The sequence below is a fragment of the Ciconia boyciana genome, chromosome 2, assembly GCF_034638445.1.
Source record: "Ciconia boyciana chromosome 2, ASM3463844v1, whole genome shotgun sequence".
Lineage (NCBI taxonomy): Eukaryota > Metazoa > Chordata > Aves > Ciconiiformes > Ciconiidae > Ciconia > Ciconia boyciana.
In genome coordinates this window covers 166,899,862-167,188,219 of record NC_132935.1, presented here as the reverse complement: position 1 = coordinate 167,188,219, position 288,358 = coordinate 166,899,862, and the positions used below count along the sequence as shown (strand labels likewise).

General features: G+C 43.2%; 4 protein-coding genes across 11 annotated transcripts; 2 read left to right on the top strand and 2 right to left on the bottom strand.

Moving 5' to 3' along the window:
• Nucleotides 1–110,778: 110,778 nt before the first annotated feature.
• TMIE (transmembrane inner ear) lies at nucleotides 110,779–147,789 on the bottom strand. Its single transcript, XM_072851634.1, has 4 exons — nucleotides 147,405–147,789; nucleotides 132,175–132,292; nucleotides 115,598–115,747; nucleotides 110,779–111,113 (listed from the first exon to the last, which is right to left on the bottom strand). Exons 1-4 carry the CDS (start codon nucleotides 147,501–147,503, stop codon nucleotides 110,779–110,781), a joined length of 702 nt encoding a protein of 233 aa, XP_072707735.1. The 5' UTR covers nucleotides 147,504–147,789.
• Nucleotides 147,790–152,606: 4,817 nt separating this feature from the next.
• Nucleotides 152,607–207,037, top strand: ALS2CL (ALS2 C-terminal like). 2 transcript variants are annotated; one of them, XM_072854884.1, is made up of 26 exons: nucleotides 152,607–152,623; nucleotides 178,180–178,288; nucleotides 179,180–179,372; nucleotides 181,203–181,268; nucleotides 182,018–182,183; nucleotides 182,643–182,771; nucleotides 183,109–183,228; nucleotides 185,044–185,120; nucleotides 185,513–185,579; nucleotides 186,300–186,496; nucleotides 188,962–189,027; nucleotides 189,835–189,933; nucleotides 192,163–192,321; nucleotides 192,628–192,739; nucleotides 194,295–194,372; nucleotides 195,888–196,015; nucleotides 197,279–197,452; nucleotides 198,033–198,126; nucleotides 198,713–198,870; nucleotides 200,390–200,458; nucleotides 201,500–201,673; nucleotides 202,572–202,614; nucleotides 203,044–203,105; nucleotides 204,193–204,342; nucleotides 205,366–205,462; nucleotides 205,754–207,034. In XM_072854884.1, the coding sequence occupies exons 1-26, from the start codon at nucleotides 152,621–152,623 to the stop codon at nucleotides 205,823–205,825; spliced, it is 2,862 nt and encodes a 953-aa protein (XP_072710985.1). In that variant the 5' UTR covers nucleotides 152,607–152,620; the 3' UTR covers nucleotides 205,826–207,034. The 2 variants fall into 2 exon arrangements, with proteins under 2 accessions (XP_072710985.1, XP_072710984.1); XM_072854883.1 differs by lacking the exon at nucleotides 152,607–152,623 and adding an exon at nucleotides 159,937–160,152 and having other exon boundaries at nucleotides 198,695–198,870; nucleotides 205,754–207,037.
• Nucleotides 207,005–215,891, bottom strand: JMJD4 (jumonji domain containing 4). Of its 3 annotated transcripts, XM_072854888.1 has the most exons (8): nucleotides 215,782–215,891; nucleotides 214,997–215,218; nucleotides 214,611–214,697; nucleotides 213,835–214,000; nucleotides 212,571–212,696; nucleotides 211,582–211,849; nucleotides 210,711–210,857; nucleotides 207,005–209,858 (listed from the first exon to the last, which is right to left on the bottom strand). In XM_072854888.1, exons 2-8 carry the CDS (start codon nucleotides 215,043–215,045, stop codon nucleotides 209,547–209,549), a joined length of 1,155 nt encoding a protein of 384 aa, XP_072710989.1. In that variant the 5' UTR covers nucleotides 215,046–215,218; nucleotides 215,782–215,891; the 3' UTR covers nucleotides 207,005–209,546. The 3 variants fall into 3 exon arrangements, with proteins under 3 accessions (XP_072710989.1, XP_072710986.1, XP_072710988.1); XM_072854885.1 differs by having other exon boundaries at nucleotides 214,611–215,218; XM_072854887.1 differs by having other exon boundaries at nucleotides 214,611–215,218; nucleotides 215,553–215,877.
• A 74-nt stretch (nucleotides 215,892–215,965) lies between these two features.
• Nucleotides 215,966–246,636, top strand: SNAP47 (synaptosome associated protein 47). Of its 5 annotated transcripts, none has more exons than XM_072854880.1 (5): nucleotides 215,966–216,002; nucleotides 223,679–224,234; nucleotides 229,785–230,269; nucleotides 234,219–234,349; nucleotides 243,959–246,636. In XM_072854880.1, the coding sequence occupies exons 2-5, from the start codon at nucleotides 223,738–223,740 to the stop codon at nucleotides 244,199–244,201; spliced, it is 1,356 nt and encodes a 451-aa protein (XP_072710981.1). In that variant the 5' UTR covers nucleotides 215,966–216,002; nucleotides 223,679–223,737; the 3' UTR covers nucleotides 244,202–246,636. The 5 variants fall into 5 exon arrangements, with proteins under 5 accessions (XP_072710981.1, XP_072710982.1, XP_072710979.1 ...); XM_072854881.1 differs by lacking the exon at nucleotides 215,966–216,002 and adding an exon at nucleotides 217,255–217,345; XM_072854878.1 differs by lacking the exon at nucleotides 215,966–216,002 and adding an exon at nucleotides 219,778–219,894.
• Nucleotides 246,637–288,358: the final 41,722 nt, after the last annotated feature.

The following is a 288,358-nucleotide window of genomic DNA, read 5'->3' as shown; positions in this document are numbered from 1 at the left end:
CCATTTAAGCCATCAAGCTTTGCACAAGAAACCCAGACACTCAGCTTGGAGCAGGTTCATAAACCCAGACAGTAAAACATCTCAGATATAGCACCAGAGGTTATATGAACATTACATCGGTATCTCAGATGGACTTGGGGGCAAATTCCCACATCCAAGTGGTGACTGTCACTTATACTCTTATTGCATGGAGGGGCAAACCAGCTTGAGTGCAAACCAGCTTGCAGCCTGGAAAGCCAGCTTGCTTCCCCAGACCAGAGTTGGGGGGTGAGTCAACAGATAGGCAGCCTGGATGACCAGGGATTTTGGGCTGTGATGTGGGCTGCATCCTCAATCTAATGCACTTCATCCCCCTCCAAAAAAGAATCTGGGGGAAACTTTGCAAAAAGACACAACTTTTCCACTGTTATTTAAAGAGTCAAAACAGTTCTTGCTTGCCTCTGTCTTGTGAAATCGGCTGAGGGAGAGCCAACCTTGTACAGATGTGTGACTGTTTTGAATACTCACATACCGCGTTGGGAACTGCATCTTGCTCTGGTCCCCTGGGTCAAGAGAGGGCCAGATTGAAGGGTGGAGTAAGGGAGTTTCATGCCTTGGTTCTATAACTGGTAATTAAATAAAGCTTGTCTTCAGATATATTTCTGGAGCCACCCAGAATTTGATCTCTGCCTTTACACAAACAGCAAGTTCTGAGCGTGTTGGACGGGGACATGGACTACGTGGTCCTCTTCCCCCCTTTCCCTCTGGCCTTCTCAGCAGTAACTTCTTATCCCTGTATTTCAAAATCCCCATTTATAAATACAGGGTAATGACACTGAGTTCCCTTGTACAATGTATTGAATTCTACTGATGAAAAGCCAGGTATTAATAACAAGTGCTAACATTATTACTGCACAAAGGAGTTTTCCAAAAAGTGTCCAAAGATTTATGTCTACTTAGGCTTCATCAACTTTTACTCTAGACTAGCCAGTACATAGTCTGGCTTCTCTTATACTGTAATTCAGACCCCTCTTGCCCTTTTAAACTAGTCAGCTGTTTAAAACTTTTTCAAACCTTTGCCATAAACCCATACGTGGAAAGCCTCCATGCCAGCACCTTTTTTAGAAGAATCATTGCCACTTCATCAGCTGCTATTGATCTCAACCTGGTGATGTCTTTGTTTTTCTCTTCCCTGAGGATGTTATTTATGCCATCCAGTTCATTAAATAAATTTAATAGCCTGTACTAGGAGACCATTGCCCTGTCAGTTCTGAGAATGTGTTCCTTGTTGCTTCTCTGTCCCAGAAACCACTGAGCAGAGGGCAGAAACCCAGAACATGTGTATTAAATTATCTGCCTGATTCGCATAATCCCAAGAAGCATTGTTCTTCTTTGTCTAGCATACTTCATCCCTGCCAAAGCCCAACAGACCTAATTTAGATTTACTATTACTACTATTATTATTATCGTCATCATTATCATTATTATTATCATCATTATTCTCTTGAATAAGTCTTATTGAACAATTTATGAAGGCAATTCTGGGCTGTGTGCATCAGGACATCCTCACGCTACAGGGTGAGAGGACCGTCATCCATCTGTAGCTGACCTTTGTGGATCCTGAAGCCAAAACACCACTGAGCAACAAGGAAGGGTTCAGAGAGTAATAAAATCATTAAGGAGAACCTGGATGCTGGGAATAACTGAAAGAGCTGTGTATCTCAGCATCTCAGGTTGAGTATACAGAGGACTCGTTAATGGCCGGATAGCAAGAGGTTTGTAGTTCAGTTGACCCAGTCTTGTAGACACACACACACACACAGAGTATTTGGTTACAAAGGTTATGCGCAAGCTGCAGTGGTTCCCAAAAATAGTAAGAATATCCTTGCCATGTTCCCAACCAGGATACCTAATAGTTGTACCTTAGATGTTAGCAAATCTGTCATCAATTAACAGTCATATATTGATATACATTGCAAAGTGTTTTAGATATAAAAGAAATCATGTCTGAAATGAAGCATATTCTGGCTGCAGGGCTGTGAAGCCAGGGACTGAGAATTTTCTGAGAACAGGACAGTGCTATGCTCTTTTCTTGCCATCTGCAGGTAAGTTCAAGGCTGCTGGAGAAGTGGAGCTTGGAGGACCATCCAGTAGCCACTGTGGTTCACCCAAATGGACTGGCCATCCAAAGGTTGCTCTCTGTGGAAAAAAGAAAAAGGATTCCTTGGGGCAGGAAGTGCTTGTTTCATGATACTGTCCTTGGTGAACATCACTACCAAGTGATGCTCATAATCTTATGCAAATCTGAACTTCTTCTGAAAGGAGTAGCCCCAAAGTACTCCTCACCTTCTGCAACCTCTCACTTTCAGCACCTCTTTTCAGATAGCCTTACAACACTGTTAGATCATAATCCACGGGAGGAAGCAGATCCAGCTGAAAATTTATCCCAGCAAAGCAAAAAATAGGTCATGATTCACCATGCAGGCACAAAATGATTCGTGCTGACAGGAACAAGATGGCCCTTTTCACGAGGCAGGTCTCAAGACAGATTGAATTTCTGTTTAGCTGTGACCTTCATTCTGACTTTTATTTGGGTCCCAGCAAGGATTTGAGAACCCCCTTAGGGTCATGTAAGTGGTGGTTACCTTAGCTCAACAGCACCTGCCAGTTCTCCCACCCTGGCAATCGAGTATATTTCAAGTATATACGAGCCTGGGATTGTTTGGCTTTTTGGGTATTTTTGTATTCACCCTCTTGCTTTACTTTAGCATTTTTTTAAGCAAATGTCGTCTGAAAATAGGCTGCAATGGTTCTGGCACTTTAATTCACAAGAATTAATTTGACAAGCTTAGGTTTTGTTTTTCGGTTTTGCTTGTGTAACCGTGATGGCTTGTTTTTCTGCTTGGCAAAGTCCATTTTGCTTGCAAGAGGCCATGTACCATCCACCGATGAGAAAAGCCCAAGTGCTGAAACTACAAGTCCAGTTGCTGCAGCAGCTGCTTATATGGAAATGAGTCCTGTGCCCAAGTGGGATCCCGTGTTGTATGGGCAGAAAATCTGAGTACTGTTAAAATGGAACATAGCTAATTTAGAAAAGGGGTGGTTGCCGCGGTGCCTGTCAGCACAGGGTCTAGACTGAGCAACAGCTCTTCTCACCCAGAGTTGCTGTCACACATGCTTACATGGCAACCTCATATGGATGAGCTTGATGGGACTTCAGTATACAATGCTTCATCTTGGAAACAGGTGGAAAAAGGAGAAAACATCACTCAGGATTAATCTCTAGACTAAATGTATGTGTCTACATACCAGCATCATTGTATGAGCTTGGTGTCTAAGCTCCCATGAGAGAAAGCAGAGAAAAGCACAGCTCTTCAGTTGACTAAATAAACTGAGTTCCATCCCTCAAATGTAGAGAATGGAGAGAAAAAAAAATGTTATGAGTGGAAGATGAGGGATCTCTGTACATGACAGCTGATCTGAAAGAAAACATCCAGATTTAGGAAATTCCTGCACAATAAAATTGTGAGCCCCTCCCCCCTTCTTTTTGGTAACTCAAACATAGAATGAGTAGCAGGATCCAAAAAACTCCTCTCTTTCCTCTTATTTTCTTTACCCTCTTACTTCCCAACTGCATTCAGGGCATCTAACTGAAATTCATCTTGATTCAGCTCTGTTTAGAAAGCGCTGCTCCATCCCAAGCAGATTAGCATGAAGGCCATCCGTTCCCTTGCAGAAAAGTACCTTGATCTTTACAATGACAGTCACAACACCGACCTTTCTCCTGGGGTTGAGGCCAAGTGCTATGGGGCAGACACTGGTTCGACCCTAACAAGCAAAGAAGGGCAAACTGTCTCACTTTCCTCCTCGTCAACCACTCAATAAAAATCTACTCATGACTTTACAAGCTAGAGCAGGGTGTGTGCGTGGCTCTTTCCATGTATAATTAATCAGTGTCGGTGCTCACCTGAGCAACTGAAATTGCCCAAAAATGTGTGATCACGGCCCCCCAATGGTGCCAGGAGCAATGACCCCTTTAGTGCTTGTTCAGTGGAGCACGTAGTTCTCCATCAGGGTCATGCCACTCCGAAACAGGCAGTAAGGGACGTGAGAATTTGCCCAGGTGCCTGTCTGTCTAGAAAAAAAAGTGAATAACGGTGAAAGGACTTTCTTTCTGCATCAGGATTCAGCTCCACAGTCAGATCATTGAGTTTTGTTCTTAAAACACTCGTGATTCCCAGATGAGATGATGGCATTGGGCCCATTGACCCTGCTGTTAAGCCATCAGGCAGGGTATATGGAAGGAACAGACTTGACTGTGAACAAGCTGGGACTGGAAATTAGGTTTCCAGCCATTAGTAGTGTGAATTTCTAGGGATTTATAGGGGCAGTGTGTCTACATATTTTAAAAAGGAGTGTGAAAAGTCTATGGAAGGCACTGAATTAACTTGGTATTCTATATGTGTGAGAGGAGTGTTTAAGCTTCGGATTGGGTGAAGACTTTAAAGAATGGTATCATTGCTGTCTGTTAATCACGTTTGCTTATCACATAGATTATCGTATCAACTCATTCCCCTGAGCTTCCACTGGTTCCTTTCAGGAGGCAGAAAAGGACTTGCTTCCTCTCCATGGGTATCTTGGTTTGAAAGGAGAAGGACCTCTTTTTTACCTCCCCTGAAGCATCCAATAACTGCTACAGATAAACACAGGGTGTACTTAGTGGTATTAACAACTTGCAGGTGCCTGACGAATGCAGGTGCCTGATGAGTGCTCCTTGCTTACACATTCCTCATCACGCCAATAAGCAATCTGAAGTCAAGATGGCATTTTCTTCCCAGATCAGATTGGCAGTAAAAATTGATGGGGTTTTTTTGTTAGTTTTTTTGTTTTGATTCCTTTGCCTTCCTTTTACCTCCCTCTGAGATGTAGTCTGGATCTTTAGACTACCTTTCATGTTCCAGAGGTTCTACACCTTGTAGAGAACCATCACCAAGACCTGTAGCTCTCTAGGTCTCTTTCTGTGTCAAATGGGACTTTACGATAGGCCTACTATTAAAAAAAAAAAAAGAAAAAAAAAAGAAAAAAGGATTTTATGAGACATCTAAGGTTTGTCCTATGACAATAGGAGGCATGCTGTGGCTGATGGTGTAGGAGGAGTGTCTATAAATTAACTATCTGTGATCTGCTTTAAACATCTACTCATATTTGCTGCAGCTCCAAATAAACACTTGTAAACACCTTTTACAGACCCGCCTCCCTGTGCATTAAGGGAGGTCAGGAGGGAGATCCAACTGCATTTTGGATGCTGGTCTTCCACCCATTATTTGTGAAATAGGTCTCTGTCATTTGTAAAGCAAGTCTGGTGGGAAGGTGGCCTCACACCTGCACAGAGTTGTGGGAATCCTGTGGCACTTCAGAATGGATTTAGGAGCTGGGCTGGAGCATGAGAGATCTAAATAAAGCTTGCAAGCTGCATTGCACCTATTGTTCAATCTGCGAGGCCAAGTCCACTTATCAGACTCTATCAGATTTCGAGGAAATGATTAGGCTGCATTGTCTTACAGCCCCTGATACTTAATGGAAACAAGGCAATTACTTTGTGGCAATTAGACAACATCCACAGCCTAATCTCTCTGAAATGGCCTATAAATGCTTTTTAGATAGGCAGAGCCTGTTCTTTGCCAAGTAATTTCTTATCACACTGGATGAATACCCCTGAATAGGATCATACTTCTACTTTCCTTTCAAAATATACAACAAACAGGTTGCTCTCGTTCATCTCGGAGATGGTCCTCTCAGCTCTTCAAAGAGGAAACATGGCAATTTTCAGGATTCATTTCTTCTTTGTTATCTTTTTTTCAGAAAAGTAATTGCAACACACTTCAAAGTGGAAGAACATCTTTAAAAATGGCAAGTACATTTTTCTACACATCCTAAGCTCCAGATTGGTTTGTTTATTGGAGATTTTCCTGTGTCTAAAAGTCTGCACAGCAGTAGGGACTCCAGCTTGATGCAGGTAATCAATGAACACTAAAAGCATACAGGAGGAAAAAGGGTTTAGGTTTCCTTTTTAGTTTTAGGGTGGTTTTCTTTCTACCTCCCTTATGTTTAAAACCAAATAATAATAATAATAAAGAATAACTATGTTTGGACTACAAACATTTATGGGGAAAAAAATATCCAATGCAACTCCCAGTTTTAACAGCATGGTTTACAATCATTTCATAAGGTGTTTGACGGTCATCATCTTGTCACAGGGAGACAGCATCCTTTCTGTTGAAATAGGCAACAAAAATGGTACTGCCATTGTTCAATGGTAATGGTGTGAATCCCCAGTGATGAAGCCTTTCAAGTACATGAATAATTTTGCATGAAAGTATTATTCTCATTTAGTGAATTCTCAAAAAGATATTTGGAAATTTCCATCCATTATGAGCCATTATTAGCACAAGAAATGGAGCTTTTGTCATTTTTTTGTGGGACAAAAACTATGAGAAATTTCAATGAAAAATATCATACTGTTTTTTCTCAATAATTCAGTTGAAAAGAAACATTTTAACCTTCCTGAAATTGAAATGCTCTAGTTTGACTTGTTGAAATGAACCTTTCTTTGGGACTTTTTCATCATTAAACCGTGTTTCTCTGATGTGGTGTGTTAATGCTAGAGTCTCCAAAGTGGTTTGAATCTTTTTCCTTTTGTAGGAGGAAGGCTTTATGGTCAGATTACATCTCTTGTCATGCACCAACTAAAACTTTGTCAAAAGAATGCATGACTTATAGTAAGCATATGGTGAGCAAAGTCTTCCAATCAGTTCATTCCACAAGAGTGTATGAGATTTTGAACTACAACTCCCATAAAGCAATGCATTAATAGGACAATACTATTGAACAGATAGATTGGAAATGAAGTACTTCACAGCAGATCAGCAAAATAAAAATATTCCAATATGATTTACCTAACAGACATTGATTAGTACATTTACCATCTTCTTCAGGACATTTCAGTTTCACAGAGCTGTATCTTCTGCCCAGAAATCATTCAGCTAGGAAAAAACTAACCCTTCCTATCCATTTCAGCCTTTTCAGGGTTAAGGTCCCAGGAAAGACTATCGGTGTAGGAACTATGTTTAACAGTCTATAAACACTGTGGTTCTATATATGTTAGTTTCACACACATCCATACATGTGTATATATTAAATGCAGTACTATTGGAATTATATCTATACATTTGTACTGCATCTGGCATGAGGGGATCACAATTCTGAATGGAAGCCATAAACATCTCAGTAAAATAATAATTAAATACCTAAAAAGTTAAATTCCTTCCTCTTTACAGCCAACAAGTTGCTCCTTATTCAATGAACCTGCTTTGGCACCAAGAATGGGGTTACTTAGGCAAGAAAAGGGATCAAAACTCGGCCTTGGTCCCTCGAATCTGAGGCTTGAAGCAGCTTTAAAAGCTTTGGAAGCAGATGCCTTTTGATGACGGGAAAAGATTCATGTCCTGACACACTGGACAGCTACGGGAATACAGCGTCCACCTGTGGCCGCATGTGCAGGAGAGCAGCACAGCTGGGAACATTCACCAGACACCGTGTCCCAGTCTAACTCGAGCCACTGTCAACCTGCCATGAGCTCAGGGAGGGTGAAAATAGCATCACCAGGCAAGTTCCTCTCAGGTCACTTCATGTGAAAAAAAAGGGAGGCTGGGAAGGTGGACAAGGGGATCCTGGTTACAGTAGAGCGTCTGAAGTGTTTCTCCTTGAGCCCTGCCAGAAGCAGGAGAAAGTGCTGTGTTTTGTTCCTATGCACAGAAGTGAGAGCGTATTGAGGCTTGGATTCCCCTCTTAAAACGCATGAAAGTTCTTGAAGAAAAAAACCATACGCACACACAGAGCTGGCTGGCCCTTTTTTTCTAGGTACTGGAAGTCAGACTGTCATCTGTGTCAGATTTCCTCTTGGCACTGGAGCTGGCTGGCTCTCCCATCCAAGACTGCTAGCCAATGGCAACAGAAAAGTTATCATGACTCGACTTCTAATTGAGTTTGCCTCTTCTTTCTGCTGCAGCCACAGCAGGCTTGGTCTGCTGGTTGTGAGCGGATTTGCAAACGACACCCAAAATGTTCCAGGACAGCACATCTACACAAACAGGGCATACTTTCTTCTGTTTTTTCAACCCCAGAAATAATAATAATAATAATACCCTGGCTGATTTATAAATAGAAACTGGAGAACCCTTTGGAATTGACTCCATATCCGCTTCGACTGGATGGATGCAGAGTTAATTCTTGCTGGAAGCTGAAAATCTAGGAGCATACCAGGAGTTGCAGCAAAGGAGAGGAAAATGGGAGGAAGAGGGGGTCCTGGGTGGAGGAAGATATTTTTCTGCTCTGCCAGCTGCTGCTGCTGCTGTGGCTGATAGTGCCTGGAAAGAGGGAATGGAGATTTGCCAGCCCAAGAGAAGGGAGGAGAGGAGCAGGGCAGAATGGGAGGTGCCCTCAGGAGGCATTCAAGGTGATAAAGCCCAGAAGAAGGAGAGAAGAATTCATTCCCAAATGTCTTGCTACAAGTCTACACGTGCATGGCATATTCCCCAATATCAGGACTTCTTCTCTTTCTAGGGGAGGGGATGAGAGATGCAAGTGGGGAGAAAGGGAAGGAGGATGTTTGCATCCAAAGCAAAGTGCAATGTACTTGGTAAATAACGTCTTGGGACGTGTGGGAAGCAGGATGATGTCTTACAGTGTGGGAGAGGTGTCAGTGCACGGGGTGAGAGGAGATGGAGGATCTTGCAGGTTCAAGCAGGGGGTAACAACATGCAGGGCCCGAGTGTCCTCCCTTCCTCTACACCTTTGCAAGTCGTCCTGGTAAAAAAGGAGAGCAGTGGTGTTACTGGGGTGGCTGCAGAGACAGGACGCTCTTGGACTCGGCTGCTGAGCTCCAGGACCCTCTCTGAGGCAGTCGAGAGGCAGGATGGACAAAGTGCAGAAGGAGAGGCACAAGGTGCTGCTCAAGGTCATAGGAAAGGTCAGTGAAACGGAGTGGTATGCAATCACACTGACATTTAAATGTGAGGCCATGGTATTTAGTTCCCATGCATGACCCCCTCTCCTTCCCTTTCCCACTTAATTATACGGTAAATAAAACATGTCAGGCCCAGCTTTCTGGCCCTGAGGCCAAGTTACACATCATGACTCATGTCCACACACAGGAACTCTTTCCCTCCCCTCCCTCCACATAAGAAAATGGCCATATCCAAAGTGCCCTTTGGCAATTGTCCCTGGCTCCTGCTACCTCTTGACCAAGGGATCTTCACAAGTTCACAAAATCATGGCTGTGCCTATGTCCAGGCTATGCCTGTTTTATTTGCTAGTGGCTGTATAAGCACTATGTCGTTCTTTCTGGGTTAGGAGACAGTTGCATATGTGGTCTCCCTCAGACAGTAACCCAATTGTTTCTGCTCAAAGGTCTTCCAGTGTTTCACAACAATGAATGAATGAATATCATTGTCCTTATTTTATGGGTGAAAGCCATCAAGGGTAAAGGGATTAAGAGACTCACTCAAACTATATAAACTGTAATTGATGGAGCAATAACTAGGACTCACATCTCCAGACTCTTAGACAAATCTTTATTTATTAAAGTAAGCACTTCTGTCAGCTCAGTGCTTCCCTCCCAGCTTCAATAATTATCCAGACTGAAATCACAAACTTCCTTTTTTTTTTTTTTTTAAATTGCTTCTCTGCCCACATCCTTCATATATGTAAGGATGCATGTTCAGATGGTTATATATGATTGAGAAAATTCCATATATCAAGCTGTACGTTATCTCATGAGTAACAAGTTGCTGGCATGTTCTCTAAAGCTTTAGTATATGCAGTCCAAATGCAGAGCATTTCAAATAACGGACCTTGCTTTATGCTTGCAACATATGAGGAAGATGTGCACAAGCCATTTCCTAGGGCTTAGCTGACACTTGGTAACCTGGTGTGCAATAGTGGCAAAATGGTTGATGATGGGGAAAACATGTCCAAAGTCAGCAAGGAGTAAATAAATCACAGTCACCAAAATGATCTGCGGGAAGCCAGTTCTTGGGATGTCTAAGATAGGGCAGAACTACAAAGCCAAGATTTTTTGGGAGTTTATGTGAGTTATGAGAGATGAGAACAGGAATGCAACTCTAAAATAGGTAATGAAAGCTGGGTTTCATTTGGAAGACTTTATGGTGATTTTTATCTCTGTCTAGTTTGACTTTGCCCTGGATTATTCATGATCTGTTTGACAGCTTTCTCTGAATGTGTGTTGCAATGACAGGCCAACCGTGGAGATGCTCATGGGCACGAAACTACAGGAAATATCAAGAGAAGAGCATGTCCTCTCTGACAGCTCATGATACTGTCATTTATCTGGTTATTAAAGTCTTAATGTTATTTAAGTGACTCCCTTGCAAAAAGCTGGATTGTTTGGGCTTCAGCTGACCTGTGCCAGTTTAATCCAGCTGAGGAGGTTTTCTTCTTCCCAGTGTACTTGTCAAATCTTTTCTTCTGACTGCCTCTGAGCCTTCCCCTCACCATGTGTCAGTGTTGCATAATTTTCTGTCTTTTCCTCCATACCTTAAATACAGAAGGGTTATCAAACAAGGAGCAGAAGCACAATGGGGCTGAAGAACTTCAGTGAAGTCACATCTTAAGTTATCAGCAGAGGCAGAAGTGGGAAAAGGGCCCTCTGGGACCTAAACTGATATTTCATTCATTGCCTACACTTTCATCGCATCATCCAGCTCAGAGTCATTTTGAGAATACACTTCCAAGAGTGCCTGGAGGTCTTACTCCTAGATGAAACGGTTCCTCTAAAGCTCTTCAAATAAGATACGTTAAGCAAATAAGGAAAACTGAGACAGCAAAGGAAAATTATTTCACTAAATCTACAAAGTGGTGTAGGAGAATATCAGTTCCTCACTGGCCCTCATTCCAGTGTAATGGCCTTTGGATCTTCAAATCCCCTTCCTGAACTTAAGCCTGTGGACATCAGCTCATCTCTCAGGACAGTTTAGCGAAGGCCTTTCAGTTATATCTATATGTTCTCTTTTAAGTCTTAGTACCTCATAAGTCTTAGACCACATAATGTCAGTGCTTAGGAGAATGAGCTGAAAAGAACAGGAAGAGAAGACAAGCAGTCCAGGCTCCATGAATGTCCTGCAGAATTAAGCAGTGTGGATCTTTTTTATGGTCCTGGAGAGAACAGAATTCAAAGTCATAATATTGCCTACATATCCAAAAAGATGCCACTAAGTCCCCAGGCCACTAAGCCCCCAAGATCTCTTTGCTCCGCTGAGCTGGTAGGGCTGATCTCTCCATGCACCAAGGCAGAGGAGCTCTGAGCATGGCACGGGCACAGTCTCAGCAGGCATGGCTGTATGCATGTCAGCGTGAGTGGCACCAAGGAGTCAGAGTGAAGCCAGAAAGCCACAGAAGACCATGTCCTCCATCATCCCTCAACAGCCTCATTGTGCAGTCCACACCAGCAATCTGTTCTGTTTGTTAGCAGCGAGGACCTGTTGGAGGACATATTTCCCTAGCCTCACACACTAAGACACACTATCCATTTCTTGTTTTTCTCCACATGTTGGTCTTCAACTCGCAGTGGCCACCTATATGGCATGTTCCCTGCCGGCAGCCTCACAAGAGGACTCCTCTGTAATGATTTTTGGCTTGCCCTGCACACGTCCCTGTTGTTTAGTCTGACACAACACTGTCTGGTGTTGTAGAAGGGGTGGTACAAAAGAGGTAGGTGGTTCCTTTACTCTAAATCTATGGGAAAAAGTCAGAGACAACTTTAAGCTGACATGATGACATCTGCACCTTTTTATTAAGGTCTTCAAGAAGCTAGATCCCAACCAGCAAATACATACAATACCAACAACTGTCATTCTGCAACTACAAAACAACAAGGACTGGAAAGTTCTCTGATGTTTCCAGAATGGATTAGTCATCCTTCTGGTAAGGCTTTGGCAGCTCTGATGGATGGTCAGTCCAACAGGTGGGGCTGACATACCAGGGACCTTACTTCATCCCGCTGCTTTGCCAATACCAGCACATACCCTTACTGAGAACTGGGGGGTGCAAATCACACCAGCTTCCAGAGAATGGGTCTTGTTCAGCACATTCTTATGTTCAGGGTGTGAAAACACATGCACGATGCAGCCCTGCAGCCTGGCTGCTTTTCCGGTGACATGCAAAATGTTCCTTTCTGTCCTTGCTTATTCATGGTTTTTAATGGTTGCCCAGCATTTTCTCAGAGAATGGGTGATAATTTCCATTTTCTGGTTGCAGTCCAAATTTTTCTTTCTCCTTAACTCTCCTGTCATTGCCATTTTCTTTCTCCTTAACTCTCCTGTAATCTTTTCTTTCCCTAGAAATCACTTCTAAGGATTTAAAAGGAGCTGCAAGAGCAGTGTTACTTTAGTCTGCAGAAATAGCACATTTCAGTATTAAGTGACAAGGAGAGAAATTTTAAAAGTACCTGCAATGAAAGATGAGAATGCTAAGAAGACAAACTTCGTTTTTAGTAACAAGTGCCTAACTTGTGGTCTTATTGCCACGTTCATGTGACTGGAGCACCAAAATTTTGCAAATCAGGAAATACCAGAAAAAATGTTCTCCTATTATGATTCCATCTTCAACCACAAGGTCCCAATTTTGTTTGGGACCCCAGTCAAGGTTGTATGTATGGACTTGCCTGACACAACTGTTGGCTGACCCTCACAGCCTGCAGAAGGAATGTCTCAGCCAACATCATAAAACCACCCACTGGGTTATGCACCACTACCCCAGCTCCTCCTTTGTCCCACTGTCAGCCATGTAGTCCTCCTTTCTGCTTCCTTCAAATCTCTGCACAGCTGATTTAACTCACTAGAATGGCACAAGAATTACCTCCTTCTCCTCCACCCTTGTTTAATTTTCTGATGTTTCGGTGTGTTAACCTGACTTGTGGAGGAATCTGATGAATGCAAAACTGGCCTAAGGTAAGAGGCATGAATGCGTGGCTAGCAGTGTGGGTGGGTGTTGGGAGCAGGTGGGAGGAGTGAAGTGTACCTTACCCATCTGGAAATAGTGAGCTGATGTGTTGGCTCATTCAGTCTCAAGAAACTGTGCCCCAAAACAGACCAGACAAATGAATTGTTCTTTGTTTCTCTCCACAGCTTCAAAGGGAACATCTGTCTCTCAATATCTGAAATACCTCGCTAATATTAACTGGCTGATTTTCACAAAATGACTCTTAGAACAGGGTGTGTTATTAAATGTTGTTGGATACATGGAGACTGCAGCATGTACAGAAAATGTCCAGAACTTCCCAGGATTTAGGGTGGTGAAATGTCTACTATCTGTTGTTTCGGAGCACTGAGCTTTTGCAACACTTACATTTGCTCAGAGCACAAGTCCCAGATGAAAGCTACATTTTTCAGTTTCCCATCTGTTTTGGAGTCCTGTTGTTCTTGGTTTCACTGTTGTGGTTGACAGGTTGAAGTACAGCTCTGTGTAGTTTAAACTGAGAAGATTAATGGATCCAAGAGCAAAATCTGTTTACCTTGGAGTTTTTTAAATGTCATGCAGTCATTTCCATTGCTTGTGGCTTTCAAAGTTATTATTTTTAATAGTAATAGCACTGTAGCATATAACTGTCCCACTTCATAACAGACACTCATTATCTTAAATTCTTACAATAGTGTCATCCATCAGTTTTGGGAAATCAGAAATTTATCTGTAAAAGTAAAATAAAAATGGGTAGGGGTTTTGTTGCTTTTATTGTTGCTATTTCCTTTTATTTTGGCTTCTGGATTTTGAGTTTCAGGAAAGTCATATTGCCAAGAAATTCTCTGCAACAATTACACCTAAGTTAGGATCCAAGAAGACATTTAGTCTCCTAAATAAAGCAGGAGTTACAAGCCCAGGTGTTCATTTGGTTCTGTTCACTTTATTGAATTGAAAACCAAGTCTGAATTTCTTGTTCAGGCACTTGAGTCCAAAAGACAGGGGTTTAGATTTCATCATAAAAGGCGAGACTGAAAATTTTTGAATGTTCGCTACAAAAGTAGTGTTGCACTTTGTTGAAATACACTCAAAGGGTGAGAAAGGAAGTGCTGTTACTTAGATTTTCATGGATGGATCCTCCTAAGAGCTTGGTGTACAAAAAAGGCCAAGCTCTTCAAGCTATTTCAGGGCCCCAGGGATCATCTTCACTTTTGCTTTACAAAGACGCTTCTCCGGACAAGTTGGAAAAACAAGCATGATAGACATAAAACTAGTATTTCAAAAGATTTGGGAAGATTTTTCTGTTCTGCTCCCATTGAGAGCAACGCCTGCCTTCCTGAGTTGCTTATGAACAACAGGAGTCAGGCACTTGAAAGCCGAGATAGAAATAATTAGGTAGATATGTGTCATGTTAGCAATAGATGGATTTTTCCTCCTCTTTGGGATAATTTTGAGCATTTTCACTGTTGCACTCTTCCCCCTGCAAGGCAAGAGACCTCACTCTGTAAAGTAATTCCTTTCACAAAGATCAGGCTATTTTCTGCAAAGCAGCCACGGTCTACAAGGAAGTCTTTTGACCTGTCAATCAGGTGCTTCCAGAAGGAGACGGCACAAAGTTGGGCACTGTCCTTAATTGCAGGTTCAGACTCCCTTCCCTCCTACATGCTTGCACTCACTCAGGGCTGGTGCTCTTTGGTTGTTCCCATTTTTAGAAATTCATACCATCATCAAGGCTCATGCAGAAAACCCAGTGACAGAAAATGTGATGGCTCAAACAAAAAGAAAAAGGAAGCCACAGCTTTTATTTTTTTTAAGCTGCAGCTTCTTTTGTGTCTTTGATCCTTGTTCCCCATCTAATGAATTAAGCTGGTGAAAAGTGCTTATTAGTAGTAGTCAGAGGCTGGAAACTGCTCAGCTGACACTGAGGTTTCACTCGACAGAAATAGTGTTCCACCAAAATCCATCATCCATTACAGCTAATTTTCAGCATAATACACTAATAGGGACAGGGCTGCTGCTCAGCATAAGTGAACAGAATGGTAAAACTCATCGAAACAAAAGGGAAGACCCCTCTTGCAATATCACAGACAGGGTTGGTACAATATATTTGCCTAAACAAAGGCGTCCTGAGCTATTTGAAATCTTTTAGGACATCTGTAGGACTTCCAGCTGTTTCTCCACATGGCATGGGTCTCTGCTCTCTCATCAGTGTGTGCAAACTGGCAGGTTAAAACTGTGTAGGGCAAAAGATCCTTGGAAAGATTTCCCATCTGGATGGCAGATGGTGGAACTAATGGATGGGACATCATTAAAGTCAGGATTAATTTGCTTAAATATCAGCGTCTAGTGCCACTTGCTACTCTGAGATGTTTCACCTGGCCTCCACCTTCCAGCCCCAAATGGTGTCATGTCTACAGACCCAGTGGGACATCCCAAAACCCTGGCGCATCTCTGGCATTACCAAATGCCTAGATACATGAAACTCAATGCCCACTGTCAAATGAGCTGAATCACTCCGGGCTCTGCTTGTGGTATTGTCTGGATCTGTGCTGACTGTAATCGAAGCATAGATACCCTAGACGCAAGAAGACCTCTGCACTTACATTTCTGTAAATGTAAAACCGAACCCTGCATACAAAGACTACCTTTTGCCATCTTTCTCAGAAATGTTCTTGAAGATATTTCGTGCGACACGTTTTCTGTCGCTTTTGCAGTCATGTCTCCCACTTCTTGAAAATACACCCAGAAGCTCCTCTGGTATTTAAGCTTGTGATTTCAGAGTCATTAGCACTCCAATTAAGTTACTTGGATTTGCTACGGATAAATTTCTACATAGAGCTAATTTTGGCGTAGCCCAGCAAATCCAGAAATGGCAGTTAACTTACTTACTTCTATTTCTATTCCAGGCACTGTCTGAGTTTTCCTGCTTAGTAGACCATGGCCAGGACTCATAGCAGTTAGCAAAATTGCAAAAATTGCACAGATAACAACCACACAGTGCAATGCAATATGGAAGAAGCAACAGAAACTTTCTGACACCTGCTAGCTGTTTTATACTTTAAATATCATCTTGCACTGCCAAATCCATGGTTTCTGCTTATCAGGATGATTTCTCAGAACCAAAACATATTGTAAAGTTTTCCAAATGTGCTGTTGTGAACCTGAGCGGGGCCCCTGAACTTTTCAAAGCTTACCAATCTCTTTGGGTTTAGAAAGGAGCAGAGATTTAGATCTGTGGAAAGAACATGAAAAGGTGACTGAATTTTTAATGCTGAAAAAAAACACCAGAAAGTACAAGAAATCCCAATTTACTAGCACTGCCAGATTTTCCAGAAGTTTCTTAGATTTAAATATCAATTTAAGTTGTGTTACAAAGCCCTGCCAAAATTACGAATATGTTTTTACCTTTAAAATGCCATTAACTTGGAAATTGGCTGCTGATTTTTGCAGGTGTTTCACTGCTGATAAATGTGCATGTGTATGTTTATAGACAGATGTATGAATGTGTTTAAATGCTGTATCCCATCTGTATCATGGGGAATGGGACATTATCCATCCTGTAAGTAAGCCTGTCGTGGTTTAGCCCCAGCTGGCAACTAAGCACCATGCAGCCGCTCGCTCGCTCCCCCCCGGTGGGATGGGGGAGAGAATCGGAAGAGCAAAAGTGAGAAAACTCGTGGGTTGAGATAAAGACAGTTTAATAGGGAAAGCAAAAGCTGCACACGCAAGCAAAGCAAAGCAAGGAATTCATTCACTGCTTCCAATGGGCAGGCCGTTGTTCAGCCATCTCCAGGAAAGCAGGGCTCCATCACGCGTAACAGTGACTTGGGAAGACAAATGCCATCACTTCAAATGTCCCCCCTTCCTTCTTCTTCCCCAGCTTTATATGCTGAGCATGACACCATGTGGTACGGAATAGCCCTTTGGGCAGTTGGGGTCAGCTGTCCCAGCTGTGTCCCCTCCCAGCTTCTTGTGCACCTGGCAGAGCATGGGAAGCTGAAAAGTCCTTGACCAGTGCAGCAACAACTAAAACATCTCTGTGTTATCAATCAACACTGTTTTCAGCACAAATCCAAAACATAGCCCCATACCAGCCACTATAAAGAAAATTAACTCTATCTCAGCTGAAACCAGGACAAAGCCTTAGCCTCACAGTTCAATATTCTGTTCATACGGATCCAAATTTTCCCCTTTCTGCTGTTGGTGGTTGAGGATTTTTCATTGTGTGGAGATTCAGGAGTGTCAAGTTTTATAAACCCATGTTGGATTCCTGCTGATTTTGACAAGATCCAACTTCCTTGCCCTAAGATGCTTGTGCGGAAAGCCTTCGCCACTCACTCCATCCCTTATTGCTAATGACACATGATGGCAGTTCTGATCAGATGATGGCAGTTTTGTGTCATGATGGCAGTTTTGTGTTACAGGACACAAAAAAACGTAGCAATCCTATAGAAAATAATTTGATTACACAAATAACCAATGAATGTATGAATATATCCTCTCCCTATCCCACCCAACTTTCCCTAATTATTTAAAATGAAGAACGCAGCAAAAATGTTAATGTGGAAGCAGAAGAATGAGTAGGCTTTGAATGGCTAAAATGCAAACACGAAATTATCTGGGATAAAACTAGGATCTTCAGAACTCTGAAACTTGCTAGTCAATATACATGAAATAATTGAAAAGAGTGGAATTTTGTTCTCTGAATAGGTGGTGAGAAGTTCACCACTGACCTCAACAAATGTGGGGTAAGGCCAGGTAACTGGACAGCAGGAGGCAATGATACTTCCCATATTCATAGAAAAAATTTTGTTTATAGGAAGTGAAAAAAGAAACCAACAACAATCCTTGAAAATACAGGCAGACGTATGTGATTTTCTACTTTTCTTTCCTTTTTTTTTTTTTTTTTTTGTCGTGAAGGGATATTTGTTATGTCAAAAGTGCTGTTCGGTAACACTCAGTGTGTGGAAACCTGAATGTGGAAATGATGAAGGAGAATTTTGGCTGCCTGGCCTTCCATGTGTGAAAAGACTTAAGAGGTTTGGATGTCATTTTGTTTTTCCTTTGCTGAGTGAGGAATCTGATCCAATCTCTTAGTGAGGTTTTTTCCGTTTTAGATTGGCTATGGAAAAAAAATATCTTTTGAAGCATTCAAAACTGTTTTGCTTATGATTGTCCCATCAGCGAAGGGGATTTTGCACCCCTAAATAGGACTGGCAGACCAACCCAGCAGCCTTCCTGCTGGCTTATGCGAATGTATCAGGCTCTTAAAATGTGGGTTATGAGCACAAAAATAACAGCCTGCTATGTCTGTCATTCAGTAAAGTGGATCCTTAGAGTGGCAGAGGCTTGCGTTTCAATGCTGAGGGCGTAAGGCTCAGCTGGTACAAGTAGGTCAGATCTTCATTTGATAAGTTTTATAATATCGTACTCTGAGGAAGCTGCAAGTCTTTCTCTGACGCTGAGTGTGAAACCTTTCTCCATCCTTAATTTATAGTTTTCCCTGTGACACCATCCTCCTTATACTACCTTGCTGCCATCATTAGCAATAGGGTAAAGTGTTCTTCCATCAAGTCATCAAGCCACCCCTGTATTCCCGTACTCAGAGCGCTTGCAGGATTGTTAACCGGCATTGGGAACTAACATCACCCCCCATTTTTCTAATTACCATTGAGGAAATTGCAGCCTAAGACAGAGATGTTTCTGAGTTACAATATGTTTATTTTATGAAAGATTTTAGTGAAGACAAATATGAGGTTGAGGGCTATGCCATGACTCTATCTTGCCCTGTCAACTCCCATCATTCTCAGTACTGTGGAATAAAACTGGAGTCCAAAACCAGAAATGTGCAATAGCCATTCATTTTTTTGACATTTTTGTCCCTTATCAAATGCAAGACAGAAGCAGGTTTGTTGGTTTAACAAGTATCAAGGCACATTCTGGGCTTTCTGTAACTTTGAAGTACTTTTAGGCCATAGTGTGGAAGTTGTAGTGTTTGTAACATGTAGCATACAGGAGTCTCTCTGAATGTGGCCAGCTGACATCAGGTTTTTCCATTCTTAGTATTACATACTAGGATATGAAGTCTCAATGGTTATGTTACATGACAAAGTATCTTAGTACCAATGCTGTATGGACTCTGTTTCACGTCTGGAGGGCATGGTGCCCATGCTGACAAGTAGAGAAGAGATCTTTTATCCTGCAGGTAATTCTCAGTCATACAGCTCTTACCTTTACCTCCAAAAATGTCATCTTCTTCCACTCATTGGCTTCCTGGAGTTTTGTGTCATCAGCAGACTTGCTCAGGGTACACTCTGTCCCTTCATCCAGATGATTAATGAAGATGTCAAACAGGACTGGACCCTGCTTTGACCCCTGGGGTACACCGCTAGTCACTGGCCTCCAACTAGACTTCATGGCACTGATGACCACCCTCTGGGCCTGGCCATTCAGCCAGTTTTCAACTCACCTCATTGTCCGCTTATCCAGCCCATACATCAACAGTTTTTCTATGAGGATCTTACGGAAGACACTATCAAAGGTCTTACTGAAGTTTAAGTAGACAATATCTGCAGCTCTCCCCTCATCTACCAGGCCAGTCATTTCATCATAGAAGTTTATTGGGTTGGTCAAACATGACTTTCCCTTGGTGAAGCCATGCTAACTACTCCTGGTAATGTTCTTGTCCTTGATGTGCCTGGAAATGGTTTTCAGAATTAGCTGCTCCATCACCGTCCGAGGGATCGAGGTGAGGCTGACTGACCTGTAGTTCCCTGGGTACTCCTTCTTGAAGATAGGAACGACATTTGCTTTCTTCCAGTCTTTGGGCACTTCTTCCAGTCACCAAGATCGATGAAAGATTGTCGAGCAGCCTTGCAATAACATCTGCTGGCTCCCTCAGCACTCATGGATGCATCCCATCAAGGCCCATGGACTTATATATGTCCAATTTGCTTAAGTATTCCTTGACCCTTACTCTGCTGTGCCTGGGAACTTTATGGTAACAGCAATGGCGATGCGCCTGGGCTGGCAGATGGCCAGGGCATTGCTGCTGTTTCTGTGCTGCTGTGCTGGAGAGGCTGGAACTCCAGTGTGAACTTGAGTCGAAGGGACTGTGACCTGTGGGACTGATGAGGCCACATGGGAGCAGGACACCCTGCAGTGTCTGTGGCTGTGGATAAGTCCACACCAGAGCAGGTACATCTTGAAGCATCTGTGGCTGTGGAAAAGCCCATGCTGGAGGACATCAAAGTGTGTGGCCATGGATAAGCCCACGACAGAGCAGGTACACCCCTGGAGGGACTGCAGCCATGGGTAAGGCCATGTTGGAGCAGGTTTATTTCTGAAGGGACTGTGGCTGTGGGTAAGGCCACACTGGAGCAGGTCTGTCTCTGAAGGCATTGTGGCCCATGGAGAAGGCCACACTGGAGCAGATGCACCTCAAAGCGACTGTGGCTGTGGATAAGTCTATGCCGCAGCAGGTATACTGCTGGAGAGACTGTGGCTCATCGATAAGGCTCCACTTGGAGCAGGTACACCCCTAAGGGACTGCAGTCTGTGGATAAGTCCAAGCCAGAGCAGGGGCAAGAGGAGGAGTTCATAGCAATGTTAAACCCGATGGTCTGGTCCAAAGGGACCAGGGGTGGAGATTGTAATGGAAATACCTTTAAATTTTTGTAATCCATGATTTGAGTTGCATGGATAAGAATTACTATAGCAGGAACCACCTGAACCAATGGAGGACAAGCCTTACAAGAAGCAGTGCAAGTGCAGCAGTGACCCGACCTGAGCTGGCTTTGGTGCCCAGTAACTCCATGCAACACACCACCTCTCCTGTCCTGAGTGACCACCATAACAGGTGGAGCCCAAAGTCACGGACTAAATGAACTCAGTGGACATTTTATGGACATTTGTGGGCATTTTAAAGACATTTTACAGGGATGGTCCATAGACTAAGGGAATGATATCTGTGTATTATATCAAAGGATGGGAAGGGGGGTGGTGGTTAATGAGGATGTATTGGATAGTGTGGGACCTGAGCATCAACTAAAAGGTATGGAATAAGGGGTAGAGAACGTGCTGGCTTTGGCTGGCCTAGAGTTAATTTTCTTCATAGTAGCTAGTATGGGGCTATGTTTTGGATTTGTGCTGAAAACAGCGTTGATAACACAGGGATGTTTTCATTATTGCTGATCAGTGCTTACACAGAGTCAAGACCTTTTCTGCTTCTCACACCGCCCCGATAAAACTAGGGGAAAGGTGAGCCAGGGGACCACTGCTCAGGGACTGGCTGGGCATCAGTCAGTTGGTGGTGAGCAATTGTTTTAATTTGCATCTTTTGTCTTTCTTGGGTTTTATTACTCTCTCTCTGTTATTTTCCTTTTCATTATATTATTATTATTATTCAATTATTAAACTGTTCTTATCTCAACTGATGAGTTTTCTCACTTTTACCCTTCCAATTCTCTTGCCCGTAACGTGCTGTGGGGGGAGTGAGCGAGCTGCTGTGTGGTGCTTAGTTGCCAGCTGGGGTTAAACTATGACAAAAAGAATGACATTTGCTTTCCTCCAGCCTTTGGGCACTCCTCCCAGTCACCAAGATCAATCAAAGATTATTGAAAGCAGCCTTGGAATGACATCTGCCAGCTTCCTCAGCACTCATGGATGCATCCCATCAAGGCCCATGGACTCATATATGTCCAATTTACTTAAGTATTCCTTGACGCGATCCTCTTCCATTAAAAGTACATCTTCCTTGTTCCAGCCTTTCCCCTTGGTCTCTGGGACCTGGGATTCCTGAAGGCCAGTCTTGCTAGAAAAGCCTTTTCCATGTCCTGTGTAACTACGTCCCCCCTCTCTTTGAACGATGGACCCACATTTTCCCTAGTCTTCCTTTTGTCACCTATGTACTTATAAAAGCCCTTCTTGTTGCCTTTGGCACCTCTGGCCAGATTCAGTTCCATTTGGGCTTTAGCTTTCCTAACTTTGTCCCTGGATGCTAAGACAATGTTTCTGTATTCCTCCTAGGTTACCCATTGTTGCTTCTAGTCTCTGTATGCTTCCTTCTTGTGTTTGAGTTTGGCTAGGCCCTTTTTGTTCATCTACGCAGGCATTTTTGCCTGAATTCTTATTTGTTGGGATGGAACACTCTTGAGGGTAGCATCACCTTGTGGTCTGCCTGTCCCCCCTGCTCCTTCTGCTAAGGGTGTCATGATGCCTCAACCTGCTTCTGCCAGGTGGTTTGTGGCAAAATGAGTTTTCAGGAGCCAAAGCTGAAAAGGCAGATTGACTGCCCTAAAATAGGAACAAGCAGCAGTCATCACATTCATAACCACATGGTTTGGAGGAGAATCAGGTCCCTACTGTTACAAACAGGGAAATGCCAGATTTCCTCGGCACCTTGCCTCAGACTTCTCACTGCAATGTCCCATTATTCACGGAGCTTTTGGAGGGAACCAAAACCTGAAAAATATTTCATCGTGTCCTGGGCAAGTGACACATGCTCCTTGTGGTGGGACAGCCGGGGGAGCACATCAGATGGCCCTGTCCTATCCAACGCACAAGGTAATTTTGGTTTAAAACATATAATACTTACATGTTTTCTTCACCGCTTGCAGTAGTGTCTCTGTGCAGAGTACTCTGTACACCATTCATATATTTCGTCTGCTTGTTCACACAAAACACAGGATGAACACTGCCTGTCACACAGTATTTTAACTTTTTCTGGCTTCCTAAGAAAATGCACCCAAATTGTGCTGTCTGGTTGTATCTGTTTACATGTCTCTTCATTGTGCCTTTACATCCTTCCCCTCAACAACCTTTTTTAAAACAATGGTTAGTGTCAACTGAATTTGATAGATGCAGTCTCAAAGATACAGATTCCCCAGAGATTTTGCAGCAAAAGCTCCCCAAACAGAGGAGAGAAATCTTATTAACTACGCCGCTAATGTAAGGAAGAATAACTTTACCCTTTATAGGTATCAGAGGATCTGCACAGGAAAGAGCCACTGTAAACCAGACTTCCTTTAGTTTCACTGCTGCTTGAAGTACAGTGTTTCCAAATTACAACAGGGCCCCATTGTTAATCCCAGTCCTGGATGTCATCAACACACTCTCCCTGGGCTAATTTTTCAACACATTCTACCACCTCCTCATACATAATTTTTCTCTTAAAGACCTTAAAAGTGCAGCAATTTAAGATCCAGCCCACTCTTTCCTCTGATGAGGCTCTTTGGGCAAACTCTTCACACTTTAATGTTACAGTAGAGCCACTGAGAAACTTGAACTTCTGGAAATAACTTTGGCAGCCAATTGGCAGTTAATGACAATTTGACTTCATACCATAGAAACATATCCAAGAAAACAAGCACAATCTTATGAACATTTGTTTTTGCTACTATTGCCAGTTAAATAAAAACATTTTGTTGAGTTTTTTCAGCTTTCCCTGCTTCTATCTGAATAGCGTCTGGTTGGTTTTTTCTTCCTTTTTCCTTTTCTTTTTTTTTTTTTTTTCATTACAGTACTTTTTCTAAAGCATGCGTAAGTTAGTTTGAAGAGTTATTGTTACTGTGTTTCTTCTTCAGGTCAAAACACCGAGAAAACAATGCTTAACTTTGATAAAGAATAAATATTGCCAGGTAAAGCTTTCATATGATTACTTTATGTCATGAATGGGAATCTTTTATTGTAATTCTCAAAAGACAGCAAATGGTATATGGCCTAACCTTACACAGATTTACTCGTTTCTCTTTGTAGCTCTAGTTACATTTGGGACCAATGTAATGAAATGGGCATGGTTCTTTCCTGGTAGTAAGGAAATGCAGTTTCTAGTTCTTGTGCTCCTTTATAAATAAAATTAGGTACAGTCTCTTTGATCAGTCATTTCTTCTAGAGAAAGCCTCTCTGTTAGTAGATCTATGAAGGACCTCTCTCAATAAAAGCATAAACTTGGCGTTTTGCAGTGACTCTTGCGATGTGAATAACAGCACATTCTTTAGGTCTTTGTTCCATTGAGATCAGGAGAGACAGAGTTAGTGCCAAAGGCTAGAAAGGAGAAGGTCACCAAAAGGACATCTTTCATACTACTGCAGGGCTGTCTTGCCCACACATCCCACATCCTTATCATCTCCATGGCTTGACTCTACAGACCTCTCTGCCCAGTTTGGAAAGGATTTCCACATTCATTCCCATGTTCATCTCTGCCGCTGGACATGAAAAATATATCCTAGAGTAGTGGGAAGGGAAAGATCAATCCTGATTTCTCCACTGGTCACCACTTCCTGAGACGTTCTCTGATTTTTGGCAGATGCCATTTTATGTCTATCGGATCAAGTGAAACTTTGCCTGCAGTCTGGTTTTATTGCCACCAGGTACAGGGCAGTTTGAGGGAAGAAAATGGGACAGCCCATATATATAGGAAGTATGGATTTACGGTGAAAGCTATGGGCATCTTGGTCACCTCATGAATGTTGACTAGTTCAATATGTGCTCTCAGATCATATGATATTGCATAGTACCCCATCTCTCACTTCCTAGACACCCCATATACAGTTTATGGTGCAATATGGTGCAGAAGATCATAATAATCTCCTCCACTTCTGACGTCTGCAGGGGGGGGTAATTTATTTAATCTAAATTTAGCTGTTTACAGTGTAGAGATCTGTGTCTGAACTCATCTTCCCAGGCTCCCTTCTTATTTGATAGCAAAGGCAATTTTAGCTCAATTCACCTGAACTACTAAACTTCAGTATGAGACAGATTTCATCCTAGATCCCACTGACTTCACTGGCTGGATCATCTCTGATGTCCATTTGATGATTGAATGACCCTCTGAGATGAAGATGTCAGAGGAATCAGTGCTTCATTTCTGCAATATGTGCATAACTGCTATACCTTCTAAACAGCTGGAGCAGTAGAGGTAGAAAATCTCACCCAAATCCTTTAGATACAGTATTGTCTGATTTGTTCCTCCTTTTCCTCCTCTCTCTCTCTTTTTTCCCCTTCAGCGTTCAATGTATCTCTCTAAAATAATTGCTGATGCCATTTAATTATTTGTCATAATCCTTTCCAAGGGAAAATGAAATTTGATCATATGTAAATGAGGTCTTTGTTCCTTTCTGTAGTAATCACAATTTTTTGTTCCGTAATAGAGTCTAAGTAATGACTCTAAAGTCATTTCTAAGTCTAAAGATTTTCTCTTTTTCCTTTTCCTATCTACGCTATTCATTAAGTAATGTTTTTGCTTTTTCAATAATAGCATTATGTTTTTAGAATGGTTACTATTCTTCTTGATATGTTCAGCCTGGGAAACCCACTGTGAACAAACTTGGTAACAATTAAAGATTAATTAGCTACAAAATGAGAAGAAACCTCAAAGACACCCAGAATTTGAATGAACATTCAGACATTTTAGTTACTCATTGCTTTCCTTGTTTATGAACTCTGTTGAGAGACAGAAGTATGCAGAGATGGATAGCTTTCAAGCAGGACTAAAAAAGCACCAAAAGTTTCAAGGAAGAGCCTGAAAACCTGACCTAGACTTTCCATGCTGATAGATCAAAGGCTTCTGGATAAGCATCTGGATTCTTGGGTTTTTCCGTCTGAGTCAAACTCTCCTTCCAGTCCTTTTGACATTCTCTTGTGACTTGTAACAATGTCTGCATAAAGCTCAGCTTCGTTTCCTCCTCTCTTGCTTTCCTCCCCCACTTAATAAATACAAAGAAAGAGGCCTACGGATCCAACTGCACCTATTTTCAGCTTGGATCAGTGCCGAGGAACTCATCATGACTGGAGCTTGGCAAAAGAGCTCCTAGCTGGCGGACCAAGCATTTGGCAACTAACTCAGCAAGTGAACGGCTATGGCTGGCAGCTTTCCTTGGATGGCTGAACCAGTCAGCAGTATAATGTGAACATGGGAAGTAGAAGATCAGCTCACATTGGACTGTTATCCCCTTGGAGGAGAGTCGACAATCTCGATGATCTGTCAGCCTAAGAGTCTTCATCCATTGCCACTTGGCTTAGTCTTCATCCATTGCCACTTGACTTTAGAGATGTGGACATTAGCTTAGAAGGGAAAAATGACTTTAGGAATCAGGACAGTATGAGCAGTATGTATCAGATGACAAGAAAAATAATACAGAAATCTGAAAAATGTTAAGGACATTAGCTTATTAATTAATTAAGCACGGTTACTACAGCACTAAGCAAGCGCCCTTTCTGACCTCCAGCTCTGATGGCTACAACCCAAAGTGATGAGAGACAGTTTGGATTCAGTCAGCAAAATAATTGATTCTATGCTGGGAAACAAAGCAGTTGAACTTTTTGCTTACGTTTGAGACCTTGACAAGAGAAAGGGCATGCACCCATGCCAACAGATGTACCCGGGACCATGGCACTTCATGCCAAGATAACAGGCTCTGTACAAGGAGAAGCACTTGTATTCCTGATAAACAAAAGCTTACACATCCACTTGGACACAATACTAGCAGTCTACAGAATAACTGCCAAGAATAGCATCCCATCATAGACAGTCAAGATTCTTCTCCTAGAATGACATCTAATCTATTACTCTTAATAATACAACATTTTGTTCTGTGGCAACTTCTACAAGTTTTTGCTCTTATTAATTTTAAATGCGTCTGTCCATCTTTTCATGACATTTAAAATACAAACTCTTTGGTGATGTGTGGAGCCTTCTGAGAAGCCTGGGACTTGCCTAAATATAGGCAAAAATCCTTTGCTGTGAATAAAATTAGATGCACTGACAAATCTTCAACCAATACTTGAACACTTACCTCTGTTCCTCTCACCGTTGTCGCTTTTCTTGCATATCTTTTTTTCTTGCAAATCGGAAGCAAAAAGTACTAAAGAGGATGGAAAGCATGGAAAAATGCTGCTCCTTTAATTCTGGCCCAGGTAGTAACTGAAGGAACATTTGGAAATGGACATTTGAGTGTTGAGCTTACAACAATAGTGTACATTTGTTAAGGGAATGAAAGTACCTTGACTTAGCTGCAAGCCTAATTAGGTAATAACTAGAAAATTCACCTTATTAAGGTTTCGTTAGGTATGATACTTTGAGCTTTCTCTGCTGCTACATTATCTCTTTGATACAAGCTATTACAGTGCCTTGTGTTGCAGAATGAGCTACCTGAGGCCCTCAGTGGAAGATTGTTTAATTACCTGGAAATCACTGAGTTTTCTAAATCATGAGGTAGCATCAGAAGCATGATTTTTCTCCAGCCTATTTTGTATACCTAGTAACATTCTCTGGGAACAAAATTAAGTCAAACCCCCTCTTGTTATTGGTCCTGCTGTTGTCCATTCAGACTAGGATTTTCAGCTTGTCTGCAAATGAGGCAGTGCAAGAGCTGATCTGTGCCTCCATAGGAACTCTCCAGAACAAAGCTAGAGTGCAAAAATGGGAATAGGACTGCCACCAGATAAACACACTGTAGCAGAGGCCCAAGTGGTCTTTTCTGTTTGGATGGCTTCCTTCCACCACCTCAGCAGGGGAACAGCTTTCATGGGATGCTGAGTGAAGAATGAGTGAGGTTTTCTAGAAGTCTGACGGAGCATGAAACTCTTCCCTCAGCCAGATTATCCCCTGGAGCCTGGGCTGTAGGTCATCCTTCACGTCCAGGCCACTCGTTAGGGCTTTAGGACAGTGGTCTCCAGATACCTCCAGCAGTTTCTTGACCTCAGAACCCTTTTATAAGGAACGTATTCCTTCTGCATTAAGCAATTTGGCCCGCTTTGCCTGTAAGCACCTGGTCCCAAATTATGTTCCAAACTGCAGACTCTGGTTAACAGGACTTAGGGGAATGACTGCTCCAAGAGGCACCAGTGCATACACTTGCTAGGAAGTAGAGATGCTGAGAAGGGCTGGAATAAGGGGAAGAGTCTTCATTTAACACCTCCACCTTTGCATCCCACTCCCTCTGATGCGCTACACCAGGGCTTTAGGAACGTGCACCTTGAAGGGCACAGAGCAGCTCTAACTGATGCAAACCTGCAGTGACAATATTGAAACTGAGCCTTCTGCGAGAGCGAACAGACTGACTCGCTGTTTCCTCAGACATCTCAGAAGTCTTAATTTGTAGCTGTACCTACAAAATGCTCTCCTGAACACACAATCTGTTCCTCATTTCTTTCGACAGCATGATTCTAATTACCTTCTTCTCAGCCACTAATTTGAGGCTATCATTAGTGCAACAGTCTCCAAGTTTGCTTTGAGGCAGGGAAGCTGATGAGTAATTACACACTTCAGCTCATCTTTAGAGGGGAAAAAAATGATTGCTTGAGGAAAGTGTCTGTGTGGTGGTTTGGTTTGTTAAGCAAACGCTTCAGCTAGTCTGGTGAGAAAACAGTGCTGGGGGAACAATCATCTCAGCTGCGTCCCAGCAAACCAGCAACATGGGTATTTCACTCCAATTAGCTGTGGTCTGAGACTTTAGTTTTGTGTATTAATTATGATTTTTATGCACGTCTCCAAGATTGGTAGTCTAGAAACGGCAATGGATAATGCAGGGCCAGAGAAATAGCCCTCTGGTCTATTATCTCTTTTGAAATGGCTGATATCAGCTACTTTAGAGGATGATGCTAGAAATTCTTTAGTTTAACAGCATCCTGCAGTTTAGTGAATAGCCTGTTTTGGAGAAAAGCACTTTCCTATTCCCACTCCTTTGACAGAGGAAAGCTTGTATGTCTTGAGGAATGGAGATTTACTTGGCCTTCAAAGCCAGTTTGGTTTTAATTTACTATTTTAAGTCCAGACATCTGTCCTCTGTCAGCTCAGTCATCTTCTGCCGTGTAGCAGCAACCTACGGTTTAACATTAAACTACTTTGTCCCAGTGAATTCCACAGGTTAACTATTCATTGTGGGCATATGTTTTTTTCCATGAGTTCTCATTTTTCTCCCTATTCTGCACTTGTTTTCCTTAACTACTTTTCTTTTGCACTCCCTGCAGCTCCTAACCTGTGTATCTCTTGTCTTAAACAAAAGAGAAAATAAATACATTAGTTCAGTGAGAAAGGAAGGTTTTGTGATGCTAATCTCCTAATGATTAGCATGTCACGATACCAAATCTAAGTAGTAGCAGTGATATTTAAAATAAAATTTAGCTCATGGATCAAGACTGAAGTTCAGTGTCTATGCACGTGCTAGATGTCCCAGCTTCCAGCGTAATAAATGCAGAGCTAGTCAACACGGTCAACTCAATGCAGATAGCAATGCAGTTCTTCCTAAAGAAGACAATCATAGGGGTATTCAGTTGACATAGTGAGGCATCTAGTGTCCATATGAGATGCTCTAGGGAGTCTAATTTGCCTTCCAACGGGCACTGCAGGAAGGCGTGGGTCTCACTTAGCTCATGTATAAAATTTGGCAGCCCTGTGCGCGTATCTCACATATCCTGAGGTGTTTCAAATACTACTAGATTTTTAAGTTTAGGAAAGTGAATCTCACTCACACTGTCGTGTCTGTTGAATCACCCTCTAAACTCTGTTAACTCAGCTTTCCACTGATGATAATGGGAACTTGCGCTCCTAACTCACATGCAGACATCTCCATGTAGCTGCCTCCATTTAGATATCTTTCTCTGCAAGCTGTCTCCTACTCCTTAAGCCAAAAGGCAAACATTTCCTCTGTCCTGAAGTGGTGGTTCCCAAGTAAGCTACATATAACATTGCAAAATAAGAATGGACAAACTCAAGAGCTAGAAGTTTCCCCTCTTTTTGGTAAAGAAATCTGGACATCCATTGATGAAAAGCCCGAGATGGGTATAGGGTCTAATCTCTGCTCTGAAAAAGGTTGTGTCTGTGTGGGGCCTTTGCTATATATGTAGAAGAGGTGTAACTATTTGGTATTTCTACCATAAACGGCTATTCTGTAGTTGTTTCAGGGCTGTCTTCGGGCCAAGAAGTTTTGGGATCCCAAATCTGTCTGCATTCCTGCAAGTAGATATGACCTTAGTTCTGCTTCTTCCATTGGGTATTGTCCAGACAGATCATTTTGCTCTTTGGAAGAAGGGTTGTCTCTAACATTTTATTTGTAAAGCACCCAGCACATTGGGCTCTGATCTTGGCTGGGGAGTTTACTTGTGGTTTCATTGAAGTCATCACTATTATTTCATAAACTAAAATATCTGTAAAGGAAAACAGGAATTATGATACATGATTTCTAGCTCTTATTCTCATGGCTCTGTGTCCAGGGCTAGAGTCTGTAAATAAATAAATATCTGTGTTCTTCCACATATTGCATTTATTCCTTTTCAATATGAGCACTAATGAACAGAGAAAATTTGGAAGCGGGGCAATTAGACTCCTATTAAGAGAAATAGAGCAGGATTTTTTGAATTATCTTTTTTTTTAGTGGAAAAGGAGAAGTAAGGAGGGATGATGCAATTACAGACCCCAAATAGCAACATTATATTTTAAAAAAAGAAAGGGACGCACAACCATGTCTGACACCATTTGTTAAAGTCTGTGGCTCTATGCCTTCTTCCTTAATTGGTTATTGGGTGTTAAACTTTGAAGACATACAAACACTGAACCTGCTGCATGAGATTTTAATGACTATATTTTATTTGTTTGTATTAAATTAAAAATTAACTATCAATCAGCTCCACTCTTCATTATGCAAGATTAGTACAGTATTTGGATAATAAAAAGCATGTCATAGATTAAACAGTATTTAAGCATAATCGCTTCCAAATAATTTTCCTGGGAGCATGCAAAAAAACCCCAAAAAAGCGCAGAAAAAGCCAGACAAAAGAACACATATTAACTACCCCTTATGCATGTTCGTAGCCTCCAGATGATTATTTAATTATTCAACAAATTTTGCATGCAAACTGCAGGAGCAGGCCAGAGAGAGGAGGCTAGGAATCAGAATATTCCTGCTGAGAGTCCTAATCTCTTGGATGCTGTCCTGCTCCTCCTTCCTTGCTCTCCTTCTAGACTGAGGAAAATCACGTGTGCCTTTACAGTCAGAGGCATAGCTTCAGCAAGGTGATGTGTGACTTGTAGCTGTGAAACCCTCTCGGGCAAAGAAGGACACCTAGAAAACGTTAAGTAGTACCAGAGGGGGTTAAGTACTCTCTATTGACCTGAATCCTCTTTTGGGTACCTATATGGGCATTTTTCTAATGCATTTCTTGATAGCTTCCCAGGAAAATGAGGTAGGTGTCTACAAACACTACAAAATTTCTGCGAATCTGCACCTTTCCTCTCTCTTTCCAGTTGAACCCACAGGCTGGTTTTAGTCAACACCCAACTGGGAAGCTAACTGAGCCATGTATTCACACCTTATTAGACAACGAATACCATTAGTGACGATCCACAAACCCTTCAGAAACCAGGCTCTATCTCTGATGCATATAGCTCTGAAAAGATCTGAGAAATGAACCTTAATCATTTAGCTCAGAACCAAAACTGCAAGACTGTTTTTTCTTTCTCCCAACTGAGCAGGTAGAAATGCTGCTTTATTTTTCACCCTGGTGCTTTGTGCTCATTTTTAGAATGGAAGATGTTGTTCCAGATAAGTTTAATGAAGCAAAATACCTGATCACCTGCAATTCCCTCTGATGAAAATGAGAAATTCAGCACATTTCCTGACAGCTACTATCCAAATCTATTTCTTACACTATTTTCTGTAACAATTCTCGAAAACAAAAATGACAACTGCAGGCTGTATTTATTATCAAAACAGTAGAGCAAAAGATGAGTGAAAGTTTTCTCCATCATTTAGTGCTGCCATGAAAACCCACATAAGGACCAGAGAATTTTAGCATGGCACAGGCACCACCTTTTTGTGATCGAAATGTGGGTCTCCCATAGTGTGTCCATTATCCAGTACAGAAGATACTGCCACCTTTAAAAAACAAACACCAAAAAAAACCCAAACCCCCCCAAAACCCAAACCCCAACAACTGTCTATCAAGTCCGTTATTAAATCTTGCAGGTTTTAGCTTCCTTTTTCACTCCCTGGTAAATTTATACCAGAATTTATACCAGAAGAGAACCTCCGTTTTTCAGCATGCTGGATCCAGTGGAGAACTACATGGTTCTAAAGGGTGGAAAAAAAAGGAAAAGAGCCTTCAGTTCTGTTTCAGGTCAGTTGTAGTCAGAAATCATTGCCAGCTGAAGACATTTTCCATGGCACAAGTGGACAGTGACCACAGATGTGTTTCTAGTCCTCAGGTGATCTCCATATAAAATCGACCATGAGGCTAAGTCAGGCCACCTTGCAGGCCAGCTCATTGAGGACCACTCAGCAGCTGAAGCTGACCTGTTCTTGAAATTAAACCTTGGCACTGCTCACCCCCTTTGTATGTGAAGCTTTCCCTTCTGAGCTTTCCAAAAATGTGTTCTCTGTACATAATTTATTCTCTGCTTGTGCAGTGGGGAAGACAGGCTAATGCGTTAGCAATAACGCTAGCATGTGGGAGATCTGCATATCTCTTCCCAGTTTCTTCTCAGACATATCATGTGACTGTGCCAACTCACTTTGGGTGGGATTCATCTCACCCAACTTTATACGTCTGCGATGCAGACGTCTACAGCTTCACTGGTCACACTTGGCTGCTTCCACGGTCGATGGAGACAAATCACATTTTTAAAGTGTGGTTCATCCGACTTGTTTTTGCCATCTACTTTAGGATGATGCCTACATTTGGCCAGATACATTCCACTGCTGAGTCTCAGCTCTCTCTTTAAAATAGGGGCAAAATTGTGGCTCTGCTCTTCAGCTGAGTGTTAAGGGATGCTATGAAAGCTTGGATACTGTGTAAGGTGCCATGTATAGGTAGGACTACATCCCAAAATCTATTGCTTTAGTTCCTAAACTTGCAATGACACGCACTGTAGTAATACGTTACATACACCCTGAGATAATTGTCCCATTGAACTCTGGCAATTATGAATTTCCTAGACAGAGGCACTGAAATTTGGAAAAATCAGAGTACTGGTGGCCAGCTGGCAGCTCTTGAGCTTCACCGGTAGCATAAGAAGTTCGAATCCGGTACTAGCTAGAGCCCAGCTGGCACAGGGTACACAAATCCCTGGTTGTGGGGGAAACGAGCCAGCAAAGGCTATTGTCACTGGGCCATCCTGAAGCCTAGTTTCACACCTCACCCTGCTCCACCCCACAAAATACTGGTGGAGACCTGGAGAAGCATGGCCATCTCCCACCTGTGAATGACTATGAGTGGTTCCCCTCACTTCTGTTCCCCAGGGTGTGTGGCACAGGTTGAGTGGTTCTTGGCAAATACAGCCTTTAGGCTTATACTGTAAAATTGGCTTTGTACCCAGACTAGCCAGGAGCAAGGGAAGGTCATAAAGGACACCTACACCCCTTCCACCCTGATCCATTCTGAGTGCTTCTGGAAAGCCCTGAAGATAGTCCAACACGTACATTTTCAAAAGAAAGTTGCCAAGCCAAACAAAACACTCGTACCCACATAAATGAATTCCACATGCTTTTTGGAGTGTTACTTTAGGATGGATCCACAGATGGTGTAAATCAGAAGAATACTGCTGATTTTGAAAGAAAAGCATCAGCTGACCTCTGTGAAGGAAATGCCAGATCTACTTGTTGCAGCATAGTTGGCAAAACACATTTTACACCAAAACTTTTTTCTTTCCTTTTTTTTTTTTTCCTAAGAGAAAAGAGAAAAAAAGATCCATATAAATAACTATACTGTACTGCTCTGTCTAAAAGGTCAGGGAACATTTTACAAGCTGGACTCCTAGCCAGAATTTGTGACCTGTGTTTTTCAAATGCATCTGCAGATGGGAGCCCTTTATGCAGTAGTTAAAAAATGTGGGAAAATAATAAAATGAGGAATGTCTCAGCTTGGGGAAAAAAAAAAAAAGGCAATCCAAAACCTCTAGTTTGTATTCCTGTTTTTTAATGAATTAAGCACAGGGGAAGCATTCTTTAATCTGTGTGTGCTTGGAAGGGAGGGGGAAAGTTCTAAAGGTACCGGAAGGATTTGAGCATTCAATTAAAAGCAGTTGAAAATAATAAAATTTAAAATAAGGTTAAAAAAAAAAGGTAGGTCCAAATACTATCACTGTTATTACATTTTACACCAACCTTTTTCTGCTTGGGATGCAGGATGGCCTGTTAACTCTCTTGTGGCCATGACAAAGTTTGGAGTGAAGTTAACAGAAAGACACCCTGAGAACTTGGTGGATCTCTGGATTGAGCATCATATGAAGAACTTCTCTCCTTACGGAGATGGGAGAAACGCACAGGTTTGGATGGGTCAGGTCATTGAGTGTGAGATTGCAGAAGATAGCTTGCATCACCTGAGACTGATTTTGGAGCAGCTGTCTTGACAGGAACTCCATCTAAATAACTTAATTCATGTCAGGGAGACCAAGAGCAGAAACGGGTGCAATATGTGCACAAGTCCAATCAAAAACATCTCATGGGAACAAGATTTATCTTTCTCACTAGATTTCTGATATTTCTTGTTTCTGGCAGAGGCAGAATTCATACAGGAATGGTGTCCCTTGTGGTATTTCCTTTGTCTGATCACAGCTGGGTTTTGCAGATGTCACCACAAAAGAGGAAAGCTACCTGAAAAAATTTAAGATTCTCATCCCTTCACTTTCTGCAAATGCCATACCTCTTCCTGATAAAATTAAATAATCTGCCTTGCTAATGTATTTTGTAGTCAAATGATAAGGTCTCCTTTAGCTGTGCTCGTAGCAGTTTCACCTTTACTTACCAGGGATAGACACTTGAACCTCCTACACAGACCTTCAGCATTTGAACTGCAGCACTAATTATGCCAGATGAAAATGCCCATTTTCTTAGCCAAATTCCCTTTATCTTTAAATCTTCATCTCCCCTACTAGTGGTCTGGAGCAGATGTATAGTCAGTCTCTGTACGTACAGAGTTTGTGTAGCGTGACTATTTGTTGTGGTTTAACCCAGCGGGCAGCTAAACACCACGCAGCCGTTCGCTCACTCCCCCCGCCAGTGGGATGGGGGAGAGAATCAGAAAAAGGGTAAAACTCATGGGCTGAGATAAAGACAGGACAGAAAAGGAAGGGAAAATAATAATAATGAAAAAGAATATACAAAACAAGTGATAACAAGTGATGCACAATGCAATTGCTCACCACCTGTTGACGGATACTCAGCCAATTCCTGAGCAGCGGCTCCACCCCCACCCCCAGCCAACTCCCCCTAGTTTTTTGTTCAGCATGACGTCATATGATATGGAATATCCCTTTGGCCAGTTTGGGTCAACTATCCTGGCTGTGTCCTCCCCCAGCTTCATGTGCACCTCCAGCCTCCTTGCTGGCAGGGCAGTATGAGAAGCTGCAAATCCTTGACCAGTGTAAGCACTGCTCAGCAACAACTAAAACATCAGTGTGCTATCAACATTATTCTCATACTAAATCCAAAACACAGTACTGTACCAGCTACTAGGAAGAAAATTAACTCTATCACAGCTGAAACCAAGACAGTCTTTTTGTGGCCAAGGGCTTCCAACCATCAAGGGCTTGGAGACTTCTACAGTTGCAGGTCACGTCCATCCTGTCTAAAAGCGACCAAACACTATTTCTCCCATGAGTATTTCCAATTCTTTTTTTAGGACCATATTATATTTTATTCCCTAATATCCTATGCTAACAAGATCTTTTATATGAAAAGAATTCTGCATTGCTCTTGTTTTTAAACATAATGTTCAATAATTTCACAGATGTGATGTCTCCACACCCTATTTTTTTAATGAAAGGAGAAAGCAATATGTGTCCTATCCGGCTTCTCAGTACAATTTATGATCTTTTAAATCTCTATTATATCCCATTTCAGTTGTATTTCCCCAGATTAAACTGCTGTTGTCAGTTTACTCTTTGGATGAAAACTGTCCCACCTATCTCATCACCTTTATCATCCTGAATACTTCATATAACCAAAGGACATTTAGAAGTCTTTCAGAAAAAAAAAGGAGTCACTGACACTCTGGAAATGTACTTGTCTACCCCAGCTAAGAAAGGCCCTTCTTTTCTTCATTGCAATGCTCCTAATTTATGAAAGCCAAACATCTGTTGTCACGTGCAAAGATGACAGTGTTGTCCATGCTTTGGAGGTATGGTGCTAATCTGAACGTTTTCTCCTTGTGACTGTACCCTCTTCCTCCCTCTGTTATTTTCCATGACTACAATTGATCTATGTCACTCCAATATTTTTTCTTGGGGAGTTCAATATTTTTTTTCCTACTAGCAGCTGGGTATCAGGCCTACCTAGGCCATAACAAATGCTTCCAATAGCCATGATTTCTGGATAGGATGGGCTTAAATGATCTGTCTGATACAGTGATATCCAGCCCAGAGGTCAGTGAAATGTTTTTAGGTGAGTTTTTATTGACTGGAATGAAATACATGATTTTATTTTATTTTGAGGAGGCAGGATGCTTGCTTCACAATTTGTATTTTTAGAATTGGGCAGGAAATGGTTTTCTGGTTCAGTCCTGCAAAAAATTTTTGACATTCAAAAAAATAATTCTGTGCTGTGAAGTGGGATGAAACAAAAGCTGTGTGAGTATTTTAATGGAAAGAAAACGGAACTCAGAATAAAATGTTGAGACTTCCTCAGTTGCCATGGTGACTGGAGTACTCAGTCAGAAGGTTTCATAATTTTGCACTGTGTAAGCTTTTCCTTAGTTATAGACCCAAACACATTTTGCAGTGGAGTTCCAATCCCTGACATAGAGAGTTTAATTTTATTGACAATATGCTTGCTTTTTATGGCCTCTTAGAAGTAGCCCCTATACCTCAACAGCTTCATAGAAAAGCGTTCAAGCTAAGTCTAGTTCTTGCTAAGCTGATTTCCTCAGTCTGAGAAAATACAGGATCTGCTTTCAGTCTCTTCTATTGAAAGCTTTCTATCTTATTGAAAGGACAAAATTATTTCAGTGAGGATTTATAAGTGATTCTCCTACAAACTTGAGGAATGTTCTTGCCATCAACTTACAATCATCTCTCTAAGTCTTTGATCTCATCATACAACCTAGAAGTAAGGTATCATTAGCAATGAAAGTTTAGAAGTCTTAAACAATTAAATTATTTTCAACAAAATCTGCCTCCAAAGAAAACTAAACAAAAAAGAAAAAACTTTTGTCCAAAAGTTCCCTTGATCTGGAAATGTTCTTACTGAAGGAAGAGCTTCTAATGAAATGAAGATATGGAATGAGCCACACAGACATATCTTTCTTGGTAGTATTATTGTTGTATTGTCCCAAATCCAGAGGCCAGAGTCCTGAAAGTAATGTGTATAGAAAGCAAAGTCAATGCTGAAGGACTACTTAGTATTCTTTAAGACTCACTGGAGCAATTTCATGTCCTGTGATTGCTTCTGGGCACAAATCAAAATTTAACGAGGTGCAAGGCTGAGAAAAAGGAGTAAATCGAGGTGACATGTACAATACTGGGATTTTTTACTGCTGTTCGGAAAATTAGTTAGGTAGTAAAACTTTGAGCTATTTCATGAATGTGTCATGGCAAGATAGCATCCTTAGAGCAACAATCAATCTGCAAGCATGTGAAAATGCAATTTTCAAAAAGGAGTCCTTTTCCTTTCCAAGGTAACTGCAAAGAGCCAAGATTTACACTCAGGCCAGCAACAAAACATGCAGTTGACTACTCACTTGGGACTGAAGTTCATAGTCCTGTTGAGCTGTTCAGTGTCTAAGGAGAAAATAGGGTGGGAGCTGTCTTAAAAAAAGGCAGAGTAGTCTATGAAAGTAAAACATGACCTAACGACTTGAAAACCCTGGATTTCATTCATGGTTTCCCTTGATTGAGTCACTTCTTTTTTTCAACTTCCCTATCTTTGAAATACTATGATTACCTGCTCCCTATAAAATTTCCCATTCTCATTAAAAATGCTGATTAAGAGCTTAAATACAGTTTGACCTCAGTTTCATTAGGTTGATGTTTTGGACTCTCTTGAAGTTAATCAAAACCTGGGAGATCATGTTCTGGTTTCTTTCTTCCTGGAAGGACATCATCTCTAAGCTCTCAAATTAGTGATCCTACTTTCCTGAGTATGCATTTGAGATCAAAGGCCCTTTGCAGTTGATACCATAAAAATTGTCAGAGAAACCTAATCTTCTTCGTAGACTGTATTCTCAAAATAAGCAAGAGAGACCATAGAGTGCCAGCAATAAAAGAAGCCAAAACACTTGGCCAGAATTGGAGAGGAAATCTGCAGTAATATCCAAGTCCTCTCCATCTCTATGTTTTTGGGCATCTCTATATTCTTCTCTCTTTAAGAGAACTATAAATAATTTTTTGGAAAACCTCTGTTATCTTCAAGTGTGTACAATGAAAGAAAGAATTCATCTGCATACAAGGGCTTGAGATGATCCCTCCATCAGCCTTTCAACTCATACCCTTGACCAAAAATGTTCTGTTCCCCAAAAGATTAACCTTAGTTTTTCTCTTGAGGTGAAGCCTCTTGGATATGTAGCAGGTAGGAACTATTTTGCTTATTATGTTATTCTGAAGTTCAAGGAGTCAGCATTTTGGCTGAACTCCACAAGGAATTTCTCAGGAAAATTCTCTGCAGAAGATCCAAAGAGTATATTGGTTTTTTATATACTTCCATAAACTTTGATGGGTCAACACCAACATATAGCTTTGTCCTTCAGCCTTATATGTTGCCATTGAAATGGCATTCCAAAAATTCACCCCATGACGTCATTCTACAGCACACAGTTTCACCAGTCTCGAGACTGCTGAATGACTTGATTAAACCTTACGAGAACATCTCACCAACAGAACAGCTTGAAGCAGATGTGTTCTTTCCTTCTGTTATAAACAAAACAATAATAGTGCCAGTGCTTTGTGGGCAGTGGATATGCTTGTTATTGCATCATTTACATTTAGATGCACAGGTAATTACAGCCCAGGGTGCCGTTATCAGAGAGATGGCATAGGCATGCTTGTGGTCTCTTTACTGCTGGGGAATGGTCAGACAAATAAGGTATTTCATTTGTGTGAGTTATTTAGCAGGGAAATTTTGGCCTGCAATCAGTCTTCATTTGTAGCCATAAAGCATCTCGGGGAAAGGGAGCTATTAAAGAGCATCGCTGGCAGCTATACGTTTGCTAATGAGGGAATCTTTATGGAGCTCCCTGCTGAGTGAAAGGGAAAAGACTGGGTTTTATTTCTTGGTGTAGCCTGTGTTTGGCAGCTAGAGATGAAACTATGACAGTGAGGCAGAAAGATTAGGCATCGTCAGCAAATTGGACACTGCAGACCATACAGAGCCAGGAATTTGATGGGAGAGGGAGGGAAAGTGGGGAAAACAGGGGTTCTGGGGAGAGGTGAGCTTCAGCTCTCTCAAAAAATTATCAGCAAATCCATGTTTCATTTTTTTAGTCTGCCATGGAGATTTCAGCCTGAAGACCTAAAAACAGAGAGGAAGAAGCTACAATAACCAAAATAAGTGTTACTTAGGAACAGGCTAGGAGCTGGATAGCAGTAATTTAGATATAGCTGGATTATTTTATTTTAACTCATAGTCAATTGGCTGAGGGAAAGAAAAGCTTTTTGGCTGGAGCTTTCAATTTTGACATTTTTTGAAATTCCACTTTTTGACATTTCTCTCTAAAATAGATTTTTGATAGAGATTTTATTTTTAAAAGCTAAAAGGTTAACAAACTGTGTCTTGTAAACACTTATTATCAGTTTGGCCCAAATCAGCTTTTTCACTTTCTGCTTTTATTTTGCCAACATCTCTGTGTAAGACTGTTTTGTTTCAACCCAGAACACAGTTTCCTGATAAAGTTTTGATTCATGTTTCAAGCCAAAAAATAAACCATTATTTATCTATGTCTAATTTGGAAAAACATTTTATAAAGATTACATAAATCAGTAATGGGGAAGAATTAGGATAAGAAAAAAAAAGGAAGTAGAATTTCAGTACTAGACCCCTAAAGTTGAGGTTGATTGATTGTTATCAATCTCACAAGAGGAGATACTGCTACCTGAAAGGAGGTTGCAGAGAGGTGAGTGTCGGTCTGTTCTCCCAAGTAACAAACGATAGGACGAGACGAAACAGCCTCAAATTGCACCAGGGGAGGTTTAGATTGGATATTAAGAAAAATTTATTCACTGAAAGGGTTGTCAAACATTAGAACAGGCTGCCCAGGGAAGTGGTGGAGTCACCATCCCTGGAGGTGTTTAAAAGCCATGTAGATGTGGTGCTTAGGGACATGGTTTAGTGGTGGACTTGGCAGTGTTAGGTTAATGGTTGGACTCGATCTTAAAGGTCTTTTCCAACCGAAATGGTTCTATGATTCTCTGACTATGAAAGGAGTCCTATGAAAGGACTAATAAAACAGACTGTGAGAAACATCATCTACATGAACATAATACAGTGAACAATCTAAGCCCATCAGTCATCTTTGGTTTCTGCAGATAATATCAAATAAGTAGTGTCACTCTGAGTGTCAAGGGGGTATTATTCAGTGATTTACGGCATAGGTGCAATGATAAGAAACAATAGTATTGAAGGGCATGATCCAACAGTCCTTTATATTTAACAGGTTTACTCATGCATTTGTCCTTAAATGCTCTGATCAAATGAGAGCTTCATAGAAAAGCTTCTCCATATTCAAGTAGGAATGTCTTTTGGGAGCTTCTATTTATGTTTTGTTTCTTCTTTGGTTTCCGTGGAAAGGTTTCCATGCTGAGTATTCAGTCTGACAGATGCAAGGAGTTCAGTGCAACTGTTCTTTCACCGCAGTGACATTCAGAAGTGATAATAGTTTCAAGAAAGCATCTATGCACTGATGCAGGGTGGCAGCCAGCCTCTTCTGCACAAGGAACTCTGCTATCGGTAATGGCCACATCAGGTCATTCATGTTGCACAAAACAGAATGCCAACGAGTTTATGTCACTCTATAGACTTTAAATACCTAAAACATCTCCACAGTGATAGCACAGAGATGCCAAACTATGCCTTACAGCCAGATACAGTTTGTCGAGAGCAGACTGCAACGTATACCATACCTGAATCTAATCTACTATAAAGGATTATCAAACAGTTTACAGAAACCTTGCCTTTGGTGTTTTTGGACAATTTTGTACTGGATACAGACAAATTTGCTCTACCTGAAAACTTAGGTCTCTTTATATATTATCGTAACTGTTTATTTGGTGCAATAAAAAGAGATCAATTCATCAAAGAAGGTGATGACCTGGTTGGACTAAATCCATTACATGTGGCTTGGGGATTTTGTTTCAGACTCAACTTAGTTTGGTGTCTGGACTGAACATAACCATCACTCATGTGGTATGAAGCTGCCTTAAGGATTAATAATTTGTTCAGACCCTCGTCATTGAATATTTTCAGTTGGAGGAGATCTCTGGAAGTTGTCAGGTCTAACTCTCCACTCAGAGAAGAATCGGTTTAGATCAGGTTGCTGGACTTGGTCTAGTTGAGATTTTAATGTCCAGGGATAGAGATTCCCTAACCTCTTTTGGCCTGTCTTCACTATCTGACTAACCTTATAATGAATTATTTTTTTCCCAATATCTAAAGAGCATTTCCCTTCTTTCGATTGGTGTCTGTTGCCTTTACTCCTGTCACTGTGCACCCCCAAGAAGAGTCCTACTACATCTTCCCCTTACTCCTATTAGGTCGTTGAAGACAGCAATGAGATCTCTCTTTAGGCTTCTCTACTTAAGACTGAAAACCTCTTATTGCCATGAGAGTCTTAGGGAGCATATGTTGGGTGCTTGCAGTAGAGCTACCCTTTTGATTTCTTCCCAAAGGATTGTAGTTTGCGCGCTCCAAGCCATCCTACTAAATGAACCAATGGGCAATAAATGAGGTGACTGGGGGGTTCAGTACCAAACTGCATTTCTACTGCAAACCAGAACACTGTTTTAGCTTCCTCCTATATTCTCTACCTTAGCTTTGGAAACAGAACGGCGGTTGAGCACCAAACTATGAGTGCTGTCATGATCAGACTGTTTTGGCTCTTCTGAAAGCATATTTCACTGCTGAAGCCCAGCCCACTAAAAATGCTCTGACTGCTCAAAAGGCACTGGCAGGATTTTACAATGTCTGGGCCCCTGGTGATGAGGATGTGGAACTACCTCGTGTTGAGGAAACTGTGATGAATGTACACAGATTTTTACACTTTTGGTTTTTTTAGCAAATCCTTGGCTCAAGTTAGCACAGCCCTCTAATTCTGCTACTCCAGCTGCAGCAGGAAAGTCTCCTATAATTGATAAGAATAAGTGAAGAGCATGTTTTCTTCTTACCCCCAGCACACTCCCAACTCCAAACAGGAGTTGGGTACATACAAGTGGCAATAGCATATAACAGGGAGATTCTCTGTTGGACACAGAATTGCTTTCCAACACTTTGTGTTTTCTGAGCAACACTAAAACGGGATTTTTCAGCTTAATTTTAGACATCTGCATGTCATCAGATGAATGACATGCAAAGAGACCACAACATGGAAGGAAATATGGTCCTCTCAGTATCATTGCAAATGTTCACAATGTTTTATCAATTCATAGATGTTACTGCCAAAAGGGATTATTAGACCATTCAGTTGGACTTATTGTATTACACAAGATGTATAATTTCACTCAGTTTCTCTCATGATGAGCCACAGACTGATTTTGCAATGCACAACAAAATACAGTGTTAAGCCCTGGTCCCAAGCAGAACTCTCCAGTCCCAGATGTGTCCTGATGCTCTCATGAAAGCAAAGTATGGTAGCCAGAAATGAAGTTTTTGCTGTTTTTTTAAACTAATCATTTTGTGGTTGCAAAATGAAGCATTTTATCCTAAACCATTTTTGAAGGGAAAAAGGTGTATTTTGAGAAAAAGATTTTTTCAGTGGTTTGCTGGTTTACTTTTTGTTTTATTTTGTTCAAAGCCACTAGTGTTTTTGGATTTCAGTTGCCAAAATCCATTGGCTATAAACTGAACATATAAACTGTTGGCCACCAAAAGCCAGAGAATTTTTTTTAAACTCCTGTCTTTTTTTGGTGCATTTTTACATTCTTTTTTTAATGAAAGCCAGAAACTTATTTTGGGGGGGACAGCAGCGAGAACTTTTCTAGCCATTCCGTTTATTATTTCTATGAACACAAGCTTTTGCTTCCTAATGACAGAAGTTGTATCTTCCAATGTCCCTAGCAATGCTAGGGAAGGGTGTTTAATTAGTGCAGAAGGATTTAGTGAGGGTAGAGTACTCAGTAATCTTGAGAGGGAGATAGTAGGAGGAAGGGATGGTGATGTTTTCACACTGAAAGAGAGGAAAAATTAACTTGCATCATTTTTTGTTATTTATTTTAAGTATCACCATCTGGCTTGTAAATCTTCCTCTTGGCTGTCAGGGAATGTAGCCTTCCTTTCTAAAGTTATGCTTTTCTGGAGATTTAAAAGCGGTGGGAGGAGAAATATAGCTAAGAATGTAATTTGAATCCAAATACAGATGTCTATTGAATCTAAATAAACTCTCAGCTCTCCAAGGGAATTGTCTGGAGGTTTTAGCAGACCTTTTACTCTAATGAAACTTGTGAATCATTTGTGCTGAGGGCCTGGATTAACATTAAGGTTAGCATAACAGTGGTGGCCTAGATGCAGCTTGACATCAATAGGTGACTTTGCTTTGACTAGCGTGAAGCAAGAGACCAAGAACACATTCCTTGTAAATGGCTTCCAGCACAAATCTGATTCATTCATAAATTAACAGACATCTTTTCCACTGGCCTGGGATCAGAAAGTGAAGCTTTTTATTCACACTTCCTGCTTCTTATTTAATCTCCATTCTTAAAGACTGTCCCCTTGAAGTTTAGTTGGCAAAAGATGTGATGAAATGAAGGATGGAGGACAGCATCCAGCTGATCATCCCATCAGTGCTTGGTTTGGGGGAAGCAGCAGTGACATACGAGGGGGGTAGTGGTGCCAGTTTTCCTGGAACCTCTGCTGAATGGCATTGTATTTTGAGAGTAAATGTTGCCTTTGCTTATAACAAGGGAAACCTTGTAGACTTTACTGATAGGGGAGATTTTAGGCTTTTGCTCAAAAAAACAAAGTTTTTTTTAATAACTTAAAAAAATAGAAGAAATTTCAGGATAACTCCAGAGATTTTGCTGTTATCACTGAAGCATAGGAAATAATACGGTGTAACTTCACAAAAGCAGCAGGTGCCTAAACAAATTCAGGCACTGACACAGTGAGCAGGCAACTGGGCACTTAGAAGAAGAAGCCGAAGTATGGATACGCAAACAAGAAATGGTTTCCCTTTAAAAAGTAAAGAAATCTGGTCATGCTAGCCTGATAAGAAACTGTTCATGTTCTCTCTTTCCTACACAACCCATACTTTCTGCTACCTATTTGCCGATCTCTCTTCTTCATTCTCTCCAATTACAAAGATACATTTGGACTGAATTTAATCCTATTTTGAAAATCAAATTGTATTTACTGGGAAAGAGGTTAAAAAGGGTTACTTGACTAGTTTATCTTAGGCATGTGCAGAGCCCCTTCTGTATCATGTGATGGAAAAGCAACCCCCTTTCCACATAGACCCCTGCCCTAGCTGCTGAGGCAACCTTGAACTATTCTAGTAATAAAAGTCTCAATCTTCTGTTCTTTGTGACAAGGGGTGCATGTGTGGGGGAGCTACTGTTTTGAGTTAGTTGTGCTTTTCATTGACTTTGCATGAGTATAATGGATAGATTAAGTTCAGATACACGTGGACTCAATATTTTTTTTGTTGTTATAATAAAATAACAAGATTAAAGTGATTACAGTAGGTATAAAATATCTGGTCTGTACCAAAGCATGTGAGACAATGTCTCATGGTCGTTCTTGCTACACAAATTAAAATCAGCCTCTCTGTGAGCAGCTGCACAACCCAATCATTAACTGAAATGCTGAAAACAAAGAACAGAGGGTAATGAATCATGCATAATATTACATGGCATTGCGGGAAAGCAGTTTAGTGGAATAGCCACATGGATCAGTGTTAGTTAACATACTCATTCATGATCTGGCAGAGAAATGAACACAAACATGAATGAAATTCACAGATCTTACTCAAGTGAGAAGTGCCAAGTATATCCATGAGGACTTTGTGGAAAGGGGCCAAAAGAGGTAAGGAGTACGGACAGCCAACAGCAATCCAAAATGATAATCAGTGAAAAAGAGAGCTGGGAATTGCCCGTGCCAAAAGAGATGTAAAGGAGATCAAATTAAACGAAGCTGAGGTGCTGGAGCATGTCCAAAGAGGAGCAACGAAGCTGGTGAAGGGTCTGGAGAACAAGTCTGATGAGGAGCAGCTGAGGGAACTGGGGTTGTTTAGCCTGGAGAAAAGGAGGCTGAGGGGAGACCTCATCGCTCTCTACAACTACCTGAAAGGAGGATGTAGCAAGGTGGGGTTTGGTCTCTTCTTACAAGTAACAAACGATAGGACAAGAGGAGATAGCCTCCAGTCGCACCACGGGAGGTTTAGATTAGATATTAGGAAAAATTTCTTCACCGAAAGGGTTGTCAAACATTTGAACAGGCTGCCCAGGGAAGTGGTTGAGTCACCATCCCTGGAGGTGTTTAAAAGCTGTGTAGATGTGGCACTTAGGGACATGGTTTAGTGGTGGACTTGGCAGTGCTGGGTTAACGGTTGGACTCGATGATCTTAAAGGTCTTTTCCAACCTAAATGATTCTATGATTATATTTTATGATCTATGAAGCTGCAAAATGTGAAAATGCCTGTGTAGATGTACAAGGGAAAAGAGAACCAACAGCACTTCTGTGGATCTATTTCTGCATAAAAGGTGAAAGGAATCACTAGAATTTAAATAAATATGGGAGACACAAAGATGGCTTTAGTCTCTATCCAGCCCTTGAGCCGAATGTGTGTGAATGAGTGTGTAGAAGAGACTCTGAGCATTTGCTATCCCAAAAGATCAGTAAAACACTGAGAAGTGTTTCATAAATATATGAAGAGTAAAGACATCGTAAATTACACATTTGAAGGGAGAAAAGAAAGAGATGTGCTGCCTGATGAGAAGAGTCTGAAAGATCTTTGATGGCCATTGCATATGGGTCTGAATGCCACAGGGCTCACGCTCTCCTTGTCTGCGGGCAGAAGCTCTCCTGCAAGTGCTAGGGGACACTTCTGTTCAATGATACACAGACTCCTGAATTTATTGCTCCCGGGAAGCTGCCATCAAAGTAAGAAGAAGGTAAGAAAGAGGAAGCAGCATGCTGGAAGTTTTAACAGAGAAACAGGTCTTTTTGTGAGGGACAATAATTACGATTTCCATTAAATCCCCTTGGGACTTGATGGTGGCTCCTCAGTGGAAGTTACTCAGTAGCTGGCAAGCAAATAAAAAAAAATTAGACCAGGTTTTGTCAACCAAAGGGCCACTTTCCACTCTCCAGTTTCCTGGCAACTCACCATGTATTAATATCTTGTAGAGATGTGTCAAAAAAGGTGCACTGTTCAGTTCTTAGTCACCCAGGCTTATCAAATCATGAATTACAGTTGGCAATCAATGAGTTTGACACATATAGAGAGGGTAACAGGAATAGACCAAGGAGAAGGGAAAGGGCTGGAAAGAAAAGACTGAAGAAGTTGGATAAAAGGGGTGGACTGAGAGAGGAAGTGAGGCATTGCTCATTTTGGTATTTTCTTAGACTAACTTTTAAAAGCAGTGTTCTCATTAATGAGTTTAGACAAGCACAATAAAAAGTCAGTCTTGCTGGACAATTCTTAAGGCTGGCTTTCAATACTGTAATGCCAGAAAATTAAAAAGAAAACATATTTATCCCTTGGTATGGTGCAGCCTGTGGAGACTAGCTCTTAATGCTTTGATACTTGGCTCTGAAAAGACAAATGAGCACAGAAGCGTATTTACAATAAAAGGCGACAGAGACAGACAGAAAGTTTCTCGTCTGTGACAGATCTGGAAGAGAATAACTGTTGAGATGTGTGGCATAAATCTGGCTTTAAAATTCAAGATTTTCAATGCTTGAAGTAAGATGAGAGCCAGGCCTGGCTTCTGTAGAGATTTTATTTGGGGCAGAGGGGGAAGGCATTTCCAAGAGAATGAGTGATTTGGGGGGAAATCAGGTTTTGGAGCCCAGTCTTAAATAGCTTTTAGTAATGCAGAGCTTCAGCTTTTTCAAAATCAGATTTCTTTTAATATAACTCAAGCAGAGCTAAAGCAGAGTCACCCCAAATCACTGTCACTAATGCCAGCTCTCCACGCTCAGAAATCATGAATAAGGGTCTCTCTTCACAAGACGTGGTTCAGTTTCAGGACTCTCTCTACACTAACTTCATCTGGGAAAGAGGGGCATTACACCTGACTTTTGTGGCATTAGGAAAGAGATATAGATTCTCAAAATCCCTCCTGAATAAACATGTAAAATTTATCTTTTCCCTGGTTGCTTGGATAGTCTTCCTAGGGGTAAGCAGCCACTTTGTCTCACTTCATCTCTCATCTCCGTCTCAGCTCTCTGCCTGCCCCTCTGCTTCTCAGCAGTTCAGCACTTAGTCTTTCTCCTACAGCCCTGCATCAGGGCAGATAAATTACTTATCAACTTCATAGAAGATACAGATTGAATCAAAACTGTGGCAGTTTCTTGATCACTGTAACTTCACCTCTTCTTGCACTGCAGCAGCCCAAGTGAGTCAAAATGGCATTGAGATCTGGTTCTGAAAACAAGCACATCCACCAAAAAATGTTATCAAACTCTTATTTGGCTGAAATTTTCCAACATTACTGTTTTTCAAGACAAAATTTAATTGTTACTTAAATTTTCTTTCTTGTAGAAAAATGCAGTTTCCTTGTGTGTGTGTGTGTGTGTGTGTATTTCTGTGTACATGGATTTTAGCATTCATTATCTTGCCAAGAGTTTATATAAGGAAATAGATAGATACAGGTAGAGATCTATTAATGACCGTAGTATTGTTGTCAATGCTTGTAGGGAGAGAAAGTAAAACAAGTTTTTTCACACAGTGTAATCTAAATTTCTTTCCACTAGATAAAGGCTGCCTTAGCCATGCTAAGCTGTGCTTAATGTAGCCACTCTATTTCCCTGCAGACTGTCACACTGAGTTTACCTCAGATCCCAAGTCTCCTGCTCCAAATTCTCTCATTATGAAAATTACAGGGTACATCTTGGCCTTGTTTGCCCAATCTGAATGGCTGTTATTCCCTCCCTCAAACACCCAGTTATGAAAATCCCCTCCTCTCCTAACACATACACTTGCATGCTCACACACACATATTACTCGACAAGACTCTATTTTAAATGCTAATAAATGTCTATGGGTGATTTTGTTTGCTTTTCTGGTTAACCATCTTTACTACTCCACCTCGTCATCTCTTTTTCCAGGAAGAATGTTCCATGTTGACCCCACAATTAAATTCCAGACAGCCTGTGAATTCAGCACTAGGGGAGTTCTTGGGAGATTTCAGCTATTATGAAAGATAGATGAAAAAATAACAACCCTTGGTTGCTTCCAAGGTGCAGAAACTATATCTGACCTCCCAAACACAAGGCAATGTTCCTTCCAGTTATAGGAAAAAAATGTAAAAATAAAAAGCCCAGCTCAGATACTGTGGGAGCCTCTTTTTTTGGAAAGGCAAAGGCTTTTGGTACAAACCAAAACCAGAGGAGTTCAACCCAAACTATGAATGCAAGAAAAGGGGCATATGTGGTTTGCTACTTTTAATAAGCTCCCACCTAATCCCAAGAGGCTTGTTTATATTTTAACTACATATGGGACATAGGATCTCTATCACAGAACAGTAATTTGCAAATTAGGACATCTACTTTGAGGAAATTAAAACTGGATTTAGCTGAAGCATAATCATGCCACTGTCTTTTCTCAAGGCCTTATTTATTCTCCATTGGACTCACCTCCACAGTCTACTGCTAAGCCAAAGTATCATTCTGAAAATCCAGATGGGGGTAGGACAGCAAAGCAGACATTATCTTCCACCTAAATGTCCTTTCATCTAGAGCTACTGTACTCAGAAGTACCTGAAAGCATGGGGAAAAGGGACTTTCGCTTTGTCAGGAGACCAAAGCTGGGACAGTCCTGCTATGGGAAGAAGCCTCACCAGTATGGAGAGTTATGGGGAAAGGAGACAGGAAAAGGCAAGAGCAGCTGCTTTTGGGACAAGCTGCCCCAGCTACCTGAGCAGATTCCCCACTTCCTTCCACTAGGACTCAGCACAGACACAGCCCTAGCCTTGCAAATCCTAACCACAGCACCTTTGGCCCATGAGGCTTCATTAGGGAAAAAGGCAGCTGATAGCGCATCTGTAATGTTCCAGCTGGCTGACAGGCTGTCGTGCTTTGGTCTTGAATTTCTTGATCAACTAGTGCAACACCCCTGCTCAGAGCAGGGTCATCTACAGCAGTGTGCCTGGGGTCATGTCCAGCCGGGTTTTGAATTTCTCTACAGATGGAGACTCCATAACTTCTCTGGGAAACCACTTGCAGTGCTTGTCCATCTCACAGTAAAGACGTTTTCTCTTCTGTTGAAGCAGAATTTTCAGTATTTCATTTTTTGTTCACATTGCCTCTTGCCCTGTCACTGGGCACCACTGGGAAGAGTCTGTCTCAATCTTCTTCACGCTTCCCATCAGGTATCTCTATAAATGGGCAATGTCCCAATGAGCCTTCTCTTCTCCAGGCTGAACAGTCACAGCTCTCAGACTTTCCTCATAAGAGACATGTTCGAGTCCTTTAAACAAACTTTATGGTCCTTCATTGGATTTACTCCAGTAAGTCCATGTCTCTCTTGTACTGAGGAGCCCAACACTGGACCATCTGGTGAGATGTGTCTCACCAGTGCTGAGCAGAGGGGAAGGGTCAACTCCCTTGACTGGCTAGCAACACTCTGCCTAATGCAGCCCCTGATGCTGTTGGCCTTCTCTGCCACAATGGCACATTGCTGGTTCATAGAATCAGAGAATCATAGAAGTGTTTGGGGAGGAAGGGACCTTAAAGATCATCTAGTTCCAAATGCCCTGACATGGACAGGGACACCTTCCACTAGATCAGGTTGCTGAAAGCCCCATCCAACCTGACCTTGAATGTTTCCAGGGATGGGTCATTCAGAACTTCTCTGGGCAACCTGTTCCAGTGCCTCACCACCCTCACAGTAAAGAATTTCTTCCTCATATCTAATCTAAATCTCCCCTCTTTCAGGTTAAAACTGTTACCCCTCGTCCTATGACTACACTCGCTGATAAAGCATCCCTCCCCATCTTTCTTATAAGCCCCCTTTAAGTACTGGAAGGCTACTATAAGGTCGCACTGCAGCCTTCTCTCCTCTAGGCTAAACAACCCAAACTGTCTCAGCCTGTCCTCATAGGGGAGGTGCTCCAGCCCTCAGATCATCTTCATGGCCCTCCTCTGGACCCGCTCCAACAGGTCCATGTCTTTCCTGTGCTGAGGGCCCCAGAGGTGGATGCAGTACTGCAGGGGGGATCTCACCAGAGCAGAGTAGAGGAGCAGAATTGCCTCCCTTGACCTGCTGGCCACGCTTCTTTTGATGAAACCCAAGATACGGTTGGCTTTCTGGGCTGCCAGCGCACATTGCCGGCTCGTGTCCAGTTTTTCAGCGACCAATACCCCCGAGTCCTTCTCTGCAGGGCTGCTCTCAATCCCTTCATCCCACAGCCTGTATTGATACTAGGGATTGCACCGACCCAGGTGCAGGACCTTGCACTTGGCCTTGTTGAACCTCATGATGTTCACATTGGCTCACTTCTTGAGCCTGTCCAGGTCCACTTGAATGGCATCACATCCCTCAGGCATGTCAACTGCACCACTCAGCTTCGTGCCATCTGCAAATTTGCTGAGGGTGCACTCGATCCCACTATGTTGTTGATGAAGTTATTAAACAGCACTGGTCCCAATACAGACCCCTGAGGGAAAAAAATATGGAACACCTCATGAATTTGCATGTCATCATACATACCATTCGATATGTATTTTTATCATAACTGGAAGAGACTAGTATTTGGAAGATGAACATGCTCAGAGATGAAAGTGAAGGACATTTATCAATGAGGGAGGGAGGGAGGGAGGAAGAAAAGAAAGAAAGAAAGAAAGAAAGAAAGAAAGAAAGAAAGAAAGAAAGAAAGAAAGAAAGAAAGAAAGAAAGAAAGAAGGAGAGAGAGAAAGAAAAGAAAGAAGGAAAGAAAGAAAGAAAGAGAGAGAAAGAAGAAAGAAAGAAAGAAAGAAAGAAAGAAAGAAAGAAAGAAAGAAAGAAAGAAAGAAAGAAAGAAAGAAAGAAAGAAAGAAAGAAAGAAAGAAAGAAAGAAAGAAAGAAAGAAAGAAAGAAAGAAAGAAAGATTAAAAAAAAACCCCGAAGTTTTGTTCTAGTCTGACTGGGTATCCTACAAGAATAGTGTTGAAGATTGTCATAATTTCCATACCACCATCTGATTGGAACCAGGAAGACCAGCATCATAGAGAAAACGAAAACCAAACTGACTTTTAAAAGCAGAGAAATTTTAGCTCCACTTCATTTAAAACTTCAAAAGAGGACATTACAAGTTTAGGCTAAAAACTTGGCAGAGATTCAGCTTGTGCCGTATGCTATCCAAATGTATTCAACCCTCCTCGACCCTGAGTGTGCAAGACAGCTGGAAGGAAAGCAGTCACAGCATGGAAGGAATGAGGATCTTGGGGTTAGGCCATTAGACAAGGCCCCAGGAGACCTGTCCTTATTCTTCAGTTTGTCCACAGACTCCCCACATGAATGTAGGCAAGTGGTTTAATCTCTTTGGGCCTTCCTTCACTCCTGTGATAGAAACATACCAATGATTCAAATACCTTAAAGCCAAAAGGAGCTGACACGAGTGGCCACTGAGTCCAGTTCTGCGTGACACAAACACTAACTCTTTTATTAAACCCAGCCTCTTTCTTGCCTTGCCTAGTACGAATAGGGTCTTCTCCATGGCAGGGCTTTCTTTTACTGCTCATACATAAAAGCCCAGAGTCATCCATTTGGATGTGGGCACTAAAATGACATGCCTAAATTAGGGCCTTACACAGTCAAGACTTTCTGGTTATTGGGGAAAGGCATCCAGTGAGTAAGTCAGATCTCTAATGGGCTGAATCATCTTCAGGAGCTACCTGTTATTCTCCAAAGGAGAGAGAGAGAATCTGATTGCACTCCAAACACACATATCTTGGTTGAATGTGGAATACATCCAGGACGACACGTCTAGCATACTGTGACCTTGATGTTTCTGCAGTACAACCGGTGATGTGCACAAGCATTATATATACAGTCCATGGAGACAGATTGCAAAATTTCGATGAAGTTACAGTACATCATGAAGTCAATAAACATCTTTGGGTCTGGGATTTTTTTCCACCACTAATGAAGGCAGAAGAATATGTGATAAATTCAGAGTTTGATTTATCAAATGAATACATTATTTTTATCAAGTTTTAAGTGATTTATCTTCTTCACTGTGAATAGGTGAGGGCTGTACTGAGCCCATAGCCTGCTGAGCTCTCCCTCTGTAAATCTCTAATTAGAATGTACCAGTAAGGTCTTTGTCATTATGAGGTCCTTGGGCAGGAGCCTTGCTTTAGGGTTGCATACCACCCCTCACACAATTAAGTCCTGGCCCATGGCTGGAGCTGGTAGGCACAATGACTGTTTCAGACAGACTACTTGGATACCTGGATTTATGAAAGGGAAGAGCAATTGAGACCTCCAACTCCAGAGCTATGAGAACAGGTTGCACCATTGGAGAAGGGCAGCAAGGACTTACTCAGACCATCTTGTTTCCAGAATAACACTGTCTATTCACAAATTCTATAGCAAATACATTGAACCAGTATGCTGCAGAAGATTTCTGAACAGGGCCCTATGGAAAAACAGCTAATCCTATTGACTACTATAGGAGCTTTTAAAGTCCTATCTTCAGCAAAAGTAGATGAAAAAGGACACTGTCCTTTAGTTTCTCTTTCACCTCCAGACTCTAAGGCCTCACCTACACTGAAGAAAATATTTACCAAGGCTGTGGCATTTGGTAACAGTGGGCTTTTTTACCTGCTTCTAAGAACTGCCACCTCTTAATATAAAGAGGCAGGCTTCTCAAACAGGACCTGTAGCAGTTTTGCAGTTGGCAAAGAGTGGACACAAAGTGGTATGTGCAGCCCATTGGGACCAGAGGTAGCATGTCTACACTGATGTCCTCCATCGCTGTAATTGCTCTCTGCAAATGACCCCGGGGCTGATTCCAGGATGTTTCTCTCTGACAAGTTGTCAGGCTTCCAAGCTTTCTTTAAACATATATAAGCAGGCTGAAGTTTGCTCTCTCACCCTTTGGGTGACATCCTAAGTCTTCATGCTGTTCAAGGAGAGGAAGAGGTAATGTCAGGTGGAGAACGCACCAAGTGGTCCCCTATCCATGGCAAAAGACAGCTCTCAGTATTCCCTCGGTGATGGCAGGTTAAAACACTCTAGGTCTCTCCTAACCACAGAAATAAGTCAGGCAAGAATACAGTGGAAACAGTGAGTTTATTGCTCTGCTCCAAGCTGCACTGATCAGGCACAGAGGTCCTGCTGCACAGGGACTGCTGAACAGCCCTCTTCCCATGATTTGCTTCACGCTATATTCCCTTTTCCCCCCTTTTCTCCTCTGAAGTTTTCCCCTTTATAATCTTTTAACCTTACTATATGAACAGCACTCCTCTGTTCGCATCTTCCCCATTGCCTCTGGCTTTATTAATTTTAGACCTTCATTTAGTATTTATGATATTGTTCTGCTGTTAAATTCCCTCTTTTTTGTCAATTCTGTTAAACTGGTATCCCCCCCTCCCTTTGGTTTTTTTTGCTGTCTATACTGTCCTGCATATGTCAGGGTGAGCCATCTGTGTTTATATGACTGCTTTTTTGTTATCTGTAACATCTCGAAATTTCCTCATGTTGTTACCTTGTTAACTGCCCCATTGGTCAGGATTTGACCTCTGCATACCCTAACTACATGCACTTAACACAAGAATGAGCCAACCAGTTGCACCTTCAACTTGCTTGCTCACACACAGAGGTCAAAGCTGATACTCTTCAGTGACCACATGATCCAAAAGCAGCTTCTCAGCTCAAGCTGTCCTCTGTTAGGTGGGTCTTGCACAGGCGAAGGGTGATACGGTGGGGGAGAAGTCACAGAGCAGTGGTGCAAATGAGCAGCGAGTCACATAGGAAGACCCTGCTCTCAGAGGACTCAGCCAGGGCATCTTTCCCCCAGGTTCATTCTCCTGCCAAAACAGAGGTTTGAAAAGACCCATTAAGTGTATTTATATTTATCTTCTTTCATACAACAGGCATCCTGGACACAGCGTTCCTGTCACATGGAACTTTGCAATATAGGAATGAAGATGCTTGTGAGGTCTATTAAAGAGTAGTGGCATTGGTTGTGACACAGGCATTGCTACAGAAAGACAAAGAGACCATAGAAAAATGTACAAGTTTCTGGTTACAAATCCTGAAAGAAAAAGGTAAGTACTCTAAATCAGCACTGCTGGGGCAGGTTCAGGGAAACCTTTCTTTTCATTGGCTTTTGCTAGGTGACAAACTGGGACAGGGAAGGGTTGAGTCACTCGAAGTGCGGGAAGTCGTTGTTGGCTGGAGGAAAGAAAACAGAGGGCTGCCATCAGTGAAAACAGGAGGTGCACAGTGGTGGTTAGGAGCATAGATGTATGGTTGCCACGGCAACCAGTCCTCCTCTTCTATTAAATGTTTGCCTGCGTATGAATAGTCCTGACATAGATAAGGCTTCATGACCCCCGTAATCTAAAAACTCATTTCAGTCTCTTAATGATGACGCTGACACTGAATTGTTTGCACAGAAAGATCCTGTGAAGGGGTTTAGCTTCTTTATTTAAATAGAAAAAGTGAACATGATCCAGCAGTTTCCACAAATAAGGTAAGGGAAAATATTTTGCTTTGCCCAAGTTAAAAAAAAAAATTAAAAAAGGAAAAACTGGAATTTGGAGTCATGTCTCTTTCTAAAATAAAATTCACACACATTTGGCAGAAATATAAGCCTTTGAAAATCACCCTCAGCATGAGAGATTTCCAACTATCATGTAACTCCTCCATTTCTACTGAGCACACTATCCTTACCAGACACTTCCTTGGTCAACCATCTGTGGGATCCATCTTCACAAGACATTTTTGCAGCCTCATGGTGACCCTTTGCGAGACTTGGTGCATGCTATAGGCTGGAGGCTAAACAAATACATCTGAACCTTCTTTCTTTCATTCATCCCAGCTAAGCTGCTATGCATTGAGCATGGCTTCAGAGGACTTCCTCTCCATTTTGCTCCTTTGAGATCACAAGGATGCCCAGCATTGGGAAGAATGGGAGGAAAGCCTTTCTTTCTTGCATTCTCAGTGACTGCTGGCTGGTACCTTGGTGAGGTGGAGGAGAGGACCACTAAACCTCAGAGATGAGGATGAAAGTCAAGGGGAGAGAAGGTGCCGGGGAAAGGCTGTGGAGAGAGGCAGAACAGTGGGATCGAAAGCCAGATCAAGATCAAGACCAGATTAGATCAAGACCAGAGCTCTGATATGGGAAATTGCTATGAGGCGTATTCATCCAAGCAAATGTACAAATTAGACATCTATGTGTGGCCTCCCTTTAAGGTATATGTATAGTCAAGAGGGGAATTCATCTCCTCATTGCCCCTTGTACTTATGCAGATTTTCCTTTTCTTTTAGAGATACCTTATACCACTCAAAGCAGCAGGAAAGAAAGCAGCTTAATCTCTGCTGGTTTGACTAGTGCCGACCTGCATATCTCTACTGAGAATGTCTACACCTATGCGTTCCCACTAGGCTATTTGTGGAGCAGCTGAACATTCAAGTCATGTCTTTTTATTACCTCTACAGTTTTCAGTAGAGTAATAACCTGGTTCGGCACAACCTGACAGATTGTTTCCAGTGGATCCTTCTGACTGAGGGATGGCTGAATGTCTGGTGCTTGGGGCTCCAGTCAGACTGGTCTGGTTGTAGGGTCCTTGATGAGGTTCAGTGAAGATTTGCTGAACAGAGGGTGAGATTCATCTCCTCCTACAGCAGACATCTAAAGCAGGGCTGACGCAAGATACCCCAGAAATGTCTATTTCTCAACATTGACTGTAAAGAGGGGAATAATGAACTCAGCTGGAGACATCCACATTATCAACAGCAAAAGGTAGCTGAGATGACACTTGCTTTTGACTAGACCTTGTGCAGTTTGCTTACCACCTGATCATGTGCGCATTCACACTTCATTCCTTTTCTGTGGGACAAACTTTTGAAATGCCAGAAATGTAACCTTTTCTGACATTGCCCTTTAAAAACTCCCAACCTATCAGCTTGAAGCAACACCAAGAGCTTGCTGGTGGTGTTTTCTCTGTAGATTTGCTTTCCTGTGTTAAGCCCAAGACAGGGTCAACTGGTTAATAATATTAACAAGGGTGAGATCTGCAGTGGCTGTTTAACACGGAAGATGTAAATGTCACGCAAGCAGAGACGAGACCCTAGGACTCAGGTCAATGCTCCCATTGCCTGAACCAGTGAACCAGCACGATTTTGCCCCTTTTCCCAGTGTTTCCATTGGGTTCACATTCCTGGTCAGCCAGGGGGGCAGCTCTGGAAGGACCAAAGGAACAAGACAGTCCCTAGCACTGTGCCTTGCCTATGTGAATATGTTTAGCAATTGCTGGAGGCAGTTCAGGCAGAAATCAACACATTCCCTCCTCCTTCTGAAAAGCCCTTTGCAGACATGAACTTGCATGGCAAATTTTTGCTTTTCCCTTGAAGCAACCTATCTTTTAACCAGTACTAATTTGGCCTAAGCTCTTTTTAATTACTATATAAAGGCTCCCAAAGCCCTGTGGCATAAAATTATTAGAGACCAGCTGTGACTAATTACATTTTTCAACTTCACAGGACACAGCTCTAGTAAGACTGTTTATTGTTACTCTCTTAGTTTTTTAAAGCCAAGTTGAATTTCAGTCTGGCCTTGGAACAGGTCAACTCTCTCACTTTTCCCATGTGAGAAAAGTGAATCCCATACTTTTCTTTCCAAATAAAAGCTTAGTTTCAGTCATACTGTCTTCCCCTAGCCTCCCTGTTACAGAATGATCCAGAGACTTTCCAGTATTTCCCCAGCAAAACATCTTTTTCTGTCAATGGGTTGACCTGGGCTCCAAAACCCACAGCATTTGACTAGCTGAACAAACCTTTCCAGGATGGATTTACTCAGGTAAAGGGGTTTTGCACTGTTTTTTCCCACCTATCCCCAACTGGTAGCTGATAATACTATTCACAACCTAATAAGCATTGAGAATTGAGCAGGAAAATCACATTGTAGGCTCCCACTGCTCTCCTTTTCATGTGATTATGTCTCATTGCTCTTTGTTGCAGTGTGAGCTGGTTCTAACAGTGCAGGAATTATTTTCACCCGTCTCATGGCTCAGCTGTGAGTTTAGGTCTCTGTGTGACAGATGTATCTGGTTGTCCTGTTCTGAAGACTATTCACTCATGTTACTTGTCGATGGGGTACTTGAGGGGAAGATATGGTAAAAAGACTATCACTCATTCAAAACAATGCTAATTAGCCAGTCAAGGTAGCATGCTAGCAGTCCAGTGGCTCAGAATTTCTGGGGTTTTACCACCTTCTGTATTTATGTGTTGCTATTGCACTGGGTCTAGATGTTTGTCTGGTATCAATAGTTAGAACTGACTTGTCAACACTAAATTATCTCTCTTCTTCCCCTAAAAAATGACACTGAAGGGGTTAATCAATCCAGGCGGCTGGAGTAGACATACCACTAACTTGTTCCCTTTAATTACTTTGCAGGGCAAGAGGAAAGAAATATTGCCTCTAGGACCAGAGTGGTTTATGGCAGGGCAAGTGGAATAAACCAGGAAAGCAGCATCACTAATTAACTTCAGTGAGCTGCAGCACAACCCGTGACTTTGTGAGGAGGAACTAAAATAGCTGCTGAATTGCTCTCATGACCTTGTTAACTGGTGCTACTGCACTAACAGAGGACATGGGAAATGGAAGGGCTGCTCCAATGTGACTGAAATGACAGATCAACTATGGCTTCTTTAATCTGCACGGGCTTTCAAACCACACAGTTTTCATATATTTTGTATGTCTCCTTAAATACACAGGACTCATGGTTTTAGTTACAATGCAGACCATTCATGGAGAAAGATATCTAGGTAATGATCAGCAGTGGGTATTAATCAACGGCCCAGCAGAACAGTGTATAAACTAATTTGGCTACCTGAACAGATGAGAAATCTAGGTAAACATGCCCATGCAGAGCTCCATGTTATGGGAGCTAGCTGGCTCCTGCAACCTCATTCTATAAGCAGCTGGGAGAAATCTCACAATCGCTAGCCCTTGTTCTCGCGAAGGACTTCAACTTACCAGATGTCTGCTGGAAATACAACACAGCAGAGAAAAAACAGTCTACGAGGTTCCTGGAATGTGTGGAAGAGAACTCCCTGATGCAGCTGGTAAGTGACCCTACTAGGGGAGGTGCCTCGCTTGACCTGCTGTTTACAAACAGAGAAGGACTGGTGGGAGATGTAGCGGCTGGAGGCCGTCTTGGGCTTAGTGACCGTGATATGACAGAGTTCTCCATTCGTGGCGCAGTAAGGAGGGGGGTGAGCAAAACCACTACCATGGACTTCCGGAGGGAAGACTTTGACCTGTTCAGGACACTGGTTGAGAGAGTCCCTTGGGAGGCAGTCCTGAAGGGCAAAGGGGTCCAGGAAGACTGGACATTCTTCAAGAAGGAAGTCTTAAAGGCGCAGGAGCAGGCTGTCCCCATGTGCCGTAAGACGAACCGGTGGGGAAGACGACCAGCCTGGCTGAACAGGGAGCTTTTGCTGGGACTCAGGAAAAAAATGAGAGTTTACCACTTTTGGAAGAAGGGGCAGGCAACTCAAGAAGAGTACAGAGATCTCGTCAAGTCAAGCAGAGAGAAGATTAGAAAGGCAAAAGCCCAGCTAGAACTCAGGCTGGCCACTGTTGTAAAAGAAAATAAAAAATGTTTTTACAAATACATTAACAACAAAAAGAGAGACAAGGAGAATCTTCTTCCTTTATTGGATACAGGGGGGAACATTGCCACCAAGGATGAGGAGAAGGCTGCGGTACTTAATGCCTTCTTTGCCTCAGTCTTTACTAGTCAGACCAGTTATCCCCAGGGTATTCAGCCCCCTGAGCTGGAAGACAGGGATGGAGAGCAGAATAAACCCCCCATAATCCAGGAGGAAGAAGTTAATGACCTGCTATGCCACCTGGACACTCACAAGTCTATGGGGCCGGATGGGATCCACCCAAGAGTACTGAGGGAGCTGGTGGAGGAGCTTGCCAAGCCACTCTCCATCATTATCAGCAGTCCTGGTTAACAGTGGAGGTCCCAGTTGACTGGGGGTTAGCAAATGTGATGCCCATCTACAAGAAGGGCCAGAAGGAGGATCCAGGGAACTACAAGCCTGTCAGCCTGACCTCAGTACTGGAGAAAATTATGGAGCAGTTCACCTTGAGTGTGCTCAACAGGCATGTGCAGGCCAACCAGGGGATCAGGCCCAGCCAGCATGGGTTCATGAAAGGCAGGTCCTGCTTGACCAACCTGATCTCCTTCTACAACCAGGTAACCTGCCTAGTGGATGAGGGAAAGGCTGTAGATGTTATCTATCTACCTGGACTTTGCTGTAGATGTTATCTATCTACCTGGACTTTAGTAAAGCCTTTGACACTGTCTCCCACAGCATTCTCCTAGAGAAGCTGGCGGCTCATGGCTTAGGCGGGTGTACTCTTCGGTGGGTAAAAAACTGGCTGGATGGCCAAGCCCAGAGAGTTGCGGTGGATGGAATTAAATCCAGTTGGCGGCTGGTCGCAAGTGGTGTGCCCCAGGGCTCAGTATAGGGGCCAGCCTTGTTTAATATCTTTATCAATGATCTGGATGAGGAGATTGAGTGTGCCCTCAGTAAGTTTGCAGATGACACTAAATTGGGTGGGAGTGTCGATCTGCTCGAGGGTAGGAAGGCTCTGCAGAGGGATCTGGACAGACTGGATTGATGGGCCAAGGACAAGACCAAGTGCCGGGTCCCGCACTTGGGTCACAACAACCCCATGCAACGCTACAGGCTTGGGGAAGAGTGGCTGGAAAGCTGCCCAGCGGAAAAGGACCTGGGGGTGTTGGTTGACAGCTGCCTGAACATGAGCCAGCAGTGTGCTCAGGCAGCCAAGAAAGCCAACAGCATCCTGGCTTGTATCAAAAATAGCGTGGCCAGCAGGACTAGGGCAGTGATCATGCCCCTGTACTCGGCACTGGTGAGGCCACACTTCGAATACTGTGTTCAGTTTTGGGCCCCTCACTACAAGAGAGACATTGAGGTGCTGGAGCATGTCCAAAGAAGGGAAATGAAGCTGGGGAAGGTTCTAGAGCACAAGTCTGATGAGGAGCGGGTGAGGGAACTGGGGTTGTTTACTCTGGAGAAAAGGAGGCTGAGGGGAGACCTTATCGCTCTCTATAGCTACCTGAAAGGAGGTTGTAGCGAGGTGGGGGTCGGTCTCTTCTCCCAAGTAACTAGTGATAGGATGAGAGGAAATGGCCTCAAGTTGTGTCAGGAGAGGCTTAGATTGGATATTAGGAAAAATTTCTTTACTGAAAGGGTAGTGAAGCATTGGACCAGGCTGCCCAGAGAGGTGGTGGAGTCACCATCCCTGGAGGAGTTAAAAAAACACATAGACGTGGCACTTTGGGACATGGTTTAGTAGGCATGGAGGTGTTGGATTGACAGTTGGCCTAGATGATCTTAGAGGTCTTTTCCAACCTTAATGATTCTATGATTCTATGATTAGTTTATAGAAAGACAGTATGGGTATCTCTATACCATGTGCCAGTCTTGTAGAAGTAGCTGGGTGGAATTAATCCCACACAGCTTCAGATGTTTACATCTGAGCTGTTGCCTAGGCCCCTTTTGTACCACTGAAGAGAAATAGACACTTCCAAGGCAAAATTCCTTTGCCCCATTTCAGTTATATTCTTTTGGATGGGGTGAATCAAATTATCAACATCTTGAATTAAATTCAATTGCCCAGATATAAACACTTGGTATCTCTTCAAATATCAGCTGAAACCCTCAGAGGTCTGGCTTCCAGCTGCTGAAAGGTCCTCTGTCTCAGTTCCCTCTAATGTCTCAAATGGCTCTAAACAACTGAATCCATTTGGATAACAAGTTTGTCACCCCTTGCTATGTACATCCAGCTGTGATCAGAGCTCATGTAACCATACCTGAGCTAGCTTCAAAACAGCTACCACAAAGCCTGCCGACCATGTAGCCCTGAGTTTGTGGAACACCTTCCTCTCTGTTCAGATGGGTTTGGCTTTCTTCCACAGTTACATCAACAACAGGGCCTGATCTAGGTGGGTTAAAATCCGTTTGAGTGTGCCTACCTGATGATGTGTTACATTTCTGATGTCAATGCAGACCTCTGTTATAGAAAGGGTTAATTTGTTAGTCCTGACTCTAAAAGACAAGCAGGACATAAATGGGCTGAAGTAGGCATTTTCAGCTGGCTTCAACTGAGAAAGAGAACACCCATGTGGGGAACATGTATATAAAAGGGTGTTTGAAGAAGAAAGGAATAATTTATTCTCCAAGAACCATGGAGAATAGAACAGGAAGTGATGTTCTTAACTTGGAGTAAAGAGATTAAGATTAGGCTTTAAGAAGCCTCCCATCTCTAATGGAGTGAAAAATGAGGCACTGGAAATAGTTGTGTGGGTATGGGTGGGGAATGTCCCTTGCCAAATATCTTTAAGGGTAGGTTTGACAAAGGTCTGTCAGAAATCATGTCACTAGGAAGAAGGGGCTAACTAGTCCTCTGGAGGGTTTTCTTCAGTTCTGTGATTCTGTGAAATCTGGAAAAGGGCCAAAAACACAACAAATCCCAAAGTGAGTATTTAGATGGATAGCAAGAATATTCATCCTAATCATATTTAATGCTACTATGAATTCTGGAAGGATTATTAAGCCTCCTGATCCAGGATTTACTTTTACTGGAGTGGCTTACGAATAGATCTCAATTGCGGACAGAGTATTTTACATATACTGAATGTGAATGTGACAGAACTTAACATAAGATTTTTAATTAAGCACAGGAATCCAGTCCAAAGAAAACTTTCTTATTGCTTGCACTCTGCCTTACAGAGGAAAAGGGAAGCCAAGGTCATAAGATCAACCTAGCTCCAAAGATGAATTCCCCTCTTAACAGAAGATTCCTGTATAGCTGGGTGTATTAAAGAGAATAGAGGTGGAGGAAGTAAGGAAGTTAAACTGTATATATTAATTTAGAAGGAGATCTAAGTGGCTTTATTCATAGCTCATTTTGAATACTCTGCGTCCCAGCAGTCTTTGATTTCATTGCAATTAGCTAGTACTACCTATGCTTATTTTCAGAATTGATTGAGGAAAAAATATGCCTAAGCAGGCATATTACAGAGCTAATCTACTACCATTCCAGTGAACCAATAAAAGCTGGAACAAGGTAATGATTTTGTTAAGGCCGCAATTAAGAATGATTCAGTAGATCAATACAGTTGAAACAGTCAAACTAATACAGTAGATAATGAACTCCAGTTATGAGAATAAGGCTAAAAAGAGTGCCATGAGGAATCATAGAAGGTTTTGAAAGGTTATGCAGTGCATGCCTATGGCCTTAGGCAGGAACAACAGTATAAGCCATCCTTGACCGACATCTACCCTATCCTTAAAGATGCCCAGTGGAGGCGACTGCCGCTCCAAGCAATCGATTGTGCTGTATCTCTAGCCTTTCTGTTATAATGTTTGTCCTAATCATCAATCTGAAACTTTTTTTTGGTAGTTTATGTCCAAGGCTTCCTGACCTAACTACCATGGACACAGAGAGCAGATTGCTCTCTTCCACTCTGAAACAATTTCTGAGACACTCAAAAGCTGTTTTTGTACCTCCTCCAGCCTTTCTTCTCCACACTAAGAAAACCCAAATTCTTTCAGCCTGTTCCCTTAAGCCATGTCTTGTATTAGGACAATTAAAAGAGCAATCAGTTTCTTGTCAGCCAAAAGGCCTGGGCATTGTCATACACATTATTATAGGAGTGTTCTTGCACCCAAGAGCACTTCACTTTCCTTCTCTTCTTAGCATATGATTAATTAGACACAAGAAGTGATAAGGGCACAGTCCCTCCCATAAGGCAACCCTTGTGCTCTAGGTCAAGGTGAAAACGCATAATAAAATTGTCTTACTCATGTCTTATCTTCTAGACCACAATCTGTACTTCAAGACATGGAAAAAAAACCCCAGATTGTTCAAGGTCTGAGCTGTGGAGACAGATTTAGGTTTTTGGATGAGGGAATGAGCTTATAACCACATCCATCAGGTCATATTGTTTATACAAATATGCAATAAACCAGCCAGTACTCTCTGGCCTCTCTTATCACATACTCTTACCAAGACAATTGTTTCTGCCTTCTTATTCCTTAACAAAACACCCTGCATTTTGCACTGACAAAGAGATAGAGAACTCATATGATGTCATAGCTGCCTTTTTGTCTTTTGACCAGTGTAATTTTTTTTTCTTTTTATATTTTTTATCAGAAGACATACTGCCCACAATTAAAAAATTATATTTTTCCTAGAACTTGTTAAATCTGGGCTTGTGCCTATTACAATAAATATTTTTCAATTTGAAATTAATTTGAAATTCTATTCTCTGTGGGATTTTAAAATTATATTTCTAGTCTTAGAGAGTTTTCCAGGCTCCCTCTTCAGGCAGTGCAATAACAGTTACATCTCCAGAAGGCAACTGAGTCTACTGAGTGGGAGATGTCTAAGAAGGGCAGTGGGAGTCACACTTGGAGACGGGCATCTCTCCACGGACTTCAGAGTCTCATTTACTTGCTTAGACTGGTTCCCTTTTGACTATGGTGACTTTCACCTCTACAGAGTAGATCATCCCGCCTGTTTCAAACAGTGTCAGGACGAGCTCAAGTGTGTACTTATCATTACTCCACTGATTACAAAAAGTGTCTAGATGCATTATCTTGCACTTTTTCTACATGGCAGTTAGGCAATCTTAAATAAAATTAATCCCATTGTAAGTATTTATCTGCGTGTTCATTGTTTCATGCAATGGATCCTCATCTCCATATTGTTTCCTAGCAAGCATAACAGAGATGGGAAGGAGGTTTTGTAGCCTGGTTGAGTCAGTCTGTTTTTCTCTCAGCTTCTTTATCATCCAAGTTCTGTTTGAGAGATGGCAATTGTAGGCAGTAGGTCAGGTTGAAGAGCTGGAGGTATTAATATCTTCAAATACTGTATCCAGATGCACCATGGTTCATCTGTTAAGGTCCATCCTTGTTTTATTTTGAACTTGCCACCCACTAGTTTTTATGCTATTTCTAATTCCTGTATTGAAAGAGATAGTAAACAACAGTATCCTACTCACTTTCTGTGGGCCATTCATGCCTTCTGTCACATCCTCCTCTGTCATTTCTTTTCCAGGAAAGAGAGATCAAGTATGTTTGAGCATTTCTTATGTAAAAGCAGTCTGCTAACTTTACTCATTCTTGTCAATCATCCTTGAAGGCAGTCCTGGCTACAGTTTTCCTTAGCCTCTGTCAGCAGGAAAGTTACCTTATGGATAAGACAAATGTTTAATCTAACAGTAGAGATTGTGAGGGTGAGAAAGGGATCAGTCTTCTGGAGGAAGACTGCCAAACATACTAGAAATATATGCCATGTGATCTTACAAGTTAGCCTCAGTCTCTCAGCAGCAGTTGTGCTTTCACCCCCTGCTATTGTAGCAGTACTTATTAACTCTGGTTTTGGTCAGAGATTACAGTGTCTGCTTGAGAAGGGACTTGACTGCGGCTGGGAAGGTGCAATGAAAAATTTCCATTTTGAGCTATCAGCATTTCTGCATGAAAAAAAAAAAAAGAATTAAAAAACTAACCAAACAAAAAACCCCCTGAAAACAAAACAAATCACCACAGCAGCAACCTGCCTGCTCACCTTGAGTCTTGTAGTCAGCCTTTGGGGACAAGGATAAATGCAAATCCTCTTTTACTTGGAATGAGCTTCCTGACCTCGTGCAGGGTTTTGATGAGATCATGCTAAATTGATCTCTGCTGTGGTTTTGATAATGGGCTGTAAAAAAGAACAGGAGGGAGAGAAAAAAAAAAACACTCCACAACCGGCTGGCTTCCACAAACAAACACTGCCCATGACATTTGTAAATACTCAGAGGTGAAGTGAGGCAGAGAACAACTTCATAATTTCCTGAACACTTGTCAGAAGCAGGCTTGGCTCGGAGCAGATGAGCAGGATGGGGCCGATGGTCTAATTAGTCTGAGATCCGGCCTCCAGATACTCTACATGAAGGGGAGAGATGCCCTCTAATGGGTGATCATAGAATAACCTTGTTTCTTAAATCCCTTTTTCCCCAGTCTTAAAGGCTTGTGTATTCACAAGGGGTGAGTCTATATTTCTCAATACCCCTCTTTGGGGCCTGGTAAGGAAAAAGCAACCACAGGGTATCACTGCTCAGTCAGACCTCCTCCAGTTTGCTGGCCTCAGGTCTCCTGCCGTCCCCATTTTCCCTTCTACCCCTCTTCTGGGAAAGTTGGTCAAAGCCCCTTTTGAAGGAAAAAGAAGAGAAAGGTTGGCCCTGCGGAACAGTAAACCCCTTCTGAGGTGCAAGAAAAGTCACTGCCCTTTAATATGCACAACAAATGAGTGTTCATGTATATTGGGTCATACTATGAAGCTGCAGCAGGTGTCTGATTTCTTGGGGGGGCTGTGGTCGTGTGGGTTCCCCCCATAGCAGACATGGCTGGCCAGCTGATCCCAAATTTGGTACAACTGATACTGGTGCAATAAAGAAGAGTCTTTGCATGTGGATGTCAGAAGTGGGAGGTGTGAAAATCCTTCTGGATGCTTGAGATTTGAGAGGCCTTTCTGGGACGTATTCAACAAGAAGAGATTTCTATATCTTTAATATTTTGCATTACCAAGCAACATGAAGGTGATTCATGGTCTGTTAGGTTTTGACCTCCAAAACATTTTTTCAGATCTGTGTATTCACACAGAAACATGACAGTACCTGCATTCTGGCCTTCCCTGAATATCAAGCCAACACTCCAGACTACCTAGCAAGGATTCAGACAGTTAGCAGAAGCTTTTCCTAATCTTGCATTCAAGTGAAAGCTGATTTTTTTTTTCTCCAAATTTTTTTCCTCCAAGTTGTCCAGTTGATTTTACATTGTTGAACACTATTAAACATTTTCCATTCTGTCCTTTTATGATTTCCTCTTCTTTCCTGTTGTCTTGTCACAATCCTTTACGGTGCTTAAGCAAGGAAGATAGAGTTTCTGTTTTTAGCTAAATAATCCAGTGGAAATTGTGCTTTCACACCTCTTCTGAGCAGGACCTGCACATCTGCCTGCTGCTTTGCTCTAACTGCCTCCACTAGTACTGTTTAACAGAGAAGAACAGAAGCAAACAGACCCTTATCATGTCACCAAATCAGTACAACATGTCTGATGGCATAAGCATTAATATGCCTCTCATAATTTCTTTTTAAGGTTATGCTTTCCATAATCATCAACACAAACAGCCAAAGGCAGATTAGATGAGCCAGGTGGATTTACCTTTCTCTCAAGAGAAACTGTATAGCAAAAAATAATTGGCTATGATTTTTTTCACTGCACCATGGGCACATATCCAAAGCAAGACAGGAACAGATTGGAAAAGTAGTAGTGTTTTATGTACTGTCTGCATTCGATTTGTGTGTGTATCAGGATCCCCACGTGGGTTAGAGGAGGTTGAACTAGATGTTTGGTGCCAACTTATGCTTTCCCTTGTATGCATAAGATGCCATTTTCTTTGATACTAAGACTATTCTAAGCTTTTGGAAAGTGGACAAGGGTCTTGAAGTAAATGAAAATGAAGCTGACACCTGCCATGAGGCCCAACAGCAGAGCAGTCTAAAGTAGCCACCAGGAAAGTACAATGTAGGCTGTGTTCCCTTCCCTTCCCTTCCCTTCCCTTCCCTTCCCTTCCCTTCCCTTCCCTTCCCACCCCCCTGCAACAAGCAGGGACATCTTCAACTGGATCAGGTTGCTCAGACCCCCATCCAACCTGACCTTGAATGTTTCCAGGGATGGAGCATTTCCCACCTCTCTGGGCAACCTGGGCCAGTGTTCCACCACCTTCAGTATAAAAATTTCTTCCTTATATCTCCCCTCTTTTAGTTTAAAACCATTCCCCCTTGTCCTATCACAACAGGCCCTATGAAAAAGTCTTTCCCCATCTTTCTTAGAAGCCCCCTTTAAGTATTGAAAGGCTGCAATAAGGTCTCCCCGCAGCCTTCTCTTCTCCAGGCTGAACAACCCCAACTCTCTCAGCCTGTCCTCACAGCAGAGGTGTTCCAGCCCTCTGATCATTTTTGTGGCCTCCTCTGGACCTGCTCCAACAGGTCCATGTCTTTCTTGTACCGAGTCACAGAATGTCTCAGATACCCTGCTGTGTCTAAAATGGAAGTAGAGGCAACAGATTCGTATCTCCTGTTTCATAAGTCATGGAGCCTGGAGAGCAGTTCAGCTCACCCATGTGTCAGCAACAGCATTTGATTGACTGATGTGCTCTCCAGGCTTCATTGACCATTTCAAGTGGATCTCCATTGACTATAACGGGACTGACACACCCAGCGCTTGCAGTAACATCAGTGTTTAGACATTTATCTTAATCTGTGAGGTGATGCCCACCTTAGGTGACATTATTATGTCAAACATTTGTTTTCCATCTCCCTTTCTAGCCTCACAAGAAATTGCTGACAGATTTTTTCCAATGATCTTCTCCAAACGGAGAACAAATACATGCAAAGTATGTGAAAATAGCAAGCCATAGGGTGGAGGGAGAGCGGGACAATATCTACAACATCCTTTCAGGGCCTGAGTTTGGGTGGTATGAAATTGTATGGTTGGCAAGGACTTGGACTGTGCTGGCCCTGGGATCAGCAGGAAAGCTGGTGCACAAGGAAATGCTATTTATTCTGAAACAGGTCAGCTCAATGCCTGTGAGAAATAGATGGTAGCAGCTCTTTGCCTTGCTAACTTTCACTTGGATGAAACATCACCAAGAGAGACTCACTCCTATTTAGGAGGTGAGTCCAGGATTTGGCTGTGTCTATACCAACAAATTAAATTGTTCCAGGTCGTTGCACAGCCTTGATCAGCTATATTTTTAAATTCTTAATATTGGTCCCTGGCATGCTTTTGACCTGTGCCAAGTAGTGCTCACCCAGACAATTTCTGGGCTTGGTTTGGGTCTTGGTGCAGGCCAATAGGTAATTCAGCTGTCACCTCATCTGGGAGGATAAGAGAGTTTAATAGTGTGGATGTGGCCAGGTCCTGCCAATTGGCATCAGGACAAGACAACGTGACCTGGCCCCTTTTAGTTCAGTGTTGTAGACGTTACCTTTTTGTTCAGATGGCATAAAGAGGATGCCAAGACCATTTTTGAGTGGTTGCCCAACCTTCCTGAAGGAGTGGAAATCAAGCACTGGATTCTGCTTTAAAAGAGTTGGACACCTTCTCTGCATGGGCACAAGGCAGAGTTCAAGGGCAGACGATGCTTTTGTAAAGACAGAGCCTCTACTGCTCTGCCTCTGCAAGCCTCATAGTTCCTCACGTTGTTTCTACACAGCAGATGAGGAGTGACCTTTGTGAACTCCTGAGAAATTACTTAATCTGGTATATAAATAGTTGGGTACCAGCAGTGATTTGAGCAATACAGAAGGTCACTGTGCTTAAACTGCCCCAGGTTAACTCTGTTCCCTGCATGGCACGTGGGAATCTGTGAGGATACTGGCTGGCCCAGGCCAAAACTTTCCCATGGGCTGTGCTACCAGTTAAACAGTGTGGTTAATCACTGCCCAGTGCCTAAGACTATGTCCAGCTCTTGTTTAGTTCACTAGTATAGACATGACCTTAGACTCTTAAGTTACAGAACAGGAATGCTACCCTGCCTTCCATGAAAAAGGAGCATATTTACTCAAAACATTGTTAATCCACATCCTTGGAGGTGTTTTTATAAGGCATCCAGAAGCCCTGAAAACAACAGGAATCCAACAAAACTGATTTTAGAGATCAGCTCTGCAAACCTCAGTTTTTCAGTGAGTCCATGTTGTAGAGAAATAATACAGCTCACATTGCCTGATGAGGTGCACTGATATCTGTAGATATTTGTAGCAACCTTGCACTATTTCACCCAGAGCACTATGGCTGAGAGAGTGGCTCTAATTTTGTTCTGCATTTAGGGGCCCTGGAGAATAATATAGGACTTGTGTAGGCTTCAGATCCCTTGAGCAATCTGTCATTATGGGCTTGATAATAATCCATGCACTGTATATCTGTCTAATGATAGGGTACATTTGGAAGGAAGATTATATGTAATTTTGCTGCAGTTATTCTTATTTTTCTCCTAAATTTAGGATATCAAGAATGATCAGAGAGGAAGACCACACTCAGTTTTCAGGGAAACCAATCCAAATTCACATTGGTGGAAGAAAGAGCAATGCCAAAAAATAGCTAACATTTTGCAGCTCACTTAGTTGCTCTCTGAAGTTAGAACATTCCTTGTCCATTTGTCACTCTGTGGCCACTATTTGTGTTTACATAAGAAGTCAGTTCCATTTTTCAGATCCACAAAAAAAGCATCCTCAAAGGTGTTCATTCATAACAGTGGTGTCATGCCACATCTTCAGTGTTTTCTCCTTAATTCCCTCCTCCTTGAGTGAAAGCAATAATGATACAAAAAAAAGACAAAAGTGAACCAATCCATTTTCTCAAAGTAATATGTTATCTGGGAGGTTCTATTAACTTACTGTTTGATAGTTTCCACAGTAACTCACAAGAATCAGCCACATGTTCTGTCTCACAGCCCTGGAGATTATGAGGATATGGATCTCCCAAGAGATCTCGCCAAGAGTCCTGTGGCGTGGATGACACCAGGAAGGAGACAAACCATAGTTAAACTTCAAATTGCTTCTCAGCCTGCTGTGAAACCTGTTCTGGTGCGCTCCAGTCCTGCAGGTTCCCATCCTTACTCTGCTGTTCTGTTTCTGGTTTCCTGACTTTTTACCTACCCTCTGGTTGTGATCCTGGTTTTTGCTCTTTAGTCTATGTGTGTTATCATACCCTCAGTTGGAAATCTAAACTGTAAGGCAAAATTATCATTTTGGTCATCACTAAATCAAGCTTCATTTATTTAAGGCTGCTTCACTTTCCTTAGATAAACGGAACTCCAGGAAAGGCTGGCCTGAGATCCAGTGAGTTTGGCAAGCCAGTTGGGATTGAATCAGAAGAAAAAAGTTGATTTGTCAAATCTACCATAAGTCAGCTATAGGAAAAAAAGTGGTGGCATTTTCCCAACTATCTAAAGAGATATTTTCCACAAAATGGTAGTCTGTCAGCATTAAAGCTCTCTAGCAATGGTTTGATGGATGCATGGGGGCAGGTCTTATACTTAAAACTAACCTTGTAGAGAACATGTAGAAAGACATTGCCAGTGAATGTCATAGCAACTTCTATCCCATAGAAAACATGGCCAGACTTTGCATTCTTTGGGGAAAGAGAAGGGATTTAAAACAAAATATTTTCTTGATTAGCAAAAAACTCGAATTTGCCATCTCCCCATGCCCCTTAAAAAACCTTTAAATGGGTTGTTTCTTATATTCCCAAAGTTTCTTCTTATTTTCCCCTAAAGCTGCTAAGTTTTGGAGAAACCTCCATCTCTGAACGTTTATTGTACTTGGCTTTGCACAACTGGTTTGAAGACAGCAGCGGTGTCTGGGTACTGAAGAAACCAGGAAAGCAAAGAGAACTGTGATAGATACTCATGAAACCTGTCAGCTTAGGGAATAAGCAAGAAGCAAAAGTACCAGGCCACTTCTGCAACAGCAAACCCTGGTCCCCTGTGGAAACAAGACAATAGTTTCATACCATCTCTTCTGCCTGAAGAGCTGGAAAGTTGGCAGCCTGAATCCTGGGTTGGATGTTACATAGGTGGCTGTGATGCCAGAACGCGTGGGAAGGTGGGCTGGCAGGAGATCAGTTGACTAACCTGATCACCTGCTTTCCACTGATGGTCTTGAAGAAGTCATCACATTCCTGCAGAACATTGCAGCACTGCGCAGACAGCATTTTCCAATGGAAAACTCCTGCCTGAGAAACTTGGACCAACTCTACGATGATGGGAGCAGACTAAGTTCTTGGAGGCCTGGTACTGTATTGAGTTTGGATATAGTCTTCTTAGCACTTGCCTGCGTAACTCTGTGGCTTCAAGAAAACACTAGCAAAGGGCTAGTGGTAACATATATACTGCTGGGAAGGGAAGAAGGTGGCTAGTTGTAGAAAAGACACAAGCTACAGAAAGACGGGGAAATGTGGGAGGTGAGAGGAGGGGGTTGAACTGGGTACGAAGGTATGGCTGGAGCTGTTCTCCATTGGTCATCTGAGAGGCATACAAATAGACAGAAATGCCAGTGAGCGCAGGGTTAGTTGTCCTTGTGGAGGAGAGCCTTTTCCATCCCATGCCCAAGCAATGCCCTCTCCCACATGTCATGGGAAAAGGCTGAGCAGCTCCATTAACACCAGGACTGCTGTGTCAAGTGCTAAATGCAAACCAGCCTTTAAGTCTGAGTATTTTCTGTTCTGACCCACTGTGAAGGAAGGAGACAGAAACAATTACTTGGCTCAGCAGGTAACAACATGTCTTCCAGCAGCTCAGATGTATAAGCCAGTTAGCAGTCTTGGTGGACTATCTGCCACCTGCAGTCAGTGCTGCTATTCCTGTGCGAAAGTGCTGTAATACTGAACTACCTGAGTGGTATTCTTCAATTAGAGCTTCTGGAAGGTAGCGACTTGTCTTGTAAAGGTGGCATTCATCAGTTGGTGGGAAATGTTCTGGTGTGCATTTCATGGCACCACCTTATAACATTTGCATTGTTTAATGTGCATTCTAGGCAGCATCAAAGTAAGCTTCCAGCTGTGACTGTAGCTAATTTCTCTTGTGTTTGGGGCTTAGGTACTGAATGGAATAGTGGGCTCTAAGTACTTTCTAGTTGAAGAGAAAGTTTGAATTGTAGCAAATATTAAATAGATGAATGTTATATGAAAAAAAAATGTTGCTTTTATGTATAGTTCAACAAAAACAAGTCCAAAATTTAGCCAGGGCGAAAATAATGGAACAGGAGACTGACATAATAAGAGTGCAGTGAATTTAATGGCTTGCTTTCTTTTAGCTAAAAAGGATTTTTGTGACCCTGTTGGTATTAACTTATATGAATTTGGATTACCCACTTACCCACTGCTTCATCAAAATAGCTCTTTTACAAATGAAAACATGTTGTCAAGAACAGATGCTGACAGTGTTGAACATTGTTCAACTGTATTAAGCACAGAACGTCAGCTGCCTCGGAGCTCTGCTCTGTGCTGTGATTCCTGATCCCACACCAGAGAAGGAGTTGGGCTGCCCAAGCAAAGGTCAAGCTGACCAGGTGAGCGGAGAGGATGAGTGGACATTATATTGCAAGGAAGACCACAGCTGTGTGCAGCTAGCACACCAGACAATGCTTTTAAACACTCGAGCAGTAAGATGCATGGGAACATGAAGTTAAGAAACAAGTGTGTTGTTAAAATGCTTTGCTGGTGTTCAGCTGAAGAGGTGGGTAAAAAGCTCCTGTTCCTATTAACTAATGGAGTTGGCATGCTGGCTTTAGCTGAATGGTTTGGTACGGTAGCATCATTAAAAGGCCTTCATTTGAAATCTGCTTGAACAGTCATGCTGGAAGCTGTTGTGCTCTCAGGACAAGTTGTTTTTGGCTGCAGCTGCTCAAAACAGGAAGCAAAACGAGGCAACTTAGAAACTGTTATAAACTTCGGCTCTGCCTTCAGTCTCACCATATAAGCTGGGGACGGGTGGTGGGAGAGAGAGCTTTCGCCACCTTCCCATGCAAAAATATGAGCATCTTAAGATGAGCGCATCTGATAGCTGCTGCTGCTGACCACATCCTTCCCGTTCCCTGAATCACCACCTGCAGACTGTGCTTGGGGCTTCCTGTGCCACCACTGATAAGCCAGCAGAGAGGCAGCCAGCTGCCTGCCCTGCTGCTCCCTGCGCAAGGAGGCTATAGACACATATGGTGGGGCAAACATGTTGGTGGGGTCCCCCTGATGCCTATCAGCTCCCCACAGCAAAGAAATAAGTTTTTTCTGTGCAGCCTTCATCCGATACAGCAAGTGCAGCGTGAATCTCACAATGCCAGATTTCTAATGTATTTGATAGAGATTTACCTGGGGTTTAAGAAATGGAGGAAGTGTAAGACAGAGTATCACCCCGGTGGTCCAATGAGCCCTCAATATTGTCTCTGACAACAGCTGGGAGATAATACTTCACACAAGGATGACAATGATCAAAGTAGGCAGCTGAGATACAGTGTGGGATCCCCTGACAACCTTGTGTCCAGTATTTACTTTTAGCATTGGTTATTGGAAGTGTGGTTGCTCTCCATATGATGGGAAGTGTCCATGGTTGGTTAAGGCTGTGGGTTGGACTGCAGCCTCTGGGGTCTGTGCTCAGCTTGCAGTCCATGGGCTTGCAATGGTGAAGAGTCCCTTGATCAGGCCTTGGCATTACGGAGATGTCAAGGGCCTCTCCCACACATTGTCTTAAAGGCAACGACTCTGCACCTTTGAACTTGGCCACCTCAGTTCTTGGGTTTCCAATTTTAGGCCTTCCTGGGCACTGCAGAAAGCCTACAAGATACCCCAACATCAGTTGTCTGTCCTTCTGAGCTTCTTATGAGCAAGCAGCTCTGAACAGCTGCGGAGAGGAACTTTTCCCCAGTTAACTCAAAAAAGATGATGTTTACCAATGTTCTTTAATACACCTTTCCTGTCCAGACTTGAGTTAAAATTCAGCTTAGAAGAAATATCACCTGTTAATTGTTTTTTGGAAGCAACCCATCCAACTCATTTCCCAGGACTGGCCTTGCTGAGCTGACATGAAATAAATAAATGATGTATTGGTGAGTACAATCAATACAGCATGCCTGTAGGTGAAAGTACAGATTGGGTACTTTCCTTCCCACATAATATATGCATAGCATTATCAGAAATAGCGTGTTTCCCAAGTGACTGCAAGGGGTGTAAAGAGGAGATAATTTTCTCTGGGGGCACTATTTTCTTGATGGTGTCTATCAACTGCTACTGCATAGGCAATAGCCAAATAACAGGCAGATGTAAATAACTCAAATATCTTGCCTGTCAGTGTTTTTTGACTTATGCTGAATTGAGTGACTCAGTTTTCACCTTTGAAGAATGGAAGGACAGTGGAATGGAGGGAAGGTGTTCTCCTGGAAGGCAGACCACGTCTCCTCCTCCCTTCAGTGATGAACGACTACTGATCACCTAAACAGCTGAGTCCAAGATCACCAGGTCTGAGTTTACTAGGAAGGAACTCAGAAGGATGAAAATACCTTAAGTGGTTGTGGATAGAGCAAACATAGAGCATAGTGTCAGCTATCCCACTCCTTGGGAGGCCTAGCTAACTGGCTGAAGTTGGAAATCAAAGATCAATTCAGCATCAAAGCCATTCTCTGAAGGTGCTTGGCCAAATCTTGACTGCATGGAAGAATTAGGTTTTTATTGACCTTTGTTTTCTTGCATAAGATGGGGCATGCTGATGGGCTGGCTCACCTTGACCTGGAAGGTACAAGCTATTGAAGACCAAGAAGGCAAGGGAAATCATTTAAAAGGTTAGTAAGCACCAAAATAGATTACTTAAGGACTGTTTCTAGAGATGGTATCATCCTGAAAAAAACAGTGTAAGAATCACAAAGAATCACTGTCGTGGTTTAACCCCACTTGGCAATTAAGCACCACACAGCCGCTTGCTAACGCTCCCCCCTCCCGGTGGGATGGGGGAGAGAATCGGAAAAGCACAAGTAAGAAAACTCATGGGCTGAGATAAGAACAGTTTAACAACAACAACAACAACAACAACAACAACAACAATAATAATAATAATAATAATAATAATAATAATAATAAATTGTAATGAAAAGGAAAATAACGAGAGAGAGAGACAGAGGAAAAAAACCCAGGGAAAAACCAAAAAACAAGTGATGCAACTGCTTACCACCCACCAACCGATGTGCAGCTAGCCCCCAAGCAGCGATCGCTGGCCCCCGGCCAACTCCCCCCAGTTTATATAGTGAGCATGATGTCATATGGTATGGAACAGCCCTTTGGCCAGTGTGGGTCAGCTGTCCTGGCTGTGCCCCCTCCCAGCTTCTTGTGCACCTGGCAGAGCAGGGGAAGCTGTAAAGTCCTTGACGAGTGTAAACACCGCTTAGCAACAGCCAAAACATCAGCGTGTTATCAATATTATTCTCATACTAAATCCAAAACACAGCACTATACCAGCTACTAGGAAGAAAATTAACTCTATCCCAGCTGAAACCAGGACACCTTACTGCAAATGGAAAAGGAGAAGATTGCTTTGGCTAGGAGGTTGCTGTAAAGCTATTTTTTTACCTTAGATAAAGTTTGTTCCCTCTTAGGACACTTGCCCTCTGTTCTTCTTGTATTTAAAAAAACCCAGGGACTTATTTCCCCAGGAAGTAATCTTTCTGAACTAGCCAGGGCATGATACATCAAAAAACAAACCAAAAGAAAGAGGAATGGTCTGACAGGATTTCAAAACATGCTGCATCACACAAGAGAATACTGAAGCAGCCTGGTTGTCACCATATGCTTGAGACACCATGGTTAAGCTGAAGATATTGGTGAAGTCAACATACCAAGCATACCAGTGTTTTAAGACTACTCTATATATTCACTGTTCCTGGACTCAGTGCCATTGATTTACTCCGGTTTTGCGGTCACAGTGATCACCTGGCCTTGAAAAGCACACAAGCTGGAGAAAACACAGCACAGGAAGAGAAAAACATGTAGAACTGGAGAGGGAAACATAAAGCAAGGAAAATGCTGCAGGAAATGAAGACAAACATTGCTACTTGTTTGGAATGGTCTGATCATCTGGAGGTTTCAGAAAGATTTCATACGGGGATCAGAAACACATCACATGCCAGAGATGATGGAGTATCTGCATTGAACCCTGCTCACCCAAGAGAGATCCTGGGGCTGGTGTTGCTTCTGAAATTGGAAATGCATCTGCGCACACGGACCTACAGCCCTGCAAGATTTTGTTAGCTCAGGTGCTCTGTCACCAACCCTCACCGCTGCTAAGACCCCATGTGCCACCAATACAACATGCTGTCAAGATGCTCCCGTCCTGCCAGGGCTGGATGAAGACACTGTCTCCTGCTGTGGGCCCATGTGCCCTTATTGTCCATATCAGTGGGATTATCTCCAGGAAAGTGTGAAGAAATGCCCCGTAGTTGTGCACAGTGCTCTCTCAATACCTTTTTGCAGTATTCCCATCCCTGAACCTCCACCTGTTGGTCACCTCCTGCCTCCCTTTCCAAAAGAGAGTAGGATCCAGGCAATTTGATTTCTGGCTTACTGGTGTCACAGCCCACAGAGTTCTCATTAACTGGCTTGTCTTATCATCAGGAGGGGCTGTCAACTATTTTTATTAATGGGAAGAAAATGGATACTTTCCCTCTCATCACTCAGGCCCAAGAGCAAGGACCATAAGGAAAGCCCGGATACCACAAGACTTACAGCTGTGAGGAATCTGCTTTTCTTCCCTCAGGGCTGAACTAAGAGGCTCAGCTAGCTGCTTTTTTTTCCCCTTTCAATCTCCCCTGCCTTTTTCAATCAGAGATGTAATTTTTCCTGCATTGCCCTTAACCCCAAGTGGCCAGACAACAGCTCCTTCATGTGCAGCCTGATGAGCATAGGAAGTCTGTCTAACTCCACATTATTATTCATGAGGATTGTGAGCAAAGGCAGTACGAAAAAGCTCATCTGCCTGTGGAAAAGACAAACGACTCTCCAAGGCTGAAGAGGTAGAAGCTCCAGAGCATCATTCAGAACTGGTGGTCAGTACCTAAAAGACTAATTTTGCCAAGCAAAGATTAGATGTCTCTTGCTGTTTACTTCTTGCAAGTGAATCCTGCTAAGCTCTCTCGAGTACATAGCACAGTTGTGCCAGAAAATAGGTAACTGATTAACATCTGTAGAAAGTGGGCCATGGAAACAGAACAAGGCTTTACCATGAATCTTTCCATCAGCTGTAAAAGCTGGAGGTTGTCCAGATCCCTTGCAGTTAAAGATGAAGCATACTACTAGGACATGAGTAACTCCAGCTTGGTGGGGACTGTATAGACTTTAAGAGGAACACCTTCTCCCCTACAATTCACAGCACCATCTGTCACAGGAGCCAGTTAGTTGCTGAGGACTGAGGTCTCTGCCTCCCGCACCAGGGTGCTCTGAGTCTCCTGGGTTGTGGTGCTGCAAGAGGAAAATACTGGTAAGTTATACTCGGACAGACTAATTAGTCCTCAATTAAATCCACCTCTAGGGTTCTTTGAAGAGATTTCTCAAATATTCAGGTGAAATTTTTCCATTTCTCAGTTCACCTGTACAAATGCTTCTTGGGGATTTGCGAGTTATTCACTCACTGGATGGGCTGCTATCCTCAAAGGAGCAATTTTCCCTGCTGCCTCCCACACACTGTGGCTGAGGTCATCTTCAGCACCAAAAAGGATGCTAATGAATCAGATTTCAATGCTGATTTTGGTTTTACTGTTACGGTTTTATACAGTACTGTCAAGCAATGACACCCATCTCCCACGGTGCTCAGAGCTTTAATTATTCTGTATGACCTCGTCCTGCTTGTTGTAAATACAAGGAATTTTTGGCTAACAGGCTGTCTGTCTGCCTGAATTGCCTGTCTTTTCAAAACCACTGTGGATTGATTTCAGACCTCAGAGGAAGACCTAGAAGTCTGCGGTCCCTAATCCTGTTGTTTAGGGGAACGTTGGAAACTTCTGATTCCCTGCTCAGAGCTCCGAGAGATGGTAGGGAAAGTCTGGTGTTTTATGACTATGTTAGCAAAACAGCTGTCAGGAATACTGTTGGTGTAATTGATGCTAGCTGAAGGGGGAGAAACAGACTGCATGACCTCTGAGGTCCCTTCTAGCCCTCTTTTCCGAAGCTGCTTCTTCAAGCCCTTGCTGTATGAGTAGACGATGTGTTCAACCCTGGAACTGGTTACTAGGAACCCTGCAGGCTGTGCATGGTCTGTACCAGCCCTTAGCAAAGCTCGTTAAGCATTCTTTCCTTACAGAGACTTTGTATTCAATTTTTAAATTTCTGAAATTGGCTAATTAACAAGTGTTTTGTACCTGATCCAAATTCCATTAAAGTCAGGGGAAAACTTTCCTTTCAATTTCAGTGAGCTTTCAAAAGGTCTTTCTATGTTTTCTTGTGATAAATATACCAACAGCGTACGCCTGACGCTAGCAAAATTGCAATGCCCCAGTCTCTTTGTGGAAAAACTACAAATGTTTCCTTTATAATTGTGATGCAGAATCAGCTTTGCTATCTCGTTACAGCACTAATGATCTCTGTACAGCTAGTGACTTCTGTGTTCTTTTTTCTTGCCTCCAGAATTCACTTAGCACGGCTTTCATCGTTGTGATTGCAGATTATTCCTAACTACCTCCAAGCCACAAAAAGAAACGAATCATCAAAACACTTTGCATGAGCATAACAGGAAGCCAAGTAGGAAATCTTCTGCCTCTTACAAATGCACTACCTGAAAGAAGATGTTTTAAAGAAGCGATGTTTCTCATAACAACAAGAACAACAGAAAATGTGAAAGCTGATACGATTCAGAGCAAGGCTATCGATTCCAAACCTCTTGGCACATCAGGGGGCGCTTGATCAGCAGGCAAAATAGAAAAGCTGAGGGAAAAAAAGATTAGAGGGAATTCCTGGGGACCAGACTATGGTTTAAAATCAGCTGCAAAACCAGGTCTGGGCATATTTCCCATTTGAGCTAACAGTGATACATGAGTCAACCTGAACACCACCCTCAGTCTTCTTCTGAGGTTGTTGCCTTACTCTGATTTACCCGCACACAGGAGAATGCTTAAAGTTATATAAAAGCATGTTCTTCCATAGGAAAAGAGGCTGCAATCCGTTTCTGCCCTGCTTGTTTCAACTTTCTGCTCCATCTGACATGCGGTGATCAGCCAGGCTTTGTCTTTAGGAACGATAAAGACATCTTTGTTCTCTTTTGGCGCAGGACTCTTGCGTGGGAGTCAATAAACAAGTGGATAAACTCACTTGTTTGGTATTCCAGGCCCACCACATGGAGCTGTAAACTGCCAGTTGCCTGAATTAGAAGAGGATAAACTTTGTTTACCTCTGTTCGCCCTTGGCTACACCTCTGGAGATAGATAAATCCGCAGCGGGTGCCAAGCATTACAGCTTCCTGAATTGTAATGAAACAAGATGTAAAGCTCCTGCAATCAGTTATGCCTCCTGAGAATCAGCCTTTCGGAGGCGTATTTGCTTTGAAAGAAAGACTGTAAAGCTATTTGTTCTGGCTTTTAATAGGGCAGATGCAGAGTATCAACATCTGTGCACTCTTCTGCCCTAGGGAGTTATCCCCACCAAGGTATGCCATTGGAGGAAATCCTTGCTCGGGGTGAAAATAGAAATATCCATCCTACCTTTGGAGTGTCTCTGATGACCCTACGTGATGAATCTCCTGCTTCACTCTGCGCTGTGACACTCATGCATAAAAATGTATTAAGGAGTAACGCTGAACGGGGAGTAGAAATCCTAGTCTGGTGCAATTATTTATTCTTTTTTTTTAATGAGAAATATTCTGTACGTCATGCAGTTAACTGGCCACTACTGCAGTTAAGAGAATTTAGATAACCAGATCAATCATACCAAGAAAAAACCAAAAAATAGAAACAGTCCTGTCCCCCCTCCCAAACCTTGGTAGCCTTCTAAAGCTACAGTAGGGTTCTGAACTCTTACAAATAACAGAGAGAGAGATTGGAGGAACTCAAAACAACCAAAATTAATCTCAATTTAATAATCCCCATTGCATATAAATTTATTTAAAAATAAAGAGTTGAAGTTAAAGACAACTAAATATTTCTTAGTAAATATTACCAGCTATGCCTAGTTGTGCAAAGAAGGTGGAGCTCCAGAAGAGGAGATAGGTCGGGCATTTTTAATTTTTTTTCTTTTTTTTTTCAGCCAAGAGAGCAACAGTATTCTGTATTTTAGCATGTTATTTCCCCATTCTTTCAAAATCATGCCATCAGCAAATTCTTCTTTCCTTGCCTCATTTGAAGTTAGAGAGAACTGATCCTAGCAAGCGATTCCTCCCATCTGTCACACACTGCATCCCTAGGATGAAATTACTGGCTGAGACACGATGCCTACAGCTGAGGTGATTCCTAGCCCATTTTAGCTCATATTTGTGGCCACGAGTTCTCATGATTCTGTGGTTTTGATTAGTTTCTTAAACACCAATTAAACCTTTACAATCATTATAAAAAAAACAACCAAACAAACAGAAAAACTGTGAAATATCTATGTACACATGTTTGTGATTTATCAGTGCAACTGGTATTTGACAGTCAAAGTTTAAGGTTCATAAGAATATCCTGATGCACAATTTAATTATACATCTATAACTCTGAACAAAATAAGCAGAGGTTTGGTGGTTGTTGGGTTTTTTTCCTTAAGTTTGCTATTTTTGTCACTGTAATGATGGCAACAGTCTTCTCTTCGGATAATTACACCTATGCTGCTGAATGCTGCTTCTCATTCACACTTCATACCCAAGTGCAGGATAGGGAACGGCTGGTTAAGGTCTAGAGGGGGGAGAGGACCCCAGGCTCCCCATACATCTGCAATGTCAAAGATGCCACAAAATCCGACATCACACTGAGACATGCTTTAGGCAAAAACAGCGTCTACAAGACCCATTCCAGGGTCCTGTAACTCTGTTCAGCTTTGGGTACGGCCCCAGATGTGGGGCCAAAAGTGATGGAGCAGCAGGAAAAATTATTTACATATCTGAAAGCACAACCTATGGGTAAAGACGGCAGGAATTGGGATTTCTCAGTGTAGAGATACAATCCTGAAAATATAAGGGTGCACGCCTTCCAGAGGCAGTCAGCTAAATCACTACTAGTGTTAACTGATCTGAGAAACCTTCAGTCTGAGGAATCCCACTTCATCCCTCGGTCTTTATGCTAGGGCTCCTCTGCTACAACGATTAGGAAGTTTCTTCTAAAAACTGAAATTGTTTTACCTGCAATTTTAGCCTCTTCCATGATAATTGTCTTTAAATGAGCAAAAGGTAATTCTTCTTAGTGAGGGAAACATCTCATCTCTACATCCCGAAGAACAAGGTTTAATTTTCTCTCCAGCTTTCTCAGGTTTCAAGAAAATGTTACTTCTCTCTTGTTTTCGTTTTTTTTTTTAAAAGACTACAAGATCTCTTTTTTTAGCCCATAGTGTAATCAGTTAAACCCTAAAAGTGTTTACAATATAAAAGACAAATATTTGGAAGAAAAAATATGTTTCCTGTTACAGATTGGGAAGAGAGTACAAGCTCCTCAGAGTTTTAGGTGACAATACACCATTTCTTGTGCCACTGACATCATATACTTTATTAATTTTAAGATGTAACTTCTCTTTAACTGGAGGTTTATATCTGAGAGCTTTGGAAGAAAATATTAATGTCTCTCAGAATTTCTTAAAACTTACAATCAGATCATATATGATTATGGGATCTTATTCCATGGCATTGGGAAATTAAGGGTGGGAACCAACATGTAAACTAGCACACCTAATTTATACAATTAAATGTGTTTTGAGTAATTAATCTGCCATTAGAATCGATGAAGATCTGGGAAAAGACCTGACTGTTTATTTGAAGGCATCTAAATCCATTTGAATTACCCTGGAGGATCCCTCCTGATCACTGGTTTCTGGTCCAAGAGCACACGAACCACTGATGTTTAGGCAACTGAATAAAACCATCTGTGTCTATGGGAAAATGCAGCTCTCCTAAGCTGCAAGCACTGCTTGTGATTGCCATACCATCCAGAGACTCCACTTCATTCCCTCTTTAGATGACCTGATCCTGGCAGATATTTTCTATCGCTCACTTTCAGACACAAAAAGTTGCTAATGCATCACCTTCCTGTGCTTTAAATTTATATACTCTATTAATTTTTCGAGCTCCCTTTCTTATTAGACCCATGTTGTTACTGGTTCTTTGTACAAACAAAAATGTACTCATTTTCCTTTGTGTTGCCCATCCTAGGTAGCTTTTGTCTTTTATGATTTAATCACGTTTTTAAATGAACGTACTTTGCATTAGAGCTGAAAGGTAATGTATATCCAACAGACATTGTGCAGGGGTATGTAAGGGGATTATGAGATTCATTTCAAGCACCTTGTGTGCTGTGCATTAACTGAAATGTCTCCAATGAATTAATAAAATTAAGGTTGCCCGTGTAAGTAACTTCTCAGCAATTTGTATGGTGTTTTTGCATATTAAACTCTAGACCTGATTTTATTGGCACTGCTGGTACGGTCACAGTGATAATTATGCCTAAGGGTTGGTGGAGTACGTTTTGTGGTGGGTATTCAGCTCATAACTTACAAAGACAAAAGCACAAACTGGTCTTGAATTATGCCTATGTTTTGCATAGACAACTGTTAGACCCAAAATCTCTGAAAATATCCCAGCAGGGATCACCCATCAACCTTTGTTGAGATGCAAATGCTTCCTAATTTCTCTCTCTCATAGATCTATTGTTATTTGTAACAGAAGATTCAAAAGGAAGGAGAAAGAGCCCCCTTGATCAGAACATTTTTCTCTCCTGCTAGTTAAGAGGTGGATTTGACAAAGCCTAGATTTCAAGATTTCCCACACTGGGAAGTGCTTTCACCTGGAATCTGTTAAAGAACAAGAGGACAGTCCCTTCTCTTCTGCCTGTGTTTTGATCTGACCTCCATGCCCTCTGGGCTTTCCCAGAGTGAATAGGGTCTCCAAGGTGAAAGTGAGTGTGAACTCCTCTAGTTTTTGGATCTCATGACTTTGATAGGAAATAATCATCTAGCTGTGTCAGTTCAACCAAGACTGTAGAGCTCATGAACATGCACAGAGCAGAACATGAGGTGCATAAAAATATGCCAGAAACAGGATATACCTGTGTACATTTAGATGCTTAAAGTGGCTGTTGGACTTGCCTTCTTCCACAAAAGCCTCAAATTCTCTACTCCTGATTATGAAACATGAGGACCATTTGGGGTTTCAGGTTTGTACCTGCTTTCCTCTTTCCATGGCCAAGAGTGTGTCCCTGAATCACAGTGACACCAACAGATGTGCCGTGTGGCTATTTTTCACAGATTTTCTGGCTCTCTATCCAGTTTTTATTGCAAAGAATTATTCTGGGAAGCAAAGATAAGACATGCATTCAGAAAAAAAGGCAGACATTTCACTTAAGACTTTTGAAAAAGTTTCCCATGTAAAAGCAAACTTAAAAGCTTAAAGTCTAAGTCTTGCCTGGCAGAATAATCTCCCCAAGGTTTAACAGCTATCAGACCCCATTCATTCAATGCCTTCAAAAGAGCAAAACAGCAATTACATGCCCTGTCTTTCTGAAGTCTTCTAGATACTGGTGTTCTTTTTATTGAACAAGCAACAGATGAGTATCAGAAATGAGATAAAGTGGCTCATTAATAAAACAGCTTTAAGCTTTTATATAATTTTTCATCTGAGGACCTCATAGAAAACTCTGAACATCTGTTAAATAAGTATCAATACATCTCACTAGCTTCCCTAGAACAAATGCCGTTCAACTCCAGTCACATTTTGGTATCTCAGCATAGAGCATCCTTGGGATGACTTAAAAGCTACTAAAGCCAATGGCAATCTTTCCCTTGCCCCTTCTGGACTTTGGATCAGGATGTGTATATAATACTATCTTGTAGCTGTGATGGTTTATAAATATAAACAGGACAAATTTCACTTAGTGTGAAGTTGGCTGCTTCCATTTCAGGCCTGAAGAAGAGGTTGAGTCTCTGGAAGCTCCTTTGTTATTTCCAGGTGTATCAGCTGGTCTAATAAAATATATCATCCCTTACTACAAAATCTGTTTTCTGTAGACCAAACAGAGAGATTTTTGATGGGAAATGATCAAGGCTACAAAGCACCTCTGAGAAGGCAGTTCCTCTCTGGCTGTATTCTGAGAGTAAAACAGAGATGGGATTAAGCATTGACATAGTAGCCTTCGTGCAAGGTAGAGAACAGGAGGAATGAGAGCAAGATAGCAGTAGGTGGTCATAGAAGCTCCCAGTCTCCAGGGGGACTCAGTCTCCAGGAGGACCAAGACTCCAGGAGGACCTTGAGCGATGGCCAATGGCTCGGCTCACTTGTTGCCACCAGTGCTGGTTAGACCACTGCTGTTAGCAGGCACTGCAGCATCACTTTTGCCAGCTCTGTACAGATGTATCCATAAAGGCAACTCACACAACGTCTTTTCTGGGTGGCAGAGGCAGCCTGAGACATCTCTGCCCTATGCACACACAGCCTCACCCACAGTCCCAGTTAGCAGTCCTGATCTGCTTGAAGGACTATGCTGCAAATCTTACTGGGGAAAGTATGTACATTAAAAATAACCCTCCAATGTGAAGAGCAAAGGTTTGGTATAAGCCCAGATCCTCTCCTTCACTGAGTTGTATCAGTAGGTATAAGGTCGGCATTCCACAAACACTAAATTAGTATTTCTCTGTTTGAAAATAAGTGGGTCATTTATCTTACTTATTTTAGACACCTACCTCATCACAGGAAGGATCAGCTTTCTGAATCTGATTGCAGAGGAAGCCTCAAGTGACGTGCCCAGAGTTAGATTTCTGGCACTTAGATGACTGCCACGAGCCAAGATAAACCTCATACGTAGTGTCAGACATGTGAGTTGTCAAACTGTAGCAGAATTCAGTTCGAAAGAACATGACAAAGTGTTAACATCCTCATTGCACGAGGACTTAAGAATGAAAAGGAATGAACAGGCAAAAAGAAGATTTTTTTAAATCTCCTGAAATAAAAGTGGACTTGCCAAACATTGATGTGGCTCATAAAGGCATTTGAACAGTTTAAGCAGCTGCCAGGCAAGCACGAGAGAGGAAGATTTCCAGCTATCAGTGGAATGGTAATGGGATGATTTTTTTTAAGATAATTCCTCATTTTTGAAGCCAGAAAGCCAAAATGAGCATTTCATTTGAACTCAGTCAGACCACTTTGCCTAGCAACTTGTATCAATCCTCAGGTTCTCTGTTCATTACTGTCCATCAATTTTGGAATTACCTCCAGGCTTTCAAATTATGAAGACTCTACCACAGGTATGCCCCAGAAAATCAGACAGCTGCAGAGAAGCCCTAAGAGCCAAGCCCAGATTTAAACAACATGACAAGATATAGAGGAAGGTCTCTAAGCAAATTTAAAAGAAAAAAAAAGACTGCTCACAACACAGGACTGTCTTTTTCTGTGTCACAGTGCTCATTTTCCATTTTCCACATTCTCCCAGTGCTCATTTTCCATTTTCCAAAACTGAACGTGCAGCTTCAGAGAAATGAGTAAGAATGAGTTATCCTACGTCAGCCTCTCCATGGGTATTGTCCATGGAGAAGTTCTTAAAATGCAGCAGTTCGAGGAAATTCAAGGAGTCCTGTTCCAACAGAAAAGAGGGCTATGTTTCCTCGTAGAGCGTTCAATACCTGGTGGGTTACAACACAGGGTAGAAGGCTGTGGAATAAGGGACAGACCTCCAAAGCAAGTGACCCAACGACTCAAATTTTTTAAACCTCTTGCAATCTGGCTAGTAGCACAGATTCCTGAACAGTGAACAGTTTCTTCATGACACTTCGACATGATTGAAGAGCTACCATTCAAGTGCTTTGAAAAAGGTTGTGCAAAACACTAGAATACATGAATACATGTTGCACAGAGTAGCACAGTCTAAATCAAGCTAAAGGGTATAACTAGTCTTTTTCGCCTTTGTTTCAATTTAAAGAAAACACTTACAATTGAATAAATTTAAGAAAGTTCATAGGGATTTTTTTCAGGGATTCATCCTTTCAGCTTTAATTTATCTCACAGAAAAGATACAGAACAATTCTTGGTGCTCAGTGCCCAAGTGAGTTCATTGCCATCTGAGTAGTGAGTTTAGACTCCAAAGAAACCTCATCAGCCTTGTGCGCTCACTCCTAAGGAGATGTCTGTGCATTGAAAAAGTTATGTTATTTTGCCTTAGATATTTCATTATAATACAGTTCATCATGCCCCAAATGGAAAAGCAACTGGAACAGTACTATGAGGAAGATCCTTCTCGTAACAGTGGCAGCTGGAGGAGAAATAGGCACTAAAGTAGGAAGATCTGAACATCACAGATTCAGACCCAAGTGATTGTGTCTATCATCTTTTGCTTGGCAGACAAACATGTACTTTATTGCTGGTGCCCTGAAGACAGCAAAAGTAGAACTGATGGTTATGAGAACAAATCTGTTTCTACATTTCCTGTTGGTGGTTATGCTCAGCCAAGCCAAAAATCTGTATAGCCTGTCCTAAAAGGCAATGCATAGGGAAAGAGTGGAAGAAACATGGAATGTAGAGAGTGATCCTGTGTCTGGAATAACCTCCCAGGATCTGACACAACACAGCTCAGAAGCTTCCTGAGCTGGAAGTTGAATCCAGACCTTTGAATTTAATAATCCCATGAGATGAATCCTCCATGGTTTTGTCTTTATTTTATGAGCCTATCTATATATTTGGACTCCACAGCTTCCTGTGACAATGTGTTACAGGATATGAGCTTGGCAGAAAAAGGCTTCCTCTCATTTGTTTTTGAAGTGTTTTACTCCAAAAAATTCATTGGGTGCTCCATTTAATTGGTAGAGGTTCCTGTTCACTTTTTCCCACCTCATCACCCTTCAGGAATTTACAGACCTATTTCACTATTTAACAAGCTGAAGAGCAGGGGCTCTCTTTTGTGATGTGGCCATTTGATTGTGTCTGTCACGCTTCTCTGAACCTTTTCTGATCCCAATATGTCCTTTCCTGGGTGGAGGGGAGGAGAACCAAAATTGCCAGAAGCACTCAAGATATGGGTTCACTATTTAGCTATGTGATGTTTTTGTCTTCTTCTAACACAGAGATATTTCTGTCGTAGTCTCTCTGGCTCAATGTTTTTATAGTCATTGCTAATATTTATTATCTCCTTGAGCGCTGAGCTGATTTACAGAGAACTCAATACAAACTCCAAGATCACTTAACCTCTGTGCTTCAGTCTGTTGAAAAATAAAAAATTAAAAAAAATTCTCTTGCCCTGTAAAATGTTCTGATTAAATAAGAGAAAAGAAACTCAAGAGCAATTTGACTGAAGTCAGTAGCATTACACAGAGCATAATTCAGCTCACGATCTCATATTAACAGTGCTGTCAGGGTTCATATCTCCAAAAGATGTGTTAATTCAGAAAAAGGGTCATCAAAGTAGAGTAAAGTGAACTTCCTCCTACATGGCTCTGAAGCTGCTGCAGGGCAAATGGCCATGGGGTTAGCCGGCATTGAAGCAAAAGCATTAAAGACTAAGGAATTTACTAATTAAAATGCACTCCATGAATAATAAAGCTAAAGTCTGGGAATGATGATGATATAGATGGGTCTGCAAGCCTGAACCAAAGAGGTATCATTAACAGCTTTCCAGTTCAGCTGGGGCTCTGAAAAGAGACTTGAAGCCCAAGAGAGATTGAATGAAGAGAGTGGTTCCAAGCTGTACACCTGCTTTGGGTCACCATCTCTACTGAAAATAAATGCACACACACCTTACCCTGATTTCCTCTGGAACTCCACAGCTTCTCCGGTGCAAGGGCTACTAGCTCACATTCCCCATGCAAAATGGGAAGAGAGTATGGATACAGGACACAGAAGACTGCATTAGACTTACAGCCTTAATGAGTCTGGTGTCCCATCTCTAGCAATAAACTGCAGAAATGGTTTCCCAAGAAAGTGTGAGAACTCTGTATAAGATAGCTAGGGCATCATCAACCATAGACATGTCTTGTCTTGGCCTCTTGCTGCTTCAGTATGACTAGTAGTAACTGCTCAGACCTAAATTCTCAGAGTGTTTCAAGCTATTCAACCAGTCTGGCCCACATGTCTTGTAGGTTTCGCTATGAAATGGTCACCATCACCCTCTATATCTGGGTTTGGTCAACATGTTGATTTGCTCCAGATAAGAGCTAATGAAGAAGACCATCAGGAGGAGCAGGACTGCAAGCTTGCTCCCCAGCCTAACACACCAATATAGACACAGACTATTGACCAGCTAAAACACAAAGCATGACCCTCTGGACCCACTCCCAGATTTTCTCATTTAACAACTTTACCTGTTCAGGGTAGGAGTAAACCTGGCCAGCTTCTTATTTAATCTAAGCTCTAGGACTAAAGAACTTCTTGTCCTTGTCCTCAGTCTTAAATGTCCTAAATACAGAGGTCATGAAAAAGCTCTGTAACTATTGAGTAATAAATTGGGGTTATTTCACGTTACTGTAGCTATCTAAGAATTAGGTATCTTGTCTAAACCGTGATGCTTGAGGTTTTCTGTACAATTAACAGAGAGAACAGTACTGCTGGTTTTCTTTTTTTTTTTTTCCTATGGCAATTAAGGCAAATTCACAAATTCTTAGACTGAAACATGACCTGCCCTAAATATCCCATCCACAACTTTGTATAAGCTGCTTGGATAAACTTTTTTTTTTCCCCTATCGCATTGTATACTCTTTCCTTGTGTGTGCACTGCGCAGACAGTTAATGGAAAATTTTGGGATAAACCAGGTGTCTTTCCAACCACCAGATTCTGTGTTGCATTCATGTCCATATTACTTGTAATAGCGCTTTTACCCTTGAGCGTCTTCAAGTTTCCAAGTGAGGGAATTTGCAGGAAGTCCAGTATGAAATAGTTTGAAAAATGTCAATCACTGATAAAAGTATAACACTGCAGATATTCTTATAGCCAAGCCAGCTGTTAGACAGTACCAAAATGTTGCACTGGGTATGTTTATACTGTCAGTGAAACCCAAATAAGAGTCCACTCTTAAGACCAGCCTTGTCACACATCCACTTTGTAAACCCTCAAGACTGCCTCATGCCCATAGCCACAGCTTTTAAGGAGGACAGCCTCCACTTGGGGGAAAAGTTTGAATTCTGCTGGGGCTGAATGTGTTGCATGTTAATGCAGCCCAACACATATCTTAAATTCAGCTCCTTCAAAAACGTTTGGGCACTTCCAATGTAGCCAACAGCAAGGGTGGAGAGCAGGGGTGGGATTTCTCTGCCCTGTCCACCGCTCATCTCTGAACACAGACGCAATCCCTATCGCAGATGAGCACTTGAAAGTGAAGATGTTTCCTGTCTGCCTATTTGTTCTTTATTTTTGTCAGCCTGTTTAGATTTGTAGTTACTCAGGGCAGAAGCCAGTTGTTAGTAAATGTTTATGCAACACAGCATCATGGGGCCCAGATCCTGTTGGAGGCCCCTAGATGTTGCTGTGGTACAAATTCTTATTTTTATTTGGTACGTGAAGCTACTGCGTGATGAATGTGTCTGGAGTAGACCCAAAGGCCAAAGCATGCACACACACACGCACACACATGAAAGCAAATTTTTTGGATTAGGTCTGCTAAACTCACTGAATAAGTGTCATTGCTGCTCTTCAGCCAAACATTGCTGGATGCTTAAACCTTTTTAAATGGTTTTCAAAACATAATTTTGATCAGCTGCAGTTTGCCTTTTTTAACTGAAAAATAAGGAGGTGGTGTCAGAATGGGGGGCACTTTTCTCTATCATTGTAGTCACATATGAAAGAAGTGATGCCTCAGATAATTTCTTGTCATACCTTTGGACACTGCAAATATTAACACCAAGATATGTCTCTACAGTAATTTACCCCACTAATGCACTCAGAAACACTAAGTGGCTAAGCACCAATCTGCGCTCTGATCCTTCTGGAATAGCATGACTCACCTGCCAGTGAAGGGAATGCAACCAGAGATGCAGTGATCACAAACCACGTTTTGAGTATAGGGTGAGACCATTCCCCATGCCACCACGGGGAGAGGAAATCATGTTTCAGCCAAGCTTGCCACAAAGGACCTTGAAAGAGAATAATCATGTAGAGACATCTTTCCCATCTTTTCCTAATTACCAACGGATCTGTGATGGGATTGCGCTTTCGTGAGCACTGGCAGAAGAGCAAGGGGCAAGCTGCTGCCTCCAGGTCAGGAAAGGATCTCTTGTATCACCACCTCTCCTCCAGTGCAGGTCTCCATGTCCAAGCAATATGAATGTCATACAGAATGTAACTTCATACGGAACCTTAGTCTTAATTTAATTCCTTTTAAACCCAGACAGAAATACACCAAAGGAGAAATAAGAAGGTGGTGGTAGCTTCTTTGTTAAGCACCACCCAATATAGCAGCCTTTTTGCGTAAAGTGATAGACAGTAACTACAGAAGTATTCCTCCATTCTGGGTGGCTTCCAGTTCCCCAAACCTCCAGCCTCACCTAGGTCCTCACTGGCTAACATGTCCTCAGAATATATTTTGTCTTCCAATAGAGAAACAGTCTTCTGTCCTTCCACTCTCTAAGGGAGTCAAGGACTCACAAAAATTCAAACAAACAATGCCCCAACCCTGATTGGTTTTAATTTTTTTTTAATCTGTATTTTAGTCAAGATCAACACTTTATGCAGAGAAAAAAAAAACAGTCTTGTTGACAGAATACTCAGTTGCTTGCAGCAAGTCTTTCAAGGCCTTTTGGAGGTCTGAACCTTTGGACTCTTGACTGTCTGTAATAAGATGCATAAGATTTTTGTATACAGCTTTGAGAACTGGTATGGTTATAATTAGGAAAGTGATTCTCTAGGAACATAAGCCCCTTTCCCCAAAGATCTGTTTCATTGTGTCTTTGAGTCATAGTGGATTCTTTAGCAAGCAAAACTAATATTTTACTCCTGTTGGTTCTGCAGAGCCAAAGCCATTAATGGAAAAATCATCTCCATTTGGTTCCAGCTCATGCATCATCAACAAAATGGTTGGCCAAATTCCAATGGCAGAACTTTTGGGGAGGACTTAAGAGGCACACACAAAAGGTTTTCATCCAAAACTGAATTTGTGTCCCTGGTAATTAGGGGAGGGGGAGCACATCTTTCATTTTGCAAATCAAATGGATACAATCTGGAAGCCATTGAGTGAAACCAGAGAGGGGGAGAGAATTTTCAGCTTCACCATTTTTATTGAGCCGATTTTCTGATGAATGGCTAGACTTTCATGTGAAAGTTTTTTTTTGTTCTGGCCTGTGAAAGGCTGCTGGATGTGGAATGAAGGATGTGGAAATGCATGTGTGCCCAGAGATCGATGATATTCATGGCTATTTTCATTTTGTTAAGGTTGCAGAATGATGACATTAAAGAACACAGCTGGGCCACTTAATGTTTAAAGATTGGATATAAAAGTCTGGTGTTTCACTTAAATGAAAAGGCAATGCTTGTTTTTTTGCAAAAGAATCCAGTCTTTATCGTCTTTCAAAGGCTTGAGTTAAAAGTCATCCCCCACAGCAAATATTGTGATCCTTTTCATGGTGTTTAAAGTTTATGAAGTACTCACAAGTTCTGGGTTCTTTGAGGTTGCTTTCTTCTCAGGGCAAGGCAGAGCCAGAGAAAAACACAGGAAGCTCTGCAAGTCCATTAATTCCCTTGTTGAACCTTTTCTAGGGCAGGGAAGGTCTCATGTTCTCTAAACAGGTGGTCAGGGTTTTAGAAGGATGCAAGTTCTCAACGGCAAGCTTCTTTGGATCACCATGCCATCGATAAGTAGGAACGGCAACCTTGGCAACTTGATGGTGGAGGTTTTCTTCTGTTTCCCTTTCTTTCTCACATCATCGCCCTTTGACAATGGGTGTTTTGTCATCAACCCCTCAGGTTTAAGAACCCATTTTATGTTTCCTGGCTCTTCCTCACAGCTTTCCAGGCTGTCTCAGGGGCCACAGTTTTGGGATTCCCTGTACTGCTGCTATCCAAGTGTGTAATGCCGAGATGAGCATCTCAGAGCTCTGCAGCATTACTCATCATTGCTTCCTGCTGCAAGTGCCAGACCTTGCCACCCTTCTCTGCTCTGCAGTAGGACACCACATGGAGAGAGAAAACCTCAAATGCCTTTAGATGTCTACAGTGCAGCCATACACCTCTGGTCTAGTGACCCTCGGCTCCTTTTGTAGCCAGTAGAAAGAAATAAAGCCTTTTAGGGACCAATTCATTTGATCTAGTGTCTGCTTTAGAATGAGAGGAGCAGTGCCTTAAGAGCATTTATTTCTTTTAGCAAGCTGTAAAAGAAGCCTGGGCTGCCTTCACCAGCTGTAGACATTGGCAACTCAGATGTCTGCACTTAGTTACAGAACTCCTGTTCTTGTGTCTCAGTTTACCCAGCACCAGGAATCCAGAGACCTTAGAAGACACCAGAGACCCAATCAGTGGTTCTCTTTCTCTCTCAAAATTGAATTGATTACAAGAGCCAGCTTCACTCAGAACAAAGCTGGCAGTCCTGGTGCAAAGAGCTAAGGAGGTTGAGAGCAGCACCAGGTTAATAGTCTCATGCTGGCTGACTTGTTTGAAATCACTGGGATATTTGGCCATTGGTTTCAATAGTCTCATCCTTACTAACAGTTTTCCAGAGATGTCCATCACATTGATTTAAATCCAGGCAAGATGTAAGGTTATTCCAAAAAAAGCTGAAATTCCCCTTAAAATGCATTCTTTACGTCTTATAGAGGTCTTACCTCAGACTCTACAGAACACCTTTCTCCTTATCTAGTTAGATTATTTACTTACCACTTTGCTCTCTCTCTTGCTCCCAGGCTTCATATTACTTATGTCAAGTTGCCATCTTGTTCCCTGAGTGAAATTCATTTTTACCCATACTGATGCAGCTCCTTCGTTTTAATAAATGGATAGCCCAGCCCTCAAACCATTCTTTACATCACATATTTACTGACTTGCATCTAAGAGCACTGCAGGGAGCCAACCCTTATTACATGGTGTTCTCTTGACAAAGATTTTATTGGCCTCAATGACTGGTGGCATCTCTGGGATGTGAACTGGTAAATATTATGAACAGGTAGTGCCCTGGTGGGTAAAGAAACAGCTATAGCAATCAGTTAAAGCAGCAACAGAAGATAGGATGCTTCTCCAGAAGCACGTGCCTTCATTACAGTTCAGCTGACTTACACCAGTTCAGTCCGTGAATCTTCAACGAGCCTAAAAGTTCACTCTAAAACCTTTCAGCTGGCAAAGGGTAATCCTCCTAGCTCCACATTAGTTTTAGCATGGCTGTGGTCAGCTAGCCACATCTGGGACTGTATGTATGTACTGTTTCTAATTGCTTGTCATTGCACCCACTGGATATCATGACGGCTTTTGCACTCTGCCAGCGGAGTGTAATTGCTTCCCAGGTTGCCTGGGGCAAAAGCAACTGAGTTAGGCTAAGTCATGGTTTTGCAGTCATTAAAACCATGTCTGTGTGCTGTTGGATCACTCAGAAGTTTCCATCTGATCTAGATTGTGCATGGACTCATAGTCACATTGCTCTTAAATCAACCAGGAGTGCAAGGTGTCTTTCAGCTGTGTGCATGTATGCCAACTTCATATCAGGGTGGGGGGCGAGCTGACACCCAATCCACCCTGAAGCCTGCAGATATAAACTCACACTGCCCAAATAGTCAGTCTGACAAGGGAACAATTGAGAAGGGTCTAAAAAACCCTGAGCAGCTTGAAAAAGTATCTATTTTCACTGCCTTCTCCATTACAAGAAGTAGGGGACAAGAAATGAAGCCCATAAGAAACAGTTTTGAAATAAACAAAAGACAGTTCTTGACATAACGAGTAGTAAACCTGTGTAATAACTTTCTATCAAAGGGCGTTGTGGATGCTGAAAGCTCACATGAGTACCAGACAAGACTGGAAAAAACAAGGAAAAAGACACATTCAAATGTCCCAGAGCTGAAAATAGTTGGACATTAAGGAGGTGTTGCATAGATTAGACCTATTCTTGTACTTCCCTTCTACATGCAAAAATGTAAATGTTCCTTCTTCCTGTTCAATCCCTACATACTTTTCCACGCTTATGATCCTGGTTTGTCCTTGACCTGTTCTGTAAGAACTGTGTTGATGCAAGAGAGAATTAGCTTCATTTTTTTCTATTTGCTGGGAAGGTGACTTGGACAGAGACCTGCTCATGGAGGCTCAGAAAATGATTTTCAGTTCTTGGAGCAGGAACGGTATCCTTGTGCTGTTGGGTAGGGCCACAAAACAAATTAGTTACCACACCGTTCAGTATTTTGGACTCCAGAACCTATCTATACCCCTAGTCAGAAATACTCTTTGAAATATCTGTTAGGTGGGGCTGGGGTGACAACAGGAATCATCACCAAGGACTTTTCATTTCACAACACTTGAGCATATACTGACATTTGACAGGTTCTGAGGTGTTCAAGGCATCCCCGTGATGTTGGCAGATCATAAGGGAGACTCAAAGTTACCTTATGACACAGTTGCTTTTCCTGCTCTTCTCTGATCTCTCCTCCTTGCCTTTTTTTCCCATTAGCCTCTCTCCATAGTGTGCCTTGGTATGAAATCTCACATCTGAGAAACCTATGTAAGTTTTCCCAGATAAGAAATGTCAAATGTCTTTTACAAGATCCTGCTGAAAGAGAAAAGAGAAAAAGAGAAAAAACCCTAAAAACAATGACAACAACCAAAAACCCCTCCGCCTCTGAAAATACAGGAGATTAAAAAGAGTGAAAAGAAGATAGGAGACGTAAATAGACAGCACCGCAGATAGACTGGAACTGGTAGCACCTTTAAATCACTTTGACACCAATCTCCACTTGAGGTTAAATTCTCTAACAGGTGACACTATTTCATCATTTTTATTTTGTCAGCATTTTAACCTTGAGGTGGATAATTTCACAAAGCATACATGCAACAGGTATCTTCTAAGGTTTCCTGATTCAGTTGGCGACTTCCTTCAATGCTACTTTAATAAGCAGTGTCTCCCTAAAAGGTGTTGAGAGATCTATTCAGTGCCTATTCAACCCTGTTAGAGTATTGCTGCTTTACATTTGCCTTTGAATTTCAAGATTATGCAAAAAAATCTCCTTCTCCCTGACTCTGTTGTGTAGTAGACTTCAGAATGTCTGTTTCCAAGATAGTGAATTTAGTGTCTGACATCTACAATGTCTCTCACGTTTGTAAAACATTTATCACCGTGTTGTGTGTGTGTCTAATATCAATGATTAATTTGGAAGAACAAAAGACTGACAGCAATAAAATAAAATCTTCTACATATATTAAGAGAATGAGAACCACTAAATTATGCTGAGGCTATAAATATTGGATCTGGTTTGTCCCTTGGAAATGCTCCAATGGTTTCATGGGTCATATCTACACTTGTAAAATAAAAAGGAAGTTGGATAGTGAGCCAAGACAGGAGACTTCCATGTTCTCCATTCACAGTCTTTGGTATGAATCTGAGTCTGGATATAGATACATCTGAATCCATAAGTAAAATGGGTCAGGGTCTTTCTGGTGGTCCTGAGGCCAACTGGCACAGCGCAGCCTACAACCCTGCAGCTGAGTTCTTCTACTCCTACTTTTACGTAGTGACAACCTGAAATGGGATATCTTCATGCACTGCTTATCAGGAACAGTCCTTGGCCTGTGCAAACCTCGAAAAAGGCCCAGGCATTTGCTGGAAGGATGCTAATTGGCATTGGCCAGGAACAAAAGAAATTAACTATATGGATGACAGAATTCTTGCACTGGCGGAAGTTCCTTGATATTCTTTAATTTATTAGTATAGATGTAAACAAAACCTTAGTATTACCAGTTTGGAAGGAGGGAGCAGTTCTTGGCTTATTCTTTTAGAAGTTCCAAGTGTTTCTATACAGTAAGGGTGAGTTTCTTGGCTAGTTGATTGGGTTTGTTTTTTCTTAGTTAGCAAAGTATGTCACTCAAAACAAATACAGCTCTTCAGGACTTTACATGAACGACTTCTACAGCTCACTTGCTGCCAATACGATCATGCCGAGAGCCTGCTTTGAAGCATCTTACGTCCTCAGATATTCTACACCTACCTCAAGGATAATACCATGCTTGAGCAGTGACGATGGTTGAAGGAGTAGAGTGATGAGGCAGCTGGGTTGGGTGAAGGATGGGCATGGAGGGAACAGTGATTCTGAAGAAGCCTGTCTGGGAGCTTTCAAAGGACCAAGGACTTTTTCAGTGTCCCTAGGGGACACCTTGGGAAAAGCTGGTCCAGGAAAGAGGACTCTTACCCTTGTCAGGGTGAGTCCAAAACACAGATGTAAAAATAGTGGGTACACAGGATATATGTGCATAAATACATTTACACTTACGCTTTTGAAGATACCTCTTGGTTATAGGCCAGGCTCCTGGGGTGTTGAGTTCTGACTCATGTTTCTTGAGCTCTTAGCTTTGGCAACATGGAGCATCCTAAACCAGCCTCTAACAGGTGGCAATGAAGAGGGATGGGAAATGGTTCAGCAAGAATACAATATTTATGGCTATAAAGGCAAAATGACTTCTGGGAAGCAGGAGAATGTGAGTTATTTTTAGGGAAGAAAGGATAATGAAGTCTTGTCTACACTGTGAGTTTTCCCCAGCTCCCAAGCTGGCATGGAAGCTGTCTGAAATCACTGTGTAAACAAATTCCCAGCTGCCAGAATCAGTGTTACCACCCCTTTAGTTTTAACCAGATTTCAGAGGGTTTATCTGCTCTGTTTGCCAACAGGACTGCATGCCTGAGTTGTAATGCATTGTTCCTCACAAATAGCCTCATGAAACAAGGCAGAGCTCTTTCTTTCCCCTCTACAGAGCTGGTGGTCACAATACAGAGAGGAGAAATTAATTATTTAAGGCGAAACATGAAGCATGTCACAGAACAGGGTCTTGATCCCAAGATTTGAGCTAAGCCTCTAACCCATTGCACTACCTTATTGTAACTGTGCTTCAGATCTTTTAAAAACTCCTTAAATTTTGGAAGGATGGATCACTTGTATAGAGAACATATTATTTTTTTCCACAAAGAAGATGACTGGTAGATTTCAAGGCAACTTTTAAACCATACTTTTTTCCATTTTCTTTGTATTGGAAGAACAAGGCCTGGAAATATGGAGTAAGAAGTTCTGAAAGCAGAAAGTCCTAGGAAAAAAGGGCATCCTCAAAACCATGTTACTTAAATGATTTAAACAAGTCTCATGACTTCTAGTCTGTAAATCTGGCACATCTTGTGTGTACAAAACCACCACCTTTGTACTCAAGACGCTGTCTAGTTCCATGTCACAGCCCCAATATTGAATCAGCTCCACCTAAACCAGCCATGATTTGCATGTAACCTGTTCTTAAAATCCTAAAATGAGGGAGATTTTAATACTTCATTGCTCTCATCATTTGGAGTCTGTTCTACTATGTGCCCTAAATGTCTATTTCTATAATTAAGTTCATTTTCACTTGTCCTGTCTGCAGTGGACCAGGAAAACACAATATTTCTTTGATTTAGTTAGTGATCTTTGAGGTTTTTGAAAACTATTTCTAGGCTTTTCCTTGGCATTTTCTACAGTAAAACTTTGTTTCATTTTTCTTTGCAGCCATTATTTCTGCTTCTCTGATGCTTCTCCTCACCTCTGTCTGGACCACTTTGACCTTCACCACTGACTTCAAATGGACTGTAGGACATATCAACCTTCTGAGACATTCACAGTAATTTTTTCTGTGTTTCAGCATTCATTAAACCCTTGCCCAGCATTTTGCATATTTTCCGCCCTTTTACAACAAAGGAGTTGCATTCAGCCACTCCTTTCCTATTCACAAATGTGTGAATGTTGAAACAGTGTGTGGAAAAGTGTGTTTAAGTTGAGCTGAAGTAAAAGAACTAAATAAAATAGGGGTTTAATTGTCTCCAAATCTTCTTTAGTCCCTCTTAGCCATTAGCTTCCTGCGCCACTGAAATGCTTCTCTGGAAGTCCTGAGATTGAACTGTTGCATATATGCTCAGTAAGTAGAATAAAATGGACTCTTCTTTCTGTTTGTCTCTTTCCAGTACATAACAGGATAAAATATTCAGTTTGGAGAATTTGTCTGAAAAGGTTTGGCAGCCTTCTGAGATTTTTTTGGCCAGTGGGACAATCTGATTTGGCAAACTAGCTAAGAAGTTGTTGAAAGAATTAAACCGTATTATTGGATCAGATATGATATGGCTGTTTTGCCAGAACTGTGTTTTGGAGGTGTCATTTCCACTGGTGGATATTTTTCAAATTATACAGGCTAGGTGGCTTTCTTATACGTGTGTAGTTAAAAAGGTCCTCGTATCCCCCGCACAATGAACACGTTAGTCTGAAATGAAAACAGAATCGTTTTCAAGCATTCTTTTTTTTTCTTGGAAGTTCATATTCAATGTCTAAGTCATTAGATGCCTAAGTCATTAGGCCTAAATCCTATTGTAAATTTACAGTTTATTTGATGGGTAAAATCCCAGCAGGCAGCAGCAGGTCAGTGCTTACATAAGTCGCATGTCCTTTATTCTTGCCAGTTCTTGTGCTCGGTTGAGTTTTTCAAGTCTGCAGAGGAGAATGATTGCTGTCTGAAAGGCTCAGATCAGATACTTTTACTTACCCCCTTTCTGTGGACAGGAAACTGCTTCCTCTTGAGGATTTTCTGGAAGGAATGTGTCCCTCAAATCACTTTCATGCTTACAAGGGTCCCAGCTGAAAAAAAGAATACTGTTTGGGAAATGTAGGGCATCAGTTACAGCTTATATTGGACAACGAAGTCACACTGAGGCTTTTACAGGGAGCAGGGAGAAAGTGGGTTCTTGAAAATCTGAAGTTCACCTTCTGAAAGCTTGGTCTAGTAATGTGGGGTTGAACCTATTGTCTTTGGTAAATGCAGGAGCTCTCATGCACCAGCTAAAATGCTCAGGTGTCTCAGAGGTTATTGTTCTTCTTTTAAATCTGGTCTGAACCCCCTAAAGGGAGAAAAGGCCACCTTTTATTCCAGCATGGTTCTACCACATTCAGCCTTGGCTTCTATTCAATCCTTGAGCTAATGCTTCATCTTTAATTAACATCTAGGTTTCATATGTGCCAGAATTATGTAAGAACATACACTCATGGAAAATCTGGTGGTTTTCTATATCTTTTTTTGCTACGTAGCCCTGTTTAATGAGATTAACCTGGAAATGTATATAAAGGCCACCTGTGATAGGTTGGGTATTAACTCAGGTGTGCCACCAGTCCAAAGTCCTCCATTCACTAGACCCCTGGTTATGATTTCTAGCAAATTTACCTCTTTTTCTCTCAATTATGTAGCCCCGTTTAGCTTCCTTGGAAACAGGTTATAACCTGCCTCGCTGTTTCATATCTCTAGAAATGAGTGAAATGTGGCCCACCTTCTGCATCATTCTGACGATCTCCCAAATGTTAGGTGTAAAACCAAATCTTAGAAATTCACAGTCTTTGCAACACCAAGGGAATGGACCTGGTTCATCTCAGTGGCATGGTAAATATCCCAGCAGAGCAGTTTCCAAGCGTCCTCTTTCTACAGATCTTCCTTGTGCATCCCACCGTGCCCCTTGAATGGTGGTAAACCAAAATATAGGCCACCTTCCCATATCTTCACTGAATGCCCTGCAATTATCTGTCTTCGTTGCCTGGAGGATTGTGCCTGAGGCTGGTGCCTGAAAACACTGCTGAGATCTCTGTGCAGGGATGGGAAACACAGCAGTTTATTCAAGCTCTGCCCACCGTCTCTACCATTTCTTAAACATCAAAGTAAGAAGAGTCTCAGCAGCTTTTTCTTTCTCTATAACAAAGCTAATAATACTCTGAAAGTGCAAATGAAGCTTTTCAGTACAGGAACAGCTCCAGAAATGCCTTAGATGGGCAATTTTTCTAATATCTAAAGCTGGTATATGCCAGTTCTGAAGCAATCAAGGAAATTCATGAGTCGCTATTTCCAATAACAAAGAGGACATGAGGTCTCAGAATCTCCTAATAGGTTTCTTTCCAGTCAGACGTGGAGAAATCATTCAATTGAAATAAATTCCCTTTTGCCCTCAAAAAAAGCAAAACAAATTGCTGTTGAGAAGATTTTTTTTTTTTCCAACTGTTTAGAAAAAATCTGGATGGCAATTTTAAATTAAATTGAATCCCCTTCTTTATCTTGAGGTCCTGTTTTACAGTTGCTTGTCTCAGGATGCCATCGCTGGCTTGTGAGGATCAATCTTATGGGCATCAGAAATCACCCACAGGGCAACTATTGGACGCACAAATGAGTGAAAATTGGGAATTAAGCCCAGGATACTTCTCTGAAGGAAGGAAAAGGAGGACACGAAAGCATGACACTTGATTTATGCTTGGCAGGCAGACATTTGTAGCATGGGCATATCTCTGATAGGTGGTGGGGAACCTTGACAGAGCTAAGGCAGGACTTATGTTACATTGATCTGCGGGAAATGGCGTGGATTTGCAAAGCACTGTACAAAAAGCAAAGGTTTTGTCACAAAGAATCAGGGGACAACATACCTAATGAGCCCACAAAAAAAAGAGACAACCCCATGTATGTGGGGTCTGCCATCATCTATAACTTCCATCAGCAGTTGCTGGAACTGTTAGCATTTACTGTCTTTATACCAGCAACTCAACAAGACCAGGAGATGGGCCAAACATTATTCTAATACCACCTATGCTATTAATTTTTTAGCTCAGTCTTTAGCATGGTTTTGGCCCAGGTTAACTAATATTTTCCAAAACAATTCCTGGGTATTGTTCAGGCATTATCACAAGCCAGGAATCCTTCCAACTGCGCAATTTGGATGCAACCAGAGTGTTTCAGATTTCAGCTACGTGGATGTACGCCCTGGTGGGGCAGATGGCTTCTGGGCCAGGGAACGGGTCCTGGCTCATTTCTTTACCAGCATAGGTGTATCCTTTGAGTGCAATGAGAACAGGATTTGTGTCCAGAGTTGCCAAGTGTCTATCCTAAATTGGACGGTGCTTCATTATGTTATGGCCATAATAGTTGGACTGTGAGAGTCAAGCTGTTGGATGTGTACATCCATGCTTCTACTATTACCATATGTCTGGGTCTTTCTTTTTTTTTTTTCTTTTCCCTGGAAATTTTTTCTGCATATATGTCAGGCTGCTTACTATGTCCTTCATTGGATCAGTTGACTTCTTTGCCCTTTCCCAGCTGTCTGGTCTAGTGCACACTGTTGCTTTTGAAGATGAAGCTGCAGCTCTGCCCCCTCTAGCTCTGAATTTCTAGCTTTTTCCCTATTGTCTAGCTCTGATTTTCTAGCTTTTTTCCTATTGCTGTCCAGCTCTGTGAGAGGTTTTACCCTGGTCCTACACACTGCTGTCTCACCTGGTGTCCCTTCTCCACCATACACACCTCAGGAAGGAGCCAGGCTAAGACAACTAGGATCCCAAGCAAGATTTAGAGGTGGATACTCTCAACTGTGTTCAGTTTTGGGCTCCTCACTACAAGAAAGACATTGAGGTGCTGGAGCGTGTCCAAAGAGCAACAAAGCTGATGAAGGGTCTAGAGCACAAGTTCTACAAGGAAAACCTTATCGCTCTCTACAACTACCTGAAAGGAGGTTGTAGCAAACTGGGTGTCAGTCTCTTTTCCCAAGTAGCAAGTGTTAGGACAAGTGGAAATGGCCTCAAGTTGCGCCAGTGGAGGTTTAGATTGGAGATTAGGAAAAATTTCTTCACTGAAAGGGTTGTCAAGCATTGGAACAGGCTGCCCAGGGAAGTGGTGGAGTCAACATCCCTGGACATATTTAAAAGCCGTGTAGATGTGGTGCTTAGGGACATGGTTTAGTGGTGGACTTGGCAGTGTTAGATTAATGGTTGGACCTGATGATCCTAGAGGTCTTTTCCAACCTAAATGATTCTCTGATTCTATGATTCTGCGCAAAGCAAATACAACTATTTATCCAAATGAAAAAGCTTTATTTCCCCTCCTTGATCACATCACACCTAAACCTGACCAAATCAAGGCCCTGAGCTCTGCCTCCCTGTCCCTCTCATACCCTCCCTCAGTAAACCAGGCTCAATCCCATGCTCCTCACCCCTTCACCAGCTCCCCAGTCCCATGAAACCAAAGTCCTACTCCCCTCCCCATGCCATATCCACTGTGGACATCTCCCTTCCAGTGTTTTCAGGTACACAATCCAGCACAGCCACCACAAGCTCCTGTTTTGTTGTTAGGAACAGAGGCCTGGATGGGTCACACCTTTTGGGCCCCCCAAATTATAGGGCCCCAGACAATTGCTTGTACCTAAAGCAAGTTCTGGCGCAGATCCTGTTGGTTCAGGGAACCCTCTCTGAAAGGGAGCTTGTTTGCAAGCTGTACTCCTATGCTGCACATCTGCCTTTGGGAATCTGCATTCACAGCCTCCCCATCCAGCTCATTTCCTCACAGCCAGCTGTTAAAACAACCCCGCATGGGCTGATAAGGACCATTCTGGCAAAGAGGTCAGCTCGCTTCTGTCTCTGCAGTGTCCATGCTGACTTGCGTCTGTTCCTTCCTTTCCTGCCCCTTCCAGCTCAAAGGCTACATGGCCTAAAGCTTGCTTATTGATCATGCAACTGGTCCTGCTCAGGGAAGATGGGATTTCAGAAGAACCTCAAGATGTGCAGCTAAAGACACGGAGAACTTGCGATCCAGGCCTGGTATAGATGGCAGGCAGTAGAAAGTTTGTGAGGCTCTGGTGTTTACCACAACGGAGACAGCATTAAACAATTATTCCTTTGGACTCCTTCCCTCAACCTTATGTCTCCAGAGTGATAATGGATAGCAACAAATCCCTGCTACATTTCCAAACATGCATGTGCAATAGTCGTTTTTGACCCCCCAAAGCAAGGTCTGGGGAAATGTCGTGGTTTAGCCCCAGTCAGCAACTAAGCACCACGCAGCCGCTTGCTCACCCCCCCCCAGTGGGATGGGGGAGAGAATCGGAAGAGCAGAAGTAAGAAAACTCATGGGTTGAGATAAAGACAGTTTAATAGGGAAAGCAAAAGCCGCGCACGCAAGCAAAGCAAAGCAAGGAATTCATTCACTCCTTCCCATGGGCAGGCAGGGGTTCAGCCATCTCCAGGACAGCAGGGCTCCATCACGCGTAACGGTGACTTGGGAAGACAAACGCCATCACTCCGAACGTCCCCCCCTTCCTTCTTCTTCCCCAGCTGTATATGCTGAGCATGACGCCATGTGGTACGGAATAGCCCTTTGGCCAGTTTGGATCAACTATCCTGGCTGTGCCCCCTCCCAGCTTCTTGTGCACCTGGCAGAGCAGGGGAAGCTGAAAAGTCCTTGACCAGTGCAGCAACAACTAAAACATCTCTGTATTATCAACACTGTTTTCAGCACAAATCCCAAACATAGCCCCATACCAGCCACTATAAAGAAAATTAACTCTATCTCAGCCGAAACCAGGACAGGAAATCAAAGCCATGCCTATTTCTTGCACAGGGTGAAGATGGTCCCATGGAGCACACATCTCCTGGAAAGTGCTTCATGGAGCTGAAGGACTGGTACCCCTCAGGCTGTGTTTGCTGTTGCCTGATAGTCTGTGTTCCCCAGGAGAGAGGTTTCCCAACAGCTATGGGCAGCATCTCCCTGGTATCTCTCCTTCTCAACCACATGCCACCACCCAGTGGGTCAGTTCAGCCCAGCTTTCCACCTCTCTGACTAAGAGAGAAAATGAAAAGGGGAAATGTGTGTTAAGCCCTTTCATTAATAACCAGAAACACACAAGTGACCCTCAGTGAACACGTCCCCCCCCCTCATCCATGTATCTGCCATCCCCAACAACTCGCCCCTGGCGGCACATTCCAGCCAGGACGGGACCTGGGCCCTACACAGCAGTTCTGTCCCTCTCCCAGCTCAGCGACTCATCAAACAGAAAGCCACAGAAATTAAACGATTAGTCTTTATTTCTATACACATGGGGCATTGATCCTAGGGACTGTTTTATGGGCTGGGGAGGGGGGAAACGGGATGGGGACAGGGTGGGGGAGAGCATGAGCGCATTTCATTTATAAAGTCAAGCCCTGTTCTAGTGAAAATCGAAGTTCCTGTTTCTTTCCCTCTGTATTAGACTCCCTGTCCTCGTACAGGAAATCTTAATAAAGTCTCCAGGGATGTTTAAAATTAATTTTAAAAAATCATAATCCCCATACGGAAGCATTGGCATCAGTAAGATACACCACTGTGTGATAGCGTGGAGCCAGGGAATATTTGAAAGCCTGTAAAATAAACTCATTAAATTGGTATTCTGAATGCACTGCCTATGGAGAAAGCCCCCCATAAGCTACTTCCTATCTCTTGAGCAAAGAAAAAGATGTGACTGAGTTTCAGAGCCGTGCCGTTTGAGGCTGGGATGGAGGGAGAGCAGCACTATGTTACGTTGGAGGGACAAACAGTAAGGGACAGACCCTTGCTGCAAAGCACAGAGCTGGCTTTCTGCTTCGGGGAGTTTTGTTTCAAAGCCATCTCTCCTCGTACCAAGGAACAAACAGTCCAGAGCTCATTTGGTCAGCCACAGATAGACTTTTCACGTGCAAGGGGATGGCAAGAGGTCTTTGAATGCTAGAAATAGTATCGGGTAGAGACCACCACAATGGGTCTCAGTTTTTGAGAGACAGCAAGGCAGGACCAGCCACCAAAGTGCTCGGAAGTGATGGCCTCAAATGGCTGCAGACCCCAGGCAGCAAGCAAGACACACTACAGAGGATCATAAGAATAGGCTATCTGTCCAAAGGCCACCAAAATCCAGTATCCCTTCAGCATTAGACTAGCCAAAGGTCCCTGCAGCCCAGCCTCTTGTCCTGGATGGTAGCATAAAAATGCCCAGGAAAGGCAAAAAGAACAAGTCAAGTATGGGCTGAAGATTTTCTGGAGGACTCTCCCAATCTTGAGGTAAAGGAGACTTTCTTTTCCCTAGAATCACAGACTCAAGAGAGCTGTGAGTAACAGCCCAAGGAAAGGCAAATTACAAAGTCTTTACATCTTGTTTTCCTTTTTCCCTTCACTCTCCTCAAAGCAAAATGTGTTCCTCCAATGCACTGTATCACCTCTTTAGTTTCTCAACAGCAGCTTTTGAAAGTGAACATGCATTTCTATTGTGTCTTAAATAGGAGAATTTCTATTGTGTCCTATGACCTCCCTGCAAATAACTTTGTTTTGACAGGCAGTTTTATGGTAAGAGAAGATAGTGAAGTTCAGGGAGGCTTCGCCACTATTATTTTAGATCAAATCCCTGGAGCAACTTAAGAAGGAAATGTGCACAAAGCCCTGTTTCACAAGATCAGTGCTCAGGTCCCATCTATTGTCCCATATTTTGCTTCTGACATTAAGCAGATTGCCTTTTGTGCCCCAGTTACCCTGCATGACACTTCTCAGTCTGCAGGAGTCCAGACTAAGGGACTCAGTACATCAGGGACTCAGCAAATGAAGAAGATGTATTTTGTTTAGCCAGAAAAGATTAGGACCATAAAAGTCTTTCGGGTCTATGTGTAGAAATGAGGGGAGTGCCATGCAAAATGCCATATGAAATTAGGAACAGTAGAGTGAGTTATCTCAATTATTGCCTGATGCATCTCTAAGACACCTTAGGGGTTTTGGAGTTATACTTCATGAGGGTGTTCAGCTGGCTGGTGCGTTTGCAGGAACATGCTCAAAGGACCCCAGTTTCTCCCCCCACCCCCCTCTCAAAAAAAAGAAGGAAAGAAAAAGATGGAAAGAACTTCTGCAGCTCTTTATTTCTGAAAAAGACCCTTTCCTTTAAGCCTACAAAACCCTATCTCTTTGAAAATGGCCACCCATATCAGTAACATAAAGACCAACCTGACCTACAGATGAAAAGCTCTATCTCCAGTCCTGGAAATATTTTGGGGTTGATCCTTTTTTTTCTTGGCCACTGAAAGGAAAAACCCATATTTTTAACAGCTCTTCCTCAGGTTTGGGACTCCACACGTCACCTGGTGGAAGGGGGAATCTCCCAGTTCCAGTAAAGACCTTATTTGTTCTCCATGGGTCTAACCAGGTGATCAGGACAGCACAGGTGATCCAGATTTCTTCCTTGCTACATCTCAAAAGGGAGCTGGGCAAGGAGAGTTTACTTTCAGAAGGTAGATCCAAGAGACTTCTAATGTTTAGATCTGTATTATGAAATCAATAAGAAGTAGCAGTTCTTACTCAGAGTCCCACTGTGTAAGGAAGTACACAAAGAGAGGGAAAAAAAGAACATATTTTTCCTTGAGATCCTCTGGGGCAGCTGTAATGACTCCAGGGGATTTCATCCTTTGGAGAAAGCTGCAATTTAGTGGTGAAAAGGTATAATGACATTTCCTAGCAATAGATGCACCTTTTGTGTAGTATCTTCTGGCAGATCAGCACAGAACCTATGCTTAGTTTTTCACTGCTTTTCATTAATACTAAATGCAAAACGAAGGAGGAAAGAGGATCGGGAGGAAAATAATGCAGACAGCTTTGCCACAGGCTTCTTTCCCAAATGAACCAGGAATTAAATTAAAAAACTTCAGCTTCCCATCTCCTTCTATTAGCCTTCTCATTCAGACTTATGATCCTCACCACAACCCCCTTGGGGACACCTAGCTAGACTGACTTAACTTTTATCCACCAAAGTCAATGACTATTTTCCTGACGTCTCTTAGATCAGTGATGTCCTTGGGGTATTAAGCTACTGCCAGCTGAACTCTTACCTCTATTAACCAGTGGAAGAACAGTACTGGAAGAAGATATGATGGCTCAGGTAGATAAACCAATGCCATGAAAGTCTTCTTTGGACCAAAGAAGAGATGTTACCAATGCCAGGCTTGATTTAACACCACCAGATAAGACAAAATAGATCCAGCACAAACTGCTTTTAAAACTGTCTCCACATATTACAGAAGAACAAGGTCCCCTCTAGTGGAAAGCTATGGAATACGTCGAGCAGGAGACCATGCAAGTCCTTCCTCGTCCTGGCTCTGTAGTATCTCGGTTTGTTTTCTCCACACCACCCTTGCCATGCACACCCCATCAGGCTAATCTAATGAAAGCAGAGCTACTGTCATTACTACCTGGATGTCTGAGCCTTGGGTCTTAAATCCTGCTTTTGGCCTCTGGGACTTGTTGCCTCACTGATGTTTTCAGAGAAATCGGCGTATTTCCAAGCTTGTCATTAACGATTCATTTTGCAAAGCTTCAGCAGTTGTGGATGTAATTTTTCCAATGCAATTTCTCCATCTGGTGGTGTAAAAAGCAGCTCCCAAGCTGCTGTTGGTCAGCGTGCTCCACTCCAGCAGTGCTATTTTACACCCACCAAGATCTGGCTTTCAGATTCCACCTGACCACTGTAATATGAGCTCAGGGAAAACACACACCAGTTTTGGACTGTGCCTGTAAATTTACTTCCCTCCATGCCCACTTTCAGACATTACGATAAGTTTTGCTAGGCAGGATGTTTCCCTGAAAGTCAGCAACCCCCACTGATGTATTCCCTTCCTTCCACACATATTCTGTCACTCTGACAGCTTAGCAACAAGTTAATATATCCCCTCAGGTGATCCAGGGCTGGTCCTTCTCAGAGGAGAAATATTTTTTTTTTAAATTAACACAGCTTATTTTTTTCGGTAAGACCACAAACTAGCACGATCCAATATGTAATCTGTTTTCTGTCTGATCTTGGCAGAAATTAATTAAGATGAATTGGAAAGGCTCCAGCAGACCCAAATGCAGTTTTTTGGTCTGTGTTTTTTGGGGGTTTTTTTTTGGTGTGAGACAGACAGTGGTTGTATTGGGGAGCAGGGGGTTAAGGAAAGTGCTATTTTACTCTGTGATAGTGAGCTTAATGACAAAGTGAAGGGGCAGATTGTCTTCATTGAAGCTTTTGGATCAGGAATAGATCTGTTCCTTTTCCTTCTCACCAAACAGGTACAGACTGAGTCAGCATCCTCATTCTGTACATAAGGAGCTTTAACGGCAGGATTAACAGCACCACACCGTATTTCCAGCTGCAGGACAGGGAAGTAGTCCTTCCTGCCCAAATCACAGCTGGATCCCATCCTACAGCTGCTTTACCTGTGAACTGGAGTTTATAAGATATAAGCATCCACTCAGTTCCCCCAAAATACACAGTGAGTTCATGCAACTTTGTGCAGTTCCCGGGGATTGACATCTGTGCACACAGGCAAACAGTATGGCCTGAATGCAATTTAGAAAATCTTTTTTTCCTTTCTTTTCTTTGTGACTCCTTATGAAATAAATCAATTAAACAGGGAGAGAACAGAAGAAAGCAGGTGATTGAAATATAATGATTGACATGCATCATGTTTCTGTGTGTTGGAATCAATGTGCTTTCATTAACTCTGGCACTAGGAGTCTCTGCAGCTCCCTGAATGAAGGTGTGTTAATACGAACTGATACCTCATCAGGTCTTACGCATGCACATACACACACAAACTGGATTACAGATCTGTGTTCCTCCAGGGTTTCCTCCTCCCCAGCTGGCTGTATGACTCTTGTATTCCCTTTTGTTCCAGCTCAAAAAGTGGATAAAAGTCCTTTTCCTGGTCTTACATACAGCCCAGTAGTTGTCCTGAGCCATAAACCTGGACATCTGAGACCTCGCAGGCTGAGACAGGAATTGAAAACAGGTCCTCTGCGCCTACCTAGAAGCTGCAATCCCCACTCATCTTCAGCCTTTGAAAAATTAGGGGTGGGACTGAGATTCAGACTTAAACATAGATGTCTGTAACATACGTATTCACACTCATCATTGGGTATCATTGCAGTGGATGGAGATTTAGGGCTCCAACCACTTGTCTGCATATAGAGGCAGAATTTCTGACCCTGACTTCTCTCTGTACTCCTCTAGCATGGCAGATCATACCTGGAGGCAGTGAACTGTGACCATTCATGCTCTTAGCAAACATTTCTGTGGTTGTGAACATCTTTCCCATCCTTGCTCCTCAAGTCTCACACCACCCCTTCAGTAGCTCTGGTGCTTTTGGGGCCTTTTATGAGCTGACTGACCTCATTAACACAGCAGAACATGCTCTTCATTTTGCTGGGTTCATTTTCTACCAGGATGGGTTGGGTAGGACAGGAGAGAGGGGAAAGGAAAGGTGGGACAAATGAGAAATGTCTTTGCAGTGATAGATCAGCTCTCTGTGTTGAAACCACAGGGTGAATAGAAAGCAGTTGGATTAATATAAATCTAACTCATGGAGTCTGAGCCAAATAAACTACTGGAGATAACTCCCTCCTTGCCCGATGGAGTAGACGAAGCCATGCCAGTGTATATACTCAGAGCTGGTATATCCAGCAGAGACAATAAGTAGAGCTTTAGTCATCACAACAGCTTGCAAACTATCCCCCATTAGCTTTTTAGCTAAATAACCCATGGCTGTTAATCTTAAAGCGTAAATTGATGAGATATTTACAAAATGCACTAGGAGAAAAGCTGCTCCTGATAAAACTACTCTTCAAAATTTTCCAGGAGGTGAGAGAAATAGCAGCCACATAAAAGTGTAGCAAAATCCCTGGTTTCAAAACTGCTCACGGAGAGAGCATAGACATGAATGGATTCAGCCCTGCTCCCCTGAGACCCTGAGTTTCTGCTGCAACGTGCTGACCATCTTCACATCCCCTCCGGACGAGTGGACTCTTGTTGTCTGCTGCCTTTCCTGAAGGGATGATGAACTGAGGACAGCTACTGCCTACAGCAGCACAGATGCAGCCTGCTTTTTTTATTCTGTGCACATCCTCCTACAGCTTGATTTATATGTCTTTCATCAGAAAAAAGGTGGAGAAATCTTCTGGGAGATATGCAGTTCTTTGTATTTCCTTCAGCAGTCCAGAGAAAGAGGCATCTGAGAAGGAAGGAAAGCTTTCTCCCATGTGTCCAAGCCACTTCTCAGAAACCACATGAGCTATGACTTAGAAAACTCCATTCTCTGGGTTTTAGCATCCAGAATTTACTTAATGCCTAAAATTACCCACATGCAAATCCTATTTAGGAGGAGATGAGTGCTAGTAAATATTTATCAAACTCTTTAAGGTCCTTGAGAAGAACAAATTTTAAATGAATTATGTCCTCCCATTAGTTTAGATCTTCATCTCTGTGCATTTTCATGCTTATCCGAAGTCCCGATTCTCGCTCCAGGTTGCAGTTTGGTTCCAGTTGTTGTTATCACGTAGCTCTGCACAGTGCATTGTATTTACAAGATACTGTCTAGCCAAATGGCCAGGTTTTCCTTTGGTGGACAAAAAAATAGTGACTTGGCCTTCAAAAGGTAATAAATCCACACATCCAGTGGCACTCAACAGCCTGAGTATATGGAGACAGCATGTCCTATCTGCTCCCAGTGCTCTACCCACAGCAATCTGACAGTGTCCTCCCTGAAAGACTGCCAGCACTGTCTTTTAGCAAGGTCACTTCTTCTTTGCTGGGGCTTTGGCATTCCCACCGGCCTTGCCATTAGTTTTGGTGCTTCCTCCTGATTTTACTGCTTCACCTTTTTTTTCACCCTTCTTCCCACCACCTTGTTTCTTGTCAGTAGTGTCCTTTCCCCCCTTTTCTCCCTTTTCTCCCTTTTCTCCTTCTTTCTTTTTGGCCCCGTCTTTCCCTTCTTTCTTGGATCCTTCTTTCTGGTCCTTTTCACCATCTTTCTTCTTGGAGCCTTTGGATCCATCTTTCTTACCCTGTGCCTTGTCCACTTTTCCAGATACAGTGGGAACTTCTTCTTTTTTTTCTTCTGCAACCTGAGCTGTATGCAAGGATGGAAAAAGAAAACAGGAAAGCAGTTAACTTGGGTTGACACTAGCCAGGAAGAGGGCAAAACTCCTGCTCCCTGCTTGCAAATCTTGGACAAAGGGAAAATACTGGGGCTTTGTACAGCTGTTTTCCTCACTGACCACCAGCTTTTCATGTCTTTGTTTTGAGAAGATAGATGAATAGGATAAAGCAGAACTGGCAATTTCAAGAGCTGAGTTGTGGCTCTGTTGGAAGAAATGGGTCCTGTTGGTAGGAACTGATCCATGAACATTATAAGCACGAGCCATAAGCATTTCCCAATAATGACATTCAATGTGGAGTTGTCTCCTTCCACAAAAAGGAACAGAAACATCTCTCGCAATTCAGTACAGACCTGGCTTGGGTTTGTGGGGTTTTTTTTGTTTGTTTTTTGGGGGTTTTTGGCTGTTGTTGTTGGTTGGCTTTTCTAATTCTTTGTTTTCCTGTATGGGGTATGTCTCCTGCAGCTGAGAGTGGACAGTAGGGATTCTGCAGGGGGTCTTTGCTCTCAGAGGCAGACAAGCAGAAGATGGCTTGCCCAGCACAGAACTACAAAGTAGGCTTAGCTTATGTCCTGTCCACATCCAGTCACCGTGGGACTGGCTTCCTACCTGTACCACTGTAATTAATGGCAGCAGCATACCATGGGCATATAGCAATTAACTCTAGTGCATAGTAAGCTCTGTTTTGGTATTTTTTAACACAAAAACCATATTAGTTATAAGTAGCTTATAATAGCTTTACTTATGAAATATTTTTACTTTAGGAATATCTTGGATTCAGTGCCCACATTTCAGGTGAGAAGACTCATAAGTATCACACTGGCTCTGCAGACTAATTATTCTGGCAAAGGATTTAGTAGCAGAAAACTTTTCCTCATCTTCCTTATTTTTCTTCTACTGGAAGTGGTTCATTTTTTCAAAAGTATTTGTGACCTCAGAGCTTGATGCACTGAACTCTCATCTCAAGCTGTAACTTGACACTTAAACACAGATCATATTTCATATATTTCTTATGGAAATTTTTTCCTTTGCTCAAGACCAGCAGAGTATAAAGTTTTGCAAAAACAAGTGAAAATGTGTTAAGCTTCCCATGGCCTCCTTCTCTGTAAATCCCCAATATAAGACTCAGAAATGTAAATAGATAACCATGTTAACACAACTTAATAATTAAAATCAGACAAGATTAGCAATGACCTGGGAGTGACCTCAGCAAACAGAGGATAGTTGCTCATTGTTTAGCTTTCTTCAGCTGGCACCTAGGCTAAGTCAAATTATTTCACGTTTGTCACAGGCTAAGGAAAGACGACAGTGAACTGACTTAGGAGGTAATTTGGTAAGGGGCTTTGGTGAGATGTCTCAACCCTTACCTGGAGCCATTGGACTCCAATCTGTTTAAGTAGCCCCAAATCTCCCATTGCTATGGATGTCTGTAGTGTCACTTTTGAATTGCAGCAATGTATTGCAGGTGCGAATCAAACCCGAATTTGTTAAGTTCACCTAAAATATTGCTTCAGTGTGCACACTAAAATAAAATATTATCCTTTGACCTTGGGAACTGACAATTCATTTGTACATACAAATGGGAGTAGAACAATACAGACTGTTCCTTACAATCACAGGGGAAAACTTGACATCTCATATAAAAAAAGGAGAGGGAAGAATTAAAAAAAAAAAAATCACCACATTGTCTCTTTCCGGGACAAATATGGTAAGAATCAGGTGAACTCCCCAAAATGTCAGCTGGAGCAGCCTCAGACCAGAATACTTGAAGATCTCCCAGGCCATGGATCCAGACAGTACATCTTCACCTAGAGCAACGGCCAAGTCCTGCTTGTACTTTTCGCACAGACTGGGAGACAGAGCACAAATGAATCAATTTGTATATAACATTTTATACACTGAACCCTAAAGTCCATTTTATTTATGTCCAGTAAAAGGACTTGCCATATATGACACTCAAAAAAGTGCATGGAGAGCCATTTGGCAATTAGAATATTCCATCATAGTAAATGTGAAGTAGGGTAAAATAATGCCAAGAAATGAGAGTGTTTAAGCATTGTAATATATTCATGATTAATACCATTTGACACTTACAGAAATCTTTAAAGCATTTAATGGCCATTCAGTAATTAAAATCACTCAAGTCGTCTCTCTGGCCTTGACTGGGTCTACCAGGGGTTGTCACAGTATAAGTATATAAATAGTTGACAAATACATACATTACATTTCATGACTGCATAAATCAAGGTGGGTTGCCAAATGTCAGCGGGGCGACATGGCAGAGCATCACACTCTGTACAGATGAAAATAACAGCACAGAGATGAAGCCCAAAGGTTTGCATACTTTCCGTTGTAATGCCTAAATCATGTAGTGAAACTTTTTTGGGGCCAGGATGCACACTAATCTCAGAAGGAGGGCAAACCAGTGGCTTTGATCACACATAGCTTTTGCATCTAACACTTTAGGTGCTGACAGCTGAGTCAGTCCTTTTGGATCCCCAAGATTGCAGACATACAGGCATTTTTAAGGCACAATTTAACTCTTCCACTTTAGCACCTCCCCTACCGTGAAAGGAATTGTATCCTTTTTATTTTTCACTGTAGATAAAGGGATAAAGTTGAGACATCTAGTGCTGATGCAGACTTCTCCATAGATGTGGATAATGTACTTGTGTTTAGATGACTCCCACCCCAGTACCAGTTCCTTCAGGGCAACTTGTGCAAATTTATACCTGACCCCAGAGGGCTAGGAGCTTCAGAGCACACGTATTCATGAGCCATTACCAGACATCAGCAGCCACTCAGCAATAGGTTATCCACCAGCTTCCTACCCTGCACCATGCCAGGACAATAATTCCGGGATTCTCAAAAGGTCAAAGGGTGATAAACTATTCAACTTACACATTTAACTGGATAAAAGTTTAGGTAGTCTTTATGGTGCAACTGACTTTCCATAAATTGCTTTCTTGTGGTAATTTATTTATGAGTTCATGCTGCAATAATTTACCATGGTCTGATTAAATCTACACCAAAATAGCCAGCCTTTGGATGGAGTACATGTACATGTTTGTGGGATGTAAAGGCTGCTTACAGGAGATCAAAATTTATTAGCATTCTGCGGTGAAGCGGCCATTCTGCTGCCCAAATACCCTTCCTCTCTCTTCTGGATATTCTCATTGTTCATTTATTGGTTTTCCAGAAGTAACAGCTAGGCAGGAAGAAGATGCAGCAGCAAATGAGTGAATTTGGCTTTCTGCTATCTACAGGCATGTTCCTTCACACCCTCTGGGATCTACCGATAGGTAGTCCTTACAGAGTCAAGGGCAAGAAATTGAAGGATAGACTACGAAGCACTTCCATGTGTGATTGCTCATACATGTAAGAGTGCATCAACTAGACTTTTGGATGACGTTTGACTTTGAAGTAGCTTAAGAGAATTTAACTGTATGGACAAGGGCTTATTCATGCCAGTTGGGTTCAGCTCCAGAGAGTGGTCTGGCCATCCTCAGTTTCTAGTATAGGCATAGTCAGATGTCTGAACACCTCTGAAATACTGAGGTATGTGCAAGTTCCTACTGTTAAGCACTTAGTTCTGTTTTTTGCTGGTGTAGGACTAAATTTCTACAATCATGTTATCTGCCTCTTTCACCAGTTTCATGGACTGAAGCATCACATTTCGAGTCAAGAAAACTTCCAGTTTCCATGAAGCTAGAGACCACAGGGCTTGCAGAGACACAGGAAAGAGGAAAAAAAAAATCATAAAAAGGTATTGAGAAACCAGAGGTGAAACGCAAAAAGGGAACTGAGAAGCAGAAAGTCCAAGGTATGATGGATCTCATCAGAAAAGAGAAGCCATAGACAGACAGACAGGAAGGCAGTCCCCTAATTTCCTTGCAGTGCCATTTCATCTTCTTCTTTCACCACAGGCAGGGAGTTGATAGGTCTGGACTGGACATGACCAGAGAGAGTTAGGAGAGTTTCAGTAGAGCCTAGGGTACAGAATCAGGATAAGATGAGTGAGAGGAGCAGAGACCAGTGACAGAAATACTCTTGGCCATCCAAATGGGACAAGCCATTGATGGGTAATGTGAAACTCTAACAACTCTTTTTCTTCCTACTGACAGCCCCCCCGCCCCAACCGAGGAACAGGCCCTTAAAATGAATCGGTGTCTCTGGAAATTTTAAACATGAACTTCCAAGGAATGACCCTGACTTGTACCAATGGAGAAACTGTCCCTTTCATCTAAATGACCATGCCTACTGCCACAAATGCTGCAGGTTTAGTGCATGTGAATGGGAGGTGTTTACCAAGCCGTGGCAATATCTTAATGGTTATGTCCAAGGAGCCACATAGATTTACACTAAGGGAGGACCTAGCCCTTTGCATTCACGCATAGAGAAAGCAACCCCAAAAGAAGAAATGGGTCTCCTGTGTAGGTGTGGGCATGGAAAGTACCTCCAGGGATCTCTGTCAGCTCATTGAGAGGTGGCACAGTCTCCAGTTTGTCTGCATATGTCTTGGCTGCTTGCCGTTGAGCATAACGTGCCTCAATCTCTTTCTTTGTCCGAGGAATCCGGCACTTGAAGATACAGCAGAGTGTGATAACTGGGAAAAGAGAGAGGGAAGCAAGAGTATTCAGTTTAGTCAGCAGATCTCTGTCTAGCACAGGGTGGCCCATTTACAGTGGGGAGACAGCAGGAAGAAAAATAATTTCAGAAGAGTTTCTTCCTGTGGGAACATGTAGCCATTTACATCAGTGGAAGTACCTGCCTGAGGGATATGGTCACGCAGTCTAAAGCAATTAAGTTACCTGAAAATAAAGATTTACCACTTTTCAGCTGAGCTGTGGTAAAGGACTGAGCATGTCCTTCCCACCAAAACCAATGTAAACTATTGTCTTAAACTATATATGCCACTGGTGTTTCTGAGCATTAGAGCATCAACAACTTAAATTAATTATCTCTTTGGAAATGACAGCAGCAATTAAGATGTACTGTCACCCTTCAACAGTGTGTTATTGCTAGAGGTTCCTGACAACATGTCTTAGCCACTCATTTTTGTGGTAGGTAGATGCTGGGGCTGTGGACCTCCAGCTGAAGAAAGCAATGAGGAGTTTGGCATGGAAATGCTGTAAACCCTTCAAAATAGATCCAGAACAAGAGCTCAATATATGCCTTAACTGACTTTCATCCGAATCCATTTAGCGCAAGCCAAGAATTGAACCCAGATCTCCTAACTCCCCCTATCATGCTTTTATGGTTCCATCATGCTTCTTTACATGAGCTAGGCTTCTTTACAGGAGTTAAGGATGCAGCTGATGTTTTTACTCCTAGTAAGAAATATTTTTCCTTCATGCTAAAACCCATACATTATTTTAGAATTTCCATCTGCAAATCTAATCATGATTCAGACAATTCATTGTAATGAAATCACTATTGGTTGGTTTCCTAGACTAGGAATTCACAGGCTTGAGCAGATCATTGGTTCATACATGTAACACTTCTGACAACAAAAAAGCAGCAACTTCAGCGAAAAGATCAATGAAACTCAGAAACAGGTAATCATAAAATTAGTTGACCCATAGGTCATAAACACATGCCAAGAACCATGAGATCTCATTGTCTCTATGAACTTTTGAGTTGCTTTTTTGTGGGCATCTTTAAAATAGTTCGAGCGATTCTTCTCTTCTAAAGAAAACCTCAAATTTCCAACCTACCTAAGTTCTTAACCTTGTTTATATACCTTATGGAAATGGGTTCTGCAGGCAGACAGAGCCTTGTGCTTTGAAAGATGTTGTATGATCAGTTTTATGTGCCCTGTCTCTTATTTTGACTGGAGTTCCCCCATGCCGCATCAACACTATGAGAAAGGAGCAAGCATCCAACTTTCTGTACACTTCAAAAGTCAGGTAATCTCCTCTGGCTTTATATCACCATGAGCAATGTATTAGACCTTTGAGACTAATCCAAGGAAATGAGAGAAATAATCTGTATGTTTGGTTCCAAGTGTGAGCATTTCTCATTCACCAGGAGTAAAACCATTTTGCAGACAGCCTTCACATCACGCCACACAGACCATTTGCTGGTGTAAATTTTACTCCCTAAAAGTTTGTACTGTACCTGTCCAGCCTCTCCTAAGCAAAGAGGGATCACGTTAACCAGGAACAAGCTCTTCATGACCTCTTCATATAACAAAAGAGAAAAGGAAAGGAGTAAAACACCTTTCTCAGTGTTTCGAGGTTGGTGTAAATTTACCAAGGAAAGTGTAGCAGCTCCTCTATCCCTTTGCTGACTTTTGCTGCCAAAAATATCACTCCCCTTAAACAGTTTGCTGCGGAGGTGTTGTAGTGGAATCACACTCAGGGCCATCTAAATGTCACAACAGGCTGAGACACCTGAAGCTGAAGTGAATTGCCTAAAAAACCATGAAATTGTAATAACCTGTAATTGGGAAAACAATCAAGATGCTTTTATCCTTGCTCTTCCATGAGGGTCAGCAACAAGCTGAGGGTAATTGAGCTTTTACTTGTCTTACAAAAGGAAAGCAAGGTACCCATATGGTGTTATTGGCAGCACAACATTGGCAGCTTGCAGGTGGGTAATGTACCACATCTGGAAAGCACCCAGCTGGGTCTGCCCTGCTCTTCAGGGCAGCAGGATTTCACTGTGTACCTGCCCACGGAGCCTGCCACAGCAACATCACAACCAATGGATGGCACAGACCTTTTCAGGCTAGCAGACAAAAAAATAGCCACTAGCTGGGCAAGGACTCAAGGCAAGGTCAGACTAGACACAAGTATGCATTTTTAACAGTGACAGCAAGTAGGGAAAAAATTTATTGGGGAGAATGGGGTACGTGCTTTTCCTCTAACCACTTTTAAATCAAGATCTATTGTTTTTCTAAAAGCACTCTGGAATTCAGCTAAGCCAGAAAATCCTCTACTCACATTTGAGAAAAATTTGCCAGGAAAATTAGCACCATATTTCCTGGAGATTGATAAACCATGAGACTGTCAGCTTTCAAGCAAAGCCCAAAGAGATTGGTCAATGCCCTTGAAAGTCAAGGACAAAATGCCTGCCAATATCACAGTAGTTGGCTTAGCCCTGCAGGAAGGAGTAGGGGTGGTTGTATTTCTTGCAGTTCTACTTCTTTTCAATCACTAAGGACAAAAATGGTAGTTGCTACATGACAATCATGAGCTGGGCTCTCTTTAAATTTCTAATGGAGATAAAGTGTTATGCTGAGGTACTGGGGATTTATGTTGCCTTGGGATGTGAAATGATTCATAACCAAGCACTGGAGCAACAGGCTTATGTGAAAATAATACAGTACTATTCCTATCTCCATCCCCCTTGCAAGCTGTGGTTAGTGTGAGGCTCAAGCCATGCAGGGGGCTAAGTATTGGACTGAATGCCATTATCTTTTTAAAAGAATAGGCCAGTGAATAAGATTTTGGTACAGGAGCTTTAGGACACTGAAACTGATGCCAGAAATGATCATTTCATTGCTAGTGGGAAGTTATTGCCTGTTGGATATCTTTGCTTTTCCCTCTAGGTCAGACACAGGAGGCAGAGTGGGTGGAATTCATCTCTTCTGGTTTATGTGTCCCAAAGCTAGAGATTATGGTCTCAGTCACTCCAGGCTCCCTTTATCACTGATGGAGAGAAAGAAGCATCTCTACAGGGTGATTAATCTCATCTTAAAACAGAAGTTTAAGGTATGCCAAAAAAATCATTCTCTGCAGCTGACTTTCTCCCCATTAACTACAAAAAGAGCTTGGAGTGACCAGTCTGACACAGGACCGTGGAAGAGCTGTGACCCCCTGGAGTGAGAGCCAGAGGCTGGATAATGTGCCCTAGGGCTTCCTAAATAACGTCAGAGATCCACATTAGGTGCGTGAACTGTTCCCTCAGTTAGAAGATGTGAATCTCATGCTTTAGAACTTAAGAGTGAAATGCTTATTGCATATTAGAAGTTTGGAGCTATCTTAGCATCATTTCTGTTGTGCTTGTTAGATACTTTAAGTTTTTTCCTGCTTCAAAGGAGCATTATATTTGCTCCGCTGATAATTTAGCCATCAAGTGATCGAGAAAGCAATGTAACCTGTAGCGTTTCCTGGCCCTTTGTTGATGCAAACGTTAACATTATTTTCCACTGGAAGAGCAGAGATTTTTTTGTTCTGAAGACAACCTGGGAAACTGAACGTGCCTGTAAGGGTTCTGAGAGCATCCTCGCCCTCATTACCCTTTCTGGGGTTTGGCTGCCTGGGTTCAGGGCCGGATGAGAAGTAATGGAGCTAGTGGCCTTCAAAGGAGGAGTTAGAAGAACCCTCAGTGGAGGCTCCCTTTTTCTTCGCTTGGAGTGATGCTTTCACGCCTGGCCCCTGCTGGAGGTCTGCTGCAGTGGATGTTGTAGCTGTGCCCATGCCTGGTTATGTGTCCCATTGACCCAGACCCTCACCTATGGACATAACTTTCTGGCTTCACCTCAGACCTGCTTCCTCACTACCGACTTGGCTGTGTCTGATGCCAGTTATGCTTAGCCATCATGTGAGGATGGTTGGTAATGAGGATTGCTGCTTAAAAATACCCATTCCTATAAGATAACAGATCAAGAATTGGACTGTACTCTCTTCCATGAGAGTTAAACATCAAAGTAATGCTTTGAAGCTTAGTATGTGACATGGCATCAGCTGAGCATGTTAACTGATAGGCCCATGTTCTCAGGGTAGAAGAATTACAACATCAAAAAAACCAACACTAAAAACCTCCATGAGGGTTATATGTACACAGAAAGCAGCTTAAACTAAAAGTTTTTGTTTGGGATATGAATATGTGCAGGAATATTAATTGCAACTCAGTTGAATAGTGATAACTTGATCACTTTTGATTCTGGGTCCATAGGATGAAGTATTTGGGGGACCAGTTAGCTTGGATGTAACTAGAGAATTTGTTATTATGCTTTTCTTCCAGCAGGCAGCTGACCTGACTTCAAGCCTTGAATGTCTGTTTTATATTAAATATTCACCAATTCTCTTATTCCCCAGGTGAATGCTTTAATCACACCGCTATCAAGCAATATTTAGTCCCTTTTTTTCATGCTGTGGGTCTCAGTTTCCTTTCCAGGATTTCAACTTTCGTTTTAATTGTTGAGACGGCTTCTAAAATGCAGCCTGAGTAAACTATTGCCTGTCTGATGCTACAGTGAGCTTAAAGCAATCTCCATAAGATGTATCAGTGCCCCATTAGCACCATGGAAGGTCCATGAAAATATTCACCATCAAGGCTTGCAATGGTGACATTATTCATGGTTTCTCTGCTATCAAACTACATAAAGCAGAAGAAGAAACATCCTGTGCGACAAAATGTAGTGGAGTCATTTTCAATTCTCTTCGTTCTCTCAGATTTTCTGTATTATGTAGTATTTCATATATTATAATATATGGCCTTCTGATATGGTGATAATAAGCATCTTCCATTAACTACACAATTAAAATACAAGCTTTTTCAATAACATGCTGTGGATTGCTTTGCCGTTTGACTTCTAAAAATCATTTTCTCACCTTTTTTTTTTTTTCATTTTCAGTTACCTGACATATATGGTTGAATTCAGCCACCTATTCCGAAGGAACATTTCTGTTTTAAATTAAAAAGTCAGGTCTGATCCTGCACTCGGTATTCTCTTTCCATGCTGAAGATTCAAGCTGACAAAGTATCAAATCGTTTTTCTTTGCTTCTACCAGGCTGATCATGTGAAATGTAATGTACTTGGTGGTTCTTTATGAAATGGGTATTTTAAAGGAGTCAACTTTTTGTATCTATGATGACAAAAGAGGTATTGTAAGTGATATATTTTCATTCTTCAGCATATACTAAAAAATGCTGACTTGGGAAATAATAAGGACTCTGACGCTTGTTCCTTTCTGGATTTTTAGCATGTTTTCATTATTTTTACAGGGGGCAATGTCTTCCTAATATTCATATCCAATACTATTCAGGTTGGAGCAGCTGAGAAGTGGCCCAAAAAACTATCATCTGAAATACAGTAACAGCGCAAATGTTAAATACATAATTTCCATCATAAACTATTAGATGCTTGTGACTAAATAATGGCTGTGTGTTTACTCCCACTGGCTTAAACTAAAATATTTTGTTTTGTAATTGAAGCAAGCTAAGAGCATACACAAAAGACCATGAAAGGAGCTCTATTGGCTTAAACTAAATATCCATGTGGCCAAATTACCCTGTTTATGGTTTCTTTTTTCTTTTCACTTAAGTGAATTTAGCTCATCAACAGTAACACAGTTGCTTCTAGTTTAGCTGGGCAGTAAATTTAAAAAAAACAACAAAAAAACCCAAACAAAAAGAAGAAGGAAAGAAACAACTTGGTTCTCCTAGAAGCTGGGAAAGATGTAAATGAAATATCTTCTCCAGAGACTGCTTGGTGTAATATTTCAGCAGAGCTATGATTGAGAACTGAACAGTTTTATAAATTGAATGGAAATTGGCTGCCATACGCAGTAGGTTTGTTCCCTTTGAAGCTGAAAAAATACAATCTGCCAATGAAGCATTTAATTAACTTTTAGCAAAGTAGCCTGTGCTGCTCTGACTTAATTAGACAGCCATTCCATTGTTAATAATGCAAGCAATTAATGCAGATGTATTCAATGGCAATTTAACTGCAGCACTTGTGTTTAAATGCACTGAGAGAAGCCTGGAGAGTTGCTTACTATATGATTACAATGATGCTTTAAGGAAAGAGCTAGCATATTTTGGCTGTTCAAGCTACTCATGGCAGTGTTAATAACTGGCTAATTGTGATAATGCAATGATCAGTGAGGGCTACTAAACTCTTAAGAAAATTGGTTAGTGCTTGGCTAGCTTCTTGTAGGACTGGTCTACCCTGAGTGTTCAGATACTGAGATGAAGATGCCACTGCTGCTACTAGAGCTATTGTTGAGATAGTAGCGTCCTAGTGCCTCAGAAGAGGTCCCTGAGCTGGGCTGCAGAAGAAGGAAGCTTTCCCTCTACAGGGTGTACAACCATCTACAGGGCATGTAACTGCATCCTGGCTGCGGCTCAGGCTTGGGATCAGGTTGTGGCAGTGGGGACTCAGGACCTGCTTTCTTCTCGAAAACAGACATAGATGCTAAAAATATCAGATTTAAAGTCCAGGTTGGAGACTAATTAGATGCCCTCTCAAGATCCTTCTCAGTCCTGTATTTCACCCCACTCTATGGCTGTTCTTTCAATGGAAATCTAGCGCTTGGATTAATGTACTAATTTCCTAGAAAGCAAAAACAGGACCCAAAGAATGAAGAGATCTAGATCGTAGTCCCAATAGTTGTGCCAATAGGACTTCAAGCAAAACATGTTTTTAAACATGTCCACCTCTGTAAAACGCCCTGAGGATATGCTGAAAGAACTGCTGCAAGGGGTCAGGGCCGCTCCAATATTTGCTCAGCCATCAAGCTTAACTATGCCTCTACATGTGATATTTTCCTGCTGTCTGGAAATGAGGGTCTGTCCACACCATTAGATCACATCATCTGACCTCTCTGCACATCACAGGTTATGTTTAATTACTGCCTGAGCGAAAGAACTTGTGTTGGATTGAATCCCACCTTACTCTGGGGAGAGCTGTTAAGGGATAGAGAGTGTGGCAAAGTTTAATCACCCTCCCTGCCACATTTATTTCTCAAATTCTCATTGAATTGACTTGGTTTTAATTTCCAGACTGCTTTTGCTTCTATCCACTAGACGGAAAAGACCTTTAATACCTTTTTTTTTTTTCTTTCTTTCTTACTGAAGTGCTTCGATGCTGCAGTCAAGTGGCCTTTTGATCTTCTTTCCAACAAGCTAAACAAAGTGTTTCCAGTGAGACTCTTGTTTGAAGACCTTTCTCCAGGCATCTAACACAGGTAAGGATTTTTGGGCCTTTTTTTTTTCCTGCAAGCCTTTGTTTTTTCAGCATTTGTTTTCATACATAGACACAAGCATCTGACCAGGACAGCACACAGAGGTCAAAAAACCTTCCTACCTCTCACTAACCCACACTAATACATTAAAATAACTCCTTACTGCAGCATTACCCTGAACTGCATTGCTTAACTGATTGCTTTGCTCTGATAATGGTTACTAAATTTTACTGATTATCATTTAGTCACTGAATGTTTGTTTATACTGTAGATGAGGTCTATATTCTTTTCTCCCAACCATAGATCTTTGCTTCTGCTGTCATTCACTGCATTTTGTTTGAATGGATTCAGACACTCCCTACATGGCTCCTTGCACCTCTTTTTTTTTCTTTTTCTATTCTCCTGTCTACTGGCAAGGAGGACGGCTTTAAGAGCAGCCACTTTGTGTTTATTCTGAACTCACCAGTGAAAAATATGGGTTAGGGTTGGAAGTCTCATCAGAACAAGCATTTCCTTAGGAAATTTTGGTCTGAGCAAAGTTAGATTTCTGAGCTAGGAAACGTTGTGTGGGACAAAAAGAAGCAGGTAGTCGCTGGGAGCTCCCTGGAGCATCCCTGTAGATCCAGACAGGGTAGCCAGGGCGCTTGAAGACACAGGTCATCTCATCCTTAGGGAAACATCTAAAGCAAATAGATTAATTATTCCCACTTATTCTCTTACCTAGTCACCTCTAGATGCCCACCCTGAAAGCATCTCTAGATAGGTGAGATGAATCATAGTGACTAAGTTCATATTAGAGGTTTTGGCTGGAATTCTGAGCTATTAATTAACACAAGCCCTAATTAAAAAAAGCTCCTGATTGCTTATGCTTTCTGTCTCTTTCTTGGGGTCTTTTATGCCTGGTGCAATAGCTCCTGAGGCTAAGGTGGAGCTCTCTAACCTTCTTTCCCCACCATCCCATCTTAAAGGCTGGAGCAGGGGTGGGATTTATCATTCCAGGGGGTGAGAGGTTTGGGACTGAACCCTCTCCATTGCCTCTATGCAAGGAGAGGGGCTGTCACAAGGAGGAGCTAACACTGCAGCTGTGTGAGGCAAGATCTAAGGATGGTTGTTCCATAACAAGGAGAAATACCTCTTGTCAGGCATTTATTAAAAAAATAGTCTATAAGCTAGGCCTGTCTTTTCTGTCAGAGTAGAGCTAGCAACAAAACCCAGAATCCCAACACCCTCGGCTAATCTTGTGACTTGGGAAGATCAAAACCGGATTTGGATCTAGTTTGTGCAGCTCAGACCTGCCTATCCCCAGACCTCATGTAGTCCTATGGATACACACAGATTTCAAATCATACTTAACTGCAAGCAACATATGGCTGCTACTTACATTCATTTACACCAGCTGAGAAGTAGGGATATGGGCTGTTATTTACCCTGCCCTGGGAATCTGCAAAATCCCTATTGTTTGGTGTTAGTTGGATTTTGTGCAAGATGGTGGCTTGTGCCTGTTCTCCACACCGGGTAGAGAAGATGTGCGGGGTGGGTCAGGCATGAAATTGCACATGAAGGGCAAATGGGAATTAAAATTATGATGGTCTATTGAAATAACAAGAGTAATAATCAGAACATGAAGAGTTAACCAAGTGGATTTGCCGAGGAAGGCTGCAAATCTGACTTTCACTTTCAGAGCCATAAAGCCATACACAAGTGATACTCGCTTGTCCCAAGCAAATCTCAAGCACACCTGTACCTCGTGCGCCGTGCCATACAGCAATGCAGCCTCTCCTCACAACCCCCATCTCTGATGCCAGAGTCCGCCTGCGCACAAATCTGCACTCCATCACCCCATTGCCTTGACCGTGAATGGTCAGCAAGTGGGAGGGTGTCATGGGAAGAGGGAAGAGGAAGCAGGAGGTTAGGCTTCCAGCTGATGGGGACACCCACACAGAGGAGCTGCTTTGGAGCCCCACCATGGTCCAACACCCCAGTTCTTCCACTTGTAGACTCCAGACACAGCCTACTCTATGTGACCTGATAGCTGTCACATTTAAGAGAAGCCAGCTTCAGGCAATAGCATCTCCAATGGTTTTTAGCTAATAGGTGTCACAACAAATTTTGTACTAGCCTGGGGCGTGCGTGTGAACATGCATAATGGAAGTTTAAGATAACTTTATTGTACAAAACAAGAACAGCATAGGTTATTTGTTATCAAAATAAGCAGGAAGAAAGGATATTTACTTGTTATTAACTGGAGTACATAAAAAATGGTCCATCTTTTGTAAAAGACACTTAACTTTCTCTTAAGCACCCTGTTTTGTGCTCAGCTTCAGCTACATATGTTGGTGTCAATAAATTTGGGGGCTTGGGCTATTTTGTAGGCACACAAGTGCAGGACAGCTCTAAAACAGAAGGAAATGTCTCACGTGATAAGAGGTTTCCATGTGAGAACTTAGACTGAGGGGAAAAGAGGGCCTCAACCTATTGTCTCCATGTAAGAGCCATCCCTTTTCCCAAGTGATGTTTTCTGTGATAGAGGACAGTACTCCTCCCCTTGCACGCACATAATATTTTGTGTACCCTGGTGAGTGTTTCTTTCGTATGCTGGGCTGCTGGTGATGCAGTGTTTGAAGATAGATGCTAAAGCCTCTGTCAGAAAGCACCCTGTGAAACATCCCTGACCCAGCCTAAATTATCTGTGCCTCACTAGAAATTCTGCACATTAATGGAAACATCTGGCTAGTTTTGCCTTCCAAAAAGTAATGGTTATTTAATAGTGTAAATCTTTTGCCTGGCATTTATATTTCAACACCCGCAGCAAGTTGGTAAATAAAACCTCTAACACTTCAAATTAAACTGCACTCTGTTAATTGCATTCAAGATGTTTAACAGCTTTGTTGGTGTTTGTTAAATAATGCTTGATTCCTGGGAACACATTTGTTCAGTGTGAGCCTCCCTTGTACTCTCACACTATTTTATACTCCTCTTGAACCTTTGATAGGTTCAGGAGAAAGACTCCCAGCTTACACAGGCAGATAAGCAAAAGCTTTGCATTCATGACTCCCAAACATCGATCCTGATGACAGACCTGCTTCTTCAAGCTTTCATGTCTGTGGTTATATGTCAGGAGAAAAATTACTGATGCTCATGTCGGGGGCTACCTGTTACTATTTGACTGGCCTAGGTGAGAATGGGAAAGCATCTCTGGTAGGCCTTGCAGAAGAACACAAAGATAGGGAAAAAGATATCAGAACTGAGTCTCCTACTTTTGCAATCAGCTTCTGCTTTAGTCCACTACTTTGTCACTCCTCATCCAGGTAAGCCCTACTTCCCAGTAGTACTAGACCTGGTGTGGACTACATGTAAGGACGTGCAGTAAGCAAACCTGTTTCCATGGCCCAAGAGCTGTTCTGGTAAAACGCCATCACCGAATAATACCAATGAATTAAAGGTCCTCCACTCATGGGCACAAGATGGTCTAAAGTCCACCACCAGCTTAGGCAGCTCAGCTCTTTCCTGGCACAATAACTGGGCACCATCCAAAGCCAGCTTGGTCTTCAGTTTGAGTTGAGCACAAGGCACGAGCTCCTGCCTGGAACACTGCAGTGGGATGCAGTAACAGCTCTGCTGCAACCCCACCCCATGTGGGAACCTCCTGCCACAGTTCCACCCTACTTTCTCCATTCAACAGAGTAGATTCAAAACAGGAGGATAAGAAAAGGGGTCTCTCCCTGCCTGTGGCACCTGAAATACATCTGGTTGACACTCTACATCAAGCTGGCATGATACAAAAGAAGGAGGACTCTGGGCAGGAGCTGAGAGGCATTGCTGCCTCTTCACAGCACTGTCTCTACTCCCATCACCCTCTTCATGCCCTCCTTTCACTCCAGAGGGATATGCCAGCAGAGGTGTCAAGGCATTTTGCCCTGCATCCAGATCCAGTCGTTGGATTGTGTCTGCAGAAATCAGTGGAGCATTACTCAAAGAGGTTCTGCCTGCATCCTCCCTGGTGGGCTGCTGTCAACAGACCTGGGGCTGTACGTAAACAAGGAAATCAGGAGACCTTGAAACCAAAGTAACAACCAGAGAGGAAAATAAACAGCCCACAGGGCTACTTAAAAAGGTTGATGGTGGTTGTGATGCCAAAGAAAAGGGTGAGTCAATGGAGAGCACACTGGGCAAGCCTTGGCTGCTGGCTCTGGCTCTCCCAGGGATGGATCAGGACCATCCCCTCCTCCATCACAGCACTGCCGTTTGCAAAGAACAATACTTTTGGTGCAAAGTCCTCAGTCTTTGTGGATGAAACAGGCTGTGCAAGATTCCAAGTTTATGACTCAATCCCATCCTATCAGGGTGATAGTGTTGGGCCTCAGTTCCCCATTTACAGCTTTCACAGGACCAAAAAAAAAAAAAAAAAGCCAGACCAAGAAATCAGATAGCAGTGCTCCTGAGTGAATCAACCCCTCCTGACAGCTAATCTCATCATAGTTGTCCGTTGTTATCTCATCAAAGTCTCTCCAAGAAAGAGAAAGATGCAACTGTTGTCTTTGCTTCTGCCTGCAAGGGGTCTCTTTTCTATGAACCAGCATTCAGAGAAGCCATCGGGAGTGGCTGAATTATGCCGGGTGCCGAGAGGCAGCCCTGATAAGGATTTCAAGGCACACTGTCAGGAAACTTGCTCTGCTTGATTCAAATACCCAAAAAGGAAGGTTTCCTTTAACCAAGGACAAAAATGACTGAGCTGAAATCTTGGGGGCAGAGGAGCAACAGTGAGTTGGCCTACTCTGCGTGGTATCAGAGAAACTTTTTTTCCTCCCTTTCTTTCCAGATTTTTCCCTGTAGAGGTTGTGCTCGCTTTAAAAATGAGCTCTCATGTGCCTGCTCCAGTTGTAGTAAAAAGACTTGGCATTCCTGATAATTTAGTAGACGAATACGAATTGTGTCGTGATTCAGCACGTCCATGAGAGTTATATCTCCAGCATCACCTGGATGATGTTCTGCATGTGCTACAAAGTTATATTTTCTACTGTGGGCTGCTTTACTCCCAAAGTTTTTTTTCCTCTTTTGATGTATCTTATCACAGAGCAGAAACAAAGGAAGAAGATGGAGATGGACGGGTCCAACAGAGAGATGTTTTCATATGGCGTATGAGAAAGCTAGCTATCAGTTGCTACAGGAGAGACGGAAAAGCCTTCTGCTAACAGGGGTGCAAACATTTCATCTCTTCTGGTCTCTGCTGGGTAGAGCTAGGAGGCATCCCACTTGGTTTGTAACCTACCCAAAAACCTTTTTATGAGTTAGAATATCTCCCCAGAGACTTTTTGCCCATTTCAGTGGTGTGTGTTGATACATAAGATGACTTTATGTGGGTTTTTTTAACCTCTCTTTTTTTTTTTTCTCATTAAATAAGGAAATGTAAGAGTGTTTTGGTTATTTTTCCTGCCTTTTATTATGTGATGGTGCCATCTTGTGGAAGTTACTAGGAGCACGAGTTGGAAACAACACCTAGATCACATCTACCTGTGCAAGTTCTGTTGCTCAGCAGGAGCAGGGTTGTGGGTGGAAGAGCATGGAGGATCTGCCATCCACACTTGGTGCATTTCAGGGGTGGGGGTACTCTGGAGTAGCTCTAGTTTGGTCCTGTGGCTGTTCTTAGCAATTATCATGCATATCTGGGACCATATCTTTCTGGGGCAACTGTTTTCTATTTCCTTTTCAACTGAAAGGAATTCAATTCAAGTGCTCCACAGTCGCCTGCAGTGAGGTAGCTAGGGGCATTACCTTTAAAAGCGTCTCAATTCCTCTCTCATCCTTATTTACTCCTCACCTGAATTCACATGATGAAGTAGACACACCCTTAAAGCCTTGATAACAAGGTGAGATGGTAAACTTGCCTTGGTAAATGGGATCATGTGCAGGCCCTGAGAAGCCCTGGAAAGGCTGCTCTTCTGTCTCCTAGTGCAGAGGGGTAGTGCTGTTAGAGGGTTGTGCTACCCTCTTGCTCTGGCTGGGAAGGTGCTCCTAGAACCAGGAAAAGGAAGCCATACTAAAGTTCTTCTCCAGCTCTTGTCCCACTAGAAAAATAGAACGTTGCCTAGTTTTCTGGATTGATACCAAGGCAGCCTCCAAGAGCTCACTCACAGAAAAACCTGCGCCTGCTCCTGGGAGTTGAAGCTTTGCTGGTAAAGCTGGGGAACCATCAGTGCTTTGGGGATCGCAAAGCAAAGGAGGAGTATGATGTTGCTGGAGCAAGATATGAGAAATTGGTGAGAACTTACTGTATGATTCAGTTATTCTAACGTCATTAAGTTTGAACCTGCCTTGTTTTGACTTGATCACAGACTTGGTTAATAGCTGCTGTCTTCACCAAATACTTATTGTTTTCACAAAGCTGGCTGAGCTGGTATGGCTGCTTTCAAATCCCCTCTGCTCGTTCAAAGAAAGCTTCTTCAAACAAAAAGGCTGTAACAGAGCAGTAGAGACCTCAGTGGACTCCATTCCACTCCATAGTGATGCACTGAATCTATTTATCACTCTGAGACTCAGCAAGCCAAAACCCTGTTATCTCCTAGCAAATACTTGCCTACCTCTCCAGTAATATATCTGTAGCAGGCTGACATAATAATCTGATTTTGTTGAACCACCTGTGTGTGTTAATGGGAACTCAAACCTTAAAGCAGATGTTACTTTACTGAATTGCACATAACCTGTTTGTTTGCTCGTCTAAACACAGATCCTTAAATGTATTTTAGTTTCTCATAATTCATTGTTTTCAGTACTTTAAATACCCAGGCTGTAACTTTCTTTGCATGTTGTTTTCTGTAATACATTTAATTTCTGGGCTGTCACTAGATGAGTAAACTTTCATGGATGTTTGCTTCTTGCAACTGATATTTTTAGGCAACCAAAAAAATCCTTAGCTTCTTTTCTGCAAGCAGTGCATCATCTGATGTGTTGGTTTGCCAGCATGGCAGACTTTCCATGTTTCTGACCGTAAATAACCTGGTAATGCCAGAGACAACTTCTAACAAACAACAAAATAATCATCAGACCTACTGGGCGAAAATTTCTTTACAATTCGATGCCCCCAAACCAAGAAAAAATGGTTAAATAAGCCCCTTCACTTGTTTATTTGCATTCTAAAGCTCCTGCTGTTAATTTTGATGCCTATTTCACGTGGTGTATGGAGTCACTAGGGTTAAATACTTGGCCATGTTTACTTTGCTCTGTGGAGTTTCTTGTGATTGTTTGCAAAGGGTGTTGTGGCATGTGACGAATTAACATAAGCCTCATTGATTGAGAGCAGGCAAGTTGTAGGAGTAGTTATCCCTCAGACTTTGGGTGTAGGGTGCAGTGTTTGCCCAGAAAGGGCAATGAGGGGAAAAGAAAACAGAGGAAAACACTTGTACCTGCTTTGAAAATGTGAATGTCTGGTTTAAACAGAGCATGGGAATATAATAGGAAGGCTATCAGGGAAGGACTGATGATACAGGCTACCCACAGCAGCCAGAGAGGTGGCTGTGGCAACAAGAAGTGACTTGATTCACCCAATACCAGCAGAGACAACAACACACAGACTGCTATGCTCTTTGAGTAGATGAGGGCTACATCTAGATGCAGCTTTAGCAGCAAATGAAAAAGTAACAGGGAGCACTAGAAATCAGTGGTCTGTAATGCTATGTTTTTAGAGCTGGCCCAGCAAACCCATGTTCTCCTATACCATGGCTGCTTGTAGGTCAGGGTTAGCATTGCCGGTGGCTGTTCCTCACCAGGAGCTTGCATGTGGCCACTCTATTTTGGAGAGTGCTCATCACTTATGAGTAATGAGAGCAGAAGTGATGCAGAAAGCTAGGGCACTCAAGGCCTTCCTTTAGTCACTTTAAAATGCTTCATTGCTCCTCTTATGAAATTAATTTTAAAAAGTAATTAGGGCCACAAGCCAGAATGAGAGGAGAATGGTAAAAAATGCACAGAAGATTTAGATGCATCTAAGTCCATATGGCTGGATGATGTCCTTCCTGGAGTGGGTAAGGATTTGAGGGCATCTCTGAGTTGATGGGATTTACCCTCAAGGACTGGGGACAGGCTCTGTCCCTCTGCTTACCTGTCCCTAACAGGAAAAAGAGGAGGTTCAAAGGAATTGTAGATGAGTCAGTGTAACTTTGTTTGCTGGAAGAAATTAATTAGTTATGTACTTTGCAAAAGTCTAGAGAGTAACAAGAAGATGGGAAAGAAATGGATTTATCACATTTGATTCATATCAAACTGATCTATTTTTTTGTATGAAGTTATAGTTGGCTCAGGGAGAGAGCAGAAGATCCTTCCTTTAAATTTCGATGGGGTTATGATAGTGACCTAAGTGATAGTGTCCTAGAGTAAGGAAGCTCATGACAGTAGTTTGCAATGCACAGTAACGCTGCCTTACGCTCTTCCCAGAGAGTGAGCTGCAAGGTGATGAAGCTGGATGAAGACACTTGGGTGGTGAATCGGCCATACCCAGATAGATCCTCAAAGTGTGCTGGGAGAGCGTCTGAACCCATCCCACTGCAGTCACCAGGTCTGAGCCAGTGGCTTCCTAGTGCCTGGGTCCAAGAAAAGGAGGTTTTTAAGTCCTGAAAGCCCTGCTAAAATGAAGTGGGAGTCTTGGCACCCAGAATAGGAGTTGGGGACCTTAACGCCAGATCTGGCTGTGACTGCAGATCTCTTGAGGCTTCTTATCTCAGCATGTGGGATAGCACCACAAGAGGTCACATATGGTTTGTATGGTGGTGTGACAGGGCAGGACCACGGCTATAACATGCATTTGGGCCTGAATGTGGTACTGCAGCTGAAAACAGTCCCAGCTGTGGCACAGCCTGATAGTCTTTCTTCTCTGGGATGCCACCAGCTAGGACCTGTTGATCAGTATGTTACAAGATGAAGCCATGGTGGCCCATCTGTGGTTCCTTCAAAGACCACACCTGCCTTTCCCTGCTGCAAAAACCCCTGTATGTAGCCCTGCGATGCCAGAGACCAAAGAGCCTCAGCCTGTGACCTCCACAGCCATTTGGTCTGTAGTCCTCCAGGAACGGGTCCTACTTGGGGTGGTGTTGTGGTTGGTGCAAGGCAGAGAATTACGACTTACTGACTGCCAGGACAAAGATGGCAAAGATACCAATCACCTGCCAGAGGCGCAGCCCCCAGATCACCACCGTCTCCGAAGTGACAGGGTCCGGTTTCTTTTTTGGGGGTTCTGTGGTGGCCTGGGAAAGAGGGAGAAAAAAAAAAAAGAAATGTGGTTTAAGATTTGCAAGGGTCCCTAAAACAGTCAGAAGGATGTCAACAGCACAGGAGATGGTGGACCCCAGTTTACTGGCCCCCCAACAATTTGGAAATCTTTGAGGAACAGAGACTTCACTAAAGAGCTTGTATCTAAAGCTTTTGCCATTTTGAAATTTATCTGAAGTATTGCCAATTTTCATGACTACAAAGCAAATCTTTTTACTGTTATTACTTAAAGTCCCAGCTTTTTCTAAAGAGTTCATCTCCTGGGATCAGGAGGAGATTTCTTATAATTTGCATTCCTTAATCTATTATCCAATTCCGTAATCTTTAAAAGATATTTTTAAGACTCAGCTGCAAAGTACAACATGGCTTTTTTTGAAAAGACTTCTCCACACATTGCATTGCAGTGGTATCTGCTCTGCTAGGGCTAGATGAGAAGGGAAGGAGGAAAAGAGCTAAATGTCGGGGCGCAATGAGAGCCAGCTGCTCCATAAAGATGGGGAGCTGAGGGAGACCACACAAACAGCAGGGCAGTGGTCTCACCAGCAAGACCCCATCCCACCATGCCTAAACAAGGGGAGCATGGCAAGCCAAGAGTGGCAGCCAAGGTGAGTGAAGAGCCAAGACTGCCAGACACGTCCATAGTGATGGAGCAGGTTCAAGGTTCAGCAGAGCCCATGGCCAGGCACAGGTAAGGCTGTAGTTCAGGCAGGGGCCAAACACTAGAGCTTTGGCTTAAAGCAGGCCCCACTGGATGGGGGTCAGCCCTTGTTGTGCTATCTCGCAGCTGGCCTCAGCAGCCCAACTTCCAGGAGGAGGATGCTCTGGGTGCCTGAAGAGTAATTTCTGCCTTTCTCCTGAACCCTGGAGAAACACTGCAGAAGAACTGCTAGATCAAAGAGGACAGAAGTTATTGTGTGTGAGAGAGCAGTTGATGCTGACCTTTGAGTTTGGTTGTTTCTATTTTTCTCTTCATGTTATATTGAAGACCTGCCAGCAGAATAGTGCAGCTGCTTCCCTGGCTCAGGCTAGGTGCTGAAAGCTGTTGGGTCTGTTTCCCTTAGTGTGCATTCCCTTCCTGACCCCACACAGGTCCCTTTTTCTCTGCTCAGACTTCACAGGGCCTGAGAGCAGAGCTTAGGGCATGGTGTACACTTGGTTCCCAACTTCTTTAACTGCATAGTAACTGCCACAGCCTACAGCTACCCCGCTGCCTGAAGGAGCAGCGCAGGAAGGGACCAGGTAACTTGTCTGCTCTGCATTGGCCTCACTATAGCTGCTATATGGGCAGAGCATTTGTCTGTTGGGCAGAGATGGCCCTGGCCAAGCCTGGCTCACCTGTCCTGCAGGCAGGGCTGGCTCTGGGTCTGCTACAAGAAAAGATGTGAATCTTGTCTCCAGTCGTCCTACCATGGAGCTCCTCCAGGCATGTACCTCTCTGGGCTCATGTCCAAGCTCTGAACATCTGCACTCTGATGTTGCCTTAACACCCCCTTTCTAGACAGGGAATGCTCCTCTGGAGGGGAGGAGGACTTGGAAACGTGGGTAATCTGCAGTTCTGTCATGTTGTTTCATAGCTTCTTGGCTTGAAAGATGTGAGTGGGGGTAGGATGCAACCTTTTAAACACAGGCATCTCATCTTGTCTGAGGTGTTGTGGAGTACCCTCCATCTGCCCACCCAGCAGGGCACAGGTCTTGCACTGTGTCGTATGTGCCAGCTCCTGTACTCATGTCAGATACTGTAGGATATCCCAAATTGCACTAGACTTCATAGCAATTTCACAGCAGTGACTTCATCATCTGTAGGTATGAAAGAAAATCAGGAAATCTCATATCTACACCTTGCACTGTCTGCCTCATGTCGTATGAGCACCCAGTGCCTCAGTTTCCCCACTAGCAACAGAGGAACATTGCTGCTTCCCTACTTTTGCATTGAGATTTTTTTGAAGGGAAATGCCATATGGATTTGATACAGGGACAGATGCTGGAACTCATCTATAACTTGAGAAAGGACACTTGATTTAAATCCCATTATCACTGGGGAATGATGAGTTGATGGACCCTTGAAGGGTTGTACAATGTGCAGGCAGTAACTCCCCCACAGCATATTCTCTAGCTGTCAAAACAACAAAGCTGAATTTGGGATGGCTATTCCAGTTGCATTTAAGTACTGCAGATTCAATAGCGTTGCTTTAACCCTGTAAAGTTAATGTCAGAAAGCACAAATGTCAGATTCCATGAAATGCAAGGAAAAATGGTTCATAATGGGTCATTCTGGGCTAGAGGCTCAGTTCTCTGATTCCAGAGCTCTGATTCTCACAGCTCCAGCAGTATGAAAGATTCATAGCAGAAAGGAGAATATGCTGTAGGGAGAGTAAACAACACAGACATCATCACGGAGTTGAGATTAAAGCTTAAACCAGGGATCCTATTGCTTTTATATATATATCAATAAAAGTAGTGAACTAACAGCTGTTTGCAATGAAGAATTTAGGTAACCTGTATCTGCTGAGAGCCCTTGCATTACTTGAGAACACATTAAATGTGTAGAGACAATCCAGTTGTGCTGTGAGGCCAGGAGGAAGGTCCTGGCTTCTCTCATTTTTGCCTTCATGTGAATAAACCATGAGACTGCCTGCTGGCAAGGTGGTTCTGTTTCATGTCTTTTTATGTTGTGGCTTGCAGGTTCCTTTTGTACTTTCATACTTATACACATATATATGTATATTGTGATCTGGAAAGTAATTTAACTAGGAGACATGATACCAAACACCTCTGTTCCTTACAAATACCTTTATTTTTACAACTAAGTGGACTTTTCCCAGCTGTAAGTGTACTTTTTCTTTAAATTCATATTTGTTTTGAAGAAGCCAGTTTTTTAGTGGCGGTCTCCATTAAACAAGTCTTGAAATGAATTTGTAATTAATTAAAAAGAAACATAAAAAAGAACTGAGAGAGTTCTGGGTTTTTTTTTTCTTCATTCATAAACAGTACCTTTTTTAAGTAGTCTTGCTTCTATATTTTGAGTCAGTAATGACAAGTTTGACTGAAGAAACCTGCTCTTAAATTGTCTTGTAGATGTTGCGTTAAGCCTGGTTGTCATTCAGGAAAGCACTTCTTGATCAGTTAAGTTGTTCAGGCTAACAGAGAGGTCTTTGAATGAAATTCTGTGGCTTGTACTGTATCAAAGGTCAGAAAAGATGTGGTAATGCGACATGTTTAGTGCATGTCTTCAAAAAGAGAGGGGATTTGGCTAAAGAGGGGAGTGTGTCTGATGCAACAAGAACAGCACTCTAATTTCCAGCTCCTGAAAAGGCTCTAGAAGTGAAGTGCAAGGGAGGAAAGAGAAAACAGGTGGAAAAAATGGAATAATGACAGCCTTATCTTGTGAAGATGGTGTTAGTTTTCCTTATGTGGTTTAGTGGTGAGTTAGCTAGTACTTCAGATGAGGTGAATTGCAACCACAGCTCCACTGACTATTGAGTAGATCTTCAACATCTATGGGAGAGCCTGGGTCAAATAGCCTTACAGATACCTGGTAGAAGAAACTTTTCTGGAGTGACCTTTTAGATGGAACCGGGACAAGGACCTGATGGCCTCCATAGTAGCTAGGTGTTGGAAAAACAAGGTACCTAAGTCTCATTGCAGATCCAGTCCTTAGTTCTTGTGTGCCTCAGTTCCCCATCTCTGAAATGGGGTTGAACATGTTTCACAGGTGTGTTACGAGGACAAATGTTCCTAGTGAAACAGGTTGTCTAGACCAACTCCTGTGGTCCCAGTACAGTGGTGATATGGTAGGGTCACACATACCAACAAGCAGCACTTATTTGCTTGGCTGATGGCTTAGAAAATCAGAGGTTAACAGCCCTTCACTCCCAATGAACTTTGCGTTATGATGTGTTGTGGTGCAGCAAATCATAGAGTTAATGTGACCTTTCAGAAGGGTTGTTAGCAAAACACCTTCATTGCCTTATATCTGAATGTAGGACCTGATCTGCATTGGCAATAACTTTTTGACAGAAGCTGAAAACACTTCATTTCTAAAAAAAAAAAAAATAATCTCCTAAACAGGCACATCTGATTCCCTGCAGTGCCCTTCCCTTCTCAGCCCATGAAAGTGCTGTTAAAACACATCTGTAATGGATACCACAAAGTGAATTGGAGCTGGAGCTGCTCTCCAATTACTTGCCTATTTGTGCAATACAAACCATATTTTAGTCTCTTCCTAATGAAGGATGCTTCCTGCCGTGTCTGGAGTGCTTTGTCTCCCAGGGGCATCCTATTCAGAATCCATCTGTGCTGAATAGGATTGTCTGAGTCAGTCTCTTCCAAGCTGTGTTGGCTACTCAGTACCACCCGGCCACATATCATTGCAATTTGTGACAGCCACCTTCTCCCATAGTGCAGGGACTGGCCATGGGGCATGCAGTGCTCCAAAACCAGAATTGCTACAGGGAGAATGTCTGGCCAGAGTGGTACGGTCTTGTAGAGGCATCTGGGACAATCAAAGAAGTAGGAATCTGTGATACTTGACATTGAAAGATCTCCCTTTTCAACTGTAGGAGTTCTTTCTGCTCCTTACAAAGCATCCAGCAACAAAGAAGAGAAATTGAAGAAGCTGCAGTAGACAGAGGCCCTGGGGAGGGATCAGGGCACCGTTTTAGGTTCAGAAAATTTTGTCTAATTAGAAGTGCTGACCCCAGAGGTCTAAGTTTACTTCCTGCCTTGGATACAGCTTTACTTACTACTGATCCTGGAGTTAACCTCTAGGGTAGTATTCTGGTTTCGGCTGGGATAGAGTTAATTTTCTTCCTACTAGCTGGTATAGTGCTGTGTTTTGGATTTAGTATGAGAATAATGTTGATAACACACTGATGTTTTAGTTGTTCCTAAGTGGTGCTTACACTGGTCAAGGACTTTTCAGCTTCCCCTGCTCTGCCAGGTGCACAAGAAGCTGGGAGGGGGCACAGCCAGGACAGCTGACCCACACTGGCCAAAGGGCTATTCCATACCACATGGCGTCATGCTCAGTATAGAAACTGGGGAGAGTTGGCCAGGGAGCAGTGATCGCTGCTCAGGGACTGGCTGGGCATCAGTGGGTGGTGAGCAATTGCATTGTGCATCACTTGTTTTGTACATTCTTTTATCATTATTATTATTACTATTTTATCTTCCTCTGCTGTCCTATTAAACTGTCTTTATCTCAACCCATGGGTTTTACTTTTTTTCTGATTTCTGTAGGGGAGGGTGAGCAAGCAGCTGTGTGGTGCTTAGTTGCCCATTGGGTTTAAACCACGACAGGTAGCCTCAATCTGATTCACAGGAGACACTTCATTTGCAGTAGTTGGCATGATTTTGCCATTTTGTGAAGCTCAGCTCTCCAAAGGATGGGTCTGTTCTTCCAAACTTCTCTCTGATGGGCAACTGGGAAAGTGAGCCAGATATAAAGAGGAAAACTGGTGAGAAAAGGAAATTGTGGGGTTTCTGCTGGAAGTCTTCATACCTGGGTAAGTCTTAAGTGCACATCCAGAAGGGAAAGGAGAGAGGAGACAAACAGACACATGGTTGGTGTTAGTCCTGCCAGGGTTATGCCAGATGGGAGCAGAGGTGAAGTGTTAGCTCTGTAGATGGCTGGAGGTTTAAGGTTGACTGTAGCTATTGTTCTAGACAGCCTTAGGAGCAAGTCCCCAAAGGACCTAACGATAGGGCAGAGAGGGGAGCTGCAGCTCTGAGGGTTATAATGCACGTACCGCCTGCTCAGTCAAGCCTTGCACATTGCCAATGGTCCTTCCTGCCATCTGCCTTGCTGTGGCACTTGCAGGCCTGTGTTGTACACAGCAACACAATGTTCCACGCTTTCTGGACTATGGTGGAACACTCAGCGTGTGCAGTAGTGGTCTGCTATGAAGAGTCCCAAGACAAGAGAGAGGCTGTAGCATTTCTCTACATCCAAGAAGTGTGTTTTCTCACGAGGGTCTGCTCTGAAGAGAGCCATGCTTATGGGTGTATTCCCTATCTACAGCTGTGGACAGCAACTCCTTGTGGGTCATGTACCTAGTTCCCTGTCTCATGACCAGCTATGGGGTATGTCATGCACCAGAACCTGAAGATCTTCAGCAGATTGTTTTACTTTATGGTTAATAATTAATCAGCAATAGCCATAAGCGTTGCGTCGTCAAAGAATCCAGGATAAAATAAAGTAGAAAAGAATGCAAATTGCAGATCTGAAGGTGAGGGAGCAAGAACCCACCTACAGCTCCATGGCTTGGAAGTGATGGTACTGGTTTTCTACAGCACACATAGGTTTTGAGTCCCGAATGCTGCCCTCTCTGCCTGTCTCCAGCAAGAGTCAAGAGTGGGATGTGTTCATTTCTTTGTTTGACTTCTGTATAGGATTAATTCTGCAGCAGCAGAATAATTGTAATCAGAAGCAGTAAACCAAAGTCAGAATCTGCATTGATGGTGTTAGGCACAGAGCTGTGGGATCAGACATCCTTGCCTCTTTTGTCTGTCAAACCTTCCAATGTTAGTCTCTTTGCTCTGGGGATCTCAAAGCACTTGATGCATCACCCTTGTTCAACAGAAGTAATATTCCTAGTTCAGAGTAGAGTAGATGAGATGGACAATTAAAAAATATTCTCAAGATCATGGCACAGATCAATAGCTCTCTAGGAAACGGAATGGATTGCAGGATCCTCCTCTAACTGCTACACAATTTACAAAGAAGCCTTCACAGAGATGGAATATGTAGTAGGCATTATTTTGATGTTTAAATGTTCTCCAGTCTAAGTCATGCAGGAATGATGAACCAGCTGTTGGGCTAGTAAAAAGATGGGGAAGAGGTAAATAGACAGAAAGGTAAGGGATTTGCTGACATATTGAGTGCTACAGCAATTGTGTGCCTCAATAGGAGGACAGCCTAGGACTCTGGATCACTGTAGAAGCGTGTGCTTACCATCAGTAGCAGGAATGCTAGTGACTGGAACACTTGCTACCAGTTTATGGACAATTCTGGAGGAAGTTGTGGATGAGGAACAGCATAACCTTAAACAAGGCTGAACTGGCATTGAAGGGAAGAAACAAGTTTGAAGATCTCTGTCACCTCCCTTGGTTTCACAAAAGCTCTTGATGTGAACCGGTACATAAAGTAAATTAGCAAAATGTATAGCACACTTGAGACAAAAGCGCGAAGGAAAAAGGGATGAAGCAAGACTCCTGCAGAGTCTTGACTGTTCATACAGGTACTTTGGTTTAATCACTGTAACTTTCTTCATATTCTTAGAGAGAGCATTGAATGCTGGGGCTGAAATATGCAGTGAAATTACTGTAGTGTAATGGTCAAGCTACCACAGACTAGCAAATTATCATGGATAAGCTGATCTATGGCAACTGCCTGTGTGCGTGCACTGGGACTCGGTAGCAGATGTCTAATATTGCATTACTACACATGCTGACCAGACAAGGTGTCCAAACTCTCAAGTAGGTTGAAAGATGCAACACTGGCCCACATCTGGTCCTCTCAGCTTTTGGAGATGACACATACAGTGGGGGGAAAAAAAACCATCTTAATGAAAGTCATTCTAAGTAGCTTCAAGAAATTGGAACTGCTGATTTGTGCTTGGCAATAACTGTCAAGATAACAGAATGATCGGATTGGGGACAAAAGGAAAAGATGTGAGGAGGTGAAATGCAGCAGAGATGAAACTGGGACAAGGCGATTCTTATGCAGCCCTGAGGGGGAAAAAAAAAATTTCTGCTTCCATCAAGAGTGACCTTGTGCCCTTGGCCACCAGGCGTGGTCCGGAAGTGGAAGATGGACAGATGGATAAAGAGGTTACATTTGGTATGAAGACTAACAGCATTGCTTTATCTATGCAAAGCAGTTGCACTAAACAAAAGAATCCAGAAGACTGGAGGCAGTAAAGAAGACTTCTGCAAAAGATATCAGGCTTCAGAGGAGTCATCTTTACATGAAGGAAGATGTTAGGAACAGCAAATGCAGGCAAGAAGCAGCATTAGCAACACTCGGGTAACAATTCAACAGGGGAAGACTTCTGAGGGCAAGCAGATGAGAGTATAATCAAAGAAAATGATGCAAACACACCTGAAGTTAGCCTCACTACAGTGTTGCTACCACTTAGTTGTCTGGGTAGTGCCTATAGGAATATGAAGAAGTTGGGGCTCCAGGAGGAAAAAGAATTGAGCAGAAAAGAATAACAAGGAGGCTCTGGGCTGAAAGAGTGTATGATCTTGTTATATAAAAGAGAAACTTGTAGCTTAGTTGAGGCTACTAAATTTAAATGTAAAGGAGACAATGACACAGGTCTTGGTAAATATTCCACGTAACATTTATGGAAGACCTGCACTCTCTGGAGCAGCAGCTGGAAAACAGGCAGAGTACAGCACAGTGCCTAAAATAAGATTAGTCTGCTATGTTTAGGCAACTGAAACCAACTCCTAGCCAATACCAATGATGAATATTGAGACCAAAGATGGACTCTTGATTGAGGTGTCTCTCACAGGGCAGTGGAATAGCTCCTTAGTCTCTGACTGCATTGACTACATCTCCCATGGAAGCTGAGGCACCCAGATCACTTCTTGATGCCAGTACAGTAGAGGCGTATTTTTGTGTCTTAACCTTCAGGCTAAATCTCTCCCTCTAAAGAAAATGCATCTACCCTTACTTAGGTGCTTAAAAATGGTGGTACAAGTAATTAAGCCTAAGCTATTTATTCTGAGTTTATTTATGATTGAGAGAAAGTGGGCTATTCATCCCATTAAGGAAACTTATTTTGATCTGATGAATAAATTATTACTTCTCCTCAGTGATTATTAGCAGAGCCTACAATGACTAGCTCAGATTTGGGTGTCCAGTTTCTAGATGCCCAATTGAGAGCAGGTAAATCCCACCTTTGACATCCAATTCTTTGCTTGATGTCCGGGAGTAGCAGCAGGGAAGAGAGACAAGGGGATTTGGGGATGTCCTAGAGATCAAATGGCTCCCAGCAGGAGCTGGAACAGGGACTGGTGGCCCATTACTGCCCCATGCTTTGGTTTTCCATCGACTCAGACCCTACTTGGGGCAGGGGCAGGGATCTAAAGTAGGAGACCAGGCTGAACGATGTTCACAGTACCCCCGCCTCTCTTCTGCTTTATCATCCACCATGGCATGTTCCCCTACCTGTGGAGGCACAACATCTGCTTCCAGTGAAGACTGGACTATGCCAAAGACTTGGCACCCAAACCCTACTGGATGGCATGTCCCCAGGTGTGGTGGAGCCCAGGCATGTCTCCCCCATCCCAGTGTGTCTCAGACTGCACTGAAGAAAGGTCTCTGTGCTGTGTGCCGGCATCACCTTTGCAGCTTCTCCAAGTGCCCAGCAAGGGCTGGGAGGAGGCAGAAACCACTCCGTAAGGAGCTGGATCTGAACTGAGATTGAACACTCAGGGCTGTAAAACATCAACTAAACCCCAAAACACTAAATCATTCCCAGGCAAGTTGCATTTTTAGGTCAGAACAGTTTGACACTGGCTCTTCTAACTAATTAAAAATAAAAAAAAATCATGATTGCTTTGTTTCTGTTTCATTTCAGATTTCAGGCAGGCAGAAACTGTCAGTGGTGATGGGGGGGAAGCAGAGGTATCATCCCCAGTGGAAAAGGAGATAGCTGCTGGAGACAGGAGTCTTATTCACTTCATTGAGCAGCAGACAAGAAAAATTGTAAAAGACGCTGCTTTTCAAGGTCTTTTTTTTTTTTAAATGCCCCTTCTAATTAGGCTCGACTGGTGTTGCTGCTTTGCCTGAGGCATGGCTGGGCTTTGAAAAACTAACAACGTTTATTCCTAATTACATTTGATTACACATATCTAAAGGCCACAGATGGTTCGGGAGGACTGAGCATTGAATAAATGCACACGCGCACTTTCCCTTCCCCTCCTTCCAAGTAACAAGAAGGAGATGGACAATCTGACAATAGACCTCCATGCAGGCAAAACTTACTTAGTGAGGCCATCAAAATCCTCTGCGGTGGTGGGGAAACCCTGGCAGGGTCTAGATGCAACATTGAAAATACAGTAATGATAATTGATCTGTGGCTTCATAGGTCAAGGGGCAATATAATAGGATTATGTATTTAGGAAGAAAAGACTGATCATAATGACTGAATTTAAGTGTGATAGCTGATAAATCTAGTAGTGTTAAATTATGGTGCAGATATATCTGTTGCCCTGGTCATGAGGATTGCTTGTGCCAGGGCTGCTCCTGGGCTGGCCGAAGGACACTTCTTGTGTCCTTCGGCCAGCCCAGGAGCAGCCCTGGCACAAGCCTCCAGCCTCCCTTGTTCCCAATGGGAACCTGACTTTTTTCATACCTGGACCTGTTCATGATCCTGTGAACAACAGCTTTAGATTGAACCCTGATGCCTCCCTTCATCATCTGCTGTCTGAGAATGATAGCAGTCACACAATAGCCTCTTTAGCATAGCTGTAGCATTTAGGATAGTGGTTTATTAGCAGAGGCAATGGATTTACTTATAGATGCAATCTCTCTGCAAATAACAAAAATGCTCTGAGAGCATGTCTAAGTTTTTCCTTAACATTTATGTGGGTTTGGGTCTGTGAGGCTCCAGTGACTTTGTATACTCTCCGTCCCTCTCTCTTGAGCCTCTCAGACCATGACAAGGGATTTTCCAGAAAAGAGCTTTTGTAATTTTCTATAATATTTTGAATTCAGCTGGCCTGAAATACTGGTATCTTCCTAAAGATGCCATTCTTAAAGCTAACACTTATCTGTCAAATCATCATGTGTGTTGCTTGTGTATGTCCTCCTGAACTATTATTTTCTTGTTTTTTCTTTTTATTGTCAGCTATTGAGTTAAATCTATGCATCCACATGGGAAACCAACCTCAGGAGTCCACTATAACTACTCAGTACTTTTACCTGCTTTCGTTTAAATGGCAATCACACATGAGTATTTTTAGATTATTGCATACAGCATCACATCCATCACATTCATTTGGAGGCTACAAATGAGGGTTACTGTCCCTTGAGCTCAACAATATACAGCTAAGTGTAGTATAAACTGAACTCCACTTAATACCCTGTGTTTCAAATATATCATTTCTCCATATGGCAATGTGGAAGTGGAAGGACTTGGAAAATATCTGAAAGCCTTTAATTAACCCCTCACTTTTTATCTTGCAGTGATCTTACCCAACTCCATCAGGATCTGCCTTTGTTCCACTGAAGATATTCATAACTAGGAGAAAAGATTAGGTTGCTTTTAGTTTGGGTTTCTTTTTCCCTACTCTCAAGTCTGTGTTGCAGCTTTTCCAAGGAGTCCAAGCTAGAATGACAGAAGATCAGAATTTTATTGGTAGAGAGAAGGGGCAACTTTTTCTGGTCTGATAAAGCTTCTGAAGAGTTTCTTTTATGTGACTTCCTAGGACAGAGTTTCACCTCCTGACTGGAAAGCTCTAAACTTCAGTCTAGAGACCAAGAGCTTAATAAAGGTCTGACAGATGCAGAATTTGACTCAATAAGGGGATAATTGACTAAACCACACACTACATCCCAAACACGATGTGTCTTTCCACCTCAGTGTCCAACTTCACACGCAGTTCAGGTCTCTTAAGAGCTGACTTGATGCAGGCTATCCTGATTATTTTCTCCATGAGGAATATATACACCTGGGGTCAGAGCACCCTGTGATAACCCATGGGGCTGATGGGCCTAAACTCTACCCAAAGGAGGTGGACCCCAGCTATAAAACAGTAGGTAGTGCCAAGGTCCAGTTTTCAGACTGCTTTTTTTGTTTGTTTCTATCTAGCCTGATTCTCTCCTTTAGAGGTCTGCAGACAGACAGAAAGCTTTATAACAAAGGAGAAAACCCAGGTAAATCAAATGACGGCTGAGAAAAGCCTTGGGATAGGAATGAGAAGATAATTATGTTAATTAGGAACTCAATAATGAACCACATGGTGATGACTGGGAAAATGTGGTCTATTCCAGCTGGTTTATCAGTCCTTGGTATCAATAAAGTGGCTCAACTAAGCATAGAGATTTCCCTGTGCTTTCCCAAAGCAAAGTCCTGATGGTTTTCCTGTTATGCTGCAGAGTAGACTATTCCTTAAGCTGATTACAAAATAGTCATAAAACACTATGGTGCTCATTTTCAGCCGTGGCCTAAAAGAGGACCAAATCTAAGAAGTGATGGGGTTTATATTGGCCTTTATAAAAGGAAATTTCTGTTTTAGAGGCACTGGAAATGTCGATGTTCCTCCCTCCCTAACTTGTCCTAATTCTGTTTCCAGAGTGTCCCTTGGGCACGTAGAAGGTCTGATGGACAAGACCAGTAGTAGTATGAACTGTACGATCGCCTTGTCCCTCCTTCCCTGTGTAAGCTGCCTGCTTCTTGAAATGCATACTTTATCCTAGCTGGGGCTCTTGGACAAATGATGGGGAAGGTGGAAAGCTAAGGAATGGGCCAGTGCTATATGCATTTTATGTAATGGGTATTATTTTACGGGAGCTAAATGCATTGTCTAAGCAGTCCTGTGCAAAGGGGGAAAAAAAGCCAAAGCCGTGCTCTCTTGTTCTTCAGTCTTCTTGGTGCTAGAGCTTCAGTGTGATGATGGAAAAGAGATTTTTCCCATTCTTCTAGGTGTTTAAATAGCACCTGGTAATGACTAAGCACGTGAATGCATTTTAAAGGTCAGGATATGGAGGCACCGAGGGGTGCCTAGGTAGAGCTACGTGGGTGTGATCTAGGTAGAGCTACGTGCACGTGTGATCTTCACGAACCTGTACAAACTACAGTTGAACTTGAGCAAGGCGCTCCCGGGGAAGAGTCCACAGCTCCGGGTGAAGTGCAGGAGGTCTCTGCAGTGCACCTGACAGAAGGGCTCCTGGTACACTGAATGGGGCTGTGTCCAGAGCAGCCCACAGAGCTAATTCCAAATGTACCCAGTGCCAGGGTAGCTTGCTAATCCTTGGACAGTTAACATTCAACCTGGGAGACTGAGAATTCTTCCAAAAGGCCTATGAAAGAGCAAAGCTTTTTGTCAATGCAATTAGATTCAATATTCAGAGGCTTTTATTGCCTCTTCACTCCCAAGTGGAAAGTGCTCATGAATCTGCACATTTGAAAACACTTGAACACCATTAAACAAGAGCATCTTCTTGTTTCTTTACTTGTCCTTACTGTGTGGTTTTTCCGGTTTTGGTCGGGTTTTTTTGAGCTCGTTGAAACGCTCTGATGTCCAGCCCCTTTGACCTTTTCTCTTTTTGCTTTGGTAGGCTGACTTAGCATAAATTGAATTAATCAGGATAACTACATTGTATAATTATTTGAAGTAAAAAGTCCTTGCAGAGCTTCGGAGCAGCCTGTAATCCATCTGCTTTTAGAAATACAGAAACTGACTGTTCATCTAATCTCTTTTTTGGATACCTGGTAGTTAACCTGTTGTGCAGCTTGTGTTTCCAGATGAGATTTGCTCCCTCTGACGTGCTATAAGAAGTAGACAAGCTTTCAAGAAAGTCTGGTATAAGTAAAGCAGACCATAAAATTACACCTGTTTTATAACAGTTTTCATAGTTTTGTCATTTAACTTTGTTTTGCTTTGGCATGAGGACAATTCCTGTAAATGTGCATCTGTGAAACATAATGGAAGGGAACATCTTCCTAGTGGGGTGGATGCTGCGTCTGCATATCTCCCTGGCTTCAGTGAAGCGTGCTTTGTGAAATGTGCATTGTAAGAGAAAGTTCTGCCTCGCTTGTCACCTTGAGAGCTGCTGTAGGCTGAACAGCTTGGAAAAATGACTACGGCAGAGTGTGTGTGAGTTTGTAAAGGAGCTTTAGGTTCCTGTTTGCCTTGCTGGGTATGTTATATCGTGGTCAGATAGGATGGGTTGGTAGACCCATTTGAAAATCCTGAATTAAGTAACTTTAAGACAACCAGAGGGTCAGGGCAGAAGATGGACCACGGGGTGGGGATGTGAACTCAGCACAGTTGTCATTGTCTCTGATGTGTTGGTGATGAACTGCTAAAATCTGCAGACCAAAGGCTGTGGAGATCAGACTGGGCGTGGTGGAAGGCCAGGTGAGGGGCAGGGCAGCCAGGGATGCAAAGTTTTAAAATGTTGAAAAAAATCATTTCTTATGCTAGCTCATCAGAGCCCTCAACACAGCTATGCCTGCACAGATGCAGTTTAGCTAAACCCAGAAATCTGAGCAAAGCAAGCTCTGCTGCAAGAACACGCCGCTCATTGGCACTGCAGCTCTGGGGCTCTGACCCTGGACCAACACAGCAGCTGCCTCTAACGTGGCTCAGACCTTAGGAAAAGCGATGAAGAGGTTGAAAATGGCTGGGCTGCCAAATTTTTGGCAGCTGTAATTCTGGGGGGCTGTCCTTCCAGATAGGACTCTCACTTCTGAAATTGCTGGCAGTAAGTCATAACTGCTGCCAGGGCTTAGTCCTGGGTTGTGAAGCTGCTCTTCCCTCCTGGTTCATCCCACCCTTGCTGTATGGAGCTGGGGCCATGGGAGCGCATAGTCATCCTCAGGGGAAAGCTCTGAAACTGAGCTGTGGGTGAGGAGCATCACCTCAAAAGTTAACATTTTTGCTGAACTAGAGGAAACGAGGGAAGGCAGAAGTAGAAAAATGCAGCCCAAACGTTTAACTTGGGCAGGTACGTCCAGGGATAGGATCACCTGGGTCGTGCCTGGTCCTTCTCTTCTTTCCCTGGGCCTCTGATGAGGAGCACTTGTTGAACACACAGTACTGGGCTAGAAAATGCTGTGCTGTGACTTTGGCCCTTTGCACTGTGTCAAGTTCTCTCTGGGGCTTAAAGCAGCCCATAAGTGCTGACTGTCCTCAGCAGCAGCTATTGGCATTATAAAAGTGCCTTCTTTCTAGTGCTGGGCTTGTGGAAAGCAACAAGCATCTCCCAAAGAAGCTTCTAACTCCTTGGAGCCACCTTAAATTCCCTGCTCTCTGCCCCACCTGTCCTCCCTCAGTAACATGCATGGAAAAAAACATGATTCCTGGACATCCCCAAACCCCCCATCTGTAAAGCAAGTTTCTCCTTACCTCGATTAACTGTGCCATGGCAGCTCTCAAGCAGGACAAGAAGAGGGAGGAAGACCTCACCCAGGAGACAGGATGCTGCAAGGGTGGATCCCACGCCATCTTCTCTTCCCAGTATATCTCTGACTTCTGCGCTGTAGCCCAAAGCAGGGGAGGTTATGAATAACCCAGCCAGCTCTCAGCAGCGTTCAGCATTTACCAGAAGCAGTCGCGTGCTGTCCTGGCCCTTCTTTACTGCCTTCCTTTCTAATCCAGCAGCCACAGAGCTGACGCCGGGGAGTCATTAATTAATTAGACTGGTGTCGCTTACAGAGTGCTCTGCTGCTCTTCAAGCCAAGCTTCGTGAAGGGGGGGATGCAGGGAGAAAAGTAGCGCTCAGAGCTCTCGCTGCTCCCCCAAAGGAAGGTGATTCACTCATTAAGACCCTAGCTTTGCTTTTTTTTTTTTTTACAGCTGCCTGACTGATTCCAGCTCTCTTGTTCTTGTTTTTCTCCTGGCCTGTTGAGAGGACTCTCTTCCCCTAATGAAAAAGGGCTGTAAGCCAAGCTGATGCATCATCAGCATCATAGCTACCCTATGCTAGCAGCGTCCAGTGTTACTAGAGACGAGTATTTGACATCTTGGGATTTTAAAAGCATCTTTCATCCCTGAAGGATCTTGTGGATGTGTTGCTACAGTCTGCAACTTCACCTGACCTCCCCCTGTGCTCGGCACTGGTGAGGCCGCACCTCGAATGCTGTGTTCAGTGTTGGGCCCCTCACTCCAAGAGAGACATGGAGGGGCTGGAGCGTGTCCAGAGAAGGGCAACGGAGCTGGGGAAGGGTCTGGAGCACAAGGCTGATGGGGAGCGGCTGAGGGACCTGGGGTTGTTCAGCCTGGAGAAAAGGAGGCTGAGGGGAGACCTCATCGCTCTCTACAACGACCTGAAAGGAGGGTGTAGAGAGGTGGGGGTCGGTCTCTTCTCCCAGGTAAGAAGTGATAGGACAAGAGGAAATGGCCTCAAGTTGCACCAGGGGAGGTTTAGACTGGATATTAGGAAATTTTACACTGAAAGGGTTGTAAAGCATTGGAACAGGCTGCCCAGGGAAGTGGTTGAGTCACCATCCCTGGAGGTATTTAAAAGCCGTGTGGATGTGGTGCTTAGGGACATGGTGTAGTGGTGGGCTTGGCAGCGCTGGGTTAACGGTTGGACTTGATGGTCTTAAAGGTCTTTTCCAACCTATATGATTCTGTGATTCCGTGATCTCTGAAGGGAACTGAAGGCAACTGGGAAGAGCATGTGCATAGCAGGCTGTAGAAGCTAAAGCTGCAGGGCCACCATCTCCAGCTGAGCTCTGCTCGAGGGGCTCAGGAAAATTATCTGAGTCAGATGGGTAGGGAAAACACATCTTGAGGGCTTTGAGGGGGCATGGGACTCTAAGCTGGACTGTCCTTCCACCAAGAAGCAAACAAAACCTTTGGCCACAGGGTGAAAAAATGAGTCAGGAGGAGAGTGACTGGATGAACCAGGTTTACTATATTGTCCCATATCCATCATTTCTTGTAGTATTTGTTACTGGGAGAAGCCTGGGATTTTAGGCAAGAAAACAAGCAATGAGATCTGGGAGGATCTAGTCACTTCTGCTACTGTGTTCTAGCACTTTTAGAGACATAAGCACAGTTTCAAGAAAAATAGCTCCCTAGCAAATTAATATTTTACAAGCTTAAATAGGCAGGCCAGCTTTAAGGTTTGCATTACTGATTAGACTGTGAAGATTAGAGGAGGGTGGAACGATGCCAACACGCGCATTGCTTCAGATGAAAAGCAGTCATTCGGTTCTCTGCTGCATTTGTGCTTGCTGCAGACTGCCATGGTGACTGTTAGCTGCTGTGTTCCCACGCAAGACGCGACGGGAAACTGTGTGCTCAGAAAATCGGTGTAAGAATTGGGTGCGGTGGAAAGGGAACGCAGGATGCTCTGTTATGAGGTCTCATCAGCAGACAACAGACGGTGGCAGCATCGAGGCAGGGAATTATGCATATGCCTCCGAAGTTGTGCAGCTTGGTCCTCCTTTCCCTGATGAAAAGCCAGTCTGGGGCTCTGATATCCTAAGCAGTGGTTTGCTGAGCTGGTTTTAATGTTTTTCAGCTTGATTTCTTGAGGAAATGGGGCTTTTGGACATGATACTTTGCTTGCCCCTCTCATCCTCCTTTTGCCCTACCTTCCCTCTTCTGGATTTCTAAAACTTTGCTGCTGTTTTAATTCAGCTGAAATTGGCCAAAGGGATAAAGGTCTGGGAGATATTGAATTTCTGTGCATTTCATTTAAAAAAGTATGCCATTGGGTGAAAAGTTAAACCACTTGGAGTCCCCATGGAAGGAAGAAGGACAGTATGTGGACAATTTTTGCTGGACACTAGAGGATCCGTGCTGGGCAGAGATGTTATGACCAGCCAAGCCATGGGGAGCTTTGGTTTATGCCTGCAGCTTGCTAGACACCAGTGAATGCAAGCACAGGGCATAAATCCACGGCAAACTGGGCTGTCAGTTCTGCTGCTTATGGGACTGCTTCCTTTTAGAAAACATTGTCTAAGCACTAGTCTGCTTAAGAGGAGCTTGTGGAAATGCACCTGCTGTGCCCTGGGTCAAACACGGTATCAGCTCCCCAAGCCTCTGGGTTGCTATTTCCAGAGTGCAGTTTATTATTAGTGCTTTGCCCATGGGCCGGAGTTCAACACTGCTCCTATCCTTTTATTTGCGGGTTCTCAAGAGGTGTCGGTTTTTTGAGGTTTATTTTGTTTTTTAATGCATTGAGCAAGTTAGACTGTGACTTTCCTGCAGCTGATAGGGAGCTATCTCCTCTCTGTGAGCTCATGAACCAGGCCTGCCATGGCATCAAACCTCTGCTGGAAAACGTTTGTGCCAAGAGCTATGCAAAAATAGCTCTGACAAACCTGATCAATTTTTTTTTTCCCAACCTCCAGATTTCTTATTCTATATATGGGTCACTGAAGCCGAGTGCCTCCTTTAGTTTTCAGGGGAAAAAAAATGTGGATTCCTGCAGGCTCCAGACCTTTCAGCACTTTGTAACTTCATTTCAGACAATTTGAAAATACTTGGAGTAGGTCAGAGCAGAACCTCCTGCTGGGATTTAAAATTATAAGTTTTCATGTTGGCCCTCTATTCCTTTGAGCTTTCCGAGTTCTTTTTTTTTTTTTTTTCCCTTTTAATTTTCTTTCATGACAAGGAGGACAAACAAACTCTTTATATGCAAGCATCTACTTCTAATTTCAGGTCAGCATCTACTGACCTGATCCCTCGAGCTGGATATTTTGTAGAGAGAAAAAAAAGTGTTGCAAAACTTCTGAATTTAGCAACAGTGAGGAAGTGGGCTTTGCAGAGGGAGGGGAAATAGTTGTCTTTTCCCATATGCAGACCTACCAGCAATGACCCCTCACCGGATAAGGTTACTCATAGGCCACATTGCACATACTGTTATGTACTCACTGATCAGTGGATGACCACCATCTCTTAGTGAAACTACAGGCGCTGTTAAACTTGTCAGCTTCCTATTTATAGCTTGTGCCTTTGCATCGTCTTGGGAAATAAATGAAATGTGGCTCTTGCTAAACGTGTCACCTTACCAATCACGGCAGTGCTGGCGTTACTGCTATGCAAAAGCACGACAATGCTGTTTGGGAGAACGCCGTGGTCCTGAACCGTGCGAGTTTGCTCAGCGTGGCAGCAAGAGCCCCAAGGGTCAAACCACTGAAAGGGGATGTGGCTCTTGCCTGCCTCATCTTCCTCACCCTTGCTGTCTGCCCGCATTTGGGCTGATGGGCAAATGGACGAAGAGCGGCGGGGGACTCAAGGTCTGGTCTCCCTGGAAATGAACTGAGCACCTAAGAAGAGAGCAGGGAAGTGAGTCTCCTTGCTTTACTCTGTCTTTATTGATATCAATATCTGCCAAGTAGCTGGGATTTCTTAACAGGGATTTCTTAACAGAGATTTCTAATGCAAACGTCTTTTGTGAGAAGCCTCCTGAAGAGAGAAGTTGTGTGTCTTGCGTGTGCTCATGCTCACTTACGTGTCGTAAAACTGTTTGCTGACACTGTTGACGGAAATCCGAGACTGACCCGGTGGGTAACTTTTGTGCATGTCACATCTCTGTTACACTGCTTGTTCTGCTGGGCGCACGTTGATTCTTTTCGTCCATGTGCTTCGAAGCACCTTGAAGCTGCGGTGATGGGCACTGTGCAGGGTTACAGTGTTTGGAGAGAAATAACCCTTTGCCATGCAGAATACATATTCCTGAATGAGTGGGAATAAGGGATTTGGGGGAAGATGGAGGGTCTCCTTTCCTGCTGAAGTGTGGGATCATCTCTGTCCAACCATTCCCAGAGCCCCCATGCACTCCAGCAATCACTTCCAGGCTTTCTCTGCTCTCCTCGCTCTTCCCCCAGAACAGTGAGGTCCCAAACCTATGTGCTTGCCTGGTCTCCTGGGTGTCTGGAGATTTCCAGGGATACCAGGCTTCCAGTTCTCTATTGCTCTTCAGCCCAACCATGAGCAAAGAGGAGGCAGCCCCAGGGCAGGGGAGGAGACCTGGAAGCCAGAAGAGGGGAGAAGCCAGGAGAAGGGAGGAATGGATCTTCTTAAATACCTTTAGCTGCAGTTTAATCCCCAGACCATTATGAAACATTTTTCCCTTCATCTTTGTAGCTCCCTTTTAGGTATTTGAAGGTTGCCTTCAGTCTCTGAAGACTGTGGCTAGGAAACCTCCTTTGTAGGAGAAGTGCGGAGGCTGCATTTGTTTTCAGATGGCTCCGTCGTAACTTGCTTGCCCTGTGCACCACAGAAGCACAACAAGCTTCCCCACAGAGCTGAAGGCAAAGTCAGGAACACCCCTAACACTTGCCTATGGGGAGCGGCAGCCGCATCGCCCATCCACAGCTGCCGTTCCCCTTTAAATTCTCTAAAAGCCATTCAAGTATTGAGTTTGCTTGCTGAAACGTTAATGTGGAGACTGGCCAAGCGATGGCAGCCTGCCAGGGGTTTCCATGTCTACCAAGAATGTTTTGCAGTGCACCTTGGGAGAGGAACATTACGTCCTTGAATTTTTTTTTTTCCCCCTCCCCTTAAAGTGAGTAAATAAAGTAGCTGAAAAGTTAGAGCAGGCAGCTTTCATGACCAGCTCTTTCCATTCACATGGCTACATATCCTGGCTGACAGCTCAACCCATGGTAAGATGAAATTTTTGCTCAGGTGGAGTTCGGCTGCCGGGAAATGCTACTAAACTGCTGTTGAAGTGGTCTTGCGGGAGATTGTGGTGCTACTGCAAAAGATTTGGCTCTGTGCCATGATGAAGATCAGGGGGTTACAGCTTTGGAAATGGGGTGATGTTCAGTGCATGGCAGCGTCTCTCTCCAAATTTTATTGCTTGGGTACTTTGTGGGGTTAGGAAAGGATGCATCCATGTTTAAGATACAAGACAGTTTGGGGAGGCTGTGAATTCAGCAAAATCCTACCATCTCTGCCTCCGTAAAACAGGAATGCTGTTCATTTCCTAGTTGCATCGAGGCAACTAGTCACAAAATCCCTCCCAGTGCTGATAGGGAGTGTGTCACGGGAGCAGGATATAATGGTACGATTCACTGCAACGCTGTGGGACAAGGTGCCTTTCTTTCTCTGGCACCATGTCTCTGGGCAATTGGGTTTGTTATGTAGCAGATGTGCCTTGCGATTGCAGGTGGCTTCCAGCCCAGTGGGACAGGTCCTTGCTGTCCCCATTTAGTTGCTGAAGGGAGAGGTTGGATACGGCCAACGTGATGCTGTGAGAAGGGCGATCAAAGGCAAGGAGAGGGTCACCAATCTCATGTGGCTGCAGAAGGAAGGTCACCTCTTCCTGGTTTGCACTGTCTCCAGGGTCAGTGTTGGAGTGACTCGTTATTGCTTGTACAGCAAAGGTGGGTTGCTGATGGGCTGTCTGGTCTATGCTGCTATCTCAATGGGGGATTTGAGAACTGGGAGGGATAGGAATGCGGGGAAAACTGGGCCAAGACTTGCTCTGCTCTTCAGAGTTGCTCATGTGCTGGCTGTCCCTTGTCATCTTCTCCCACACGGCCTGTGTTTGAGGAAAGACTTTCCCAGCCCTTTCAAATCAAATGTTGGCTTTCTCAGGAGGTACCCATAAAACCCATTTGGGTGATGGGGGGTGACTGGTCTTGGCCACAAAAATGTCTTGTGCATTAAGAAAGAAAATCTAGTTGATTTCTGCTCTCCATCCTCCTACAGTGAGTTACTCGTCTGTCTATAGCTCTGATCCTTGCCCCTCTTTCATGTCTCCATGTGCCAGATGCCTCTGGCTATCGGATTCCTCTGATCCACTGACTGGATGCATCTGACATAGCTTGCCAAGGAGTGGGAAGAAGGCCCCAGAATTGCAGCTGGGGTTGTGCCACCCTGCTCAGAGTATTTGGAAGAGCCCTGGTAAAAGTGACCGTCCTCCTGCAGTCAAGCACTGTAGACCTCTGTGCCGTTCCCCATCTGGGCTGTTCTGCAGCCCAAAAGACTCATGCAATTAAGTTCATGCTTATCTCACTGGTACCACTTCTCTGCTCCAACTCAGACAAATTTTCATGTCATTTTCAGAGCTGGAAGGGTTGTAATAATTCTGCTACAATGAAAGAGCAATACAATACTTTTTTATTATTACCCAGGTTTCTGGAAACTTATCCATCCAACTAACTATGGAAAAGCTCATGGCTTCAGGTAACTTTGCAGAGAGGAAGAAGCTGTTCTGAGCTGAAAGATGACAGCTTTGTGCTGACATAGGAAAGTGGGTTTTCTTGGTTTGTCTTCCTGTTTTATGGCTATCTGCATGTATAGCAGCTCCTATGGAATTAGGACTGTCTGCCAGAGGCTACTGTTTGTTTTCCTCTTTAGCAAGGCCTTTAGTTAGACAAGTTACCACAGAGCAATAAATAGTTTGCAATCATGAGTCATGTTTCATTCTTGTACCTAACTGGGCATCATGGATTTATTTAAAAAAGGCTTCCTTGTTTATGTATTTGTTGTTACAGAAAAGTAATCCTCCAATAGAGTCCCTACGCTTCTCTTTGACTGGCCAGCTGTCACTGTCGAAGGTAGCTGCTCTAATGACTGGTATTTCTACCTGTTTTGTTCAGTGGAGTAAGAATTAGAATTGCTTTACTGAGCAGTAAGCACATTAGCTGTGTAATGCCATGTGGTACGGTGTCCCAAGTGAGCTTGTGTCTTTGGAATATGATGTGGGGCTTGGTGCAATTGCAGAAGTGCTTGGTATCTTCCCAAAGGGTCTGTAAACCACCTGGGCTTTCCAAAGTTCTCAGAGAATCCCTGACCTTTGGATGGCAGCTACAGCCAGATGGATGGGCATCCTGACTCGCCCCTCTGCCCTCAGGGTAGAAGCAAGTACCAGAGGTTACACGGAGGGGGACACACCTTGAAATGGTGACCGTCCCCACCATGACCATCTAGTTCTCCTGCCTTGGCAGCCTAATATTCTGTGCTGTGTAGGACGGGAGGAGGATGGGACCAGTTGGTGCAGCTCATGATGCACAGTTTCAGCACCACCGTGTTGCAGCTGGAGTTTGTCCAATAGGCTAAGGAACTGGTACAGCTTGACTAACAGGCACAAGGAGACGTGTTACTCTTGGGTACTTTTTGGTCCTTGGATCAGGACCAATGTTTTGTCCCTTATGTTGGTGGCCAGTATGCTCCTGTTTGGTTTTTCCCCTTTCCAGCTCTTCCTTACTCTAAAGAGAACCAGGTGCTACTGGTGAAGGCCCTCAGCCAACAGCTACTGTCTGTCCAGGGTCTTGTGAATGCCTTGGATGACCTTGCACTTCTACAACTTAAAGTTGTAGCGAGTCCCTGCCAGTGATGGACCTTTGGCAATGCTGGGTGCTAAGAACTGGGTCTGCCATAGACCAGGCACTGCATAGACGTGTCATCAGAGACAGTACCGGGACCAAGTGCTGTCTAACAGAGGAGAGCACAGGTGGAGTGGACTTGCCAAAGGTCATGTAAACAGCTGGGGAAACAGTATTTAGGTCATCTGGCTGCTCAGCTAAGGCTGAAATGTTTAGACTGTGCACACTTCCCGGGATTAACACTTGACTCTTCAAGCTGAGAGCTTGTGTGGGATCAATACTGTGACATTTACTTTGCATCTGAGCTCTCTGTCTAGCAGACGCTGAGACTGGAGGTTGTAGGAACAGTCAGTCTCTTAACTTTGGGGCTTTCCTACATAAGGAAATGAGTGTCGTAAGGAAAGATGTTGAGTACATATCGATATCTTTTCCATGACTTCTCTCCTTATGCTTGTTCTGTGCCTGTCCTGCTCCTGGCCAGTCTTGTGCTGCATCTGTCCCTGGTCTTGCCTGATTGTCATCTCTGTCTCTCACGGACAGGAATACAGATGCAGATACATGACTGTTTGCAGTGCCTGTTACCTGAATTCTTCTGTTTATCCTGACATGAGTCTGGAGAATTTCTAGAAGTGTTTGATTTCTATACTGGTTTACTGCTGAATGGTATCTCAGATGTAGAAAACATGTCTGTACGCATTGCTGATCCCAGTTTCGTGTTCCTTGTTTTCTAGTCACTCCTGCCTTGCATGCCTCTCTTACACTTTAGGGAAAACTCTCTTGTTGCCTCAGTGAAAAGAACCAGGATAAGTTTGATTATCAAGAAGATTGTGAAACTTCTTTTGCATGAGATATGAATAATTGCACACTTAGCTCCTGTTTCCATGCATAGTTTCCCAATGGCATGCACAAATACCGTGCTTCTGGGCTTGCAAGGCACATGAGTTAAAGAGTACGTGCTTGAATCAGACATCCACCTCTATGTTAGAGTCCCCTGGGTGAGTGAATCTGAGTACTTCAGCTTGTTGCTCCTGTCTGGGGTGGGTGCTGTGTCAGATCCTTAGCTGGCTAAAGCATAACAGATCCAATGAGGTCCCAGCTGCTATGACTGCCCTATTCCTTGCAAAAGCCTCAGGTGGCCCTGTGGAATGCCTGTAGCAAGGCAGAAGAAATATCAAGTTGGTGCTAGCTGGGATTATGGGCCTGGCGCCACCTTAGATTTGCATTGCCTCCTCTACCTCCCAACTCAGTCCTCTTTTACTTGGCACTGATGTGCATCTGAAACTCTTGGGATGTCTTGAGGGGTAAATGATGCTGCTGATTTTTTAAAATAGCTTTTTGGAAGGAAAAGAAAGCTATATGATACTGGGATTTATGCCAGGAGGAGCTATCTTTTGTTGGAGGAAAAAAAGTAGTTTATTTTTTTCTCACGTCTTCAAGCAGCCTCTACCCAGGAGTAAGCAGGAGCTGAGGTTTCATTGAATGATGCTGTGGGAATGGGAGGCTGCAGGCTGTTTGCTGCTGCTCTGGGGCATGCTTCAGTAACCCCGTGTGGAGCTGGTATAGTGAAGGACATTATTGTAACTGAGTCATAAGACAGCTATTTCCAGAATGGTTGGTTCTTGTAACATGGCTTGGTATTGCCCTGGTGATAGAAAGATGTGCTGGCCAACAGAGCTGACTCAGCATCGCTGGGCCCAGAACTCAAGAATTTGCCTTGAATCTAGTTTCAGCAGAGGAAGCCAGACTATAAATAGGCTTTGGTTAAAAAAACAAAACCAAAACAAAAACTCCGTGATGGAAAAGGCAACTTGTTTCGGGGAACCTGGGTTTGGAGGAAATTATGAGGGTGGTGAGACACTGGAACAAGTTGCCCAGATAAGTTGTAGGTGCCTTATCATTGGCAGTGTTCAAAGTCAGGTTGGACAGGGCTTTGAGCAACCTGATCTAGCAAAAGATGTCCCTGCCCATGGCAAAGGGGTTGGACTAGATGATCTTTAAAGATCCCTTCCAAGCCAAACCATTCTATGATTCTATGAAAGGAGACATTTTCTCACGAGGGTGAGATTTGGTGGAGGTTTCTGTTCTCATGGCTAAAAACCCTAAGCAGGAGGAGCAAGGTGAACTCCTTCTCTTAGAGTTTTCTTGATCAAACCTAGTTTGGTATTTCTAGAGGGGTAAATGCTTTTGATTGCCATAGGTGGCAATCCAAAGGTGGTTGAATGCCAATTTGCTGGGCCACTTACATAAGGGCAGACCTCCTGGAGACAGTATGCTCATTGGTGCCACTGCACTGCAAGTGCCTCTCCCCGATCCCTTGAGTAGATGTTTCTAGTGACAGTGTTAAGCCTAGCTTTAAACCATGTTCCCCAGAGTGACACATGCAAGAATAGGAAACAAAGATTTAAAACTGAGGTCAAGCAGGAGAGCAAAATATAAAGCCTGAACCACCTGATATTGCTGTCTGTAGACAAATGAATGCTAGCAGCATCCCCTAAGCTCCTGGCTAGAAATGGTATCACATGCTCTGTGTTTAAGATCTGTGGCTGGAGATAGCCAGCAACAATTTCATTAATAACGATCTGGTCAGACAGTGGGAGAGAGACCTAGAGCTGATAGGGAAGATTTCTAAAGACTTCTGTAGAAAACTGCTGTGTGTGTTTATTTAATAAAAACTGTTAGTAGAAGAAGCTTCGTTTCGACAAAACTCCAGGCGCAGACTCCTTATTTCAAAAAGAAAAGCTGCATCTGTCAATGTGTCCCTGATTTTGTTGTTGTTGTTTCTTTTTTACAACTTAAAGTCTCTCCGGTCTACTTTTTTTTTTTTTTTAAGTTCAAGTTTTTAAACCAACAAGTTCCCAAGACCGAAACAGGACTTTTTGTCTTCAGGTTGATCAGGACTAAAACTTACCTATTTGGAAAATATGTCTTTGGGTATGTTCCCCCCCTCCGAATCAAATCAGGATGGGGAAGCAATTGCAGTATTACATTTACAAGATGAGAAAGATGTCTCGTACACAGCCTTAGATGCTCTTGAAACATCTGTGTCCTCATCACTGTCCTGTCTACTGCAGAAACGTTCTGGACAGCAGAGCAGTATTGACACTTTTTATGAGTCTTTATCTTAAGACATACCAACTGCCTATACAATATAGGTGATGGACCATGCTGTGTCTCACCCTCCGTATCCAACCCAGACCTAATCTGGTCTTAAAGGCTGGATGTAAAGATGTCCACAGTGTGTTGAAGGTTCCCATCATGGATGCAGAGGAGTCAGAGTGATCCTAGCTCTAGGATGGCTCAGTGGTTGCACAAGTAGCAGCAAATCACTCATTTTTCGCCTAGTGTTTTAAGGCAAAGCAACAAGAATTCGTGCTGTAACCTGTGGCAATCTGGTAGCTGCTGCACAATCATCTGAGTTGTCCATACAATGGGGACAGGTTTGCTGACTGTGGGAAATATCCTGGTCTAGAAGCTGGAGGTCTTATCTCTGTTGAGGACAGCATGTAGGGGGCAGGAATGTGAAGCTGTTCAGAGGAAGATAAAGAAAAATCCTGGCTGTCTGGTTTGCTGTCGGAGGCATCCAAAGGAGCAAGGGTGATTAGGGCTGGGGAGAAGTGGGAGAAGAGGAAAAGCAGCAAATGAGTAGGAGTGTACTGAGAACTGGGTTGCACAGATCATGACTTGCTTTGTCCACATCCAGGAGGGATGTCTCAGAGCTGAAATGCAGAGGCGCAAACATCAGGACTTGGGGCTTCTGCTGCTGCTCATAGCAGGTAAGGCCGAGAAGCAGCCTGGAGATCTCAGACCAAACATGATATTTCTGCAGACTCTGAGCATTTTGGGAAAACTAGCTGAGTGACTGGAAACAGAATTCTGCTGACAAAAGGCAAGCAAAAGAAAAGAGGTGTCCCAAACCAAAGTCATACTGCTCTGTGTCAACACAGTTTCAACACAGCTTTACCGGACTGGAGTTAAAAAGAATAATAGGGGAAAAACATGAATCCAAAGCATGCACAACAAGCCACTTGACCAAAAGTGTACAGAAACAAGCCACAAAGCTGGGCTTGAGGCCCAGACCCAAATGCACTCAGTGGGTTGAACCAGAAGACCTTAGATGTAAGGTGGGCTCTCCTGTGTCCATCTCCCCCAGCGTGGAGCAGAGCTTCTAAGCCTTTCACGCAATGCTGCAGGAGAGGTGGAGACCCAAACCTTCGTGCTCAAGAGGGAAATTCTCGGTACTGGGATCTCTGAAACCCTCCCGCCTTTCTGGAGTGTGGGCACTATCATAAGCTCTGTCAGGGAGCAATCTCCATCTGTATAGGGTCTGGAGGCTGGAAAGTCCTCCTAGGCTCAAGCACCTATGCAAAGACTTTGAAAGGACTTGAGGCACCTGTCTGCCATCTAGTCCCTTGTGGGTGAGCACTTCCTCAGGATGTGGAAAATCTGATTTCATTCCAAATTTTGGACTGAAAGAAAAAGGTCTGTAATTGTGCTGAAGTCCTGATCACCAGCTCTTTGACTATGCAGCTTGCAGAGCAAGTAGGAGGCCGGCAGTGAGCTCATTGCTCACTCATCCTTTCCATTCCCTGGGTATTGTTCCCAGCTGTGTACGAGGATTGCTGCTCTGAGAGTTGCTGCTCTGCCTGCCGGTGTGGTGTAAACCATTGTGTTGAGGCAGACAGTGAGTTATGGGCACATCCCTCTCTCAAAAGACCCCAGGAGTCTGGGAAAATGGGAAGGAAATCAAGACAATAGAAGAACCTCTCCGAACAAAAGGTGATTGAGGCATCTCTTTTCTCCTGTTACACCCTGAGCATCCTCGCTATAGAAACCGACTTGTCCTGATCCCTCAGCCCGCAGTAAGTTCCACTAGTTTGTAAAAGTCCTTGAAATCATATAGCCGGGGAGGAGGCAAGCTGCTGAGTCGTAACATGTCGGAGCGCCTGGGAAAGAATGGGGCTTTGTTACTGCTCTTCAGCCCGCTCTGAAGCAGAAGGGGAGGGCGTGCGGCTTTGTCGGGCAGCGTCTCTACTTTTTCTGATGTGGAGAGCGAGTCCGTGGTGGCAGCTGCTGCTTTGACAAAACGATTGTGGGGCTTTGCTGGAATTGGGGATCAACTGGAAAAATGCTTTCGTGCTTTAGGAGGTGGGGTGGTGGCTGAGCTCCAGTAGATGGGCTGAGGAGGACTCTGGGTCCTCCTGATAGATGGACTTGGGGGTTTTGGGGTTGGTTTTAGGTTTTTAGAAGGAGGGGAAATAGCTACAGCTGGCTGAGGTGTAGCAGAGGACAGATTTTGCATGGATCATGTGCAGGCTGTCACATGCTCTCAGCAGCAGGCTCTGAATAGCAGGAAATGTCCCATTTCCCAGGGTTTCAGTCTGTGAGCTACAGCAAGCACAGAAGTTGATGGGAGAGACTGGCAGAACAAGGAGAAAAAGCACAGGAGATTCATTTGGCAAACTGCTATGGGAATGCACTGTAGGTGAAAAGGGATTAGAGCTGAGAAATGCCACTTCACAAAGAAAAACACATCCTTTCCTTTTCCCTTTCAGTTTCCTGTATTTTAAGTTTTCCCAACACATGAGCTGCAAGAGCATAGATCACAACATTTCTTGTCCTTTTAAAAAGGCAAATAACAAGGAATTGCTTTAGAAACCCTATTTGCACAGGTTTCGTAACTGTCTCTCTGGGCTCTGTGGATGTCTCATCTAATGAACAGGCCCAGATCTGTGTTTCAGCAAACAAGGCGGCTGGACGTGGGAGGGAGAGGTGGGAGGGGAGAGCGACGGCTCTGGGAGCACCGAGTATTTCAGGACTCGGAAGCTCAGAGGAGCTACTGCCGTAGCGCTTACCACGGGGAAATTTTAATTGGCCACCTTATGCAAGGTACGTTACTCTACATGCTGGTTATTTTCGGGTTTTGTGACCAGTGTTCGTTGGTTGGTTGGTTGCCCATTGATCCTGAGGCTCAGTTTTATGTTTAGACATACGCTGTAGGAGGGGTGTAAGATCAGCCTTAGCAGGCTGAAGAGACTGTGGAAGGTAATGTGCTATGAGTAAAAGTCCTGAGGCAGAGTAAAGTTTGGGAGTGTTTTCTACAGGTAGAAATTTTACCTGTGCAAGTGACCAAAGGTGTGGAGTGCATTTTCCTGGAGTGTAAAATGTACTTCCATGCACCCCCATGCTTCACCTAGACAACACATTGGCCTTGCATAAAGAAGGTACGTTGTATTTAAGGTATTTAATTCCCAGTATGGTCCAGACTTGTGGCATTAAATCCTCTGCTTGCTCTCGCCTTGTGTTTTCCAGAAAGGGATGCTGGAGAAGCATGTGCACGCACGGTCCCTCTCCTGCAGGCAGCTGCCTGATCCTGTTGTGTGTCGGGGCTTGCTTCTGTTTTGAGGGAGGGATTTTCCATCTGTGCCAGGCAAGCAGGCAGCTTCACCTGGCAATATAAGCCTGATGAAGTAAGGCTGGAAACCACGCGTTCATGCTGGGGTTGCACAGCTTGGCTGGCAGAGTAAAGAAACCAATACCCAACTAATTAGTCAGGATGAGAGAGGCTGATAAGCTCGCCTGGGTTTCTGCGAGGGAGGGAAACGGTCAAAAGCTTGCAGGTGTCTTAGGTGTTAAGTGAAAAGTCTGGGTCAAAGGCCCAATTCTAGGGGAACAGTAACACACTTAAGACTTTTTAAAAGTTACAAACAACTATGTGTTTAGAGCCAGAAGAGGAGGAGCTGCAGTTCACAGGATGGACTGTTTTTAAACTTTAGCTTAGTTTAATTTGGACCTGAACCAAAGCTGTGTCTCTGTCTGTGGAAATTTCCTATGGCCTGGAAGCTTCATAGACCTTGCAGCTGCTCCCTGAACTTGGTAGTTTCATTACTGCCACTGCAATGACTTCAATTCCCAATGAGCTGCAAGACAAGGTTTTTGAGGATCCGCAAGAAAACCAGGCAGAATTGTCTGTCAAGACCCTGCCTTCAATTTAGTAACGAATTTTGGAGGCAAACAACATCAGCAAGTTCAAGAGAGATAAGATAAATTCAGGGACAACAGGTCCATAGGCAGATACTAGGAATAGGGTTGCACCCTTTGAGATCTCTAATGCAACAGTTGGTTGTTGGAATACAAGCGGAACGGACCTCAGAAAGTGGCCAAGCTTATGTTTGTTCTCTAACAGCTCTTATTCCTACTGCCAGACTAGCTCAACCACTGGCCTGACCCCGTCGGGTATTGTTTACATTCCTGTTGAATTGGAAAGGGCTCATGCAAAGTACTTTGGGCTCAACGAACAGGAATTTTCTTGTGAAACAGTTTTGTCAGAGCTTAGACCAGCTCTTCATGTCATCAAAAGACCTGGGTTTTGGCACTCAAATCACCTCAGTGGACTGTGGCATCTCAAAATGATGATCAGAGGTTAGGAAGCACTGGCGACTCTTTGCAGGTCTGTCCTGCCTTCAGTAGCTTGTAATTTGTCCTCCAAGAGCACCTGAAGGGTTTGGCGAAACACTAGAAGCTTCCTACTACACTCAGTCTTTAGCAAAAGGCCTTGGGCACTAGAGGAGAGAGGAGGAAAAACTGGGCAGTTCTTCAGTCAGGATTGTTGTTAATGTTCCTGGCCATGAGTGAGTTTAAGGGACCCAAACAGAAAGCAGAGAAAGGCTGGGTGTAGGGATTAAACTAATCCAGGCAAGTCTATTTTTTCTCTATTCCTGTTCCTTTGTATGGACTTCAGCCCTGCCCTATTTCTGGCAGGTATTGGGGATGCCATGCTAAAGGTTGAGGCCAAGGGAGAGTGTTATTCCACAAGTGTGAGGTCGTTTGCCCGGTGTGTGAGATGCCAATATACAGACAGGGCAGAGGTATTTTATTTCATGTCTGCGCAGAGATGGGTGCTAGGTGGTAGCTCCACAAAGCCAGCACAAAGTTTAGTCATGCAGGTACAGTATTTATACAGTCTAGTTATGCATATGCATAAGTAATTATGCAAAGCAGTTTTCTATTGGTCTACATTTCTCTTATTTCAATTTAACGTTACAGTGCTACTTTAATATTCTGCGCATGGTCAAAGGTGAGGGGTCTCTGCTTGGGCTGGGGTCTGCAGCTCAAGGGGTGTGACTTTTAGTATTATAATGAGGCTAGTTTGTGTGAGGGTGCTTCTTATCACACTTCTACTAGGAGTTTCAGATGGTTCCCAAAACATCTTAATTAGCTTACATATTTCTCCAGGATGTGCTTTACTCCCAAGGACAGTAATTCTTGATTAGACGTTCCATGTTCCAGTCTGAATCCCACTTATCGACTTTATGTAAGTCCTGGCCCTCCACCAGCTCCTGATTGACTACAATTCCCCCCTTCGAGACTATAAGACTTTTCTTCATAGTCCTCATATGTCTCATTATTAGTTCTCATTAATAGTATGTTATTTCCAGTAGTAACTTGTACAATTAGTCGTCTAACACATTTTAAGGCACAGCTAACAACAATACAGATGAATAGCATGATGATTACAATTATAATCATCATTTGAAGTAAACTGGCTAACCATCCGGTTAGGGAGAATCCAAAACTTTGTAATATTTTGTTTAGAAGTCTGAATATGTCTACTTGATTTTGCCACTTATTTTGTCTCTTTGTTGATCTAAATGAATGGTCAGTCATATGGGGGACAGGGATGCAACAACCTTTGTTTTTCAGTTTTAGGTACCCACATACCCCGTGTTCATCTAATAACATTAAATCTAAGGTTAGCCTATTCTGCAATGTCATTTTTGAAGTTTCCTGTCATTGAGTGTTTAAATCTTGTAATCCTGCTCTAGTTGCATTTGCTAATAGTTCTACTTGTCCTGTTAGATTGTACAACCACATTCGACTCTGAAAGGAGGTAATCTGGAGACCAAAGAAAGCTTCAGTTTAAATCTAAAGGTAAAATTCCCCACTTGAGGGGATTGGCTGCAGATTTATGTAATGGTAAACAGGCCATTATAGTGCGGACGTTATGGATTCTTCCGAAGGATTGGATAAGTTTTAAGACTAGATTTCTGTTAAAAAAAGTAAATGCTAGGTTAATCAATATCACAGATACAATTTTCACTGTAACCATGCTAAATTAATAACATTTTCCAAGAGTGTCCTAGGAGTAATTTCAATAGTAGTTTTCTAAAGGAAAAACCTTGATACAATTTATCAACAGTCCCTGGTGAGTCAGAGTTTCAGTTCTCCAGTTGGCATAGAGGTCCAGTTGTCCTGGCCTGGTGCCTTCTTTACTCTAGTATAATGAATCCAGGAGTCGATCCCATTCACCTTTACCGCTGTATAAGTTTTTAATAGCACTGTGTAAGGACCTTTCCATTTTTCTTTCAAGGGCTCATCTTTCCAAGTTCGTACGTAGACCGTGTCTCCTGGTTGGAATGGGTGTACCGGAGTGTCCAAGGGAATGGGAGTCTTCTGGTTTAGGTACCTATGCAAGGAGAATAAATTCTGCGAGAGAGAGATCAAATACTCTTTAATTACAGCCTGTCCCTTTATATGCATTTGTTCTCCCTTCGTGATTAAATGATTGATTGCATATGGTTTCCCATACAGGATCTCAAATGGACTCACACCTTCCCTAACTCTGGGTGTAATTCATACTCTCGTTAATGCTATGGCTAGAATATCTCCCCATTTCATTTGAGTTTCCTGACACACTTTAGAAATCTGTCTTTTTAGGGTTTGATTCATTCTTTCTACTTTGTCACTGGACTGTGGCCTCCAAGGGGCATGCAAATCCCATTTAATGTCTAGAAATCTAGAACTCCCTGCACTATTTCTGCAATAAAGTGGGGTCCGTTATCAGAGGATATACTTTCTGGAACACCGAATCTGGGGATAATTTCTTTCAATAAAATTTTAATCACTTCCCTAGCCTTATTAGTGCAACAAGGGAAAGCTTCGGGCCAACCAGAAAAGGTGTCTACCATTACCAATAAATGTTTATACAGATTACACCTTGGCAATTCTGTAAAATCTATTTGCCAGTATTCCCCAGGAGCTATTGCTTGTTTTACGACTCCTCCCATGATTTTCTTTGCAATTTTGGGGTTATTGGAGCAACAGATAGCATGCTTTTTAACTATGACATCCACTAGGCTTTGCATTCTTGGCCCGATGAGGTGTCCTTTGGCAATTAGTACTAATGCATCTGCTCCCGAGTGTGTTTCTTGGTGCAGTTTCTCGAGTAGAATTTCCATCATCTTTTCAGAAATTAATAATTGCTTCAGCGGTGTCACCCACCAACCCTGATCACTTTTGGAACAATCTAATTGCTCTGCCAATTGATTTTCCTTCTCACTACGTTGTGGGGGCGATAATTCCAAATGGGGTACTGGAATTAAAGCTCCTTCAAATTTTGACTTCTGTAATGGTGCTTCTTTTGCTAACTGGTCTGCTTTTTGATTTCCCTTCGTGATTTCACTGTTTCCCTTCTGTTGCGCTTTACAATGCATTATAGCAACCTCCTTTGGTTGAAGCACTGCCTGTAAAAGCTTCATTATTTCTGTTCTGTGTTTGATAGGAGTCCCGTGTGAACTTAATAGTCCTCTTTCTTTCCAAATCGCCCCACGTGTATGCACTACTCTGAATGCATACTTAGAATCTGTGTAAATATTGACTCTTTTTCCCTGACTAAGCTCTAAAGCTCGTGTTAGTGCAACCAATTCTGCCTTTTGAGCAGATGCATTACTAAGCAAAGATTTAGTGTCTAAAGCCCGAGTACGTTACCACTGCACATCCAGCTTTCCGTCTTCCTTCCAACATAAAACTGCTCCCATCAGTAAATACCTCCAGTTCTGCATTTGGTAGGGGTTCGTCTCCCATATCAGGCCTACTAGAATACACTTGTTCAATGGTGGTTAAGCAGTCATGATGTAATTCACCGGATTCGGAAATTGGGAGCAGGGTAGCAGGATTTAGAGCAGAGGTCAGGGAGATTACAACATCATCTTGTTCCAGCAGCACCGCTTAATATTTAGATAACCTGCTTGGGGATATCCAATGATGCCCTTTATTTTCAAGGAGAGAAGACACAGCATGAAGTACAAACACAGTAATCAGTTGGCCTAACATCAATTTCCGAGATTCTTCAATCAAAGTTGCAGTAGCCACTATTGCCCTCAAACAAGCAGGCCAACCTTTACTGACCTCATCTAATTGCTTTGAAAAATATCCCACCGGTCTTTTCCCGCTCCCCAATTTTTGTGTCAAAACTCCTAATGCCACATGCTGTCGTTCACGTACATATAATTGGAAGGGTTTCCTCACATTTGGGAGTCCCAAAGCAGGAGCCTCCATGAGTTTCCTTTTAATTTCATCAAAACTCTTCCTACATTCAGGTGTCCATTCGAGAACCCCCTCAGGTTGTTTCACAGTAACATGCAGTGGTTTGGCAATTAGTCCAAAATTGGGAATCCATAAGCAACACCATCTAGCCATTCCCAGAAATCCTCTTAATTGCTTCTTTGACGTAGATATAGCAATTCTACAAATTGCCTCTTTTCTCTCAGTACTTAATTCTCTCTGTCCTTCGGTGATTTCAAGCCCCATATATTGGACCTTTTTTTTCCCAATCTGAGCCTTTTTCTTAGAAACTTGATACCCTGCCAAGCCCAGAAAGTTAAGCAAACTGGTGGTGGCTTCCAGACATGCCTCATAACTGTCAGAACCAATTAGCAAATCATCAACATATTGCAGCAATGTTACATAGTCGTGATCATTTTGCCATAGTTCCAATTCTTTGGCTAGTACATTACCAAACAAGGTAGGGCTGTTCTGGAATCCTTGGGGAAGGACAGTCCAGCAGAGCTGTGTCTTTCATCCTGTAGTTGGATTCTCCCATTCAAAGGTGAAGATGGTCTGGCTCTGCTCATCCACAACTATACAGAAGAAGGTCTCCTTTAAATGTAACACTGTGATAGATTTGGAACCACAGGGTGGACATCTACTGTCCTTGCATTAATTTCTCATAAGTCCTGTACCAGTCTATATTCAGAAGAATGGGGCGTCTTTACAGGTAGGATGGGAGTATTAAATTCCGATTGACACTCTTGTAACAATCCATGTTCTAAAAAGGAGCTTATTTTAGGTTCTAATGCTTTTCAGGCCTCCAGCTTAATGGGGTATTGTTTCTTTCTTACCGGTTGAGCTCCTGGTTTCAGTTCAGTCTTTACCAGGGTCGCGTTCTTTGCTCGTCCGGGCATCTTCGATGCCCACACCAAAGGTATGACCGCATCCAGTACTTCCTCTAGAATATTCATTTCTTCATTAGGATCCTTCTTGGTTAACAAACATATCTGGGCTTTCCAGGCAGTCTCTGGAGGAATATGCAACTGAACAGTCTTCAGAAAAAGTTAGTTGTGCATTCAGTTTACAAAGTAAATCCCGTCCAAGCAATGGTAGGGGGTGTTCTGGCATATAAAGGAATTCATGAATTAATTTAGTATTTCCAATTTAACATTCCATAGGTTGTAAAAACAGCCTTAAAGTCTTTTTCCCTGTTGCACCAACCCAGCAATGTTTATTTTAGTTCTACTTAAGCATCCTCTGCAACTAGTTACTACAGAATGTGTGGCTCCACTATCAATTAAAAAATCTATTATTTCATTCCCCAGCTTGACTGCAACCAGAGGATCGGCTGGGGAAACTTTATACACCTTATATGCAATTGACAATAACTGTGAGATTGTCATGCCATCCACACGCTCTACCTTTTGTAATTTCTTTCTTATATCTGCTGCTGCTTGACCAATAAACAGCATGTTAAATAACTTTGAATTGCTATCATCTTCCGGATCCAGATCCGTCCATTTTTGAGCTACTTCACACAATCTCTCATAGAAGGCTGACGCGGTTTCCTTACCCCCCTGCCTTACTTCATAGAGTTTAGATAAATTCTTAGGCTTTTGCACTCCATGTTGAATCCCATACAAAATTAACTTTTAATATTCTTTTACCCTCTGTAATCCCTCACTTGTGTTTGGATCCCACCCCGCATCCTCTTTTGGGAGGTACATATTGGCATTAGGCACCCCCCTGTTGTTGGACCAGTCCCTCTCTAGCCTTCTCTAAAATCATTCTCCTCTCCTCAGAGGTAAACAAATATTCTAGGAGAGCCTGTACATCTCCCCAGTTGGGATTATGAGTCATCGTTACAGTTTTAACAGTACTATACATTCCTTATGGATTGTTTCGATAGGATCCAACTGCCTGTTTCCAGTTTAATAAATCAGAAGTAGTAAAAGGTACGTGTACATATACCGGTGTTCCTTCAGGCCCTACAGCCTGTCTGAGGGGAGCTTGAACTATTGGTTTCTGTCTGCTTGTTCTTTTAGAGATAGGACTCACAATTCCATTGTCACTTGAGCTATCGGATTCTGGCTGTTTTGGGGGAGCTACGAACAGCTGAATATCTTCTGAATTTTCTGATTCAATACAAGATTTTCCCTTTTTCTCTTTTAACGCATATATTCCAACCTGATGTTTAGAATTCACTAAGCCACACTTCTTCCTAATATCCCAATAATTTCTTAATGCAAAAAACATATCCACATAAGGTATTTCATCCCATTTTTCAGTTCTCTGACAAAACAACATTAATTGCAATATAGTGTTATATTTCAAGAATCCATTCTCAGGCCATTTTTCACCATCTTCCAGTTGATATTGTGGCCACCATTGATTACAATATCATTTTAGCTTATTTTTAGTCATGGGATTCCCCCCCAAATTTATTGCAATTCTTCAGGATGCATCCTAGAGGAGAGCAAAGGGGTGCCTCCTGGGAAGCAGCAGTGCCCATATTGGTACCAAAAAACCCCAGTGTTTCTACACAAACCAAAACGAGGGACATCTCCCTTCGTTACTCAGAACAGAACAGCATGTAGAAACAAACAGAATTATGCTCCTGCTGCGTATCTTTCCTGATGCATCTTATGCAGAGACCAGAACAGAACAGATGGTGCCTGCTTCCCGAAAGATCTTGCTCCTACCCCTCTTTTCTCATATCCCCGAAAAAATGCCTCTTTTCAGTAGCATTGCACCGTTGTGTCACTTACCACCCGACTGCATGAGAGGAGCTGAAGGAGTCCCCGATCAACAGGTTGGTCCATGCTGGAGTCCACTCAGGTCTCTTCTCCCCGTCAGATGCAGCAAGACGAACTGGGCAAGGCTGTCAGCGCCGTCCCATCTGGGTCGCCAAAACCATTATCCCCCAAGTGTGAGGTCGTTTGCCCGGTGTGTGAGACGCCAATATACAGACAGGGCAGAGGTATTTTATTTCATGTCTGCGCAGAGATGGGTGCTAGGTGGTAGCTCCACAAAGCCAGCACAAAGTTTGGTCATGCAGGCACAGTATTTATATGCATATGCATAAGTAATTATGCAAAGCAGTTTTCTATTGGTCTACATTTCTCTTATTTCAATCTAAAGTTACAGTGCTACTTTAATATTCTGTGCATGGTCAAAGGTGAGGGGTCTCTGCTTGGGCTGGGGTCTGCAGCTCAAGGGGTGTGACTTTTAGTATTATAATGAGGCTAGTTTGTGTGAGGGTGCTTCTTATCACACTTCTACTAGGAGTTTCAGATGGTTCCCAAAACATCTTAATTAGCTTACATATTTCTCCAGGATGTGCTTTACTCCCAAGGACAGTAATTCTTGATTAGACGTTCCATGTTCCAGTCTAAATCCCCCTTATCGACTTTATGTAAGTCCTGGCCCTCCACCAGCTCCTGATTGACTACAAGAGGAGCTCCTGCTCCCAAAGCTGCTACCAGAGGTGTGACACAAAAATTGTCCCTAGCTGTTGTCTTCTGGCTTTCCCATATTTCTACTCCAATGGAGAATTATTGAGTCCCCTCTTCTCACAATCTTCTTTCCTTTGCTGCCTCCAAACAACCTGTAGTTTTTTCAGGTTTGGTTTGGAGTTTCATCTAGTAACCTCAAGTCATTTTGTGTTGCATATGAGTTGCTGGGTCAAAATAGTTATGCTTCTACATGCATAAGCTGCTTGCAAGTGATAACAATGATAGTGGGAGCTACAACCCCATGAGGGATTAAAACACTAAGTAAACATCATCTCACCCGTGGGCCTTATCGTACTTGCCTTGTTATTTGAAAAGGCTGAATTATATCCTTAACTGTGGTGAGAGTGATATTCTCTAGCCTTAGTTGTCAACAAGTAAAGGGTTTTATTTGAGCTGTTTAATTCTGTAGCTAGTGGAGAGAGACCAGGTATATCCAAAGGCCCACTCATCTCAGTTACGCTGGATTAAATTGAGCTTCTCATGTGCCTCTTTGTTGGTTACAAAGGGAGTCTGGCATGGGTAGTTCAGCCTTCAGACACCCAGAAAGGGCAGATGGGTTTTGTCCTTTTGAAGTCAACTAGAGGTTTATGGTTGTTTTTAATGGGCTCAGGAGTGAACTTCCTAAGTAAAGGACATGAGCTTCCAGTTTGGGTTTGGGGAAGAAAAAAAAAGCTGGGTCAGATAAGGTTTGTGTAAAGCTTTGGCGTTCCCTGTTTTTTCAAAAAAAAAAAAAAAAAAAAGATAAAAACACCCCTTCCCCCACACATAGCTTCCTGTTTTTCCTGTTTTTGTGTTGAAGATGGAAGAAGACAGAAGTCAGGGCGGGGGGAAGGGTTCTCCTTGGGCTGAAAAATCAATTATACAGCCTGAGTGCTTTCTGAAGAGAGCACTGAATGCTTGTTTGACCTTTCGTAAGCTCCTGACCACACAATGCTATCCTAAACTTGCTGAGATTTTAACATGGTCGATATTTTGACAACCTTGCATTGTCTCGTCTTTCAGTGCTTGAGGTCCTGCCATGCAGGTGACCAACAAACAATTTTATGATTGGTGCATAATATCAGCAATATCAAGCCAGACTATCTCACCTCTCATAATGCAGAAGAACATGCCTGGAGAAGAACACCACAAAAACTGGAAAGGGTTGTAGCAATACTTCCTCCTTACGTGCTTCTTGCCTCCTTGGGGAGTTGATGCCTTTGCTTTTATTAGCTTTTAATTGATTTTTCCTTCATGGACTCGTCCAGCCACTTTTGAACACATGTATAGTGTTCTCATAGCAATGACAGACTCTTGTGGCAGTGAGTTCCATGGCTTAATTAGACGTGGTGAGGTCAAATATCCTGCTGCTCATCCTGACCTGGCCCCATTGCTTGAGGGTAGAGGCAGTTGTGCTGTGCCCCAAATGTTTGCTATGTGGCCTCTTCTGTGTATGAACCTGGACCAACTGAAAGCCTGAGGGTCTTGTGTTCAGGGTGAGAGTTTTGATGGGTTTGTTCATTTTCTTGTGTTTTTAAACTATGTGGTGCACTGTGCCTACCTACTTTCATTGCTTTCCTGCTCAGCAATTTCCCCTGGTAAAGAAAATGTTGAACCAGATCTTGTCTAGTTCCTTCACATGGCTGGCATTGGCACACTCCCTGTATCCCATGCTGAAGCCTAATCCAAGCAACTGCTACCTCTGTTGTTCTCTTCCTCCTTTTTATGCTGCTAATGGCTGTCTTGGGATTCAGGGTTTTATTGTCTTTCTGCCCTGTTTATTCCCAATTACCTCTTAACTCGCACATTGTGTGTTTCTGTCTGTTTGTGAGGTGGCTCCGATAAGTTGAACGCTAATTCATCCTGAGTCATGACCATCTGAGGCTTGACAAGAGTAGAGTCTGAATGGGAGAATTTGCTCCAGCATGTTGGCGTTGGTTAAACAAAGCCTGGAATTGTTTTTCCACATGACAGAATGGTCTTTGTGCCAGCCTGAATGCAGACTCAGCTGGAGCGTGACATGTGAGGGGGGATGTCGTTTGGAAACATAATTAGGATGCATGGGGATATTTGGCCCCTAGAGAAAAGCAGCAAAGGTTGGGACACAATTTCTTGGCGTTAGCCACCAGAGTTTGCCCCCATGGCCTAAGGAGCTCCTGAGTTTATGGACTCTGAGCTGGCACTGCTAATTGAATGAGATCCCACCCTGCTCGTGGGCATGTTTGTGTGATGGTACATTAAACTACGCTGGGGAATGGATCCAGGTTAAAAAGTAATCTGGCAAAGAAGGCTAGGGTCCATGGTCCAAGCTCAAACACATCTTTCCTCTCCCCTCTTCACTCCTTAAGACCAACACTTAATGCTAATCCATTTTTTCCCCCCAAACACCCCTATTTTAGGCCATATTAATCACAATTATACAGATGTTGAGCTGACCAAGGGGAGAAAACAGATAGTTAGGTCTATGTTCATTCTGGTTTAAGGTCCCAAGGTTTGTCTGTTATGTCACACACTCTGATGTAAAGTGCTGATCTGTATTGACTCAGTCTAACAATAAATTTTTAATAAATTTATCTGCTAACTTCTGAGGGAGAAACTCCCTAATGGCAGGTTTTATGCAGAACTGTGTATTATTCTGCCCTGTAATGTGCATCCTTTAGACCTCAACACTGCTCGGGGAAAGACATAATGCTCATGCAAAGGGTGAGTGAGTGGTTAACAGCAGGGGAGGACTTATGTGTCCTTCTGGGATTCTAGAAGTCAGTCTGGCAAGAAGAGAGTTTTAGTTATCAATTGGCTTAGACTGCATCCTGCTGCAAAGCGGAGAGGCATTTACCAGTCCAAGCGTAAGTTCCCATGCTCTATATTCCATTCTTAGATGGTTTTAGTTGCTTTAGTTAGAAGCAACACCATTATCGGCATGAGAGAAAGTGGCCTAGAGAGTGAAAAGCCATATCTGAGGAAGAGTTTCAGGTTTACCCTGACAGAGAAGTATCTTTAGTACCTCTTGGCTTCAATTTGGAACTCTTTTATTTACTTCTGAACTAGAGCTTGAATTAAAGCAGCTTTATCGCTGCCTCTGCAAATATGATATACTCACTTGATGTGGGCTGTAGTAAGAAGGTACCTCTTCAACTGCATGGCAGTGATAAGTTGACTGCCTCTCGAAGGGCAGGGAAGGGAAAAGTTGGCGTGTTTGAGGACTGTATGTGACAGAGTGATGGACTGGCCTCATTTCTGAGGCAGTCGGTAGTAGAAAGATCATGAACTGCAAGGATGGATGAGATTGGAAGGGCTGCAAAGGCACAATGCCCTTTAGGATGGCTGATGAAGGGAAAGAGAAGAGTTTAAGGAAGGGAGGAGCTACAGCAAGCATGGTCATGGCATTTACATTCCAGGTGGTTCAGTATTAAAATGCTCTGAGCACTCCATAAATCTGGTATTGTTCGCGACTGGTTTCTCCCATCTGAGAAGTGCTTTTTTTGACTGGTAATCTTAACTTCAGCACAGAGGGGGATTCACAAGAGGAAGATGGAAAATGAATAGTCCTTCTGTGGATGTCCAGTTTGTTCCTTAATGTACAGGAGCTGATATGATTGTTTGACTAGATGTGTGTTTCCATGAGAAACTTCATGTCACATCTGAAATCTATGGGGCTTTCCAGAAATTTTCCTGGTGGAACAGCTGCCTCAGAGCTACAGACTCCAAAGTAGAAAGATGTTCTATGCAAAGCTGACAATGAGGCTCAGCATTTCACCAAAATGTCTTTTTGCTTGGTTTCCTATTTGTTCCACCCACCCTTCTGGCAATTTCCTGAAACTGGCTATAACAACCTGTTGTGGCTCCTCAAGACATGTATTTTCTTGCTGAAATGTGCATTTAGCAGCTTTGGACAGACCTTACTGAGGATGAATGTTCCTCCAGATGACCCAGGCTGCTCCCATCCACTGGATGCTCAGCAACCCCTTAGGTTGGTATTAGCTGCTGCATCACCCTTTTTTCTGCCCTCATTGTCACCCTCAGCAGACAGGCCAAGAACGTGATGAGCCACAGAGATCTGGTGACTCCTACAGAAGTCGTTTCTCCAGGTCTTTTTCCTGTTTCTACATGAATACTATTATGTGTCCCTTCTCTAATTACAGACCCGTGTTGTACGGCTTTCTTGTACCTTCATTTAAGGAGAATAAACAGATATGTCTCTTACTTGGGAACATGTTCTCCTAGGGAGATGTCATCAGTCCTCATGGGAGCCTGAAGCAGGCTGGTGGCTGTTTTGTTTTGCCAGTGGAAGTCTCCATCCTCAAAGGCCGTAGACTTTCCGATTTTGCATGTAAAATCAGCTGTTGTCATGCTATGTGCAGCTAGTGCACCCTTCCTTGGAGGTACACCTCCTTCAGTTCTGGCCATCAGGAGTGCACCATCTTCAAAGGTCTTGACTCCCTAGCAGCAGAGCCATCCACGAAGAGCAGACTAAAACCTTGTGAACAGGCTTCAGAGTGGCTCTGCTCAAGCTTGCCTTGCCCTTCATGGAGCAAACAGAGAATTACAAAACCACTCAGTCACATGAAAGCTGTGTCCAAGCCGGGGGAAGACAGCATGTGTCAGCCCCAGGTTTCTGCTCAGTGCTCCCATCACCCAGCGGCACTGCAGTTTGCATTCAGTTTTTCACATGTGCGAATGCATAATGTGACCTCCACGTGCCCTTGGATGGTCCCGATTGTTTCTTTTGCCTTCTACGGCTGAGCCAGTGTTGGTTTTGTTCACTAGGTAATGAACTTCAAATCTTCTTTGCCTGACTGGGCTAGAATAAGTGTGCAAATGCTGTTCTCACAGAACTGATGGGGAAAGCCCAGAAATGGTGGCTGAAACTCATGCTTACCTTATTGGGTGATGTGATGTGATGTGATGTGATGTGATGTGATGTGATGCGATGCGATGTGGCAACTTAGGTCTTTTTGTGGTGCCGGAAGGGCTCTTTTGAAAGCTGCTCACCCATTCAGCAAATGATCCCTGAGTGTTGTGTTCAGGCTGGAAGTAGCCCACCAGTTTTCCCAGGAAGGGTGAGAACATGATTGCTAAAAAGAAAAAAGAACACCGAACCCAAACCAGAACACTGTGTTGACTCTGTATCAGGTTATAATGGAAAAAAGTATCTAAATGCTTCTGTTTTTTGCAGAGTTAGCTTGGGTGTCTGTACAGTGTTGCAACTGCAGGGGTTTCTCAACCCACGTGCTGCACCATGGGAATGCTTTGGGGTCATCCCCGTAAGGTCTGAGCTCAGGTCTTCATGGGTGATAGACCCTCAGTTAACCAGGACTGCAGATAGGCAGGAGGCAGAGCATGGGACCAGCTCATGGTTGGAAGGTGCAATGCCACATCCAGATCAGTAGGTCCACCTTGGACATACATTTCTTCCAGGTGACCGTTACAGAAGTAACCAAATAACACTTAGGCTGGGGCAGCAATGTTCCTGTGGTGTTGCGTATGTGCTCTTCAGCCCTGAGGAGGCTCCTCAGCCTCCTGCCTCTGCTCGTGAACTGTCATGGTCCTGTTGAGCAAAGCTGTGGGTACCTGAACCCTTGGTTTGAGTAATTCAGTTTACATTAAGTTTACATTACATTAAGTATTTAATGAATGGGTGGCTTCTCTGGTTGTTTTGATAAGAGAAGAGTTTGGGGAAGACTTTCTGAGTTTGGCATCTAGCACCCATTCTTTTTGTTTTGCACAGGACAAAACATTTTCTTGCAGAATTAAATAAGGACCAGGTGGAGAACAAGCCCCTCTCATAGCAGAGCAATCTGAAATGATGGAATCATGTTCTCTTCTTCTCCAAAAATAGACAAAATAGTCAGGCTTAAAAAATATAAATAAATAAAACCTGCTGTTCTGTTGAAGCATTTGAAAATGAAATGTAGTCATATATCCAGCCTGATTTTACTCCCTGATTAAGCAAGCTACTTATGCTTAGAAATTTCTAACGAGCTTGAGTGCTCTCTAGGACCTGTGAGAAACAACTTTATCTTTGTGTCTACAAGACAGGGGATTAAGTGGTGGCAAAAATAAACTTTTAGATCTGTCCTGTCCTCTTGGTGCTCTGGGGTGAGAGATGATTGGCTGCTGTTTTATTTTGCTTTTTTCCTGGCTCAGTTGCCTTCCCTGGGAGGGGCCAGAAGGAGTTTGGATTCCAGCTTTTTGACCTGTTTGCATGCCTAGAGATTTCCTCTGGGACAAATCGCCAGCGTTGCTGAAAAAAATAGCCTTGTGGTCATGCAGACCTTGATGTATGAAAACTTGCAAATTAATGAGATTATGGAATTTTTTAATGCTTGCTATTTTTCAGACTAATGAAATTTAAGAGGCAGTGGTTACTAACGAGAAAACATTGTCATTCATCTGTGCAGTCAGTTGTGTCTGGATCCGAACAACCACTTAAAACCAGGCCAGCTAACCATTCAAACTGCAAAGCGTCCCTTGTTCTATGACACCATTTCAGCCCAAGCTCCACGATGACCTGGGAAGGGAGTTCCTGAGCAGAGTTTGGTGACTTTAGGGAGCTCAAAGTCTTATTTAGCAAGGAACCCACCCACATGTGAAGCTTAAAAACAAGACGTTCCCACCTAACTTAGTCACCGCACCCAGGTGACCTCCTTAGAGTCCATGCTGAGGTGCTCGAGGTATTTCTTCCTGTAAAGTATAAAGTAGGGTTAGGCTTCTATGTCTAACTTCCCAACATCTCAACACAAGGAGAATGAATCTCACCTCTTGTTTGTAGCAATCACGGTAGAGGTTCAGGATGTCTTAGAGTATGCCACCAGCAGATAGCCTGAGTTCAGCTCTTCCTGGAAACAGTGCAAAGACTCTAGTTTAATCTCCATTAGTATATAAATTAGGTCTAGCCCCATAGCCAAGTGGTTATTGCATAACCTGTACATCGCTAATTTCGCCTTACCTTCCAAAACAGCAAGCTACCTGTTTCAGATGGTCCCTGGATCATACCTGAGAACTGTCTGGGAGAGACGCTAGTTGGCACGCATCAAAACTGTGCCGAAGTCTCTGCCACCAATTTAGCAATGTAAATCTCTGCAGCGTAATGCCGTATCCTCGTTTGCTTACTATTGTGAACGTAGCCTTTGAGCGTGCACTACAGCCAGGCTAAGGATAAACGTAGACAGACCATACTCAGTCCCTTGAGTTTGCTGCTGTGCTTCACAGAGTTAAAAGAATCTCAGAGTTTTGTATTTTTATCACCATTAGTAATATCAGCTGATTCTGCCCATAGTATCTTCACCACCTGGCCTTTTTCCAGAGCAGTCTCTTATGACATGCTATTAGCTGGCTGTGTTCACTTCCTCTGATACATTTCTTTCGGGAGGTAAGGCTGGGAAGGAGGAAGCTACTGGAGTTTGGTCACATGGTTTTGCTGCCCTTTTTTTTTTTTTAAGTGCTGCCCACTTCCACTTTAGGCAAGCTTTCCTTGTTGACGCAGCAGTTGTGACATATAACCAGCAGTGCAGTGTCCTACTCGGAAAGGAGTAACACCAGACCTCTGTTCCTCTGGAGGGTTGGATGTTTGGGCATGGCTGGCACAGCTCTACAGCTCCGTACAATAGCTTTTAATGCCAAAAGGTGCAGACTGAGGCACCCGGGCAGAAAACTGGTGAGAGATACAGGAAGAGATGCTCTGCTTCATCCTTTGCTGCCTTGTACTTCAGATATTTTCTTTTGGGAGAACAAATCTAGCACTAAGCAGGATTAACACATATCAAGAAGTTTAGGGTCTTTCCAGTCATCTAGAAGAAGTATGGTGGCCCACCTGAGAAGATCTTCAACTGGGGCATCAGGAAAATGGGCTGTAGCCTCGGTGGTCTTCTGAGACACCAGCTCATGTTAAGCTATCGGGTTTCCATTTCCTCTTCTAACATTTTCAAATGCTTTTTGGGAACAGCAATTACACCTGTGTGTGTTGTCAAGAGCAGGAAAGGCTGATGGTTTGCAACGAGCACTGAAGCCTTGGTAGATGGATACTCTTGCAAGGGAGTTTATGTGTGCCTTCTGTGTTGTGTCCAGGACATGTGCACGGCTGAAGCAACTGCATCTCTGCTCCAAGTGGAAGAAACCTTCTCAGCATGCCTGGCACGGATAGATACCCTCATCCTCAAGCCTCTGCTCCAGGCAGGTAGGTCAGAGTAGACTATTTTTTTGTCTCTAGTTCTAGCCTTGAGTCACAGGCATATCTGTGGAGAGAATTATAATTGAAGCTCCATGGCTAAGGACTTTGCTGGGGGCTGGTTTGTTGGAGTAAGTGGTATATAGGGTTGTTTCAGTTAAGATAGTGAGCTCTTAAGGATGTCTAAGGCCTTTCATTCACGCCTAGGACTGTGGTTCTTGTTGTTTTTAGAGGTTAATCCAGATTCTGACCAGTATCAGCCTGCACACCTGCTCAGAGGCTTGTTTCCAGCATGGTGTGTGGAAATCCAAAATGTGTCTCACGTATATGCAACCCCTAAACTGTGCCTGTTCTGCCTCCCTGCTCTTGGTTCATGGTCATGCCCATCTTTGAAAATAAAACTTGTGGGTGCAGGTTCTGAGCTGGCAGTAAATCAGAGCAGCTCTACTGAAATAACAAATCCATATACATATTCACAAGCCTGTCTGGCTAAAAGTGGTGCGACTGGATTAGACCCATAGGGTGGTTTCCTCTCGTGTCATCACCTTTTTGGTCTAGCCTCCAAGGAGACTGGGAACAGCCCTTCGAGCCAGGGACAGAAAATTTTCCTCTGGTGCTTGTGTCTGAGCTGGGGCTGAGCCTCACAGGCTGCCCTGACCACATGCCCCACAGGAATGGGAAGGACAAGGCCTCAGCATGGAAAGCCCATGCAATTACTCACGGGGACACAACCCTAAATAATCATCATCTCCTTCCTCCCTGGTATTGTTTTCCTATAAGACTATATGTGCTTTACACTGAAAAATTGGGTTGAGTATTAAATATAGGCAATGTTTTCCATAAGATTTCTTGGAGTCAAGGCTTTCTGATAGCCTTTTTTCCCTTATCTTTTCCTCAAAGAGCCTAGTGACCAGAAAGGAAAGGAGAACTTTAAGCTCTTCCTGCTCCTGAATGATAGATTTCAAGCTCTCTGGAACCTCACAGAAGAAAATTACCGAATACTGAAACAAAAATGCAGCACCTCTGATTCATTCTGCATCCAGGACATTTACACTGTCTGGAAAGGAGATCTGTTTCTAAGCCTCTACATCCAGTAAGTACAGAAGCATTTTGGAGTAGCGTAAGGGACCAAATTTATCAACTAACTGGTAGGTTGGTGCAATTAATTTGTGCATTTAATTTGTTCAGTCCTGTCCACTAGTTCGGTCATTAGGTAAGGGAATTCATTGCATTCAGCGCTCATGACAAATGCTACAGAATATAGCATCTGTGGAGACACCATAATAAGTAGCCTTTTTTGTAGCTGTGAGTATGCTTGTAAGAGGCAGAATATTTTCTTGCAAGTATAGTTTTTTTAATGCATCTTAAAAATGGGAAGAGATGGAGGGTAGAATTTGTGCCTGGGTAATTTATGAGAGCAAAGTTTGAGCTGTCATCAAGAACAGAAAGGCGTGCACAAGCAGGTTTAAAGGACTCATAGGGACGAAGAGAAAAGATGTCACTAGACATGGTTCATATTATGTGTTTGTGCCATATTTTTATGCTTTTGGCAAGGGATATGATAGCCAGTGATGGATTTAGCGTGATGTGAAAAACATACTGCCCCATTACTGTTTCTATAATTAATTACATCTGTTCCTCATCTGTCTGCAACGCAAAATAAAATGTTTACCAAAAGCACTGTAGCATGTGTAACCTGTGTGTTGATGTCCTAGCATGAAAAATGCTTTATGGACACCTGAGATGACATAAAGATCAGACAGTGTTCAAGCCTTCATTCATCGCATTGGCCATAAATGTGGCCAAGCCTTTGCCCGATGGGCTGGTACCGTCTGTGCAGTTTGGCACCCACCCAGGAATGGGAGATGGGCACGCTGGCTCCTGGACACTGCTGTTCATCTAGTCTTGGTTTTGGTGGTTTTTATCCATATGGAGGGAGGAGAAGGAAGGACTACTTTTTGTTTTGTTTTTACCTGGACAGCATCATTTTAGAAAGTGACGCACAGCAAGCTTTGCCTTTATATGAATGGGGTTTGGGGTAGCGTGTGTGTTGCTCATTTGGGAACTGATTCAGTGAATTAAAATTAGTTTTCCTTAAAAAGGCATATAAAAGATAAAAACTTGTGCTGAGGTTTCAGATGACAGGAAGGAGAAGTTTATCTTAAGATCTAATTTCCCCTCATTTTGAAATTAAAACCTGTTTTTGTTGGGCATCATGCCAAAAAAAGAGCTGGTTCCTACGCACCTCTGCTGACTCACTCAGTGCAGTCCTGATCCTACAACGTCTCATGCTTATTGGAGTGATATAGGAGGAAGCAAAGCCCCTGTTCAGGGGCCTGAAAATCAGCAGTAAACACATGTCCCTGAAAGATGTAATAAATGATAATTAGTCTGGACATTATACATGACATCTGAAAATGCTACTGGAAGAAAGCGTGGTACTTGCTGACAAAATATGGCTCGATCTCCCTCTAGTGTGAGATGAGATACATTGGCGTGGGACACCTTGACTTGAATTTGCCATCAGTAATACAGACCTGATACTTTTACTTCAACCAGCAGAAATTCATACATCCAAAGCCGGTATCTTAAGCTCAGCCTTTGTAGATTTGCTTTCCAGGAGAGTTGCGCAAATTTACTTCTGCTTATGCTAAATGCCGGGATGATTTAAACTTCCTGTAACGATCCAAGTACAAAAGCCAACAAGGCAGTTAAACCAAGGAGCTGGCAAAGGAGACAAAAGAGGAGTGAGCCAAGGTGAGAAGTACAGTAGCTACGTCTCTCTCTGCCTCCCTTGGAAAGGTGGACCTGAGATGACATTTTCAAATGAGTTTTTTCCCTCTGTGGCTTAAACCTTGTAGCTAATGTGGATCTCTAACTCAGCTTGTGCTTGTGTGTGTTTGGTTTTTTTTCTTGCCAACAGATATTTCGTCACTTTTGCAAACTACGTTGTAGTCAACGGCTTCGAACACGCCACAAAGAGCAAAAGGTCAGTGGGCTGAAAAATGCTTATTGAAGGGGCAGATAGGAACACAATGATGTTGTGTGGGTTAAGACACTAAACTGGCGTGAGCAGCAGTGAGCACTGCACCTTGCAGTGATCTCTGTTTCACGGTCCAGCTGCCTCTCCTCTGAGCCGGCCATACTGGCTGCTCCTGCCATCTTCTGAGACCACGGCAGCAGCTGTTGAAAGGTTTCCTCTACAGATCTCTCTCCATCTCTTTCTAGCCATGCACAACTCCTTTTGTAGGAGAGGAAGCCTGTAAATTCGGAATGTGGGGGTTCAGGTAAGGGGTGGGACCTGAGAAAAGATGATGTGGGAATCTGGCAGGACATTTCCACTGCATGTCCCAGATGTTGTCAGAGTCTTATAGAAACAGCAAAGTAAAACCTGAGCACTAGATAGGAGCAGATTCACAGCCACTTTATCTGAGTCACCCTCCTGGTGTGCAAACCATCATGAAAGTCATGCTATATTCTGTATATCTGTGGGTGTGGTTCCTATTTGCAGAGACTGCTGGGCCAGAGGCAGGACGGATGGAGCTCTTGTTTGCCTCATTGCCTTATTTCTGTGTGTTTGGTGTGCAAATATATTTGCACCATGTTATCTCCTGCTCTTTCACGTCTTGCTATACCCTCTCTGGGAGTGAGGTAGCACATAAAGTTTGGAAGGCAGAAGAGTGGCAATTTGCAGAAAAACTAATTAATGAATTTTTGTCTTAATTCACCATCTTGCAGTGAAGCCTGGAAGCACCATAAGACAGTGCTGAAACACTTCCTCGCAGACTTCACCTCCGAGACCTCCGTGCCACTGGCCTTATACACTGTTCTTCACAAACCTATCCGGGATCACATTGAGCAACATGTACTGCTCCTTACCAAGCTGAATGAGGTTCTCAAAGAGGTAGGAAGCTTTATGTGATGTTACTTGACTGGCTTATGCTAAAATCTTATGCAGGGCTTGTGGGGCTTTGTGGTGGTGTCATTGAATCCAAAGTTGGCTGGAAGTAAATGATTTTCAGTGGATAGCTGGGGTGGTAGTAACCAGCACCAGTGGAGTGCAGCCCACCTGAAGGTCTTGAAGCAACAAACTTCAGTGGCCACTCCAGCATAGTACAAGCTACTCATCATATAGAGGAGCTGCAAAGGGTCAAGTAACTGGCCTAAGGTTGCACACTTCTGCTGGTGGCAGAGGTAATGCTAGATTTGGGAGGCTTTCCTCGGAAATGGGGTTGGAGGGTTAACTCTCATTAGTCCTTTGGATCCAGAACTGCTGAGGCTTTTCTGCAGCTGTAGCCCAGAGAGTAGATGTCCTGCACAGCCATACCTAAAGCATTGCTCAAGCCCCGCCTTCTTTTATCAGGGGTCTGAAAAGGACGTGGTTACCAGTGCCATCAAGGAATATGTGAAGCTGAAGTCTTTCATCAGCCAAGTCCTGGATGAAGCTTGTTTTACCAAGTCCTTATGGAAATCCTTGGGCTACAAATTCACAGTGAGTCATGGATGTAGAAAGTGGCTTGATGGGGAGCTCTTTTGGAGGTCTTACGCTTCTGCTTACACATGGAGGAAATTTAATACAGATCAAGCATTTGAGGCTGGTTTGGAAGCCAACAGAGCAGGGCAGTGTGGAAGCCTTGGAGAAACCATATGGACACTGGGTGCTTTAGAAGTTGAGCCCTGTGTCCAGTTCTGCTGTCACTGTCAGCTTGTGCCACAAGTCAGACAGTCTCTGGAGGAACTGTTGGCTTGAGTTGTATGTCCTCTCCCAAATCCTGATGTTTCCTGATGCTTTTGATCCACCATCTTGACCTCTGTGGTTCCCTCTGTAGGACATACTCTGTGTACCTGAAAGGAGGCTGCTGGAAGATAGCAAAAATCTTCCAATTTCTGCCAGCACGAATCGATCAGACAGGATCTTGCTCTTCGATGATGTCCTTGTGCTAATTCAGGTGAGTCCTCAATCTTTCCGAGGGATTGGAAGGGCAGCGCAGTTCAATGACAGTAAAATTCAGGTTCCTTTGATGTTGAAAATGCAGCAGAGCTTGGCTGTTGGCAAAACCTTGTCTCAGATCCATGCACCTGTGGTTTTCACTGGAGAATAAAAGAAAGCCTAATGAAGAAGGAATAGAGGAGCATCCACATAACTTTTTTCCCCAGTAAATATGTATTATCCAACCACCACAGGCACCTTTCTAGTAACCCAAGCCCATTCCTGAATATGAATCTCTTTATTTCTGTCCTTGCTTATTCAAAGGGGGCCTGATGGGTCAAAGATATTATACTGTAAACACTCATGCATAGGACTAAATATGACCTTTCATGGTTGACTCTGATAGTGGCACGGGAGCAGAAGTTGCAGGTGTTCTTGGGGCTATTTCAGGTATTTAGGGCCTGGGTGTGGGGCAGACAGGGAGCGTCTACAGACATGGATAGCTAGATGAATAATATGTGTTCAAAGCTGTTCTGCAGCATGTTAACTAAGTCCAGCTTCGCTTGCTCTGACTGACAGCTCCTGTAACCTAGCACGGCTCTCTTCATGTGCACCTCTCTGCTTGCTCTTTAGTCACGTGCCAGCCCCTCAGGTGTCCAAACACATGACTGCCTTGTGAGCTGATAGATCTTATGGGCTCTTCCAACATGAGCCTTTGTGATAATGCTGGGCAGTCCTACGCAGCTTGCAGGGTCTAGGCCTGAGGAAACAGGGTGGTGATTATCTCATCCAACTTTACATTGTAGATTCCTTAGCACCATAGTCATCTCGCTGTGTGAGCAAGTGCCCCCAGGCTCCCTTTATAGTCAGCGGAGAGAAACATGCCCTGTCTGGGTGTGGTTCATCTGACCTATTTTCGATGCCAAAATTAGGATGAGTTGAATCACGTCCTTGACTCCATTGACTAGGACGAGAGCACAGGGAAACCAGCTCACACAGAGATATCTACATTGTAGACATCTCTGTTCAGTCAACGGTTCCCACCCACTATGTCTCATCTGCTGCTATGACTGTTATTGAGGCTTGTGGAGATATAACTGGACTGGGATTGAACTGGTTAGCTTGGGCTGCTAGCAGGGGACTGCCGATGAGGGCTCTGGTGCTGGGAATCTGAATCTCCCTCCCTTCCCTGTTCCCCCAAATCTGGTAGATGCATCAGTGATTAACTCGTGGTGAACTCCGTAGTGCTAGTACCTAACCTTGGTCAACTACGTCCTTACAGACAGCAGCTCTGTAGTGTGGGAACCTGGACTTTAGACAGGGAAGGGAGATGTAACATTAAATGTAAAGTCTTTTCCTAATATTTCAACAATTTTAGTTTCTTCTGTTTGGTGTGCTATTGATCAAAATAGTGACTCCTTCAATGTTGTAGTTGTGGGCCACTATTGGCTGTGCCATCTGGAGTCCAAATCCTAGATAGATCATAAGCAAAACTAGGGCATACTGGATGCCAGGGATGATTTGGGAGTGTTGTCATGTGATAAGGAAGAAACTCTTGTAGAGATAAGTGCCATCTAAGAAGGTCTGTTACTGTTAGTTGTAGCCATGGCATAATGGAACGCCACTTATAAATGTTAAACTAAAGAACTTTCTTCCTTCTACATTTCTTCAGTCTCCGAGGCCTGTCGTCATAGTGTGGGATAGATGTGTGCACCACAAAAGAGGGAATTTACAGTCCTACCAGTCTTGCTCTGCTGTTCAATGGATTGACAGAGCGGGGGCAAAGTGTGATGTTTACATCAATAACAAGAACATCTTGTCCCTTTTGTTCCAGGGAAACAGCTTTCAGAGTTTTGATCTGAAGCTTGTGTGGGTAGATGAAAACTTCAGGGAGAAATCAGCTCCGGGACCGTAAGTGAAGAATTTCCACTTGGAGGGGAAAAAAAAAAAGTGTTCAACTTGATCATGAAACTGAGACAACAATTTAAAACTTTGTCTCATCTCCTTTCCACCCGGTGGGATTGGTTCTGGGCTACGGGTAATTGCAACACCTCTTCGATGGGATCACAGCAGCCTGGACTTGCATTGCTTGCGTTTGCTGACATTTTGAAATCAAAGAATAATAAAATGGTTTTGGCTGCAGACCTAGAGAACAAAGATGAGTTGACTACTTGAGTATTTCTTCAGAAGGAAAAACTGACTGCAAGCACATTATCTTCTGAAGAGGAGTGGGAAGAGCAGGAACTGCTGTTTCACTAAGAAATGTGTTTTTCATAGTCTCTGTAATGTCTTTTGCTTCACAGGTGTGGACTCCGCATTATAACCCCAGAAGAAACATTCCTTCTCTCTGCCAAAGACCCACAGATGAAGGTTAGCAGTGGGCAGGGTGTTTCTGTTCCACCTGAAATACCATGTACCGAGCCTTGAAATAGGGGAATGGCATAGAGGGGATGGCAGCTCTGTAATGGGGGCAAAACATTGGCTACTAATTGGAAGTGGAAATCTCATTAAGGATCAGGATTTTACCTTTCTGATCAGAATACAGACGAGTGGGATCTGCACCTGCTGAAATAATGCAGCCAAGGCATCTCCTCTACGATTTTTGCCATTTTTTAAAATTAATTAAAGCAGAGTAACAAGCAGTGTGGCTTTTTTTTTTTTTTTTTTTTTAACTCTGTGGAGCCAATAGTTCATTAGATGGACAGAGGTAGCTTAGACAGTTGATGGTAGATGAAAAATATCCAGGTGCTGGAAGAAGTCTGCCCTGGGCAGTAGCGTATGCTGCAGAGCTTGGGACAGTACAGGCCCATCAGCATGGTCCTGTGCCAAGGCCAATTAGTGGTGGTGAGAGGCAGGCTTAAATGACATGGAAGTGTTGTGGATTGGTGCAGTATCTAACTTGCAGGACCCAAGATAACTCCTCCTGTTGATGCTGTAGATGGGCCATATCCCACCAGCCCAGCCGGCTGAATGGCACAGAATTGATGGGAACCCAACAGCTTCTTGCTGCTTCTCCTGAAGTATCTCTTCTTGGGAGCTGTTTTACTTTCTTCACTCGTTAGTCCAGCACTCCTCTTCCTCTGCCCCCAGGCTGTTTGGCAGTGGAAGCTGAACCAGGCTGTCCGCCAGGCACTGAATGGGAAGCGAGATTTTCCATTGTGGGGCAAGACTGGTGAAGGCACCGAGCCCCCGTCCTGCCGCTTCTTCACCTACGTCTTCAGGGTGGAGGGCAAGTTCAAGAACGCATCCTACGAGGGCGAGTGGCACTGGGGAAAGCCGCATGGCAAGTAAGGAGCCTTTTTGCCTCTTTCCTACGGAAGAACATGCAAGGATGGCCCTGCTGTCTTTGTGTAGCACTGCCTGGACCCAGTGGATGCACAGGTGGAGGTATAGATGCCACAGAGTCGCTGTGGACATGGGGTGATCCATCACATGCTGAGGGCCTGGACCACAGACTCTGCACTGGTGATCTCCCAGGGTGTGCCAGCCTCTCTGGTTCCTGCCTCACTTGTGTCCAGAGGGAAATCTGGTATTGAGGACCGATTCAGGGGGCAATTGGGACACATTTGCTTGCTTTCAGGGCTTGGTCAAAGCATGAGTCCTGACACGTCATCTATTGTATTGTAGATGTCTTGCTAGTAAATTGTAGAGGCTGACCCTAATAATGTGGTAATGATCACATTAAAGGCGCTGCATTGGCCTATGGCTGTAATTAGGACCTAGACTTGAGCTAATGTTTATTTTCAAGATCTCAGCCTGAGGCATAAAATCTTACCGTCACGATGACAAAAAACCAACAAATAGCCTTTGCTTGTGAGTGATGGAAAAGTTTTATCCTGTGCTATCAAAATATATTTTAATATCCAAACTATTATTGAAAGAATTAAAAAAAAACAAAACGATATTAAGTTGATAAATACAAAAGATGCTCAAATGCATTTATTTGGAACATGAGAACTGTTCACTAAATGCAACTGAAGTGTCAGAGTGAGCTCTGCCAAAAGTGAATGGTCTGTAAATGAAAGGTTAAATGGTCCCAACCAAAACCTCTTTGACATAGGATAGAGCACAGTCTTTGTTTTTGTGAAGAAACATGAAATATGACCAACCTCCTCAGACACCAAAACAGGCTGACTTGGAAGTTTTATACTTCCTGAGTTTTACACAGTTTGTTTATGGTTGCTATTGAAGCAAAAAGGATGTAGAGACTTGGTTTGAAAGAACCTAAAAATAATCAGAATATCCAAAATCAAAAGCTTAATCCTGAATCTTCTGTGGAAGAGATTGTGCATTGCCTCATAATAGCATTAAATAGATGTTTGGCATAGAGCTATACCTGAGGCAGTCCTTTACATCATCCCCACCTTCCCCAGCACCTGCACTCCTAACAGAGATCTGAAAACCACTGTGTGCAGACACAGAGGGACAAGCACCTCCCCTTGCTCTTTGTCTCCTCCTGTCTTACGATTGGAGAAATGAGATGAATAAATACCTCTGCTGCTTCAGATTAAGTGACTTGACTGAGGCATCTCAGGAAATTTGTGGCAGAAATAAGTGACTTCAGGTGCTTTTAATGCCTGGGCTTTTAATTGCTTAATTACTAAACTGTCCTTCCCACTTCTGAAATTGCTTTTCTATGGGAATTGCTACTAATACAAGGTTACAGAGCAGCAAAGCTGGCCTTGAAGGCTTGTCCACCCCTGAGCGAGATGCTGGCATGGCAAAGCACATGAGCAGAAAGCTGCAGCAGTGTGAATCAGGGCTCTTCAGCAAAAACTTCTGCATTCTTCACTGTTCTGTCCCAGTACTCCTGATAACCTGGTGTGGTGGAAGGAGATACTCCTACTGAGAAGTAGCTTAAACCATCTCCATGGCTGGAGCAGGCATTCTCTGTGGTTTGCTTTCCTTTCCTTGCATTCATACTAGCAAAGCAAAAGGATATGTATTTTAAATCCACTTAAAATTAATCTGACCACTTTCCTGTAAATACCAGAAAAAGAGTCTGTCTCATGTAGGTGTTTAAAGCAACAGCCTTGGTGAAAGTCAAACAAATGTGTCATGGTTTTGGTACTGCACCATCTTCTATTGTCTGGTTGGGGAATGTACGGGGAGCTGGCTGAGTCTGGGATGATGCAAGAGTCAAAACAGTGAGTCGGTGTGGGTGGAGTGGGAGATGGGGAGGAAGGGAAATGCGTTCACAGTTGGGCACAGCTGTGCAATACTTTGACCATCACATTGACTGTTCCAGCCTCATTGTTGCATTGTTAACTTGTGTAATCATTTCTACAACTCCCACACAAAACATAGGGAAAGATATGATCCCTTTAGGCCAGTGCTTGTCTCTTGTTTTCATAGTGCCTGGCACAATGAAGTTCTGGACCATGGTGTCATTATGCTGTCTACGGGGATGTGCCATGCTGGAACTTCAGCTGGCTTAATTACATGCTGCACTGCAGTTACAAAAGGCTCATGTGCAAGGTCCTAAATGGATGACCCAGCAACTCTACAAAATGCTTTTGAGATTAGGGACCTTGGAAGAGGATTCTTTCCACTCATTCCAGGGCATGAAAACATAATGGTATTAAAACCTTACAGTGCAAGCCAAGGTCCCAGAGGTGCCTGGAGTCTGTGTCTCTGTTCCCTGAGGAGATGTTTTGATGTTAGCCATTTCTAGTTGTGCCTTGATACCTTCTGTTGCAGCTGTGAATGTTGCTGGTGATCTCCCTTGTGTAATGCTTGCTTCAAATTGTAGGGGGACACTGAAGTGGCACGATGGACGCAACCATGTTGGAGATTTCAAAGAGGGCTTGGAGCATGGGTAAGCCTTAAAAAACAGGGCTTTTCTTGCTTTCAAAATAAGCTAAGAAATGGTACCTCCTAGAGGTACAGGGACACTGGCGTCTTGTTAGGGGGACTCTATTCACAGTTACGGCCCAATTCATTTGACCTTTTTTAGAGAGCTGGCTCAAGCTTCAGTAGGTTGTAACCTGGAGTGTGTGCAGATGACCTGTTCAGATGTAAATATCTCCATTCGGCTGGATGAATCTGACCCCTAATCTCTAAATCTAGGTGAATTTATTCATATGGAATACCTTGGGAAAGTTATTTTTAGATATATTTAAAAACCTCTCTTAAATGAGGAGTTTTCAGAGGAAAGAAGCCATACTACGACATTCAAACATTATTGTTCTAAAACTTTTTGAAAGTAAGGCTCCTAGATTTCTCATTTCTACGTGAGTTTCAGAATAGGTTGGATTTTTAAAGGTAAGAAATGTCTCAAATACTTTGTGTTGGGATTAAGAAAACTTTTTGTTTGTACCAAAGCAATTGCTTTGGTAGTCTAACTCAGCCCCTAAACTGGGGAAGGGGTAGAGAGGGGAAAAAACCAACAACACTGAAAGTAGCTGTGTAGAAAAAGCGATGAGAAAATGCGACTGCAGCTCACAAGGAGAGGAGCTATTCCTTGGATCAAGTCTGTCAACACTTAGAAGTAGTGTCAGAGGTAGAGGTGATCCCAACCATGTAAATCAGTTTAGGAATCTGGAAGGTCCTTAGTTTTTCACCTTCATCCGGTACAACACAGTTGCCTTTTCCCATGCTGACCTCTGCCATATGCACCCTGTAGGTTTGGAATATGCCTCGTCCCACGCCAATCTGAAGACCGATATGACTGCTATAAGTGCCACTGGTACGAGGGCAAGATGAGAGGCTATGGAATCTGTGAGTAAGTAAAACCCAAAGAGGGACTCTGGGGAAAAAGGGGACTCCATGTACTTAATGTTCCCACTTCACTGTGAAAGGCTTATTCACATGTAAAACCCAGGGTAATTCAGGCACCAGAAGCTTTTGCTTTGGAGGTGGGCAGTATGGCTTCTTCACGAGCCCTGAGTCTCCTGAGCATTAGAATAGTAAGAGCTTCTCTGCAAGCTATGACCATTGTAACTACCTGACATAGTATTCTCTGTGCCCTATAGGTGAGGATATAATTTTGCATTCATGCTTGTGGTTACAGAGCAGAGAGAGCGTGGTGTGCCATCAGCCCTGGACAGGCTCGATGGAGCACACAGCTCTCTGTCTCCCCTGGCCATGCTATCTGGACTAAATCTTTGTCGTGGTTTAGCCCCAGACGGCAATTAAGCACCACGCAGCCACTTGCTCACTCCCCCCCCCACGGTGAGGTGGGGAAGAGAATCGGAAGAGTAAAAGTGAGAGCACTCGTGGGTTGAGATAAGGACAGTTTAATAGGGAAAGCAAAAGCCGTGTGTGTGAGCAAAGCGAAGCAAGGCATTAATTCACTCCTTCCCATGGGCAGGCAGGTGTTCAGCCATCTCCAGGAAAGCAGGGCTCCCTCACGCGTAGTGGTTACTTGGGAAGACGAACGCCATCACTCCAAACTTCCTCCCTTCCTTCTTCTTCCCCCAGCTTTATATGCTGAGCATGACGCCATATGGTATGGAATAGCCCTTTGGGCAGTTTGGATCAACTGTCCTGGCTGTGCCCCCTCCCAGCTTCTTGGGCACCTGGCAGAGCAGGGGAAGCTGAAAAAAGTCCTTGACCAGTGTAAACACCGCTTAGCAACAGCCAAAACATCAGCGTGTTAGCAATATTATTCTCATACTAAAACCCAAAACACAGCACTACACCAGCCACTAGGAAGGAAATCAACTCTATCCCAGCTGAAACCAGGACAATCTTGTATAGAGTAGTTCCTTAATGACGGATGGGATTGTTGGTCTGGGAGTCATAACTGTTATTCTGAACTGCTGAAGGGGGCTAGTTCGCTCAGTTGGCTTTTTTTTTCCTCACTCAAATTCTGAGCTTAAACCCAGAGCTTAACTTAAGAAATGGAGTCTGAGGTTTTCTTTTTTACTCATCAAAATGCTTCTGGAAACAGTTATTTGCACACCTGTGTCTCAAAGCGCTGCTGGGAATTTGGATGGAGCCCAGTCTGTAAAGCACTGTATTGTGGGCACGTGGTGGTGTCCCTGCCTTACCCACCATCTACTTTCCATCTAGAAGGCCAGAAATGGCAGCGGAGGCCTGTTCAGCAGGTGGTAGCTATGAACCTGTTTCATTTGCAGCCTACGGGGTTAAGTAGACAGGGCCAGCTTGCTTTGTTTATGTAGCAGTGAGCGCAACAGCATCCTCGTCTTTGCTTAGGTCACACGTGGCTTGTAGCCAAATGGGTTGGCCAACGTGAAGACCGGACTGTCCGTTGTTGCTGCATGTACTTACCCCTGCTTTCACTGAGCCAACTGTGGCAGAGGAAAGCACACAGCCCAGCTTTCCAGCTGCTTACTATGGGATAGGCCATCTTCCTTCCTACAGCCTGCTTGTTGTGCTCCTTATTTATGAATCAAACTCAGAGTACCGGACATGCAGAAATCTCTAGGGAACTTGGAGCCAACTGAGCAGTGCTGTGCTAGGTCTCTGGTGTCAAATGCGAGAGCATATTGATAATTACAGATGATAGCTCTGCTTAGCGTAAGATCTTTCTCTGTTGTAGCAGTGAAGATCTGCTGGCCAGCAAGGACAGAGCTAAGGGGAACTCTTCTCAGGAGGATAAGCCCAAGAGAAAAGGGGTGGTTGGCGAGCGTAGAAAGGTGAAGGCAGATCTGGCTTCCTGCTTGATCTGATCTACTCCCACTGTGGATTAACCAGTGGTCACTGTGACCTGGCTGGTGAGAGGTCAAGGACTGAGTGGCCTCTCCCAGGACAATTGCAAGCCTAAGTGTCGTGTTCTTAGATAGCGTTGAAAGCTAACCGTGGAGTGACTAGCTTGGGTGATGCATATTCCTAATAGTGAACGACTCCAGGCTCTAGATCTATCAGTCAAACATTTGGAATATTTAGCAGGCAGATGAGCCTAATCTACTCACTTCCTGGCTTCCTACTCCAGTAGTAGCTATCAAACAGTCACAGTCTTAAATTCTGTCTGTCTCTCTCCCTGCAGGTATGGGAATGATATGGTCTACAAAGGTTACTTTAAAGACAACATGCGTCAAGGGTTTGGGATACTGGAGAACCTCTCAGCCGAGCATCCATTTAAATACACAGGACAGTGGGAAAATGACAAGAAGAATGGATATGGAGTCTGGGAAGACAAAGATAGGTAAAGGTGGTATAGATCAGAGCTGGCTTTAGGTGCCTGACAGTTTTGTCCCTCTATTGGCAGGAGTAAAGCTTCATGTTTTGATGGGGGGGACTTGGGGATGAAGGGGGGATGTGTTCAACCTCTGCTATAAGGCTTGAACTCCTGGGAAAGCATTATATGAATTGAGTTTGTGCAGTACATCTGGTACTTGTGCTGTGTAGCGCATTATATCAGGTAAAACTAGCCTCAGTAAGCGATACATCAAATTGACTAAGATCTAATGAAACAGGGAAAAAACATAATTTGTTTTCTGTTGCATTCCAGAGGGGAAAGATACATAGGGACATGGCTCGATGATCACAAACATGGAGAAGGCATTGTAGTAACCCAGTCGGGTGTCTGCTATCAAAGAACATTTCATGCTGATAAAATGGTGGTGAGTACCCATTTTCAGTGGACTCTCTAGATCGGCGGGACATGGAATTCCCCATCAAGGGCAAGATTAAGATTTCACTTCATAATTAATTTTTGAGGGAAAATGGAAAGCAAGAAAACTTAAGCATTGATATTTTACCACAATAATGTTTTTGAAGAACAAGGCCTAGATGAAGTCTTGTTTCTTATCACTTTTCCTGAGGTGCAGGTAGGAAATAGATGTGAGAATGTCACTTCTCCTTGCTCATGCTAAGACACATTATAGGTCTGGCTGTTTGACTGACTATAAGGTCACAATTATAGACCAGAACTCACATGTGAAGTGCTGTGCAGTTATATATGACGCTACATCTATCTTAGAGATCATTAAGTCTTTACCTTTCCAATATGAGCTTACCTATGACAAGTTGGCTGTCCAGTTCATTGAAAGTTTAGATGTTGGTGGGGAAAGCAAAAGGGATTGGCATCACTAAAACTGGCTTGGAAATAAAAGCATTTCTTCTCATGAAAAATATTCACTTAAAAAAACAAACAACCCCTTCCCCACTCACCAAATTAGGACAAAATGTTTAGCATGGAAACTTCATCGGAAGGGCTTTCCATAAAAACTCCATCTGTGGGGAACCAAAATAAAGCTGTCTTTTGGTCTGCCAGCTGCCAAAGGCTCCTTTCACTTCACAAGGCTTCCGGGTGGGGAGCAGTCACTTCAGTTTTCCTAGTGGAAAATTGGTATGGCCAAGAAGCTTCCCTTGGAAACCTTTTATTTTTGCCAGAAAGTGCGCTTTCCATCAAGAAAACCATTCCAGCGGAAAATGTGTTACAGCTCTAAAAGTGACCACATTTACTGGCTGGTATGGGTACATACAAACCTTCAGGCCCAAACCATGGGCTAAGCCCCAACAAGAAGAATTTTCCCCCATTGTTATAAATTATCCTGTGTCTGTTCTGCGTCTTGGTGCTCCTTCTTAAAGGTCGTTTCCAACCTAAATGATTTTATGATTCTATGAAATGTGTGCTACTGTAAGCAGCCGTGGGAGTTGGGAGGTAATGGAATGAGCCAGTTTACGAATGCTTAGGAGCAGCTCATTAAAGCCCCGTTGACTGCACAGCAGGGGACAAAGCTAATTCTACATAGAAGCTGCCTTCCTCTTTTCTCTTAATCATCTTACAAAGAATGACACAATTGGCTACAATCACCTAAAGGTCATAGGATTGGGAGGACCACAAGTTTGACCCATATGGCAATTCTTGGTGATTGTTCTTAGAACAGGAGCCTGCCTTTTCTTCCTTCTTCTAGGGAAATGAATGTAATAGTATTGATGTTTAAAACCTCCTGACTACCCAGTACTTCTCCTCTGTGCAGTGATGCCTAATGGGGTTATGTCTAGAGCACCTCCTTGCTTTTCTCTTGAGCATTGCAATGCTATGTTGGGCTTTCAAAAAGGTTCTCAGAATCAGCAGCCCATAAATATACCAAGCCAGTGGCTGTTTCTAGATGAACTTGAGTAAGTAAGAAGTTAATGTCACGAATTCACTACTTCTGCTTTCAAATGAAGGGTTCTGGGATTCTGCTCTTGGAAGATGACTCTGTCTATGAAGGGAACTTCACAGAAGATCTAACGTTTGTTGGAAAGGTGAGCACTTCTTCATCTCAGCTTTTCTATACAGTTGCTTGCTTTCCAGAAGGGCTGATGGTTTCAGCTTCAAAGTTCATGCCCTCCTGCTCCACTTCCCCCAGTCTGCTAGAAAATAACATGTTCCTGGATTTTGTTGTGTGTTTTTTTGTTTTTTTTTTTCCTATTATCAATCTCATTCACAGAAGAAAGGCTGCAGCTGAGACACTTCAAGTAGCTGGGGGCTTTGTGTATTGTTTTGGTTTTTACTTTTTTGCTTACATTGAGGGTTTTGGTTTTTTTGTTGTTTGTGGGAAATTTTTGGCTGTGCTTCGCAGCTGCAGTTGGGATGCTTTGTGTTCTTAGAACAAATATTTTAGCCTTTGTAGTGGTTGAGAACACAGGAAATGATGTATAGACCAAACAGAGTTGCAGTACCAGCACTATGCTAACGTAACCGAGACGTTAACATAGCTGAGGGATCTTGGAAGCTTAATTTTGCAATCTGGACACTGCACTGACACGTTCAACATTTTATGGTTGATCTTTAACAGAAATACCTGGTCAAAGTGTTCATAAAGTGCCCTGTTGCAGGGAAAACTAGTCCTCTGGCTTGTTACAGAAATCTGGGATGAGTCTGACAGGAAGGGTGTGGTTATATCAGACTGAGTGGATGTCAAAATAGACACTTGATAACGATTGTAAATGAACCCTGTCATTTACTGACTTGTCATGGGAGGAAGAGTTTGTCATCATCTTCTTCAGCCAGAAGACTCGGGGTGGCTTTTGCAGAGACTGATTATAGTGCTTAGATACTGCTTCCTCCAAAATTAATCTTTAGTTTGAGTGATTAGTCTAGAAAAATCTGTTCTTTATCTACAGATGGAGTGCCTCCTGCTATTAGCAATGAGGATTCCAGGCTCGTATTCAAAGCCAGACTAGTTACGATATTGTTTGGCTTTGGATTTGATTTAATTAAAACCCCTAAGTTTGAGTCAAGCTACTGCATGTCTTCTGTATTTGCCTCGGAGAATTTAAGGTTTGTCTTGGTAGCAGCAAATATTTTGAAAGCGTTTATGGTGAATATCATATGATTCCCCCTACCTGTGAGGCCAAACTTGCTTGTGGTTTTAACAAGCAGAGGAAAAACAGAGGAGAAATTGAAGTTTCATGTGTTCGCTCTAGGTTAGAAATAACTATTGTCAAATTTAAGCCAGAAAATTTTATAACTCAAAGAAGATACTGGGTATTTGTAAAGCATAATGCAAATGTTTTACTCTGCGATTGTGGCGGTCTTTCCCCTCCAGAATCCTATGTGTGTCATTCAATAGCAAGGATGTGTTGTCTCCAGTGACTGCCACCTTAATGACACTATTGCTTTGGATGCTGAAAGTGTGCACCTCTGTACTGCAAGTTGTTCTTAGTCACTGTTTCAGGAGCTGGCTCTGTTGAAAAGAGAATTTGAGATCTCAGTCCAGCTTGTTTCCTCTCTCTAATGAGATCTTGGCAGAATAACCCTTTATTTCTCCATTGCAGGGAAAGCTGTCATTTGCCAATGGCTTCACTTTGGAGGGAACCTTTACCAACAAATCAGGCCAAGGCCTTCAGACGCACGGCATCCTGAACACGTCGAACGAGCAGCTGGATGACAGGATAACCAAAGCGTGAGCAACAAGAGCTGACTTCTGGGGTCTTGGCTTGTATTTTGACTCTACCTAGAGGAGTACTGGATCAATCCCTACAGGGATCAAGGCAGTCCTTGCTGAAAGAGTTGATCTAAAAACTGGTTTATATGCAAGGAGAGAAGGAGGAAAGGAGAGCACAGTTTGTCATTTAATCTTAATGGCACATAGGATGCAGAAAACAGATGTTTTACTCCCATCCTGCCACCGTCCACCCAGAGATACTCCCATCCTCAGACTGGAGAGAGTTTTGGAGTGATTTGTGCATGTGTGTGTGCACACACGTGCATTTCTGTGTATACACACAGGCAGGTCTGAAGCTATACAGGCAAAGCTGGGCTGCTAAAATGCATCACTTGCTCCTTTCCTGTCCCTCTGTGCTACTACATGAATATTACCAGCTGATATTGTAGAGGTAGGAAAGCTACCAAAAATCAAGAAATTAAGCACAGCGCGTGAAGCTCTGAAGAGCTTGAATTGGGTAGTGCTATATGTGGAGGAAGGCTGTGGAGCCAGGATCAAAGCTTCACAGAGCACTGATGCTGCTTTGGCAGGCAACGGTGTGAATGCAGGGCAGGAGTAATTGAGCTGAAGCTATCAGGCCACATCTTTTGGTAGAGACTCTTATCCTCAGGGCTGAACCCTGCAAAGCGATGCTCTGGCTGCCAGGCTGCAGGGCCTGGGTTCAGCCAGTGTAACCCAAATGAGGGAGTCCCAGTGGGAAAGACAGCTGCCTGTCCCCTGAGAGGAATTCCTCTTGCAAAACCCAGTTCAATTTCCTCTTCTTTCCTCCTCAAAACATTTCCAGTCCATCAGAGTATCTATGTTGCCGAAACAGCTCCTGTTTCCTGTGCTTTTCAGATAGCAGTAACCACTGGTGGTGGTTGCTCAACTGTCTTCTTGCTACCAGTGTTTTCTGCAGGCTTTCAGTTGAAATAAATAGTCTATATTTAGAAACATCCATAAGTGGAGCTGAAAGCCTGTGATCAATTCACCAGCAAAGACTCAGATTATTGATATTCCATGTACCAGGAATTTTTCTTCACCCAAAGTACCTCAACCTAGCCAGGACAATAGACTTGAGTTGCTTTTCATTGAATTACCAGTTAGGCACTGCCATCTTTCTCTGCTCCCATAGTTCTTGTGTTAAAATCTGATTCTGGAGAACCTTCTGTATTTGAAGGTGAAGTCTGAAATAATTGAGGCGGGATGCAGAAAAGCCTAATGCTATGTTATGTTGTGCAGTCAGCTGGGCCTCGAGGAGTTCCCAGTAGAGAAGAGATGGAAGGGAATCTATGACCAGTTCCTGGAGTTCATCCATTCTGGCTGCAAAGAAGAAACGGAGGAGTCTTTCATGGGGTTCCACATACAAACGAGCAAGGAGCTGAGGAAATCTCAGGAGTACCTCTTCTGCCAAAGGTATGAGTATCGCATGCCCTCAGTCCAACAGAGGAGACCATCTGTGTAGAGAGGATAGTGGTTTACATTAGGGTCTGCCATGCGTTAAAGTTATGAACCCAAGCATTATCCAGTTGTTCCTGCTCATGAGACAGGAGGATGAATTTTAAGCCTGAATTTAAGGTTGTGCTGTTGAGACTGATTCTTATAAGTGAAAACTTGCATGGGATTAATTTGATTAAATGTAAGCATCTGCACATGACCCAGTCATTGCTGGCTCCTCTTGTATTTGAGGGAGACCTAGCTGGCATCATCAGCTGATGCAGAGCAAACTCATCTCCCCTTAAGAAAATATCTAAAATAGATAAGACGAGCACGTGCGGGATGCAGTCCAGGCTGGTTGTAAGGGGAGCTGAAGGCGATGAATTTAGATAATTGCAGGTGTTGTGAGCCAGTGGGGCAATTCCATTGAAAAGGGTAAAGAAAAATTCATTTGTTCTAATAGTCTTATTGCCCCCTTGGTATCCACCTGCAATACCACTTGGGATTTATCCCAGTGCTTCAGTGTGTGGTTTTTCTTCCCCACCTCTCATTTTTTCAGGGGGACTGAGGATATATCCTGGAAGATAGAAGATATCCTTGAAGAGCTTGTCCAGCACCAGGGGCCAGAGTCACTACAGAGTTATTTAGAGAAGGTAAAGTTTAAAACCATAATGATCCAAGTCTCTCCACCAGTCATGGACACAGGTTGTAGCAGCTTTCTGTTGCTGTCTGTTAGCACATATAATGTTGCCAGTGACTTCAAGAAGTCTTCTCTAAATTATGTTTGAATACCTATGTTTGTGAAGAAGAGGGTTATCCTGCATGCTTTTTGGACACTCATTTACTGTACAGCTATACAGGCTGGGAAGTGATGATAAAGCTTCACTCTTGGTTCTCAAACTGTGTCAGGGAATAATCAGCTTCTGGAAATGATTAATAAACATCCATGCACTCTCGGTGGTTCTTTTTCACTCAGCCAGCCTTTCCCTGAAGCACCCTTTGATCTCTCTTGAATATCACAGCAAATCTCATCAGAACAGCAAGTTCTACTAAGCATATTTCTGCCTGATAATGGGAGGAGAATGGGCTCATGGCAGCAAAAATAGACCAAAATTATAGTTGATTACCTCCAGGCTTGTTCTCCTTTGCTGACAAGCGAAGGTTGGGTGGCCTTTCAGTGTTATCCTCTACTAATGGCAAGGGCTGACTTGTAAAATTTAGTTTTCCTCTATCATGCAGGCATTGAAGTCTTCCCTGCACCCCCTGGGAAAGCTGCTGAAGGCCTTGATGATAGCTTTTCAGGCAACATATTCTGGGATTGGGGCCAACAGACACTTGCTGACTATGGCACAAGAGGAAGTCAAGTACTATGCAAAGAAAATATGGGAGTTTTACCAGTAAGTCAAGCACGCTGAGTCCTTCCAATGGGTATGAGCATAGAGGGCTTGTGGAGTAGACCATTGGGATCATTTTTTCAGGTGATACGGCTGCTTTATTTCACAGCATATTTCTTGGGAGAGTTGCTTCAGAATGGTGCTAGGTAAAGAGTTATTTGCAATAACTGAGGTCATATGGACCTAGAAAACCTTTATTATGCCCATTGCTCAGTACATGACCCAGGGGCTTTAATGTGACTAAAGTTTACTGAGTTATGGCAGCTCAATGTTGCCCATAATAAGACTTCATTTAGATAAGCACAAATATGAGCAAGAAACCTCACTAAGTAACAAGCACAGCAAAGTATATCAGACCATACAACAGTGGTGTTCAATATCTATGTTTGAATGAAAAATAGCTTAAGCTTAACATGCCTCAACTCCACAGGGGTTAAGAACATGCAGTGTAAGCGTGTTGTTGAGGCTGATGTGGGTAGTGACTCTAAAATGAGGTTGTTTGGTTGTGTGGTTGTGCCCATGGGTAATTAAGGACTGGATCAAAGGCATGATTGGGGTCCTGTTGCTGTTTGAATATCTTTTAGGAGAAGATACAAGAAATGCCACGGTAGGCAGAGGTGGGGAACTCTGCCTCTGGCTGCACGCAGGGTGGTATTGCTTTAAAAATAAGAGGTTGGATAAAAGCTCTGTTGTTATCAGTGTAGCCTTGTGTGCTTGGGGAAGGCCGCCAGCTCTGTGATGAGGGGTTGTCTGTCCTGGAGCAGCCTGAGAACAGCAGCACAGCTGATGGGTACAAGCCAGATTTGATTCAGTTCATCTGAGCTGTGTTCATGAACAGTACAACAGGGCTGACGACCTGAGCACTGGTTCATGTGAAGGTGCTTCTGAGCTCAGTGCATACCTTGGAAAGCTTGCTTCATGTCTCGCGACCTTTCAGATGCAGCGTGGGGAGGGAGACCCACCTTGCTCTGCTGCACCCCTGGCTAAGTTTCCTAGGCTGATACTTCTACACCAAAAAAAGGCAAACTCTCCCTAATCCCCATTTTAAGATTATGAAGTTTTGTCTTGGAAATATCTAGACAAACCCAAGCTACTTTTTCAGAGTATGAACATCCTCTAACGTTCATAGATGGATTAGAGAATTGGTTGGTATGACAGGTCCTGAAACCTCATGTCTCTTGCGTGGGAATTCAAGGAGATGGTGGTCATGTCTCTTGAGTGAGAATACAAGGAGATGGTGCTCAATGCAGACCACAGTTAGGATCTCCAGAGTGACCACCCTACTCTTCAGAATCTATGGAGATTTTTGATACACTTATTCAGGAGCTGGTGGCTTCTGCTGGTAATGGAGAGAGCCCTCAAATATGAAACTTGAATACCAAAACAACACTGCAAGGATTACAGAGAGCTTTACTAATACCCCACTTGTTGCTGGGACAGCTAAGCTCCTCATTTGTGAATAACAAACTACCCTTAAAAAAAGAAGGGAGGGAACTGAACCTTGGTTCTGCTCCTCTTGTAGGGGTTTGCTCCATCTGGCACTGGAACAGAAAGACCAACTGCCCGCAGAGTGTGTGGATGGAGATACAAGGTACATATCACCACTGGTTGTTTAATTTTAAGCTGCTTGGACATATGGGGTGTCTTCTAAAATACATTAAGTGCTGAACTGATTTTATTTGTCCATTTGAGTCAGGTTTAGTGCCCACACTTCTCTCTGAGTGCAAAGCTTTCAGTAGTTCTGCTTGAAGCATGAGAGCAACTTCTTCTAATCATGTTCTGTAGCAGAATAGAGTGGTGAGTTGGAGGTGGTGTGGTACACAGCCTTCCAAGATGTGTACCTGAGTACACATCTGATTTGCTGAGGGGAGACCTCATCGCTCTCTACAACTACCTGAAAGGAGGTCTACCCTGTAGAGGGGTCGGTCTCTTGTCCCAGGTAACAAGTGACAGGACGAGAGGAAATGGCCTCAAGTTGCACCAGGGGAGGTTTAGACTGGATATTAGGAAATTTTACTTCACTGAAAGGGTTATCAAGCACTGGAACAGGCTGCCCAGGGAAGTGGTTGAGTCACCATCCCTGGAGGTATTTAAAAGCCGTTTGGATGAGGTGCTTAGGGCCATGGTGTAGTGGTGGGCTTGGCAGTGTTAGGTTTACGGTTGGACTCGATGATCTTAAAGGTCTTTTCCAACCTATACGATTCTGTGATTCTGTGAAGATTACCCACACCAGCTACTGTGCAGTAGCATGGCTGTGTACAAGATAGCAGTCCCAGCACTACCATGTGCTTTGCATTAGTCACAGGAACTTGTTCATTGTGCGGATGGTGACTTCCATACCAGCACTGAGAGAAAGGCAGGCCTGGAAATAGGGACTACAGTATGGGAAATGTGGCAGAGGAGGTAGAAGACATGATGTTCCTAGAATAAGAAGGTAGGAATAATTGTGGGAGACCCAGGTTTAGGGTTTTTGGGGGTGGGAAGAAGCATCTTTGTTCAGCTGTCCGCATTTGGTCTGGATTTGTCTTTGCTGTAACCTGCAGCCATCCCCATGTGGACCGAATGAAGCCAATGGTAATATTAAGGTTATAGGTCTCACTGTAGGACTCTGCTTTGCTTTTCTCTGCCATAGTGACCAGAAGGCATGCAGTGTTGTCCTGCCACTGATCTTGCCCTGCTTCTATCCTGAGCTTTTCATGCTCTACATGCTCTATCATGAAAGAGAAGATGACCTCTACTGCCAAGGGATCATGGACCTAAGTCTATTTCCTGACATCAAGCTGCTAGAGTTTCTGGATGTGCAGAAGTAAGTGACATTTTTTTCATCCCAGGATGCGACCCCACGATACTAGCTGGGAAGGTAGCAGCTAGGGAAAGCTCTGATGGCACAGGAGGAAAGGACGTACAACCTGTTCCTGGGTCCATCGTTGGCTGTAGCACTGAAGTTTTTCCTAGGCTGCCAGAGGAAGTCGTGTCATGGAGCGCCTGCAATACTGTCTGGAAGGCCAACGTTGACAGTGGTGACTCGTTGCTATTATCTATACTAATTTTCATTTTTATGTAGCAAAAATCTTCTTTTCTAGCTCACCAAACAAATGGTTTGCTCCAACTCAAGACCAATCAGACAGAGTTTATAAATGTGTCTTAGAAAGGGCTATAGCCCATCCAATGGTATCTGCTGTAATAACGTAGGCACACAATCTCAAGATGGGGGAAAGGCTGTGGAGCCTTTGGAGCCTGTGGAGCCAGACGTTTCCTTCATCCATTCCTGCAGCTAGGTCCATTTTTGGAAGTGATATGTGAGGACCAATGACTCAGACTCAAGAGGCATGTGAGCTTTTCTAACACAGCATCATCTGCAGCTCAAGGACTTAAGCAGGGTAGCAGGAGACCCAGAGTCTCAATTTGGCAATTTGATTCAGTCTAGACTCAGCGAGAGGAATTGAATCTGAAAGTGCCAAAACTCTCCATTGATTATTACAGGAGCATCTGTGAGTAAAATGAACCCTACCGTCAGGTTAATGAGTCTAAGCTATTAATTATTCCTGTAGCAGTGTAACGAAAGCCGCAAACTCAGCCTCATGCACCTACAAGACTTTAGCATCACTTGAACGAGGAGAAAAAAAACAGTCAAAACTGACTTAGGGTAGAGTTAAGACACGGACATCTGCCTTCTAAATCTTCTCTCTGTAATGTTATTTCAGACACCTCTGGCCTCTGAAAGATCTCACCCTGACAACCAACCAGGTAAGAAATAATGCTAAGAGCCAGCTTTGGTGTGTTAGTGAGATGGCATTGGGGCTGCACGTTGGTGGCTAATGATGGAGCTTCACCTAAGTAATGACAGGGCAGACTGCACTCAGAAATCAGAGATACATGACATGTTGATTAGTTATGATCTGTAGTTACTGGATCTGAATTTCCATGGATGGGAATATGAGCTCTGCATAGGATTGCTTTGTAATGCTCTGCTTGGTGGCGTTTCAAAGACATCTGTGTTCAGAGCGGCACTGTAGACATCTAAGTGTGTTCAGAGCGGCACTGTCTACAACAGCTTTATTTTGCCCTCCTTTATGGGCAGCAAACGTGTTTATTTTGGGTCCAGCGCTGAGGACCCATGTGGTGGCTCTCGGAGAGATGCTCTTACAGAGGCACAATTCTTTGTCTCCCTTTCAGAGGCGGTCCCTTATCAAAGACAAGTGTTTCCTGTCCGCCATAGAGTGTTTGCAGAAACTGATGTAAGTCACTGTCTATAACCTCTGACTGACAACCAGGGATTTTCTGTTTTCTGGGAAATGCCATAGATTTACACCTGTTTACAAAAGCATTTCTGGGTCAGCCTGCAAGATTATTTAAAGAAAAGTCGTTTGTAATATTATTTCTGTTTAAAAGAAAAAGTAACGTCTACAGAATTTCCCCCCCCCCCCAAAAAAAAAAATCAAGACAGTATTGATCGTGTTTAAATGCAACCCTCCCCTGGCTAATATCTCCCCTTAATTTTGTGGAGATATTCCTACACCAAATCTGACTTTGATGAGATGGAGTTCACTCATGTTAGCGTGCATAGCAAATTGGGCCTGGCTGTGACTACCTGGTCATGATAGAGCCCATTGCTCTGGACACATGGAGCTACATGCGGGTTAGCCATCCTGTGTGGCATCCCAATATGTTAATGTAGCAAAGCAGAGCTCAATTTAAGAAGCTCAGCTTGATTTATTGGCTTGAAGTCCAGCCTACGGGATGGTGCTACAGTAATGAGTTGGAAGGAAGTTAAAGGGGAGCAGGGAAGTGTTGTGGGATCCACCAGCCAGGAGCTCTCAGGTCCCTAAGTACACTAGTCCTGGTGAGAGCTTCCCTGTGAAAGCCAACGTGACTTCTCTTCTGGGGAAGGCAGCGCAGGCTACAGGTACCTTTGCAGGACGTTACGGGCAGAAAAATCAACCTTATAGATGTGACAAGTGTATTAGTGCCTTGATAGAACTGCCCAAAGTGATTCGTCCCATGTTCTTTAGCTTTTATTTGAGGGACTGTGACTCAGGTTAGTCCTGTCTAAAATGAAAGACTAACACTAGGGTGAGCAGGTCATACTCAGGACTTGGGAAGACTCAGGGTCCGTCTGGACGATGTTACACCCTGGTGATGCCTCCTGGCACAACCTTGTTGACTCCTTTTTGGTGCAGTCATTTGAGATGATTGATGGACTTTTTTTGTAGCATGACGGTCTGCTCTGATTTTTTTTTTTTTTTTTTTTTTTTAGTTCTGCTGCTTTATCTCTTTAGCTGTGTAGTAGAAGCATCTTTGACATAGCTGTTTTCATACTGACAGCACCACAGTGGATCCCCGGGAAAAGCTGGTGATCCTCCAGAAGACGTATGAGGAGATAGAGAGCATAGTGTCCCGGCTGGTGGAGAAGGACTACAAGCTCCCCATGGATGACCTGTTGCCCCTACTGATGTATGTTGTATCCCGAGCAAAGTAAGTGGAAGCTTTTCATTTCCAAGTCACGTTGTTGTGTGACACCACAATCAGAGAAAGGACAGCCATGTTTCCAGGCCAAATAGTTTAAGTGAAAAACTGGGGTTTGTGTTTTAACATGCTTTTTCCTGAGCTATATTTGGGTTTCTGTGTGCTACTGTCTGCCAGCTGTGGCGTGATGGTGTCGGCCATGATATAAAGTGGCTAGGGACTTCCTGAGTGTCCATCTCTTACCCAAGAGGATAGTTCAGGGTTGTCATGGGAAATGCGGTCTTACCTGCATCTCAGATTACCGTAGAAAATAGGAACGTGAAGCCTTTGAAGGCCACTTGTTGATGCCTTCAAGGCATCATCTATATATCATACACCTTCTATTTTCCATTCTCAATGAGGCACTGTGATTCAGTTCGGAGACTAGGAAGGTCTTGAACACTGCCCATCTAGTAATTAGACTTTTCCTCTGTAGGAATGACTGTAAATGTAACACATTTCTGCCAAAGAGGCTCTGTCTGTGCTGCTTTCACTGGAACTGCAGGAACCTGCTCACATCCAGTAGAATGAAACTGTACTTTTTTTTCCTGCCAAATTTAGGTCAAAATCCTTGACTGACTTCCTGGATATGATTGGTCTCCAAAAAGGAGTGACATGTTTAAACTTGGGGCCATGAAATCCAGAAGCTTTTGGGTTTTTTTCTGCAGTCATGTTGGATGATACAGGCTTGTTTGCTAGGCAGCTTCCTTGACTGTAGATGAGAGAGGAGGGGAATAAGAGAGACTGTGAAAAATGGAGGAGTTGACATTTTCTTGTGATTGAGCGTCTTTGCTGAGATCCAGTCATGCCAGATACCTTAAGGACTCAGCCTGCAGAAGATCAAGGTGATGCACAAGGAATCAGCAATGGACTTCCAGATCCGTGCCTCCCTCTCTCCATAATCTGATTTCAGACATACACCCACAAACACCGGTGACCAGAGATTTGTTCTGGTTGTGACTTTTTTGTTTGGTTGGTTGTTTTTTCCCCTAGAATACAGCACCTGGGAGCTGAAATCCATCTGATCAGAGACTTGATGGACCCCACCAATCAAGGAGGACTGTACGATTTTCTGTTAACAGCACTAGAGGTAATAGAACATTTTCAACAGTGACAGTTGCAAGCTGCATTAGCCTTTCTTGAGTAGTAGAGACACTGATGTGTTATATTCTCATTTAATTTTAGAGGGCTGTTTATATGCCTAGCACAGGTTATTTTCCTTCTAGTCTAGAGAATATGCTTATCTTTAATTTATAATGTGCAGATTTAATCTTTTGTCTAGCCTGTGGGGCAGCACGGCTTCACTTTGTGTGCAAGAAACCAGATTTTGGCCCAAAGCTCCAAAACTTCTCCTTAATGGGTTGCTCTGTTCCTTGCCCAGTCATGCTACGAACACATACAGAGGATGAGACTCCACCAAAGAGAGAACTGCCACATGACTCACAGCTCCTGAGCCCAAGGACCCGAAGGGAGCCTCCTCTCTGCCGCACTTTCTTGACCAAACACTGTCGGATGAAGAAGCAATCAAGTCACTGCTGTTCTGGCTGCCTTTAGAAAGGGAAGAACAGTTATTTATCAGATGAGGGTTTCTTGCTGGGTTTTCTCCTGGACTAGCTATGATCGTAAAGCACAGACATACGGACGCTGTGGGCTAAAAGCCTTCAATATGCAACCTTCCCAAACCTTGTGTTTGGGAAATTCTTTGCGGAAAGTGGCCAAGGTTTATTTTGCCCTGTAGTTTTATTTCACTTTCCTGCAAATAGCAATTTGCCTTGAAACCTCGTTTAACTGTTCTCTCAGACGCTGTTTGTTTTGTACTGGTGAACTGACATAAGGGGAAGTTATTTTATAGAAAGCAGTCAAATGAAAACCACAAGAACTGTTTTGGTGGGACTATTTCTGGTTGGCAGAAATGGGGCACGGACAGGAGAGGCCATCTCCATCCTCCTAAACAACCTGTTCCTGGAGTGAGGTGGCTTTTCCCGTAGCCCTAAGAGGAAGGTTTTTCCATTCCTCTTCCTACCTATGCCGAACTCAATACCTCTCCATTGCATTGTAAAGCTGCTACTGACTAACTTCCTTGTTTTATGATACTTACAAGTGTATATTTATACTTTGCAGACTCTTGTTAAATCTCAGGGATATCACACTTGCACCTTGAACATGCTAGTGCTGCTTTGTAATTCTGCAGGGGTTCGTGTGTGCCTAACAGAAAGGACATACATTGTCCTGGGTTGAGAAATCTCAAATCCTGGAAAGACAAAACACAAAAACACCTGGCCTTCTGCACTGACAGAGGTGCATAAACACTGGTTTTCCTAGGTGCACAGCTTTGTGCTGACAGATCACCCACTGACGCTAGTGGGGTACAAATCAGATTAGAATTGGGCTGGGTTTTATGCTGCCTTTATAAAAGGCAAATGGATATTTGATATCCTGTTCCTATCAGACAAAAATACTAATGTCTGAGTTACATATTAGAGGAAAAGCTCTTTTGAACTAGATTTTAACCTGCATTTTTTTTTTACAGTTTGACTTTAAATTGTCCAGGTCTGTGACTTCAGAAAAACAAAACAAAACTCTACAGGCTGTTTCCTCCTGTTTATCACAAGTATTATGCTTTAATAAATAGTACACTGATTACAATAGTTAATATATTGGCATGAGAGTATCCTAATGTATGTTTTACAGTAACTTTGTATTTAAATAAAGCTGTTTCATTTTTAAGAGAGATTCCAGGCTTGCATACTTCTTATTCCAATCTTGTAGCTGTCTCCAGACATTTGAGAATTTGCTTTCCTCTCTTTAACTTTAGAAAATATGTGGCTCCTTTACTGCCTTGATCGTTCATGGGAATGGAGAATTTCAACTATGAATTAGTTTCCTAATGTAATTTTAAGAGAGACTGAATCAATAAAACTAATTATTGTGCTTCTGTTCCCTGCCAAATCAGTAAGGAGAACATGGCTTAAACTTTACGATCATTTCCTGCAATTAAACTATTTTTTACCCCATTGTCTCGCACTGATCACACTAAGCCTTAGCAGGCCTCATGAAGGAGGGCTGTTACGCATCTTCAGAGCTGAAGATGCTGTGGTGCAGAGACAGCTCAGGTGAAGAGAAAGTGAGAGCGAGTAGTTGAGACCCACCTTCCTTTACTTGAACACCTCTTTAGCCACCCTACCATGCTGGCCTATCTTCTTCCTTACCAGTGTCCCACAGGGAAGAGGAACTAACTGCAGAAATTATTCCTCTTCCCTGAGAACTGCTGCCTGAATTTTGGCACCACATTGCAACCTCATGCCATCCATCCAAATGAGGATGTCGTCTGCTGGACAGTACAGTGTCTAAACTGGTCCTGGGTATGTTAAGGTACTGGGTTCTCAGTGTAAAAGCTAGACTTGTATTTTTGCTGTTTTCACACAGCAAAGCCAAGCAGTGCCAGCTTCATGGGACATGAAATGAAAAGTACTGTTTATCTAAGCAAACCCTTTATAAAATTGCAGTGTTTGAAGTGGTTGGTGCCAATACCAGTTACACAGCATGCAGAGAGACTAGGGAATACAAGACCAAAAACATGCTTTCCTATCAATACACCGATTGTCAGCTTTAAACCATTGTTCCTCACCTCTGTGAAATCTCCCCTTATTCATCTAAGGAAGAAAGCTCCAGCTGCCTGTCTTTGAGAATGTAAACAGCCATAAGTAACAGCTGTGAACTTTTAATTTCAGAGTTGCTTAAAACTGGCAGTTTTCCAGTCCAAAGAAACACCCTGCCAGAAGGCTGAATCACTGAGATGTAGTCACAGCTGTTAAAAAAAAAAAATAATAATAAAAAAATCTGTTTCCTCCATACTGCATTCTTCCATGCTCTGGGTGTTGATTTTAATGTCGGGTACCAATTCCTACTCAAAATGCAGAACTTTTACTAGAAAACAGGACATGCAAAAATGCATGCATGTACAAACTCCACAGGATTATCTAGAAAACAATGCAATTTTTTCAGCATACTGAAGATTTCTACTATTGCACTTTCTAAACATATGGTTATTAGTTGCTCTTACTGGTCATCTGGTTGAAAATTGAGGAGGTTCTTGAGCTATAATTCAAGTGAGCCCTAAAGAGGCAACTAAGGTAACAGTGTGCAGCCATTTGAGCTTCTAGGCTTTCTCCCCAGCCAGTAAAAGCAAGAGGGATACTTGACTGGAAATACTCTTTTAGCCCAAGGGTGCATTCAGGTTGCAAATTGTGCTATGTAACCATGCAGTAGTGCTATTTGGTGTGTTAACAGCATGGCTTTTTTAGGAGATTAGCTTCCCTGATTAATCAAATCTCTGCTTGATAAAATACTGTGCCTTAAAACAGTGTGTAGAAATGTGAGAGTACATTCAGGTCCCTCCTTTTGAGCTTGGGTGGATCACACGCTTAAATTATTAGTGGCAGATTTGCTATCAGGACTCCAGCTTCCTGATACGTTCAATTTAAGCCTGCAGACTCTGGAGCAGTATGAAGGCTGACTCTACCCAAGACTTCCAGCTTTAGAGAGATGCCACTGTACAGGAAAATAGTACAGTCAGCTCTTCCATGTCCAGGCTACAGCTGCTGAGCCAGCTCAGGCTTCAAGGGAAGCTAACTAACTGGGGTCCTCTAATATTAAAAAAAAAAAGAAAAAGAAAAAGAAAGGCTGAGCTGCACCTGGAAGCAGGGACAGGTCTTAAAGCAATTTAGGTGTGACCAGACAAAGCAGAGCTTAACTGCTGGAGCCTGCAGTGCAGGTTAGCTGTCTGTATACAGTGCTCTTAGAAACAGAGGGAATATGATGCAGACCACTGCAACCTCAGTGTTTAGCCCTGACAGACCTTAGCTTGATCTGCAGAGAATTTCTGTTCCCCTTCCCTGAATGCATACTCACCAGCAGGGCTTATAATATAATACTAACATGATTTGGGTTTTTCCTTTATCTGAGATTTTTTTTTCCTGTCCAATTACTCTAGATACTCAATTGCTGTCAACTTAAAAAGTATTCAGTCTTCTTATGAATATGCTCTCTCCTCACTCTGTATTAAGGCTCTTTGTACTTAAACTGCAACAGCTATTAAACAGGGAGGAGTCAGTCTTCTACAAACACCCATTTTGCAAAAGGTTCATTTTACAAAGAACTGAATAAATAGGAAGTTAGAGTAGTGCTGTATCTATTGCTGCTTTCAAGTGGTGGAGCAACGCCTCCGGAGGTGGAGAAAGTGATGTCAGGTCTAGTTTCTTGAAATCTTCATTAGCACTCAATGATGTTAACACCTTCACAGTCCTCTTTAAATCAAACACTGCATGGAGCATGCCCAAGGTGGAAATGGCAGCTTTTGGAGTGTTCTTTGCCGAAGCTTCGTCATCGAGGCCGTTTTCCAAGACAGAAATCCTGTTCTCTGCAATAACTTTGAGGAAGTTGTAGAACTCCTTGTAGTCTATACCCGTGCAAGACTTCATGATCAACTAGGGAAAAAAAACCAGCATTGAAATGGAAACAAATCCCTTTTATTTATAGTAAGAATTACAAAAACATATTTTATCAAGCTAGTAACTATCTGGAATCGTAAGTAACCATGTTTAATCATATTTTTTTAATTCCCTGATGGCACTAAAATGCTTCATCTTACCTGAAATGTCACTAGCCCCAAAAGTAAGTCTGTTTCTACTAAGTACTAAATAGCTGTGTTTTTTGAAACTATTTTTGAAGGATATCAACCTAGCAGCAGTAACAGCCTCCAGAAATAAATTTTACATTTGTTTTGTGCTCAAGATTTTGGAAGCATACAAGATACAACACTGCTCAGTATAGTTACATGTTCTGAAAGCATCACTTTGCAGACACAGAAATCTGCTGCCACCTTCGCTTTAATTTTGCTTGTTTCAGATTCACAGTTTCATCATGAATGGTCTTCAAATCAGTTCTTCTTTGTGGGGTCTGTCTTATCAGTTCTTCTGTTTACATGAAAAAGCACTTATATTTTATAAAGGGGAATGTAAATGCTACATAAAGGATTGATCTTGATGCTAATACTAACCTCAATAGTTGAAGAAGAGCAGTTGAAGCATTAGTTTTTCAGAAAACATCCTAACCTCCCTGACATAACAAATATGCACTGGCACAAGCCTTTCCCTATCTTACTAAAGTAATATTTGTTTTCCTGCAAAATGAAGCTGTCACCAGTTCCTAATTCCGTATGAAACATGCGCTAATTCCAGCTATGAGGCTAAGGACTTGTGTGTCTTAAGATGGTGCAGTGCACCCTGGAAATACATGATCCTCTAATAGAGAGTCAGGCAGCCAGCATCATGTTGTACCTGGCATTGTAGGTGCCAATCATCCATAGGGTCCTTCCATTCATTGATTTCCCGCTGGACAGCTGCTAATTCATCCTGCAGGAAGCACCACATTATAGCCACATTGCAGCCGTTCACCCAGTTGTGGTTAATGGAAATGGTATCCTCCTGAAGGAATAATTGAAATGGTTACCAGGCTCTACATAGGAAAGTGTAAGAAAACAGCTGTAACAACACCGATGCTGCAAAATGTAAAATCGTATTCCTCAGCAAGGGAAATGCTTCTCTGGCACCAATACCACCGCCGTGCTAAAAGGCTGTCTCTTTCTAATGCCCTGAACAATCAAATCTTGTTTCACTCTGTAAACTGGCAAATGTCTCTAATTCCTCTGTCTGAGCATACCTTTTAGGGGCACAACGGTGGGAGAAGGTGGTGGGGAGAAAGGAACAGGGTTGTTAATTTTGGTTTGTAGTCATGAAGACCAATTTGTCAGCATTTTCCATTATTAAATTACAATTTACAGTTAGAAACCAAGATTAACAGCCTCACTGTAAGTCCATCTCACTTAGCATCCTATTTCTCAGTGACTAGTAGCATCTAATGAGCAAAAGGATAAGAAAAGAGGGTTCAGACAGCTTCTTCAATTGTATACTCTTCCAGCTTCCAGTGGTCAATGACCCAAAGAGCTTATGAGTTCAGGCTTGCTTTCTGCCATCATCTTGAGCAACCACTGATAAGACCTTTCCTCCATGAATCCCCCTAAACTTTTTTGCAGCCCAGTTAGACTTTTGGCATCCACAACATGCTGTGGCAATAAAAGTTTGATCTGATTCAAGCCTGCTGCCTGATTATCTCTCTGTGTTACGAAAAGGTTGGTATCAGTTATCTTACCAGATTGTAAACCTGATGATGCCATCCACTGGGGATGAAGACTATCTCCCCTGCTTCCTGCACAATTTCAACAGGGGGTTGACTTTGGTTGTAGCGAGGGTAAACGCTCCTGTCCTGAAGACTAGGTGCAGTCACGTCGAAGGGCAAGTTGCCATGGCGGTCTTTCAGGTACTCCTCCTGTCCCGCAGGGTACAACAGCCATTTCTTTCTCCCGCATATATTGGCTGACCAGCTATAGGAACGGAAGACATCAGCATGGAATGGAGTCCTGTGGGGCAAATCAGAGGTTTAAGTAAAGACAATGCCTAAAAGCTGTAAGATGAATTAAAGTCTCTGAGAATCAGACATACACACAGAAATCAACCCTTACAATGCAAACCTGATCCCAAAGTGTCATCCTCTTCATTTAATTTTGACTGCTTTAAGTATTAAAAGGCCACTATAGCTACATAGTATTGCAGTGTTTTATAGCCTCTGTGCTTCTCCATCAGTTAGTTTTGAATCTGCCCCACAAATACCTCAATGGCAGGAGATTCTGTGAGGTGAACTGTTGAGAATACTGTAAATGCAACTTTATCACCAATGCTGGACTTAATTTTTCACCTGCAAAATATTTGACCAACTCATCAGCGCCCCTGCAAGGCTTCTGTTGACTCTGCAAATCATGAGTAGCTGATGATCCCCAGGGAGTTTCTGCTCTAAAACCTTATATAAGCTAGCTGACAACTTTTGCAGATTTTATGTGCACAGTTCAGGGCTTTTTGAAGCACAAAAGCACTTTAGCTGACTGCGTAAGGACAGCTCACATCCAGAACCAAAATGAGCTGCTTGAGAAACAAGACTGGCTGGGTTCAGGTACAACACTATACTGTATGGACACACACTGCCTCTGCAGCATGATGCTATCCCGAAGTACAATGCGATAATCCCCTGTAATACTAAATCTTAAAAATGAGTATGTAAGAATGACAGAAACCACGCTGCCTTACCATGAACCTTTAGGTCCCATGTAGACAAACCGGTAATCATCCACAGCTATAGCATCCCAGTATTCATTCAGCCAGTCAGATGAGAAATACACAGGGGTTGTATAAACATCTTGCTCGGGGAAAGCTCTTAAAAACATAATGTGTTGGAAATCGGTCTCAGAAAAATGCAGCATTGCTCCTTCTGCTTCAGTTCCCAAACCCCAGATACAGAGACCAATCAGGTCTCTAGCAGGCCATTAATACTTTGCTGCCATCTCCTTTATATCATTGATAACTCAGTTGCACGCAAAATGCACACAATAGCGCTTTTCTGTCTCCCAGGAAAGCTGTGAAGGTTAACTGCTATTTGGGAGACTCCTAATTATGGCAAAACCAGTTCCTAATAAACACATTCTCTTTAAATTAGACACCTGCAAGACCGGTTGTCCAACTGGATGACAGGCTGGGGGGGTGAGGGTTAGGAGGGAAGCCAGGCTGCGGGATTTTGACAAGCGTGTGGCCTCCTACCGCAGGATATGATGCCCCTTTCCCATCCTAGGCTGCATGGACAGACTTTCTGTAGCAAGCCACAGCACCGGTGTCTGGGAAAGCAGACAAACAGGGAGGCAGAGACTGACAAACTTCCTCTATTGTAAGTCAGTGGCACACTCAAAAATGAAAATGAGGTGATCACAAGAAAGTTGGATTAAGAGCAGGATACGTTTAAGGAAGAAGAGATTTGAGTGAAAAGATATAAAAGTCCTACACAGACATGGGGAACGGCTAATGCATCCACCTTGCAAGCAGCAGGCTAGAGCACAAGGAAAGCCAGCACAGGGTGAAGAGAACTTTAACGACTGGGAAGGTTAACAGAAAAGAAAATGAATAAAGGATTATAACTCACACATGCTCACTGAATTAAACATAATTAGAAATGTCCTCCTTCTTTTTAAGAAGTAAGGTTTGCACTGTAGCAGTCAAACAAAAGCCAAATGTTACAGCCACACGGTTTCCACAGGGATAACATGCAGTCATTTAAAACATAGATGAAAAGAAAAGCGTTCAAGAATGTCAGCCTCTTCGGGAAACAATGACCTGTTTAAGGATCTTGTCCTGTGAAGTACCCAAAGAACAGTGCAGTATAAGACCGATATTTTGGTGGGCAGGTGCTAACAAACAGCACTGCTGGCATTTAAATGCTCAGGCATTAGCAGATGAGCATTAAGGCTCCGCTGCAGCTCTTTGCTGTGCGTGGCATGCAGGGCTTTCCACACTGCTCTCTTACCTGCTCAGGTGCCAGTCCTTTAGATAAAGGCACCCTCGGGATGAACGGTAGTCATTTTTAATGTACTCTTTCCAGTATTTTATATAGTCCTTGAAGGGGAGCTGCTCCTTCGGGTTAGAATTGTACTCCTTGACATCACAGTTGGCAACAGGTACTACAGCCTCTCCTGAAATATAAACTCTGTGAGCCCACGTGGGGACCGAATAACTGATGCTGAAACCGAACTCCCTCAGCCTTATCCACTGCAGCAGCCTCTAATATCTGAGCCCTATAATGCTAAGTACAGTACAAACACATAAAGCCCAGCTCTCACTCCCAACAGCATCATTCTAGGCAATCATGATTCAGACCAGAAGTTATTTATTTAACGTGACCTGAATTTTCCTCTTAAACTACATTAGGAGTGGGGTATTGATTCCTGTTAAATATACTAATATTTTATAGCCTGAAGAGATATTTCACTGTAACTACAGAATACTTCCCCTTTGCCTGGGGAAAGTGTCAGGCTGCTCCTCTGGTTAAAGTTAAGCAGGTATATAAATTGGTATAGTTAAATTATACAACACTTTTTATTTTACTTCATTATGGGAATAAATTTGAGATTGGAATCTGCGAAACATAAAGTGTGAGTAAGTATAGAAAACGAACGTCTTAACTTAGAAAAAAGTCTGGAGAATTGCTTCGTTTTGTCTAGCGGTTCTATTCCTAAGATTAAAAACGAGCTTTGTCATTTAGCATACACTTTTTAATTAGGTATTAAAAATGCCACGACTTACCAAACTTCTGCAGCAGATGATCAAAGTTAGGCTTTCCATCCCAAGTAACCCAATTTCTCCTGCTGCCCCAGTCTTCAGTGAATTTAGCTGAGAAAATACAGGGATGGTTGGGAATCAAATAATCCCGGAAAAAGTCCGAGTAAGTGAATGATTCTACTTTTTCAATGAAGTCAACGTGTCCTCCGGGGAGGCAGAATGCACCCTGAGATGAACTGCTGTAGTCACGAAAAAAGGCCGTGGAACAGGCGAATGTTGCCCTGTCCATGCAGGCTGGATACCCTTCCTGGCTTAGCCAAGCCAGCGTTGATCAGATGCTATCCCGTTATGCTATGGCAAAAAAACTGCTTTAAAATGTGACTTGAGTCTCTAAATCCACAAAAACTCACAGGAAAACATAAACGGCCAGAGGTAAACCAAGAAGTCGTGCAGGAGCATCTCACCACGTTGGGCTAATTAGGATCTTCCATAGTTTATATAAAGTTTAATGCTGGTGGGATATCTGACAACAAAGTCACCCTACGGCTGGTGAAGATGTTGCTTTTCCCTCATCACCTTCTTGCCAGGGCAACCACACTCTCTGGAGACGACCAGCAAAGGCTGGTTCCTTCCTAAAACAGCAGAAACATTCATTTCAGTGGGATATCCCTGCTAAATGAGTTAATCGCAGGGTGGAGGGAAGGAAACCCCTTAAATATTTGGGGCCCTGGGGAACCACTGCAGCCCAGAAACTGTACCGAGGCTCACCCCTTTGTCAGGAGAAGATATACGCTCTGGCACCCCTCACCCTCCCCAGACCCTCCTCTATGGGCCAGGCAGTAATTATAGGTTTAAAAAAAAAAAAGGTAAATAATAGTGGATAAAAGGGAGGTGTCTGGGGAGGCGAAAGGGAAACTGAGCACAGAAGGGGAGGGAGAGGGCCCGAGGGTAAATGAGGCCACATACCCTGCAGGGATGGGCTTCAGGAGAGGGGAGACACCGGGGGTGAAGGCGAGACCAGAGTGCTCAGGGGGAGAAAGTGGCCGCCATGAGGCGGTTCCCCCCTCACGGAGCTCCAGGGGGGGACCCGGACGCCACAGGGAGTCGCACACGCCGTCCCTGCGTTGGGCTCTCGGTCCGCCCGCACGTCCGCGGCCCGTGGGAGCGGAGAGGACAGCGGAGGACGGATACTCACCCCCGCCCCGCCGCGGGGCAGGACCCCGGGGCGAGCGGCGGCAGCTGAGGGGACAGACTCCCGCGGCCGCTCACGGAACCTCGGCGCTCGGCGGACGAGGCCCGGAGGGGGTGAGAAGGGGAGCGCACCGGCGCGCGGCTCAGCCAATAGCAGCGGGCGGCGGGCGCAGGCGCAGAGTGTCGATGCGGGGGTCGCCGACGGGCTGCGCTGCGCTGAGGGAGGTGAGTGTGGGGCCGGGCCTGGAGCGGGGACGCGGAGGGGCCACCGGGGCTGGGGGAAAGGGGGAGACTGGGGGTGTGTAGCCGAGGTGCGGGTTAAAGGGGGAGGTTGGTAGTGTCTGGGTAGGGGTGTAGGAAGGGTGGTTTGGCCTCAGCCTGAGAGGAGGGTGAAGATGGAGAGGTTGGGGGACTGGCCTAGGGGAAGGAATGGGAATGGGGATGGGGGTATGGCTTAGTGTGTGTGGGAGTTATGGGAACGGGGATTTGGATATGTGACTTATAGATAGGGGAAGGCTAGACATGAAGGGGGAAGGTGGGTCTGGCCTTGGGGAAGGTGTGGGGGTTTGAATAGAAAAGATTAGGCTATTTCAGTTGGAAGGGACCTACAACGATCATCTAGTCCAACTGACTGACCAATTCAGGGCTGACCAAGTTAAAGCATGTTATTAAGGGCATTGTCCAAACACTGACAGGCTTGAGGCATCGACCACCTCTCTAGGAAGCCTGTTCCAGTGTTTGACCACCCTCTTGGTAAAGAAATGCTTCCTAACGTCCAGTCTAAACCTCCCATGGTGCAGCTTTGAACCATTCCCATGTGTCCTATCACTGGATACCAGCAAGGAGAGATCATAGAGCTCTAGAGATCAGTTTGCCCTAGAGCTGTGGCAGAGGGAGAGATGAGGATTGTGGTGGAGCCTGGCCTAGCAGTGAAGGAGAAAAGAGGATTTTGGGTGGCTTTCCCTAGTAGGATTAGGGAAAGAATGGGGTCTTTTCTGGTATTGGGAAAAGGATAGGGACTGGGGAAAGATCTGGTGTAGCAGGTGACTGTGTTGTGTTTGGGGTGAGGAGGAGGAAGATTGTCTTTGTACTGGAAAAAAGGAAGAGAAAGGGATGGAAATGTTTTTCGGGAGGGGGGAGTTCTAGCTTGGGGTAAGGAAATAGATAGTAAGTCTTGGGGATGGCATTGAGAAAGGAGAAGGGAGTGAGTTGTGGGAGGAAAGAAGGGGGACAGAGGCGGGTTCACCCCTGAGGTGGGGCAGGGCACCTGGGAGGGCAGGGGAGCAAGGTTTGGGGAGTGTAGGTGTGTCTATGTTTTGGGTTGGAGAGGTTGAGACAGGGTCAAGATTGAAAGGAAGGCTGATGAGGTTTAACCTGGATGCTGTAGGGGCTGGTGTAGGTTAAAGCTTCGTATCAGAAATGGAGTGGGATCAAAATGTTTTTTCCATAGAAGGATGGAAACATGTTGATGTGGAGAAGCCTGTCAGTCTAGAGCCGTTCTTTAGTGGGGATCTGTTGATCTTTTGAGACAAGAGGAGCTGAATTTCTCTGTGTGCCATAGTAGAGAGGTACTGTATGTCTTTGCCTGCTGCACCTCTTGGAGGGTCACCCCTGCGTACTCTGTGTCTTGTAGCATCATTTGGAGAATTGTAGACTTAGAAACCTGATGGAACTGCATCTTAGGCCTTTAGTTAAAAAAGAGGGGAGAGTCACTTGATAGGCTTTATAAACATTTTTATTGTAAGGGTTGTTGGGCTCACAGGAGCGTTAAAATCATCATTTGCCAGATGGTAGCTTTGGGAATAAACCACCAAAGATAATGACCCTGTGGAAACTTGGAGGAGGACAAAAAGTAAACAAACACCAACACATTAGAAACGCATGCAGAAATGTTCTGCAGATAATTAGCAAGGGCAGATGAGAAGAACCTGTGACTAAGTTCTGGAGGCTCTGAAGTAGCCACACTGCAAAGGGATGGTGTTCTGCTCGTGAGCTGACAACACCTTCTCCCAGTGTGTGTAGCATCTCCTTGCACTCGGGGTAATTAGTAATGCTTACATTTAATTGAATGATCTCAAAGCACTTCACAAGAGAAGGTGAGTCACCTCCTTTTTATAGATGCAGCCACTGAGTTACATGTGTTAGCTAAAGAATTTATACAATGTTGTGGTGACGTTGCCGGAAATATAATCCATGTCTCATTGCTGCTAATCCTAGTTCTTGCTCTGTGCTGTTGTGTGTAGCTGTGTATGGTTCTGCACTCGCTTCGAGGGGTGGATGTGTCAAAAAGACAAACTGTTCGCTAAAAAAAGTGGTGATTTACAGGATGTGGATAATGTGTCAATGTTGGAGAGCCCAGATTGGGAGAGACTGCATACGTCATCTGGTCTGTAGACAAATGTGTAGGCAAACATATTGCTTAAAAAAATATGAAGAAATTTGTTGTGAAATCATTTATATGTTGCTTCCTTTTCCACTGCATACAGGAAAGTGGTTTAAGGACTGTAACCCTCTCAAGTTTATAAACCTATTCTTGACTGTTTTTAGAAGTAATTTAAAGCCAGTTTATTATTTTTTTATGCCAACCTAGTCCTTTGCATGGTATTTTAAAGGACTTACATCTGTTCATTGTAGGGTTTTTTTTTATTTGTTGTGGGTTGTTTTTTTTGTTTTCTGGGTGGGAATACTGAAATGGTATGTTTTATTGCAGGTGAGGCTTTTTTCAGTGTATGTTACAAAACCATGAATATTCTGTGTCTTGTAATACAAGGAATTTCTAGTCATGTTTTAGGAGGAATAGAACAGTGAGTGACATAATGCTGAACTTCAGGTGCTGGGGTCAGAATGAAGTGATGGGAGGAGGAGGGGAGAGAGATCCTGAATTTCGAGTAGTAGTTCCTTGTAGTGAACCAGCTGTGTGTGGGCAGAAGGCCTCTAGCTCGGCATTTCTGAAATGGGATTGTCAAAACTTTAGGAAATATGGAGGGGAAAAAAACATCTTTTCATTTTGAAGGACAGTAGTTGAGCTATTTGGTCTTTAGCGGTGAGCTCAGTGTTTACATTAGAGATGAAGTTGGTATATTTAACATTGCACAGCTCAAGTATGATGAGATGTCCTCCATGTAGGTGCTGTACAAGCTAACCAGAGAGAAGCAGAGGCAAGGTTCTGTTTTATAAAAGGCAAAGTGCTGCCAGTAGATGAAACCAAGAAGTTTCTTGAATATTGACTTGAGGAGAATAGAGTTACAAAAGTAATAGGATAACCATGGTTTTTAGCTGCTCAAAACCCGTAATTACAGGTTAATGCCTGACATATGACACAATGCATGAGTGTCATAGGTGAAGTACATATTTAATGCCTTTTTCCAGCTCACTTCAAATAGTTGTGACCGTTTCTTCTGTTGTTTGTTTAACATTGGTAAAATTTCTCATGTGTTTTAATCCGACTGCTTGAAGTCTTGTGTTAAATGTTGAAAGTTCATTAATAGTAGTTATGTTCTGTACCATTGATGACTGTTTTCATTGTTGAATAAAATCAATGTTGATTATCTGTATGTACATCTATGTTTCTGCAAGGTTTAAATTTCTTCTCTGGGAAAGGAGAGAGAGAAGAAAATAATAATAATAAAAAAAAAGTCCTGCAGATCTGATGGTAATTAAAACATCATTATATTGGGGAAAAATGTGCTGGAACAATGGATTTAATTACCACATAGGTTTGTGCTTGGAAATTCTGGCCTCAGGCGCAGAAAGGAGCTGACTATCAGGCAAAGCCTTTAAGCTCTCAGGTGAGTCAAAAGTCATATGACCCATGGCATGTACACGTATATATACACAGGTCAAGTGACTGCTTCGTTTCTTCTCCTGGACTGAGAGGACTTGTTTTACTCTTAGATCCAGGGTTAAATACGCATTCGCTATTCTTTACATATTTTTTTCTTGTGGTAACGGCCATAATAAGATTTTTGCTTTAGCTTCAGGTTTTTTTACCTGATCGTTTGGACTTTGAAGAGAAAGAAATACTCGGGGGGGGAAAAATTCTACCTACGGATGGACAGTTCTGTAAAGGTAGCAGCCCCCAAAAGGCTGCCTGAGAGTTCTGCGTCTACAGATAGAGGTAAGGAGCTTGAGATATGGTTTAGGAAGATCTTTTTATATGGCACAGTTGTGAGGCTGAATCAGACATTAGTATTTTCACAACCTTAATGGTAGAGAGCAAGCCTGAGAGAAAATGCTGTCTTAATGGGGAGCTAGTGGTGGTTGGAGAGAGTTTGTGGAACTCTTAGCGTGTGAAAATGTGCTCTAGGCTGAGATTTTACAAAAGCTTAAGAGTCATTTGCTTGTTTACAATTTCTCCTTGCCTCCCTAGTACGGCTGTGCCTGGTTGAAGGTGGCTGTTGCTGTTAGCAAATTCTAGGAGTTGTTTTTCAGATGACATTATGCTCTGCAGTGCCTGTCCCAGCAGTGAGTGTTGAGAAACCTGCGTTTAGTTCCAGGTTTCCCTTGTGATCTTCTGCAAGGCGCGTAATCTTTCAATGTCTTGGTTTCATCATTATTTGTATATATTATTTATAAAATAACATCTCAGGGCAACAGGTTGTTGTGAGCCCTGTGCTGATATTGATGAGATTTACAGAAACTGATATAAGTAGCAAAGACTTGCACGGGGTGGGGGAAGGGGATGTCAGCTGCTTTGTATGAGCTGAGATTTATTGCGTTCCTGAATGTGACGCACTGTTTTGATAGATGGGGAGGCTGCTGATGGATATTTTTATTATTATTATTTTCTTCTGGGTCTGATGGGAGCTATTTCAGTAAATTTTATTTGCCTTTGCAATATATTTAGAGTATGAGGAGTTTGAGGATGTAATACCATATGTTTATTTTTGTTTATTGTCTGTTTACTAGTGTATTTACTTCAAACCTAGGCAGTTTCAAAAAGTTACACCTAATCTGTATTTGTAATTTGTAAATCTTGATTAATCAAGCCATAACATGATTTAGTTTCAACTGTCATTGGTTTCAACACTAATGTGACTTACACCTTTGTTTAAACTGACACAGTTGTCAGTTATGGTAGCAGAAAGTATACCCTTATTAGCACATAATTGTGTAACCATATTAGAAACATTTTCCACTTAAAGTATCCTGTAAAAGCCTGCTCGGGAATGCCACTGCTGATGTTTGTTTCTTTGCAGTCACATTTGACTGATCGTTAAAAAAGTATTTTTCTTCTGTTTCTTTGTGAATAACTTTTTTTTTTCTTCTGTATGACAGAAAGAAGATAACTTTTAAATAGAATTTAGAGTCCTTGGCTACTCACAAAGCCCAGTCAGTCTGGAAAAAAACATTCTTTGTATCAGATCTGTCTGATCTAACCTCGCTGCATTAGAGGAATTGCCTTCCTTTTCTAGATGGAGGAAATGAGGCCAAAGCTTTTAGCTCTTTCTCCAAATTATGAATTTATGTAGCAAATGATTGGTAAAGCTGTTAGAAATCATATTTCCTAGAATTTGTTGTTGTTTTGTGGGCTGTAGCTACTAATTTAAATCAGGTTTGTGGGCTTTTTTCCCCCCTCTCTTTGGCTCATAGTAAACTGCAGAGAGAGATGAGTTCTCACTGGATTGCAGTTTTCTTAGGGCTAAACAGATTGAGAATTTTCACTTTAAACTCCAGCTGCTGTGTAAACTTGTGGCTTATTTTTTCCCTGTTTGCATCACTAGAACTTATAATGCCATGGAAATAAGGTATGAAAACCAAAATAAAGATTTTTGTGGAATATGACATACCATGAGTAGTCACAAGATATCTCGTATCTCACCACGAGATAAGTCTCAATAATACTAAAGTTTTGAATATATTTAATAAAATAAGCCATTGGAACTGGACGCAGAGTTAGAGAGCTCTATTTAAGGGATATAAATGATACAACAGTCTGAAGGCACTTGGAGATCTCTGCTGTGTGCTATAAGAATTCACACCAGTGCTGCGTGAAAAAGGACTATTAGCTTTTTTATTTGCATTAGGATTCCTAGACATTTCCTTAAGGGAAACAGATCGTACTGAAGTAAAAAGGTGTAATTAGTGTCAACCTAACGGGAGATTTTGTGGTGGAGCTCTTCTCATTTATTGTGCCATACAAGTAGCAGAAACCCTTGAGATAATGTTATGGTACTAATCTGTAAATTGGGCTATGATACATCAATGGCTTTGAGAAGATAATGAATATGTGACTAATTAAATTACCATTACATAATGGGAGTTCACAAAGAAGTTAGTCGTGGAATGTAATTGGTCTTTGGTGTACATGCTGACAACTCTAGCATTATGAAGGAGATGTTACAGGAAACAATCTGACACTTGGGTACAAGAAGCCTCTTTGGAAGTGGGGAGAGATGCCACTCCAGATAGATTTCATTTAATTTACTGTTCCAAATTTGAGATTGTTTTGGTGTAAGCAAGCCAGGCTTGAGGCGTATGACAGCTCCATGTTTTCTTGCTGGGATTCCAGATACCGGTGAGCAAGTCTTATAGGATTAATATTATGTCATCAAATAGTATCACGGGGTCCCAGGAAAACATGGCCTGTCACAGAGCTGCAATGAAATCCCTATTGCCCTGACTATTGTGTGCCTTCATGCTGGGTGAACAGAGTCAGTTCTGCTGGCTCTTTTAAGCCTCTGCTGGTTCTGCTGCTTGCTTGCTCCGCTGTCGTGTGTGCGGAGTTGCTCTGCATGCCAGGCCAGCAGCACCTTTTCCAATACTTCTATGGCATCTTTTTCTTCTTAACTTCCACTTGGGTCAGTCAGGGTTTTCCCAGCAGCACTGCTAAGTGGTTTCAGTTCTGCCCAAACTCCTATTTCCAAACATCGTTGGTAGTAACTGAGAAACAACGAATATTTCACAGAAGAAATACTACAGATTTGGGGGGTTTATTTTTGCTGCGTTGTTTTACCAGAAGTTCTGTTATCCACTTGAGTTTTGTAAGGTAGGTATTTTTGCAAGTCTCCTGAGACCAAGAGTGATGGTCTGAGATAATGATGACTTCTGAAGAATATTTATCCATTTGTGGCTGCATGTTTCTGCTCTTTAATGATTGTGAGTTGTGGTCAGTGGTTATTCTGGTTTTGCCTGCACTGTTGAATACATTGGATAGACATTCTGGGTGTGTTCTTAACATACCTGGATGTTGAGATATCAGAGTGGAAGGGGAAGGACCAGCTATTTATTGTGATTGTTATAGATACATATTGATGAGCTTGCGTTTTGGTATATTCTGGATTTTCTTCAGTACCTGTTGGTCTATGGGAAGCTGCTTCTGATTATGAGGTGGGGAATGGAAAACTTTTTACATTATCACTTTCCAGTAAAAGGGGGTATGTGAAAGACTTAGAAAAGTTAGTAAAAGTTTTTCATGATTCTCTTTTTGGTAGGTTCCCCTCCACCTAAAAATATGAACATAGGCCTGTGAACATACAGACTAATCTAATTATAAAGCACCTCCCCTGTCCAGAACAGCACAGCAGGTATTAAATATCCAGGGCATTAATGCAATAGTCATTTGAAGTTTGTGCTGTTGTAAATCACGTGCTGAAACATGATGAGAACATTATAAAAAGGGGAGGCAGTGCTGTTAGGGAGTGGGCAATAATATTGACAGTCCTGTTCAGAAAGGGCGAGCCTTTCTGAAGGAAATACTCAGATGGTTAGAAATGGTTACCAGATTTTGTAACCCATCTGCAGCTATTTCCAAATCTGTCTTGGGTGTGCACCTGAAAGGTTACAGTGAAAGTACTGGAAGCCAGCTGTGGATGGGATTAATTATTTAGGAGTGTGTTTTAACGTCAGCTTTTGTATGTTGCTAAGGATTCTTGTTTTTTTTTCTTTCTCTTTTATTCTAGTTTCTCCTTCTGGCTTTGAGAGTGTTGCTCTTGTAGAAGAGGATCTGAACGGCGAGCTGATGAACGAAGACATACGTATCCATAGCTGGCCTTGTTCTTACTACTTGGACACCAGCAAACAATGGGTCTCTGGCAGACTCTCGCTGACTCCTGTTGCGATCAAATTTGCAGCTGACAAGACTGGGGAGCTTTTGGTCAACTTCCATCTTTCTAGTATCAGTGAGATCAAGAAGGAATCTTCGAATTTAATCTTCAGCTCCCTTACCATCTTAGAGAAGAACACCAAGCACTGGTTCAGTTCTCTGCAACCCAACAGAAATGTGGTATTCAACATCCTTGAGCACTTCTGGAGGGAGCAGTTGCTGTCAAGCCAAGGTGCAGGAGCAGAAGCAGCAGCTTTGCAGTCAACAAAGGGAAAAGAACTGACTGGGTTATTGACTGGATCGCAGAAACGACTGGAGGACACGGCAAAAGTGCTGCATTACCAGGGCGAGCAGTTTGATAACATCATGAGAGGACTCAACAAGATCGAAGGGGATATGGATGTAGCAGACAGGTACGGTACTGTAGTATCCTCCGAGCTAAGCAGTGGTTGTGGGATTGTATTGTTTATGCCTGAAATTTATGGGCCAGATCTACAAGGTCTTTAGGAAACTAAACTGTTGACTTTCAGTGAAAGTTTAAGCCTGTGATGGTCTTTTGTGGAACTAGTTCTTGTTACAAGATGTTTCTGTATTTCTGTCCTCCCTTCTGTGCAACATTTTTTCACCCTCGTGAAATTGTTTGTATATATACACCTGTCCTTTCTCCTTCAAATAACTTTTCAAGCCCTTAGGAGTTTCAATCACAACTGGAAGAAATGGTAGAGATCTTCAAAGTATTAACACCCTGTAGGTTTTGAGAGAATAGGCAACTAGTTAGGGGAAAGAGATGCAAATTAATGTCCCCACTGAAGGACAAGGTATGGCATTCACATTTTTGTTAGATGTCCTAGAATATGCATAGCTGAAAAGTACTGGAGGTTGGCTTTGGTTAATTTTGCCAGTCCTGGACCGGCCTGTTTTGCTGTTCGACAGCAAACACAACCACAGTTCTGCTTTTCTGGTTCTTTTCAAAGGAAATGTCGAACATGGCAGGTGGGCTGCTGACTTGATTTCCTAGAGTTTCCAGGAGTTTCCTAGAGTTATCAGGAGACAGCTGCCAATTAATCTTAAGTTCAAGTAGATTGTACTCCTTTCTCTGTGCATGAAAGTCAGCTTTTGAGGCTGCTTTTTTTGCATACAAAGTGTGTGTAGTTGAGGGCTTTATATTTGCCCTTTCCTTCACAAGAACTTACTTCCCAGCTACACACAGCAGTGAGGATTGGGTCTGTGGTGCAGATGTAGCCAGGGAAATGGCTGTAGAAAGAGTGTTCCCTTATTTGTGCTATAAAAATGCACTGCTTTTTAACCTTACATGGAATACTTCGTGCCTTTAGGTCTGGATGGAGTAAAGACATTTTGAGGAAAAAATGAGCAGTGCTGAGCAACACTGAACTGCTGAGCTTTGTCTGCAGAGCATGGTGGTGCAAGAACTGGAGAGGCAGTACTAGACTATTTGTGGTAATCTCAATCAGGCACTTAAGGCAGTGTATTCAAAAAAATTAGCCACCAAGTGCTGCCTTTAGACAACTGAAATAAGAAATTTGGAGCACATTTGAGATGTTGCTTAACTTCAGCTGTTGCAGAACTCAATGTGCATAGTAAATGGTTGGTGTCTTAATCAGAACGTTATGACTTTACTGTTTAATGATTAACAAAGTGAATTATTCTATGCTATTTTGTGTGCTGCAAGTTGGATTCGATAGCACTCCAAAATAGGCAGTAAGGTTAAGAGTAGTATTGTAATGTTTGAAGGTATATAGCTATGAGTGTCGTGGAAGCTCTGACACCTGCATGAAGAAACAAACACAATAAAGTTCAAACTAGTTGTTTTTGGAAGAAGCATCTGTTTTTAGACGGATATCATGTCTAAAAAAGTGTTGATTGCACAATGATTCTGGTGATACTCTCCATACCCTTTAATGAAAAGCCAAGATAACTGAAAGCTTCAGCAATAGCTTTTAAAGTTCTGTAGCAATAAACAATGAGTAGGAAAATAAATACCTGCTCATTGTTTTTGGAAGAGAGTTTTGTTTTGGGTTAAGATGCACTGGGAGGTATTATTTGTCCTCATGAATCTGAAGAGCTAGATGCTTTGATTTAAAAATTGAAAAATAAAGGAAGGCATTGACCAAACGTTAGCTGAGATTCCATTTTATCTACGGCATGAAGAGTTTGGCCAGCTTGCTCGCAGGCTAAAATGCAGCCCAGAAGCCATTAGCGAAACTGTGTTTTAATTGCACTGTGCTTTTTGAGGCATTCTAACACTTAGTTTTCTAGCATAGTGTGTGTGTGTGTGTGTGTTTTTTCTCATGAAGCTGCTTCCCTCCCCCCCGCCCAAAGTCTTCTCTTAAACTGATGACATTTTCTTCATGTCCTTAACCAATGTAGTAAATGGGGAAGACCGTGATTGTAGCTCATTTCATTGTTACATATTAGGTCATTCAGACTATTAACATAGATAAGTATGCTAATGTCTATTAAGGCTCTTTGACTTTTGCTTTCTTTAGAAACTTGATGAGAAGTAATGACATGGATAAGATCATGCAGGACTGTTTTGCATGTGTAGCAGATTTTGTGCAGAAAGAAACTTTGTTACCAAACTTTTGTGTCTGCTAATTCAAGCTTATATGAGCGACATCAGTGTCTTTCATAAAAAGAACCAGGCCCCTTTATCGACTTTCATATGTTTAAAACTTTGATTAACTTTATCTTGCCTGTATGTGTGGCCTTTTTTGGATTATTAATTCTGTTCTTGTATATGCCTGGGTACTTACAGCTGCTTTCAGTGGACCTGTGTGCAGATAAGCAGAGCTGAGTCTGACGTGCTAGCAGATGTTCAAAGACCAAAAATAAACAGAAAGCCAGATTCACTGGTTCCTTTTTAATATATTGCTATTAGAGGACAAGGTACTCTGGTTGCAAATTTTCATTTGTATATAAGGACTGGTCATATAGTTTGTTGATACAGCGGGGTGACTCCTCTGTGGAAGGCCAGAGAAGTTGGCTGGAGCCTTTGTTAGGGCTGTGCGGCAGAAAAATCTTGACTGTAAATCAGACATCACACAGCCAGGATGTCAATCCCTGGGGAAAGAGAGGAGGACACGGGTGAAGGCATAAAGTGATAAAAATGAAGGCTCAAAGCTATCCAGAATAAGTTACCACAAAGTAAATGGAGGTGTAGACTTGTCACGTTGCAGCTGCTTTTCAGTAAGTAAACGCACATGCTTTTCTCACGGTGGATGTGATGAAGCGAACCCATATTGCGGTAGGAATTTAATGACTTTGACTAGGTTAAGAATCTAATGACTAGGTTAAGACACAGGCAGAAGCTGTTGTTGCCCCGAAGTACCTTGTCGTAACTCTTTCATGCACCAAGAAGGCAGAAAACGTGCTTTGCGTTCTGTAGAAATGAGATGGGGTCATTTGTTTCTGTTTAGTTACAGCAGGTAAGTTAGAGCATGGCTTTTAATTTGGAAGATGGAGTGTGCTAGCAGAGCCTAGGGCTTTTTCAGTCATTCTCTGTGTTGAACTTAAGTTGAACCTCATAGTTTCAGAATTCAGCCCTAAAAATATGATACTGTGCCATTTCAAATTCTGTTGTTGTAGAACTTTCTGTTACGTCTCCTTTGGTCTGTCTCTTCCCCCACACACACTTTTTTTTTTAAGGAGTGTCACAGCATTTTCAGAGGGCAGTGGAGAGCTCCAGAGCTGTTACTCGTGTTGCGTGCTATCTACGTAAATATCTGATGTTCATGCTTTAGTTGGGAATAGATTCTGGGAACAATTCCATTCTGCCTCCGCTCTCCATGAATTCAGTGGTTGACTCCCAATATGACTTTTTCTGCTTTTCCTAGCAGGTGAATTTGTTTAAGTAGGTCTGTTCTGAAGCTGGTGCAGAACTTTGGCTAGTAAACAAAGCGTGTTCAGTTAGAGCTTCCTCTTCCAGATTAGGCTTTGTCTGCAGCCAAATTAAACAGGATTTTAAAATTGCAGTCTTCTGTAGGCACACTCTGGTTCTCTCATGGAAAATAAATCGTTACAAAAAGTATCTTGAGAACAGCATTGCTGTACTGCATGTTTTATCAGGCAGTACCTTTCTAGGGTAAACTTAAAAGCAAATTAAATCAAGCTGGCTCTCCGAAATAACAATGAAGCAGTAGTACTTTGTATTTTGGTCTGATAAGGCTTGCATCTCTAGGATTTAAGTCAGTAAATAGTCTTTTGTAGCATCAGTAAGATGACAGTGTTTCATTAGAGATTTTATTACATGTGGTCTAGCTTCATTTAGAAGCATCTACTACAACTACCATGCCAGTGGCATATGCCTAATCACTGGATAGTCTTTAAGGTATTTATGGGGTAGGAGGGACTGGGCTGAACTTCCTTAGAGCTTTTTTTGTTGTTGTTTGGTTTAACTCTTCCCTCCCGTTAGTTAATTGAGAATCCATTTGTGCCTCCAGAGATGGCTTTCCTGTTCTGCTTAGTGGCTGACGGATAGGCTGAGAAATCTCCATTGAAAACATCCTGATCAGGCTAGTTGCCTGCAGGCTGGTTTGGTTTGTGGGATGCTTCCAGCCAGCTCACTGCTGTTTTCCAGTGAGGATTGGGTAGGGTTGTTTGAGCAGTGAATGCATCCCAGAGGGTCGACTTGCCTCTTCCTATGCCTGCCTGCAACTGGAGACGGGCCACTTCGGCTCAGATGTGAGGTGGGTACCAGAGGCTGCTGGTGGGTGAGAGAGGAGGTAGCTGGCTGCACAGTGGGAGGGAGGGGGAGGATATGAAGTTACTGTTGATTGTGTGGGGAGATGTAGTTGGCCCCAAAATTTCTTTCCGACCACTGAGGCTGAGTCAGGATCCTCTGCTAGCAGGATAGGTTTGGGTGACAGGCAGGGGATGAGAGGAGAGTGGGAGAAACAGAGCGTCATAGGTGCTGACTGTGGCTCTGCCTCTGACTCCTCTCTGGACCTGGAGAGGGATGCTAACAGATAGACAGCACATGGAAAATCAAATCAAAACCGCCACCTTTCCTTCCTCTCATTCCCATTTTTTTGGTGGGAAGAGTACTGGTGAGGCTTAGACCCAAAGAGACCTGTGATCGCGATCCTTTCTTGGGAGAGGACCTCAGAAAAGGTGAATGGGCTATGCTGACAGAAAATACAACAGAAGGATTTTGTCCTCCATATCACCGATTCTTCCTAACAGTGTGTTACATCTTTCTTGCCTGCAGCTGATAAACGTAGGTGCCTGCTTAGGTGCATCTTCTTGCTTAGAAATAAGGGGCTTGGCTCCCTGTGTTAGTTCTGGCTATACAGTGGTCTTCATTGGGAGCAGTTGCTTAATTCTTCTGTAAAGTGAGTCCAGTTATCTTTAAGCTAAGACACGAACTTGCCAGCAAGAAGGCTTGTCTCCTTCAGGAGCTACACCAGCATTGATGGTGAGGCAGACTCTGGATGCCAGTGGGCAGTCTCTGCTGGGCTTTTCAGCCTCAACCTTGCACTCTTAGTGTTTTAACTGGCAATGGGAATTTGGGAGTGGGAGCAAAGCAAAAGGTGGCATCAGACTGTGGGCTTAAGGTGTAAAGGAGTAGAAAAAGGCAGTGGTGGTGATGGCCAAGTGTGGTGATGGCCAAGGGTGGAAGCATTGAGGTAAAAGGCAGTGTTAACTGAAGAACAGATGGGTGTAAATTGGCCTGAATAAATCCAGTTGGGAGTTGGATTTCTCACATCAGAACAGTGAGATTCTGGGATTCTGGGACCGCTTTCCAGCATGTTAGCAAATGAAGAAAAGCTGGTTTTTAAAATGGATGGATCCTGGTAAGCTGTGAATAGGCTTGAGGAGTGAAATAACAGAGGGCCGGATTCATTATTAAGAAATCTTTGTGTCTGTGGTAACTTGCTTTGAACTGGTGGGGTAGCACGACCCTCCTACTGGCTTTCACTCTAACACTCTCTTTTCTCCACTAGGTTGTTGACCGAGCTTGAATCTCCTTCTTGGTGGCCGTTTAGCAGCAAGCTCTGGAAAGTGCCATTGGAAACCAAGCCAAAGGAAACTGCCACAGTTTCCGATTCGAAGAACCAGGAAGGAATCATAATTAGAATTCCAGTTATTATCACCCACAGAACAGACTCAAATGTCAAGCCAGGAAAACTCACGCTTTTTGCTTCTGGCTTGGAAATCAGTGACTGCAATTCTCAGGTCATTCACCGGTTTGAATCAAAGGATGTAGATGATATCAGAGTTCATACGCCATATGAAATCAGTGTCCGTCAGAGATTTATTGGGAAGCCCGACACCTCTTACCGGCTCTTGTCAGCAAAGATGCCAGAAGCAATCCCCATCTTGGAGATGCAGTTTAGCAAGAAGATTCAGTTTTTAGAAGATGCCCTGGGATTTGTTGGTGCCAGGAAGTCTCCTCAGGTAGATTTGGGGACCTCCATTTGGCAAGCAGGTATGTGACAGACAAAACCATCCATCTGTAAGCAGTAACACTAGCACCAAAAGTTTCCAAGTGGTTTTCAAACTCAGAATAGTATATAATATTTACAAGGCAAATCCTTTCCCCCCTGCCCCAACAGTGAGATCACACTGATGATAAAATGCAATAAATAACTGCTAGGTGACTTTAGACCCTCTTGCCGAGATGGTAGAGATGATAGAAGTGTGTGGCCCTGTTTTAGTCTAGTTGGATTTCCTTTCTCCCAACTACGTTAGCAAAACCTGTGACTGTAGATGCTGAAGCTGAGTGTCCCTCAGGAGCCTGACAGCTGGAACTTGCCAAGCCCTCTTTAATATTGTGCTCTCAGCTGGTGTTGTCACTAACTCCACACCACTTTGTGAAAGGATTAGCTTAATTTGAGTTTCAGCTACTGGCCTGTGTTTTAACTACAATGTCATTCTTTTTCTGGTGGTCACCAGTTCAGTATTGTGCCGCTCCATGGGGAAGGGTCATTAGAAATCCATTCTTCCCTCCTGACTGCATGCTTCAGTCCCCTGTCATTGCTATTTTTCCTTTGGCAGTTTGTAGCTAGAAGCATATTTATATTAAAACTGTTGTTCAGTTAACTGTAGAAAGTTTAAAATAAATTTCCAGTCCAGCAAGTTTTGAAATAACATATGGGAAAAACATCGTGTTAATTTTCATATCATAAAGAATATAATTTTGTTATTTGAGAAGTTCAGGTGTTTGGATTTAGGAGATTTTGGGTCTCAGATTAGGTGAATGCGTAGTTTAATCATTTTAAGAAGACACAGTGGAGACTGAAACCCTTTCACAACAATAAGAATGACATTCCTTACTACTGTTACTTCTTCTACAATTCCAGGGAGGGTTGTTTTTATGTCTTTGTAATCCAACCCTGGATTCATTTGGAGAGCTGGTGAATTTTTTTCTGTTAGGAATTTATTTCTATCAACATGCCTGAATCCTCTTTTTTTCCTAATTGTTAGTGACAAAAGAGCGAATCGGTGGATGGAGTTATTGCCAGTATATTAAAAAGGAGTAGAAAAATGATACAGTAAAACAATAGATGAACCTCTTTCTGTGCACCAAGCTAAAACTGGACTTCAGCAGGGAGGATAATGTCCTCTTGTTGACAAGTCGTCAAGGGCCATAGCTTGGAAAAGCTTGTTAATTTTTAAGGAAGTAAGTCTTGGGCATCTGGCACTAGAATGTCAGCACAACAACTTAGAGGAAAAACAACCTGCTGGTTTCTTAAGCACTGACTTATTCCAGCAAATTGGTGTTCAGTTCCTGATGGTCTTAAGGCTGGTTACATAAAATAATTGGTTATACAGCCCTACTGTGCTTAATTTCCCACTGCTCTGCTCTGTTTGCATCCGAGTCAGTGAGTCAAGGATATTGCTCTCCTACCCCCACCTGCATTTTGACTGTTTAATTTGGAAATGTCAGTAAAGAAAACTGGAGGTTATGGAAATCCTGACTTCTCCAGCTCCACCAAAACCCTTGTTTGTTCCTTCCCCGGAGTCTGTTGCCGTCTGTCTTCTGTCACAAGATGGCAGTCATGGACTGCATTTTAACCTCTGGGTTTTTTCCATGGCTGCTCACATGGTGGAAATACTGATTTTAAATTTTTTTCTTTTCTTTTTTTTTTTTCCCTAAAAGCAGGGGAAAAAAGTCTGTGTTATGCATGCCTGCCTTTGTGTACACATAAAATATATGTGTGTATTTTCAGATAGCAAATGTTGATTCAGAGACTTACAGGAGAAATATCCTTGCAGCGGAGGTACGTCTGTCTCAGCAAACTGGCTCATAGCGTTTTTTGCCCTTGGTGGTGCAGCTCGGAGATGTGAACATTTCCACAACTGTCATAGTCTCATCTGGATCCTGTCTGTTTATACTAGTCCTGCTGTAAAGTTGTGCATATTACACATTTGTATAAGTAAATACAAAAAACTCATATTTCCTAAGAGTTTTGGCTCGATTCCACCTAGAAGAGGAATTTGAAGAGTTTTAGACACACCAGATTATCTGAAAGTATTTTTATCTGCTTTGCATGTCTTTTCTGACTGTATTTTTTTGGACCAAGCCACAGGGGTGTTTAAATGCTCAGGAAGAGCAGTGAGGTTTGTTTTGTAACAGAGGTTCTTCTGTGCTGGATCAAGCCAGTACTTTCCTAGCCAGTAATGTCCTCAATAATGGCTGATAACAGCTACCCAGGATTAAAAAGCACAAGAAATCCTACACTGCGTCTGCAGCATGACAATCTAGGGCAGTGCTGTCTCAATCCTATAGCTGAAGACTGACATTCACAGTTTTTTATCCCTTTCGAGGCTGCTGAATTTTTCCTGCTTACCCCTTTGACTGAATGTTCTCATTATTATGAGTTTCCAGCACTTTGTGCAGAGGTTTGGTAGCTTCTCGTCCTCATGAGGTGGCAGTGAGTCTCACAGTCCAGCTGAGTGTAACACAAATGAAACAAAATTGCTTTTTAAATGTTTCTGCCTCTCTATTCAATTCTCTCCCTCTTTTTTTTAAACTAGAAAATTGCTGGGAAATGCCAGATCTCCTTCCTCATCCCATTCTTTTTGTGTGCCTTTGTCATGTCCCCCTCCTGTTCTTGTCCTCAGTGAGATTAATGGAGTGAAATGGATAGATTTATTGTTTTTAATGAAATAATTAGCATATGGTGACACTCAGCTGATAAGAAGCACAAAGAATCTCGTCTGGCTATTTGCTGCCATAGGAAGGTCTGTCATTCCCTCCCCACTCTGTCCTCCGAGGGAGACCATGACAGTAATTTACCCTAGTAGTTTTTCAGTGCCTGGTTCTTAGCCCCTCCGAATACAAGGAGCATTTGCACAGGATAACACTAGTACAGTGAATGACTTGCTTGTCTTAAATCTTGATGGTGTCTGAGTCCAGTGACTCTCAGGCTGATAACCGAATAATTCCAGGGATTATGAGTTTGCAGTAATTACTTGAGAGGGATTTAGGGCTTGGTACTTCTGGTTTAGCTTTTGTCTCCCTTTTCACGGGGAAGTAATGCTATCCAAAGCAGTCGGTTGCACACCGTCAGTTGGCCAGCCAGCTGGGCACCAGCTCTTTGACCTGTTGATGAGCTCTGGCATCTGACGTGCTTTCTGTCCTGATGTAGATAAGAGCTGCTGTCGTTGCCCTGTGCTGGATCAGGCCATGTGCTCATGGGTGGCAGCAGTAGCATTAGCTTCCTTTGTGGTACGTCTTTAAGTGTGAGAGCTTTGGAGATGTTTGAAGCGCCTATAGGAGCCAAGATGTGTGTCTCGGGTGTTTAGCACCCATCTGCATCAGAAATAACAACCTTTCCTTGCAGCACGTCCCTGCTACCCTACTGGGTAGTATCAGATATTGCAATAAGAGCTGATGCTTTAAATAAAGGACAGGTGGCATGTTACACGAGGGATTGCATCCACGCTGCTTAGCTGGGGGTGGCTGTTAGCGTCAGTGTTGCCCTTCTGTTTCAGGGGTTTGCTGACTTGACTCTTGGGTTCTGTCCCTGATCCATCATTTTTAAATTCTTTAATTAAAAATATTAGAGAGAGAAGAAGCAGCAGGTGGACAATCCTCATTTATATGATTGGGAGTGTGTCGCTGCTGCTTCATGCTCCGTTCAGATGAATCCTCGCAGCCCAAAATGAACCCATTCTCCAAATACTGCCTTTAATAGTAAGTCATCTTTTGGCAGCCTGGTCACCTCCAGGTTAGGCGTACAAAACACAACTCGAATCCTTTCTAGAAAAACATAGCTTAACGGGCAAGGTTGGGTTAGGCTTCTCTGAGTGCTCTTGTCCCCTTGCAAACTGCTGTGGGGCAAAGCAAAGGTCAACCAGTTTGATACCAGCACTAGTCCTCCCCATTGGTACAGGAGGTGGTGGTCTGACCATGGGAATTTCTCTTGCAGCCACAGGACTTCTGGGAGGAGTGGTGCAGCCCAGCTCTCCAGTGGAAGGCAGAGAAGGGACGGACAATGAGCAGGTTCAGCTGCAGAAGCAAGAGAAGATCTCCCAGGAAGAAGCAAAAGAGCTTAAACAGGTATAAGTAGAGATAACTTGAGTTGTTTCACTCCTTCTTCTTCCGTAATAACATGCATTTTCATCATCAGAAACATAGTCATTGTCCTTAACAAAATATTCCTCTCCTGTTATTTAGATAGGCATATCTTAAAAATTAATTGATCGAGCCTGTGAGTAAAATACACTGATAACTTTATATTTAACTGTTTTGAACAAATCAGGGATTATCAGCAAAATATAGTCAGTGATAGGATTATAACCCAAGGAAAATCCTTAACCGTAACCTGTTTTTTCTGAAGATTAAGAAGCTTAACAATTAAATAATTTTCAGCTTTTTTGTGTTTTCCCTATGGTATCTTATTCTTCTTAGTAAGGAGTAGCAGTTCTATTTCAGAAACATCCACGAAGCTGAACAGTGTTTTATAAACGCACAGAGAGAACCTGTAGTTAGGAAAGAAGTATGCAGTCCAGCAAATTAATAAAGAGGAAACAGGATTTTACTAGAAAAAAATATTTATTGAAAGTAACCCAGTCTGATAGTGTTCCTCTAAATGGCTCTTTAAGGAATTTCTCTCATAGCTGATGTTCAGAACTTTTAGTGAAGAATCCCCCTTTGTAGTATGTGGTTGATCTGAAACAGTGAACTAACTGGAAAAGCAAGAGAGTATGGTTTTAGTGGTTTTTCCATTAAAATAGGTTTACTGGTGATGATCACAGTCACATCAGGAGATGTGGTTGAAGATTAAACTGTATTCTTGATATATTTTTCATTTTTGTTTTCCCTCCAGCATCTTATTCTCTTTAAGATTCCATCTGTAGCTTGATAATAGCATCGTGTGACTTTTCTGCTAATTCTATTGCCTCTTAGCCAAAGCTGCAGTTTTCTAGCCTCCTTCTTTTATTTTATAGGTGAGAATTAGAATACGTTAACTTCTATTAGCTTGAGTGCATTTGAGAGTCACAAGCTCTTAGTAGTGGCTAAAAATGAAAACTTCTTGCAGGAAAAAAATCTGTTTATTAAAATTAACCAAAAGACAGTTGGGTAGGTGAGAGTTTAACCTTTGCAGAAGGTTAGTTTCAGAAATTTCTGAAATTCTCTGTGCTGGATGGTGAACTAGAAACGGTGTTAAATGGCCAGTGTTTTTTAAAACAAAACAAAACACTTTCAAGATTAACTAGAGCTCAAAAGACAATTCTGGTATTTACTTGTGCAACACCAAGCCAAGAATTTTTAAGCCAGTTAATGAATTGGGGTGGGCTCGTGGGGTGGTGTGGGTGGGGAGAGGAGCTGAATGCCAAACTGACAGGCCATGAATTGGCCTGATTTTTTTCCCCAATAATTGCTGAGGCCCTGTTCCCTAAGAGTCAGGCCTCTTTAATCATCATTCCAGTCATTAATAATTTTAAGGTACATGCAATAATTCCTATAAAAGTCCTGTTGCTTTTCCTTACTCGGAATCACCACATAAATACACAGTTTTAGACCAAAACTTGCTTCCGTAACCAAAATATAATCAAGATCTTTGACTGAAATACCTTATTTGGGCTTTTTCAAAAACAGAATGGACTATTCACCATTTAGTCATTCTCCCTTACTCCCGTCATTCTCCCTTACTCTCATCTTGTAAAGAGCTTATCTCCATGATCTATCATTTTATCAAAAAAATAAGCATTTTCTGAAGCAGCATTGACCTCTTGGAAGATTTTAAGGGAGAGTATTTCTCAGTAGTAGTTGTACAAATAGCGGCAATCTATTATTCATGCATGCATATGCTTCATACAGCTGTTATGTATTCAGAAGGGCTAATTGTTCCTTCCTTAAATGTCAGCTTTTCAGCACTATAATTCTGATTTGTAGCCAGACCCAAAAAAGCTAAATACGGTATGAAGGGTTGTTGGTCATGGGCTACTATTGGAGACACATTTTGCTACACCTTTCAAAAAAGGCTCTCTAGGAATTGCATCCCCAGGGCCAGTTCCTGACAGTTGAACACTGACCTTGTTGGTGCTTGATATTATCAAAGCAGTTGGCTGTGACTGGAAAAGGAGAGGAAACGTAGGATGGGGAGTTCAGGATCTTCCAACAAGTCTTGTGAATTGGGAATGAAGCCTCTCATCTTGTATAGACCGGTGTCTCTCCAGCTGCTCTCGGGAGTTGTCCAAGCACTCCTTTTTCTCATTGCTCTAAAGTGCAAAGCAGAGTGAAATAGCTCAGAATCTTTCGGTTCTGTTAGGAGAGAAGGTGGTGAGGTTTAGAGGGGAAGTGTAAAGATGAGGAAGTGAAGGCAAGCGTGACTGAAGGGGGGAGTTCCTATGAGTAGAAGTGGATTTGAAAGGTATGGAGGTTGAGGATGTGTTCTAATGGGGTTTAAGGGCAGCAGCATGGTAAATGCCATACAAGCCTTTTGGGTATTGAACCCCCGGAAGCATTGAGGTGGAGATCTTGAAACTACATCTGAGCAGGACATTTAATGCTTATCTAAGGTATGTCAAGGCTTTACCTAAGGTTATATTTGCCATATTCGGTCATTTTATAGTTGAGAAGCGGGTTAAGTCCATAAATAGAAAGCAGGGCAGGGAACCAGGAGATTTGTCTCATTTCCAGCTGTGTGGCCTTAAGCAGTCAGTCATGAGCTAGGTTGTAGGGTGCTCCTTGCTGAGGTGTAGCCTGCTGCTTTGTCCTTTTTTCTCCAAACAGGTCTCATCAATGAGCAGTACACATAATTGCATAGTCGTTTTAGCCTGCAGCCAGGGCTTGTCTTTCATTGATGCAGTCGCTCCCAGAGAGCTTCTCTGCACTGCTTCACTTTAGCTCCTACTTTGGGAATGAGCAGGATGACGGGTTAATCACATTTGCAAAGCATTTGGAGAGTAAAAGGGGAAAACAGTTACAAGCGCAAAGCATTAACATGCATTGAAGACAATAATACTTGTGGCATCAGACTTTGGTGAATGAATTGATGGTATTTGAGGTCCTTATGTTGATAACTACAGCATTTTTCTGAGCAGTTTCCTCTCTGGAGAGTTATGATCTTTTATTCTTTGATTATCTGTTGCAAGCACTTGTTTTTTAAAAAACAAAACAAAATCACAAAGCCCAGAAAAGCTCGGCTCTGTCCCCCTCATCACTTGTGATGTGGCTAAGTCCAGCAGAACTTTTGAAGTTGGAGAAGTAAGAGGAATTTGTGATGAACAGACAAACAGTTGTCTCTCTTCCTCTCTCCTCAAAAACAAAGTACTCACAGTAATAACAACAGATGTTTTGCAACAGGAATTGTTGAATGATACTAAATTCTTTCCATTAGAGCTGGAAGCCCTGAGCGGTCTGCAGTTGCCACTGGGTGCCTGAGTAAAGGACCTCACCAGGACTTCATGAAGGGTTTATGTTAAAAAACAGAGTTTGTGGCAGCGTGAGCTGTGTTCCTTAGCTGTGTTATAGAGATGGAGAAAGAAGCCTACAAAGTTCCTGTGGTCTCTGGCTGAGGCTCTGCCTACCGCCTTGCTGTGGCTGACATAATGGCACTGGATGTGGGAGGGGATATGATAATATTAACTTAAGGGCTGTGGTTGGGGGGGGAATTCACTAAATTTGAATTTATTTTGCCAAACCAGTGCTTTCTAATTTCCGAAACGGTTACTGCCAAAGAACTGTTGCCCTGGTATTTGCTATCTGCAGATCGCGTATGCCATGAAGACAGAGGTAGTATTAAAGCAGTTAATTCTGTAACATCTGGGGAAAAACCCACATCCCAGTGCATATCTTTGTGATGTTTGCTTCCTCGATGTCTTCTTGGGTCTAGATGGCTCCATTTCAGTCCTTTGCTACTTTCAGAGTCTCTTCAGTGTTTATTTACCCTTTTATCATGCCCTCATCTCAGGAAATCACAACCGTTAGGTCAGAGAAAAAGCGTTTTGTTGAGGAGCCATTCATTCCAAGTGCTAAATACCAGATTTGCTCATAGGATGGCCTTGTTCCATGGCCTAGAGTGATCAACAGGCAACTGATCTTAACAGACATGTGTAATGACCATGCCCTGGATTTATTTTTTGGAAGGCACAATATGGGGAGAGAACTGCGGTTCTTACAACTAACACTTCTTATTTGTGTGTAACTTAAGTATTTAATGGTACCAAAATAAAAGGTGGTAGTTAAGCCTGTGGAGCTGCTTGAGTTGTTTGGTGTTTTTGGTTTTTTTTCAGACAAGACCAGTGGTATGTTAGTGGTACCATGAGTGCTTAGTACTCCCTGAGAAAGTAAATAAAATCAGACTTCTGTATCAGTCCAAGAAGAAATAAGGGGAGAAATCAGCCACTGAGATAGTAAACAGTGACCCTTCCATGCTGTCCTAATAGTCACTGGCTCAAAAGAGCTGATGCTTTAAAATGTCTGCTTTTGTGTGCTTCAGATACAAGGGACCTGCTGTCCTGTCAAACTTGTCTATTCCAGTGTTTTCTGTGCTCAGAAGTTTTGTTCTACAAGAGACAGCCTGATTTTCTAGAGCAGGCAGGAGCACTTTTGCTAGGGACTGGTGTAGAGCTTGGGTATTCATACACCAAATGCAACTCTGGATCGAGCAGAAGGAACGTCTGTGCTTTGTGTAGCTACGGGCCAAATGCTGATAGCAGCAATCCCAAACAGGAAGCATGTTAAAGCAACGTAAATCCATAGATTTTTTGTTATGGGAAGTTGCGCTTGTCTCATGAGGCATTGACAAATGTCCTCTAGTAAATTGTCTTGCAGTGGTTTAAGATATTTCTGCTCTCTACTGTCTCCCTGCCCATTTCCAGGTGCAGCAGGAGAGGATGTGGACAGGCCTCTTAATATTTTTGGTGCAGGATCACTCGACTTAATCCCTATTGTGAATTTGAGCTTATAATGGGACTATGAATTGGAATATTTTAGGTGTTGTCCCCCCTTCTTGCTCACCTGCAATATGTTCAGTACAGAGGTGAAGCACCGTATTAAATCATGACAAGTTATCACGGTCAAAACCTCTGTTTGCACCCTAGTTCAGAGTACTGCAAATGACAGTTCTTTGGTTCCTAATGACAGGTGAATTTGGCTGGGGAAGCTGCATTTGAAGAGGCATTTCTGCTTATGCATGCTCTGCTTTAGCATTCAGACCTCAGTTGCACAGGGATAATGGAGTGGGTCTCAGGGAGGATTTCAGGGAGTTCAAACTACAATTGGCAATACTTCCTGCACAATGACACTTTCTGTATCTTATTTTTACTGCTGGATACTCAGTGTATTGAGATGGTAGATCATATTTTACAAGCTTTATTTCACATTGCATTATTATGGTGGTATCTCAGGACCCAAACCAAACTGAGTTCTCCATTGTAAGATCTTTAGGGTACAATCTCTGTACAGTGCCTGACACTTTGAGTTCAGGTCTTCAGGTGGTGTGGCAAAAGTAATAGGGCTAAGTACTGAGCAGGTTCATGGGCTTGGAGTCCTCTCCCGTCATTCCATTTGTGTCTATGTTGTGACTGTCTCCAGCTAAGTTGGTTGCTTGGCTCTCATTTGAGCCAAAGCAGAGAGGAGTGGGCAGTGCTTGAACTCCTCCATAAGCAGGTACATAAAATAGAACCAATGAATCATGACCTAAACTGCACTGCGTTGTCTAGGTCCCCATAGTCTATACAAGGACTTGGGGAACATAGCTTGGATGGACACCTCTTCTCCCAGCAAGGCCCAAATCTGCTATAGTTGAACACTTGACACAGGGCGAATTTGGAGAGCACTGACAAATTTGCTTCCTTGTTTTTTACAGCGAGAACTCTGTGCGTGGGAATATTAGGTTATTTGCCTGAAGTTGCACAGAAAATCCGTGGCAGAGCCACGAGGATAAATCAGACTTTCCAAATTATAATCCCGTGGCATAAATCTGAGGCTGTCTCAATGTGAGATTGACCAGTGCCTGAGGAAGTGTGCCTTTAAAATGCATCTTTGATGGGGTCATACCTGCTGTTTGGCTTTGTGTAACAGATAGAGTTTCACGCTGAGTTTTCATGTCTTGGTTCACCGTCCAAATTACGTGCTGGCACAGAAGGCACTGGTGCTCTGAGCAGCTGACAGAACTGGAGCAGTGATAACTAGACATCTTGCCATCATTTTGCTTTGCAAAAATAGTGACCAGCTTTGGCCAGACTTCAGATTCCAGTAACTCTTTCCAGCAAGCTCTGTGGGCTGTGCTGGAAAAGCATCTTAACCATTTCAGGTCCCATTGGGTTGAGTAGCAGCACTCAGCTTGAACGGTTGAAGATTCTGACAGACAAAGGGTTAAGGGATTTATTACCAGACTCTCTGAGGCAAAGAGAATTAACAGATGAAAGTGAGCCGCTTGCCTTTTATTTTTGTGTGTGAGTAACCACATCGTCATCGCCCGCTGTGTTTCAAGGCAGAGCCTAATTGGCAGGTGAACTGAGCAGAGCCCTGTAGCTGACTGAGTTTCCATTTTACTGCTTTTGTATTTTAAACGCTTTTCTGTTCTCAACAATTGTGTCTCTTTCTGTATTTTAAATGTTAAGTACGCTCTAATGAATGCAAAGCCTGTCAAAAGTAATCTGGTTTGAAACTAAAAATAAACTGTTTTTCATGGCAAACCTGGGACTTTTTTGGCACAATTTTGATTTACAAATAAATTGGGTGTCTCTTGGAGAGGTGGGGAAGGAGGAGTGTCCCTGCTTCCTTTCTGCATCCTCTCATGCCAGCCCCTGCTTTGCCGCATAGCTCTCTTGGAGGCTTGCGCTGCATGTCACCACGTTTACCTGATGTGCTCATCTCAGTGGATTTCACAAACTGAGATGTGCTGGGTGAGGACACGGCTCAGGAAAGCTGAACTTAACCACGTGGCTATGGGTGCTTGGTGATAAACCTCCAAAAGTGTGTGCCTTGCTGCGGCAGAAGGTGGAGGTGTTGAATGGCCAGAGGGACCATTCTGGAACATGTGTCAAGCCATGATCTAGAAAGCGTCGGCATCTGCTGCTGCTTTTGTTCTGCTGTGCTGGAAAACAAATTTTGGGATGCTCTTAGATAAAACTTTTTGGTAAACTTGCTGAAAAATTGTCAGTGTGGACCATCTTTAAATCATCTGCAAATGACAAAGCACATGTCTTTCACTGCCATCCTTTAGGATATACTGAAGGAATGAGGTCTATTCTCTCTTAAACTAGTATAAAGAATTAAAAATTAATTGGAGTGGAGGCTGAAACCCTGTAATCTTCTCTCAGCTGAACACTGAATCTGGCCCTGCTCTTAGTTGAGTGGAGTAGACCAGAAGACCTTCAGAGGTCTTTTCCAGACTTAATTCTACTGTGACTTTATGAATGGTAGGAGTCATTTCATGTAGCACTGGCTACTTTTTAATGTATTTATATGTATGTTTGTATATATAAAATATATGCAGAAGAAGTTCAAAGGAAGGACTGAGGGAAAGCCACCACTGAACTTCCCATTTCCAAGTAGTAACATTATTTCCTCAGGAGAGGCAAGACCACATTTCAGACCCGTGTCCTGAATCATACACGATAGATCTGATCACGTCATTTTTCTTTTTGGTGCATATCCTCCACATGTCTACCACCTCCAGTTTGGGGAAATCAGCCTTGCTTTCCTTCTACAGTGAAAGAACCTGAAGTGTTTCATTTGGGATAGAAACAGAGGGGTTTTTAGCTTGTAGTTTTTGTAAGAATATAAGAAGGTAGATTAAGCTTGATCCATGGTTTGTTTTGTATTTTTGCTTTCGCAGCCAAATTGCAAAACCAGTTATTCACACAGCTGTATTTCTAGCTGCTTGTGATTTATGGAAAGAGCTGAGAGATATTTTACGAGATAAAGCTCACTACTGTGGCTGATGTCCAGCTTTAGTCAAAGCATTTTGTCTGGGTAAAATTCCCCTGCCATTCCAGCTAGATATGATATTCCTTCCTGCTTTTCTCAAACCAGTAACTTGCATAGCTGCAAACGATGGGACTGCTGTGAAATGCACCCCCACATAAAGGCGGGATAAAGGGGCTGCTGATGTTTCACAGCAGCTCTCTGGAAGCTGATTATATATATTCTAAAAGGAAAACAAGAAAATGGAGTTCACCAGTTGTTATGAAAAGAATAAATTTAAATATGTATAGAGTACAATTCTTTTCCTCTATTTTACCAAAAGCCACAGATTTATTATGTTAGACATGCTGCAGTTCTGGTATCTTCAGTAGCTTTACCTGGATGCTTATGTACCACAGCAGTTGATGTTGTGGGATAGCGCTGGGATAATTTGCTTTCTTGGAGACTATTATTGCAATTGATGGGATAAACTGCTCTTAAGCAAGCAGTGTGAGGATATCCTCATGGACCCATCTGTGGATGCCTAAGGAAGCAGATCATGTAGGACAGCAGAGACAACCCCTTTATGATCTGAAGCGACTGAGAAGCTGGATTTCCAGTCAGTATGATATGGTGCTTCCAGATCTCCCTCTGATACATCTGAGGGAAGGCAGCTGAGGCTTGCCTATCAGGCAGGTGCTTTCAGTTTGTGCAACCAGGCTTATTTAAGGGAGTAGCCACAAGAGGGAAGAAAAGGCAATGATATTAACTCATGCCTTGGACTGCTGCTAAAAGGAGCCAGTGTTACAGGGTGAGGAATTAAGACAGATTTTTCTTGTGTGGTTTGGATCTCTGCTCTTGGATTTGGTTGTGTGAACTGATGAAACCTAAAGTCGAGTAGGCCCCATAAGTCAGTATATGGTATTGTTACGGATGTCTCCTAGCCTTAAGAATGCATCAGCCTGGCTTTCTCCTTGCACTTTAGAGGGTTCTGCCCTGTTTGGACCTATATCTCTAGGCTTTTTTAGACAATTGGGTCTCCTCGCAATCTTGGAGTAGCTCAGGGTGTTTGCTTACACTCGCACATATGAACAGTAATTTGCTAAGTGTAGTGTAAACTGGTTGATACGTAATGTAATGCTTGCAGCCTGGAATAGAGCTGTAGCCAGTTGTTTCTCATCTTGGGTGCAGCCTGAGCATCTTGGGTACAGCCTGAGCCTCTTCGCTGCCTTGACGTCTGTTCATACCACACCACCCTCTAGTCCCTTGAAAATTATTTGTTTGGTTGCCCAGGTCTCACTTTTCCCCTTCTGCTCCGTCCAGTGACACTTCTTTCTTTAGTGGATTGTAGTAAAACAACATTTTCTGTCCTTTGAGCTGGTCCCTGCCTAAACTTGCTACGCCTTCAGCCATGTGATCCCCTTCTGGCTTTGCACCAGCCGTGCTCTCTGTCTGCATCGGCTCTCAACATGTGCACCATCTGAGGACAAACTACTGCTCTAAGATGCAGACATACTAAGGAGATGATAACAGAGCCAGCAAAAAGCTGATGTTTACACTGATTTTTACTTCTAATTTATCCCCTCCATAACCCTAACATTTCAGATTTGATTCTTCTGATCTTTAGTTCATTGTTTAGTTCATCTCAATTCAGCTTATCGGAGCAAGACCTGTGTCTTTTCACCAACATGCTTCAGGGCAGACTCCAACAAATTATTTGGCTATTTAAAGCAATGAAATAACTAATTGCCACGGGTCTATTATATTTCACAAAGAACCAGCTGGTCGATCGCTGAAAGCTCTCAGTCTTTTCTTCTGACAGATACTAAAGAAACTGAAGGGCCTTGCCTTGGAGACAGAAGCCGAGCTGGAGAGACAGGACGAAGCTCTCGATTCCATCACTACTTCCGTAGACCGCACGACGCTGAATATCGACAAGCAGAACCGCAGAATAAAGAAACTAACGTAGCGCCCGCAGGAGCCAGTGGGAATGGTATTGTGAGGAAGAGGAGGATTGGGGAATTGTATTTTTCAAGACTGTTTCTTTAATAGACACTTTGATTGTGTGGGAGATGTTTGCAATATTGTCTGGAATACGATGCTGCTGTTGTCAAGTTCCTGAGGGTTTTGAAAATGTTTCCAGACTTGGATGATGTTTGAAGGCTGTTTTAGGATTAAAAAGGCCAAGACTTTTAATTGCGGTGAAACAATGATAGCGGATTCTTTACTACAGAAAATCTGTAAATATGGAGGAGTGTGATATAATCTGAATCAACGTTTATGTGCTTTTTTATGTTGCTGCTTTTGAAAGGTGGGTTGTTTTTTTTTTTACTGCAATGAAGAAGTGAAGGAGAAATGAGCTTCATATGAGACTACTTTAGATGATTACAGCCTATTAATTCTCTCTCAAGGTCTTTCTTTAAAATAGTTAATAGCTGAACTAAGGGCCAGATGTCCAACTGCAAGTCATTGAGCCTTTTTTTTTTGTAAGTTAATGCTGAGGTGAGCAAATGATGGTGATAAAACCTTGTGTTCCCTGAGCAAATAGTTTTAATAGGTTTCAATCATGCTTTTAATGTACCCAGAAATTTTATAAAAGTAATGAAGACTTAGTGGCCACAGCTGTCTGTTGCCATGTCCTGGGAAATCAAGAGAAGAAGGTTAGTTAATGTGCATGTATTGGTAGAGACATCTACTTATTGAGCAGATTTTTTTTTTTTTTTTTTTTTTGCTATTCGGTAAATGTTTTGCTTACTAAAGTCACTTATATAAAGTAAGTGTCGAAGTTAAATACACGCTTCTGCTTTACAAAAAGGGACTGCTGATCTGCAATGATCATCTACACGTTTTTGTGTGTTTTATTTTTCTCCTTTAAACTGCACACATAGTGAAGGAATTGATTTTGGAGTGGAGAAAGTGATTTTCTTCACGAGCGAATTTATTCAGTTCTTGGAGTTCACTGTTTGTATCCCTCACTTGCACACAGTGGTTTGATATTTTTGGTAACAGTCTGACATGGGATGCAGTGTCCTCAGAGCGTCATGAACATAGCCTTCACTTAGCATGGTCCCTAAATACTGCGTTGGATCTGGCCTGCCGCATCTCTGATGGATGTTAGCAGAAGGTCTCTTGTCCCTTTGCTTCTCTGTCCTTCATTTTCCAAGGATTTCTCTACCGCTCATCTCCAACTCTCTAAATGGGAACTTCATGACTTGTGTGGAGCATCATGTGGTTTTTGTGTGTCTACTCCAGATTCACAAGCTGCGGGGCCTATGGTTGGAGCTGTAGACATCTATATAACATTTGATAGCCGTGGTACATCCATCTATCTTGTGGCTTTTATTTATTTACACTAACTGCTAGTGAAGCATTTCAAGACTTCTTGTAGGCCTGTATTTCTAAAATAAAAGGGAGTACTGTCAATTGTTGTCTAATAGGTTTTGTTGAGTTTACAATTGGCTCCATCGAGACTACAGGACGGTGGAGACCTTTTCCCCTCCTAACTTGCTTGATACTATGTAGGAGAGATTCCAGATAATCCATGTATCTATCACCTGTGGCAGAGAACTCACATTTCATCAATTCCTACAGTTTACCAGCTATTTTAGTTCAAAGTAGCTGTTGTAATAGGTCTTTTTTTTTTAAGTGCTTTTATATTAAAAAATTCTTGTATTGCTTTCAAATACGACACTTTTGGTGCAATATTTTTAACGAGTGAAGCTTTGAACTGTTTATTCTACTGATAGTTGATGTGAAATTTTCCTGTTTCAGAGTAATTCAGCCTGCCTTTTAAAGAAAGGTGCAGTAAATCACGTAGAGTATGTTGTTTTCAAGATCTTACTCTACCTTGTTTTGTATTACTTCATAATAGTTTGTTAGTATTGGAGTAAAGTGTACTTCTGCACTGCAAGTTCTTCATTTACAGTCCAAGTTGTTACTGGCATGCACTTTATCCACTTGCTGAATATGGTGATTATATATACATACACTATGTACTGTGACATAAAATATTGTCTGGCGTTCTCTTGCTTGTTTCCGATACCCAAATCACTGTTGTTTTACTGTGAAAGGAAGATATGTTTACACAACCAATTAGTTCATGGATTTAAAAGTACACTTTGCACAAAATGTACGTTAACTGAACCTGGTGCTGACTGGGAACGAATCTCTACACTGAATTAGTCCAAACCAGGATTGCCAAAAGTAAATACTAATTACATGTTGTTTAGTTAAGCATTCTTTGTGCCATACTTTTTATTGTTGTGGTTTTTAGCATTAGCTGTTGCATCTGATTCAGTATTTTGTGGTTTGTGTTAGTCCAACATGTCCATGCTGAAGCAAAAAATTGTAATATTGTTTGTAAGGAGTGACCCGTTCTAGAGCTGTGCATTAGCTAAATTTCATGTGCCCAGAGGACTTTCAGTCTGTAATTTCTTCTTATTAAATATCTTGGAATAATGATCTTCTCTCTTGTATTCACTTGGCTGAGAAGTTGCAGGAAGAAATACTCTATCCACCCCTTTGTCATACTGTGGAACAGAATTTAATGTAGCACTTCTCGTAGGGTTGGGTTTTAGGATAGGCTTTTTTTTTTTTAATTTTAAAAAAAGGGAAAATATTAACTGGTGGAATATCATCAATGTGAATGTCCGCTATCCTCAGCTGGGCAATGAAGTGGGTGAATGTCAGCACGGTGTACGTGGCGGCTGGTACTCTGTCCTGGAGACTGTGGCATAGGAGTTGCTCCAGCTCTTAGAGAGCGGACTAAGAGCTGCTGGGACATGTCACGGTTTGAACAGCCTCTTGGTGCACAAGTATAAAGATTTTCCTCTGATCAAGACTTCTCTTATTATGCAGCTTCTGTTATTGCCAAAAGTGCTTAAAGCCTCCGAAGTTCCCTCCTACCTTAAACCCAAGCGCCGTTATTTTCCAAATAACGTCGCAGATCTGGACCAACGCTCCATGGGGGAAGATGCAGCAGGTAACGTGCCAAACAGTATTCTTGTGCTTCGTTCTGATAATAATTGTTATCTACATGAGGCTGAGAGACATACTTCTAGGATAACTTTTGCCTTTTATATGCGCAGCTTGTTAGTTCTTTGCAGGTCTTTTACTAGACTGTGAAAAGTGGGGGGCTTTGTCGTTAAGAGACATAAGGAGAAAACTAATAAAAGAGATTCTAACCTAAAAAATAAAAAGGTTTTACTTGGGAAGGCTTTTCAGCTCCTGTAAAACAGAACTAGATTGTACTGTATCTTATGGTAGGTTTATAATCTGATGTGTGTTCATGGCAGTGATGAGTGAGCCTGAAATGACTGGAGCTTAAACGTATTTCTGCATAGGAGTTTGAATGTCTCCTGTGGAATCATTGAAACGCTGCTAATAAACATGGCACTTTGCAATCCTCAAGACAAGTGGTGTAAGGAGCTTTTTTCAGGGAATTAATTAGTTTAACCAAAGCCTCATAATAGCTGTCTGTGTTTCTGAAGCCAGTGCTTTGAAACCACTGGTATGCTCTTCACAGAAGGAAATGGAGCAAAGCTGCTTGCAAGTGTTGAAGCCTGCCTCTGGGAAGAGTGTTTGGGAGAGAAACTGGCTGTATTTACTTTTTAATATGACAAATCATGGCAGCAGTATCCCTTGCCTCTGCTAACTGTGTGTGAGCAATGTCAAACCTCAGCCTGGTAGAGGGAAAAATAATTTTGTAATGGTCCTAGTCATAGGTTTAACAGCTGGGCTTTGCAGAGTAAACAGCGCTTGGCTCACCTACCACCCCGGGCTCGCGCGTTTGTGACTCGCAGCTCGGCACGAGGCTCCTAATGGGGCTGTTTGGGCTGCCCATTGTGGACCTGGTGGGAAGCGTCCTGGCTTGGGCTTTGCCCACCAGCCTCATCGCTGTGGCAGCGATGCACTCACTCATCCCAGCCCCGTGAGCCTGTGCTGTCGCTGGCGAACGTTTTGCCTCTTCCAGGTAAATACGGCGCGTGGGGCCAGCTGTGTGCGAGCCAGGGCACGCCAAAGACAAAACAATCACCCTGGATTCAAGCTGCCTCCTGTTTGAAGTGGAAAAGTGTTTGCTTAATGGTTTAAAAGTCCAGCCTGGTTTCTGTCAAGTGGTTTAATTTTAAACCAGTGGATTTTAACCCTTTTATGTTTTGGCAGCAGAGGGGTTCAAAACCGAAATTGAGAAGCCTGAGTTCAGGATTCTGGCATATTTTTAATTGTTTCCTAGGAGTTTAATTAGATCCTGGATCATTCAGACTGGGGGGAATAAGAGCTGAAGAGAGCCAAATGGATGATGGTATCATAAGCTATTGCCTTATAGCAGGCGGTACACCTTGACGATCCCAGCCTGATGCAGCTCCTAGTATGTAGTTAAGCATTAAGCTGTCTGGTTTCCAAAAGGTGCTTGCCTGGGTGTTAGCCATGTGCTCTGCTCCTCTCAGCTTTCCTGCTTAGCACTGTGGATTTGGTGCAGCTTAGAGAAAAACCCGTGGAGCTAGAACTGCCGTAGCTTTTTACATGGCAGCTAAACTATTTAACATAAGGATGCTCACGGGAGTGAAACAGTAGTAAGGAAGAGGGAGAGCAATGGGGTTTTTGCCTCTCAAAAGGATGGTGTAAATTTGGGTGCAGACTCTGGTTTCACTGGTTGAGAGTTTATTGAGGAGCTGGCAGCAAAGAGCAAGCTTTGGAGGGCTGGGTCATATCAGGACGGAGAGGGGAAACAGTGCTTGAGATTTCTGGAGGAGGAAATTTGCTCTGCTGGGCGGGATGGGACTGCTTCATAGAGAAGAAGGAAACTTGAGGTGGAAGATCTGCCCCTAGTCTGACCAGGTTTCATTTCTGGCACTGCTACAGGCTGTCAGCCATGCATATTGCCTGGGATTTAATTCAGATCCTCTCTCTTGCAGTTCATGCTCACTTTGGGCATGCTCCCGTTGTATCAGCTGAAAACGAGGATGTTTTCTCTTGGTTTTTCAATTGCTTATCTGTAACATGGCAATATCACTGTTTCTCATCTCTTCAGTACCCTAAAAATGGTGATAATCTTGAGTCCTAATTCATGTTAAAAGTGCCCATCCTAGTGTGGAGCTACTTTTGTAATTAGGGGAGCAAACCCAGCAGTTCTGGATACTATGAATGAATGTGGAACCCCCTGGAACCTCCCTCTGAGTGAATTACTGGTCCCCCCATTTCACAGGTGGTGGAAACAGAGACACCAGACCAGCCTGCAAGGAGGACTAGGCCACAAACTGCACTTAAGCCTCTGAAGCATAGGGTTAGGAGCAGGACCATCTTCTAACGCTCGGTGAGGCTCATGAGGCTTTTCATCATTGTGTAGTGTTTATCATAGGCTTGTAAAACACTTGCTGCTTAACATTTTGCTTCTAGTTCAGACAACGAGCGTGTATTTCAGTTATGCTTCAGCGCATAACATCTGCGAGGACTGCTTTAGTCCTTTTGAGAAAGAAAGACCTACTCGGAAATGTGCTGATTTCTTCCATATGGCACGTTTTTAATGCAATGATTTGTACAGCTGTGAATGTTGTTTACAGCCACAAGGACACAAACAGAGACAGGAGAGGGTGATTGCAGGTATGCAGCAATGCCAAGGGCTCCCTTCCGTGATGGCATCTCCATTCAGCCCTCCCTGTGTTGCCAAGCTGCTGAACGCCAGAGGCTGGAAAAGGAATCCATGTTTGGTGAAACGGTTTCCAGGTCTTGAATTCTGCTTTAGGAAATGAACCTCTTGGGCTGCCTCCATTCTTTTCCTTGTAACTTCTGCGTAAGAAGCAAACCACACTGCAGGCTTGCGTTTTTTTCTCTAATACACTGTATAATCATGCGTATTTAACACAGGGTTTGGGCTGAGTTTTTGACTGGGCTTGCTGGGTGTGCTGCATGGTGAATACCAGAGGGTGTATCAGCTTTAAGTCATCTCACGGCATTCATGAAGTTGTCTAAAAATCACTGCCTGCATTGTACAGAGGCGGTGACACGTATAGAAATTGGTGTGTACCATGCTAAGGCCTCAAAATTCATATTTGCCTAAATAGTCCACATGATTTCTAGTATGACTGTTTGCCAAGCCTTTACCTTTAGCTAAAACAATTCTGAACTGGAAATGTTGTTTTACAGGAAGAGAGAATCAAGGTATCAGAGTGCCATCAAGTGATGATGGATGCACCAAACCTCTTGGTCATCTTTTCTCCTGCCTGTGGTTTCAGAGGACTTGCAGCTCTGGCAGGTTTCACATGAAGCTGCCTAATTCTGGACGCTCTTGGCCAAGCCAATATTTTCAGCTCTGTCATTGGTAATCATACAGCATATCAATGCCAACCAGAATTGGAGCATCATCTTCCTGGTTAGAAAGCCCATATCCCATCCCATAGACCACAAGGAGAAGAGTTTTCCTTCTGTTCCTTGGTCATGTTAGACTGACTTTAAATGTAATAGATCGCTTGCTAATCAGTATGCTGTCTGAATGCAAGCTTTTCAGGAGGCTGCGTTTATAATGCATGTATCTCTATGTTTTCATAACTGCCAGAAGTGATATTGTGGTGAAATTTTTTTTTTCCATACACATCAAGTGTTCAGCTTGACAACTGGATCCTTTTCAATTTTGAACTACTTAATAGATTCCAGCCTTTTCCTGCTGCACTGTGGGTGGAAATAAATGACAATCAGACCCTGGGTCCCGTGCCACTTTTTTCTCTCTGGATTCCCCTTCTTCCTCCTGAAATGAAAGAACCAGATCTTGCAGCCTGGTGGTAAAGCAAGCCAAGGAGGTATCTGAGGCTCTTACGCTGTGAGCTCTCAACAGGTCAGCTGCTCTGATCATCCGTTGTTATATTCTTACCCTGTGGTAAATGTTGTTTATATGTTTCTGGCTCTTGATGAAGACTAAGACATTTGCGTTTGTTGGGATAAGCAAGCACATACAACTGCCTTGGAGCTGCAGATGTGCCCTGGCGCATCTTACCTTGTGTGGAAGGTGTCGAGTCCCAGCCAAATCCTTGATATATCAGGTAAGGATCAGTTTCTTAATCTAGTGTCTCTTTCCATTCGTGGAAGGAAGTACAGGAGGGAGGAAAGAAGAGAACTGGAGGAAGGAAAAGATGGACGTGGATGCTGGAGGGACAATTTGTTCAGTATCTTCCTGCAGGCTGAAAGACTCCTGCCGAAGTCACATGCTACCTGTTTGTAAACTCAAGCCTCCGGTGCCATCAATGCTACTACCCGTTTAAACATGACAGCATAATGATTTTCACTCCTTTTTAAAGTGTGTGAATCATTTTGGATTTGGATTTTTTTTTTCTTTTTCTATTTTAATCTTCAAGCCCAGTTTCCTAGCCAACGGAAAAGATCTGCCATTCCACACCTGCTGTTGTTGAAAGCCAGTTGGTTCTCCTATACCTATGGACAGTTTACAGCACCAATTATCTTTACAGGCCTCAATAGCTTAATCCCCTTTTCTCTTCTTGTTTATAATTTCAGCCTGTGGCTTCATACATTGGGTTTTTTATATAGAACGTCTCCCATCCATTGCTCTCACTCTGTCAAGCTTATCTTCATAAAGAGCCTGATGAACAGGAAAACTGTTCCCAGGAGAGGAAGACATTTCTGGGTGTAAAGTTGGTAATTAAGAGAAATTTATATGCAGTCACAGCTTGATCAGAAATTCACTGGGATCTTCCCTCTGTATTGAAATGCTCTGTGCCTCGATTCTCCTACAGTCAGCTGGGTGTTGTAATTCATCCTTAGCCTGCCTTTAAGTTACTTAATGGTAAATCTTTGGGCCATAAAATCACCTGTTCATTTGTAAACACCTAGCACAGTGGGGCTTTGGTTGTCACTGTAGTATGAACAACAATAATCTCAGCTGAGCTATTAGTAAGTTGGTGGAGGCAGGACCTGGAGCAGCTGCCCACGTCTCAGTGTAGCACCTTATCCAAACGTTCCTTCTTTTGTCCTTGACCATATTAGCATAGTGGTAATATTTGTCTTCAAATTATTCACTGCTCCTGTGTGAGCTAGCTTTGCCTGTTCAGATGTTCAAAGATCACGTTGGGTTTTGTGTGGACGCAGCTGTGGAAGCGCTGAGAGTTTATTTCACTGGGCTCGCAAGAGGTATTTTAAAGAGGCAGAATTTTTCCCTGGACACTAGATGTTCCTATTGCACTGGGATTCAAGGATGAAAGGATCACTTTATGGTACTGCTAAGCTGTCTTTCAAGGCTGGTATATCGCCAGGATTCCTCCCGTTTGGTTTTAGGAACCAAGGTGCATGGATTGTCACCCTGTGTTTCTTCTATATCGTTGGGGAGAGTCATGGAGAAAGACGGGCACTAAAAGGCCATTCTTCTGGGTCAGGCTCAGATGCCTGCCAAGACTGCTGCCTTCCACTTCCATACCTACTTCTTGCAAAATCCTCTGCATGATATTCAAATCCTGGTCCTCTTCCCATCCCATCTCAGGGTGGGAAGTGGAAATACTCTACTGTTTCCCCATCTCCCTTGCTCTCATCTCCTCCATCTCCATTCGGCCTTCTCCAAACATCTACAGCCGTCTCCTCCTTGGCTGTCAGTATGTGCAAGGAGTAACAGTCGTGGGGTCTAAGGCAGTTTGGATAAATGTTTGCAGCTCTGTGCAATGAAACCACACATACATGTATAAATTGAACACATTAATCTGAGAAGAAAGCCGGGCACCCATCGTGGTGTTCCCATGTGCTGGAACATGCTGGAGCATGTTTGGGTTTATTTCACAGGGCTTCTCTCTCCTTCAGCGTGACTCATCTATCTTGCTCAGGACAGGGCCGCAGGTTATTTCAGATTTGTCTTTTGACAGTTCAGCTTCCTAATTCTGCTCCAAAATAGGATGTGTCCTTCCATGTTGAGGCCTTGCTCAACTGCCCTGCCCATGGTGCTCTGTGCGTACCATCCAATGCACTCATGGGGAAAGAGATGCTCTGTTTGGCAGATCTGAAACTGTGATGGTCCCAGAGGCTGGATACAATTGGAGAGACTATGGAAACACCAGTAGATCTCAATTTCGATAGCTCCAAAACCACTACATGCAATTAATCTCTGACAAAGTAATTTCTACTGGATGTTTTATGGGCCTGAGGTTCACGTGTGAACTTATACTCCATAACACCGAGTGAGAAATTCCCACAGCTGGTTGGCAGCCAGCTGAGGCTTTCTCCAAGTCAGTGTGTTTCTGAGCCGGTCCTGGGAACGTCTCATTTCAGCTGCCTCCAGTCCTTTGCGAGGCTGAGTGTGCAGTTCCCACCACAGAGAGCATTGTCTGGAGTCAATGCCGGGGAGGGAAAGGGAGAAAGGAGAAGAAAACAAATTGATAGTTGTGTTTCTGAAGGTGTGGTGCACCGTGATGGCCACGCTTCTTGTTTTTTTTTTTTTTAAGCTTATAGCACTTCTCCATACCCAAAAGATCTGGGCTGTCCCTTCACCAGGGGCCAGATTCTGATCTCTCTACTTGAACACCTTCAGACTTCAACAGGGATATTTAGAGGGAAGAGTCCTGTTCGTTGCATGCTTTGGTAGCAGACTCTTTTATATCAAGAGAAGCTTCTTCTGGGGTCCAGTGCAGGAAGGCCATCCAGGACCCTTTTGACCTCAATGAGGAGCAGTTAGGCCAATGGAAAATCCATTCTTGGGACTGTTTTTTATGCTGAACAGGAAATTTTTGGGGCATGTGATTTTTTTTAAAAGATCTGATGATGCAAATTGGGATGGAGAGGAGGTATTCCTGAGTATTTTGGCAGATCGATGAAAGCTGTCCAACCTACTGAGTGTTATATACTCTGGGTTTTTAGTACCCTGCTTTAATTTTATTTTATTTTATTTTATTTTATTTTATTTTATTTTATTTTAATTTTTATAGAAATGGAGCATTTCCACTTGAAATCTAGAATGAAACATTTTAGAAAGAGCAAACTGCTACATCCTCTGTGCAAGGCAGGGTGCGAAGTCAACCTGCTGTCTCCATAGTCCTCACTAAGCAATGGCACCATCAAATGCTTCCATGCATTTATTTATTGAATGTCTTCCTTTTTGAGACACACACATGTATAAAACTAGGCCAAAGTTTAATGTGAAAATTCTTTTGCTTTCTTTTCTTCAGCTGTTCACGGTGACCCTTCTTATTTGACGTAAAGGTGAATTTGCATTGAAAGCACTTCAGTTTAACTTGTTGTCTCCTTTATCATTAAAGGCCAATTTTTTTTAATGCTTTGGGGCCAAACCCTGCACACTGATTTGCATGACCAGACCCTGGTTGCCTGATTTCGTCGTGCTGCAGGGGTCTGCTCAGGATCTCTGAAACAAATGAGTTCAAACAAATATTCAAATGAATGGATTAAAAAAACGGAAGCAACAAAATAAAATCAGTCTTTGACACAAGTGCCAGAGCCTGGAGTGCCCTTTCCCAGACAGATAAATGCTGGAAGATTGTGGAGTGCTCAGGGATTTTGTTCAGTGGGACTCACATCCTAACGTAAGTACACAGACATATTTCTTTTATGCATTCATAAAAATATAAATTAAAGCAACATGCTGTTTGAATGAAAGCATAAAATGGATCAGCTCCCAATACAGACTATTTTAGAAATAATCTTTAGCAGAACAGACATTTTAAAAATTATTATAAGCAAGAGACTTCTACAGCATCCAGCTGTAAAGTTTTTCAGGCTATATGAGTTACTGTGTTCTCAAATTGTGGCGGTGTGCTCCCCCCCCGCTCCCTGCACAAGCCGTAACCATCAGTGGGAGTCATCCTGATAGCTGCATCCAGCTTATGCTGGACCTTGAGGACGAAGGTAGCCAAGGGCTGCCAAAGTAGGGATCTAAACCTCTTGCTGATATGCAAATATGACCATAAGTCAATCATCTTACTCCTTAAATAGTGGACAGCCCAGGGCCCTTTGAGCTCTCCTGCACGGCAGGGGGTTCACGCCAGGATCTCCCCTTGAGCAGGGACGCCTCTCAAGGTTACTCCTCGAGGTTGAGAGATTCCTTGCCGCAACAGATCCTCAGTAAGTGACTAATAGCATGCTAAACTTTGAAATCTTAGCTGAGTGATATAAAGGATTGATTGCACACATATAATCCTTTAGACATAAACCGTTGACCAAGTCTGGGACTAGGACTGGATCTAGCCACACCTAGACTCCTCTCTGAGAAGGAGTTTAGAAAGCAAGGGGATCCTTTCCGAACCTCATGACTCAACGGGAGGGTCTCCCTGACAGTTTTGTCTGACCCTGTCCTCTATGCAGTACATAATCAAGCGTGCTTCGCCATCGAATCTTGTTAAAACACTGTCGCATTGAACTTTGTTAACTCCCTATTCTGTATCAATAAACTATATTTTTACTTCTCTCTAACGAGTGAAGGGCACTCTCACTCCATCTGCGACACAAATCTGTCAATTTTACCACAAATACCATGTAATTTAATTTTTCCCTTCAAACTCCGGCTCCCAAATTTTGGTCATTAAGTGAGAATCTGATTTTTTAATCCATTTGCAGTTATTGAGGTTGCAGAGAAGCTTTGGCTTCAGAACAGCGTTATGAACTTTTCAAGATCAAAAAGGCAAGTTTGGGCATTGATTTCTTTTAAAATTAAGATTTTTCTGCCGCTTCTGTAACTCCAAGACCCGTTCAAAGTTAGGAAGCTGATGGTTCTGTGCTCCTTCCATAATAAATCGATGGAGAGAATCTCCTCCAAAGAACTTGGAGCGGACATCTCCTTTAAAGCTTAGAGGACTTCCTTTAAGGCTTAGAGGACTTTCTGCCTATCTGCCACTGAGGCTGGCTTTCTCCTTGCTCTTTGGCGTCAGCCTTGACTATTGCAGCAGGAGGAGTTGTACTTGCCCTGTCCTTTAGTGGTAAAGTCTCCCTGCTGAGGAGGACAGCAGTGATTTTAGGGCTGGGCTGCAGGTGGGCACTTCAGTGCTAAGTCTCCCCTGCAGAGCATCTCAGCAGTGAAATCCAGCTTTGTTCCAGGTTGCACTTTGTTAACGTAAAAGCATTAAGTGCAATAGGTGACGTAGGAGCGTGTTACCGCTGCTTAGCAATCCCTCTCGCTTCGGCATGACACTTAATGAGGTGTTTGAGTCCCAATGCGTTTTAAGCTTACCCTAAATCTTAAGCACATGTTTTAAGTGTTTTGCTGACTAAGGGTGAGATTTAACAACAATGCCTGGCTTTTATATAGCACTTTCCATAAATGTCACATCGTGGGGTTTTTAGAACAAGCCAATGGGCTGGATGAGCAGACAGTGAGGTGGATTGAAAACTGGCTGAATGGCCAGGCCCAGGGGATGGTCATCAGCAGCACAAAGTCTAGTAGGACCAGCACTAGCCCTGGCCAGTAACTAGCAGTGTTCCCCAGGGCTCAATACAGGGTCCAGTCTTGTTTAACATCTTCATTAATCATCTGGATGGTGGGGCAGAGTGTACCCTCAGCAAGTTTGCACATGACACCAAACTGGGAGGAGTGGCTGATACTCCAGAGAGTCGTGTTGCCATCCAGAGGGACCTCAACAGCCTGGAAAAATGGGCTGATAGGAACCTCATGAAGTTCAACGAAGAGAAGTGCAAAGTCCTGCCCCTGGGGAAGAACAACCCCAGACACCAGGTCATGCTGGGGGACACCCGGCTGGAAAGCAGCTTGGCCAGAAAGGACCTGGGGGTCCTGGTGGACACCAAGTTGAACGTGAGCCAGTAATGGGCCCTTGCAGCAAGGAAAGTGAATAGTAACCTGGGCTGCGTTAGGCAAAGTATTGCCAGCAGGTTGAGGGAGGTTGATTCTTCCCCTCTACTCAGTGCTGGTGAGGCCACACCTGGAGTATTGTGTCCAGTTCTGGGCTCCCCAGTACAAGAGAAACATGGACATACTGGAGAGAGTCCAGCAAAGGACCACGAAGATGCTGAAGGGACTGAGGCACCTCACATATGAGGAAAGGCTGAGAGAGCTGGAACTGTTCAGCCTGGAGAAGAGAAGGCTTGGGGGGATCTTATTAATGTATATAAACACCTGAAGGGAGGGTGCAAAAAGGACGAAGCCCAGCTCTTTTTAGAGATGCTCAGTGCCAGGACAAGAGGCAATGGGCATAAACTGAAACACAGGAGGTGCTGTCTCAACATCAGGAACCACTTTTTTACTGTGAGGGTGACCAAGCACTGGCACAGGTTGCCCAGGGAGGTTGTGGAGTCTCTCTCCTTGGAGATACTCAAAAGCCATCTGGCCACGGTCCTGGGCGACTGGCTCTAGGTGGCCCTGCTTGAGCAGGGGGCTTGGACCGGATAACCTCCAGCGGTCCCTTCCAACCTCAACCATTCTGTGATTCTGAGAAGTATCAGCCGATGAATTGTAAATGGGAAAACTGAAGCACGAGATGGTACAATAGCTTGTGTAGCAGCATACAGCAGTGTCATGGCCAACCCAAAAATGAATTCCTTGCTTCCATCCCAGATTAGTCACCATGACGGGTGACTAACCTAACTGTACAGGTGTGCTTGTGCGGTCCCCAGAGACAGTTCGGCTCTGGGCCCCCCTTCCTGCGACAGGCAGGGATCTGGGACTGGCTCAGGGACCTGTGCGTAGTGCTCAGGAGTGAAAAACACACCAAAATCTTGGTACCACTCACTGCATCTACTTCCCTGTTGCACGACACATAGGCGACAGCTAGGGAAAGGCTGCAGCCAGAATTTGGCTGCCGACAAATCCTACCAGCCCTTGGGGCAGGGATGCGAAGCTTTTCCTCAGAAGGATCCCACGACATTTTGTCTGCTTAGTGCCAGACACCCAATTTTGCTTTAGGGGCACGAGAGGCAGGGAGCAGCTACCAGAGCAGCTGGGAAAGGATCGCTTTTTCTTTGTGTATTTATTCTGCTCGTTTGCTGCACAGACAATGCGCATCATATGGCGCTAACGTCATTGACCTTCAGAAATGGCTTTAAGGCTTGTAGTTGACAAGGGCCATGATAGGATCTCAATATTATGATTTATTGTTGCATTTATGTTCTTAGCTTGCTGGTGCTAGCTAAGACTGCGTTCATCTCTTCTCTTTTGCATCAAGCTTTTTTCTTCCTGTAGTAGCTGCAATTGCCCTGATAAGTGGTTTTTCTTGCCTGTGTCGATATATCTATAGAAATACAAACCATTGCGGTTTCTGCTCAGGAAATGAAAGCATTCCATCATTCTCCGTGCTAGCCGGGAAATGCAAGCTGGTCAGCGGGACCAGCATCCCCAGGTGCCTCTTTGGTGCTGGCTGATGGCAGGGCCTGAAATAGCATCCACACAGGCCACAGTGGAAAGCCACTTAATGAAGTTTACAGTGTCCTTTAGACGGGCGGCTCAAGTGTTCGGCAGAAAATGAAGGGGTTTTGACTTTCTGCCTGTGGCAGGTGGAAAGAATTTGCACTCAGATGTTAGTAACAGATGCCATTCTCCCTTAATGATTTTCTTTGCATGCTCAGGAAGGTGTTTTCAGCTAATGTTTGGTATGTTGTCCCCTTGGGATTCCAGTTACTTTTATTATAATAGGATTTTAATTTTAGCTTCTAATATGAAATTATGCTGGTCTCCAGGTACATGAGAAAATAATTTCCACACCAGCTCTCTTCCATGGCTTCGTAACTGTGAGCTGCAGCTGGGCGGGATGGGGGAGATGGGAGGCCAAGAGCGTGGAGCCAGAGGTGAAAAGGTGCAACAAGTGAAATGCATGGCTGATGGTGCTTCAGCGTGACTTTCTGAGACCTCCGTCTCCAGAGGTATTAATTCCTGCTCTTAGTAAAAGCATTCACTCTTTCTGCAAGCCCGAAGGGTCTCACTGTGCCAGGTTCTGCATAAAGGGAAATAATCCTTGACATTGCAAATGGCTGCACCTTATACCTGAGTTCATCCCACCTCACTGTAGATACGTATTTGTGGCATCTACACGATAGCTGTGGTCACGTTAGGATTATTGCATAGTCAGTGGATAGAGATTAGCAGCTCCGGAGGGCAATTCAGCCTGGCCTGCAGAGGGAAGACTTGCCCTCTGGTCCCAGCTGTCTCTCCCCATTGACTACAGAAGAGTAGAGGATGCCTACAGTCCTAAACCTAGATCTTAGGTGAGATAATCAGACCCTGAGCATCTAAATATTGCAGAATCAGAGTTTTGAGCTAAAGCAGAGGAGCTCAGCATCACTGCAGAAAGGATACATGTTGCAAACGTCCCCTAAGGGATCCAGATCTAGTCAAAGTTCAGTGCACTCAGCGTTTCAAAGACTTGGCCTCAAAGTCAAAAGGGAGCTCAGAATTCTGAAAAATTAATATTTCAGGCTGATGTAATACACTCAGACTAATTCCCAGCTATTATTGCAAACGCAATATACATTTACACTCACTTTTAAATTTCTCACTCTTATTAAAAAAATAAAAATCTATGGGTTTACTGAAATATTAAAACCACATCAAATGGGTTGAAGCTCACTATTACTATTGTTTACACTGGCCAGAAAATCACTTCTGATGCCTTGAATGAATCCAGCAAAGCTGCAAAGGATTGTATACACTCAGATTGTTCAGAATAAACACTGTAATAGAGCCAGTCACACAAAGAGTGAAGGAGAGCTCAATAGGACATGAAAAAACACTGTTCGGTTATTTCAGCGTAACTAATACACAATTATTCCTATAATTTGATTTTCTTCTCTCCTGACAGTCAAATATGTGACCTGAAATTAAAATGTACAACTGTGCTCTCAAAACATTTATTATAAGAGTTTCCAGAAAAAATCCTGAATTATTTTCCAAAAATTGGGTGACATTTGGATTTTAGTACTCTTTTCAAAGGCTTCATTCACCCAAAGTTAACATGATGAAACACAACGCGATGAAACACAACGTGATGAAACACAACTCTGTATTTCTTGTAGTATTTTAAGAAGTACTTTCATAGTACTGGTTGGTTGAGGTTTTCTGTTAAGGAAAATAAAAAGTAACAATTTTCAGACTGGGAAATTTTAAATAAAAAAGTCATTCAGAAAACATGTCCTGTGGTCTCATACTCCTAGTCTGGGTACTCCCTAATTTCAAAGGTCTTAGATCTGTAGGTTCCAGTCCCACATTATACTGCATTTCTCCTGGCCTTGCTTTTTTAAGAGACTGGGAGGGGAAAGCAGTGCATCCACTGATTATGCTGCTTCATGGACACCTGCAGTTCTGTAGATTTGTTTGGTCCTGTCTTCTAGACATTGCTGGGCGTTGAGGTTCTTCAAATATCATCTTGGAGGTCATGGACTCATCATATTCCAGACAGGCAAACTTATCAGTCAAAGACATATTCACCAAGGTTCTTCCAGGTAACTTGGACTAACTCCAGATCTATTGTATGTACTAAGATCTGTCTCCTCACATCTTTTTTCAATTTATTTTATTTTGTTTTGTTTCATTTCATTTCATTTCATTTCATTTCATTTCATTTCATTTCATTTCATTTTAAATTCACAAAGCAAGAAGGGGTATCATCTCCCCCCGTGGCATTCTTTGAACGCCACTCCTATCAGCCACAGATCTCTATGACTGTGTTTGACCTGCATTCTTTATGCATCCCATGAATTTTGATATATTTAAAGTAACTTGGCTTGATGTGAGCTGGAACACGCAGCTGAACCAGAATGTTTCAATCATCCTGCGGTTTGGAGCTGGCTGGTTTAATGTTATAACTGAGGGTGCAATATGGAATCCATTGAAAAGCCCATAATAATGTTGGAGCTAAACAGATGAGAGTATCATTATATTTGTCTGAATGACCAAAAAAGAAAAAAAAGCAAAATTTAATCTAACCTAGTTCAGCTTGAATCAAGGGGAGGCCACTCCCCAAATAGTCTGGTGTCCAGTTCAGCCAGGGTGGTGGAGGTGCTGGAGGAGGGTAGGCTGAATAAAAGGTGGTGCCACCTTGGCAGATGGCACCAAGAGGTCCTGTGCTCCAGCTGCCCTTCAGTGGTTGTGAGGAGGGGTGAAGAAAGGAGCTTGGTCCAGAAAGAGCCAACAGACATGAAGGCATATTTCACATCACAGAATCACAGAATCACAGAATCACAGAATCGTATAGGTTGGAAAAGACCTTGAAGATCATCGAGTCCAACCGTAAACCTAACACTACCAAGCCCACCACTACACCATGGCCCTAAGCACCTCATCCAAACGGCTTTTAAATACCTCCAGGGATGGCGACTCCACCACTGCCCTGGGCAGCCTGTTCCAATGCTGGAGAACCCTTTCAGTGAAGTAAAATTTCCTAATATCCAGTCTAAACCTCCCCTGGTGCAACTTGAGGCCATTTCCTCTCGTCCTATCACTTGTGACCTGGGAGAAGAGACCAACCCCACCTCTCTCCAGCCTCCTTTCAGGCAGTTGTAGAGAGTGATGAGGTCTCCCCTCAGCCTCCTTTTCTCCAGGCTAAACAACCCCAGGTCCCTCAGCTGCTCCCCATCAGCCTTGTGCTCCAGACCCTTCCCCAGCTCCGTTGCCCTTCTCTGGACACGCTCCAGCCCCTCAATGTCTCTCTTGTAGTGAGGGACTTGAGCTCCGTGTCCTCCCATCCCCGTTTTCTCCCCACAGCAGGTACATCGCTTGCCGCCTCCATGCAGAGCAGCCATCCCAAGCAGTCCCTGCCGAGCGTTGTTGCCTGCACATTGCAGCTCTGCTGCAAATCCACCCGCCTTCTCCTTTTGCTTCTTTCAACATCCCATTTGGCCTACCTGAAGCCACAAAATGCTTTGACTGTGCTTGGGCAGTTGGTTTGCTGTGCCAGTCACTGTGCTGCGCTGGCCTGCTCTGTCCCCCAAATCTGCTTATCTGCAACACAGCTGGTGTGTGTCTTGGAGCACAGTTTGGCAAGAGGGTTAAAAGCATTTTAACCCTCTCCCTGTTAAATTTGTCCTGCCTGTAAATTCGGTGGTCTTCCTCTCCCTCTGCAGCTCCCAACCGCTGCACCTTGCTCAGTTGTGGGGGGAGCCAGATGAGGGAACTGACCTGGCTGCCACTTTAGTAAGGAAAAAAATAAAAATAAATATCTCCCATCCACATCAAGAACTTGATCCAATGCATCCTGCAGCCACCCGAGCATTAGTGCTGGCACAGGAAAGTTGCTAGAATTGAGAGGGGTGGCGGGGAAGAAGCATCCCCACAGCCTTAGACCATTTAAACCATTGTGAAACCAGAGGTTTCATGTCACACCTAATATGGCCCTGGAGGGAATGGCCTGCTCCCTCCTCTGTGTGGCCCCAGCCACATGTTCCCTCCCTGTCTCTTGTGCTGGACCTACTAATTGCACAGCCAAGAGGTGAATGCAATCAATGAACCGATCTGATGTGAACCTCCTCTGTTTTCTGTCCGATCCGCCAGTTACTCTGATTTACCATGTGGCTGCACAATTCCTGGAGTATCAAAACTGAGAGTATCAAACCCACATAGTTTGAGAAGGAGAAGGGGGATGGTTGTTGCCCACAGGAGCCTGCAATTTACACCAGATTCAGTGTAACATCAACCCGCTCCCCATGCTGCGGCCACGAAGATGGGAAATCAGCTGGCTCAAGCAGTGATGGAGCAAGGTAGCTTGACCGCACAGAGCTCACCATGGGCAGAAAAGTCAGTCCATGAGGCTAAGGCTGTGCTTCCAGTTGCTACCAATGGATCCCCCATGGCCAGATGCCCCAGCAGTACAATGTGGACCCAGGTTAGGAAATACCTCATGACCCGGGTTAGGTATTTCCTAACGCGGGTCATTGCATGCATTGTATTAGCAATCAGCTGGGACCCACGGCTTGCTCTGCCTCTTGGCCTTAGGTCACTTCTCCAGCAACTGCAAAGGGCCAGACAACATGAAAAATGAGCCTGTGCACCGTTAACCCACCCAAATGTTTTTGATCCAGGCCAGTTCAGTTATATTGGTTTGGTGCTTTGTGCCATGGGGCTGCGGTGGTTTAGGCTCACCAGGGGGGCTGCTGCCTTGCACTGTCAAACCATGGCCTCAGTGCATTAGCCTGTGTTTTACTGGGTGCTGCAGCAAGAGGAGATCCACTATGCAGCTCATCAGTTCAGAGCTATCTGTGTAGCTTGGCGTTGTGACCGTGCTTTCGCTTTCTTTTAGCAGCTTTAAATTTTATACATCAGCTTGCATAGATGTTCCATGAAAGGAGTTGCCATGCTCTGCAATTGGGATGCTCAGCCCCTAACCTGTCTGGGGCCATCCAGGACAATTCGTGCAGCCTGTGTCCCACCTTCAACAATCTTCTTTCTCAAGGACACTGTGGTAACAAGCTGTGGGCTGGATGGATCCTTTTGGAGGTGGAAGCATTTTCTGTTCCGATTCCATAGTGCTTGCGATGCCACAGCCTCTCCCTTGGGTTTGGGATTACCTGGACCAGGAATTGGCTTCTGAAGCCCTTGGGAAAAATGATAGCTACAAGCAGCCACCACTTCACCCAATTCTGACCTGCTGATTCCCAGTTTGCCCTCGAGAAAGATGGTGAACAGGAACAGCTGAATGAATTACGCTGGCAGCATGAGCTGCAGCAAAATACCCGTTTCTGGAGATCCCTTGGGACCGGGAGGCTGTTACCTGGGAAAATGTGCAATGCACTCAACTGGCGTACGCACAGAAGTTGCAACGCTTCTGGGAAGTGTTGGCTCCACCGTCCATGAGGTGTCCAGCGGTCCATGTCTTGGGAGCATGTCCTGTAGTGAAGGAAGAAAAGGTACAAACCAAGGTACTCCCAGAACAGTCAGCAACGTGACACTTAATAGCAGAAGCACTCTTGACCCTTTCACTATTTTGCTTTCTGGGATCTCCCCAAAAAGCAGAACCCATGGGCAGCAGGACACAAGAGAACCAGAAGTCCTCCCCCGAGCTGCAGCAAAACAAGAGTTTGAAGGGTGTGCTAAGCTGATTTACTGTGATGCAGCAGGCTGCACAGCCAAGTAGGAGACTTTCCACGTCAGCTCCAGGTCCCACGCGTAACCGTACAGTTTATGACCGGGATTCCCTGTATCAGGACGGGGCTCAGAATGCCTGTGTTATATTCCCAGATTTTCCTCATCATGGGTAATGACAGACAAATAATTTGGCTTCACCAGAAATTGGACTGGGCTCTACACTTCCCTATGCTTCAATTTCCTCATCTGCAAACTGGGGATAATATTACTTCATTATGGGGTTGGGATCATATAGCATTATTACATCTGTAAATCGCTGGCTGATCCATCTGTTCTCAGTACATTACAAGCAACCATATGGCTATTTGTTGCATGGACTCAGCCCCTCGTCTCCCATTCATCTCAGCTAACGCTACAGAAATCGTCACTTGGGGGTCCCTTTATGGTCAATGGGGAGGAATAAGAACTTTTAGGGCATGATTCATCTGACCCTGTTTATACGGTTGCTACTGGATGAGGTGAAGTCCACAACTCATCGTATGAATCCCACCCCTGGTATCACCGTGGGGTGGAGTTAGAGGAGGTCATGACTGCTAACGAGTGGGGTAAAGCTGGAACGAAGAAAGACACACGCCTTTCCGTCTGCACATGGAGCTGGTTTTCATTTTTTGCTAATAACGCCTCCTGTTTAAGAAAATATATGATTTTACATATACTGACAATGCTATTCATCAGGACAGTGTTGGTTAGAGACCTGTTTGCTCAGATTTTGTGGCTGATTGCCTCCCTTGATTGAAATTAATGTATAACTGAGTAGGCCAAAAGTGGGACTTTTTTATTAAAATTGCTGAAAGAAATGAATATTTTTTCTTTTTTCTAATTTTTTCATTTTTTGTTTCTTTTTCATAGAAAATTCCAAATATTTCTCTTTCCATGAAACAACTCTTTTATTACAGTGGCTGAAGTCTGGTGTTGGCTCTCTTGTATTATTTCTTTCCAGAATAAAGGAGAAAAGGCAGTGTGTTGCAGGGAAAAAGCTTTTTTTCCTTATTTTTGTCATTTAAAAATTGAAAAAAAAATCAACAAATAAAATTTCATTGAAAATAGCTTTTCACAAAAGCTTTAATACTTTAGCTTCAGAATATATTTTCTGTTGGAGAAAAGATCTATATAAATTTTTGACCCTTCTAACTGTAAATTATAGTCATCCAAAAATGTTTCATACTTTATCATCTCAAATATTTTTGTCCAAATAAAATGATTGATTATACCGCCTCAAACCTCCATTTGATTTATAGGTGGAGAGCTGACTCAACAATGGATGCAGTATCCCATTTCTGAGTGAATTTCATCCATAATATCCATTCTGCAAAAAGTAATGACCTGAGCATGGTGTATAGTATCAGGAGTATAGTATCCTCCTCATTTAATTTTATTTTTGACCTTTTTTATTTTTTAATGTAAAGTTAGATCTCTAACTCCAAGGTATTCTTTTGGGACTTATGCTATGGTAGAGTTATTTCTCACTATTTCTCACTACAGAGGCACAGGTAATTATTTCTGACTTTGAAGATCAATCCCACCTTCTGTCTAATTGAGGCATAACTGACAAAAAATTTGTGTTTTGACAAAGATACGTTTAATAGAATCGCGTATAACAGCATTACCCAATCATCAAGAAATAGTTCATTGGCATGTACCATGTTCTTGACTCCTCATGCTGACATAGAGAAAAAGAGTCAAAGAAAGATTGGAGACACATTGTACTCAGAAAAACGATCATGCAAACTGAGAGAAAACCTGTCCTATTGATTTAACCGATATCTTGATATTGTTTCTGATCTGCCTCTTATATGGACATCTCCATAAACAGGCTGAGTGGTGCCCATATAGCACCTTGCACAAGTGGACATCTGAAATCCAGGGCCGTGCTTCCAGTCCTATCTATCTATCTACCTAAATATCTATCTATCTAGTCTGGCCATATCCATACACAACTTTCACCAGCCTTCCTTTTTTTTTTTTTGATTAAAGTAATTTGGCCCAAGATATTTCTCTGTAAGTTTAAATAGATTTTTTTTTTCTATGATTTACATATATTTAAAAAGAGGTGAAAAAACCCACCAGTGGTCAAAGCCAAAGAGAGGGGGAAAAAATCACCCAGTTCTCAATGGGTGTTTATTAGCTCAGGTTCTCTCTGCCATTTGTTTTTATGGCAAGGTGAAAAATTATGCATTTCAGAAGTTTTGCGCCTTTTCTCCTGGCCCCCCTTCAGCCCACTGCCCCCCTCTACTTGGACTCCTTTCCCTAATGGCTCTCCGAAATAATAACCCGTGGGCATTTGCTGTAATAAAGTACAAAGACCTTGTTCCAAATGAGTCCAACTGCAAGAGAGAAGCCAAAACCAACTCACAATGAGATTTTTCTCACTCTGTGAATTTGCTATACTTGGAACTGGCAAATAATAAATTGAACAGTATGTGGAAAAACATGCAGCCCTAAGGATATAGGAGAATGGCTTGCATCGGGTGGGGCCGTAGGACTTTTCCTCTCTAGATTACAACACACTGTGGCTCTCAGCCCCAATCTGTTTCCTCTCCTTTTGGGCTGCATTTTGGAAGCTTAACTCGCCCTGAGAAGTGCTTACCCACCTCAGAGGGGTGGAAAGGCTTTGGAGAGGACTTGTGGAGGCTACATGGAAGGAGGAGATACATGTCCTGAATTCAGGACTCTCTAGGCTCCCTTTATAAGCCATGGTCAAAGACAGGTTGTTACAGAGGGCAGCACAGCTCCCCTGTGTCAGGACCTGAACTGGAGTGTTAACCTGAGGAGACCAAGTAGCTCTGGGCCTTACTTCTACATTAGTCCAACTGGGACACTGAATTGCCTTTTGGCAGCAATGAACCCTTCAAAACCAGCAGGACATGGGAACTCTGGGGCTCCCTTGTGTAGTTTCTACACATGCCAGAGCAGATGTCTCAACCTGGTGTGCGGTTCACTTGCTCGGTGTTGGCTGTCTACAAAGTTAAACATCTACAGCCAACGAAGAGAAACTGGGCAATGCCAGAGGGTGATTCATCTCATCTTAAAAGAGGTTTCAGAGGCATGTAGCATGATTTGTCCTCTGGGAGAGTAAGTATCTCTGTATGTGCTTCAGGGAAGGCCTGTACTGTTAATGAGGCTGGCCACCTCATCTGGAGATGGCTGAAGCTGGGTGAGATGGATCCCACCAGTGATATCCCATCTGTGGTCCCATCAGCAGTATGCTCAGGGATGTAACAGGGATTGCTCTGTGCTGGGTGTCAAAGCAGGAGCCCACCAGCCCATGTTACAAGGGGGAGGCTTTGGCAGTAGGTTGGTGGGGAAGGAGTTTGTCCTCAAGCAGAGCTTTCTTCAGGGTGGAAGAAGTTCCTATAGCACCGAGCAGACTAATTCCCATTTGCTTTCTCAAGTCCTGTTGAGATGGATAGGATCTGAGATAGACAGTCACTGTCTCAGAGCAAGTGCAGCCTGAGTAGACATCATAAGCACAGGAAGAGATCATCTTCCTTACTAGACATCCCAAGCACCGGAAGATGTAATCTTCCTCACTTTGCAATTGAGAACCACGGCAAAGAATCATAAAAAGACCAGCATTTAGGTACCCAACTCCACATTGGACTCCTAATCCTCACGGAAATCAATCCAGATTAGATATCCCAATAGCGGAGAGTGGTTTAGACACCTTCAGCAATCAAGAGCAGTGAGATTAAATGAGTTGGCCAAGGGTGCATGAGGACAGGCAGTAGCTCAGACCCAGAAATGAAGCCAGGTTGGCTGTGAGCATTTTCTCCCTGCAGAGGTTTCCTGAGCTTTTCAATTCATTGCCTACAAACACAAACCCCACTCTTCTGCACTGAATATTTCTCCCTGCTGAGGGGAGCTGGCCCACCCTGGGAACAGTCTAGAAAAGCACGAGGTGTGCTTTTACACAAGCTGGTAGCTGCCTGTATTGTGGTAAGGACACAAATCAGACCACTCAAGTCCTGCTAATCCTCTGAATGCCTTCCCATCACTCCCCTGTGAAACCAGATGGACAGATCCGTTCTCCAAGATGTGGTGCCAGGAGCCCCTGGCAGTGATGGTTTTATACGCCGCCAAAGGTAAGTGCTGCGTGCCTCAGGACTGAAGTACTAGATGTAGTGAATGTGTTTGAGGAAACGAGACCTGCCAGGACAGCGTTGGATGACAGCGTGAGCTGAAGGAAGGCAAATGTGGTGCAATCTTATCCAAATTGCTTATGAGGAGGGATCCCTGCAGACAAATATTCCCAGCAAGCGCTCAGGTTTCATCTCAAAAGGAGTAAACTGGTTCTTCCCCCAGGAGGGCTTGGGGATGAACTAACACCCATGCAAAGTGGACAATTAGGGGACCAAAACCTGGGAGTAAGCTGGGGATCTAAGCTATTTGGCAATTTATCCCTACCTTTAGATTCTGTAGTGGAATGGGATGAATTGCTTTGTGGATTTTCTTCTCTCGTGAAGTCGTGAAAGAGCCTAGGTGAGTCACCTGGCCAGGTGAAGGGCCAGAAAGTCTGCACTAGGAGCTGAATGCAGGTCTAAGACCCTTAGCCAACACCATCCACACGAGCATGCTGCGATATGCAGACTTCAACATAAGCCTTCGAGTCCTCTACTGTGGGAGGATTTGCAAGACCATGACATTAACTTAGACTGGAAATCTTGTTCATGGGAAAGATCTGGGCAGGATAACAACCCAGTCCATCTGAAGCCATTCTCATGATGGTGCTGTGGATACTTTCAGGCCCGGGGCAAACAGCATCATCACAAAAACCTTCCTTTTCAAGTACTAGTATAATCTGGATTTCTAGGAAGTTCCCACCATAAGCACAACAAGGAATTTTGAAGGAAAAAAGAGTCAGGAAAGGCAATGCGCAATATTCCAACAAATGGTGTCGCTGAACAGAATCATGAGCTATTTAACCTCAGATCTGACTTCTGTATGCAGACAGTGCTGAGCATAAAGAATGTCTCTGAGCTCTACCTGACTTTAGTTCAGGACCTTCCAACTACTCTCCTGGGTATCCCAGAGGACTGAGAAGTTTTTCCACAGTTCCTTGACACAATATGGGAGGGTGGCTGCTGTGCATAAAGGCACGGTGCACTAGTTATCTACATCAAATCCCAGCTTGAAGGATTTTGTGCCCCATTATATTTTCTTATAATTAACAAATAAATAACTCCTGGATTAGGGTAATGTAGAGGCTCCAGTTCAGTTTAGTAGAGGGCTCGGTAGCCCTGGCTAACCAGTGATGCAGTGTGAACCCATGATGTTGGGAAATCGCTGTAAGTCAGCATGTCCTTGGATTTAACTCCGGTGCCTTGGGATACTCCAACCCCAAGGACGCCAGCCAATATCGTGGCTGTGTTGCCAGCAAAGAAAGCGCAGTGCTACAGGCAAACAGCACAAAGACTGAAGAGTCCCACTTGCTTCATTCATGCCCTCACTGTTTTGGTTTTTTCTGGCTGCGTGACTCGTTTTTCCTGCTCTGAAGAGAAGCGTAGGTGTGCATGGCCCATGATGGGCAGCCCTTCAATTCCCCCCCGATGCGTGTGTGTTTTGGGAAGTGGCAGCCCGCCTCCATTCAGGAGGAATTATCCTTTTTATGATGTGAGAATCGGGTGTAGTTGGGTCAGCAAAGCAACCGCATAGCTGATGCTCAGGGTAATGACGTCATGGCAGCACCATATTAAAAGCATCCTTGTATGAAGCATTAAAAAGAAAGAAAGAGAGAGAAAATAAAGGCAGTTACCTCGTTTTGGGTGTTTATATACTGAGAGCATCACTCCTGCCACTGCAAACCTGAGGGACCAAGATGAAGTTGGTATAGAGATGTGGTATAAAACAACTGAAAGGCCAAGTCGCACCAATATTTAATGGTTTTAAGACCCTACGGAAAAAAAGATGGATCTCTGCCCATGTCCTCTCTTCTTTTCCTGCAGATGATCTATTCTTTCCTCCCTGCCTCTCTTTTTCTCATACGACTCCAGACACCGGACTGGCAGGCAATTTTGGGTGGCTATACTCCTCATTCATCGTATGTCCCTGTGGTTGTCTCTCGTTGCCCTCTGGCAAAAATGAGATTCCCAGACCTGCAGACATGCCTGATATACCTCAGCTGGGATCTGCAAACTCTTGCCACAATTAATAAGCAATTTTTCACACCCTCAGTACTTCTACATTATTAATGAAGTCATGGTCAAGAAAAGTAAAGAAAGGCATTTTATCAGCAAGATGACAGCACATTTTTCACAGTAGAGATGTGTACAGCACCAAGTACAGCCAGATCAGAATCCATCATGTTGCAACAATGATCACCTTGAGCTGTATACGACTTACAAAAGAGAAGAACAAGGGGAAAGATTCAGAATAGTCACAGCTCCTTGTTTAGTCTTGCCTCCATATTTAGCACTGAACTACATAAAGGAATTCAGACAGTGAGAAATTGCTGTAACTGCTCAGCGAGAATTGCATCAGCTGTGGTGCAAAAGGTGTAAGTAACATGGTGTTCAGAACAACTTGGCATCAGTCAGCGGGACTGGTCAATGTTTATCTAAAGAGAAATGGTCCCACTGTAAAGTATATTTTCTTCAAAATAGCAATGTTCTTTGGAAAAGGGCAATTTTGGCCTTTCTTTTAAAAGTATTTTCTGTTGGGGAAAATTGAAAGGAGTATATGTTTTTGAACTATTCTTGACTTAAAACTGTTAGCTAATGACATTTTCAGCTAAATCTTGATTATATGGGAAAAGGTTTCTTCGATTAAATATTATGAAGCAAGTTTTATTTTTTTAACAAACTAGAAACATTAATCTTTTTCTCTTTCAAAAATTTCCACTTTTTTTAACCAGTTTGCCATTCAGGAGCTAAAGCTTTTCTCATAATGTTTTTCCACAATTTTCAGTAGATGTTTTGTATTTTCTTTCTCAGATTAGGGAAAAAAAAAAGGTCAAAATGTTGCGATTTCCAAACAGCTCCCACCACTCGGCATCCAGCGTGTTGTTATTTGAGGATCTAACTCAGAGTTATTCTGCCCAGACACTTCCTAGAGATTATGAGTGCCTAAATCAGGGCTCTGCATCCCACTCTGGCCCCACATGTCCAAACCTTAGGCATCACAACTCACTGACGCATGAAGGACATGCTCGTGTGAATCTAGCCAGAGCGGTTTGACAACCAGACAGGCAGGGAACAGACCAGCTGAGCACTCTTAAACCTGCTTCAGTGCAAAGTTACTTGACTTAGTTCAAGCTATCAGGCATGGTAGTTTGCAATAGTAACTCTCACTGGAAGGGTATAGTTCATAGCTAGATGAAATAGTTTTTAAAACTGGTGCAGCTAGATTTGCAAGAGGTTCTCTGACTATCCCCTAATTCCATATGTAGCTCTAGTCTGAAATCCCATGTGTTCTTTTGATGAAAAATTGTCCTTAGTTTCTTGGGAGCAACTCATTGTCGTTGCTCTTGAAATCAGAGAGGCTTTATCACAGGGAATGGGCTTTTATTGCTCAACAAAAGTAGATCTTCCCACTGAACACAGAACACGATCAAATATACTGTTTGCAGACAGTGAAAATGCCCAGTCCAACAAAAAAGATACATTTCAAAAAAGCTCCTGAGCCAAAACCATCCCAGTCATATAACTCCATCACTTCAAAGCTCTGTACCCCACAAAATTGCCCTGTAGAAAATGTCAAGCAATTTGCAGAAGCAACTTGGGAGGTTTAGGCCCCGTTTGATTGTAAACACCTGCTAATATTTTTAGTAGTTTTCCTTCCATCAATATTTATTCTCCTTTTCTCTTTCTCTGTCTTTTTAAATTTTTTTATTCTTTTCTTGGCAGCCTCAAAATGGTGATAGAAAAAATAAACACTAGGAAAGTAAGAGAACCTTGGGTAGACTGCGGAAGATGTTAAAAGCTGCAAAGTAGTCATTTGCTGCATGTAAGAATTTTATTGGTCCTATATAACTCTGATATACTTCTTAAGTCTCACTCACTGGAACCTCAGCTGTTAACAACAGCTTTCCTGCGTGGATAACTAACTACTAGGAACTTCCTAAAGTCAAAGTCATTTTGAATAAAGGTCTGATACAATGTTCTAAGGAGACAATCCCATGAACACCACTAAACTGGATCCACTTCAAAAAGGTCCTGAGGTATGTATAACTAACTACTGATCTGTCAGCCTCACCTCCGTGCCTGGGAAGATCATGGAACAGATCCTCCTAGAAGCTATGCTAGAGCACATGGAGGACAGGGAGGTGATTCAAGACAGCCAACATGGCTTCACCAAGGTCAAGTCCTGCCTGACCAATCTAGCGGCTTTCTACGAGGGAGTTACCACATCAGTGGACAAGGGAAAAGCAATGGATGTCATCTATCTGGACTTCTGTAAAGTCCCCCACAACATCCTTCTCTCTAAATTGGAGATATACGGATATGATGGGTGGACTGTTCAGTGGATAAGGAATTGGTTGGGTGGTCGCATCCAGAGGATAGCGGTGAACGGCTCAATGTCCAGATGGAGATCAGTGACAAGTGGTGTCCCTCAGGGGTCCATACTGGGACCAGTGCTGTTCAATATTTTTGTCAATGACATTGACAGCGAAATCGAGTGCACCCTCAGCAAGTTTGCAGATGACACCAAGCTGAGTGGTGCAGTTGACACGCCAGAGGGACGGGATGTCATCCAGAGGGACCTGGACAAGCTGGAGAAGTGGGCCTGTGTGAACCTCTTGAGGTGCAACAAGGCCAAGTGCAGGGTCCTGCACCTGGGTCAGGGCAATCCTCGGTTTCAATACAGCCTGGGGGATGATGTGATTGAGAGCAGCCCTGAGGAGAAGGACTTGGGGGTACTGATGGACGAAAAGCTGGACATGAGCCAGCAATGTGTGCTCACAGCTCAGAAAGCCAACCATATCCTGGGCTGCATCAAAAGCAGTGTGGCCAGCAGGTCGAGGGAGGGGATTCTGCCCCTCTGTTCTGCTCTGGTGAGACCCCCCCTGCAGTGCTGCGTCCAGCTCGGGGGTCCTCAGCACAGGAAGGACACGGAGCTGTTGGAGCGGGTCCAGAGGAGGCCACAAAAATGCTCAGAGGGGTGGAACACCTCTGCTGTGAGGACAGGCTGAGAGAGTTGGGGTTGTTCAGCCTGGAGAAGAGAAGGCTCCAGGAAGACCTTATAGCAGCCTGCCAGTACTTAAAGGGGGCCTATAGGAAAGATGGGGACAGACTTTTTAGCAAGGCCTGTTGTGACAGGACAAGGAGCAATGGTTTTAAACTAAGGGAGGACAGATTTAGACTGGATTTAAGAAAGAAATTTTTTACAATGAGGGTGGTGAGGCACTGGAACAGGTTGCCCTGAGAGGTAGTGGAGGCCCCATCCCTGGAAACATTAAAGGTCAGGTTGGACAGGGCTCTGAGCAACCTGATCGAGTTAAAGATGTCCCTGCTCTTGCAGGAGGGTTGGACTAGATGACCTCTAAAGGTCCCTTCCAATCCAAAGCATTCTAGGATTCTATGTATCATGTTGTTCCTTAGGAACATAGACCAGAACAGTTTTCTTCATGTGTCCCAACCCTGTGCAGTCATTTTGTACAAACCTTTCTGTAAATTGATCCAATTCCAGTTCAGAAGTCTTGAGTATAAGCTATGGTGCCCTTTTCACCATTCTTGTTTACCACGCAGGTCTTTTGCAGCCCCAGGGAGCATAGATGTGTATCCTGTCAAAGGGCTGTGATCTTGCCCTTCAGTCTCCTGTGGTCTCTTTGGTGTTGCATGATTTCAAGTGGTCTGAGCTTCAGACCAATCTTCCCCTCCCTGTTTGCACCACCTCACTGCAGTAGATCTTATTTCCATTCTGTTAGTGACTTCCTTCTGCTGGTGTCCTCAGGCTTTTGCTCACCTACCTACATTTCTTCTGACTCTCCAATATGAGACATCTCTAGGTCATCAAGCCCTATATGAAATTATTAGTTAATTTTGGGGGTGTTGTAATGTGTCTGCATTGCCAGGGCAAGATCCCTTCCTCCCTGGTATACCTTTTTGTCAGTCTGTGGATGCCCTAGTTTCAGTTCATTCCTGGCTGCTTGCTGCCTTGTGGGCACCAAGAGAAGATGTCTGCTCAAGCTCCTGTTTGGCACTGCCTTATCAAACTCTGCTGCAGAGCATTGACACTTTTTGTCTGGTACAGTATCCTTCTCAAAATCAGTCATGAAATTTCCAGAGCTTAACTCTTGCTTGATACTTCTAAGAGAAAATGACGGATGAATTAAATGTAACCAAACATTAAACATGACCTGGTCTGCTCAACATTCTACCAAGTGAGTGTGAGGATCTCATGAGACTGTAGGTTCTCCGCAGCTGAAAGCTATGTTCTTTACGTAGGTTGCCCTGTTCTTGGCTTCTGTCAATTAGCCATTCATTAGTAGTTCATTCTAAGCATATCGCTGTTCCCAGCTATGAAGGATATGTTCATTTCATGACAGCCAGATCTTATATCTGCCAAACTTGTGACTTTTCCTTTATAAATGAAATCCATTTCTGTTCGCACATAGCTTAGGCCCGTAATAAAGGGTAAACTCCAGTGTATTTTCTCTGTGACAGTGGCCAGTCCTGATATATAGGAGCTGTTTAACTGTCTGCTGCAGTTAAACAGCTCTTCCGTGCTTTGTTGCGTTCCCAGGAGTCTCTCAGACAACTTGTCCCAGAGCACAGACCCAAACGTGACATTTTGGATGAATGTCATCTACCAGTCACACTCAGAATATTTCCGTTAGCAGCAGGTTGAACCATCTCCTCTCCTTGTGCTGGTGTGTCCAATGCAGTAGCGTAACTTCTCCATGATACTGTTTTGTGGCTGGGCTGCACCAGCCCCTGCCATGACCCCAGGAGAACTAAAAGAATTGCTCTCCTTCAAAGTACACAGCAAGTTGTTCCTTCTCAACAATTCTTCTTTGCTTTAAGAACTGCTTGATTCTCCTGACAGTCTTGGTGGAAGACTGGCTAATGCCACCGTGGTTCATAGACTGGTGGCTAGGTAAAGTCAGGGGAAGATCGTCTGGAGTAGTTTCTATCGTAGCTACATGCATACTGAAGGCCAACCACAAAGTTCTTTGCAGGCTTCCAAAGCAGCTTCTGTCCACTTTATCTCATAATTTTAATCTCCTTTTAGCGTGATTTTCTCCCAGATTTCTCACTGTGCCTCTGTAATTAACTCATGGTGACCCTCCTCCCCTTTTTGCCCTAAAGCTTTTGCCCTTTTTCCTTAAAGCTGGCACAGTACTTTAAATCCCTCATTTGGCCCAGCATGATCTGAAATCACAATAGGGTATGATGATGTGTATGTAATTCCTTGGTTAGCTGAAGCTGAAGCAGATTGCTACTCTGACCTGATCTGGCAAGTCCCAAGTCCCTCAGGCTGTGCACCAAAGTTTTAAAATGTTTTAAAGGCAGAGATTCAAAGTTCAGCACCAAATCCAATATGTCACTAAAGTTTAGCACTGGCCAAAGCCAGAATTGTGATCCAGCCTCGTATCTCCCTATCTGTTAAGGTCACTAAGGAAAAGATGAAAAATTTTGATTTTTTTTTTGTGGCCCCCCCTCTGTTACACTGATACTAGAGATCAGCCATGGTTTCATATTTGACAAAGAAATTCCCTCCCATTTCATTAATCTCTGGTCTTTTGAAACTTACTACTTTATTCTACATAGCTTTAAATCACATTGTTTTCTGGTCTTGACCTTGCGCTGTCATTCCACTTAACTGTGAACAGGAAAGAATAAAGAAGGTCACCACGGGATTTTTGGCAGAGCACAGGAAGGGAAAAAAAAAAGTGGTTTTTTTAAGAGTCCTTTGCATGAGTCAGAATTTCATCTTAAAGAACATAATTGCTCCATTGCTCAATTGTGGCTTGGGGTCTTATTAGCAGAGGAAAAAAATGTGCTTCTTCACTAGTCAGCGCTCCTCCAGACTGCAGCAGCCATGCCAACTTCTCGGGGATACATCTGCAGAGGGGAACATTAATTCCTCGGAGCCTGTTTGTTATTAACACCCTGCTCTGATTGTGTACTGTGCTGGATATAGTAAATCTGCATTTATGTCTCCATGGCAGGGGCAGAGGTGGAAGGCAGGAGAGGGAAACGAGGGACAGACATGCTTGAGAAAATTCACTGGAGCAAGTGGAACCAGGCCACTGCTTAAACACGACAGGTCTCAGTACTTAATATATACTGCTGCTGATTTGAACAAAACCCTCTTGAATTATTACATTTGCTCCCGCTACTTTCTCCAATGTGGCCCTGGAAGAGCAAAATTGGAAAGCCAATGGTCAAATACTGCATCCCTTCATTACTCTTCTATGGGTTAAAATGTTTGCTAAGCGAATAATACACTGTGAGAAGTATCATAGTTTTGCTCTAGTTTTGGTCACTTCAGTGATGCCTTACTGTGGCCTCAAACAATGCATGTTCACATTATTCTGTGTGGGTAATATGTTTCCCATAGGCCCTGAGCTGAGACCCAGCGTGCTGGGAGCAGTGCTACATGCTCAAAAGTGGTCTTGGACTGGTTTTCTTAGAGCACGTTTTTTGCCCTCTTTCTGACCCTTCCCTTTCCCAGATTACAGTTTTGTCCAACTCAGAACATACCATGACATCAGCTTGGGTCAAAACCAACAGATCTTTTTGGTGTGAAGTGAAAAAATAATAAACGAAAGAAAATAAAATGAGCAAGTCTTAAAAAAAAAATAATAATTTGAGCATTTCCAAAATGAAATGTTTTGACTGAGGGGCTAGAGACAGGAAGAAACTTGCACGGTGTTTGCAAAAACAAAACCCACACTCCTTATCTATACCTTAAATCATCAGGACACCCGGCAAAGAGGCAACAGCACTGCTACGGCGTGGTGTGCTGATGTCAGCTTGTACATCTTCCGAGGCACAGCAGAGGGTCTACTGGAGGTAGAAGTTCATGCTGCAGAGGATCTACCCCAGGCCGTGCTTGAACTCTTCAGCTCTTGAATGAGTTGAACTTTCTTTCTCTGTCCCAGTGGATATTTAAACGTGACACAAAGTGTAATAGCTTTTTATAAGGGAGAACCCACGCTCAGCAGATAAGATGTGTTCCTTGGTAGCAAAATAACAGGAATTTAGATCAGGCAAAGGAGTTTACCACAGCCAAAGCAAATATTTAAAACACCCAGCTAGAAGAAGCTTCATGCTGGCAATCTCTGTTTTGCCTGGTTAGGGTTGGACATCCAGGGCTCAATTCAGCTGCTTATGCATAAGGATTCGGGGCCATTTCAGGAGCCCTGGGGCTGTAGCTGCTCTTCCAGGAGGTCACCGCAGTCTCCCATAGGTCCCATGTCTCATCTGCCTTCCCTGTGTCAACCTCTCAGGTACCCCAGGGTATCACAAGAGCCCTAGACATTTGGTGTGAGTAACCACACTGAGCCTCAATACAGTGAGTGGAGTCCAAGGTGTGGTCCAGTTGTCTAAATACAGATGTACAGGGCCACCTGAAGCACCAAGGGGTATCTGAGATATCCACACAAGCTGTATGGCAGAGCCATGGTCCTGTCTAGAGGCAGTGGGAGAGCCAGTGGAACATCCCAGGGCACCTCAAGTAAGCACCTGTGTTCAAACAACTGAGCTGATCTATACCACATTGGCTGAACAGCTCTTCTGTGGTCCTTAGATCTCTTCAAAATCTTCTGCACCTTTAGCCCCATGGCTGTACTACCAATTTTATGAAGGAACTCCTTTAGGCCACAACAAAGATATTGGTCCATGAAAACATCCTTTTTTTATTTTAGTTTTCTGAAAACTAGAACCAAATCACCAGAATTAAAATGATCGCCTCAGCCAGCACACAACAGAATTGGGATATTTGGCTTGTAAAGGTATTCCTTGCCCCACAGAAAAAGCAGTCTACATAAAGAACGTAGAACTAGTAAGCCCGTTGTGTAAATGTGGAGGAAAAGATGGGGGTGCATGGATCTGCACAATCTGGAATGAGGCGGTATAAATAGTAAGTGATATGATTACTCGAATATCCAGCAAAAAAAATCTGTAGCAGAGCAAAATTTCCTAATCACCATATTCTCATTCCAGCACTTTAACTATAAGGCTATCTTTCCTTTTATTCTTGTCTAATTCTGACAGATTTATACCTGTGTATGTTTAGTAACTGGAGTAAATCACACTTGTACAGAAGTGGGAATGCTTTTTGGTAATTCCTGTGACTATAAGCTCTCTCCTAGGGGAAAATATTTTGTTCTGAAGTGAAGCAACTAACATGGTTTTATTTATGTCATCTTTGTTAGTAGGACCCTCATTATTCTGTAGCACACTATGTTAATGTGAGTGATCGATTTTAGACCTTATACATGGCAGCTCTCCTTTCCCCTCCCCCTGTATAAACAGCTCCATTTCCAGACATGCAAGGATGCCAAGTTCACTCCCTTCTGTAGACAGCTGGACTTGCCAATTTTGCTGTCATTGCGCTTTCTGGTCCCAAAGGTCATGATTTTCAAACAGGGGCGGGAGAGCAGATTTGGATGATGGAAGAGCCAATCCACCTCATCACTCTGGCTTGGAATCAACCAGATGGAACATTTCTGGAGGTGTAGAAGCGCCCGGGTCATCTCCCTGCCATTTCTTACCCATCACTGAGACCTTTTGAAGTCCAGTCTATAGTAAGAGGGATGGTCAGCCTAGCACAGAGAATTAAGATTGCGTTGAAGCACCACTTCAGGCAGCACGGTTCACCTCTTGGTCCACCTCTGCCTTAGAGACTGAGTTCATCAGATTCCCTGATGGGGTAGAGAAGATGAGGGAGCACGTGTCTGCGTTCCCCTGAAATGGGAGCTGGAGGCCAGCTGGGTGTCTGAGGGCCTCTCCAATGGCTCTACACACCTATGCTGTTCTGGCTGAATTGTGCCATGGATGTCTACCTTGTCTGGGCAGGAAGCTGAGACACCCAGCACTCACTGATACCTGCAGGAGGCATCTACATTTATGTATTGTATTCTGTGAGCTCGCTCACAGCCTTCCTAACACCATCTCATGTAACAGGTGAAGGCTGAGTCTTCTTTGTACCTAATATGCCTTTTTTCCTTAGAGGGTTTCTTCAGGGGTGGCATAATTTTAAAAGTAGTGCAGGAGACACGGGGATTTGCAGGATATTTATTTCCAGAAGCACTTATAAAACCTTTTGCAGAAACCTCTTCACACCAGGATAGAACAAAACAGCTATTTAACACAGCACAGGGGCAATGCTGGCCTCAGACAAGAAACAGGATGGAATTTCGAGTAGGCAAAGGCAGTATGGAAGATGCAGGCTGCTGCTGGGGACAGACCCTTGGCCCTTCAAGCCCAGCTGTGTAAGCCATGACTACTAGGACCTTTGCAACCTGTTGTAGCAAACGCCCATCTCTTTGTAGGGATGTCCACTCACCCCTTTGCATCCTTGCCCTTCAGCTCAGCAGTGGGGCCCAGGGCTAACTTTCAACTCATTTGTTTTCTGTGGCTTGGTATTTGTCAGCTGGATCAGGGACCAATCTGTTCTTGGTGCTCGAAATTCCTGTGGCATCTCCTATCCAAGAAGCCTACAGACCTGGGACTCTTCAGCTTCAGCATTGAATAAGAACGTATATTCAGGCTATCAGGGCTTCTGTCTTTAGAAGACATGGAAAACCTCACTTTGCTGACATGAATAACAGAGGTCCATTGGGAAACTAATGCCTACCACCCTGCACTTGAAGTGCAGGCTGGAGAGCAGAGCATTGTGAACTCTGCTGCTCCCAGGAGGAAATGGAGAGGAAGAAAAAAGGAGGGAGGAGTGTTTGATTCTTTTTCTTATCTCTCTGTTCTCCCACTTTCTCTTATCTCCAGGCCCTGTTTGTTTTTCCCAGGTGCATGCAGGTAGCTCCTCCAGTTTGTCATTTTTCCCACTGGGCTCTCCAGACATGAATGGAAAATGTAAGCACTCGGATGAACTCACTGGCAAAAGGGAAGCAATGAGCGGAGCTTATCTCAATTTCGCAAAAGCTTTTTCAACAGTCCTCATTATACTTGTGTGATGTGATTAATTGAGGACTTCATCCGGCTCTCAGGGATGCTTTTCCTTTGGTTTTAGAGGCCCAGAAAGAGATCTCAGCTACCCAGCTGGTCAGTACCCAGGGCCATGACCAGGGCAGTGGCAGGGCAAGGGGAGGTTTTGACTTTTTGCTCAAGTTTAAAATGTCGGAGATGACAAACCCCCATGATCATAGGAAACAGATCAGCAGATCAGAGTTGTCTGAAGGGGCAAATCTGAACTGGAGGGGTTCCTGCAATTAGGAAAAACATTCTAGACAATCCAGTGCAAGTCCATTGTGTGGATGCTCTTAACTCTTCTTTAATATTTTTGCTTAATTTGGTCACTTCTACCAATTTCCACAAAGTCTCAACCAGGATGGTCACCATTTGATTGATTTGATCCTGATTTTGTCAGCAACCTTTTTGATCCAGATAAAACTTCTACTTGATAAACTCCAAAGCTCCAGAAGAAATGACAGTGAAATTTAAAGATGAGTTGTTCTTCCTTCCACCATGCCATTCTTTCTTCCCAGTGTTTCCTCTATTATGGTACTTACATCACTGTTTTCATTATAAAATCCTTTTTTTAATTTCAGTTACTGATATCTCACCAGTTCTTGGAGAAGATTAGTCTGAGCTGTGCTGGCTAACCTGGGCACTCGCTCACCTTATAAAAGGCAGGGTGTTCATACCGAGGGAGCCAAGGGATCCCTTCTCCTTCCTGAGATGTGACTGAGGCCAAGCCCTGGGGATCTGAAATGCTGTCCCAAGGAGGATCAGATATGCAGATTGGAAGTGAAAATCCTGAGTAGATGCAGTAGGGTATCTTTTGGGGCAGAGTGGGGAGGGCACTCCTCTAGCCCACCTTGTACCTTTTGTTGTGCCATATATTTCGTGGCTATGGCCAGGAGCAGCTACGACAGGGCTGAGAGCAGCTACAGAGAGAAATAATACCCCCAGCTAAAGAGCAAGGAGTTGAAGAAAGCCCCTGGTGTTAACCTCTGGAAGAGAAATCTTCAACTGGCTTTTCAGGGTCATTGGACACGCTGTGCGCTGTTCTGACTGCTTTACTCCAATTTCCCCTCTCCCTTCACAGCCCAAAGGGAGCTTTCATGTCACTGCCTCTCCCCTGGGCTTCAACGCCCGGTAATGAAAAGCCAGCAGTATCTCTGTGCCAGAGCTACGTTCCTTTTGCACACAAGCAGGCTGAGGTGAAGTGCCACATCCTCGCCCTGGCAATTATTTGCTCTGTCCTTCTCAGCAGATTAACCTTTCCACTCTACAGGCAAGTGCTTCCTCCTTGAGCTCTAATGTCCCTCCTTCCCTCGGGACAGCGACCTGTCACCGGGCCAGCACTGCCTGCAAGGGGCAGCGGGCGTGCAGCATGGAAAGGTGATATAGGGGCGGTTCAGCTGTCTTTTGGGGGGACAGACACCTCTGAGAATCAAGGTACAGGTCCTCTGCTCTGCGCTCACTCTGCCCCTTGTACAGAGCCAGGAAAAGTGCAAAGGGCTTTTTAATGGTGCATTTTAGGGCTCCTTGAAGTGGTGCCAGGTTGGAAGGGGGTTTTCAAGGCCATCTCTTCCTATTTCCTTGCTTTTCTGGCTAGCTGGGTTTTCTATGGCCTTAGTCTGCTCTTGAAATCTCATTGCTTGAGATCCGATGGTCTGTTCTCAGGGGAAGAGTCTCGATCACCCGACAAGCCTTTGCCATCCTGCATGATGATACCATCATACCAGAAAGGAGCTAAAGGAATCCCTGTTTCAAGAGCAATGTTTGCCTCCTCTTCTACACACAACCTGCCAAGAAACATCTCCTAATGCAATGGTCTTCGTTGGTAAAATTAGAAGAGAAATAGACAGATAGCTTGAATTGAGGAGGGTAAGCAGCAGAGTTGAGCAGCATTAGCTCTGCAGGGTGAAGTCTGCTGAAGACCTGGGCAGTAGGAAGTGTGAGATGAGGCAGCCTCAACAAAGACAAACTCTATAATGGGGTCAGTCAAGGCTAGTCTGAGGTAGTGAAGGGCAGGAGGCTCTGTTAGAAGGACAGGAGGACTGGGCAGGGTAAAGAACCAGAAAAAGGAAGGAGGATGGCTGGAGCAGGGAGACACTGCAGCTTACTTCCAGGCACCTTTTTGATAGGAAAGTTCAGAAAAAGACAGGGTAGTTCATCTATTCTGTCCCGTATCATGTATCCTACAGCCATTCTCTCATGTCCTTTTGAAAAGCCTATGGAGACTGGACCTATTTGTGCTCCTCTGTAGTGTTGTGGGGACTGTCATTGAGGGCAGTGTGTACTGGTTTCTTTGGATCATAAATGCCTCAATTTATTTTGAATTTGTCTGGAAAAGGAGAATCTCTTTATTTTTACTGTAAAAGCATGGATTACTGCTATATTAGCAAATTAAGGGGGCAAGGGGTCATCTGGCTCTAAGTACTATGACGCCTTATCATTTCCATCCGCATGCCCAAACAGGAGAGCCACATCCATACGGTCTGTTAGGAACAACTCCTGGCTCAGGGAAACATGTCTTTGGGAGAGTACTGGTTGGCATGGGCAGAAGAGGGACTGTGTCACTCTTTGTGGGAGAGCTGAAACACAAAGGCAAAATGTCCTGCCCCAGGTTGGAGAGCAAAGGACTGAACAGAGAGCTGCTGAGCTGCAGGTCTTGAGTTTGAGACTGAGTGGGATCCTCCTTTCTCTCCTCTAACAAAACAGTAGCAAGATTGCCTTACACCCTCCTAAGATCTTCTTTAATACAAGTTTGAGGTTCTCTTAGTTGCTTTCTGGTTTCAGAGATTTTAGAATTCATTCTTTCAAGTGTTTCTCCATGACCATCAGGACTAGGGCACCTGTCCTTTTTTCAACAGGAGCTGGGATTGCCACATCATTGTATGATTTCACGCAGTAATACCAACCCTACATCACTGAGAACTTCCAACGCTTTAAGGCTCAGCCCATCCTGGAAGCAGTGCAGTAAACTAAGAGAGACACCAAATGTTATCCTGGTCACTCTTTGAGGACAGGGACCAAGTTTCAGGTGTTGCCTGGACTCCGACCCTCTTTGGGACCCAGGAAGGTGCATATTCAAACACAGAACAGCAGGAAAAAACAGCCAATTCCCAGCTTCTCCAGTGCCAAGGAGTTTGGCACTAAGCAGCTTTTTGCTGTGTGGTGTCTGGCAGTGCTGGGTCTTATTTTCAACAAGCCCTGTTAAAGGATTACAAGAGCCTAGTTAAAATAATGCCCTTCGAGCTTATTCATTATTGGAAAGAAAACAAGAATAAACAGAAAGGGTTCTATCATCCACAGTGTTATTGCTTGTAGTGCTTTGAAAGAAGAAAAAAGAGCAAAACTGGCAAGTATTAGAGAAATATATAAACACACACACACTTGTCTACAAATATAAAGTAAGTTTTGTTTCATTTCTGGTTTATAGCTCTCAAAAAAAAATCAACAGTTCCCCCCCTACTTAATCTAATTACTCCTGATATTTTGCCATTGCATTAAAAGTTTTACCTCTAAGAAATAATCAATTAAAAAGAAAAGAAAAGGAAGAAATTCCAAAAGGGAGTTGCTATATTTACCCTTTTAATAGAGTTTATTAAACCTACATTGTAAAGCCAAGAAGTTTCACATCAGCCGGAACAACAACAACAAAAAGTTAAATCGTAAATACTGTTTGCCACAAGTGGTCACGTTTTCCAAATAAAACAGCCTTGCATGGAAGGCTGGATGGCTCAGTGGAGAGCTAATGGGGTAGGAAGCCTTTCCCCTTAAGGCTGCCAAGATGAACCTCATCCAGACTGGGACAACAGCAAACACGGAAGGTCCCAATTCTGCTGTTCACAGACCCCAGACCCTGCTGAGGTCTCCTGTGCTTTTCAGCAGGTAAGACGCCCTCTGTCCCTTCTGCAGATGGAGGAACCGAGGACCTCGAGTGAATGAGAACTGAGCAGGGTTCTCCAGGATGCCACCCCAAGACAGCAGCTCAGAAGACTCTGGACACCCTGATTGCTTCAGCTTTGGTCCACTGCCAGATCCCTTCATCTCCAGAGCAGAGGTAGCATCATGCCAGGTCGCGTATCTGATGCACATCAGGAGTAATGCACATCTGATGCTCTGGGTCACTTAACAGGGAAAGGCCCTCATGGGTGCCATGTGATGAGGGCAGGATCGGTGATGGGTTTGGTGGAAGTGCCATGCTGAGCTATAATGAGGTGGACTTCTCTGAGGGTCGACCCTTCTAGATGATTTATCCGCAGCAGATGTAGTTCCATGGCATTTTATTTACCAGGTCAGTTGCTGGAATAGGTTTCCCTCCCCAAATCCTTGTCTAACGATAGGAATGGCCACACTGGGCCAGCCCAAAGACCCACCTTGCCTGGGACATCAGGCATAGGGAGGAATGTAACAACAGGGCAAGTATGAGGTCCTCTTCTCCCAGATAATGCCTTGGCTTCCAATAATTCATGGCCAGAGGTAGTAGGCAGTATCCTTGTTTAAAAGGCATAGATAAATCTGCTTTTTGAATCATGCTGGCTATAGGCACCCACAGATTCTTGTCGCAAGGAGTTTCAAAGTTGGTTCAAGTAACTGGACATGCCACATGCTGATTTAATTTGATCCCCTCTGGTTCTTGCACTGGAGGAAACCAGTAACTGTCAACCCCTTTTCAGTTTTACTTTTCCCCTCACAATTTTATAGCCCTCTATCATCTCCCAGCAATCCACGCTGAATAGTTTTATTCTTTTTAATGATTCCTCACAAGCACAACATTCCTTCCTTTTGGTCTTTCATGATGCCTTTATCCAAAAGTATATTTTAATCTAGTTTATTGAGATTTTCAGATCTCGTTTAGCTTTATGACCTGCAGTGAGCAGAAATGTTTGGCAAAAATGTACTAGTCTGAGGCAGACAGGGAAGGAGATGTTTTCTTCAGCCCAGTGGCCTGTTCCAATGTGTCTGCATCACACAGTCACACCTGCACTGGCATCTATTCCCACCAATTTCAGCAGCCTACTTTAATCAGATTAACAGAACAAGCAAAAAGGCTCACCTTTTAATTAAATAATGGATATTATATTGTGATAAGGTCCATTGTTTTCTTTGCTGTACACAAGCCCGAATCCCCTGGAGACAGGAGTTCTGCCATGACAATCCCAGCCAGGCTCCAAGGTCTGCTCTCTGGCCCTGAGGCCATGGTATAAAAAGTTCTGCATTTGTACTATTAAGCTCTTTTACCTCCAGAAGAGGGTAGCCACATCTCAATTGCCTCTGGGTTCAGTCCCTGCAACATTCGAATTCCCAAAGAGTATCAAGGAATGGTTTGGGAAGGTGATTGTTGACCAAGACTAAAACTGTGCCAGGAATTGTTCTAACAGTTTACTAGTATTTAGTTGGGGTTGAGTGCCTGGGAACATTCCTTGGCACAATCAGTTTACTAAAATTCATGCAACTATCCAGCCTTGTGGCTGAAGAGAGAAAAGATCAGGCTCCTCTTCAGATCTGTCAAGTTTCATTTTGTGAGTATGAGAAGCACAACTGTTCTTTCCTCAGGCTTCCCCACAGCTAGATCAGTGAGCCCTTGGTGAAGGGGCAAAAGCCTGACTATGCTGCAAATCGCTAATATTTGAGATTGAGTCTGATATAATCTCAGGTGCAGCCAGCCAGTGGAGATTTTAATCTGCTCATCACCTGTACCTCATTTCCTTCTCCAGCTTTGTGGCTGCACAGTGGATCTCCGGCCATGTAGAGGTTAGCTTCCAACTTTTAAGAACATGTTTACACATTAAATTTCCACTGTACCTGAGAAAAGCCACTCATTTTCATTCTTGTTGCATATCTTCCTAAATTCCTGAGGCCAAACTTTCTGTCTTTTTATCCTGCCAGAATATGCTAAATCAGAGTCCCTTATCTGAATAAGATGCAGTGAGGTGTAAGAACTCAGTTCTTCTAACCTTTTGCCCAACATGGGTCAGAGGTAAGAAAGCGTAGGCCATAGCGTGGAAGAAGATGGAGGTGCATCTTCACAAAGAGTGAAGTTCACCAGGCTTATGCCTACCACATCTGAAACAGCAGCCCAATCCTTTTTATTGTTCAGAATGGAAGAAAGCAGCCCTTTTGCCAAGCAGTATACAGTGCTGTTAAATTTATAATCAACAGGATATTGTTTACCAAAAGACCTTTCAATGGCTTGCAGTTAAAGGAGAAAAAATCTGCAGGCCAAGCAAACCGTTGTAAGCAAAGGACAATATTTCTGAAAAGACAGTCTTTGGCTCAGTGTCAGATTCCTGCTTTGCACATTCAACAGGCATGCAAAGTCAATCCGTCCACAAGTAGGACTGAAAAATGAGCAAGTGCCTGAGATCCTGAACTGCAAAGATGTCAGGGTGGCTGTGTCCAGTAATCTTGATTTAGCAACTTCAGCTGGTGCAAACATGATTGCCACCAAAGACTGGGCCTAATCCAAACCCCTCTGCAGCCAGTTGAAAGGAGACCATTATTTCTGGGAGGTTTTTTGTATCAACTTCTTTAGAACGAAAAGGTGGGAAGGATGCTCCTGAAGTCAGGATTCTATCTGTAAAAACTCCTGAAATTTGACCTTGTCAAAAAAAAAAAACCCACCAAACCAAACCCAAATAAAAAGTAAGCAAAAATGGGACAAAAGCAGCAGGAAAATTTTCTTGAAATTTGGCAGAGGAAAAAGAGAATAGAAAGTGGAAAATGCTAATAGAAGTTTTATTTTCAATGAACATGTGGGTGGTGTGGAGTGGATGGTTCCGCAGTCTTTTTCAGACAGCAGAATTTATACTCAAGTCTTTTCCTTTATCTTTGTTCCAACAAAGCATTTCTAAGCATGTGCATAACTTTGTGAGTGTATCGGCATTCTCATAGAAATCAGTGGTACCATATGTTCCAAGATAAGCAAGTGTTTAAGCACTTCAAACATTCAGGATTCAAAACAGATCAGAGACAACAAAGCAAGCATGCAATAAACACAATTGCTCACTCCTAAAAAGAAAGTTTGAAATATTTTATGTTTCTTTTTGTTCTTTTGTGAGAAAATCCCAACTCTTGGAGTCTGGCGATTTGGGGAAAAGCTCAGATTTCATTGGGAGCCAGAAGCATATTCCTAGCTCATGTAATTGCCAAGCAAGTCTCAAAAAAGCTACCACTGAAGTCGAAAGTCTTGACTTTTTGTTGATGAAAATGTTAATGTTTTTAAAGACAATCTTGTGACTTTTTAACCATGAGGGGTAAAACAGTGTAACTGCAGAAGACAGAAAACTGCAGTCATAGCTTTACAGCAGCAAAGTACAGTGTGTTTCTTCTCATTGAGGCCAGGAAGGAATGGGAGACATGGGGGAGAGAGCAGGACCTCCAGGTTTTAGCAGTATGGATCTCTCAGGCTCAGACATTTGGTCTAATGGCTAAACTATGTCAGTCATTGTCATCGGATTTAGGCTTAAAATATTTCTAGGGAAGCGTACCAATGTTTTAGGATAAATGTGAAACAATATCCATTAAATTTCTATACAGAATAAAGTATGGAATTATCAGAGCCTACTTGTAGAGCTAGAAGTTTAGCTACAGCAATGGTTAGGGTTTGTTTAGGTCTAATTATAAATGGAGGTGCATATTCAGGAATGTCAAGGAGACAGAAAAACCCTATGCTGATCATATGAACTAGTGAAAAAAATCTAAAGAAGATAACATTTTTGCTATCTAGAAAGAGCTTTTGAACTGTGAGAAAAGCACCTTTTGCTGACACGTTCTGCAAAATGGAATCTTAGCTGCAGTCGCTGTAAATTCACAGATCTCATCCTTGTGATACCTGATGCTCATTTCTCAAAATCCTAAATATTGGCTAATTTCTAAGCATGAAAAATGCCAATGTTGGCACTGGCAGTGGGTTCTACGGTCCAAAAAGGGAAACTGTGGCTTTTTCTTCAAGGAGGAAATAATGGTGCAGCTCACGGAATGTGAAAGCATCCAAGACTTTATAAAAGAGGATTTAAAACTACAAGACAAAGAGCCTCAGGCTTTGCAGAAAGGAAAACAATTACAACATGAGTCAGCTAGGAAGAACCAAGAAAAAAATACATATTTAGCCTG

Bases quoted from the DNA above. Each gene is read 5' to 3' on its own strand.
- TMIE (XM_072851634.1), bottom strand. From the start codon at position 147,503: ATGGCGTGGGATCCACCCTTGCAGCATCCTGTCTCCTGGGTGAGGTCT. The intron at 132,293-147,404 runs GTAAGGAGAAAC...CCTCTTTCCCAG, and splicing joins CCATGGCACAGTTAATCGAG to GCCACCACAGAACCCCCAAA. The intron at 115,748-132,174 runs GTAAGTCGTAAT...CTCTTTTCCCAG, and splicing joins CATCTTTGTCCTGGCAGTCA to TTATCACACTCTGCTGTATC.
- ALS2CL (XM_072854883.1), top strand. From the start codon at position 178,183: ATGTGCACGGCTGAAGCAACTGCATCTCTGCTCCAAGTGGAAGAAACC. The intron at 181,269-182,017 runs GTCAGTGGGCTG...ACCATCTTGCAG, and splicing joins CACGCCACAAAGAGCAAAAG to TGAAGCCTGGAAGCACCATA. The intron at 197,453-198,032 runs GTATGAGTATCG...TCATTTTTTCAG, and splicing joins GAGTACCTCTTCTGCCAAAG to GGGGACTGAGGATATATCCT.
- JMJD4 (XM_072854885.1), bottom strand. From the start codon at position 214,875: ATGGACAGGGCAACATTCGCCTGTTCCACGGCCTTTTTTCGTGACTAC. The intron at 214,001-214,610 runs GTAAGTCGTGGC...TTTATATTTCAG, and splicing joins TCATCTGCTGCAGAAGTTTG to GAGAGGCTGTAGTACCTGTT. The intron at 212,697-213,834 runs GTAAGAGAGCAG...TATGTTTTTAAG, and splicing joins AAGGACTGGCACCTGAGCAG to AGCTTTCCCCGAGCAAGATG.
- SNAP47 (XM_072854878.1), top strand. From the start codon at position 219,828: ATGGACAGTTCTGTAAAGGTAGCAGCCCCCAAAAGGCTGCCTGAGAGT. The intron at 230,270-234,218 runs GTATGTGACAGA...TTTCTCTTGCAG, and splicing joins GACCTCCATTTGGCAAGCAG to CCACAGGACTTCTGGGAGGA. The intron at 234,350-243,958 runs GTATAAGTAGAG...GAAAGCTCTCAG, and splicing joins AAGCAAAAGAGCTTAAACAG to TCTTTTCTTCTGACAGATAC.